Raw genomic sequence first — 288358 nt, 5'->3', positions numbered from 1 at the left:
CTAGTTGCATCCTAAACGTGGCTATTGTACTTTTGTCTATTCACACTATTGTAAAGATATTTGCAGCACCTCTGCCTGCATTGCACACTCAAACTCTTTTTAACTAAGCCATTATACTAGCAAACAGTCAGTGTACCTAGTGGCATCCTAAACGTGGCTATTGTACTTTTGTCTATTCACACTATTATAAAGATATTTGCAGCACCTCTGCCTGCATTGCACACTCAAACTCTTTTTAACTAAGCCATTACACAGTCAGTGTACCTAGTGGCATCCTAAACGTGGCTATTGTACTTTTGTCTATTCACACTATTGTAAAGATATTTGCAGCACCTCTGCATGCATTGCACACTGAAACTTTTTTTAACTAAGCCATTATACTAGCAAACACTCAGTGTACCTAGTGGCATCCTAAACGTGGCTATTGTACTTTTGTCTATTCACACTATTGTAAAGATATTTGCAGCACCTCTGCCTGCATTGCACACTCAAACTCTTTTTAACTAAGCCATTACACAGTCAGTGTACCTAGTGGCATCCTAAACGTGGCTATTGTACTTTTGTCTATTCACACTATTGTAAAGATATTTGCAGCACCTCTGCCTGCATTGCACACTCAAACTTTTTTTAACTAAGCCATTATACTAGCAAACAGTCAGTGTACCTAGTGGCATCCTAAACGTGGCTATTGTACTTTTGTCTATTCACACTATTGTAAAGATATTTGCAGCACCTCTGCCTGCATTGCACACTCAAACTCTTTTTAACTAAGCCATTATACTAGCAAACAGTCAGTGTACCTAGTGGCATCCTAAACGTGGCTATTGTACTTTTGTCTATTCACACTATTGTAAAGATATTTGCAGCACCTCTGCCTGCATTGCACACTCAAACTCTTTTTAACTAAGCCATTACACAGTCAGTGTACCTAGTGGCATCCTAAACGTGGCTATTGTACTTTTGTCTATTCACACTATTGTAAAGATATTTGCAGCACCTCTGCCTGCATTGCACACTCAAACTTTTTTTAACTAAGCCATTATACTAACAAACAGTCAGTGTACCTAGTTGCATCCTAAACGTGGCTATTGTACTTTTGTCTATTCACACTATTGTAAAGATATTTGCAGCACCTCTGCCTGCATTGCACACTCAAACTCTTTTTAACTAAGCCATTATACTAGCAAACAGTCAGTGTACCTAGTGGCATCCTAAACGTGGCTATTGTACTTTTGTCTATTCACACTATTGTAAAGATATTTTCAGCACCTCTGCCTGCATTGCACACTCAAACTCTTTTTAACTAAGCCATTACACAGTCAGTGTACCTAGTGGCATCCTAAACGTGGCTATTGTACTTTTGTCTATTCACACTATTGTAGGCCCCCTTCACACGTCCGTTAAAAACACGCACGTGTTTCACGGACCGTTTTTCATGTCCGTTGTCCGTTTTTTCATCCGTATTCTTGTTCCGTGTAACATCCGTGTTGCCTCCGTATGTCCGTATGATTCATCCGTTTGTCCGTTTTTAGAGTCCGTGTGTGATCCGTGTCACTAGCGTTTGCCATCCGTTTTTCAAGAACGTTTTTCTGTGGATTGTCATCACATTAATGATTTAATGTGTTGATGCTGGTGTTAATTAACATTTTCCAACTTAAATGAGCCACTAATCCGGATTTGGTTTTTTTGGTGTGCTTCCATACTGGGTCTTGTTGAGTTTTTCATAATGTCCATATCAAATGAGGCTCTGTTGTTTCTCGCATGGATGATATCTCGAAGATTTGGGGTTAGGCGTTTTATGATACCGTCTTCGGATATTGCTGATAGAAGAATGTGGGTGCATCCTATTGTCCTCATGCGTCCTACACATGGACATTTTCATTGTCTTTTTCTCGAGTTAAGGCGTTATCCAGCAAAATTCCAGGCATATACTCGTTTATCAGTTGAACAGTTTGATTCAATTTTGGACATACTAAGGCCTCATATTCAGCTCCAGGACACAAGCATGCGCCTATGTATTCCTCCAGAAGAAAGATTGCTTGTTACTTTAAGGTATGGTTTCTTACATTAATATTTTGAAATTTAAAATGTTTAAATTAATATATTTTTAAAAATTTTAAAATTTAAAACACAATATCGATTATTACCTTTTTTAGTAAATTTCTTTTTCATATAGAAAGGATTTTTAAGTTTTTTAAAAAAGAAATTTAATAAAAAATAAGGTAAACCCTAATTATTACAAGATTTATCCTATATGATGACTGTTTAACCTGTTTAGTCTTTAATATTATTAATAGTGTTTCTCTATTACACATTACATAGGTTTCTGGCAATAGGCATGCATTGCACACTCAAACTTTTTTTTAACTAAGCCATTATACTAGCAAACACTCAGTGTACGTAGTGGCAACCTAAACGTGGCTATTGTACTTTTGTCTATTCACACTATTGTAAAGATATTTGCAGCACCTCTGCCTGCATTGCACACTCAAACTCTTTTTAACTAAGCCATTATACTAGCAAACAGTCAGTGTACCTAGTGGCATCCTAAACGTGGCTATTGTACTTTTGTCTATTCACACTATTGTAAAGATATTTGCAGCACCTCTGCCTGCATTGCACACTCAAACTTTTTTTAACTAAGCCATTATACTAGCAAACAGTCAGTGTACCTAGTGGCATCCTAAACGTGGCTATTGTACTTTTGTCTATTCACACTATTGTAAAGATATTTGCAGCACCTCTGCCTGCATTGCACACTCAAACTCTTTTTAACTAAGCCATTATACTAGCAAACAGTCAGTGTACCTAGTGGCATCCTAAACGTGGCTATTGTACTTTTGTCTATTCACACTATTGTAAAGATATTTGCAGCACCTCTGCCTGCATTGCACACTCAAACTTTTTTTAACTAAGCCATTATACTAGCAAACAGTCAGTGTACCTAGTGGCATCCTAAACGTGGCTATTGTACTTTTGTCTATTCACACTATTGTAAAGATATTTGCAGCACCTCTGCCTGCATTGCACACTCAAACTCTTTTTAACTAAGCCATTATACTAGCAAACACTCAGTGCACCTAGTGGCATCCTAAACGTGGCTATTGTACTTTTGTTTATTCACACTATTGTAAAGATATTTGCAGCACCTCTGCCTGCATTGCACACTCAAACTTTTTTTAACTAAGCCATTATACTAGCAAACAGTCAGCGTACCTAGTGGCATCCTAAACGTGGCTATTGTACTTTTGTCTATTCACACTATTGTAAAGATATTTGCAGCACCTCTGCCTGCATTGCACACTCAAACTCTTTTTAACTAAGCCATTATACTAGCAAACAGTCAGTGTACCTAGTGGCATACAAGAAGTGGGTGTTGTACTCCATTAGTGCCCCACTGGTGCAAATCTATGTGCAGCACCTCTGCATGACACCCTCCTGCTCTTTTTTTAATAAGCTTAAATGATAGCAAAAAATACTGCCATTTAGTGGCATTATAGAACTGGCTGTTGTATTCCATTAGTGCCCCACTGGTGCCAAGCTATTTCTAGCACCTCTACATGATACCCTCATGCACATTTTGCTACGCTAATGTTATAGCAAACTCATGGAATTCATTGCTGCATTTGATTATTCGGAGGGATAGAAAGTCAGGCTTCCTTTAGCTTTTCCTTCTGTTCATAGACAGCATCTCCAAGAGCAATTTCCCCTCCACGTCTAAGTGTGGAGAGGCAGGTAGTGCGCATGCGTGTGCCAATTTACCCCAGCTGCAGCCTAATTACAGTGTTTCGCCTAGTGAGTATGCTCAGCCTGACTGTGCTATTCCTGACGCTAAGTCTTCATTTCGGGATACAGCGCATGCTCCCACACTAAGTGTGAAAAGCCTCTTTGCACAGGTGCTTGCATTCCGTGCCGGGTCTAAGTCCTGTTTTGTGCCTAGACACCATGCTAAAGCTGATAGTCTTTTTTCAGAGACTGTATTTCATGCTATTGAGCATGCTCAGGCACTTACTGCATCACAGACTAGGTCCGGTAATGAACTCTTTGGCCCTGCCCCTGATGTGGGGGTCCCATATAGACCACAGGGCATCAGGTGTCCTCCCAAATGGCTTGCAGAGGCCCACCCCTATGACTTGTCACCGCATTATTGATGGTCAGACGATGACTGGTGCGGTGTTTGGTTCATGGCAGCCATGAGGTCATCATTGAAGTTGCGGTTCCAAATAGGACGCTAGTTATGCCACTCATGACGTGTCACTCTACTTTTGTCTCCAGGAGGTGCATTGTGGTTCACCCTGGTTTGGGGCGGACCCAGGTTATAAAAGGGGCTGGAGCCAACAAGGAGGTGCGCAGTCTTCTATTATGCTCCGAAAGAGCACACCTCCATGTGTTGAACCCATTGCGGCTTTAGGCCAGAGGTAGGCAAGGATAGGGTATCGATGCAGGCCACCACCACAGTTGGTAACGCAGAACAGTTAAGACCAGCTCCTGTCCTACCAGTCCTGCTTGTGCAGCCCAGTGGCATTAACAGGCCTGCTGCTGCTGATGCGCCTGCTGTCCACAGGTGTGCCCCTACGCACACGGTCAGCGTACTCAATGGCCCCTGTGTTGTTAACAGGGAGTTCCTGGGCTGGGTGGGCATGTGGACCCTGTGACGCTAACAGGGCTCCCAGTCTCCAGATCCAAATGGCGTCTAACTCGGTTCAGGCTACTATTAGTTTCATAGCCACACAGCTCTGTATCCTCCACCAAACCTTCCAGTTGCCAACCTCTCCTTTTCCAACTGGGAGCACGGTGGACACTGACTGCTGATGGGGATATATACCTTTCTCTTTCTTTTCTTATTAATTTTCGTTATATAGCGGTAACATAGTATATACCACTTTATCCAAATCTGCCAGTCCCACCGTAACAGATGGTGTTTCTTCAGCAAATGTTACTGTTGCTTAACCACCAAATCCACGGACCAAAACTTTTTTCCCCTTTCCAACACACCTGTTCCCCTTTCCACCAGCATCTGTCCTTTTTCAACTCATTTTGGTATATGACCAAAAGTGCAACTCTGCAGGGACACCGTACTCAATGCCATCTCAGCACAGCAGCCAGCCCTCGGTCCCTCAGATGTGGACAAGTAAAAGCCCATTTCCTCCTATCCATGACAAAGCGTTGAGATTCACTCTGTGCAGCACTGGTGTTAAGTGGAAAAGTAGATCTAAGATTGCGTACCACATTCTGCAGATACTCCTGTATACGTGCGTCCATTTCTATGACAGGAATTATTTTGCCAAATTTTGTCTTGTACCGGGGATCTAACAGTGTGGCAACCCAGTATTCTGGATTACTTTGAATTCGTACAATCCGAGGGTCATGTTGTAGGTAGTGCAGCAAGAAGGCGCTCATGTGTCTTGTGCATCCAGGAGAACCAAGTCCTTGGTGTGTTGGTGGCAGAGAGGTGAGAATCGAGCCTCCTTCCTCTGCCCTCTCCCCACAACCTCGCACAACCGAAATGTGAGCAAGCTCTCACTCATCTGCTGAGTCTTCCATGCCCATCGCCAGTTCGTCCTCCATTTCTTCATGGGCTCCTGCACCTTCCTCAACACTTTTTGCTGATACTATGCGCCCTTGTTAATCCCTCTCCCTCACCATGACTGCCGCATAGGTGCCGCTGACCATCTGGACCTCGTAGATCTTGTTATCCCTTCCGCATATGACTCCTCCTGTACTTCCTCCCCTTCCTCTTGTCCCAACACCTGACTCCGAATAATAATTACAGTGTGCTCCATCATGTAGATGACCAGAATTGTCACGCTGAGAATGACATTGCCAGTGCTAAACATCTTCGTCGACATTTGTAAACTGTGTAGCAGGGTGCATAGGTCCTTGATCTAACACCACTCCAGCAGCGTGATCTGCACCACCTCTGGATCAAGTTATCCCAGGCTATATGTCATAACGTATTGCAGCAGGGTTCGGCGGTGCTGCCACAAACACTGCAACATGTGCAGATTCAAATTCCTGCATGTGGGCACATCGCATTTCAGGCGTTTAACCACCAGACCTAAAGACTTCTGTAGCGACGAAAGTTGTTGAGCTGCTGTGTGCGCACGATGGAAGTGAGCACATAGCGAGCGTGCCCGCTGCACAAGGCCATGTAGGCCGTGATGGTGTTTTAAAAATTGCTGGAGAATTAGGTTCAACACGTGAGCCATACAAGGCACGTGTGTCACATTGCCCTGACGATGGCCCGCAGCCAGGTTTGCATCATTGCCGCACACGGCTGTTAAGTCACCAACGGAGTCCGCTCCGTCAATTTGTACTCCGGTCGCCAGGTGACAACGTGTTCCTTTCATGAATAGTGCTGATGATGGGAGAGGAGTCGATGCCAGCGGCGCAGGTGGACGTAGGTTATGCTCACCCACTGGGCTGCATTACCTTGACAGATGCAGAATCTCTGGCTGAATGTAGCTGGTGGGTATCTCACAGATGAAATACCATCATTGAGCTACAACCAATGGGAAGACACCACACCCTTTTTTATGCCCATCCTGTCTGCAGACCACTGCCAGACATAGCTCTGCTTTTACCCCCAGTTCAGTTTTATGATTTTGTGTGCTTGTTACCTGACTACTTTTCCTGCTTGCTGTTTATGTACCTTGTTGGCCGATCCGCATTTCACCTCTGCTTGTTTTCTGATTAAGTCCTGGCCGTCCCATTCTGTTCCTGTTCCTCAATTAATGTTTTGACCCTGCCTGACTACTATTCTCTGGAACTGCAGCCTTCCACAGGTATTAATCACCTTGGGCCCTGTGCAATTCCTAATCCCTGTATAGGGATTAAAGGGTTTCAGGGTTCTAGGGGTCCTGCTTGGTGAGTGGCTTCCCTCTAGCCTATCATTTACAGCCCATCTGAGTGTGTATATCAAGGAAGGCGTTACACCGTGCTCTCTGCAGAAGGCCATGTGGGCCAGGCTAGTGCTTTAAAAATTGTTGGACAACCAGGTTCAACACGTGAACCACACAAGGCACGTGTGTCACATTGTCACAGCGAAGGGCCGCACCCATCTTTGCATCATTGTCGCACCCGGCCTTCCCTGGCTGCTGGTTGAGTGGAGACAACCATTGATGAAACTCGGTCTCCAGAGCTAACCGTCCACAACTTCTCAGCGGTGTGACTCACATTTCCCATACATTTCAAAGTAAAACTTTGACCGCCTGATGGCATTGAGCTCTTCTGCCAGCATAATAAGGAGGTGTGTGGTAGTCCTTGTGCGCAGTTACAAGGAAGGGTGGCCTGACCACACAGGGTTTGCGCCAAGGTGGAGGACCCACACGAGGTTGAAGAGGCAGAAGCAGTGTATTAACTTCTACATACAGAAGAAGGATTGAAACAACTCGTGGGGACGGCAAGACTTGTACAGCAGACCCTTCTCCATCTCTCCCCACAGTAACCCATTGCCCAGTCAGCGACATGTAACGCCCCTGTCCATGCTTACTGGGCCAATTATCTGTGGTGAAATGCACCCTGTCACACAGAGTTTCTCAAGGAATCAGTGATGTCTAGTGCGACATGCTGGTGTAGCGCGTGCACGCCTTTGTTGGAGAAGGAGTGGCGCCTGGGCATCAGCTCTTGGGGCACTGCGATGGGCATAAGGTCTAAAAAATCCTCGGTTAAAAAGGTTGGAAAGGCAGCATTTTGGTAGCCAACAGTTTCCAGATGCTGAAAGGCAACCTCTAAGCCATGTCATGCCCTTCTAAAAGCATGTAAAACACAGCGCGGGGACTCCAACCACAGTCTCCCTCGTTGGCACTAATTGGGCCACACACACCCCACTTGACTGACATCAGTTGATGCCCCTTTTCAAAATGAAAAAGATGCTTTGCATGAAGCACTCTCAAAAATACGCGTGCCTTTCCCGTCCCCTGGCTGACCCAGGGGAAGAAAAGTCCTCTGAGAGCCATGACTTGTTCATCTTGGTTCTTTTAGAAACACAGCGAGGGGACTCCAACCACAGTCTCCCTCGTTTCCACTAACTGGGCCACACACACCCCACTTGACTGGCATCAGTTGACCCAATTTTCAAGATGAAAAAGATGCTTTGCATGAAGCACTCTCAAAAATACGCGTGCCTTTCCCGTCCCCTGGCTGACCCAGGGGAAGAAAAGTCCTCTGAGAGCCATGACTTGTTCATCTTGGTTCTTTTAGAAACACAGCGAGGGGACTCCAACCACAGTCTCCCTCGTTTCCACTAACTGGGCCACACACACCCCACTTGACTGGCATCAGTTGACCCAATTTTCAAGATGAAAAAGATGCTTTGCATGAAGCAATCTCAAAAATACGCATGCCTTTCCCGTCCCCTGGCTGACCCAGGGGAAGAAAAGTCCTCTGAGAGCCATGACTTGTTCATCTTGGTTCTTTTAGAAACACAGCGAGGGGACTCCAACCACAGTCTCCCTCGTTTCCACTAACTAGGCCACACACACCCCACTTGACTGGCATCAGTTGACCCAATTTTCAAGATGAAAAAGATGCTTTGAATGAAGCACTCTCAAAAATACGCGTGCCTTTCCCGTCCCCTGGCTGACCCAGGGGAAGAAAAGTCCTCTGAGAGCCATGACTTGTTCATCTTGGTTCTTTTAGAAACACAGCGAGGGGACTCCAACCACAGTCTCCCTCGTTTCCACTAACTGGGCCACACACACCCCACTTGACTGGCATCAGTTGACCCAATTTTCAAGATGAAAAAGATGCTTTGCATGAAGCACTCTCAAAAATACGCGTGCCTTTCTCGTCCCCTGGCTGACCCAGGGGAAGAAAAGTCCTCTGAGAGCCATGACTTGTTCATCTTGGTTCTTTTAGAAACACAGCGAGGGGACTCCAACCACAGTCTCCCTCGTTTCCACTAACTGGGCCACATACACCCCACTTGACTGGCATCAGTTGACCCAATTTTCAAGATGAAAAAGATGCTTTGCATGAAGCACTCTCAAAAATACGCGTGCCTTTCCCGTCCCCTGGCTGACCCAGGGGAAGAAAAGTCCTCTAACAGCCATGATTTGTTCATTTTGGTTCTTTTAGAAACACAGCGAGGGGACTCCAACCACAGTCTCCCTCATTGGCACTAATTGGGCCACACACACCCCACTTGACTGACATCAGTTGATGCCCCTTTTCAAAAAGAAAAAGATGCTTTGCATGAAGCACTCTCAAAAATACGCGTGCCTTTCCCGTCCCCTGGCTGACCCAGGGGAAGAAAAGTCCTCTGAGAGCCATGACTTGTTCATCTTGGTTCTTTTAGAAACACAGCGAGGGGACTCCAACCACAGTCTCCCTCGTTTCCACTAACTGGGCCACACACACCCCACTTGACTGGCATCAGTTGACCCAATTTTCAAGATGAAAAAGATGCTTTGCATGAAGCACTCTCAAAAATACGCGTGCCTTTCCCGTCCCCTGGCTGACCCAGGGGAAGAAAAGTCCTCTGAGAGCCATGACTTGTTCATCTTGGTTCTTTTAGAAACACAGCGAGGGGACTCCAACCACAGTCTCCCTCGTTGGCACTAATTGGGCCACACACACCCCACTTGACTGACATCAGTTGATGCCCCTTTTCAAAAAGAAAAAGATGCTTTGCATGAAGCACTCTCAAAAATACGCGTGCCTTTCCCGTCCCCTGGCTGACCCAGGGGAAGAAAAGTCCTCTGAGAGCCATGATTTGTTCATCTTGGTTCTTTTAGAAACACAGCGAGGGGACTCCAACCACAGTCTCCCTCGTTTCCACTAACTGGGCCACACACACCCCACTTGACTGGCATCAGTTGACCCAATTTTCAAGATGAAAAAGATGCTTTGCATGAAGCACTCTCAAAAATACGCGTGCCTTTCCCGTCCCCTGGCTGACCCAGGGGAAGAAAAGTTCTCTGAGAGCCATGACTTGTTCATCTTGGTTCTTTTAGAAAGACAGCGAGGGGACTCCAACCACAGTCTCCCTCGTTGGCACTAATTGGGCCACACACACCCCACTTGACTGACATCAGTTGATGCCCCTTTTCAAAAAGAAAAAGATGCTTTGCATGAAGCACTCTCAAAAATACGCGTGCCTTTCCCGTCCCCTGGCTGACCCAGGGGAAGAAAAGTCCTCTGAGAGCCATGACTTGTTCATCTTGGTTCTTTTAGAAACACAGCGAGGGGACTCCAACCACAGTCTCCCTCGTTGGCGCTAATTGGGCCACACACACCCCACTTGACTGACATCAGTTGATGCCCCTTTTCAAAAAGAAAAAGATGCTTTGCATGAAGCACTCTCAAAAATACGCGTGCCTTTCCCGTCCCCTGGCTGACCCAGGGGAAGAAAAGTCCTCTAAGAGCCATGACTTGTTCATCTTGGTTCTTTTAGAAACACAGCGAGGGGACTCCAACCACAGTCTCCCTCATTTCCACTAACTGGGCCACACACACCCCACTTGACTGGCATCAGTTGACCCAATTTTCAAGATGAAAAAGATGCTTTGCATGAAGCACTCTCAAAAATACGCGTGCCTTTCCCGTCCCCTGGCTGACCCAGGGGAAGAAAAGTCCTCTGAGAGCCATGATTTGTTCATTTTGGTTCTTTTAGAAACACAGCGAGGGGACTCCAACCACAGTCTCCCTCGTTGGCACTAATTGGGCCACACACACCCCACTTGACTGACATCAGTTGATGCCCCTTTTCAAAAAGAAAAACATGCTTTGCATGAAGCACTCTCAAAAATACGCGTGCCTTTCCCGTCCCCTGGCTGACCCAGGGGAAGAAAAGTCCTCTCAGAGCCATGACTTGTTCATCTTGGTTCTTTTTGAAACACAGCGAGGGGACTCCAACCACAGTCTCCCTCGTTTCCACTAACTGGGCCACACACACCCCACTTGACTGGCATCAGTTGACCCAATTTTCAAGATGAAAAAGATGCTTTGCATGAAGCACTCTCAAAAATACGCGTGCCTTTCCCGTCCCCTGGCTGACCCAGGGGAAGAAAAGTCCTCTGAGAGCCATGACTTGTTCATCTTGGTTCTTTTAGAAACACAGCGAGGGGACTCCAACCACAGTCTCCCTCGTCTCCATTAACTGGGCCACACACACCCCACTTGACTGGCATCAATTGACCCAATTTTCAAGATAAAAAAGATGCTTTGCATGAAGCACTCTCAAAAATACGCGTGCCTTTCCCGTCCCCTGGCTGACCCAGGGGAAGAAAAGTCCTCTAAGAGCCATGACTTGTTCATCTTGGTTCTTTTAGAAACACAGCGAGGGGACTCCAACCACAGTCTCCCTCATTTCCACTAACTGGGCCACACACACCCCACTTGACTGGCATCAGTTGACCCAATTTTCAAGATGAAAAAGATGCTTTGCATAAAGCACTCTCAAAAATACGCGTGCTTTTCCCGTCCCCTGGCTGACCCAGGGGAAGAAAAGTCCTCTGAGAGCCATGATTTGTTCATTTTGGTTCTTTTAGAAACACAGCGAGGGGACTCCAACCACAGTCTCCCTCGTTGGCACTAATTGGGCCACACACACCCCACTTGACTGACATCAGTTGATGCCCCTTTTCAAAAAGAAAAAGATGCTTTGCATGAAGCACTCTCAAAAATACGCGTGCCTTTCCCGTCCCCTGGCTGACCCAGGGGAAGAAAAGTCCTCTCAGAGCCATGACTTGTTCATCTTGGTTCTTTTAGAAACACAGCGAGGGGACTCCAACCACAGTCTCCCTCGTTTCCACTAACTGGGCCACACACACCCCACTTGACTGGCATCAGTTGACCCAATTTTCAAGATGAAAAAGATGCTTTGCATGAAGCACTCTCAAAAATACGCGTGCCTTTCCCGTCCCCTGGCTGACCCAGGGGAAGAAAAGTCCTCTGAGAGCCATGACTTGTTCATCTTGGTTCTTTTAGAAACACAGTGAGGGGACTCCAACCACAGTCTCCCTCGTCTCCATTAACTGGGCCACACACACCCCACTTGACTGGCATCAATTGACCCAATTTTCAAGATGAAAAAGATGCTTTGCATGAAGCACTCTCAAAAATACGCGTGACTTTCCCGTCCCCTGGCTGACCCAGGGGAAGAAAAGTCCTCTGAGAGCCATGACTTGTTCATCTTCGTTCTTTTAGAACCACAGCGAGGGGACTCCAACCACAGTCTCCCTCGTTTCCACTAACTGGGCCACACACACCCCACTTGACTGGCATCAGTTGACCCAATTTTCAAGATGAAATAGATGCTTTGCATGAAGCACTCTCAAAAATATGCGTGCCTTTCCCGTCCCCTGGCTGACCCAGGGGAAGAAAAGTCCTCTGAGAGCCATGACTTATTTCATCTTGGTTCTTTTAGAAACACAGCGAGGGGACTCCAACCACAGTCTCCCTCTTTTGCACTAATTGGGCCACACACACCCCACTTGACTGACATCAGTTGATGCCCCTTTTCAAAAAGAAAAAGATGCTTTGCATGAAGCACTCTCAAAAATACGCGTGCCTTTCCCGTCCCCTGGCTGACCCAGGGGAAGAAAAGTCCTCTGAGAGCCATGACTTGTTCATCTTGGTTCTTTTAGAAACACAGCGAGGGGACTCCAACCACAGTCTCCCTCGTTTCCACTAACTGGGCCACACACACCCCACTTGACTGGCATCAGTTGACCCAATTTTCAAGATGAAAAAGATGCTTTGCATGAAGCACTCTCAAAAATACGCGTGCCTTTCCCGTCCTCTGGCTGACCCAGGGGAAGAAAAGTCCTCTGAGAGCCATGACTTGTTCATCTTGGTTCTTTTAGAAACACAGCGAGGGGACTCCAACCACAGTCTCCTTCGTTTCCACTAACTGGGCCACACACACCCCACTTGACTGGCATCAGTTGACGCAATTTTGAAGATGAAAAAGATGCTTTGCATGAAGCACTCTCAAAAATACGCGTGCCTTTCCCGTCCCCTGGCTGACCCAGGGGAAGAAAAGTCCTCTGAGAGCCATGACTTGTTAATCTTGGTTCTTTTAGAAACACAGCGAGGGGACTCCAACCACAGTCTCCCTCGTTTCCACTAACTGGGCCACACACACCCCACTTGACTGGCATCAGTTGACCCAATTTTCAAGATGAAAAAGATGCTTTGCATGAAGCACTCTCAAAAATACGCGTGCCTTTCCCGTCCCCTGGCTGACCCAGGGGAAGAAAAGTCTTCTGAGAGCCATGATTTGTTCATTTTGGTTCTTTTAGAAACACAGCGAGGGGACTCCAACCACAGTCTCCCTCGTTGGCACTAATTGGGCCACACACACCCCATTTGACTGACATCAGTTGATGCCCCTTTTCAAAAAGAAAAAGATGCTTTGCATAAAGCACTCTCAAAAATACGCGTGCCTTTCCCGTCCCCTGGCTGACCCAGGGGAAGAAAAGTCCTCTGAGAGCCATGACTTGTTCATCTTGGTTCTTTTAGAAACACAGCGAGGGGACTCCAACCACAGTCTCCCTCGTTTCCACTAAGTGGGCCACACACACCCCACTTGACTGGCATCAGTTGACCCAATTTTCAAGATGAAAAAGATGCTTTGCATGAAGCACTCTCAAAAATACGCGTGCCTTTCCCGTCCCCTGGCTGACCCAGGGGAAGAAAAGTCCTCTGAGAGCCATGACTTGTTCATCTTGGTTCTTTTAGAAACACAGCGAGGGGACTCCAACCACAGTCTCCCTCGTCTCCATTAACTGGGCCACACACACCCCACTTGACTGGCATCAATTGACCCAATTTTCAAGATAAAAAAGATGCTTTGCATGAAGCACTCTCAAAAATACGCGTGCCTTTCCCGTCCCCTGGCTGACCCAGGGGAAGAAAAGTCCTCTAAGAGCCATGACTTGTTCATCTTGGTTCTTTTAGAAACACAGCGAGGGGACTCCAACCACAGTCTCCCTCATTTCCACTAACTGGGCCACACACATCCCACTTGACTGGCATCAGTTGACCCAATTTTCAAGATGAAAAAGATGCTTTGCATAAAGCACTCTCAAAAATACGCGTGCCTTTCCCGTCCCCTGGCTGACCCAGGGGAAGAAAAGTCCTCTGAGAGCCATGATTTGTTCATTTTGGTTCTTTTAGAAACACAGCGAGGGGACTCCAACCACAGTCTCCCTCGTTGGCACTAATTGGGCCACACACACCCCACTTGACTGACATCAGTTGATGCCCCTTTTCAAAAAGAAAAAGATGCTTTGCATGAAGCACTCTCAAAAATACGCGTGCCTTTCCCGTCCCCTGGCTGACCCAGGGGAAGAAAAGTCCTCTCAGAGCCATGACTTGTTCATCTTGGTTCTTTTAGAAACACAGCGAGGGGACTCCAACCACAGTCTCCCTCGTTTCCACTAACTGGGCCACACACACCCCAATTGACTGGCATCAGTTGACCCAATTTTCAAGATGAAAAAGATGCTTTGCATGAAGCACTCTCAAAAATACGCGTGCCTTTCCCGTCCCCTGGCTGACCCAGGGGAAGAAAAGTCCTCTGAGAGCCATGACTTGTTCATCTTGGTTCTTTTAGAAACACAGTGAGGGGACTCCAACCACAGTCTCCCTCGTCTCCATTAACTGGGCCACACACACCCCACTTGACTGGCATCAATTGACCCAATTTTCAAGATGAAAAAGATGCTTTGCATGAAGCACTCTCAAAAATACGCGTGCCTTTCCCGTCCCCTGGCTGACCCAGGGGAAGAAAAGTTCTCTGAGAGCCATGACTTGTTCATCTTCGTTCTTTTAGAAACACAGCGAGGGGACTCCAACCACAGTCTCCCTCGTTTCCACTAACTGGGCCACACACACCCCACTTGACTGGCATCAGTTGACCCAATTTTCAAGATGAAATAGATGCTTTGCATGAAGCACTCTCAAAAATATGCGTGCCTTTCCCGTCCCCTGGCTGACCCAGGGGAAGAAAAGTCCTCTGAGAGCCATGACTTATTTCATCTTGGTTCTTTTAGAAACACAGCGAGGGGACTCCAACCACAGTCTCCCTCTTTTGCACTAATTGGGCCACACACACCCCACTTGACTGACATCAGTTGATGCCCCTTTTCAAAAAGAAAAAGATGCTTTGCATGAAGCACTCTCAAAAATACGCGTGCCTTTCCCGTCCCCTGGCTGACCCAGGGGAAGAAAAGTCCTCTGAGAGCCATGACTTGTTCATCTTGGTTCTTTTAGAAACACAGCGAGGGGACTCCAACCACAGTCTCCCTCGTTTCCACTAACTGGGCCACACACACCCCACTTGACTGGCATCAGTTGACCCAATTTTCAAGATGAAAAAGATGCTTTGCATGAAGCACTCTCAAAAATACGCGTGCCTTTCCCGTCCTCTGGCTGACCCAGGGGAAGAAAAGTCCTCTGAGAGCCATGACTTGTTCATCTTGGTTCTTTTAGAAACACAGCGAGGGGACTCCAACCACAGTCTCCTTCGTTTCCACTAACTGGGCCACACACACCCCACTTGACTGGCATCAGTTGACGCAATTTTGAAGATGAAAAAGATGCTTTGCATGAAGCACTCTCAAAAATACGCGTGCCTTTCCCGTCCCCTGGCTGACCCAGGGGAAGAAAAGTCCTCTGAGAGCCATGACTTGTTAATCTTGGTTCTTTTAGAAACACAGCGAGGGGACTCCAACCACAGTCTCCCTCGTTTCCACTAACTGGGCCACACACACCCCACTTGACTGGCATCAGTTGACCCAATTTTCAAGATGAAAAAGATGCTTTGCATGACGCACTCTCAAAAATACGCATGCCTTTCCCGTCCCCTGGCTGACCCAGGGGAAGAAAAGTCCTCTGAGAGCCATGATTTGTTCATTTTGGTTCTTTTAGAAACACAGCGAGGGGACTCCAACCACAGTCTCCCTCGTTGGCACTAATTGGGCCCCACACACCCCACTTGACTGACATCAGTTGATGCCCCTTTTCAAAAAGAAAAAGATGCTTTGCATGAAGCACTCTCAAAAATACGCGTGCCTTTCCCGTCCCCTGGCTGACCCAGGGGAAGAAAAGTCTTCTGAGAGCCATGATTTGTTCATTTTGGTTCTTTTAGAAACACAGCGAGGGGACTCCAACCACAGTCTCCCTCGTTGGCACTAATTGGGCCACACACACCCCATTTGACTGACATCAGTTGATGCCCCTTTTCAAAAAGAAAAAGATGCTTTGCATAAAGCACTCTCAAAAATACGCGTGCCTTTCCCGTCCCCTGGCTGACCCAGGGGAAGAAAAGTCCTCTGAGAGCCATGACTTGTTCATCTTGGTTCTTTTAGAAACACAGCGAGGGGACTCCAACCACAGTCTCCCTCGTTTCCACTAAGTGGGCCACACACACCCCACTTGACTGGCATCAGTTGACCCAATTTTCAAGATGAAAAAGATGCTTTGCATGAAGCACTCTCAAAAATACGCGTGCCTTTCCCGTCCCCTGGCTGACCCAGGGGAAGAAAAGTCCTCTGAGAGCCATGACTTGTTCATCTTGGTTCTTTTAGAAACACAGCGAGGGGACTACAACCACAGTCTCCCTCGTTGGCACTAATTGGGCCACACACACCCCACTTGACTGACATCAGTTGATGCCCCTTTTCAAAAAGAAAAAGATGCTTTGCATGAAGCACTCTCAAAAATACGCGTGCCTTTCCCGTCCCCTGGCTGACCCAGGGGAAGAAAAGTCCTCTGAGAGCCATGTCCACATTGTCAGTGGACAGACACGTGTGCTTATCTGCCAGCAGACCCCCAGCAGCACTGAAGACAGGTTCCGAGAGAACGCTGGCTGCAGGACACGACAAGATCCCCAAGGCGTACGTGGCGAGCTCAGGCAATTTATCCAGATTGGAAGCCTAAAATGAGCAGGGCTCAAGTTGCACAATAATGGAATCAATGTTTCCTTGCATATACTCATATATCTGTGTCTCCTCCTCTTTTTCCTTGTCCAGCTGTTTTGTTTTCGCATGAGTATATGTCCTTGTCACTTTCCCATGTGTTTGAGTTGTTTGTCACCTTTTGGACACCTTTGAGGGTGTTTTCTAGGTGTTTTTCTGTGTTTGTGATTGCCTGCCATTGTTTCCTATGCAGTTCGAGTTCGGTTCGTCGAACGTTCGACGAGCCGAACTCGAACGGGACCTCCGTTCGGCGAACCGACCTCGAGCCGAACCGGGACCGGTTCGCTCATCTCTAGTGATGAAATCCTTTTTCTTTATTTCTGCAGGTCAATGTGTTTCAAAGACATATCTGTCTTCTTCATCAGGACAAAAGAACAGTATCTGATTTTGTCCTGATGAAGAAGACGGATATGTCTTTGAAACGCGTTGACCTGCAGAAATAAAGAAAAAGGATTTCATCACCTACTCCTGGATTCATGTGGTTTCAAGCGCAGCATTAAACCCGGATTTCTTTTATCCATATTGTTTTATCTCTCGCTTCAGGGCTGCTGCTGACCACTTTTTGATATATGTTCATCAAGAAGTTGTGCCTGACACAACTTCAAGAGGTGAGTGTGCCTTTGGCACCATATTTGCGAAATCTTATACCTGGTAAGACCCTGTGTGCGCTTTCTCTTCCACAGACAAATAATACATGACAGAGGAACAGAAAAAAGACAGCAGTCAGGAAACAGCAAGGATGGCCTCTAAGAAGGGAGAGGTGAGAAAAGCCAGACTATATTAAGGAACATTGAGTTAATTGACAATAACATTGCAGTATTTGGGTAATTCAAATTATGTCAGATTTATGATTTATCATCACTATTGCGCTTCCTTCAGATTTGTGTGTACTCGTTCTGTGAATATACCAGTAAAATAGATTTAAAGTTTGAATGATCAGGGAAATGTATCCGATTGCACATAAAATTGCTTAAGAGAGTAGGAGATTCTTGCATTTTTGAGATATAGGCAGTCCCAGATATGAGTACAAAAAAGATCCGGCACTCAAATGCTGTGCATAAAGAAAAGTCAAATTTTATTTATATTCCATCAACCAACATGTGTGATAGTAGTGTAACGTTTCGATCATATAGACCTTCATCAAACACACACAGAATTGGTGGCCAGCGGAGGTATGAAGAGGGGTACTTTCCTTTGATGGTCTCGGGGTATGATTCTCCCTTTGTGTGTGAGAAATGCTGTGTTGGAATCCCAGACAGAGCCCTTGGGGCTGGAAACTTTGCTCTAGGGCACCTCTTCGTGACCATCTTGGAGTCTCAGAACAGATTGTTGGGTTGTGAAAAATTTGCTGGTTCAAATCTTAGATGATGCCTAAATGCGTTCATTGGAGGTGTTGAATTCCTTTATTTTGTGCTGCACCCCTCTTCATACCTGCACAATACCCCTCTTCATGCCTCCACTGGCCACCAATTCTTTGTGTAATGAACCAGTAGAGGGAGCTGGAGCACCAGGAGAATGTAATGCACTAAGATGTCCACAAAATGTCCCTAGTCTCCCCTAATGGGTAAAGTGGATGGTCATATGGGTCAGAGTCTGTGTTAGGAGGATCATGTGATATCAGGGATGTTACAGAGACAGAGTCAAGGAAGGACCGGGTCAGAAACTGAGAGAAAACTTCAAGGGCCAGGGAGCACAGAAATCAAAGTGACTAACAGGCCGTGGTTAGGAGCTGAGAGAGCAGAAGCTCAGGGAAATGGGATGACAGAGGGGAGAGGACGGGAGTGAGGAGGACAGGTGTCGGGAAGGATGGAGGTTGGGAGGACAGAGGAACAGAGGGCAGACGCAGTCATGAGAACAGGAGGCAGGGGGGACGAACGCAGTCAGGAGAACGGGAGGACTTGTACAAAAAAGTGAACGGGCAAGATCAAGCAACTAACAGGGACCAGCGGAGTGCTGCAAAGAAGAATTATAACTGGCGCCGCACGAACTGAGACCAAAGCTAAGGTGCGGAGGGGAGCTCCTCCCACCGGCTATGCTCCAAGGAATATAGACAGCCATGAGTCATGACACTGTGTGAGTTTGATAAAGATCTATATGATCGAAACATTACACTATTATCGCATATGTTGGTTGATGGAATATGAATAAAATAAGTCTTTTCTTCACACACAGCATCTGAGTGTCGGATCTTTTTTTGTACTTATATATGGTTTGGGATCCTATCTGAGCACCGACAAACATATATAAGGAGTGATGTTTTGTTCTTTTTATATATTGAGTCCCAGAGATGAGATTAGTGCATTTGATACCTCTTATGGCATGTTCCGTGCCAAAATCTCCCATAATGTGAATATTTAATATATAATTTTTTTTCCAATTGTAACTATAATTATAGTTATTCGACACTTAAATAACTTTTTTTTATAATTGTTGAAATGTATATCATAGCTCTGTATATTTTATGTTTATATTCTTAAAAATATTGGGATTTATAACACCGTAACTTATATTTTTATTTCTAACTTTAAAATGTTATTTTCAATCACTTTTCTATAAGTCAGTCTTGCTCTATTAATCCTATTTATTTTGTTACAAGATATTTCACTGTATTTTCATTTTTCATCATTCACTTTGCCCCCTATTTCTTCTCATTTTTGTCAGCTATGCTTGTTATGTCTTCTGTTTATTTTTATGCTTGACATATACAGTGAATAATTCTATGACTTGTCTGACAATTATTCATTTACTTCCTCTGCGGGAGGTTATCTTTGAAGTGTGGAAAAATTATCTTCTATCTTAACTCCTGTTGGAAGACATTTACGCAGCTACACAAAAGAGAAAAGTTTAATTCTTTAGCTTAGAACTCAAGGACGTGATTTGTATTAATATAAAAAAATACTCTTTTTTTCTATTTTGCTTTTTTTAATTGTGTTACTGATACGTATATGTTGTTATGTGTGGTCTGAAGTTGTTTAAAAGGATACTTTAGGTTTCTGCACAATACAAACACTGCATACAACACACACTTATGAGAAAAACTAAGTACACCCTCTTTTAACTCTATGGTTTTATGTACCAGGTAAAAAAAAAAACATTTTAACCCTCTAAGCATAAATGGATATAACCTCTACCTACACATTGGTGTCCATGTGTATAAAGCCTACTTTACACGTTGCAATTTCGCATACGATATCGTATGCGATTTGCAACGCCCCCATCGTATGTGCAGCACATTCAATTTGTTGAAAGTGCCGCACAAACGATTAACCCCGTCACACGTATTTACCCGTCCATACGACCTCGCTGTGGGCGGCGAACGTCCACTTCCTGGAGTCGGTGGGATGTTCGGCGTCACATCGACGTCACGCGGCAGCCGGCCAATAGAAGCGGAGGGGCGGAGCTGAGTGGGACGTAAACATCCCGCCCACCTCCTTCCTTACGCATTGTGGGCCGGGAGCCGCAGGACGTAGATAAGATCTGTTCCTCGTTCCCGGGGTGTCACACACTGCAATGTGTGCTACCCCGGGTACGATGAACAATCTGACGTGCAATTCTAGAGAAAGGTACGATGTGTATGCGATGAATGTTTTACCGTTCAATCGCAATCGCACATACCTGTCACACACTGCAATGCACCTTACGATGCCGGATGTGCGTCACTTACAACATGACCCCGCCGACACATTTTAAGATACATTGTCGGTGAAAAACACACGTTTTTCATTGATGTGTTAAAGATGCATATGTCCCTCCGTGTGCCATGATTTTAGCACACGTGTGGTCTCCGTGTGCTATCTGTGATATTACACAGAGATCAGGAACTTCTATGCTCACTTGTCCCCGTCCCTGCTGTCCGTGGTGCTGAAGTCTCCCGCGATGCTGTCTCCGGCCGCTGCTGTCTCCCCACTGTTGTTACTTCCGGGTCGTCTGTGTAGTGCTGAATGTAATGTATGAGAATAATTAGCTGGCCTGGAAGCAGAGACAGCAGCGGCTGAAGACAGCAGCGCTGGGGACGGATACATTTTAAAAGCTTTCTATTTTAAATGTAAGGGTTTTCTCTGGTATGTGCCACATGGATCACACCACTGTGTGGTCCGTGTGACATCAGTGATGCCAGAAAAAAACGGACTTGTCTCCATGCAGAACACACGGATACGCATCCGCGCTGTACAGAACCACGTCAGTGAGAAATCATTGATGTATGCGCAGACTCATTGATTCTAATGGGTCTGTGTATGTCCCAGTTTCAGGTTTGAATAAAGACTGTAACATACGTAACAGAATCACTGACATGTGAAGGGGGCATAAAAGGGTCTTAGGAGTGGAGTCTGCTCCACATGCAGCACAGCTGTCATATGTCTGTAACAACACTAGGTGTCACTCTACTTTCTGTTTTTTAACCATTCAGATGCCACTGTCAATCTAGAACAGTGGCGCTTAAATTGAGCAGTCATCAGACTCCGAACACCAGCCCCCTTGGACACAATAATGCAGCACTGATAGGCAGCGTCGGACTGGCTACCGGAGAGAGGAATCTTCAGTAATGCCAGGCCTGGATTCAGTTACCTGCACTGAACTCCAAAGCTCTCACCTGAGCTCCGGAGTGCAGTCTGCAACGCGAGCGCCAAGTGATTGATTCCCCGGAGATTGCGGTTCAGTTCATGACAGCTGCGGACATGTTGGGCTCCGCTCCAGTGCTCTCACCTGAACTCTGGAGATCAGCCCGGTCTGTCCGCAGCTGTTATAAACTGAATCGCTGGGGAATCAATTACTCGGCGCTCGCGGTGCAGTCCTGCAAACTTTGAGATCAGTCCAGGCTGCAGGTGAGAGCTGCGGAGTGCAATGCAGGTAACTGAATCCAGGCCTAGCATTACTGGAGCTTCCTCTGGTAGCCAGTCCGACGCTGCTGATTGGAAACCATATTAGCCTTTCAGTTGTCATACTGATGCTCCTGTGAAATTCAGAGTTTCAGAGAATTAAGTCCCCAAAGCCACAATCAAACAGTAAGAGGCTGAAGAATAAAATAAAAAAATACATACATATTATGAAATATCTATATATGAAACATATATGTATATATATATATATATATATATATATATATACATACACAGTATGTACAGTATATACAGTATATATATATATATATATATATATATATATATATATGTGTGTATATATATACATATACAGTTAGGTCCAGAAATATTTGGACAGTGACACAAGTTTTGTTATTTTAGCTGTTTACAAAAACATGTTCAGAAATGCAATTATATATATAATATGGGCTGAAAGTGCACACTCCCAGCTGCAATATGAGAGTTTTCACATCCAAATCGGAGAAAGGGTTTAGGAATCATAGCTCTGTAATGCATAGCCTCCTCTTTTTCAAGGGACCAAAAGTAATTGGACAAGGGACTCTAAGGGCTGCAATTAACTCTGAAGGCGTCTCCCTCGTTAACCTGTAATCAATGAAGTAGTTAAAAGGTCTGGGGTTGATTACAGGTGTGTGGTTTTGCATTTGGAAGCTGTTGCTGTGACCAGACAACATGCGGTCTAAGGAACTCTCAATTGAGGTGAAGCAGAACATCCTGAGGCTGAAAAAAAAGAAAAAATCCATCAGAGAGATAGCAGACATGCTTGGAGTAGCAAAATCAACAGTCGGGTACATTCTGAGAAAAACAGGAATTGACTGGTGAGTTTGGGAACTCAAAAAGGCCTGGGCGTCCACGGATAACAACAGTGGTGGATGATCGCCGCATACTTTCTCTGGTGAAGAAGAACCCGTTCACAACATCAACTGAAGTCCAGTACACTCTCAGTGAAGTAGGTGTATCTGTCTCTAAGTCAACAGTAAAGAGATGACTCCATGAAAGTAAATACAAAGGGTTCACATCTAGATGCAAACCATTCATCAATTCCAAAAATAGACAGGCCAGAGTTAAATTTGCTGAAAAACACCTCATGAAGCCAGCTCAGTTCTGGAAAAGTATTCTATGGACAGATGAGACAAAGATCAACCTGTACCAGAATGATGGGAAGAAAAAAGTTTGGAGAAGAAAGGGAACGGCACATGATCCAAGGCACACCACATCCTCTGTAAAACATGGTGGAGGCAACGTGATGGCATGGGCATGCATGGCTTTCAATGGCACTGGGTCACTTGTGTTTATTGATGACATAACAGCAGACAAGAGTAGCCGGATGAATTCTGAAGTGTACCGGGATATACTTTCAGCCCAGTTTCAGCCAAATGCCGCAAAGTTGATCGGACAGCGCTTCATAGTACAGATGGACAATGACCCCAAGCATACAGCCAAAGCTACCCAGGAGTTCATGAGTGCAAAAAAGTGGAACATTCTGCAATGGCCAAGTCAATCACCAGATCTTAACCCAATTGAGCATGCATTTCACTTGCTCAAATCCAGACTTAAGACGGAAAGACCCACAAACAAGCAAGAACTGAAGGCTGCGGCTGTAAAGGCCTGGCAAAGCATTAAGAAGGAGGATACCCAGCGTTTGGTGATGTCCATGGGTTCCAGACTTAAGGCAGTGATTGCCTCCAAAGGATTCGCAACAAAATATTGAAAATAAAAATATTTTGTTTGGGTTTGGTTTATTTGTCCAATTACTTTTGACCTCTTAAAATGTGGAGTGTTTGTAAAGAAATGTGTACAATTCCTACAATTTCTATCAGATATTTTTGTTCAAACCTTCAAATTAAAAGTTACAATCTGCACTTGAATTCTGTTGTAGAGGTTTCATTTCAAATCCAATGTGGTGGCATGCAGAGCCCAACTCGCCAAAATTGTGTCACTGTCCAAATATTTCTGGACCTAACTGTATATATATATATATATATATATATATATATATATATATATATGTAATATGAAAAAGAGGGTTATTGCTATCATTTTTAAACTTTGTAAAATATTTGCATATATATATATATATATATATATATTGTATATGTACAAATGTTTTAAAATGTTGAATAATAACCCTGTTTTCAGTTTGAAAAAAGGTAAAATTTAAATATATATAAGTCTTAAAATGACAGGATAGTGGTTCTTTTGGTCAACGGACCTCCCTAAAAATACATTTATGGGCAATAAAAGTATGTTGTTAACCCTAAGTTGGTATCAAGTACACCATCAAATTGGAAACAAACTTAAAACATTTTGGACCATAACATTAGAGAATTTTTTTGCTATAATACTTATCAGTGAGTGCCAGGTTTTTCAATACAATATTAAATGAATTGGAACCACATCCGAACACATATCTAACTCAACATTGCCTTGCTCTGCCATTATATAATATTCGTAGTTGTTGCTCATAGGAGGCCTTGATTTTTTTGCAATACACAGTAATACAGTATACAGTAATACTTTGGTACAGCACAAGCGATTGTACAATTGCCAATTCAAGTTTCCTTAAGAAAAAAAAATATTAAAAGTTCAAAATATTTTACCTATTAAAAAGTAAGAAGCAATTAAAATATACACATATTTGTCATTACTATATTCATAAACATCAAATACATAAAAATATAAAATAAATTAATCCTATCGACAAATAATGTACCGAGAAAAAAAGATCAACAGTCAAACATTGCATGGTTTTTTTGGCTTCTGCAAGAACAACAAAAAATGTAGTAGGAGGTGATGAAAACATTGTGTCTTCCCCAAAGTGGCACCAACAAAAACATTCTCTAAAGGGTACCTTACATGCTGCGACATCGCTAGCGATCTCGTTAGCGATGTGAAATTCTAGATCGCACTTGCGATCTAGAATTTCACATCGCTAACGAGATCGCTAGCGATGTCGTAGCATGTAAAGTACCCTTTAGAGTGCAAAAATAGCCCCTCATTCAGCTCCATCACCCAACATTTGAAAATTTTAGGGCTCTTGGAAAAAGGTGACACAAGAGAATTTATTTTTTTTTACAAACTTCTGAATTTTTTTCACCACCTAAAAAATGCAAGAACTATGCTATCTCCATAATAATACTGATCTACAGACTCGATATTAGAGGTGAATTTCACCATAAAATGAACACTATACATAAAGATAAAGCAAGAAACAATTTACACAAATTTAAATGAAAAAAAAATTGAAACAAAACAACACTTTTTTCCATATTTTGACATAATTTAATTTTGTTTACACTTTTTAGTACATCATGTAGCTCTCCTGAGACCATTAGTAGCTACAGTGAACTGCATCCTATCAAGGATGCAGGGCCTATCCCCAGACACCCACAAGACCCGTGACGGTAACACCAAAACATTCATTTTAATCCCTATCTTTCCTGTTCCCAAGGACAGGCTAGGGTTGGACCCAATGGATGGCCACTTAGGGGTGGAACCAATTCAGTCCACTAGATGACAACCAGGGAGGAGGGGCCAGACAGTCAGTAAGTGGAAGTGAAAGGAGACGGACGTAACAGTACAGACAGGAGTGTAGCGGTGACCTGTCGGCTCAGGCTTGTGGTTGCCGGCGGAGAACGGTGGAGTACTCCCGGAACCATAGCACCAATGGGGTACAGAACCCTAGGTCATGAAAACGCTCCAGGCAGACCTGATAAAATCTGCATGGTGAGGAGACTATCCAGGACCTCACCGACTGTAAAGTTCAGGACACAGTAGCAATGGGAGAATCAGGGAATAGGAACAGAGAAACCGACCCCACAGTGTTCAAGCTACCTGTCATACGGACTAAGACTGAAAGATGACCAGGAGGGGACCCCCCAGACGCTCTAAGCCACGGGGACCCACCAACCAGAGATAGGTGCAGGGGAAGACAGACACCAGGTCACCACACCGGAACTGGAACAAAGGGGAGCTAGTGGTGAGGACCAGTCTTCATCGGGTTGCCAGCCATAACAACGCTGTCAGTAGCGAAACCAGTTACACTGCAATCCCTTTGTGTGGCGTACCTTCTTTCCATGCCCAACACCATCATATATCCCCTGGGGCCTGTCCCTACTTGCGGAGGGCCCAAAATCCAGGCTTCTGCTAACATCAGCCCCAGTAGTGAGAAACTGTGCAGCGGCGGCTCCATATAAATAGCCGCAACCTGCAAGTGGCGACAAAAACGACAAAAACGTTTTTACCATTCCCATGTATGTAACCCCTTTTAAGCAACCCCCAGGGTCACGGAACTGGGCAACGGCTACCCAGTGAACTGTCCCAGTGAATATACTGCCTGGGACCGAGTACCCCATAGCCCTGAGGTGCATCAATCACATGACAACAGATAAAAGGGATAGTGTAAATGCCACTTTACACACAGAGATAAATTTTTGGCAGATCTGTGGTTGCAGTGAAATCATGGACTTATTGTTCCATTCGTACACAGCCACAAATCTGGCACTGATTGTCCACAATTTCACTGCAACCATAGATCTGCCGCAGATTTATCTCTGTGTGTAAAGTGCCCTTATTTCAAAAGTACAACTTGTCCTGCAAAAAATAAAATCCCTCAAATGGCTGTATTTACAGAGAAATAAAAAAAAGTTATTGCGCTTTGATTAAGGGGAAGTAAAATGGAAATTGCAAAAATGGAAAATCATTAGGTCAATATGAAAGCTATTACTGCTATATTCTTCAACAATTTACTCTGCTGTAATTACTCACCTTTCCCTCCTACTTTCTATACACCTTGCAAACTTGTTCTGTGCCTCCTCCTTTTCCCTGGCTTCATACAGGATGCAATTTTACCCACCTCTTTCTCTGATGTCACGACATAAAACAGACATCATCATTATAATGGGTTAGAGCCCACATTGTTTTTTGTTATTATAAATAACAAAAAGAAAAATGTGGGCATCTACCGATTTTTGAAAATCAGTGCAGACAAAGCAGACAGCAGGGGACTGATACTCTTAGTTTAATGCTCTAACAGTAGGTGTTGTTAGAAACACTAGTAGAGGAGACGTGAGATGTTTGAACACTAGATGTCTCTAGATACACTAGTGGAGGAGCAGTCAAACAAGTCAAAGGTCAGGAGTCGGAAATTCTCATCTGTATAAAGGAAGAGAGAGGAGCCAAGGTCAGGATACAAGCCGGGGGTCTGAAAGCCAGGAGAAGACGTCAGGTACAAAGGGAGAGAGCAGAGCAGAGGTCAGGAAACAAGCTGGAGGTCAGGAAGTCAGGGAGTCAAGGTAGGTGGGGGAGGGTACTAGGAACAAGGTCATGGGAAAAGATCAGGATGGTAAATTACAGGAGCTAGGAGCAACACCTGCATCACGGGAAGTATCATTGGCGGTGTTTCGGGTGAAGAAGCTGCAAAATAAAGCAGAGCAATCACCTGGAACGAGGCTCAAATGAACAGGCCCCTCCCTCCGGGCCCGAGACCAGGAACAACCAGACCACCGAGAAATAATAACCACAAATCGGCTCTGCAGGAGAGCAGAGCACCACAAATCAGAATCATGACACTCAGACTGGGAAGTTCAATTGGTTATCGGCTCTTCCCACCTTAAAATAGGAGCCAGCAGCCACTCCACAATTGTGACACTTTACCTAGCTCACCCCGATTGCCCTGATGCCGTTGAAATCGGGCCTTGGGTTGGTAATGGAGTAGTGTCTATGTAAGTAAAGAGAAAAAAAACACAAACACAAAAATTTTTTATTTTAAAAATTAGTGACTTTTTTGTGGCAAATAGAATATTTCTCAAATTTTCCTAAATTTAGGATCTTTCTAAATCAGAATATTTTTGTGATTCACTTTGGCAAGTTCAGCAAAATGGCGTTTATAGAAAACATTATTTCTTACCATTTGATTTCATGTTAAATATGGCCTATTCGACCAGCCATGCTTTTGATAACTATAACATGTCTGAATTTGAAAATATAAAAAAAATCTCGTGTTATAGTTCCACCCATTGATTTGTATATTGTTTTACTTTGCTTTTAAAAATTACTTTGATGGTTCATTTGTCTAACATAAGTATGTTTGATTGGAATGATGAAACTCTTAATAGTCATTGCTCTTTTCAGAAAATCCTACATTTGATCAAAGTCATACACAAGACACTATCATGCGTAATATTGAGGGACACACGTCATGTCTTTGTATCAACGGTCTCGATATTATTAATGTGGTATCTTTTAATCTCCAGAGTATAAATTAATTTCCTGGCTTTATGAAATACAATATTGGTTCTGGTATATCATTTCCTTTTTTTATTTTTAGTTTTGTAGAAAAGAAGGACTTTCATGACAATGTTATGTTCTCATTTGTTTCAGTCACCAGTGCACACTTAACAATTGATGGGAATATAGGTGAACATTGCATGGAGATCGTATCACTGCCTTTTGTCTGTTTTCTCTCGGTGGTTTCCTGAAGGAAATGAAAAATCATGCTCTGACTTACCAATTTACTGATATTTCCAGTATCTCTTATGTGAATATCTTTCCATAGCTTAAATGGCTTTTCCCATCTTTTGCATATGCTAATAGTCTAAATTCGATATGACGTATCCCTATTTTCTTGTCGGTAGCTAACATCCCTCTGCAAGTTGGACTTAAATGCAGTTTGATTGCCATGTTGCTATTGTTTATTTGCTGTTCAAGTAACATCCCATCATTTGAACCATTCTTTACCCCTTCTTAAAATATGGGACACATGCTGTTCAGTCTTTGCTGCCTGTTAGCTCCACTTTCCCATGGTTCTCCTACCTCCAGTATGCTAAGTATCAGAAGTGAGATCCACACATCCTGGGCAGGACTTTTCTCCTTGCGGAGACCTGACAAACCGCAAAGAGAAAAATTCTCCCTTAGATCCCCTTAGATCCACTATAGCTTCTCATAAGCCAGATCAGTTCCCATACTTTGCACTGATGAGGTGCAATCACCCCGAAACACCATGTTTGCAAGTTGGGATTCTGATCTGGTATGAATCCGAAGGCTGCTTTCACACTTGCATTGTTTGCATCCATCACAATCAGTTGTGTGACTGATGCAACGGATGCATTGCAGATAGTGGCATAACTGATGTGATAGGTGCTGCAAAAAACTGAACTTTTTTTGTTTTTTTTTTTACCGGCGGCCAGATTTTCTGAGCAATCATCTGATCACCTACCAGCTGTTCAGCTGAATGCTCACAAAAGCCGGCCGCCGGGCGATCAGCTAATCATTCACAAAAGCCGGCTGCTGGGCGATCAGCTAATCATTCACAAAAGCCGGCTGCTGGGCAATCAGCTGATCATTCACAAAATGAATTTATAGTCCATCATGTTTTTTTACTGTGTGCATGCTCACAGTAAAAAACCATCCGCCGCACACAATAAACGTTACATTCAGCATTGCTTCCGCCTGACAGTCAGTCAGTAAATGACTGATCCGTCACACAGAGGATGCAACGCAGGGCCATCAGTCACAATACATCGCTAATTGAAGTCTATGGGGAAAAAAACAGATTCTTGCAAAATGTTTTACAGGATACCATAATTTCTCAAGGCGAGTGATTTTGACTCATGCAAAACAACGCAATTGTGAAAGCAGCCTAAGTCATATGAAAAGGCTGGCTAAAGAGCCACTTTAGACTTTTAGGATTGCTACTTCCAATAGGTAGTGCTAGAGCTCGTCTCCTTCTTCCCTGAAGAGACAATTTGAACATGCTGGGCAGCAGACAGCAGATTTAACAGTGTCCAGTTAGCAGAGTTCAGATATCTATAGAGACACTAAGGCATAACAGCAGCTCCCTACATTTTATACTAGAGGCAAGTAGGCAGATGTAAAAAAAGACATCTGTGAGAAAGGAGAAAATCTATGTGTACTATAGTCTTTGACATGGGTATTCCTACCCAAGCCCCAATATCAATCAAATAGCTGTACATCACAAAAATGGGCAAGATCATAAAAATAACTATTTCTGATATTTAGGCACAGCATCCGGTGAGCTTAGAAACATAAATACATTTCTGTAGGACAGGTCACCATTTTAGTCTTTATATAATACAGTAGTGAAATGGCCAATCATTTTAATTGTACACTGTACCTTCTTACCCTTGCTAATTATCTATCCTTCTATCTATCTATCTATCTATCCCTCTATCTATCTATCTATCTATCTATCTATCTATTCCTATCTATCTATCTATCTATCTATCTATTATTATTATTATTATTATTATTTATTATTATAGCGCCATTTATTCCATGGCGCTTTACAAGTGAAAGGGTATACGTACAACAATCATTAACAGTACAAAACAGACTGGTATAGGAGGAGAGAGGACCCTGCCCGCGAGGGCTCACAGTCTACAGGGAATGGGTGATGGTACGATAGGTGAGGACAGAGCTGGTTGCGCAGTGGTCTACTGGACTGATGAGGGCTATTGTAGGTTGTAGGCTTGTTATTGATGTAATGACTAATATGAAGGTGTCTCTGAGTCGGGCACATTACTTGATGGTTCTCTCCATTATTCGCATCTTTCATTTTACCTCGTAGCTCCGGATACGCACCCAGCAGCCGTTAGGACACCCTTTGTCCCAGACATAGATGGCGGCATGGAGTGGCTCAGTGAATCTATCTATCTATCTATCTATCTATCTATCTGTCTGTCTGTCTGTCTGTCAATCTAACAATCTAAATATGTCTCTATCCATCTATCGATCCATCATTTATATTTTGCCGGAAAATTATGTTTTGCTCTGAAAGATGGGCTACAGCTTATTTTCAGGGTCCAGAAAATAGAAAAAACTCCAGCACAACCTTAGGATGATAATTCCTGTAGGCTGAGAAACCTGTGGCATTTAAACAAGGAAAAACTGGTGCTCACTTTTTTAGAAGCCAAGTAGCATGATTCAACCCAAAAAAAAACTGGAGGAAAAAATTTAGAAAGGGCACTCACAATCAGCAAAAAACAAGACTTTACTTATGTTTTTAAAAGTTCAGGGAAGGCAAAAGGAAAAGACAAATGCAGGGCGTATGAACTACAGCCTTTTTGCGTTTCTAGCACGCTTCTACTGGTCCACACCAGGGGATGTCTTATTTTCATTCCATAAACAGCAATTCACATTTATTCTTGAGCAAAACAATCAATTCAAATATAGCCATATTGCATTCTGGAACATCAACATAACTCTCCAAACCATGTGAATCATGTGGCTACCGGAGAAACCACCAGTAATACTAGGCCTGTCTGCAGTTACCTGCATTGAACTCCGGAGCTGTCACCTGAGCTCAAGAGTGCAGCCTGGACTCAACTCAGGCTTTGCAGCACTGAACCGCGAGCGCCGTCTGATTCCCTGGCGATTGCTGGTCAGTTCATGGCAACTGCGGACAGGCTGGGTTGCATTTTGGAGCTCAACTGAGATCTCCGGAGTTCAATGCAGGTAACCACAGCCCGGACTGGTATTACTGACGGTTTCTCCGGTAGCCAGTCCAACACTGACTGTGTATCTATCTATTTATCTCTCTATCTATAATGTATCTATCTATCTATCTATCTATCTATCTATCTATCTATCTATCTATCTATCTATCTATCTATCTATCTATCCATCATATTTATCTATCTATTCTCTATCTATCTATGTATCTATCTATCTATCTATCTATCGATCTATCCATCAATCTATTTATCCCATCTATCTATACATCTATCTATCCCTCTATCCTCTATCTATCTAACTAACTATCCTCTATCTATCTATTTATCCTATCTATCTATCTATCTATCTATCTATCTAACTAACTGTCCTCTATCTATCTATTTATCCTATCTATCTATCTATCTATCTATCTATCTATCATGTATCTATTAGTGATGAGCGAGTAACAAAAAGCTCGGGTGCTCGAGGCTCGGGCCGAGCATCCCAAGATACTCATGTACTCGGCCCGAGCACCGAGCCCAATGTTATCCTATGGGAGACCCGAGTATTTTTATGAAATGACCCCCGGCAGCATGTAGAAACCCTAAAAATGTCACAAAAGTCTCAGAAGAGTGCTCAAATGACATGGCAACAGCATGGGGAAGACCCCTTGAAGCATTTATCACTCAAAAGTCACAGCTGTGAACAATTTTGTCCGCGTTTTACGCCATTTTACGGACTCACCAGAAAACCTTCCAAAATTACCCTAAAAAGAATTTTCATGGCGGAAATGTTAAGGGCACATACCCAATAGTGAGATAGAGCTGGTGTATGTTACTTTTGGAGATAACATGAAAAATTTTACGTAAAAACATTGTGTGGCCCTCCGATGTCCCTGAGAAAAGACGTACACGAAGGCCTCTTGAGTCTAATGTGCCCATTTTGAGGAAGTGAGTCTTTGTAGTATTTTCCTTTGCCAGGGCAGTCAAAAATTGTGAGGTTCACCAGGGCTGTGGCATTGCATTGGTTTGCCAGCCAATCCCTGCATGAGGGCTGGCTCTCAAAAAAGCGCCAACATGCAGGGATGAAGACCATGAGTACAGCACAAGTATCGCGAGATTACTCGGTATCCACCGAGTAGCCCGAGTACCGAGTAGTGACAAGCATACTCGCTGAACACTAGAGTTGAGCGCGGTTCGCGGTTCGAGGTTCTCCAGTTCTAGGCTCGAGTGATTTTGGGGGCTGTTCGAGATCGAACTAGAACTCGAGCTTTTTGCAAAAGCTCGATAGTTCTAGATACGTTCGAGAACGGTTCTAGCAGCAAAAAGCAGGGCTTTTTACAGCTACAGTGTGCAGGAGCCATCGCTGGCAGCCTGCCACAAGCTGGTAACCAAGATAAACATCGGGTATCCAACCAAAGCGCTTTGGTTAGTAACCCGATGTTTATCTTAGTTACGTGCAGGAAGCCCACACTTCCCCGCTCAGCTCGCTCCGCCCCCTCCTGCCCGCGGCATGTACACATACATACACACACACACACACACACACTCACACACACACACATGCACACACACACACACACACCCCCCCGCTCGGCTTACCTGCGGTGATGAAGTCCCGCCATCCCGACCTCAGCGCTGTCACTGTCCTCCATGGCCGCCGCTTGTCACATCACCTCTCGCTTCCGACCCGAGACTGACTAGCGGTGACGTCACGGACCTCTCGCGATACTTGGGATACTTGGTGTGAAGGCGCCGGTCATTGAACTCAGTGACAGGGGCTGTCAGTGTGCTGGAGATCAGCGCAGGTAATGTACCTCGCTGACAGCAGCACTTGTCATGCCCTGCAGTGACCTGGGCTGACCCATTGATGTTAGCTCAGGTCACTGCACTGCTCTCCCAGCCAATGGGGAACATCCTGCTCTTCATTGACTGGGACAGTGTGGATCGTCATGGCAACCCCTTGGATTACACCAGACCTGGATTTGTTTTTCATTCTAATAAATTGGTTAAAGAGGGAATGTTTTGGGGAGTGTTTTTTCAAATAAAAATGTGGTTGTCGTCTATTTTTTTTTATTACTGACTGGGTTGGTGATGTCGGGTATCTGATAGACGCCTGACCTCATCAACCCCAGGGCTTGATGCCAGGTGACATTACACATCTGGTATTAACCCCATATATTACCCCGTTTGCCACCGCACCAGGGCGCGGGATGAGCTGGGGCGAAGCACCAGGATTGGCGCATCTAATGGATGCGCCACTTCTGGGGCGGCTGTGGCCTGCTATTTTTAGGCTGGGGAGAGTCCAATAACCATGGACCTCCCTAGTCTGAGAATATCAGGCCCCAGCTGTCTGCTTTACCTTGGCTGGTGATCCAATTTTGGGGGACCAAACGTGTTTTTTTTTTTAAATTATTTATTTAATTTAAAATAACAGCGTGGGGTGCCCTCAGTTTTGGATTACCAGCCAAGGTGAGGTTGCCAGCTGTGGTCTGCAGGCTGCAGCCGTCTGCTTTACCCTAGCTGGCTACAAAACTAGGGGGAACCCTACGTCATTTTTTTTTTCATTTTTTTGGCTAAATACAAAGCTAAGCACCCCTTGGTGCCACATGAAAGGCACCAAAGGGTGCTCCACTTTTTCTCCATTTTTTTTCCACTTTTTCTACATTTTTTCTCCACTTTTTCTCCACTTTTTCTCCACTTTTTCTACATTTTTTTCTCCACTTTTTCTCCACTTTTTCTCCACTTTTTCTCCACTTTTTCTCCACTTATTCTCCACTTATTCTCCACTTTTTTTCCATAAGTGGAGAAAAAGTGGAGAAAAAGTGGAGAAAAAGTGGAGAATAAGTGGAGAAAAAGTGGAGAAAAAAAATTGGAGAAAAAGTGGAGAAAAAGTGGAGAAAAAGTGGAGAATAAGTGGAGAAAAAGTGGAGAAAAAAAATTGGAGAAAAAGTGGAGAAAAAGTGGAGAAAAAGTGGAGGAAAAGTGGAGAAAAAGTGGAGAAAAAGTGGAGAAAAAAAATGGAGAAAAAGTGGAGAAAGTGGAGAAAAAGTGGAGAAAAAGTGGAGAATAAGTGGAGAAAAAGTGGAGAAAAAAATTCTCCACTTTTTTCCATTTTTTTCTCCACTTTTTCTCCACTTTTTCTCCACTTTTTCTCCACTTTTTCTCCACTTATTCTCCACTTTTTTCCATTTTTTTCTCCACTTTTTCTCCATTTTTTTCTTCACTTTTTCTCCACTTTTTCTCCACTTATTCTCCACTTTTTCTCCACTTTTTCTCCATTTTTTTCTCCTCTTTTTCTACACTTTTTCTCCACTTTTTCTCCACTTTTTTTCCATTTTTATCTCCACTTTTTCTCCACTTTTTCTACATTTTTTTTCTCCACTTTTTCTCCACTTTTTCTACATTTTTTTCTCCACTTTTTCTCCACTCATTCTCCACTTTTTCTCCACTTTTTCTCCACTTTTTCTCCACTTTTTCTCCACTTATTCTCCACTTTTTTTCCATAAGTGGAGAAAAAGTGGAGAAAAAGTGGAGACAAATTGGAGAATAAGTGGAGAAAAAGTGGAGAAAAAGTGGAGAAAAAAATGGAAAAAAAGTGGAGAATTTTTTTCTCCACTTTTTCTCCACTTATTCTCCACTTTTTCTCCACTTTTTCTCCACTTTTTCTCCACTTTTTCTCCACTTTTTCTCCACTTTTTCTCCACTTATTCTCCACTTTTTCTCCACTTTTTCTCCATTTTTTTCTCCACTTTTTCTCCACTTTTTCTCCACTTTTTCTCCACTTATTCTCCACTTTTTTCCATTTTTTTCTCCACTTATTCTCCATTTTTTTTCTCCACTTTTTCTCCACTTTTTCTCCACTTATTCTCCACTTTTTCTCCACTTTTTCTCCATTTTTTTCTCCACTTTTTCTCCACTTTTTCTCCACTTTTTCTACATTTTTTTCTCCACTTTTTCTCCACTTTTTCTCCACTTTTTCTCCATTTTTTTCTCCCCTTTTTCTCCACTCATTCTCCACTTTTTCTCCACTTATTCTCCACTTTTTCTCCACTTTTTCTCCACTTTTTCTCCACTTTTTCTCCACTTTTTCTACATTTTTTTTCTCCACTTTTTCTCCACTTTTTCTCCAATTTTTCTCCATTTTTTTCTCCACTTTTTCTCCACTTTTTCTCCACTTTTTCTCCACTTTTTTTCCATTTTTTTCCCACTTTTTCTCCATTTTTTTCTCCACTTTTTCTCCACTTTTTCTCCACTTATTCTCCACTTTTTATCCACTTTTTCTCCATTTTTTTCTCCACTTTTTCTCCATTTTTTTCTCCACTTTTTCTCTACTTTTTCTCCATTTTTTCTCCACTTTTTCTCCATTTTTTTCTCCACTTTTTCTCCACTTTTTCTCCACTTTTTCTCCACTTTTTTTCCATTTTTTTCTCCACTTTTTCTCCATTTTTTTTCTCCACTTTTTCTCCATTTTTTTTCTCCACTTTTTCTCCACTTTTTCTCCACTTATTCTCCACTTTTTCTCCACTTTTTCTCCACTTTTTCTCCACTTTTTCTCCACTTATTCTCCACTTTTTCTCCACTTTTTCTCCACTTTTTCTCCACTTATTCTCCACTTTTTCTCCACTTTTTCTCCATTTTTTTCTCCACTTTTTCTCCACTTTTTCTCCACTTATTCTCCACTTTTTCTCCACTTTTTCTCCACTTTTTCTCCACTTTTTCTCCACTTTTTCTCCATTTTTTTTCTCCACTTTTTCTCCACTTTTTCTCCAATTTTTCTCCATTTTTTTCTCCACTTTTTCTCCACTTTTTCTCCACTTTTTTTCCATTTTTTTCTCCACTTTTTCTCCATTTTTTTCTCCACTTTTTCTCCATTTTTTTCTCCACTTTTTCTCTACCTTTTCTCCACTTTTTCTCCACTTTTTCTCCATTTTTTTCTCCACTTGTTCTCCACTTTTTCTCCACTTTTTCTCCACTTTTTTTCCATTTTTTTCTCCACTTTTTCTCCATTTTTTTTCTCCACTTTTTCTCCATTTTTTTCTCCACTTTTTCTCCACTTTCTCTCCACTTGTTCTCCACTTATTCTCCACTTTTTCTCCACTTTTTCTCCACTTTTTCTCCACTTTTTCTCCACTTATTCTCCACTTTTTCTCCATTCTTTTTCTATGGTCGGTCTACCCATTAGCTCTGCCATGCACACTGTAGCTCTACACCTACTGCACATGTTACTTTATGATTGACATCTCTTTCATACCAGAGCTGTCTAAGTCTACTCTGACCCCATATTTGTCATTACTATATTGTCCTTGTACTGTATTTTGACATTTGTATCATGTGTTTCATTTCTTGCTGTGTTGCAATTTTTTTGCTGCATCCCAATTGTACCTCTACATTGTTCGAGTTTATGTTATTGTTCTCTCACTCTTATGTGATACTGATTATTGTCATTTTTCATAATTACTTGCAGATAAGTCCAATCTGACGAAGGCTCAGGCCGAAACGTCATTTGTAACTTGTTTTGGCCAAAAACATATATGCTTATGAAAATTTTTTTTTTCTTAATACGGACCAATAAAGAGTGATTTTGCATTACTATCCGTTGTGACTTACTGACTTAGTCTGGGAGATTTAGAGTGCCGAGGTTACTCACTAATTTTATCTATTATTACCTTTGAGCACCTATATACCAGTGAGCAGAGCTTCCTCTACAGTAGTTCTCCTGATTAGGCATGCCCTTACCTCATGAGCAGGGCATTGCAGCTTTGGTAGCAACCATTACGACATGGACTCTGCTGCTGTGGAACCGAGAAGAGTGAGTGCAGATTCATTGCACCCACACTCCTCACATGAAGGGTCTGCACTCCTAGAAAATGGGGGATACGTTCCCTGAGTGTCTCCCCCCCATATTCTAGACGGTCCAGAGTCGTCGTGGGACCCCTTTATTTTTTTTCTTACAATAAATTGGTGAAAGAGGAAATGTTTTGGAGACTGTTTTTTCAAATAAATTTCTTTTGTCGATTTTTTTTTTTTGTTAGTACTGACAGTTTATGATGTTGAGTATCTAATAGACGCCATGACATCACAAACTGCTGGGCTTGATCTCAGGTTACTTTACAGCTAGTATCAACCCGATTTATTACCCCGTTTGCAACTGCACCAGGGCACGGGATGAGCTGGGGTGAAGCGGCAGGATTGGCGCATCTAGTGGATGCGCCACGTCTGGGGTGCCTGCGGCCTGCTATTTTTAGGCTGTGAATGCCCAATAACTATGGAACTTCCCACCCTGAGAATACCAGACCACAGCTGTCCGCTTTACCTTGGCTGGTGATCCAATTTGGGGGGGACCCTACTTTTATTGTGTAATTATTAATATTTATAAAATAATTATAAAAAAGGGCCTGAGGGGACCTCCACATTGGATTCCCAACCATAGTAAAGCTGCCAGCTGTGGTTTTCAGGCTACAGCCGTCTGCTTTACCCTAGCTGGCTATCAAAAATGGGGGGACCCAACGTCATTTTTTTTTTAACTATTTTTTAAATAGAAAAAATTAATGGGCTTCCCTGTATTTTGATTGCCAACCAAGGTAACGGCAGGCAGATGGGGGTGGCAACCCATAGCTGTCTGCTTTATCTGCGCTGAGAATCAAAAATACCGCGGAGCGCTACGTCATTTTTTTAAAGATTTATTTTTACAGCACTGTGATGTCCAGCAATCAAAATACAGGGAAGCCCATTTTATTTTTAGTTATTTAAATAAATAATTAAAAAAAATATATATGGGCTCCCGCTGCATTTTTTGTATTGCTAGCTAAGGGTAATCCAAGCAGCTACTGGCTGCTAACCCCCACTGCTTGGTGTTACCTTCACTGGCAATGGAAACTCCAGGGAAGCATTTTTTATTTTTTTTGCCAAAAAACTACAAAAAAAGGACGTGAGCTTCGCCATATTTTTGTATGCTAGCCAGGTATAGCAGGCAGGTGCTGGAAGAGTTGGATACAGCGCCAGAATATGGCGCTTCTATGAAAATGCCATTTTCTGAGGCGGCTGCAGACTGCAATTCGCAGCAGTGGGGCCCAGAAAGCTCAGGCCAACCTGTGCTGCGGATTCAAATCCCCAACTGCCTAGTTGTACCTGGCTGGACACAAAAATGGGGCGAAGCCTACGTCATTTGTTTTCTAATTATTTCATTAAATTCATGAAATAATAAAAAAAGGGCTTCCCTTTATTTTTGGTTCCCAGCCGGGTACAAATAGGCAACTGGGGGTTGGGGGCAGCCGTACCTGCCGGCTGTACCTGGCTAGCATACAAAAATATGACGAAGCCCACATAATTTTTTCAGGGGGCAAAAAACTTCTGCATACAGTCCTGGATGGAGTATGCTGAGCCTTGTAGTTCTGCAGCTGCTATCTGTATGGAGAAGAGCAGACAGCAGCTGCAGAACTACAAGGCTCAGCATACTCCATCCAGGACTGTATGCAGAATTTTTTTGCCCACCAAAAAAATGACATGGGCTTCGCCATATTTTTGTATGCTAGCCAGGTACAGCAGGCAGCCACGGGCCGCCTCCAACCCCCAGTTGCCTATTTGTACCCGGCTGGGAACCAAAAATATAGGGAAGCCCGTTTTTTTTAATTATTTCACTTATTTCATGAAATAATTAAAAAACAAGTGACGTGGGCTTCGCCCCATTTTTGTGTCCAGCCGGGTACAACTAGGCAGCTGGGGATTGGAATCCGCAGCACAGGTGAGCCCGAGGTTTCTGGGCGCCTCTGCTGCGGATTTCAGTCCGCAGCCGTCCCAGAAAATGGCGCTTTCATAGAAGCGCCATCATCTGGCGCTGTATCCAACTCTTCCAACAGCCCTGGAGCCGGGTGGCTTGTTGGGTAATCATGAGTTAATACTGGCTTTGTTTTACTAGCCAGTATTAAGCCAGAGATTCTTAATGTCAGGCACGTTTGACCCGGCCATTAAGAATCTCCAATAAGGGGTTAAAAAAAACACCACACAGAGAAAAAATACTTTAATAGAAATAAATACACAGACACATTAGAGACTCCATCTTTATTACCCCCTGTCAGCCCTCCACGATCCTGCTCTTCTGTCTTCTTTCTTTCTAGTGTAGTAGTAGTGACGATTGTAGTGAGGATGAGGTGCACCAGCCCATCATGGGCTGGGGAACCTCATCCTCAGTACAATCCTCACTACAATCGGGAAGCAGCGTGCAGCCTTCACTCCGTGAGTGATCAGTGCTGGCTGTCAGCGGTAACAGCGGTAACGCTGACAGACGCGTTACCATAGCAACGGTGCTCTCGGAGCCGCGGTTAGCGGTGACGTCACCGCTAACTGCGTTGCTATGGCAACGGTGATCTCCGTTAATGACCGGCTGTGTCAGCCGGTCCCTAACGGAACGGGGAGTCGACCGTGTGCTAGAGCATGTCGCCGGTACACGGCGATGCACATATGTGCACCGTGTACCGGAGAGATGCACTCGCAGGTCCTACATGACGTGTCATAGTCATGTGACCAGTCTGTAGCCAATGAGATAATAGCCACGTGACTGGTCACATGGCTATTTTGACATCACGATAGGTCCTGCATCTCTGCTGGCAGTGCAGGTCACCGGGAGGATTCAGCGATCATCGGATGGAATAGCGGCAGGAGACAGAGTGCAGAAGGGATCACGAGGACCGGTAAGTGTTATGGCAATGTTTATTAACTGTTTGTGTACATTTATAATGCATTTTTATGTGTTTGTGATTGCCTCCCATTATAGCCTATACGTTCGAGTTCGGTTCGTCGAACGTTCGACGAACCGAACTCGAACGGGACCCCCGTTCGGCGAGCCGACCTCGAGCCGAACCGGGACCGGTTCGCTCATCTCTACTCAACGCTAGTATCTATCTATCTATCCTCTATCTATCTATTTATCTATCCCTCTATCTGTCCCTCTATCTATCTATCTATCTATCCCTCTATCTATCTATTTATCTATCTTTCTTGTATTTATATATCTATCCTCTATCTATCTATTTATCTATCATGTATCTATCTATTTATCTATCTATCTATCTATCTAGCATGTATCTATCTATCCTCTATCTATCTATCCCTCTATCCTCTATCTAACTAACTATCCTCTTTCTATCTATCTATCTAACCAATGAATCACACAGCATGAGAAAGTTTAAAGCACAAATGCCTAAGAAAATGATTTTTACTCTTCCTACATTGTAATATTTTTACCCATTCTAAATCTGACATGAAATTGCAATTATAACATTTAGACCATTCTTAGTCAAGTTTTTTCATAAAAATATTACCTTTCTCTCATGAAATGCAAGAATCCCGTTAGAGTCAGTTGAAAAGAAAGTGATAGAAAATTGCATTCTGAATTCATCTCCAGCCACTGTTCCCTAGGTAGTAAGGTATGATCGATTGTGTATTTGACTAAAAAGGTAAGAAAGTTAGTACTATTGCTTCAATGCCAGAAAGAAAGTGAATACAATATTGATTTTATATGCTAGATGGGCTGTCAGTGTGCAGCGCATTGTTGATTTTGACTTTTATAGTCTGCGTGTTTTCCTTAATTGGATCATTTGTAAAATAGAGGTGGGAACCTCTTTGCTTCTGACACTGACTGATTGTTATCATTTCACATTTGTCAATATTTGATAAGTCTACCATTATCTGAATACAGTCCATGGTTGGATGGGAGGAATCTTAAGTGGACCTTGTTTCCTGTTTTTAGATACTATTTTGACAGCTAGAAACACTTTTTATGTTTATTTAGTTATTTTGTTTCCCAAAGGAACTCAATTGCTCCAATCTGTAGTCAACACATCGATGATGAATATTGAAGCATATCTTGGTTCATTCAATCTCACACTTCACTTTTGTTTAACACTTTTTCTGGCATGCTAAGACATCAGATCAATAGACCCAAGCTTCTCCATTTTAAAACTAATTTCTACTGAGGATTAAAATGTAAAATATATTACAACTGGTATCGGAATTTGTTGCGCAATCTGCAACTTTTATCTTGGACTCCTCATTATGAAAATTGCCGCTCCAGAGAGGAAGAGGACTGAACATCTACTACCACCTATTCGATGTAGCAATCCTGAAAATTAAAATTGAATGCCACATGTATACATTCTATGGGGACTTGGCAAAGATCAAGTGCCGTTGTTGCTGGTGTTAGTGGATTCGGTCTGGCCCACCAATGCAAAGTCAAACACACCAATGCCTAAAGGATGGAAACGTTGGGGTGTAGGGCAGGTGGCCTCTTTAGTCATCTGGTCAGGTGACCCCGATTTCCAGGGTCAAAGCAATGAGATCAACTTATGATTGAAAAGTTGAGGTGCAAAAGTGTCCCAGGATTGATAATCCTGAGGTTCCTGAACTCATTGGGTATGGGAGCTCAACTGAAAATTACAACACACTTCTTTTCACACTTTTAAATCATGCAATTTTACTTAATTTTATATTTTAGAAACAGAAAGTTCAAAAAGTTTGACATTCTGAACACCTTCACTATTTATTTTACTTAAAAATACCTATACAAAAAATTTGCAAGTGACTAAATAAAAAATATCAAGCCACCACTAGGAGGCTCAGATAAAAAGAGAACTCCTGAGTGCAGTTAGCCAGAAGTCATCCACTAGAGGTTTCTAGCACAAGAGCAGGGATAGTCGATCAGTCACGGTGTATGCCGGGATGCCACGTCTGTACCAAGGAGAAAACAAGCCAAAGTCAAAGAACAGAGCCGAGGTCGGATACTGGGAGAGCAAGTAAGCACAGGTGAGGGAGTTGAGGACAAGGAATAGGACCAGAGACCGGAGGACAGGGAGGAAAGGAGGGACAAGGTCAGGATGGGCAGGAGTGACGGAAGTTAGGACAGGCCAGAGAAATGGAGGTCAGGTTGGGGGAATGGAGGTCAGGTCAGGTCGGACAGGAGGGACAGAGGTCAAGACAAACAGTACCGGATATCAGGAGAAGAAACAGAGAACTTCTCTCAGGAACAGTGCACGGAGCAGAGCCAGAAACATTACTATCGGTGTCCTGGAGGTAGCAGCTCCAAGATACAGTGGCGCGACCCCCGGAACAAGGCCAGAATGAACAGAGCCCTCTCAAGGAACCTAAACACCCATGCCGGATATATGCATCGGCTTAGGGACAGTAGAGCCATGCATGAATCATGACATAAATATTTTATTATAGGCAACAAGTTATAAGCAATTTGTAGACATACAAAATGATACATATAAATCATGTAAGATTGTGCAGTGGCATTAACAAAATCTTGCCTATAATGCAAAGCCCCTGACACGCATTTCGCATCAAGCTTGTCAGCTTGATTCAACTTCCTTCTCAGTTGTGTTCCCTTATAGGCGAGGTTGGTTGTATTATGCCGCTGCATGTTATTACAATTTTGAGACATCTCTCTCTCATTTCTTTCGCTGAATAATTATATGAGAGTGTGGTGCCATTGCCCACCTATATATTGTATTATTTTATATGTTCAACTTTTTGTCTACAAACTGTTTTCAACTATTGCTAACAATAAAATATATATTTTGCTTATTGACTTTTGAACACTTTTTGCATATATATTTTTTATTCTATTGTGCATATGGGCTTTATACTTTAAGCTCAAGAATCATACTAATATAGGTGTTGTGATTATATTATTTGTTTTTTAGTTTGTGTCTACCTTTGCACATGTCATTGTCACTTGCACTTTTCAGAATACAGTTCCTTCCTGACTTTTCTAGGGGGCACTGTGGGACCATCAGGTTCTGCACCCTACTGTAACCCCAAGCATTTTTCCTTCAGGGAAAGAGCCACTCTAGCCTGGGCTCCTAAATCAAGTCAGCCTAGAATGATGTTGAGAGCACCAACATCTCTCTCTAAGCCTCAGTGAGTGTAGGCCAATGATCTGTGACTCTCGCTGTGTTCTTCTGGTTCAGATGAATTGGGAAAGGATTTTTTTGAACCTTCTTATTTGGGAGTGCATTGTGGTAGACTAAATCCTAGTGCACTTTTTGTGGTGCAGTCTACTGATTAGCAAGCACTGCCATGCCCAGGTGCTCAGAACTCAAAACAAGCAGGTCAGACATTCGGATGGGCTAGACTCAAATTTCGACCATAGGGAAAGTCAATGGGAAACTCAAGCATTTTTATGGAAGATCTTCTAGAAAATTTTCAAGTTTTCCATTGATTTCAATTATATTAGGTGGTCGAGTAGAGCTTGTCCAAGCGTCTGACCTGCTTGTTTATCATTTTGCAGTGTTTCCTGTTTTGCCTTTACTAGAGATTATGAATTCTACTCAAATTTTACAAATATTTGCATTCTCCAAATGGAGACATTTTTGTAATTCACTTTTGCATGGATTCATCAATTTCATCAATCCATTTCACTGAAACAATTAAAGCCATCAAAATGTAAAAGTAACCCAATACATTACCCTCACTTCTTTCTACCTTCCGCTACTCACCACCCCCCTGTCCAGTGCTTGTTTCATCTTTGGATGAGTAAGGATGGTGATAAAATCTCCAGGGACTCTGCCGATAAGCCCAGGCTTCTGAGTGGGCTAGGCCCCGGAGGGTTCTGCAGATGTGCCCTCAAAGTTTGCAGCACAACCAGTAATGCTATGGTCTCAACATCTGTGGGCAGATGCACAGCACCCTTCTTAGCAAACCCGCAAGCCTTGGCCTAGCGACTTTTGCCCCAAAGATTTCCACACAACCAATGCTGATCCGATGATGCGATGAGGACCGGATGGGTGGCGGTGAGGAGCAGAAGAGCCAGAGAAGTGAGTAGAGAGGTGAGTATAGTTATTATTTTTTTTAAAATATTAAGGCTATTATGCTCTGTTGTCTGGAGAGACCTTGAAGCACAATAAAGGACATTACATTGGTGAAGAATAACTCGTCAGTGAATCAAATTTCCTGGGAAAAAATTTGTGAGCAGGCAAACTCAAATTTTGCCAGATCACCTCATTTATAGAATTTGCTTACATAATTTAGTGATACTGTATTGTCAGATGATTATACTAGCTGTGTCCATATGTGGCCACACAGTTGTTGCAAGGTAAATTTCAATGTGCTTGTCTCTGGACAACAATTCCAGGTTTTATGTTCTATATTGGATCTTTTTTGGAAATGCCTGCAAATCCCAGAATGCAGAGCTACTTTATAAGAGTGACTGCCACTTTCACAGTTTCAGTGTTTTAATGGGCACCATGTAATGCTATAAGTTTTTTACAACAGCCATTAAAACACAAGATTTTTGTTTACTGTGACTTCTTCCCGGTGATGGGATAAGACCAGCCAGTAGGATCATCTTTTAATTAGAAACCACAGTACATGTCTCTATACGGTATTTTATTTCACTGGTTTGGAGAGTGTATAACAATGGTGAAATCGACAACCTGTCTCTATAGTGTGCACTGAAAAAATGCATACTTACCAATACAAGGTCAAGCTAAAATGCCGTTTGTCAGCAGAATATGGAAACACCACAATGCTATTTGAGGGATGGAACATTGGTGCATAAACTGATGAACCCGTACCTTTTATTTAAAATGGGATTTTTTAATCAGGTAACGGTTTCTATTGTGTGACCATCTATAATATCCATGCAAGTACCTATTCCTTCTCTTTCCACTTTGGTTACTGGGCAGTCCTAAATAATACCTGGGTGTTTTGGAGCTTCTCTGTCAGGAAGCTCTGTCGTTAATTCCTGGCTTCATTTTCTGAGCCCTGCTCGCAGTTTTCTTCTATTTAAGCTCCTGAACCTCTGACTCTCACTGCTAGTTAAAGTTTTCTTCTCTTGATCTGTCTTGTGCTCTTTACTTCTGCTTTGCTTGTTGAATTTTCTGTTGCCTGACCATGGACTTTTTCCCTTACTATTTCTTTATCTTCTGATTTTCTACCTCGACTATCCTCTTGGTTCTGACTCGGCTACCTTGACTTCTCTCGCCTCTGGTTTGTTCCTCTGGCTAGCAGCCAGTAAATGGAAGTGATCTGGTGGACTCCATTGTAAGACCAGATTCTTGTACAGGGGTTAAAGAATAAATGTCATGGGATCCTTTGGTATCTGAGAGATGAAGTGCCTAGCACAAAGTCTGCCCGATGCAGCCATTGGGAGCCTAGGGTCCCAGACAAACGTTGTACTGATTTTACCGTGAATACATTGAATTTCCAAGGCAAGCACTGGTAAAGGTCTTTAAAATAATAGTAAAACTTATTGTACAACTGCTACATATGAACACAACCTTTAAATTCTAATAGAAAAAGGAAAGGGTTTCTATTAGGTGCTACAGTATCCACATTACAGTATAACATATAGTGAAAATGCACATTAAAGAACGAATCTCCTTTCTTATTTTGCGCATTATGATTTAGAAAGCCATATGGTTTACTATGGGTGTTACTAAAAATTTACTAGGCCATATGGTGCACTACATATAGATATGTTAGTGCAAATACCACTATTGGGGGCACCCCTCTTGGTCATATGCCCAGATATCATATTCATTGTGAGAGAAGAACCAATAAATACTGCACCATTGCATAGGCTTAGAGATCTATTTAATACATTCTTACAGACTCTGAAAAGGGCAAAAATTCTATAAAGATTGGCAACACCCTTTGACAACATACTTCGTATTGTTGAACACTTACATTTGTGTGGCAACCCATTCCAAGATTCTTGTAGCAGTCAAACATCACCACTAGTTGTTTGAACTGTTAGACTCACCAGGTGAGGTTGATTCTCTAAGCCTCCTGTCTGAGTGGGCACACAAACCCTGGTTTTGATTCAGGAATCTAGCAGGTACATGGGGTGGGAGGACTTGGAACACACATAAATCTCAGAAGCAGAAGGATGTGTGAAGTGGAATCCAGCAGGGATAGAAGCAAGAAAAACACAGTATGGACAGAAAGTGGAGCACCCCAGTTGTAGAACTCTGGATAAATAGGTGTAGGGACATTGTGTTATTGATCTATGCTGGGCAACTTGCAAAACATGACTACGAGCACAACAGAAGACAGCGAAACAAGAGAAAGGAAGCATGTCATGGTTTTTATTTATAGTTCTCAGCTCCACTGCAGAGCCGATGCTCTGTTTTTTTTATTGTGCTCCAGTGAATGGGTTGTTCCCGGCCTCGGGTCCTGCCCTGGTGTTGGGAGGAGCCTGTTTTTAGGTGCCTCTTTTCGGGTGATTGCTCTGCTTCAATATGGAGCGATCTTGCCCAGAACGCTGCCTGTCATAGTTCCTGTTCTGCAGTGAGTGCTCCAGCTCCCATAAGTGCTTCGTTATGATTTTGTCTTGCTACCCTGGACCTTTGTGACCCTTCTCTGCACGTGGCCCTGACCCTGATGTTTATTCCTGGCTTCTGACCCCCAGCTCACACCCTGACCTCGGTTCCGCTTTCTCTCTTTGTACCTTGAGTGACTTCCTGGCCTCTGACCTCTGGATCATACCCTGACCTCGGTTCTGCTTTTTCCCTGTGTACCTTATGTTACTTCCTGGCTTCTGACCTCCAGCTCGTACCCTGACCTCAGCTCCGCTTTCCTCCTGTATACCATACATGACTTCCTGGCTCTGACCTCTGGCTTGTTTGACTACCCCTTTACTAGTTGCATCTAGTAAAACCTAGTGGTTGACCATCAAAAAGCAGAGCCTGGGATACCCAGGACAGGTTTATAACATGAACTTTGTCTTTGGAGATAGGTGCATTTTTGTAGTTTTCCTTACCATGCTGCAAGATTTCTCTTCGCATTTAGTCAGCGAAAAACTACTGGTTTGTAAAAGTGAAAGGCAAAACAAAATCGGAGAGGGAGGGAATAAAAGCTCCTAAAGTCCATATTTCAAAGATGTAATTAAAATTTCATAAATTCCAGTGCAAGAGCCATCAAGAGTCTCAAAGTTAAATCATGGTGTTGGGTATAGCTCGAAAGCTCCTTAATTCTTACAATCTGTAAACTCAGATTATCGTGGTTAGGAGAATAGCGACCTTGTATACATTCTTATTATTTCCTAGGTGTAAGCCTGTAAATGTAATTACAGTGTTGAGTCCAATAGTTATTCAGTCCAGCAATCATAGATGGGTGAATGAGGCATATAGATAAATTACAATTAATATTCATATGCTGTAATTCATTGTCTGAACATAATGCTGAAAGGTCGACCTACCAAAGCCATTATTAATAATTAATACAACGCCAAGTAAATGTCAGTTAATGATACTTAATGGCTTTTAAAGTATAATGAATATTGTCTAAGGCTCTGATAACATTATTGTTAGTGCACCATTATCATTAAAGGTACATTGAATATAATCTGTAATGTACAAGAGCATATAAGTACAAAAACAATGTTATATAGATGAGAGTCCCCTTCTCCAAATGGCTCAAATAGGTTTTCATGGCTGTACAGTATTTTATTATTTTATTTAATATTAATCAGCGGAATTGGAAGTTAGTAAGTCCAAGATCACAAGGATGGCAATTGACAATATTGTACTAGCTATGCAGCATTTTGTGAAAGCAGGTACATGGGGTGGGAATATTTAGAGATCAAGTGAAATGGCACTTTCCTGGAGATCCACGGACATGACAACCATATTGGGAGAACACAATAACAACCATTGACTATAATGGGCCAACCATTCAGCTTTCGTGAAAGCTGATCCGAACTATCAGGACATGAAGTATCTTGAATGTCCTATATTTGTGGTATGAAATCAGTGTTTCTCATGGAGCAATCTTCTAAATAACAAAGTCAATATTTTTTTTTCAGAGATATTTTTGTAAAGGTGACAAAGAAATGTTATTTTATACAGATGAGTTGGACGTCATTTTCCTAGACTCATATAGGTCGGAAAGGGATTAGAAAACAATGAAATATCATATTCACTTCACTCTACACCTGCACAATTTCCGTGGTCATTTGTCGACTTCCAAAGACATCTGGTACACCTAAAGCCTTCATCCCACTCTTAGTTGGCAATTCGGATAGCAGCTTGGCCTTAAAATGTTAGGACATCATGATTTTACAACATGCGTTTAAAGCTCGCCATCACCTGAAGCCCCAGTGAAAAGAAAAGAGGTCAGAGCCAGAGCCAAAGCTGGTGCCTTAGAACATGAACGGAACAAGTAGCTGTGTCAACATAGAATCATAGAATCATAGATCATAGAAGGTAGAGTTGGAAGGGACCTCAAGGGCCATCGGGTCCAACCCCCTGGGAGAGCAGGTTTTCCTAATACAACTGATCTATATGCTTATCCAGCTTCCGCTTGAAGATTTCCATTGATGGAGAGCTCACCACCTAGACAAGTGAGGGTGAAAATTATATTTGTTTTTTAAGTTCTTCCTGGACAACCTATTTGTTAAGTTTTGGTTTGGGAGAAAATATTAGAAGGTACGAAAATATTTTAGATGTCATCCAGAAGATGAGTCATTCTTCTTTACCACTTTAGTCTTAAAAATCTCAGATTACACCTGTCTCCAGTTTTAAAGAGTTTTTCCCCATTGTCTTGGTAGTGCAGGTTCAAACATAAAATGTCCACCCTCATGCCCATAAAATTGCTAATAATAGAGGAGCATATGACCATATTTTCCCATCAGCGTGGGAGGTGTTTTATAATTGGAGGAGATTGATGGACTAGTCTGGTTACAATCTTCTCCATCAGAGGCATCATTTTGAGGACAGAAGTACTGTTCAGTTTGTGAAGTAAGCTGCATTCACAAAAGAAAGTGGTCAGACCCTTTAAAGCGCACCAATCACCAGGATTTTTCTATATAACCTAAAGTCAGTGCTATACTGGCACTATCATGCTGATTTTATACAGACCTTCAGTTGTCAGCTAGGATGTATAGGTTTTGAAACACAAGCAAGTATAGCTTGTAAAATGAGCAGCTTTTTAGTGGCAGCAGCTGCCGATCAGCTGATAGCTGGAGTGGGTATTCATAGTGATTCTCTCCCCACTGCCTGTCCATAATCCCCCTGTTATTTATGCTAATTTTATTATAGAATTATTTTACTAAGTGACTAGAAGGACCTGTACTGACGTTATACCCATGTGACCAGAAGGGTCGGGACCTCAGCAAGCAGAATTAACAAAATATACCTCAAATCCCCAATAAAAGCAATTTATTAATACTTCATTAAAGTTTTATACCCAAACTACACAAACAAATATAAAATTCAGCACAAGGTCAGGATGACCAAAAGGGAAAAGGAAATATAAGGGAGGGGGGACAAAGCAAACCCTAGGATAAATCTGCCCCATCCTAACCATGGAGGGTGTGACACATTAAGTTTTTCAGGTGCCCCCGTTCCACGTTGGCTATCCCTTTTTCCTATCTCTATATAAGGGACAACCCTAATAAGGAAAGGATGAAAAACATCAAAAAGGGCTACGGAAAATCTCAAAAAATGTTAAAACAATATATGGATACTTGATCACAAAGGAGGGCTTTGTCACAGGATTGACAAGACGCCCCTGTTCTATAACAATTCAAACTAATCCTGACCCAGCTGATAGAGAAAAACACTGCCAGTTAAAACACAAAATTAGGGAGGAAACACAATATAACCCTGCAAAATGGGTCGAGGAGCACACCTGGTACACAAATTTAAACTGAATGTTATGATTAACAGCACCTCAGTATGAAGGAGGTGCACACAAATGACCAGCAATGCTCAAAATAGTTGCAACCCGCAGGAGTATATAGAGTGCGAGTGTGAAACCTTGGACTAGCGAGGTAGTCACAGGTAGACCCCCACACTACACCTGTCCCCCTAAAAAGGAGTCATCAGCCAACCACAAAAACCCTAGTCACCTCCCTCAGTGCTTGATGGACGCATCAGGGGGCGGAGCCAGGCGGTTGGCCATGCCCACCGAGGAGTTCTGAGGGCCTGAGGCAGGAAACACAGTGAGTTGTCAGGAGGAGTTAAGTTGGAGAGTGACAGGAGTGAAGGAGAGTGGAAGCAGGTCTGTGTAGCAGGTCTGCAGGAGTCTGACAGGTGCCAGGGTTGGAAACCGGGCACTTTTGGCTAGGAGACAAGCGGTGGTCTTAGCTTTAAGGAGCCGGGAAGATGGCTCGGTGGAACCGTGGTGGATGGGGACAGGGTAGTGGCCCGCCGGTACCGACCCGGGGAACCGACTCGGAAATTGGAGCACACAGGGGGGTACTCAGACCCTGATATGAGGTCCAGAATCCACTGGACTGAGTTAATTCACTGATTGTGGTCTGGACTATAGGTCCTTTCCCACCCAAGTCCCGACTGAAGACAACAGCCCACCGAGGGGGACAGAAAGCCACCGCACAGGCAGAGAGATCCGACGGGCTAGCGTCTGTGGGCAAATGGGTTCTCCCGACATATACACAGCCGGGGAGCAGACTCCTGTCGCTGAAGCGCAGGAAGTCTACATCTACACAACATGGTGCAGGAGAAAGGCAGAGACCACCATCCGGGTGGGGGACCCGACCGCAGCTGGCTGCGGGCACCGACCACCATCAACTTCATTTACCAGTGACTTGTGTGTGTCAATAACAGTGAGTACAACAGTGCCCTCCGGCCGTGGACATCGCCCTGCACCGCCCAGCTATCCCCAACGGGTCCCGGGGGACATCATCCCTGACCACGGAAGGGTTAACATCTGGCTGCACTACCATCTCACCTAGGTGCCCCACAACTGCAGCAATGGTGTCTACACCTACACCACATCCCGTGGGTGGTGTCACAAACTTAATCGCGGCTCCAGCCGTACACCTACCTACCACCCCCCTAAGTAGCGTCAGCACCCTTTCAGAGCGAAGTGACCCCGGGTCTGGAGACGCTCGAGCCACCCACAAACGAGCCCGTATCCGAGCGGCTCGGCGGTAGCTGGGCGGTACACTACCACCATACCAAAATGTTATCCCATGAACTGATAACTGGGGAACTAATAAAGTTTCAATAGATCCCAGAGTTCATGGCAAAAAAAACAAACAAAACATTACATGAGATAGTAATGAAACAATAACATCACTTCCCTTTGAAGATGCAGGTCTCAAACCCTGCCTGGCGTCAACGCGTTTTCCCCTTCTCGTTCAAAGGTTCATCCGGAGGCTTCTGGAGAGGGCAAGGGGTCCTGTCATGGAAAAACTTTCTTTAGTTGCATCCACATAACAGCCATAACAGAGGCAGTAAGATTGCATTAACTAGTAGAAAGGCGCACAGCCATGGATTACCTCTCCATCTACATCTTGTATTCATGATCCTTCAGCCTCCTGATGATCCTTGTATCCTGGAAGGGGAAACGCGTCGAGGCGATATAGAGCATGCAATTAAAGGGAAGTAACCATCATCTCTTTCCTTTGAACGTATCTTGTTCATCTTTATATGCTTGGCTTATTAACTGTTTATTTGGTTGTCCTTGGACACTGCACTGTCTGTATACACTTTTCCTAGATTGGGGTTGTGCAGTGTCTACTGAGATAATTCATGTTTATGATGAGTGTTTCCATGCATGATGGCCACAATGTATCAGGACAAAGGAGGGAGTAGAATCACCATCTGATGGAACGGCACACATTGTGTCCAATTGTGATTCTCCTCTTTTTGGTCCTGTTTAGTTGTTTTCAATTTTTTGGAAGTAATTTATAGTCTGACACACATAGAAAATTGTCAATTTTTCTTCCAATTTTTTGGAAACATTCTGTAGTCTGACATATATTGAAAATTACCAATATCTTGTATGCATGATTACTAGTGTGTGGCCACAAAGAATGTAATTTATATATTAAATTCACTAATTAGTTAGGGCATAGTGAGGGACAGCCGACGTGGAACGGGGGTTACCAAAACAGTTACGGTGTCAAACCCTCCGTTGGCAGGTAGGAGCAAGGTCCCCCTAGTGAGTTGTAGGGACCCCATACATTTCAGCTCCCCCTCTTATGTGACCCTACGTGTGCAATATCACGGGGTGTTTTTTTCATTTTTTAATATATATCAATAAAGATAATCATTTTAATTGGAATTTGAGGTTAATCCGTTTACTTATTGAACTCAATCCGACCACACTGAAATTGTTGCTTCATTAACTAGTAGAAATAAGATCAGGCGGAGTACTAAAGAGATATCCAAAAATATCTTAAAACCCCAATAAAAAAAAACTTTATTAATATTTCTATAAAAGAGACAAAATTACACCTAAAAATACACAAAACATATATAGAAATCAGCAACAGGTCAGGATGACCAATATCAAAAGCAGGAAGATACAGGCTAAAGAGGTCCCTAATAAACCCTAAAGAAAATGTCCCCTACCTGACTACGGAAGATGTGACACCTTAAATTTTCTGGTGACCCCATTCCATGTCAGCTGACCCTTTTTCAATCCCTGCTGTAAAGGATAGCCCTCAGAAAAGGGTCAGCCGACATGGAACGGGGGTAGCTAAAAACTTAAGGTGTCAAACCCTCCGTAGTTAGGTAGGGGACATTTTCTCCCTAGAGTTTATTAGGGGCCCCTTTAGCCTATATCTTCCTGTTTTTGATATTGGTTGCCCTGACCTGCTGCTGATTTTTATATATGTTTTGTGTATTTTTGGGTGTAATATTGTCTTTTTAATGACATATTAGTAAAGTGTTTTTTAGAGGCAGTAAGATCCCAAAACTAGAGGCCAGGAGGTCTAAAACCAAGACCAAAGAAGTTGAAGCATAAGAACAGGTATGAAGTGGGCTTAGGATAGATAAGTATAATGTTTTATTGTTTTTAACTTTCTTCCTTTTCCTCTGATATGGTGTGAGGCAAATCCCGGGATATGAAGATGAATTATGACTCCAGTCATAATCCCTCATCACTCCCTGGCAGTGCCACCTCCCTTCTTGTTCTCAGTGTTCCACTTACACCTCCATGGCCATGTCCTGTGATATGGAAATTAGGTGGCTTGGGGACAATGGACACAGGATGACTCCCTGCCGTGACCCTGTAGTGGGGGCTGCTAGCTAGTTAGCAAGGCTATGGAAATAGCCAGACAGAACGACTCCAGTAAAAAATGGTTCATATCTCGCAAGCCATATTTCCGATAAATATGGCAACCATAAAAATGGTGTCTCCGCATGCGGACGATGCCGGCACACCCTTTTTATGGGAGCAGGACATTGGGAAATGCCCCAGGCGTGATATCAGCCAATGGGGAACTGGCAGACAGGTCATGAGTCCCCTCGTTCTGTAGCTAAATTCATAACTGTCACAATGAGAGCATTGGCGTCCGCCTACGACGCTCCCAGGCAAAGTTATGGCCCATATTCCATGTTGTGGATTGTCCATAACTCAAGCCAGGGGTGGAGCAGTGCTCCCTCTGAGGTCACTAAGGTAGGAGGGGACCTGGATTTGCCCAGGTTGATAACCCTACTTCGGCCATTTTCCAGTGTTCTTTTCGCTGGGGGCACGTGTAGGAAACATCTGTGGGAAGGATCCTAGAAACCTGGGTACAGCGCCCCCCTGTGGCCAGACGCAACAAGGTAACTGCTGGAACTGTGTATGCCTGTTTGTAACCCATGCTTTGATTGTAACTGTACTCTGACATATGTATATTCTGTAGATTCCCTATTGTATATATTGTAGTTTCTAGTGTGCTTTAGGCTGATTAAATTATATAATTAATCTTGGGCTGTTCTGTTATCTCGATCTTGAATCCCACGTCTGTGTGTTCGGCTAATAGTTACCGTAAATCGGTTGGTGGCAGCGAATTGTGCCAAGGATTATTGTGGGGAGGCCAGTGAGATTCGGGGAGATTTTATATATTCCGCCCGCGGAGGTCGGGGGAATATATACCTTACTCTCACCGGGGACCCTTCAATAATCGGCATAAGTAGTATAGCGGCCTCCTTGCTCATGGTCGGGCAATTCCATAATTGGCCTGACTATAAGAGGGGCGCTAGAGAGCGCGTCACGTGCTCTGTCTGTCGGTCGGGAGGTATAAAGGAGGGGTGACCCCCACTTGTTACCCCCCGATTGTGACGTACTGGTAGCCAGCGCGGGGGATTTCTGAGTGACCCCCCCGGTGGTTTGTGACATATTGGTGGCATAGCGGTGGGATCGAGATAATAGTGTGTGTGAGTGTGAGACCCATACTCCCAGACACTAAAGACTGCCTGCAGCAGCTGTGGCTGCTGGGGTCTTCAGACTAGCTCAACACTAGAGTGTCAGAGTGCAGATACTGTAAGGTGTGTGGAGGCATCAGGTGTCAGTTCTGTGTCAGTGACCAAAAGTCTGCAAGAATGGCTGATGGCACCAGGAGCAGAGCTATGCAACTGGCCAATGCTAAGGCAGGAGCCGAAGAGAGGGAGGACGGTGCTGTGGACAGCAATGAGGAGGTTGCCCACGAGTCCTCCAGGAGCTCGACGCCAGAAAACCGTTCTGCCGAGGACATTGCGCAACCTGGCACTGCTGGACAAGATGAGGAGGAGCTCACCCAAGGTTCCTCAACGAGCCAGATGCCAGCCCTCCGCTCTGAAAGGGACAGTGAATCGCCTAGCTCTGCAGCGTGCCGCAGATCACCACGTGCCATTCCACCGAGCCTGGGAGGCTCGGATAGCCTTCTTCAAATGGCTATGGCCCTTCTCCAGGCTGGAGACCAGAAGGGCTACAAGGAACTCCTGGCAGAGCGCAGGGCAGAGCGGCAGGCAGCGCGTGACGCTGAGGCTGCGGAGCGGCACGCAGAGCGTGAGGCTGCGGAGCGAGAGCGGCAGGCAGCGCGTGAAGAGCGAGAGCGACAGGCAGACCGTGACTACCAGCTGCAGCTAGCTCAGCTCCGGCCCTCATCAGCCACATGTGACCTTCGAGACACCAAACTTCCAAAGGTCCGTGTTGAGGACTTCCCAGTGCTGGAGAAGGATGGAGACTTGGACTCTTTCTTGACTGCTTTTGAACGGACTTGCTTGCAGCACCATCTGGACAAGGACCAGTGGGCCAAATACCTGACCCCCCGTTTAAGGGGTAAGGCCCTGGATATCCTTGGGGACTTGCCTGCTGAGGCAGATCAGGGCTACGACACCATCAAGCGGGCCCTGATCCAACAGTACAACCTCACTCCAGAGTCCTACCGCAAGAAGTTCCGGAGCCTACAGAAGGGACCAAAGGACTCCTGGGCTGACCACAGGCGGGCACTTGCCCGAGCTGCCGACCACTGGACCCAAGGCCTGCAGCTTTCCACCGGACCGGAGATCCTGGACTTGTTCATCACGGAGCAACTCTTGTGGAACTGCCCTGAGGATCTCCGCCAGTTCATCCGAGACCAGAAGCCAAAGGGGTCCACGGCTACAGCTGCCCTTGCCGATGACTACACCAACAATCGGGCTCCTGAAGCCAGGAGAGCAGCCACCAGCAGCACCTGGAGAGGGGGTAAGATGAATTCTGCGACTGCCCCACCTGCCCCTAGACTGCAGGGGGTGTCCCCCTCAACTCCCCTCTCCAGGCCCGTGGCAGAACCAAGACGGTGCCACCAGTGCAACCTACCTGGACACTTCAAGGCCATGTGCCCTCAGCGTCCCAAGGCCCCGGCTCCGTCCCCGTCCCAAGGGCCGCCCAAGGTGTATTGTGTGGGTGGGGGTGGTGGTAGGTCCCTGGACAGCTTCCAACCTGTCACCGTCGGCCGGTCTGTGACCATAGGACTGCGAGACAGCGCCTCGGAGGTGACTCTGGTGCGGCCTGAGATGGTGTCCCCCCAAGACTTGATCCCTGGAAAAACCCTCGCTGTCTCCGGGATTGGAGGCATTGACCCGGCGCTGCCTGTTGCTGACATTTATGTGGACTGGGGCGCAGGGCGAGGGGTGAGGGAGGTGGGGGTAACTGATCGGATCCCCGCAAACGTGCTACTTGGGACAGATTTGGGGCAGATAACCTCCCAGTTTGGGCCCCAACCAAGGGCTGAACCTTCAGCCAGTACTGACATGCCTCCGGACAATGTTAATGTGTTATCTATGAATGATGTAAGGGAGGAGGGAGTGAACTCTGATATTTCTGCTTGCATAGACACCATAGACACACACACAGCTGCAGCTGTGACAGGGGAGGGGGTCAGAGAAAGGTGTGACAATGCCTCTACAAGTAATCAGCCTGTGAGCTGGGATCTGCTGCCCTCTGCAGGGATAAGCAGAGAGCAGGGTGCTGCAGGGGGAGGACCAGTGTGTGGGGTGGGGGCTACCACAGCAAATGTGGGGTCCCCAGAGATTTCACAGCGGGGTTCTGTTGCTGCAGGAGGGGAACAGGCAGGTGAGATTGGGGCCGGTCCAGGAGCGGAAGTGCTCCCAGGTAAGATCTCGGTGCATGGTTCCCCCACAACCGGGGTGTCAGGAAGCCAGGTAGGTCTGCCTGAACCGGCGACTTGGTCAGGAACGGAGGAGGAGCAGGCACGACCCACGGTCGCAGCGGCTGTGGCCGCTGTCACCCGCAGTGGGAGTGCTGGAAGCCAAGGGGCCTCCCGGAGGTCCGATAGCTCTTCCCCTTCTGACCAAGTGGCAGCCGAGTCAGGTGGAGGCCAGGACACAGGTCCCGGGGTACTGACTGAAGATGTGACAGTCTCGTCGATTCTGGCCACATCTAGTCAGGGGTTTCAGGCAGCGTTAGAAGCTGACGACAGCCTGAAAGCTCTTAAGGAGCAGGCGGCACAGCCTCCCTCGGACTCGGACCCGGAGCGAGTGGTCTGGGACCAAGGACGGCTGTACCGGGCCACGGTCCAGCAGGGTTCACCGGAGGCGTGGCCCAGGGACCGACAGTTGGTGGTACCCTATCCGTTCCGGACGGAGTTGTTGCGGATCGCACATGAGATTCCGATGGCCGGACACCTAGGGATCGCTAAGACCAAGGCCAGGTTAAACCAGCATTTCTACTGGCCAAAAATGGGGGCCGATGTGGCTGCCTACTGCCGTTCGTGTGAAACCTGTCAGAGAGTGGGGAAGGCGGGGCCACGCCCCAAAGCCCCACTGGTATCTCTGCCAATCATCGATGAGCCTTTCAGGAGGGTGGCTGTGGATCTGGTCGGCCCGCTGGCCATCCCCAGCAGCTCCGGGAAACGCTTCATACTGACGGTAGTGGACTATGCCACCCGGTACCCAGAAGCAGTGGCCTTGTCGTCCATTCGGGCTGACAAGGTGGCCACCGCATTGCTGGAGATTTTCTCCCGAGTGGGTTTTCCCCAGGAAATGCTCACTGACCGGGGGACCCAATTCATGTCCCAGCTGATGGAGGCCCTCTGTAAGCAAGTCCAGGTGTGACATCTGGTGGCCAGCCCGTACCATCCACAGACTAATGGCCTGTGCGAGCGGTTCAATGGCACCTTAAAGCAGATGCTTAAGATGTTGGTCGACTCCCATGGGCGTGACTGGGAGCGGTATCTCCCACACCTGTTATTTGCTTACCGGGAGGTTCCACAGGCCTCAACAGGATTCTCACCGTTTGAGCTCCTGTACGGGCGACGTGTGCGGGGCCCCCTGGCTCTGGTGAAAGAGGCTTGGGAAGGGGATTTGGCCACCCCTGGAGTGTCGGTTATCGAGTATGTCATGCGCTTCCGGGACAAAATGCAGGCCTTGACGCAACTGGTACACGACAATATGGCTCAAGCCCAGGCCGATCAGAAGCGTTGGTACGACCAGAACGCTTGTGAGAGGACCTACCAAGTGGGTCAAAAGGTGTGGGTACTGGTCCCCGTACCACAGGACAAGCTTCAGGCAGCCTGGGAAGGCCCATACCTCGTGTACCAGCAGCTCAACCCTGTAACGTACCTGGTCACCCTGGACCCTGCCCGTGGAAGGCGGAAGCCCTTCCATGTGAACATGATGAAGGCACATCATGAGCGGGAGGCATGTGCGCTCCCCGTGTGCAACCTGCCCGAGGAGGGAGAAGCGGAAACCCTCTTGGATATGCTAGCCCAGGTTAGGGCAGGCGGATCCATTGAGGATGTGGAGGTTGGCCACCAGCTCTTGGAAGACCAACGGTCCCAGCTGTGGGCCACCCTCCTCCCCTTCCGGGGGTTGTTTACCAACCAGCCCGGAAGGACTGACTTGGCTGTCCATCACGTGGACACTGGGGATCATCCCCCGATCCGGCGTTCAGCATATCGGGTCTCCCTGGAGGTGCAGCAACACATGCGCCAGGAGATTGACGAGATGCTGAAGCTGGGGGTGATCCAGGCATCCAACAGCGCTTGGGCCTCGCCTGTAGTCCTCGTCCCTAAGAAGGACCGAACCACTCGGTTCTGCGTGGACTACAGGGGGCTCAATGCGGTCACGGTCGCCGATGCGTACCCAATGCCACGCATCGATGACCTGCTCGATCAGTTGGCCGGGGCTCAGTACCTGACCATCATGGATCTGAGCCGGGGATATTGGCAGATCCCCCTGACTCGCAAGGCCAGGGAACGCTCTGCCTTTATTACCCCATTTGGACTGTACGAGTCCACGGTGATGCCATTCGGGATGAGGAATGCCCCTGCCACTTTCCAGCGGATGGTCAACACCCTGCTCAAGGGACTTGAAGGGTACGCGGCCGCGTACCTGGATGACATTGCCGTCTTCAGTCCCACCTGGGAGGACCACCTAGAGCATCTAGCACAGGTGCTCAGGCGGATCCACCGGGCAGGTTTGACCATCAAGCCGGGAAAGTGTCAGCTGGCCATGAGCGAGGTCCAGTACCTCGGTCACCGGGTAGGTGGGAGAACACTGAAGCCCGAGCCTGAGAAAGTGGAAGCCATCGCATCCTGGCCCACCCCCAGGACCAAGAAGCAGGTGATGTCCTTCTTGGGGACCGCTGGGTACTATAGGAGGTTTGTTCCATGCTATAGTAGCCTGGCAAAGCCCTTGACGGACCTCACCAAGAAGAAGCTGCCCTCTGCAGTCGATTGGACAATGGACTGCGAGACAGCCTTCCGGGCCCTAAAGGACGCCCTGTCCAGCCCGCCCGTGCTACAGGCAGCCGACTTCACGCGGCCGTTTGTAGTACAGACCGACGCCAGTGACTTCGGCCTCGGTGCGGTGCTCAGCCAGGTGGACTCTGCGAGCCAAGAGCACCCAGTCTTGTACCTGAGCAGGAAGCTGTTACCAAGGGAAGTTGCCTATTCCACGATGGAGAAGGAGTGCCTGGCCATAGTGTGGGCCCTGCAGCGTCTGCAACCCTATCTATACGGGCGCCACTTCATCGTGGAGACGGACCACAATCCCCTCAGCTGGTTGCACACCGTCTCTGGGACGAATGGGCGATTGTTGCGATGGAGCCTTGCGCTCCAGCAATACAACTTCACCATTCGCCACAAAAGGGGCCGTGACCACGGTAACGCAGACGGGCTGTCCCGACAAGGAGAGGTCGCGGACGGGCGCACGGGGGAACACCGGAGTGTGCTGCCCCCTAGCGCCCTCAAAAGGGGGGAGGTGTGAGGCAAATCCCGGGATATGAAGATGAATTATGACTCCAGTCATAATCCCTCATCACTCCCTGGCAGTGCCCCCTCCCTTCTTGTTCTCAGTGTTCCACTTACACCTCCATGGCCATGTCCTGTGATATGGAAATTAGGTGGCTTGGGGACAATGGACACAGGATGACTCCCTGCCGTGACCCTGTAGTGGGGGCTGCTAGCTAGTTAGCAAGGCTATGGAAATAGCCAGACAGAACGACTCCAGTAAAAAATGGTTCATATCTCGCAAGCCATATTTCCGATAAATATGGCAACCATAAAAATTGTGTCTCCGCATGCGGACGATGCCGGCACACCCTTTTTATGGGAGCAGGACATTGGGAAATGCCCCAGGCGTGAAATCAGCCAATGGGGAACTGGCAGACAGGTCATGAGTCTCCTCGTTCTGTAGCTAAATTCATAACTGTCACAATGAGAGCATTGGCGTCCGCCTACGACGCTCCCAGGCAAAGTTATGGCCCATATTCCATGTTGTGGATTGTCCATAACTCAAGCCAGGGGTGGAGCAGTGCTCCCTCTGAGGTCACTAAGGTAGGAGGGGACCTGGATTTGCCCAGGTTGATAACCCTACTTCGGCCATTTTCCAGTGTTCTTTTCGCTGGGGGCACGTGTAGGAAACATCTGTGGGAAGGATCCTAGAAACCTGGGTACAGCGCCCCCCTGTGGCCAGACGCAACAAGGTAACTGCTGGAACTGTGTATGCCTGTTTGTAACCCATGCTTTGATTGTAACTGTACTCTGACATATGTATATTCTGTAGATTCCCTATTGTATATATTGTAGTTTCTAGTGTGCTTTAGGCTGATTAAATTATATAATTAATCTTGGGCTGTTCTGTTATCTCGATCTTGAATCCCACGTCTGTGTGTTCGGCTAATAGTTACCGTAAATCGGTTGGTGGCAGCGAATTGTGCCAAGGATTATTGTGGGGAGGCCAGTGAGATTCGGGGAGATTTTATATATTCCGCCCGCGGAGGTCGGGGGAATATATACCTTACTCTCACCGGGGACCCTTCAATAATCGGCATAAGTAGTATAGCGGCCTCCTTGCTCATGGTCGGGCAATTCCATAATTGGCCTGACTATAAGAGGGGCGCTAGAGAGCGCGTCACGTGCTCTGTCTGTCGGTCGGGAGGTATAAAGGAGGGGTGACCCCCACTTGTTACCCCCCGATTGTGACGTACTGGTAGCCAGCGCGGGGGATTTCTGAGTGACCCCCCCGGTGGTTTGTGACATATGGTTATTACGCTTTAGGGTCTGGAGAGACCTCAAAACATAACAAGCCTCTTTTTGGGGAAATTTCAATTTGTGAATAATAGAACCATAGAATGGTAGAGTTGGAAGGGACCTCAAGGACCACCAAGTCTAACCCCCTGCTAGTGCAGGTTTTCCTAAGTCATCCCAGCTATATGTTTATCCAATTTCTGCTTGAAGGTTTCCATTGATGGAGAGCTCACCACCTCCCATTGTAGCCTGTTCCCCTCTCTGACTGCCGTCAATGTAAGAAAGTTTTACCTAATGTCTAATCTGAATCTCCTCCCTTTTAGTTGCATTCTATTGCTTCCTGTACTTCCTTGTGCTAATATAGAATCATAGAATGGTAGAGTTTGAAGGCACCTCTAAGCCTAATAAAAAATAAAAAGACGTCACTTGGACTAGCCCGCCAATAAAAACTGGTAGCCTTCATGAACGATTGGAACAAACCATTGGTCGGAGACATACAGAGTCCATGAGCTTGGACTGGGAATTAAACCCACAACCTCTTGCATCCCAAGCGAGAAGCCTACCACTAGACCAACGAGGACAAGTGAAATCATTGAGTGCAAGGGATTCTGTTGAAATCAAATTTTGACGTCATTTGGGACAAATGAAAGCCAAAAATAAAGTTTGACAAATTTAATCTTTAGATAGCATTCTTCTGTGAAAATTGGATGGACAATATTTGCAAGTCCAGGAGCCTTTTAGAGTGTCTCATAGGTGGGGGACCTCCTCTATGGTGTTCTGATAAGGCTTATTTACATGGGTTCTTGTCTTGAGTCAAATAATTTAAAAACATATCCAGAACTTAAGAATTAATTCTGATTTCACTTATATTTTTAAATGTAGATTTTTATATCCACATATTATTATAAAGCTAATTGAATGTTCTATGCTTAGAGCCGATCCTGGGCAGGATATTTTTAGATTATAACAACACCTCAAGAATTAATGTAATCTCCAACAAAATGTTCATTATTTAGCACTCTATAGAGGCTAAAACTAGTGGCGTGTTTGTGCTCCAATAGTAATGTTATCTTTATGAAGGGCTTTTACTTTTTGTATTGGGAGAATAGAAAAACAGAGAGTTAGAAACAAAATAATTAGTAACTGGGAATCTATTCTGCCATAGGGAATTTGAACCAATACCGGCTATTTATTTTTCATTTTCCCATTAATTTTAATTATAAAATTCAAATGCATTATGTTGCAGCTTTGCCATTTCATATCATCAAGGCAGCATGCTGAGAGCCTTCCTAAAGCACATTTCAAGCAATTTAATTTCTAAGGTCTGCGCCTAACAAGATAGCAATGAAGAAGGACTGTGTCCCTCCCATCTCTTCAAATGAAAATGCGTGTTATGTTCTTTAATAGACAAGGAATGAGGGATTTCAGGGGGGAAAAAAAGACTGAATCGAAAAATGAATTTTATTTAAACGGAATACCAGTGAGGTTATGAAACTGCATTTGTACAAATCATCTTATCCCTGCTATGGAATCCGTCAGTCTCATTTACATGTAGAAATGTTGTATAGCATTGAATATTCATGACATCTCGGGGCCATTTGTGCCTTCAGGTACAATGAGTACATTCATTTTAGATTGTTTATGACAAAAAAAAAAACTTGAATGTTTTGGGTCAAAATGAAAAATCTCGCACGTAATTTACAGCACTGATCTCGTGTATGGTGGAGGAATATGTTTTTAACCCTCACAGGCTCCATGATTTCTTTTAACCCCTATGATTGTACTATAGCTATGCATGTCCGAAGAAATCTCTCAAAATTCAATTTATCTAATTTGAAATTTCCTCAGTTTAATGTGAGATTCAATTCATATCAAATTGATTCATTAAAAATCAAGTCCGCCAGGAAGTGTGTAAAAAAAGGAATAAGTATTTATACTCCCCTCTCACCAGCTCTTCCATACCTGTTCTCTGGTTGGCTCCTCATTATACATGAGCAAAGCCGAATTGTAAAGTTTAGGGTACATAACAAAGACAGACTTTTAAAAAAAATAAAAAAAAAAATCTGTGTTTGAGATCAGAATTTAGGTGTTGTACACATGATAACCACTCGATTGAGCATTGGGGTCCTCCGGTATGCTCAGAACATGGCCATGTGAGATCCGCTTGCAGTTTCTGAATGGTTCTCACTGGTAGTAAAAACTAAATTTACAGATGATGTTAAAAACAATAAACCCTCCCTCCCCCCACAAATGCTCCATTTATGGTTGGATGTACCTAGGCGGAGAGCTGAACTTCCCAATCATTGACTTTTAATGGGGTTCGGGCTCCGAGATCAAGTTCAGGTCAAGTTTGGGTCCACAACTCAACTTAATCTAAAGTCCGGCTGAACATGGCAAACTCAAGCTTCCATGGGTCCTCACATCTCTACTCCTCTTCGTTATTCTTCTCGTCACTACTTTCTACTCCATTGCAGATTCCCGTAGGTCCCACTCTGATTAGGCCCTTCTAAGTCTTGATATTTTATAGATGTGTGTCATGCCTCCATGTGACATTGAGGCTTATTCACACTGGAGAGTCAGAGAGTGATTCACGGTGATCTGAGATGACGTGACAGGTGAGATGAGAGGTGTGTATCATTTCTTCTTTTATATTTGTTATGCTTTATGTTTACTGTGTTCAGGAGTGTCGAGAGATTCAAACGCATAACAAGACACATTTGATTGATATCAAATAAACTCAATGAAAATCGAATTTCTTGCCAAATGAGAGCGAACTACAGAAATTGAATTTAAGCATATTTTCTCATCACTAATGTCTCATAAAGGATTGATAATACAAATGTAATTTTCTGAACATTCCTTTAAAGTTCAATTAGCTAGTGATCCATCATCATCAGGATCTACCACGTCAACTTCACTTATCTGATAAAGGAATAAAGTTGCACTTTTAGTGACATAGACCTTGCATGGAAGTCAACTTGTCCATATCCATTACAATGATGCGATACAGTCAGGGCCAGAAATATTTGGACAGTGACACAAGTTTTGTTATTTTAGCTGTTTACAAAAACATGTTCAGAAATACAATTATATATATAATATGGGCTGAAAGTGCACACTCCCAGCTGCAATATGAGAGTTTTCACATCCAAATCGGAGAAAGGGTTTAGGAATCATAGCTCTGTAATGCATAGCCTTCTCTTTTTCAAGGGACCAAAACTAATTGGACAAGGGACTCTAAGGGCTGCAATTAACTCTGAAGGCGTTTCCCTCATTAACCTGTAATCAATGAAGTAGATAAAAGGTCTGGGGTTGATTACAGGTGTGTGGTTTTGCATTTGGAAGCTGTTGCTGTGACCAGACAACATGCGGTCTAAGAAACTCTCAATTGAGGTGAAGCAGAACATCCTGAGGCTGAAAAAAAATAAAAAATATATCAGAGAGATAGCAGACATGCGTGGAGTAGCAAAATCAACAGTCGGGTACATTCTGAGAAAAAAGGAATTGACTGGTGAGCTTGGGAACTCAAAGAGGCCTGGGCGTCCACGGATGACAACAGTGGTGGATGATCGCCGCATACTTTCTTTGGTGAAGAAGAACCCGTTCACAACATCAACTGAAGTCCAGAACACTCTCAGTGAAGTAGGTGTATCTGTCTCTAAGTCAACAGTAAAGAGAATACTCCATGAAAGTAAATACAAAGGGTTCACATCTAGATGCAAACCATTCATCAATTCCAAAAATAGACAGGCCAGAGTTAAATTTGCTGAAAAACACCTCATGAAGCCAGCTCAGTCATGGAAAAGTATTCTATGGACAGATGAGACAAAGATCAACCTGTACCAGGATGATGGGAAGAAAAAAGTTTGGAGAAGAAAGGGAAAGGCACATGATCCAAGGCACACCACATCCTCTGTAAAACATGGTGGAGGCAACGTGATGGCATGGGCATGCATGGCTTTCAATGGCACTGGGTCACTTGTGTTTATTGATGACATAACAGCAGACAAGAGTAGCCGGATGAATTCTGAAGTGTACCGGGATATACTTTCAGCCCAGATTCAGCCAAATGCCGCAAAGTTGATCGGATGGCGCTTCATAGTACAGATGGACAATGACCCCAAGCATACAGCCAAAGCTACCCAGGAGTTCATGAGTGCAAAAAAGTGGAACATTCTGCAATGGCCAAGTCAATCACCAGATCTTAACCCAATTGAGCATGCATTTCACTTGCTCAAATCCAGACTTAAGACGGAAAGACCCACAAACAAGCAAGACCTGAAGGCTGCGGCTGTAAAGGCCTGGCAAAGCATTAACAAGGAGGAAACCCAGCATTTGGTGATGTCCATGGGTTCCAGACTTAAGGCAGTGTTTGCCTCCAAAGGATTCGCAACAAAATATTGAAAATAAAAATATTTTGTTTGGGTTTGGTTTATTTGTCCAATTACTTTTGACCTCCTAAAATGTGGAGTGTTTGTAAAGAAATGTGTACAATTCCTACAATTTCTATCAGATATTTTTGTTCAAACCTTCAAATTAAACGTTACAATCTGCACTTGAATTCTGTTATAGAGGTTTCATTTCAAATCCAATGTGGTGGCATGCAGAGCCCAACTCGCGAAAATTGTGTCACTGTCCAAATATTTCTGGACCTAACTGTACATATGTAATGTATTGAATAACTTTCCTTATTTTTGGTGGGGTAATAAAAGCAGGACATTTTTTAAATTGTTTTGGAGATTACATTTTCAAATGTAATTGTTTTGCAAATGTTTTTACTTTATTCTAAAAGTAATTCTAATAATGAAAATACCAAATGACTTAAGATTTTCATCCTTTACTTTTTTTCATAGTGATTTTTGCATTATCGGGACACGTGGAAGCCCAACCGTCCGCACGATACGGCAGTTGTCGTCCCTCTGCTCTCCGCATCCTCCCTTGCCTAACCATTCTGTTTTTATCAGATGTAATAAAAGACTGATTCTTCAAGACGTCGGGTGAGTTCTAACCTCTTCCTTTGGTCTTCTGCAATGTATACTGTATATTTGCTTGATTACAGCACCCCATGACTCTTGCCCCTTTATCCAGATTTCCAGCTATGTTGTTTTAGCGGCCGCAGTATGAGGTGGCAGTGCCGAGACGAGACGAGATAACTAGACGAGATGAGAAGTGTGCATTAAACTGGTGGTAGTAATTTGAAAATACCAAAAATCTCTGGATAATTTTCACACCATCAAGACGAGGTCACTTCAGGATCACCCAGGCCTTCTCCGGCTCCATCTTTAGTGTGGTATCAGAGACTATATACCCCAGAAAAGGGGAAGATTCCTCCTGTGTGTGGGCAGATGGGCAGATAGGGAGAGAACACCAGGATGTCATTCATGCAATGGGGGAAAAAGTATTTAGTCAGCCACCAATTGAGCAAATTCTCCCACTTAAAAAGATGAGAGAGGCCTGTAATTGACATTATAGGTAGACAACAACTATGAGAGACAAAATGAGTAAACACATCCAGAAAATCACCTTGTCTGATTTGGCAAGGTTTTTTTTTGCAAATTATGGCGGAAAATAAGTATTTAGTCATCTAAAAACATGCAAGATTTCTGACTCTCACAGACCTGTAACTTCTTCTTTAAGAGGCTCCTCTGTCCTCCACTACCTTTCATTACCTGTAGTAATGAAACCTGTTTGAATGTGTTATCAGCATAAAAGACACCTGTACACAACCTCAAACAGTCTCACTCCAAACTCCACTTTGGTGAAGACCAAAGAGCTTTTGAAGGACACCAGAAGCAAAATTGTAGCCCTGCTCACATCATATGACATCTGGTGACCTGAGTGCTGGACTGTTGGACTGCAGAACATGGCTGTGACCCGCAACCTGACAGTCGGGCAGCGGCTTCAAAGTAAAAGTGAAAGTGCTGGCTGTCCAACAATCTGGCAACACTTTCACTTTCAAGCCTCGGCCGGACAGTCGGGTTGCGGGTCATGGCTGTGTCCTGCAGTCTGACAATCCAGTAGCACTTTCACTTTTACTATAAAAGCCGTTGCAGGACTGTTGGATTGCAGGTCATCTCCTGGCAGAAACCAGGATATGCAGATTTAGTACTGAAATTTATACACCACATTCCTGCAAATCTGCTTCTCCTGGCAAAAACGCATCAAAACCGCAACGCTTTTCATTGCGTTTTTTTGCCAAAACATAAAGATTTGGTGCAGAAATGTGGTGTTTAAATTTAAGCAACATATCTACATCTCATGGTAAAAAAAAAAACCTCACAAAAATGGTTTTGACGTCATTTTGCTGCGGTTTTCTGAAAGGAGATGCAAATTTGGTGTAGACATGTCAGCACCAAATTTGCATCTCCTTGCAGAAAAAAAAAATTTTGTGTGTTTTTTTTGTCAAGAGATGAAATTTTGGTGACAGAATTTTTTCACCAAGTTCCTACACTAAATCTGCATCTCCTAGCAATACATTGCATCAATACCACATCAAAACCGCATCGCGTTTTTATCTATTTCTTTTGCCAGAAAATGCAGGTTTGGTGCAGGAATTTGTTGTATAAATTTCAACACCAAATCTACTTCTCTTGACAAAAAAATGTGGTTAGCTGCCAGGAAATGCAGGTCTGATTGAATTCAATTCACTTGAGGTGATGTCACTGAGTTCAATGAGGTTACCTGAGGTAGCTTTGCATGTGGTCACAGGTAAAATACAGTGGGAACCTGCAGCTGTGAATGCGAATAATCTAAGTGACATCACTGCTCACAGCTGTGGCTCAGTCAGTCTCTTGCTGGTGATGCAGGGAACAGTCGTGTTCTGAGCCTGCATGCTGCAACTTCAGGATGTAGCAGAGTTAAGATTGTCATAGTACTTCTACTGAATTACGTTGGATCTGGGTGTTTGTGGGTTTAATACAATGGAGAAAGAGGGTGTGTTTTTGTATTTTAATTCAAACAAAGGATTTTTTGGGTGTGATTTGATTTTATTTCTTTTCACTTACAGGATCAGTAATTGGGGTTCTCATAGACCCTCCCCATTACTAATCTAGGGCTTAGTGGAAGCTGTGAGTTGTCATTAATGCCTTATATTACCCGGAATGCCACTGCACCACGGATGTGACAATTCTAGGTGGCTTTAGGCTGCTATTTTTAAGTTGAGGAGGACTCAATAATCATGGACCTCCCAAGTCTGAGAATACCGGCCCCCAGCTGTTGGCTTTATCTTAGCTAGGTATCAACATTGGGGGGACTGCATGACATTTTTTATTTATTTAAATATTAAAAAAAGCTGCATAATATCCCTCTTATTTTGATGCACAGCCAAGATAAGCACACAAATAGGGGCTGCAGCCTGTAGCCATATGCTTTATCTGTGCTCAGTAACTATATACTGAGCACCCTACATAATTGTTTTTAAATTTATTTCTTTTTTTGCTTTACTTAGGGATACAGACAGCCTCTGTGAGGCCTACTAATCAGAGATGACAGCACGCCGGCAGTCTGACTACAAGCATTCACAGACAATATCACAGATGGTGGGTAAGGGAAGCAGTGAATGATGGATAATGAGTGGATCTTGAAGCAGTGTGACAACCGCACTGCAGAGATTGGTAAGTATGTCCTGCTTTAACCATTTTCTTTTTTTTACAGTGATTTGTCTGGCCAATCACCGCCATGCCAATACTGGGAATGGCTGTGATGGCTCTGTAAATGCCCACAGAATAAAAGCTTGCTTCCTTTCAACAAGCCTTATTTGGGTGACAAACCTGAACAGGAGTCAGATGTACATTCAAAACTCTGTGTTTGTTGTTCAGCACCGAACACAAGGTGTTCTGTACGGACACTAAACATTATAGTTTTGGTTCGGTCATCCCTATTCTTGACCATAATCTTATTGAGACAGAGATCAATGCAGTGACAGAGAGAGCCAGCCAGAGAGAAGGATTTCTGGATAAATCCTTTTGACAGATTCTCCTTATTATACTAGGACATGGCTTGGGTCTCCACCTGGAGAAAAGTATAGATTTGACCTCGGAGAGTCAGGAAACCCAGAAATTGTATAGCCTGTGATCAGGTAACACCTCCAATTCCTTCAAATCGAAGACGTCCATGTAGGACCAATTGGCGGGTGGCAAGCTCAGAAGATCTGACATAGTGCATGGCAGTTGAGCAGGAAAGATAGGAACTAGACATTTCTCATGGCAGAACTGTCCTCATCAAATCACCTCACCAGATTTGAAGTCCAAGACAGGCTCATGAACTTGAAGTCGTGGCAGACCCAGAAGCAGTGGATTTGCCAGATCTGGATGACCATAGAAGGCAATTTGCTCTGAGTGCAGCAATTCCACCTGAATTTCCACTTGCTCTGTAACTAAATGGATTGCCTCGGAAATGGCTTTCCCATCAATCGACAACACCACCAATGGACTTTGAAGATGTTGGATGTTCATTTCATAACAATCCACATTCATGCAGTTTCCTGCAGAACTGGAGTCCAAATATAGAGATGAGTGAACCTGTTCAATAAAGGCTTGCCAGACTCAGGTTCGGTATGAGCTCTGCTACATTCAAGCCTGGAGAGACTGAAAACAAGTCTGATCTCTCCAGGCTCCAGGAAACACTGACAAGCAGGACCCGGATGTCAGCAGTGAGGTCACTCATTTCATTGGAGGTCATACTCAGGTTCACACAGCATGACCTCAGGTGACCTGAAGCATTCTGGCTTAAAGTGCGGAGCCGTGTCCTGCACTGTGCGAGCACTTTAACAGTGCCGACATGGAAGTGCAGGCTTCCCCGCACTCCCTGGATGGCATTGTCAGTGTTGAAGGGCTGGCTGGGAGCAGGACATGGCACCACTGATTTTGGCTGGCCCCCTGCTGGCACTGCCATTGTTAAAGTGAAGGGCCTTGTCCCGCTCCCTGCTAGCCCTTCAACACTGATAATCCCATCCATGAAGTGCGGGCAGCCCGCAGCTCCATGCCGACACTGTTAAAGTGCTGGTGCGGTGCAGGACACGGCCCTGCACTTTAAGTATAATAGAAGCAGGGGTCTGGGGGTGAGATCCCCAGATAAGTTGAATGCAGGGAAGGTCGAAGCCACTTGTGCATGATTATAGGGGACCCTCCTGTCTTACCCCCAGACCTCTATTTCTATTATTCTATTATAAACAACTCAATGCCCACGTGTAGTTCAAAAAATAATGTTGCTCCCTCCTATCAGCTATCTTGGTGGAGGCCATTGCTGATGTCATGCCCAAGTGACCCCAGAAGGGGTGGCCCTTCTGGTCACATGGGCATGATGTCAGCAGAGGTCCTTTTAGCCACTTTGATTTACAGGTTACCATTACTGTAGGAGATGTAGATACGCAGACCGGGAAGCAACAGCATTGCCGGTAAGTCCCCAGTAGCGTGTGCAGTGACAGGAGGTCATCGGAGAATCTAATGAACTCGGATGACCTCCTGACGACACTGATGCGACACCAGCGCTTCCGGGTGTCAGGGAGTTGTCATCAAGAGGTCATCCAAGTTAAAGGTATAAAGGCTTGGGTTCAGTTCGGGTTCGGTTTAATAAAGTCAGACGTCCACCCTTCAAAAATTAAACAGCACGTGTCTAATCATGTCACACACGTCACATGTCCAGCTAAGGTAGTAAAATGTTAAAATTACATTTACCAGTGAATGTTTTTTTCACTATTGGAAACAGTGAGAAAGAACAAAACGCTACATGTGAGCATAGCCTAAGGTAGAGAGGAGGTGGTTTTTCTCGTTTTTAAATTTGCCTAGTCATTTTTGCCAAGTATACAAGAGGAAAGAATGTTTCTTAACATTTTTTTCATGTAAAATCCATGTTCTCTTTGGTTTGATATGTTTTATTGTTTGTCCGTAAAAGTGATGTAATACTCTGACAACATTGTTCTCAACAGCGACCAGGGAGTCGGATATGTCTAGACATCTTCTTAACGCTGTTTCCATTCCATTTTAGCAATTTTTCTTTCCACTTCAGATAATTTCCAGCCCTGCATTCCTCATGGGAGGTTCTTCCGGAAAAATGCTTGTGTCCCATTGGCTTCCATTATACTTGTTACTCGGGACAAGCATCTGAGCACCTGAGCATTTCAGTGCTTGCTCATCACTGCATATAACTAAATATAGATTGTATGTGCATCCCAGGAAACTAGAAACTTTGCAGCAGAGACTCCTTGAGATGCCATGGCCTTTGGAGCACATTCACATGGAGCACTGCTGAACCTAAACACTTCAAAGGGGAAGAATTCATATTCAGTGCCAAAGTACTATTTGAGTTACATTGAGGGCCTGCACCAAGAATACACCTAAGGTGATCAAAAAGGCTCCAAAAATGACGACTTTTGATTCCATTTTTGCCTTTTCTTTTGGAGTCATTTCATGGAAATGTCACTACAAACCTGAATTGCTGACATTTATATCTTTTATTAATGTTCTAGGTACCAAATAGGAGTTTTTACTTTGATCTGTGCCATCACAATGGTTAAATAGTTTACAGACCCAAAAGCATAACTAACATAAAATGTAAAAAATTTCAGGGATTAGACAAGGATCGAACAAGTGACGGTGAAGATTGAAGGGGCTGAAGAGGTGAGCGGTAAAGTGATGAGAGGTATTTTCCTTTACTTTTTTACTTTTTTGTGACTATTTGTAGTTCAGACCCAAGAAAATTACCTTGCTGCTGGCTGTTGGGCTCACATGATGTCTGGCCAATTTTATGTGCTAAGTATCTCAATTTTTACATGTTTTACATAGCAGTAATGCATGCCTATATTCCCATATTCATTGTTTTCCATATCTTGGCACTGCAGTCTGAATCTGTCTCCTTTTTGTTACTATGTTTCATATTCAGTTTGCACCTGTTCACATTAGAAAGGTAGGATGTGCCATCAGGCTTTTTCTTAGATTACAGGGTTATGCCTTCTGATTGAGCACTCCTGCTCTTCAGGCTCAGGCTATTTTAATTCTCCATTTGCAGGTTCCTGTCCGCCCATAAATTGTAGGTTTTTTAAACTAAAGAGAGGCATTAGTTTGATAGGGACCCAACAAATATGAAGTTGCCTTGTTGCTAGCTTTTGGGCTCACATAACATCTGGCCAATTTTGTGTGCTAAGTATCTAAATTTTTACATATTTTTTCAAACCAGTAATGCATGTCTATATTCTCATATTCATTGTTCCACATATCTTAGCACAACAGAGAGTACCTGTCTCCTTTTTGTTACTATGTTTCATACTCAGCTTGCACCTGTTCACATTAGAAAGGTAGGATGTGCCATCAGTCCTTGTCTTAGTGGAGAAAAATCACAGCTATTTTAATGAACCAGCATCACCACACATGCAAGTTATAAAAAAAATCTGTATTTTTATTTTTGGGAAATTTGAGCACAATTAAATTCCACTTGAATATTTTCACTCAGCTCAATGGTTAAAATGTCTATCGACCCTCAATAGAATTCCACTTGGAGCATTACTCTTTAGCCATTGCCATGACTGTACCATCGTAGTATAATGCTTACCTTTACCAGGAATGAACCCTTTACTATGATGTACCCCTGCAATGAAGGGTAGTAAAAAGTTTGGTCTGCTGTACTGTGTACCAGCTTCTTAGGGTATGTGCCCACGAACAGGACTCACAGCGTCTTGGATGCAGTGGGTCCTGAACTGTGGGGCCACGCGTCTCCTCCCCAGGACATCACAGCTGCTTGTATCTACGATCAGGGTTCAGTGCACTGCGGTCTCTCGCTTGTGTTCTCCCTATGGAGGACGCATGCGAATCCGCAGAAAACAATTAGCATGCTGCGGTCTGGAAATACGCACTGCAGGTCAGTGTTTGCTGCAGAAAATACAAGCACAGTGGGCACGGGCTTTCTAGACATCGCGTCCACTGTGCTTGTACTATACGACACAGCGTTCTGGACGCAGCTGAAGCATACTGAGTCCAAAACACTGCAAACACTGATCATGTGCACGCAGCCTTAGGGGCCCTTTGCACACTATGACATGGCAAGACGATGTTGCGATGCAGTGCGCGATAGTCCCCGCCCCTGTCGCAGCTGTGATATCATGGTGATAGCTGGCATAGCGAACATTATTGCTATGCAAGCTTCACATGCACTCACCTGCCCTTGCGACGTCGCTCCTTATTAGGGTGGCGGGTCATGCGGCGTCGTAGCGATGTCACACGGCAGGCGGCCAATAGAAGCGGAGGGGCAGAGATGAGCGGGACGTAAACATCCCGCCCACCTCCTTCCTTCCGCAGAGCCGGGTGATGCAGGTAGGAGATGTTCCTCGCTCCTGCGGCTTCTCACACAGCGATGTGTGCTGCCGCAGGAACGAGGAACAACATCGTACCTGTCGCTGCTGCCAAATAATGGAAATGTCGGACTCTACACCGATGATACGATAACGACGCTTTTGCACTCGTTAATCGTATCAAAAAGGATTTACACACTACGATATCGACTGCGACGCAGGATGTGCATCACTTTTGATTTGACCCCACCGACATCGCACCTGCGATGTCGTAGTGTGCAAAGCCTGCCTAAGTCCCTCTCAGCATTCTGGACCCTAAAATAGCCCCATGCTGAATTCAGACTTCACCCAGTTTGTTGAATGAAATGAATATTTAATTTAATAAATACTTGTGAGACTTTCTCCTCTTGTGGAATCCGATGGATAAAGATTCATAATGGCATCACATGTGCCAGAAGTCAGAAAATTCCCTGAAACCTGTTTTTTTATTGCTCTTGTTCTTGTTTTTTAACTCCTTTAGTCCTGACATACAGCTGTACAGCAGATTTGTGTCCATACATCTCCCTCATCAGAGTCTGATTTCCATTCCTTTTTTCTTCCTATTTGATGTTATGTAGCGCGCTGAATAGCTTATGTTTGCTTTAATCAGAATTTTGACATTTTACACTAAAACTGATTCCGCTCCTTCTCGCATTTTTTTGTACTATTTCTTTGCTTTGTTTAAGGGAGAAAACTGACAGCAAATTGAAGAGTGCAGAATTTTCCTTGGCTCCATGCCCAGAATGCATCACTCCCCCTTGTAGTTTTTTTTCCCTGTGCATTGCAAATTGATGTGCGAAAACATCCCTCGCTGACACGGATGGGAGGTCTTAATGCTTTCTGTTGAAGATCTGAGCTTTATTTTTAAATCTACCTACTTGATTTGCTTTGAGCTATTTTACATTATATTTAACGTGAGTGGTCAATGGCTTTTACATGTTTGTATTTGTATATTCATACCTATATTTGGTCATTTTATCCTTTTTTTTGCTGAAAAAAACATTTTGATGAACAACTATCCACATACACAAAGTCTAGGTAACAGATTGTATATATTTATGAATGTAAAGAGATGTAGGGGTTAACTTGTGAGCTGTCAGGCTGCCATTAGGGGAAGCTGGAGCCCTGCAGGGCAGAAGCTAAACAGTGCCTAGTCTGTGAGGAGGTAGACATGCCATGTGTGCTTGGTGCAGTAGCTCTCTGCACAAGCCGGAAAGCAGATAATAATAATAATAATAATAATAATTTTATTCATTTATTCATTCACGGCAGATGCCGTGAGGTGTGTGGGGGAAGGTCGGGCAGGCCGGGTCATACACTGTGCCGAGAGGGTGAAGACCAAAAGAACGAGCAGAAGCAAGGTCGAGGTCAGGCCGAGGTCAATACCAGAGGAACAACCGAGAGGGGGAAGGAGGAAGGGGAAAAAAAATAACCAGAGCTAGAGGGAGTAACGGAGGTGGGAACGAGGAACGGACACAGATAGAGGGCGAGGGTTCAGCAGGAACAGGTAAGGATCAATACTTACAGGGACCAGCAATCACAGGCAGAGCAGCGCTAAGCTTATAGCGGGCGCTGATTCACCAGTGATGACAATATAAAAGGCTTCTTCGATCCAGAAAAGAGGCCTGGGATAAAGGCTCTACTCCTAACCATGTGGTCGCGAAGGCAAAACCATTACATGAGCATTTTAATAGGAGGCATTGGTTGTACTTGAGTATGACAAAAAAGCAACTGGTTGTTTTATGCAAGAAATTTTGAAATGCGTGGATCCATGTTCGGGGTATTTCCACATGACTAGATCCATGTCACGCTCGGACTAAGGGAGGTCTGGCATGAGGCCAAACACAAAACTAAACAGGTGAAATACAATGACAAACAAGGGGTACACTGGGGACACTTTAACAACATTGGGCCCTAACGCTAGTAAGATTGAACCTGGGTACCTCCTCACTTACCTTCCAGTGTACCCTGCACTCCTAACTAGTCCCTATACAGGTTCCTCACCTGTTGGTGAGCCAGAATCTGAAGCCCTCATATGACCCTACAATAGACCCTGGCTAGACAGTGGGCAGGTGACAGATGCAATCTTCACCGCTGCACTGAAACAAAACACTAGGAAAGGAAGTCAAACAGGGGGAAAACACCACAACAGACTGCTGCAGTCAGATCCAAAACTGCAGCCACCACAGCAACTCCAACAGAGAGTTTCAGCAGCTCCTTCTTCCTCCAAGAGCAGAATCCAAATTAATCATGAATAACCAGCACCCTCTGCTGGTAGCAGAGGGTATATAAAGGGACTGGGAGTGGTTCAAACTGGAAACACCTGATCAGGACCCTGCTGCAAAGCAAACTGACATTAACCCTCTTTATACCAAAGGAAAGAAAACCAAATTTAAATAATAGCAGAGTCTCACCAGGTAAAGTAAGACCCAGACCCAGAACCTGTCACTAATCTCTTACAGCAGAGAGACGACCATGACAATTGCTTATAGCACTGTTTGGAATTCCTCTGGGTCCATGTTATGGACCTGTATTCAGCTAGTGGTGCCCCCATGTGATTCCATTTTTCTTCACCATATATATATTCATGATTTTAATGGGTTCTGCTTCTTAGTGCATACATGCTCAATTCTCAGCATCCTGGTCATGCACGGTTTTGTCTTGATGACTGGGCACTAGACGGTTTGCCCACATGGCAAATTAATCCATTTCTGTTGAGTTTGGATCTCATTGGCTGGTCTCCAATCATGTGCCCAAAGTCCAAAACATTTAAAACTTTGTGATTCAGTTTAGTACATCAGACTCCCTGAGGAAGTGAAATAAATTTGCGAAACGTATGTTGGAGAACCTTCAGTTTGAACCATTATTTTGACTAAGAAAATGTTTACCATATACATGTGACCTGGCACTTGTATGTCTTTATATATGCTTTTGACCACTTTGTCTAATATTTGAAAATTCTATGCATTCATACTGCTGTAATTGACTCCTGCAATAGTGCATGCACTGCTCTATCAATGTTCTGAAGATTGTCATTCTTTATAAACTTCTGTACACATATACTTTTAAAATATATTGCTCAAAAAAATAAAGGAAACACTTAAACAAGGATTTTGTATTTTTGTGTTCCCTTTATTTTTTTGAGCAGTATATTGGAGACAATAAATTAATATTTGTTACTGCAAAAAAAACCTTGTTTTTTTCTGTTTTTTTACATAAATCTTTTGGAGAGTTGATAAAGCCTGCTTTACACGAGTCGATCTATCGTGCGATAGCACGAGCGATCGAACCCGCCCCCGTCATTTTTGCGTCACGAGCAAATCGCTATCTGTGACGCGCAAACTCATTTAACCCCCGTCACCCGTACTTACCTTCCGGACGACCTCGCTGTGGCTGACGAACGTCCTCTTCCTGGAGTGGGTGGGACGTTCGGCGTCACAGCGACGTCACACGGCAGCCGGCCAATAGAAGCGGAGGGGCGGAGATGAGCGGGATGTAAAAATCCCGCCCACCTCCTTCCTTCCATTAAGCCGGCGGGTGCCGTGGGATGCAGGTAAAGCTGCTGTTCATCGTTCCCGGGGTGTCACACGAAGCAATGTGTGATGCCACGGAAACGATGAACAACCTGCACCCATGAAAATAAATGATATTATGAAAGTTAACGACGAGTACATGACTCACAATTTGTGAGCGATACTGCGTCGCTCAGAGGTGTCACAAGAGACGACGTCGTGAACGATGCCGGATGTGCGTCACGAAAACCGTGATCCCGACGACATATCGCACGATATATCGTCTCGTGTAAAGCCCGCATGAGTTACTGATTTTTGTGAGCCTATTTTTCTAATACTTATTGGCTAAATTAGTAAAGTAAAAATGTACGTGACAGATTTGTTTTAAGTATTTTTAATGTATGATAAAAAAAAGTATCGTGACAATTTTTGTGGTGCATTTTCTGCATCTTTATAATTTTTTAATGCCATTTTTCACTTTCCGTGCACTGTAATGCTAGTAGTTATAAAATCTGTCAGCAAGGTTTTAACCCCTTCACCTCTGGGTGATTTTACATTTTTAGTTTTCTTTTTTTCCTCCCCTTCTTCCGAGATCCAGAACTTTTTTATTTTTCCATCAAATCTTTCTATATGAGGGCTTATTTTTTTTTTTAAAGGTGTACTTTAGAATGTAATGATTATTTTTACCATATATTGTATTGGAAAACGGGAAAAAAATTCAAAGTGCGGTGAAATTGCACGATTGTTTTTGGGATATTTTATTCACCGTGTTCACTATATGATAAAACTAATGGTTAATTATGATGCCTCAGGTCAGTATGAGTTCTTTGATACTAAACATATATACTTATACTTTTAACTATGGGGTTAAAACAAAATTAAGAAATTTGTAAAAAAAAAAAAAGAGTAGCGCTTTTGGCGCCATTTTCTGGGTCACTAGTGTTCTCATTTTTAGGATCTGGGGCTCAGGAATGGCTTATTTTTTTTGTCTTGAGCTCACATTTTTAATGATACCATTTTTATGTAAGATAAAATGTTTTGATCGTCTGTTATTGTATTTTTTTAAAAAAATTGCCGCCACCAAAAAATGTAATGACATTTTTTTCTTGCCACACCGAGTACCAATCAGATTAATTGATTTTAGATTTTAATAGACCGGGCATTTTGGAAAGCAGCAATATCAAATATGTGTATATATATATTTTTTAACTATTTATTTTCAATGGGGCGAATGGGGGGTGATTTAAACTTTTATTTTTTTTTTATTTTTTCATATTTTTAAAACCTTTTTTATACATTTTTTATTTATTTTACTAATTTCCTAGGGGAATTTATGGATCCATTGTCTGATCGCTTGTTCATTTCTGTTGATCAGAGCTGCACAGCTCTGATCAGAAGGAATGCAGCTTTCCTGTGAGAGCGGCTACTTTGTTGAATCTCACAGGAAATACGTCATGAAAGCTATAGAGGTCATCACTTGACTCGGTGCTATCAAGGCAACCATTGGGGCCGTTGATGGGGTCAAGGAATGGCGTGATCCCAGCCGCAGTTCAAATCATGCTGTCAGATTTTGACAGCATGATCTAAGTAGCAAGCTGGCACGGGTGGATCGTGGATACACCCTCACCTGTAAAGGCTGCTTTACACACAGCGATATCGCTAGTGATCTCGTTAGCGATGTGACACGCCCAGATCGTTGTTACGATTTGCCGAGATCACTCATAGGTCATTTTATAGCGGTCACACGTACACATCTCACAAACAACGCTACATCATTCAGCGATATATTGTATGACCAAGGCGGTCGTGTGGATGTTGTTCATCGTTGGCAGGGTGTCAAACGTAGCAACATGTCTGCTGCGTTCCAAACGTCGAACAATATTTTGAAATTGAACAACGTGTCAAGGATCAACGATTTTCACCCTATTTGCGACTGTTCAGAGTCGCTCGTAAGTGAGACACGCACCATGCAGAATAATAAATTCAGTCAGGCAGTGATAACAAATAAGTTTACAGAATGGAAGAAGGAACTGATACAAATGTGTAGGTTTTGTTAATATTTGAAAAATAATTTTAAGCTCTTTTTTACATTGATTTATTGCCTTTAGGCCATGTTACTACTTGTGAAAACACTTGTTTTTTTCCTTTGTTTTTCTCGAAGGAGTCTATACAAAATTACAAGAAATGAAGCTGCTCTTACATTGTATTTTTGCTTCATTTCTTGCAGCAGTTTTCCATTTTTTTATGCATTTATAGCGCAGATTGGATGTATTGTTATTAATTTGTTTAGTACAAAAAAACAGTAATTTGCATATAAAAACACAATTGAATTATTTCAATAAATTTCTTCCCACACGTTAATAAAGCACAGTCTGTAGTAATTTTAAATGCAAAACTGCCAAACATTTTCATAAACTAATATCCACTTTGCTAGAACTGTTGCATGAAGCAGATTGCACAAAAAAGCTGTGGAAAAAAAGCAGTCTTTACGTTATGTGAATATTACCTTAGGCTGCGTGCCCACGATCAGTTTTCACAGCGTTTTGGACGCAGCATGCTTCAGCTGCATCCAAACCGCTGCGTTGTACAGTACAAGCATGGTGGATGGGATTTCTAGAAATCTCCTGCTCTCTGTGCTTGTTTTTTCCACAGTAAACACTGACCTGCGGTGCGTATTTTCGAACCGCTACATGTCAATTGTTTGCTGCAAAGTCGCATGCATACTCCGTAGGGAGAACACAAGCGAGAGACCACAGCACACTGAACCCTGATCGTGAGCATGGCCAGCTGCTGTCTCCTGTGCTCTCCTACAGAGGAGACTCACGGCCCCGCAGGTCAGGACTCACTGCGTCCAGGGCATAGCAGGTCCTGATCGTGGGCACGTACCCTTAGGGGACTTAAACCTTTGATCTCTTGACCGTCTAGTATTAGACACTACAATAGGTCTGTTTTGCAATGTATTATTCTGTTACTCTTCTTCTATGAAGCTCAGACATAACAGTTGGGTCACTACCACCCTATTTGGAAAATGTATATGCAGTGACCTTATTGACTGTGGCATCTTAGAGGATTATTCTCTGTGATTGAAGCTAGCTCTAAAGCTGGGTGTATAATACAGCTGGCACCTAACTCAGCTCTTGACCCTGGTCCATACTTCCGTAATGGCCATATGGCATACATTTGCAAATTAAGAAATAAGCTGTGAAAGAGAACCTTCCATCCCGATCTAGCATGCTAAAGTTAAGCATGGCCATAATGGCACTGTTATACAGATTTAATAAATACCTTTAGTGAATAAATAATTGTTTAATCCATATTTCAAGCTTGGGTGTAATAACTAGTGATGAGTAAGCATGCCCGGCACTGCTCGATACACGTTATAGCATCAGGGTTCTCAGAATAAAATATACTTGGTAGAGCATTGGGGTTCTCCTCAATCGAGTACCATGCATGCTTGAGCTAAATGCTCAACTCCCCCTTTTGTTACCTGCCCTGAGACAGCCCCAGGCCACCACAGTTCCCATCATCTGCAGACAGCAGACATCGCTAAGCAACCTCCATTCCATATTCCGGCCACCACAGTTCCTATTACCCCAGTACAGCTGCCATCGGCAAGCAACTTCTGTTCCATGTGCACCATCCAAATGTTCCCCCTTGACCAAAGTAACTGTGCGAATAGTTCCACTTGAGTCCCTGTTGTGGAAAATAAATCTCTCTCTCTTTTTTAGAATGGAGAATGAAGCAAAACTAACTGCACAGATACTTTGTCCAGGAGGAAACATTTGGGCAGTGCACACGGAACGGAAGTTGCCCGATGTGATTGCGGGATATGTGGGGAGATGTATCTTGCTGTACAGATTCCTATTTTAAGCTTGGTTCACTGTCCATTATTTGTAATGCTTCTGTGTACATTGTATTGTTTAAGTAATCACCCCCTATAGTGCAAGGTTATAGCCTCTTGAGGCGTTTCCATCCCTGGGTGTAAGGGGAGGTGGTCCTAGAGTCCAGCCAACTGTAAGCCCTTTGCTTACCTGGGAGATTCAGGCAGTCTGTTGGGAACTTGAAGGGAGAAGGATTGATCCTCTGGGAGAAGCTGAGACTTCTCAGACCTGGACATTTATCAGTTACCGGACTATATTTGTGTTACTGGACTAATTTTACCCTCTGTTTTGTGGATTATGTTATGGACCATTTGCTTTGCTTGGAGTAAATGCTCTTTGGATTGTACCGCCATCTCTCGCTCTGTTGATTTTGTGATATGGGAGTAGGACCCCGTGACACCCAATGATGCCAACTGTGGTTGCTGGGAATACGAAACGGAGGTTGTAGGGTGATGTCTGCTGCCTGCGGAGGATAGGGACTGTGTCATCTCCCAGTGGTCTCTAGTAAGATGGCTCTGGTGGTGAAAGATGCACATATTGACTTCCATTGGTCTTCAATAAATTGGTATCTGTGGAGGTGCACTCGCATATTGAATCTCGCTTCTTCATAAAGTTTGCACCGGCTCCATCCTTGCCATAGAAGACTGTTGCCTTGATTTATCTCTTGGTGGTCTCTAGTATGGTGGCTAGGGTGGTGAAAGCTGCACATATTGACTTCCATTGCTCTTAAAAAAAATAGCACCATTTTGCTGAAGATCACCAGAAGATGAATATGTGCAAGCTCAGCCCACAGCAAGAAAGGTGAAGGTGCAAACATTAAAAAGGAGGCACATAGAGATGAGGAGGGGCCAAGGCAGAGCAACAGACCATAACCAGAGTCCAGTCCCAATGCACCAAAATGTTATTACACCCAAACTTCAACTGAAGATTAAAAAACAACCTGAAAGGGGTTTTCTTCAGTAAAGTTATATATTGAATCTGCATAATAGTTGCATTACGGCCATGCCTTTTCTTTAAGATGCTAAATCATGATGTTAGGTTCTCTTTGAGGAAGTTTCCTTTATACTTGGAAATAATAAAGGTGACATGAATAGTTACTGGTATATTTTTTCACGTGTCAACTAACTTTAACAGAATGCATATCGTAATCAAACCAATAATATCTGAGTGTTTGTAGAGGGCTATCCAGTTTCTGCTCTCAGATCCAGATCTATCAGCTTCATAATAGGAAATCTTATCTTCCCTATCTGTAATCCAAAGGACAACATCAATTTTGAGACATACTCACCTAAGGTGCATTGCTGAACCCTGGAGATGAGATTCCAAGCATGAGGATGGAGATTATCTCAAGCCATTCCTCCAGTAAGACAACAACTCAATCATACATTTACCATTTTCAATCTCTCAGGAAGGTCATTGTTTAAGTGATCTCAATACGAACTTTTGCCTTAAATCGTAATATTCATCATTTCATCTCACTGCTCCGGCAAATGATACACATCTTGTGTTACTGTTATCAAATTGCATTGTACCTCATTTCATAGATTCTAAATGTGAGAGAATCTTTTCTGTAAACTGGTCAACATTATCTGCTCGGGTAAAATGATTGTTTCCCACAGTAACTTTATCTCTTTTATTCAATATTTAGCTGTCAGGCATTGCACTACACATGCTGTCAAAGGTAACGTATTGTGCGCTGAAATGGTTGACAACCGAGATCACATTACATGAGGCATAAACTGCCAGATACGGTGCACTGAATATATTTTTGTTATTGAAGAAAGAAAATATACCAAAAGGTAACGTTTTAAAAGCGAAGTTCATTCTTTAACCCAATAAAAGACACAGTCTACTTTAGAAATTAACTGCTTCAACAGCCAATTTTACTTTTTGTGCTTCCGTCTTTGACTCCCCTTCTTCTAGGAGCAATAACCCTTTATATTTCCTTATGCACAGCCATATAAGAGAATGTTTTTTTCTTTTTCAGGATGTGTTATAGTGTTGCTTTATACCATTTATTTTAACATTTTATGTACTGAAAAATGTGGAAAAAAAATACTATAAAATTGTGAAAAAAAACAATTATGCTATTTTGTGGGTTTTGTTTTTACGACATACAGTCCATGGTACAAAAATATTTTTATTGATTTTTCAGATTATGGTGATACTAAATTTGTGTAATTTTTTTATTTAAACAGAGATTTAAAAAAACCTCCAAAATTTGTAAAAAAAATATGGTGATACTAAATTTGTGTAATTTTGTTTTTTTTTCATTTAAATGGAGATTTAAAAAAACTCTAAAATTTGTGAAAAAATATGGTGACACTAAATTTTTGTAATTTCATTTTTCATTTAAATGGAGATTTAAAAAAAAAACTCCAAAATTTGTGAAAATGTATTTATTTTTTGGCTGATGGTTTTATTTATATAACATATGGGTAGATAAGATGTTTTGTTCTGGTTTTACATTCTTTTATGAAGGTGTGGTGGCAAAAAAAAAAAAACAACAAGTTTTATATTTTTATTTTTTTTTTTTTACTTATTTGGTTAATTAATTTAACATTTTAACATCAGACATTTACAGATATAGCAAATACCAAATATGTTTATTGTATTATTTCGTTCACTTAATAGTGAAAAGAGTGTTAAATCAAACTTTATTTTTGTTTCGATTTTTTGATATTCTTAAAAGCGTTTTATTATTTTTAACATTATTTTATAGCCCGAAAGGAGGTTTGAACTATCTACCGTATTTTTTGTTTTTGAAGACGCACCAGATTATAAGACATACCCCAAATTTAGAGAAAAAAAAAAGTAGTGGTCCATCTTATAATCCGGTGCTCTCTTACCGGAGGGGGATGGCAGCGGTGGTGGAGCGGACCACATTAGGCAGGGGTGGTACTAGAGTAGGGCAATGTTGTGAGCAGTTTAACGGGTGTCCCAGATTCTCCTTGCGGGATCTGTGAGGCAGGAAGAACTTCAGGAAACTGTCAATGCTGCGGGCTTCAAAGAAACGCGTACGCAGATTAAGCTATCAGCTCAATGACAAGCTGAGATCTCATCTGCGCACACACCATTTTCCATAATTCCACTGCAAGGAGATCAGTGGGCCGGAGGCGGCGCATGCACAGATGAGATCTTCATCTGCGCAAATGCCAACTTCTGGCACGATTATTTAAAGCCTGCATGGCTGACATTTCAAGATAACAGCTCCTGCCTCACTGTCCGCAGCACGGCACAATGCTCAGCACGACTCCCAGCATGGTATCCAGCATGGCACTCAACACAGCCCGCAGCGCGCAGCAAATTCCTGCCTCCCGTGACCCCTCTCCAGCACCCCTTCATAAGCTACATTCAGATTATAAGATGCACCCCTCATTCTCTTCCCAAATATTTGGGAGGAAAAGTGTGTCTTATAAACTGAAAATTACTGTACATCAATAATATATTATTACAGTATGCAATGGAATAGCTAGTCTTCTTGAAAGAACAGCATATGGCTGAGCTTCAGAGGAGGATGTTAAATTAACTCACAGGGGTCCCACAATCACATCACTTGGTGCCAATGTATTAATGATTCAGCAAGTTTCTCTTTAATTTTTTTATGTTTTGAATTCAAAAGCCATATTTATCATTATTACTTTAATATATGGGTGTGATTTTTGCAAAACAAGTGATCTTTTAAAAACAGTTTAGGGTACATATAATGTACTAGAAGGTGGCCCGATTCTAACGCATCGGGTATTCTAGAATTTATTGTGTAGTTAATGTATGATTTTTGTTATATATATAGATGTTGTTGTGTGTAGTTGCCAGTGTTTGTGTAGGGCACTGTAAATGTTCTGGGTGTTGTCTGGGTGGGGGGTGTGTGAGAGCGGTGTTGTATGTGTGTTGCGTTGTGTGTGTGTTGCGTTGTTTGTGGAGCGCTGTGTGTCTGCAGTGTTGTCTGTGTGTGGTGCTGTGTGTGTTGCGCAGTTTGTGTGGGTGTGGAGTGCGTGTGTGTGTTTTGGGGAGGTATGTTTTGTGCAGTGTGTGTTGCGCGGTATGTGCGTATATTTGTGTATGCCGCGGTGTTTGTGTGTTGGGTGTTTGCAGCGTTGTCTGTGTGTGGGTGTCTGTGTAGGGTGGAGTTTGTGGTTCACAGTGTGTGTGTGGTGTGTTGTGCGGTGCGCGTGGGGTGCTGTGTGTGTGTTTTGGGGGGGAGGTGTGCACCCCCATCGTGCTCGTGCTCCATCCCCCATGCTGCGCACCCCCCATCGTGCTCCATCCCCCATGCTGCGCACCCCCCATCGTGCTCCATCCCCCATGCTGCACACTCCCCATCGTGCTCCACAGTTACACATCAGACAGTATACACGCACACATCTGATTGCATACACTCACACCCCACTTCTCCCTGTGCCCTCCGGTGGGCGGTCCCAGCAGCTGTGCTGCACGCCATGCTCCTCTGCCTTCTGCCGACACTCACAGATCCGATCGCATACACTCACACATCAGAACACACGCACACATCCGATCGCATACACGCACACATTCGATCGCATACACGCACACATCCGATCGCATACACGCACACATTCGATCGCATACACGCACACATCCAATCGCATACACGAACTGACGATATCGCTCATATGCACTCACACACTCACAAGATCCAGAGATACCACATGCTTCCGGCCATGTGATCCTCCGGCAGGTCCTGGAAGGTCACTGCACGCACAGTATCGCCGCCGAGAAGTAAGCGATATCACTGGATGTTGTGAGTGTGTGGATGCGATCTGATGTGTGTGTGAGGTGTGTGTGAGAGTGAGTGAGTGTGATCTGATGTGTGTGTGTCTGTTCTTATGTGTGTGCGTGTGTGTGTGTTCCGCCGCTGCAGGACCTTGATGCGCTCACCTGCTCCCGGTCGGCGTTTGGTGAGTATGACTGCGGGGTCTTCTTTCTTCTGTCTTCTCTCTTCTGGGGGTGCCCGCTGCCTATAATGAAGTGTCCTGCAGTGTCTTTAACTTTCACCGCTGCATGACACTTCATTATTGACTGCAGCGTATGCCGGCATCCTGCACATGTGTACCGGGAGCCGGTGTACGCTGGTAACCATGATACACATCGGGTAACTAAGGGAAGTGCTTCCTATAGTTATGCGATTTGTATCATGGTTACCAGCGTACACCGGCTCCATCACGATCCCAGCATCGCAAGGTTATGTCTGCCGGGGGCGGGGCCGAGTGTGCCAACGTGTGGCGGGGGCGAGCGGGCGAGGCGTCAGCATAGGCCGGCTCCCTGCACATGTGTACCCAGAGCCGGTGTACGCTGGAGCGGGCGATGCGTGTGGAGGGCCGGGGCGAGCGACTAATCTATGCGGGGGGGCGGGGCCAGGCCGAGGCGAGCGGCCAATCCGTGGGGGAGCGGGGCCAGGCCGAGCCCAGCGGCCAATCCGACAGTTATCACGCTAACGACACTGTCACGGTGACACTGTCATGGTGACACAATTTTGGAGCAAGACAGACAGAATAAGGCAATTATATATATATATATAGATTGTCTTATTTTTTACTTAAATTTGTTAGCTTCATTTCTTCTCCTATTTTTTGCATTTTTTTAGCATTACCTGCAGCATCTCACTTTGGATAATTTTTCAGGTTTCCAGTTTGCTTCATTTTTGGCCATTAGAGTAAAGTGTCAGCTATATAAGGCCTGTTTCACACGTCAGTGATTCAGGTACGTATGTGACAGTTTTTATAAGTACTAGAATCACTGACATACGCAGACCCATTAAAATCAATGGGTCTACGCACACATCAGTGATTTTTCACTAGCCATTTCTCCGTGCAGCGTATATGCGTGTCCGTGTGTTCCGCACGGAGACATGTCCGTTTTTTTCTGGCATGACTAATGTCCCACGGAGCACACTATGGTGTGATCCATGAAACATGTACCAGAGAAACATGTACATTGAAAATAAAAAGCTTTTTATTCTCCCCTTTTCCAGTGATGCTGTCTCTGGCCGCTGCATGCTGCTGCTTCCTGTCCGGCTAATTACTGTCATGCATTTTCATTTATGCAGGTACAGCCGACCCGAAAGTAGCTGTAGAGGTGACACAGCGGTGGTCGGATGCAGCAGAGCCTGAGAGTTCAGCACCATGGACAGCAGGAGCGGTGACAGGTGAGTTTATCTCCATGTGCAATCACGGAGCATGGATCACAGATTGCAAATGGACAACCCATATGTGCCGTGAATCACGGCACATGGAAAGACATATGCGTATTTTACACGTGAGTGAAAAAATCTGTGTTTTTCACTAACGTGGGAAACAGGTCTAAAGCAGACAGCACCAGTGGAGCCTACATCATTACTGCATAGTTCCCATTGTATACAATAAGCTTAAATTCCCACTATGACCTTCTGGTACAGTAAGTTTTTGATGTTGCAGAATTTCTGCACCATTTTTAGGGGAGCTTTACACGTTGCGACATCGCTAGCGATGTCGCGTGCGATAGCACCCACCCCCATCGGTGGCACGATATGTGGTGATCGCTGCCATAGCAAACATTATCGCTACTGCAGCGTCACATGCACATACCTGCTCTGCGACGTTGCTGTGACAGGCGTCACAGCGAAGTCACAGCATCATCACTGAACTGCCGCCCAATAGAAACGGAGGGGAGGAGATGAAAGGCCCGAACATGCCGCCCATCTCCTTCCTTCCTCTTTTTCCGGTGGACGCAGGTAAGGAGATGTTTTTCGTTCCAGTGGTGTCACACATAGCGATGTGTGCTGCCGCAGGAATGACAAACAACATCGTACCTGCAGCAGCACCGATATTATGGAAATGAACGACGTGTCAACGAGCAACGATTTTGCATGTTTTTGCGCTCGTTGATCGTCGCTCATTTGTGTTACACTCTGCGATGTCGCTACCGACGCCGGATGTGAGTCACTAACGACGTAATCCCGACGATATATCGGCAGCGATGTCGCAGCATGTAAAGTACCCATTACACCTAATATGTAAACTAGGTTACTTCATTTTTTTCATTGTGTTTTTGTGTGTCTTTTCTGTTTATATTGTGTTTTTGACCCTCTGGGGTTTTTACCTGTAAATTTTTCCAATCTAATGAAAGTCTATGCAGAATATCTGCACAGAAAACTCAGCGTAGACGCAAGAGAAATTAACATGCTGAAAATTGGGAAAACGCACAGCAGGTGAGTTTACGCACTATAATAAAGAAGAACAGTGGAAATGAAATTGCTATAAATCCCAAAACCACGCAGCATCAAAAACTCACTTAAAGTTCATTGTGGGAACATAACTCAAGGCCATGTGGACACGCTGAGTATTTGGTGAGTTTTTTCCCACAGTATTTAGAGGCAGGCCTCAGATAAACAAATATGATCAAGTAAATCAGTTCAGAGTGCAATGAGGCAAAAGGGGTAATCCAAGACAGAAGTCAAAAGGTCAATCCAAGGTCAAGCAACCAAGAGCAAAATATGAGAACACAGCAAACACACCACTGTCACCCAGCTAATAACCAGGTAATCACCCTGAATGAGTGACACCTGGAGGAAACCCACAGGCCAGGCAGGTCATCTCGGCTGCCAATCACAATACTGACAGCCCAGTCCATTCTTGATCCTGTAGGGCTTCTGAACTGTCACGTAAAGCATCTATTGAACACCGTGAGTGGTGAAATCATAACACCACTACTTGACAAGCATAATATATTTCAACATTTTCTGAAAATAAATTATTATGTATGAGCTATACTAGAAAAGTATACTTGTAGGTGTAATGATACCGTATATATTTAATATATACAACATATTGCTTCTCTTGCTCTGAAAAACTTGTAACCACCATACATTACTTGGATACCTCACTGATTTGGATGAATAGACTGTAGTTCTCTCTTTTACTTTCACAATTCCCAAGGTCGAAAATTATTCACTTCATCAAGAAGCAAGAACTAATCATCAGGGACTTCAATCAAAAAGGGATGGTCCAAACCTAAACTTTAAATTACTGTGCAATCTTAATTGTAGACTTATGAGCTACTAATCATGCAGTTAGGCCGGAGTCAAAGAATAAATAAAATAATTGCCACTTATTTGAGAAAGAATAATTATGGATGGTATCCATTATGTTATAACTTTGGTTAGCCTACAATTTTAGTTTTTGTATAGTAGTTGCTTTTTGTGTGTTCCCATCAAAAATCGCAGGTAGGAATAACGAGAAATGCAACATATATAAAAAAGATCTCAACTTAAATATTATTTAGCCAATCTTAGAGTCTTTGAAAAAAACACAAATGTACCTTTAGTTATTTAAGTGTGTGAGTACATTAGGTGGGAGATGTACTATTTCCAAAGTTACCCACTTAAGGCTTGATATTATCACACAAAATAATTGATCATCTAGGGTAAAATGTTTTGTTTGACAGTATAACAAACTCACATATATATTTTTAACTTTACTACTAGTTAGCATGTTTGGGTATTCGTTGTATAACAAGTTAGTCATATGGTTCAAGGGGATTGAGATATCATATTTTTTGGTTTTATAAGACACACCCCAAATTTAGAGATAATAAAAGGTAAAAAATATATGGCATCCATTTTATAATCCGGTGGTGTGTTACCGGGGCGTTGTGGCAGCAGCGGTGGTGGAGCGGGGTCACAGAAGGCAGGGGCGGTGCTGGAGTATGGCGATGCCGTTAGTAGTTTAGAGGGGGGCCCAGATGCTCACTGCAGGCTGCGATGCTGTGCCAGGGCAGCGGATGCTGCTCTGTGCTGGGGCAGCCGGCGCTGCTGTGTGCTGGTGCTGGCTACGGGCAGTGAGGCACTGGCCATTCTGAAGATGTCAGCAGTGTGGGCTTCAAAGAAATGAATTCTGTATTGTTTCAAAGAAATGGCAGCCAGAGTCGACGCGTGCACAGATGAGAGCTTGAGCCGAGAGCTCCATCTACGCATGCTCTGACTCTGGGCGCCATTTTTTGAAGCTCTTACAGCCAACATGTTCAGAATGGCCCATGCCTCACTGCCCTGCGCATAAAGCAGGGCCGCCCGCCACACAAAGCTGCACAGAGCAGGGCCGCCCGCCGCACAGAGCAATGCCACAGAGAACAACGTCAACAGCACAGCACACAGCATTGCCCTACCTCTTATGACCTCTCTACACCACCCCCAGGAAGCTACATTTGGATTTTAAGATGCATCCCTCATTTTCCTGCCTAATTTTGGAGAGGAAAAGTGCGTCTTATAATCCGTAAAAAAAGGTACTTTACAGTCTTCTTAAAGATTATTCATAAGGATATACACCTCAAATTGACCACAGCTATTTGATGAATCCCAGACAGTTGTCAAATCCCAATAACTTCATGTGGGTCAGCCAATAATCAAAAGACCATTAAAATAATAATGGAGAAGAGTGAAATGAAGCCAAATTAGCTCTAATGTAGTCCTGCTACTGTACAGTGTGAGGAAAGTTCTAATAGGACAGCGGTAATTCTTAATAGAGGGTTCAGAAGTTCACTTTTCCAGTTTCTTATTCTTGTCAGTCTTCCACTAAATCAGGATGAATAGAGCTTATTTTTGACATATTTGTGGAGTAAAAGCTCTGTAAAATATATTGTTTTGTACAAATGAGTTAAGAAAATATAAAGAATAACCTGAAACAAATTAATTGACAACAGCCATAAAACATCCTAAACAGCTAAAGATTCAAATAAAAAAATAAGACTGTGTTCTTGGGACTTGGTATAGAGTTGATTGCATGTAGCACCACATCAATGTCTTCTGCCACTTTATGACACAATTACGTCATTTATACTTGTCACAAGGTCCTTCTCCCATATCACACAATCAACAGAGCGAGAGATGGCTGTACAATCCAAAGAGCATTTATTCAAAGCATATCAAATGGTCCATAACATAATCAACAAAACAGAGGGTAAAGTTAGTCCAGTAACACAAATATAGTCCGTAACCGATAAATATCCAGGTCTCTCTCTGAGAAGCCAGTTTCTCCCAGAGGTTAAATCTTCCTGTTTCACTCTTGAAGTTCACAGACTGCCTCAATCTCCCAGGTAAGCAGAGAGTTTCCAGTAGGTGGACTCTAGGCCCACCTCCTTCCACACCCAGGGACAGAAGCCCCTCAAGAGGCTATGCCTTTGCACTATAGGGAGTGATTGCTTACAAACAATACAATATACACGGAAGCAGTACAAATAATGGACAGTGAACCAAGCTTAAAATAGGAATCTGTACAGCAAGATACATCTCCAACCATATCCCACCATCACAATACTGTTCCGCATCACATTAAAAATGGATCAATTGACTGATATATATCATTTTACATGACGTCATCACATTAAAGGGAACCTGTCAGGTGCAATATGTACCCAGAATTATGAGCAGTTCTGGGTGCATATTGCTAATCCCTGCCTAACCGTCCCTGTATACACTAGCATAGATAAAGAGATCTTTAGGAAAAGAATTTCTAAAGATCTTTCATCATATGCTAATGAGCCCTGCAACTAGTCACAAGGGCTTTACTTCCCCTGGCTAGTTGGCTCCCTTAGCATGTTAGTATGCCCCTGAGTCAGAGGCATGGTTTTGCCCACCTCTCTCCTGCCATCGTGTCCGAGTCCTCGATTTCAGTTCAGTGCGAATGAGCCTAGATTTCCGGTCATGCGCACTACATGTGTTTGAAGCCAGGACTCGTACACCCGGTTTCATAATGTTCATGACTGAAAGTCCGGGATCATGTGGACTGAGTCAAAATACAGGACTCAAAATAACAGAAAAAAACACCACAAATAATATGAATAATATTTTTTTCGGCGCTTTTTTCTGGTATACCTTATTTATATTTGAGGATGTTGGGTGGTCCCACTTTCCTTGTTTGAATTTTAAATGTTTTTAATGTTTCTGTGTGTTAGTCCAGTGCATATTTGTCCAATAAAATTGCTATTTTTTGGTGATCCCCTTTTTTAGGCACTTTCTTTCGCTCTTCTTGTCTTACAATTGTTTATAATGCCGGTGTGATCCCATTTCAGGGAATTGGTGCCCTCCGCCCCTACTCCACTTGCCTCTGAAACTGCAGATTTATGCCAAATTTAGCTTTTTGTACAAGTAACTATCTATCTAGAATTTTAAAAAAAAAACTTTTACCAAAAAATAGCAATGGATGGACACATTAAGAAACCTTACAGTGGGTAAAAGAGTAAAAATGTGGAACCCCACTGACAGCAGTAGAAGCACCATCGCCACTTCTGGCACTTGCCATAGAAGCAGCAGTAGTAATACAAAATGCATTTCCGTACTATATGAGGCCTCTTTCAAACGTCCATGCAAAACACACACATTTTGCATGGTCCGCATGTGTGTGTGTTTGTGTGTGAGTTTTCTGTATGCTGTCCATATGCTAGCCCTGTGACATCCGGATAGCACATGGACAGCATGAATTTCTATACTTATTTGTCAGATGCACTGCTTTCTCTGTTGCTGCTGCTGCTTCCAGGTCTACTGTACAGTGAATATGCATGACCATAGTGAGGAAGCAAGTGACAGCAGCACCGAAGATAGTAACGATGGAAACAGGTAAGTAGAAATATGATTTTATTTCAAAGACGTGTTTTCTCTGGTATGTGTCACACTAATGTCAAATGGATCACATCAGTGTACAATCCGTGTGACATCAGTGCTCTTGGAGAAAAATGGACATGTCGCCTTGTGGAGCACACCTACACATGTGTGCTCCACATGGTTACATTTCTGTGAAAACACAGAGGTGTGCGCAGACCCATTGATTTTAATGGGTCTACGTGTGTCTGTGTCTCCAGTACATGTGAAAATGGACGTCACATGTACCAAAAACATGGAAGTGTAAAAAAGTCCTTAAAAGCAGAGTGTGCTATGGAATATGTCACATCACTAATCTCAGTTACAGCATAAAGATGCTTTCTCTAAGAAAAAAATGAAATATTTGTTTTAGGATACCCTTCATTTGTATTGGTGAAGTCCATTTCATATTGCTAAGGCTATGTTTGTGTTAAACAGCTTGAAAGGGGTTGGATGCAGTCCTAGGAGACCTCAGAGTGTTGCATACATAGTTTTAGGGCAATTCAATGCTTTGAAGTGTTGTGATGTTCAATGAATCGAAAATCCCATTTTTTGGGAAAATTAAATGAACTTTGTTAACTTGAATTTCCAAATATTTGATCATCTCTCAGCACAAGTAAATACAAAGCTCAATATATTTATTAAATGGAACCTGTTAGGTCCCTTATGTGCTCTTATCTACAAGCAGGGTGATGTATGGAATAGAAACCCCTTCCTACCCATCCCTGTGTTGTATTGTTGTGTAATATGAATTTATAAAAAAGTTTTATAACTTGTGTGTTCCCTATGTAAATAAGCAGAGGGTCTAGTACGGATAAAAAGGCTGCGCGAATGGCAAGTGCACACGTGCGGGATCTTCAGGAGCTGACGGTGATGTCATCCATGTAAATCCATGGTATTACAACCATAAGGGCGAAGCGACGCCCAGGGTACTAGACCCTCTGCTTATTTTCATAGGGAACACGTAAGTTATAAAACTGTTTCTTATAAATTCATATTGTGACGCCCTGGCGCCGCAGGTGGTCACACTGTAGAGGCCCCGCACAACAACTTTCCTCACAGGGTTAGATACAGCCGACCTGAAACCCTAGTCACCCCCCCTCAGGGTAGGACAGGCACACCAGTGGATGGGACCAGGCAGATGGAGAATGCCCACCTAGGGGTCTGGAGAGCCCGGGGCGGGAAAAGAGAGAGTCAAGTTTTGGAGTTCAAGTGGAGTAGTAGTGGAGGAGGAGTGTGAAGGTGAAGCTCAAGTACAGAAAGCCCCAGTGCATTGGCTAGGTGGCAGACGGTAGTCCGTGTCTGACAGGAGACGGGAAGATGGCAGCCGGAGATCTGACGTGGACCGGGGAAGGGTTGAAGCCTGTCGGTAACGACACTGGAGAACCGACCCGGACACCGTGCACAGAGGGGGTACTTGGACCCTGAAGCCAGGACTGGAACCAACGGCCTAGCTAATTAACCAATTGAGGGCGGGATTATAGGTCCTGTCCCAACCAAAGTCCCAAAAGCAGACAACCACCCACAGAGAGGGATAGGGAATCCGCCAGGGCCCAGAATATCCCACGGGTCAGCGTCAACGGGCACGGCTCCAAACAGAGGTACTGGGAGCGGACTCCCGCATTCCACACCGGGAAGTCCACCACATCACAACACAGTGCAGAGGAAAGTGACACAGACTACCAGCCCGGGTGAGGGACCAGAGTACACCCGGCCGCGGCGGCCGGCCACCAGCACCTTGGTTAATCACTGGACTTGTCTGATTTATTTAACCGTGAGTAAGCTGAGACTCCCTGGTCGGACCAGGCATGCCGGCCCCTGCCTTCACTGTTCCCTGCCCCGAAACATCGGGTCCTGGGGCAACCATCCCTACCCATGAAGGGGCTAACAACCAGCTGCCATCCCATCGCCCCCAGGTGCCCCACAGCAGCAGCGGTGGTACCACACTTCACCACACACCGTGGGTGGCGTCACAGCCTGATTAAGGTAAATCCCGTACAAATACGTCCTCTTTTATTTGGAGTGTCTGCGTGACCCCCGGGTCCGGAGAATCCCTCGAGCCACACTGCGGATCCCGATCCGAGCAGCCCGGCTGCTACTGACGTGGGGGCGGCACAATATTACACAATATTACAATACAGGGATGGGTAGGAAGGGGTTTCTAGGCCACACATCACCCTGCTTGTAGGTTAGAACGCATATGGGATCTGACAGGTTCCCTTTACCACTTCTGTGTATCCCTCCAATTTTGGTAGTTTTCATAACTTAGCTGGTTTATAAGACACCTGCTATTGCCCCTTCTACCGTGAGCTTTATAACATGGACTTTAAGGTTCCTTTTACAGGAAATTATATGAAAATATTGTTTTACTAACTTGCTTTTGTATCACTTCATAATAAAAACTATCAGAACAATTGGTAACAAGTCTTGAAATTTAATTTAAAACCTACTTGCCCCTATGGAACCAAATCTATGAAAAAACTGTAATGTTGAGATTATCTTCAGACATTGCAGAATACAGCCATAGTGAATTGATAATCCATTGAACCTTCAGCAATAATTCACTCAGTAATAATAATTATTATAACACATTCCTCCAGAGTCCAAACAATAAAAAGCATGGCACAATGTGATGTTTTCCCATCTGGCTTAATATTAGTCATATTTTGGATTGATCAAATTGAGAATGTATAAAGTTCTTAAGGTTTTTGAGGTTAAATTATATTTTTGAATCCACAGGGTGTAATTTGCCATGTCATGATTTAGGTTTTATTCAATTACTTTTACAACTTTATCCCCATATAATAGCACAATGTCATCTGCATATAGATAGACTTTGGAGATCCTGCACGTATTTTGTAGGTCATTAATATAAGAAAGAAAAAGAATGGGTCCCCAGACAGAATCGTGCAGCATAGCCTTGTTAATTGTCCTTGTATCAGACAAGCATTCATTACTGGATTTTCTTGGCAACTGACTGCTTTATTTGACTGTTTTATCTCAAAGAACCATATTTCACCAAAAAGCCCACAAAGGCAACAATACAGATATTTTATTGTACTGTTTTGTTCTTTTTTTTCATTTTCCTATTTACTTATTAGTTCAGGGACAGGAATCTTCTGCTTAGTTTTTAAATAGAGAAGTGAAATTCTAAAGTTTAAAGCATGGTATGTGATCTTTAGATGACCGATGTGGTCATCCCTTTAATTTCAATGAGAAATGTGTTTAACCATAGTGGTCCAGAGCAGACACGGGGGCTAAAAATTAATTAACAGGGTAGCTAAAGAAATTTAAATTTTTGTCCAAAAATCTCAGATTATATAATAGTGCAGTTTGGAATTTTAGTGCAGTGCACATCTTATAATACATGCCATTTTGAGTTGAACTGGCTTTTTTGTTTTTTCTTCATTGAATTGGTCGGTGGCTGACCCCCACCTTGCCGTGCATCTACAATTTGTTTTGTTTTTCCACCTGTCTCGATTTGGGCAATTCACATTCAGCCATCAAGCCCTGTCCACAGGCTATTTATTTCATGCAGCATTTGCTTGGGCCTGTCCCGTCCACAGCCATGATTCAGTCATGGGTACGAGATTCAAAAACACCAAGTAAGTGCTGCTAAGAACAGTTCTACTTTTTCATATGTGAGGTCGTATGGCACATTTATATAAAAATATTTTGGAGTAGGATTGCCCCAAAGAGATTTGCCGTGACGTGTCAGGGTAGCTCAAGAAATTGCACTTTTTTGGCAAAAATCTCATCTTATAATACATGTCATTTTGAGTTGAGCTGGCTTTTTTGTTTTTTCTTCGCTAAAAATTACTATTTGTATTTTTGGAAGTCTAGAACAAATAAAGAGCTACTGCCAGTAAATAATGGTGAGCTAAGACAGAGATAGGGATAATTTAGAAATCCTCAGTTTTCTAAGAAAAAAAAAAGTTTAATGTTTAATGTCAAAATTCTTGGTGGTCTTGGACAAAGAGGTCCATCCCACATTTCCATTCAAAAATTAGGAGGAAGTGAGTGGCAAGCCACAGCTCTGACTTCAACTTGATGTTTCATTCATCCGAAGGTGCTCCAGCATCACGTGAGTCCTGGAGGAATGAGTGCCGACACTATGGGATCAGCACCGGTATTGGTCGTGAGTACAAGTGTTATTATTTTAAAAGGGTAAATATTCAGATTTAGAAGGGGTTGTCTGAATAGTGGAAAACTCCATTTATAACAGCGGATAGTTAATTTGATTGACAATCTAAATTCTCCAACTTTCTTTTTTTTCAACCATTATGGACAATTTATACCAATTGGCCCAGATTTTTGTGTAGGGTGTGAACCAGGGTTTCATAGCAGAAATGAGAGTCACATAAAGTGTAGGCAAGAGCCCTAATTCTAATACTAGCTGCATAGTTGGCTTATTGTTCTAGTTGCTGTAGTTTGACTTTAAATAATCTGCAGGACTAGGTGGTCCCAGATAAAGTGGAAGAAGCAGAGTAGGATGTGGAATGGATACCAATATCTCTAAGGTCCAGATTGTAGTCGCAAAGGCAGGTGGAAAAAGAGGGTGGAGTACAGCAATGGAGGTGGGCTCATGGTACCAGACAAATTGTTAGTGGAAGTGTTGAAGCCCATGAAGAAATGGAGGAGGACGAGGAGGAAGAGGTGATGGGTGTACAATAATAAAGGGATGAAGAAGATATTGATCCCCCCCCTTGTTGTCCATGATTGGTGGGAGAAGATGTAGGAACCAAGCTTCAGTGTTACCCCGCCACCAGCACACCATGGACTTGAACCTCATATGAGCGCTATCTGCAACATGATTTCAGAATTGTTAAGATTAGAAATAGTGCTGACTACTGGGCTGACACTCTGTTAGATCCAAAGTACAAGAGTACATTTTGAAAAAATGCTTTCTCCCTGGAAAAGGAGGCATACATGCTGGAGTATGGAAACAAGCTTGTAGATAATCTTATACTTATCCCCATGACAGCAGTGTGGCACCCATTGTGCATCGCAATTCTTCACATCAAACACCAGCAATGTTGAGTCGTCATTGCAGAAACATTAGGAAAAGCAACAATTTAAGTGGCAGAAATTATTTTTTCAACTTGTGAAACACATTTTTTACCATCCTATGCACCAGCAGAATAGAGTACAAGTCTGACACATAGGCCAGGGCGTCACAAGTCGTTCACTATCAGGTCGTCACAAGGGTGCCGTGCAATCTGCCCTTCTGCATGGTACCGGCTCCTCCTTTGTTATAAGGCCTGTCAATTTGGTGTTGCTACCAACAGGTAAACTTAAGTCCTGAGGAACACTCTGTACCACACCCACCAGACACCCATTGGGCAGCCTGAGGGGAATAGGGCTGCCCACTTGTGGGATGGAAGAGGGAGGGCAGAGATGTCAGTATTCGTAGAATGGAGTAGAGTAGAGCAGTAAGGCAGAAGTGACAGCCCAGGTCACGCTGCGGAGCAGGGCTCCTGTACCTGTCTCAGCTTCCAAAAGTTGGCCTGGCCAGGAGCTGGAACCCCGGTCCCAGGGGGTAGTGACTGGGGGCACGATGCTGCTACAGAGAGTGGGCCGGCTGCCTTGTGCTACAACCAGGCAGGGGCCAGGGCATGACGGGGTACACGGACCCTAGGCTGGGAAGTAGCTTCACACAGCCCAGAAATTCACCCGACGGGAACGGAGTCTTCAGGAACCGTTCCCCACCCAAAGTATATAAACATTTTTTAATTTTTCCAATAAAATTTACAAAACTAAGTTTTTTACTGTCCACATCACAATTGAAGTGACTTTAAGGGGCCTTTGTGACAGAAAAAAAACTAAAAATTGAAACCATTTAAAAAAAAAAAAACCTGGACCTCTCAAAGTGCTCAAAACCTACATTCAATAAGTTTATTAACCCTTTAAGTGCGTCACAGGAATTAATTAAATATGGATGGGAAATTTTAAAATTTTACTTAATAATAATGTTTAATTAATAAAAATGTTGTTTTTAGCCCCAAATTTTATATTTTTACAAGAAAACAGGAGAAAATGCACCATACGATTTGTTGTGCCATTTCTCCTGGCTATACTGACACCTCATATGTTGTGGAAAATTACTGTTTAGCTATGTGCCCACAGGAGATGTAGGCTATGTGCCCACGTGTGTGCGCTCTGCACTGCAGCGTAAAAAGTCACTGCATGTGCACTTCAGAGCACAGCTGAAAAGCTCCGTTCTGAAGCTTTGGTGACTGCAGAATTCGTGCGCTCTGGATGCTGCCTCTCCCTATAGACAGAATGAAGACAGCATGCATAGCACACGAAAGAAGTGACATGCTTTTTAGAACGCAGCGATTTGGCAGCATGATGATTTTTTAGCAGAGATGAGCGAACCAGTCGTGGTTCGGCTCGAGCTCGGTTCGGCTCGAGCTCGGTTCGCCAAACCGAGGTCTGGTTTGTGTTCGGTTCGGCGAACCGGTTCGGCGAACCACTCGAACCCAGAGGAAACAATGGGAGGCAATCACAAACACATACAAACACCTAGAAAACACCCTCAAAGGTGTCCAAAAGGTGACAAACAACTCACAACCCCACACAAACACATAGGAAAGTGACATGGACGTATGCACATGCGAAAACAAAACAGCTGGACTAGGAAAAAGAGGAGGAGACACAGATATAGGCATGGCATGCCCTTCTAAAATAATGTAAAACACCGCAAGGTGACTCAAAGCAGAGTCAACCTTTTTTCCAAAAATTGGGCCACGCAGACACCCACCCATTCAATGGCAGCACTTGTGCCCCAGTTGTACACTTCACAGGTAGATTTGCATCAAGCACATTCAAAAATACGCCATCCTTAACCGTCCCCAGGATGACACCGGGGTAGGTAGCAAAGTCTTTCCTGAAACATGACTTGTTCATCTTGGTTCCTTTTAAAATAACACAGCAAGGGTTACTCCAAGTAGTGTCTCCCTTTTTTCCAAAAATTGGGCCACACAGACTCCCACCCCTTCAGTGGCAGCACTTGTGCCCCAGTTGTACACTTCATAGGTAGATTTGCATCAAGCACATTCAAAAATACGCCATCCTTAACCGTCCCCAGGATGACACCGGGGTAGGTAGCAAAGTCTTTCCTGAAACATGACTTGTTCATCTTGGTTCCTTTTAAAATAACACAGCAAGCAAGGGTTACTCCAAGTAGTGTCTCCCTTTTTTCCAAAAATTGGGCCACACAGACACCCACCCCTTCAGTGGCAGCACTTGTGCCCCAGTTGTACAATTCACAGGTAGATTTGCATCAAGCACATTCAAAAATACGCCATCCTTAATCGTCCCCAGGATGACACCGGGGTCGGTAGCAAAGTCTTTGCTGATCCCAGATCTGTTCATCTTGGATCATTTTTAGAAACACTGCAAGCAAGGGTTACTCCAAGCAGAGTCTCCCTTTTTTCCAAAAATTGGGCCACACAGACACCCATCCCTTCAGTGGCAGCACTTGTGCCCCAGTTGTACACTTCACAGGTAGATTTGCATCAAGCACATTCAAAAATACGCCATCCTTAACCGTCCCCAGAATGACAACGGGGTAAGTAGCAAAGTCTTTGCTGAACCATGACTTGTTCATCTTGGCTCCTTTTTAAAAACACTGCAAGCAAGGGTTACTCCAAGCGGAGTCTCCCTTTTTTCCAAAAATTGGGCCACACAGACACCCCATCAGTGTCAGCACTTGTGCCCTACTTGCAAACAGGATGTTTTGATTTGCATCAAGCACATTCCAAATCCGCAAGCATTTACTCTCCCCAGGATGACACAGGGGTAGTAAATTCCTTGTGGATCCATGACTTGTTCATTTTGATGAACATTAGTCTGTCCACATTGTCACTAGACAGACGCGTGCGCTTATCTGTCAGCACACACCCAGCAGCACTGAAGACACGTTCAGAGACAACGCTGGCAGCTGGACACGACAAGATCTCCAAGGCGTAAGTGGAGAGCTCTGGCCATTTTTCAAGATTTGAAGCCCAAAATGAGCAAGGCTCCATTTGCAAAGTCATGGCATCAATGTTTATTTGGAGAAACTCCTGGGAGATTCACTTTGTGCACCACGGTTGTTTGGTGGAAAAGCCGAGCTAAGATCGAGTAACAGCTTCTGCTGATACTCCTGCATACGTGCAACCCTTCTATGGCTGGAATTATGTCACAAAATTTGGACTTGTACCGGGGATCTAATAGTGTGGCAAGCCAGTACTCATCATCACTTCTTATTTTGACAATACGAGGGTCATGTTGGAGGTAGTGCAGCAAGAAGGCGCTCATGTGTTTTGCGCAGCCATGCGGACCAAGTCCACGCTGTGTTTGTGGCATAGAGGTGCTAACCGTTCTTTCTTCCTCTGACATCTCCCCCCAACCTCTTTCAACTGAAAATTGACCAAGGTCTCCCTCATTTTCTGAGTCTTCCATGTCCATGGACAGTTCGTCCTCCATTTCTTCATGTTCTCCTGCACCATCCTCAACATTTCGCCTGCTACCATGCGCCCTTGTTGATCCCTGTCCCCCATGGTCCCATGCCTGCCGACTTGCTGATGATGAACGTCTGGACCTTGGTGATGTTATTGTCCCTTGCGCATATGAATCCTCCTGTAGTTCCTCCTCTTCCTGTTGTCCCACCCCCTGACTCCGAATAGTGTTTAGCGTGTGCTCTAACATGTAAATAACTGGAATTGTCATGCTGATAATGGCATTGTCAGCGCTAAACATATTCGTCGCCATGTCGAAACTGTGCAGAAGGGTGCATAGGTCCTTGATCTGAGACCACTCCATCAGGGCCCCACCTCTGCATCTCATTGACCCAGGCTATACGTCATGACGTATTGCACCAGGGCTCGGCGGTGCTGCCACAGTCACTGTAACATGTGGAGAGTCGAATTCCAGCGTGTCGACTCATCGCATTTCAGGCGATGAACCGGCAGGCTAAAAGACTTCTAGAGCGATGCAAGTCGCTCAGTTGCGGAGGTTGAACGGCTGAAGTGAGCAGACAGTTTTCGTGTCCTGTTCAGAAGGCCATCTAGGCCGGGATAGTGTGTTAAAAATTGCTGGACAACAAGGTTCAACACGTGAGCCATACAAGGCACGTGTGTCACCTTGCCCAGGCGAAGGGCCGCACCCAGGTTTGCAGCATTGTCGCACACGGCCTTACCAGGCTACAGGTTGAGTGGAGACAACCATTTACCAAACTCAGTCTCCAGAGCTGCCTACAACTCAGCCGCTGTGTGACTATTAATTCCAAAACATTTCAAGATAAAGACCGCCTGCCGTTGCGCTCTGTTGCCAGCATAGTAATGAGGGGTGCGTGATTCCTTCTGCGCAGTAAGAACGCTGTGGCCTGACCAGCAGGCTTGGGGCGGAGGTGGAGGACCCAGACGAGGTTGAGGAGGCAGAAGCAGTGGAGGAACTTGGACAGACAGAGGATTGACACCCAAGTCGTGGGGACGGCAAGACTTGTGCAGCAGACCCTTCACCATCTATCACCAAGTTAACCAGTGCCCAGTCAGCGACATGTAACGTCCCTGTCCATGCTTACTGGTCCAAGTATTGGTGGTGAAATGCACCCGTTCACACACAGAGTTTCTCAAGGAAGCTGTGATGTTGTGTGCGGCATGCTGGTGTAGCGCAGGCACACCTTTCTTAGAGAAGTAGTGGCAACTGGGCATCTGGTACTGGGGCACAGCGACAGACATAAGGTCTCTAAAATCCTGTGTGTCCTGTGTGTCCACCAGGCGGAAAGGCAGCATTTTGGTAGCCAAGAGCTTACAGAGAGATAAAGTCAACCTCTTAGCTTTGTCATGGGTCGAAGGAAATGGCCTTTTATTTGTCCACATCTGAGGGACAGAGATCTGGCTGCTGTGTGTAGACAGTGGTGAGTAGGGTGTCCCTGAAAAAAATGCAGGTTTGTGAGGAAAGTGCAGGTGTAGACATGATGTAGCCTTCATCCAACGTTGATGCTATCGATGTCTGAGAGAGCGGTACACACACACTTGTTTCCCCTTCCAAACCAACTGATGACCTACCAAGCAAACTGCCTGTTGCGGTTACACTGGTGGAAGTTGTGCATAGAAAACCAGGTGTGACAGCTGTCCCCACAGTCCTAGAAGATGAAGAGCGCGCGGATGCACTAGAAGGGGCAGGCAGTGGATGGTCCGCTCCGCTAGGACGCATTGCAGCACGGTGAGCTTCCCACTGGGACATATGATATTTATTCATGTGACGATTCATGGAAGACGTTGTCAAACTGCTGAGGTTTCTGCCTCTACTTACAGATTCCTTACAAATTTTACAGATCACATGATTTGGGTGATCCTTTGCAAGGTCAAAAAAGGACCAGGCTAGGCAAGGCTTAGAGGACATGCGACCTGCTGAGCCACCACGACTAGTGCTCGGAGGCACAGTGGTGGCTGAGGATGCAGTTGTAGACGTGCTACCAGTACTCTTCCTCTGTCCTGGAAGGCACAAGGTAACTTAATCGTCAGTTGCATCCTCCTCCATTGGCTCTGTTGACCTCCTCGAGTGCCTGACTGTGGGTTGACAGTTGGTGGGATCTAGAACTTCCTCATCAAGCGTTGTGTTTGCACTCCCCTCACCCTCAGACCGAGCCTCTTCCTGCCCTGAACGAATATTTAAATTGTCACCCCAATCTGGTATCTGCGTCTCATCGTCATCAGTATGTTCCTCATTGTCTATTACAACAGGTATTACAGTTTGTGAATAAGAGTCAACATTATGCTCAGAAACTTGGTCCTCACGGTCTGAATCTGAGTCACAAAGGTTGTGGGCATCACTGCAGACCATTTCCTGTTCTGTACTCACTGTAGCTTGGGAAGACCTCTGATTCCCAGACTATAGTGTGACTGATCAGCTCTGCAGACTCAGCCATCTCTGTTCCACCATACTGTGCAGGGCGGATGGAGACTTGAGAGCTATGAGAAAGCAAGTGTGATTGGGATGACAACTCAGAGGACTGGTGTTTTTTGGATGCAGTAGTTGAGGTGGCGGAGAGGGCGCTTGTTGGACCACTTGAGATCCATTCAAGCATTTTCTTTTTTTGGCCATTATCTACCTTTGTTCCAGTTGTTTGTGTCAGTAAAAAAGGGAGCACATCAGATTGTACACGGTAGGTAGTAGACATCTTACTTTGGCTGGAAGATGGCCTATCTTCAGCAGATGTTAATGGAGCTTTGCCACCTTCCCCACGGACACAGACTTTTTTTCCTTTTCCAACACGCCTGTTCCCCTTTCCACCAGCATCTGCCATTTTGCCACTCATTTCGATTGTGACAAGATTGTGCAATTAAAATGTGGTAGTAAAAATTGAGAGGTGGTGTAGATTGCAGCGGTGGTCTATCTTTATTGACAGCAGAATAAACAGCAATAACTATCCCTGACAATGCAACCATGGCCCTTAAACTGGCAGCACAGTTTGCTATTCTAATAGCTTAGTAACAATGAGCTTGAGAGTGCAATGCAGAGGTGCTGTAAATAGCTTTGCACCAGTGGGACACTAATGAATTCCAACAGCCACATTTTGGATTCCACTAAGTTTCCTCAGTGTTTGCTATTATAATGGCTTAGTAACAATGAGCTTGAAGGTCCAATGTAGAGGTGCTGCAAATAGCTTGGCACCAGTGGGACACTAATGAAGTCCAACAGCCACTTTTAGGATGCCACTAAGTTTCCTTAGTGTTTGCTATTATAATGGCTTAGTAACAATGAGCTTGAATGTGCAATGCAGAGGTGCTGCAAATTGCTTGGCCCCAGTGGAGCAATAATGAAGTCCAACAGCCACTTTTAGGCTGTTACTAAGTTTCCTCAGTGTTTGCTATTATAATAACTTAGTAACAATGAGCTTGAGGGTGCAATGCAGAGGTGCTGCAAATAGCTTTGCACCAGTGGGACACTAATGAATTCCAACAGCCACATTTTGGATGCCACTAAGTTTCCTCAGTGTTTGCTATTATAATGGCTTAGTAACAATGAGCTTGAGGGTGCAATGCAGAGGTGCTGCAAATAGCTTGACACCAGTGGGACACTAATGAAGTCCAACAGCCACTTTTAGGATGCCACTAAGTTTCCTCAGTGTTTGCTATTTTAATGGCTTAGTAACAATGAGCTTGAGGGTGCAATGCAGAGGTACTGCAAATAGCTTGGCACCAGTTGGACACTAATGAAGTCCAACAGCCACTTTTAGGATGCCACTAAGTTTCCTCAGTGTTTGCTATTCTAGTGGCTTAGTAACAATTAGCTTGAGGGTGCTTTGCAGAGGTGCTGCAAATAGCTTGGCACCAGTGGGACACTAATGAATCCAACAGCCACTTTTAGGATGCCACTAAGTTTCCTCAGTGTTTGCTATTCTAATGGCTTAGTAACAATGAGCTTGAAGGTCCAATGTAGAGGTGCTGCAAATAGCTTGGCACCAGTGGGACACTAATGAAGTCCAACAGCCACTTTTAGGATGCCACTAAGTTTCCTCAGTGTTTGCTATTTTAATGGCTTAGTAACAATGAGCTTGAGGGTGCAATGCAGAGGTACTGCAAATAGCTTGGCACCAGTTGGACACTAATGAAGTCCAACAGCCACTTTTAGGATGCCACTAAGTTTCCTCAGTGTTTGCTATTCTAGTGGCTTAGTAACAATTAGCTTGAGGGTGCATTGCAGAGGTGCTGCAAATAGCTTTGCACCAGTGGGACACTAATGAATCCAACAGCCACTTTTAGGATGCCACTAAGTTTCCTCAGTGTTTGCTATTCTAATGGCTTAGTAACAATGAGCTTGAGGGTGCAATGCAGAGGTGCTGCAAATAGCTTTGCACCAGTGGGACACTAATGAAGTCCAACAGCCACTTTTTGGATGCCACTAAGTTTCCTCAGTGTTTGCTATTATAATGGCTTAGTAAAAATAAGCTTGAGGGTGCAATGCAGAGGTGCTGCAAATAGTTTTGCACCAGGGGGACACTAATGAAGTTTAACAACCACTTTTTGGATGCCACTAAGTTTCCTCAGTGTTTGCTATTCTAGTGGCTTAGTAACAATGAGCTTGAGGGTGCAATGCAGAGGTGCTGCACATAGATTTGCACTAGTGGGACACTAATGAAGTCCAACAGCCACTTTTAGGATGCCACTAAGTTTCCTCAGTGTTCGCTATTATAATGGCTTATTAACAATGAGCTTGAGGGTGCAATGCAGAGGTGCTGCAAATAGCTTAGCACCAGTGGGACACTAATGAAGTCCAACAGCCACTATTAGGATGCCACTAAGTTACCTCAGTGTTTGCTATTATAATGGCTTAGTAACAATGAGCTTGAGTGTGCAATGCAGAGGTGCTGCAAATAGCTTTGCACCAGTGGGACACTAATGAAGTCCAACAGCCACTTTTAGGATGCCACTAACTGGCAGCATTCTGCAATTAAAATGGCTTTGCTAAAAAGGGCAGGAGGGTACAGTGGCCGGGTTGTGGGTCAGTGTAGTGGAAAGGAAGCCTCACTTTCTATCCCTCCTAATGGTGAAATGCAGCAAGGAAGTACCTGAGCTTAGCTACACAGATGCTCTTATCTGTAACTGTTAAAAACTGTTTCCACAGACCTGACTGTCACCTATGGCTCTGAGCCAGCTATAATTAGCCCTTAGAAGGGCTGAAAGAAACTTCTTTCCCTGTTCTGTATAGCGCTGTGTGTAGAGCGTACACAGCAGGATCGGCGACAGGCGCTGTGTCGGCAGTGACTGTCACCCAGAAGCAGAAGGCAGATAATAACGCAGAAGAGATAATGGCGTCCGGACGGGCAGATACTTATTTTTATAATGCAGGGATATGTGACATGGACATCCTATGACACATGCCGTTGCTTTTCTGGCAAAAAGTCCATTTAGCTCTGTGTGTGTCTGGGATTGGCTGACATGCTGGCCCGCCCCACTACACGGTCGCTTAGGGAAGGAAGAACAGAAAGAAAAATGTCGATCGCCATTATCCCAGCAGCAGTGATCTGAACGCGCTGTTCCCGCACACTATACGCTGAAATTTCATAATAGTGTGAGTCACAGAGTGACTTACACTATTGCAGCGAAAAGCCAGCTAGTAATTAGCTTGGCTTTTTGCTGCTAGAACCGTTCTCGAACGTAACTCGAGCTATCAAGCTTTTAGCAAAATCTAGAGTTCTAGTTCTATCTAGAACAACCCCCCAAAATCACACGAACCGCGAACTGGAGAACCACGAACCACGAACCGCGCTCAACTCTAGTTTTTAGCACCTTAAACCCCTAGAGGCTTCATAGAATTTTATAAATGTTGAGCTGTGAAAATTAAAAATCATATTTTTCCAACAAAAATTTTGCTTTAGCTTCAAGTTTATATTTTCACAAGAGTAATATGAAAAATTGCAGCAAAAAAAATGTTTGTGAAATTTCTCTTGAGTATGGTAATACTGCATATGTGGTAAAAAACTACTGTGTGGGCACAAGAAAGTGCTCTGAAGGAAAGGAGCACCATTTGACTTTAGGAACACAAAATCATCTGGAATTGATAGCAGACTCCATGTGCCATTTGCACATCCTCTGATGTAATTAAACAATGAAAAGAAAACACACAAATTACCCCATTATAAAAACTAGACCTATAAAGAAATATATCTAAATGTGTGGTGAGCACTTAGGAACCCCAAGTGATCTACAGAATTTTACAAAGTTGAGCTGTGAAAATAAAATCAAATCACATTTTTCCCATAAAAGTGTTATTTAAGCCCCAAATATTTTATTTTACATAGGGTAACAAGAAAAAATTAACCATCACGTTTCTTGTGCAATTTCTCCTGAGTACGCTGATACCACATATGTGGTGGAAACCTACTGTTTTGGTGCCTTGCACGCTCAGAACAGATTGTGAACGCCATGTTACATTTGAAAAGCCCCTGACATGCCAAAACAGCAGGAACCCAAATAAGTGATCGCCTTTTGCACTTTTCAAGGAATTCATTTAGGGATCTAGTATGCATTCTTAATCTTTAGACATTCACAGAATTGTATAATATTGGCTGAGTAAATTAAAATTTCCATGTTTTTTCTACTAAAATGTTGCTTTGGCCCCAATTTTTTAATTTTTAAAAAGAGTAATGAAAGAAAACAAACAATACAATTTATTGTGCAATTTATCCTGAGTATGCCAATACCTCATATATGGTTGAAAGCCACTTTTATGGCACAGAACAAAGCTTAGAAAGCAATGAGCACCATGTCAAATTGATAGAGCCCCTGAGGCAACAGAATAGCATAATTCCTCCCATAAACTACTCATTTTACAAACTACACCCCTCAATAAATTCATGCAGGGGTGCCATGATCATATTGACACCACAGGTTTGTCCCAGAATTTTATAATATTGGGCAGTGAAGAAAAAATATTTAGAATTTTGCAGAAAAATGTTGTTTTAGCACCAGATTTAATATTTTCATTTAGAGAAATGGGTAACAATGGGAATACAATTTGTCACACAATTTCAGCTGAAAATGGCAATACCCCATATTTTCTTATACAGTACTGGATAGTCACATGGTGCAATTCAGGAGAAAAGGAGCACTATTTGATTCTTGGAGTATAAAGCTACATATAATAGTGTGCATACTTAATATACAGAGCCCCTAAGTGCCAGAAAAACAAAATCCCCATTCAAGTGAGCCCATTTTGGAAATACACCCCTCTAGGAATTTGTCTACGGGCGTAACAACAATTTTGACACCATGTGTGTCTTCCAGAAACAAACAGCAATGAATGTTGCTAAGTGAAAATTACATATCTGCCATTGCAGTGTCCAGTACGTTATAGTGCCTATACATTGTGCCCAGCTCATGCTTCTGTATACACACACAATCCATAAATTTAGAGGGCTTCCTCACAACAGAAATTCCAAACATGTGGACGCTATATCTGGTATGGCTACACTGTGAGGCTCAAAAAGTGAGAGGGGCAATTGAAGTTAGGAGCACAGATCTTGCTGGAATTTTTTTTTGGGGGGAGTTATAGTGCTTTTCCAGAACCTTTGTGCTACCAGTCATGTGAAAGGCCCTTATATTTCTATTTACAGCTGATGGAAAAAAGTGCAAACTTGTTTTTCTTTGTGGATTGAGTTACTGTTGAACCTTTTATTAGGCACACATTACATAAAATTTTGTTTCATATTTATCCCATGATCTATGCTGAGCACTTACTTCTGGGTTTCCATCTTAATCTCTGAGTGACGGGATTCAGATGACACCTTCAAGGGTTCCATGCACTACAATGAGGCAGCACAGTTATTCTGGACTCCATCTGGCCTCTGTTCAGCATTATCATTTTCAGAAGTGCACAAAAATATGGTGAGCCAAACTTTTATGCACAACTGAAAAAAGCGGACACTTCTGGATCATAGCACAGACTGAGTCCAAGGTGACTTCATCTGCCTCCATTACAGGGAATCTTCCCTCAGGGGTTCTGTCTGAATGACTTTCACAGACTTTCATGGAAACTCAATGTAAGCATTCATGTTAAAGCACAGGGTAAATGTGAGCTGAGCCTTACTGTGATCTTAGGGTGGAAGAATTCATTCTTCCTTGCTATAGGATATGACATCAACTTTCATTGCCCTCATTGCTGATCTAATGCTCTGTAATGCTCTTACATTGTAGGGCATTATCTAAGGGACTGGCAAATAAGCAAGAGGCATATCAAGTCCTGCACAAGGCAGTTACAGGCCTCCATCCCTGGGTGGCTCAGCTGTCATTATCCAGCTTGGGGTCACCATGGAGAATATCCGCAGAAAGTGATCATAGTCACGTTGTGTCAACTGGAGCCTCTTGAGGTGATTCAACTGAATTAGCAGTGCTAGCCAAAACATAGCATTAGTACAGACCCAGACATTCTGCACATTCTTAAGTATAAACATTTGATGGAATCCAATAATTTGGTCAACATCTGCCTTCAGCTGGTCTTCAACTATAGTAATGATTCAATTGTCAGGTGTCGGCTGATGGTCTTGTCCTCTACAAGCATATTTATGCTACTGTTGCTATTCACAGTGCCTTCAGAGTGGTTAAAGACCAGCAGGAACTCATCTTCCATGCTGCCATTCATGTACAATGGATGTTGTGAAGGGTCAAAAAGAGGCATACATCTAAGTTGACTGCTAATTGCAGCCAAACTTTGGAGTCTGACTGGAAGCCATACAGCTTGATAACATAAAAGATAACAGTACTATGAATTGCATATGATATTTGAAAGCCCTATTACAGATTGGAGCCTAACAATTTTTTGTCTAAGGGTTAATGTATTTTGGGAAAATACACCAGGAAATGTTTTAATTGTTTCTTCTTCTTCATTTCACAAATATTCCCAAGGACACATTACTGTGCAGAAACTCCTAACAGACATTCCTATTTCCTTGTCACTTGTTCTTTGTCCTCTTTAACATTCTACAAAATTGTATTTAGCAACAACATTCACTGCTTCTTGTCAAAGGAGATGGTAAAGTACATATTTAATGGCAATTATTCATGAGAGAGGAACAAGATATTTTTTTTCTTTCTTCAAGGTCTTTATCAGAGATTAAAAATTACATATTTTATGGCAATGATGACAATGCATCTTCCGTGATTTCATAAACTTGTCAGTAAAATAGTTACAGTACTAGGGTGCATCACATTAGACAGCAACATTACAAGTCTAAGGCGGGCTTTGCACACTACGACATCGCAGGTGCGATGTCGGAGGGGTCAAATCGAAAGTGACGCACATACAGCGTCGCAGTCGATATTATAGTGTGCAAATCTTTTGATACGATTAACGAGCGCAAAAGCGTCGTTTTCGTATCATCGGTGTAGGGTCCGACATTTCCATAATGCCGGTGCAGCGACAGGTACGATGTAGTTCCTCGTTCCTGCGACAGCACACATCGCTGTGTGTGAAGCTGCAGCAGCGAGGAACTTCACCTTACCTGCGTCCCGGCTGCAATGCGCAATGACGGAGGTGGGCGGGATGTTTACATCCTGCTCATCTCCGCCCCTCCGCTGGTATTGGCCGCCTGCCATGTGACGCCGCACGACCCGCCCTGTTAGGAAGGAGGCGGGTCGCCGGCCAGAGCGACGTCGCACAGCAGGTGAGTGCATGTGAAGCTGCTGTAGCGATAATGTTCGCTACGCCAGCAATCACAAGATATCGCTGCTGCGACGGGGGCGGGGACTATCGCGCTCGACATCGCAGCATTGGCTTGCGATGTCACAGCGTGCAAAGTACCCCTTAGTCTTACAAGTGATAATGCATGACACACAGCAGGTGAAATACGTTTTGGACATGTCAGCAATTTTCTAAGTAAATATATTTCTAAAGGTACTATTGACATATATTCTCACAAGGTGTTGATAACAACCCATCCAAATCACAAAGGCAAATGTATCAAACCATAGATGTCCATTATGGGTAATAATGAGAAATGAAGAAGGGATACATGCAGAAAGAGAGGTTAAAAAAGCCATGTAAAGCCATGACACCAGCTGAAATGTATCAGTTATTAGAAAGCAACCCTGCCACTTATGCAAAAATAATATCAGCTGGTTCCACAAGGTACCACACAAGAAACATCTCAGAATGGGTAAAACCAGTGAGCTGTCTTAAGACCTTTGCAACCTTATTGTCACAAAACCTACTGATGCATTTGTTACAGAATTTCTAAATTATTAAAGCTTCAAATGAGCACTATTGGGGCCATAATCCAGAAGCAGAAAGAAAATCATTTCACAATAAATTGGTAACGACCAGGTGTTACTTGCAAGATTTCAGACAGAAGAGTGAAAAGAATTATCAGAACAGTTGTTAAAGAGACAAGGTCACCTGTGGAGAGCTATAGAAAGACCTGGAATCAGCAGGTACAATTGTTTCAAAGAAAACAATAAGTAATGTACTGAGCTTAAATGGCCTTCATTCACGCTCATCATGCAAGACTCAATTGATGAACATAAAGCATAGTCAAGCATGCTTAAGGTTTGCTTAACAGCATCCGGACAAGCCTATGAAATACTGGGAGACTATAGTCTAATCAGATGAGCCCAAAATTGAACTCCTTGGAAGCCATAACACACACACTGTTTGGAGGTCTCTAACACCATACCTACAGTGAAGTTTGGAGGTTAGATCATAATAGTGTGAGGCAATTTTTCATCATGCAGCACTGATAAAGATTATTGAAATAAGGAGGAATGGAAATTTTCCAAGCACATTATTTATAAAAATCTACTGTCACCTTCCAGGATGAAACGAGAGTGGACATTTCAGCAAGACAATGATCCCAAATGATCCCAAAGACAGAGCAAAAGAAACTCTCAATTGATCTCAGAGAAAGGAAATAAAGCAGCTAGAACGACCAGGCCAATCACATGACATGAATAAAATAGAAAATTTAAAAATGGAACAAAAGCTCAGAATTTCTAGTAGGAGTGTTTCTGTAGAAGAATGGTCAAAAATCAGACATGAGCAATGCATGTGACTATTTTCAAAACAAGCCACTATATAGAAAGGTTGACCGAGAAATAAAAAAGTTACGGCTCTCAGAAAAGGGGGAGCAAAAAACAAAAATAAAAAAATGGAAAATCACCCAGGGGTGAAGAAGTTATTATACAGTACAGACCAAAAGTTTGGACACACCTTTCGCATTCAAAGAGTTTTCTTTATTTTCATGACTCTGAAAATTGTAGATTCACATTGAAGACATCAAAGCTATGAATTAACACATGTGGAATGAAATACTTAACAAAAAAAGTGTGAAACAACTGAAAATATGTCTTATATTCTAGGTTCTTCAAAGTAGCCACCTTTTTCTTTGATTACTGCTTTGCACACTCTTGGCAATCCCTTGATGAGCTTCAAGAGGGAGTCACCGGAATTTGTTTTCACTTCACAGGTGTGCCCTGTCATGTTTAATAAGTGGGATTTCTTGCCTTATAAATGGGGTTGGGATCATCAGTTGTGTTATGCAGAAGTCTGGTGGATACATAGCTGATAGTCCTACTGAATAGACTATTAGAATTTGTTTATGGCAAGCAAAGAGCAGCTAAGTAAAGAAAAATGAGTGGCCATCATTACTTTAAGAAATGAAGGTCAGTCAGTCCAAAAAATTGGGAAATATTTGAAAGTGTCCCCAAGTGCAGAGGCAAAAAACATCAAATTCTACAAAGAAATTGGCTCCCATGAGTACCACCCCAGGAAAGGAAGACCAAGAGTCACCTCTGCTGCAGAGGATAAGTTTATCCGAGTCACCAGCCTCAGAAATCGCAGGTTAACAGCAGCTCAGATTAGAGACAAGGTCAATGCCACACAGAGTTCTAGCAGCAGACACACCTCTAGAACAACTGTTAAGAGGAGACTTTGTGCAGCAGGCCTTCATGGTAAAATAGCTGTTAGAAAACCACTGCTAAGGACAGGCAACAAGCAGAAGAGACTTGTTTGGGCTAAAGAACACAAGGAATGGACGTTAGACCAGTGGAAATCTGTGCTTTGGTCTGATGAGTCCAAATTTGAGATCTTTGGATCCAACCACCGTGTCTTTGTGCGATGCAGAAAAGGTGAACGGATGGACTCTACATGCCTAGTTGCCACCGTGAAGCATGGAGGAGGAGGTGTGATGGTGTGGGGGTGCTTTGCTGGTGACATTGTTGGGGATTTATTCAAAATTTAACGCATACTGAACCAGCATGGCTACCACAACATCTTGCAGCGGCATGCTATTCCATCCGGTTTGCGTTTAGTTGGACCAGCATTTATTTTTCAACAGGACAATGACCCCAAACACACCTCCTGGCTGTGTAAAGGCTATTTGACTAAGAAGAAGAGTGTTAGGGTGCTACGTCAGATGACCTGGCATCCACAGTCACCAGACCTGAACCCAATCGAGATGGTTTGGGGTGAGCTGGACCGTAGAGTGAAGGCAAAAGGAACAACAAGTGCTAAGTATCTCTGGGACCTCCTTCAAGACTGTTGGAAGATAATTTCCAGTGACTACCTCTTGAAGCTCATCAAGAGAATGCCAAGAGTGTGCAAAGCAGTAATCAAAGCAAAAGGTGGCATCTTTGAAGAACCTAGAATATAAGACATATTTTCAGTTGTTTCACACTTTTTGTTAAGTATTTCAATCCACATGTGTTAAGTCATAGTTTTGATGCCTTCAATGTGAATCTACAATTTTCAGAGTCATGAAAATAAAGAAAACTCTCCGAATGAGAAGGTGTGTCCAAACTTTTGGTCTATACTGTATAATATATATGTATATTATTATTATTACTACTCTGAATGAAAAAGCTATGGTTTGTTGTGTTTGCACCTACTTTGTATAAACAACAATGGAAACTACAAATCATCCCACAAAAAAAGCCCCTCACACAACTTTGAGCCGGTAAATTGTAAAACTTTATGACTCTAAAATTTTAGCAACCACAAAAACAAATATTTTTTTTAGAGTGTATTTATTATATAGAAACAAATAAAACATTAGTAAAACTATATAAATTTTTCCATAATACTGATTCACAGAATAAAGATAAAACTAAATTGATGTAGCTTGGTCAATACCCTAAAATTTAAAACACAAAAAGTCTGTGTCTGAATTGTTGTTTGTTCCCATTTGTTCCCATAAAGACTTAAGAAAAGTTTGTTAGCAAGGTCGTGCCAGTGGCAGACACAACTTAGTAAAAAAAAAATTAAGCCTTCACACAAATAGGTTGTCAAACTATATAAAAGTTATGGCATGTTATGAAACAAATGTGGAAAAAAAAATGTTTTTGGTTAAAAGTAAAAAATGGTTGTGACTTTAAGGGATTAAACCCTTAAAATCATATGTACAAGCAAAAAAAAAATAGCTGGATCATAAATGAGGAAAAATGTCACAGACTTTAACTGTTAAAAGGGGTTTTCAGGACTTTGACTAACTTTCTGATGTTACCATATTTTTAGCTTTATAAGACGCACCTGATTATAAGACGCACCTAGGACTTGGAGGAGGAAAATGAGAAAAAAATGAATTTTTTCGATCTTTATTAAGCCCACAATATCCTTTGTAGCAGGGATACAATCTTGTCTGGGACAGATCACTGATTGGTGGAGACAACTCAGCAGCAGATATCTTCATCAATCAGTATTCAGCTTTGCTACGGGGAAGGAAAAGGCTCTCCTTTTTCTTCTGCTTTGGAGGAGGTCCCCAGCTGTTCTGGAGCACTAAACAAGCTGCAGCATTCGTCATTAGTGGCTAACCCTGCCTTATGCTTCTTCTATCTGCTCTCCCCAGAATTCATAGCCTGCTGTCTGCTACTCACTTCCCATGGCTGGCCTCCTGCACTCTTGACATGGCTGCTTGCTGCTCACTTCACATGTCTGGCCTGCCATGTGCTTGACATGACTGCCCACCGCTGCTTCACATATCTGGCCTGAAACATGCTTGACATGACTGCCCATCATTTGCTTCACATGTTTGGATTGCCACATGCTTAACATGACTGCCCACCGCTTGCTTCACATGTCTGGCCTGCCACGTGCTTGACATGACTGCACACTGCTCGATTCACATGTCTGGCCTGCTGTGTGCTCGGCATGACTGCTCTGCCACAAGCTTCCTCTGGGCCATGGTGAATGATAATGCAGTTTGCGCTTTTATGTAAATGTTTGTCATAATACAGAATATGACCATGTTTGCTTTGTTATCCCTTCACTTTAGGGGAAAAATGTATATTGTAAAGTGAAAAATATGGTACTCTATGTGATTGCAAATTGAAGAACCATTTGATTGCTGGTATGTAACTTGAAAGTAACAAAAACAAAATTCCTAAAAGTTTATTTAAATTATTTAAAAACTGAATATATAAATGTGAGGAGAGCACTCCAAAAAACAGGTGAAAAGGACCAAAAAAGTGAGATAAGCAAGGATCTCAGTAAACCTGAAGGGCCCTACCGTTGTCCCTGCGGTCTCACCCTAACTTCCACGGAGGTTGGCACCCAAGTAAACCACAATTGGCACCCTCACTCACCAATAACTCACCCTTAAAGACTCTGATGAGTTCCTAAACTGGATCTTATCAGAAATTGTCCACAAAACCAAGTTTGATCAAATAAGTCTTAATAACCAGGCTCATAAGAGATACTGTAACAATGGATAGTGTGCATATCCACACCATCCAAGGACATCTATACCCCAATCAGCCCTCCTGATAAACCTGAAACACAGGAGAAACGCGTTGAGGCCGACTTGTGAATGATGACATCTACAACGGAAGTGTTTTTTGGCTTTTCTCTTCATTTTTTTCTGATCTTTGTTTTGTTTTATAACCTATATTGTAGGCTCCCTTTTTCATTTTCGTAGGCCACTGTGGTGTACACCAGTAGCCCTGGCATTTTGATTTGTTGTTGCATGTGGTATCTATTAGGATCTATCATGGCATATTAATAGTGGACACCACCGTTGTTATCTCTTTTGAGCCTGGTATTAAAACTTATTTGATCACACTTGGTTTTGTGGATCATTTCTGATAGGATCCAGTTTAGGGACTCATCAGGGTCTTTAAGGGTGAGTCATCGGTGAGCGGGGGCACCAATTGTGCTTTATTAGGGTGCGGCAAGGTACGGTGACACCGTAGGAACAACGGTAGGGCCCCCCAGGTTTACTGAGATCCTTGTGTACCACCCGCGGGGCAGGGGTTAAATGTTACTCATTGCCAGGCAGATGATATTGGGTCTGGGATATCACGAGTGGCCCTGCCCAGCTTTGTGGCCCCGAGGTGTACAATAAAAGGGAGGAAAGATGGAGGATGAGATGATGGTGGGATGATGGAGGTTGAGGAGGGTGGGAGTTGTGGTTTTCTCGTGACGCCACCTGTGGTACGCGGCCAGGGATTAGTCACCGCTGCAGTCGCTGTCCTCCCGGCTGATGGTATCACAGCAAAGATGTTTCTGTAACCAACAGGTGGAGCGGGCCCTGGGGAGGATGATGAGAGCTTTAGTGGTCATTGGCACCAAAACGTGGGGCGATGGTGTTGGCAATAAGAGGCTGAGTCAGCTGCTGCGGTTCCAGGTCATTTGACTCACAGTTCAATTGCTGCCCTCAGAGTACTGGTCTCTGCCATCATGGGCCCCAGCCGATCCTGGATAATTCAGAGGTCACCGCCGGTGTTCCCACTGTGTGTACTTTCTGGTTGGGGTCCCTTCAATCTCGTGGATGGAATGTGGAATGGGCTGAAACTGTTTCCTGCACTCGCCGCAGACCCTCTAATCCCCAGTAGCTGTAGAGAACCTGGGCTGAGCTACCTGCTCCAAGCCACAGGTCTTGTAGTGCTCCTACAAGGTAGAGAGAATATACCTGAACCGAAGTCCCGACTGTGCTCCTCACCCCAAGCTGTGCCCTAGACTAACTGACTACGTATGGAGATGCTCCTTCCTTTTCCCCAAATGGTGCCCGCCCCATAGGGTGCCCGCCCCTTTATCCTTGATTGTTAGACAACCATGTATGTAATTTGCTCAGATTTGGTCAAGTGCTGCCAGTGAGAAAAGCAAGAAAAGTTACTAGTCGTCACGTCACCATCTGCAAATCACATGGTGAATGCTTAATCAAGCAATTTTACAAACATGTGAATCCCTGAAAATCTCTTTATTGACTCTTTCAAAGTTATTGTAATGCCTAGTGGTCAGTTTACTAGTTACTACTATTACTATAATTATTATTATTATTATTATTATTATTATTATTATTATTAATGTTCAGTACAATTTTTTGTATACACGAATAGATTCATCAGTATATTGTTTCTGATCTTGTACATTTGCATTAAATTTGTATTCATTCAATCACTACTTTAGAACAATCAACCGTCAGCTGTTCATACAGTATGAGTGATATTCGGTATCATAAATCAATGAATGTCCTTATAATGTAGTAGAGTCTAAACAAAAATGTCAGGCTTAATGGTTTGAATAATGTAGTGTATTCCTGCTATGTTCACAGATGTAAAGCATTTATTATGTATTAGCAAAGTCATTGAAAGACTGCAGGGGCCCGGAGTTTGTTTGACTATAAATAGGTGGCCTGTTATTTGCGATGTGATGTTACATAAATTGCGAGATGTAAAGCTATACTGCAGTGTACAAATGCACCCCCCGCGATGAACATGAAACACTAGTGTATCCCATGTGATTTGCCATGTTAATATGGTTCACATTAAAACATATTTAATTATAATAATAAACCTCAGGGTGGTCATGGTCATTTGTGTTGTGTCGCTTTATTCTATATTTAATTTTAGTTCATTTACTTTTTTTCTACTTTTCTTTCTATCTCTCTATCTTTCTATCTATCTATCTATCTATCTATCTATATATCTATCTATCTATCCCTCTGTCTATCTATTCTTCTGTCTAATTGTCCATCTATCTATCCATCTATCCCTCTATCTATTCCTCTATCTTTTAATCTATCCCTCTATCTATATATCTATCCCTCTATCTATCTATCTATATATCTATCTATCCCTCTATCTATCCCTCTATCTATCTATCTATCTATCTATCTATCTATCTATCTATCTATCTATCTATCTATCTATCTATCTATCCCTCTATTTATCTATCTATCCCTCTATCTATCCCTCTATCTATCTATCTATCCCTCTATCTATCTATCTATATATCTATCTATCCCTCTATCTATCCCTCTATCTATATATCTATCTATCTATCCCTCTATCTATCTATCTATCCCTCTATCTATCCCTCTATCTATCTATCTATCTATCCATCTCTATCTATCCCGCTATCTATCTATCTATCCCTCTATTTATCTATCATCTATCTATCTATATATCCCTCTATCTATTCCTCTGTCTATCTATCTATCTATCCCTCTATTTATCTATCATCTATCTATCTATCCCTCTATCTATCCCTCTATCTATCCCGCTATCTATCTATCTACTATCTATCTATCTCGCTATCTATCTATTTATCTATCTATCCCGCTATCTATCTATCTATCTATCTATCTCGCTATCTATCTATTTATCTATCTATCTATCCCACTATCTATCTATTTATCTATCTATCTATCTATCGCGCTATCTATCTATCTATCTATCTATCTATCTATCTATCTATCTATCTATCTATCTATCTATCTATCCCTCTATCTATCTATCTATCTATCTATCTATCCCGCTATCTATCTATCTATCTGCCCATCTATCTATCTATCTAACTATCTATCAAGCTGTAATGCCCACTTTCCCTAAATAGGAGTATGTTATTTTTTAGTTTTGATGCATTTTTGACTAGTTTATTGAGTTTCATCCAATTGTTGATGAAACCATTAATTAATAAAGCCCATTATATTTAGACAAATATATTTTTGTAAATGGGTTCTTACACCAATATTTCTGGGGCATAGCTTTAAGTCCAGAGTGGCCTCAGGGAGCTCTTCTTCATGTATACGGATATATAATTTTTCTCCTTGTTACCCATGGAGCATTATAGGGTTTCCTCTTAGGCCCTGTGCGCAACATGCAGTTTTTGATTAATTTTTGGTGCAGTTTTGGGTGTAGTTTGTTGCCCTAAACTTCATGCATTTCTTTCCCCTGCTAAGTCTATGGGAATCCTGACTTGCTGTGCACACGTTGCTTCTTTTTTGTCTGAAGTTTTGGGTGCAGAAAAAAGAAGCAGCATGTCAATTCTTTTTGCACTTTTCCATTGAATATAGTGAAAAAACGCATAGGCAATAATATATGGGCAAAAATGCACCGAAACGCATCCAAAATGCACCAAAAACGCGTCAAAAACGCATTAATTTTTTTATGCGTTTTTTTGGCCAGAGGTGCGATTTTTGCTGAAGAAACAAAACTGCAGTGTGCGCACATACAGTAGCCTTACTTGCTTATACCATAGTGATTACATGGTCTTGTTTTTTTTCTCCTTTTTTGAAACAATATGGTGGTTTATATCCTATTTACCACTCCTCTTATGACAAGTATTGTTTTTACAATGGAGGAGGGGAGGAAAAAGTAGAATAGGAACTGTTCTTATTGCTAATGTTGGTTAGATGGATATATCTGCTTAATTTCCTGATGATATGGCGCGGGCGGAGGAGGGGACGCCGCGCTCTCCCACTGCTCGGGTCCGGCTGCCGCTGCTGCTGCGGCCTGCTGCTGCTCGGTGGCTCGAGCGGTGGGCCGGATCCTGGGGACTCTAGCGGCGCTCATCGCCCGTGAGTGAAAGGGGATTGGTTGTGGGGATAGTTTATTGTCCGTGACGCCACCCACGGTTGTGGTGATCTGTTGACACCACTGCTGCTCTGTATGGGGATCCCGGGAGGGATGGTATGGAGCAGCCAGTTGTTGTGTTGCCCCTCCATGGGTAGGGGTTGGTGATCCCGGGGCCCAGTGATGAGGTGGGAGATGCAGGGCTTGGTGGGCGCAGGGACGCGGGGGCAGCGCTGTGCCTTGCGGCACTGTGGTACTCACTCAGCCTGAGACGTTGACACAGTTTTCGGTAAAACACACAGCTGGAAAGACGGTTCCCACGGACGGCTGCACTTGCTTTCCCCAGTAGGTGACGGTGATGGTCCCTCTGTCCTGCAAATAAGTTGATGATGGTTGCGATGGGTTCCCACCGGTAACACGCTCCCCGGCTTCGATATGGGCCGGAGGAGCCCTACTTTGCCCGCAGGCGCTGGCCCTGAGAAACTGGTGCCCTGGCAGTGGCGGTGTCTCTCCGTAACGGTCGGACTGTTGCTTTCAATCGGGACTTGGTTGTTTGGAGACAGACGTCCCCTTCACTGACGGATTTGGCAAATTCACGGCGACTCCTAGCCTTGCCGGGATCCGAAAGGCCCCTGCCCTGGTGCTGACTGTTCTTCGTATACTGCTCCATACCGCCGGGTCACTACCCATCCGGCGTCCTTCCAGCAACCTCCGAGCAGTCCCCCTGCAGACTATTGTGTCGCCCTGGGCAAGCCAGGGGACACAGGTCACAACACCACCACACCCCACACTCCAGGCAGGCACACCTGCTAACCAGAAATCCTTGTTGCCTTGCTCCAGGAGTCTGTTGATGCACACCAGGGGGTGGGCCAGGCGGTTGTCTCCGCCCACCAAGGAGCTCACAACTCTGGAGGCAGGAAGAAACCAGGCAGATAGCTCAGGGAGGAGCAGGAGTGAGGAGCTAAAGTGGAGGAGTTAAGAGAAGTGAAAGTGGTGAAAGTAGAGAAGTGCAAAGGAGAAAAGCAAGTAGAGTGACAGAAGGAAAGAAAGCCTGAGAGCCCAGCTTGGTGTAGGGCCAGAACAGCAAGGTCAGCGACGGCGGTGACTGTTTGGAGGGGGACCGTTTGGAAGTTCCTGGAAGGACCCCGTTGGCTGTGTGCCCGGTGGTCTGGAGCAGTGTTCCGAAGGACAGTCAGCACCAGGGCAGGGGCCTCTCGGACCCCGGCAAGGCTAGGAGTCGCCAAATTTGCCAAATCCGTCAGTGACGGGGACGCAGATCCCCCAGCAACCAAGTCCCGATTGACGGCAACAGCCCGACCATTACCGGGGAGACACCGCCACCGCCAGGGCACCAGTTTCCCCAGGGCCAGCGCCTGCGGGCAAAGTGTAGAGCTCCTCCGGCCCAGATTGCAGTCGGGGAGCGGGTAACCGGAGGGAATCCACCGCTACCATCAGACAACATAGGTGCAAGGAAGAGAAACGTCACCGTCACCTACCGGGAGTGCAGGTGCAGCCGTCTGTGGGACCGTCCTACCAGCCGTTGGTTTACCGTACAAACTGTGTCCGTGTGTCAGGCTGAGTGAGTACGATAGTGCCGCAAGGCACAGCGCTGCCCCCGCGCCCCTGCGCCCTCCAGGCCCTACACTTCACATCTCATCACCGGGCCCCGGGATCACCAACCCCTACCCACGGAGGGGCAACACAACACCTGGCTGCTCCGCATCACCCTCCCCGGGACCCCCACACTGAGCAGCGGTGGTGCAATCACCACAACCGTGGGTGGCGTCACGAACTATAACAATCCCCACACCCAACAAACACCCCCTTTCACTCACGGGCGAGGAGTGTCGCTCGAGACACCCCGGGATCCGGCCCACGGCTTGAGCCACCAGGAGCAACTGCCGGACCCGAGCAGAAGGGGTGAGCGCGGTGTGCTGACACCCTCCTCCCCGCCCGCGACAACTTGGCGTCACGAACAGGATCTTACCGCTCTGCCGTCAGGTAGAGGTGCGCCTTGTTACCGCCGGAGGCATCCGGCAGAAAAATTTCAGAAGCCGCCATCTTTGGCGCGAAAAGTTCCCGCTCGAGCGTCTTCTCGAGCAGTAGAAGCGCGAAGGCCAAAACCCCGCCCCGAGAGAGGAGGGGCCGAAAAGAGCTAAGGGGGACGCGATGGCGGCTGGCCGCATGTAAGCGCGGCTGTGGAAGCAGGGACGCCAGGACCCTGCGGCCATTGACTGGTTCCTGGAAAAGGCCGCTGCTAAAGATGCTGAGTCCGACCAACAACACCGTGGTCCCCGCGCCTGGCATGGCGGCGTGGGTGGAAGTCCGGACCGTCCAGCTAAGCAGCCGTCTGCAGGTCCACAGGCAGCTCCTCCTGGAGGAGCGGGAGGCCGACATGGTGGAAGTGGTGGCTGCTATGTGGAGATGCGAGGTGGAGGAAGATTTGGAGGAACGGGTAAGAGACCCACGTCCCTGTATTCCCGAGGGATCGGCCGCTGCGGCTGAGGGGCCCGGCCTACACCCGTTCACCCTGCTGCCTCTCCCGCTACCCGCGTTAGCTGCTGCTGCCCCGCCACTAGGCCCGCTACCACCACCACCGGTAGCGGTACCCTGCCAATCCGCCCCGGCGGACCGACCTGCAGCAGAAGCTCATGACCACCCTGAATCGCTTCTATGGAAGAAGCCAAAGGCCGAGCCCGTCAGCAAAGATGCACCGGAGGCACGGCGGGGATGCCGCTGCCAGGAGGCAGAGGAGGCCATGTCACAGCGGGGTCCCTCATTACTGAAGGTGCCGGTCGTAGCTGACACGGAGGGACTCTGGCTGGGTCCGTCCCCCGCACACGCTGAACCGGAGCAAACAGAAAGTACTCCCGGCTGGGAGCGGCGGCAACAGCAGCTGCGCAGGGAGATCGATGCCCGAGAGGGGTGTAGAGCGGATGTGCATGCCCGCATGAATATGGAAGAAGATCACCTGCAGCGAGCTACCATTGGGGTCCAGAGCGGTGCACCATGTGAAGGTGGCACTAGAGCCCCACGAGTGAGAATGGACTGTTGAGCCGCAAAAGGCAGCGGAGTGCCGCTGCACAGTCCCCGTTGGGACCACCAGTGAGTTCAAGTTAAGTTTGAAAGTTTGAAATGATGAAAATAAAAATGACCGAGTACTTCACCTGATTCACCGTGTGATTTGCAACCGGCTGGAGCCGGCACCGTTGTCCCCGTGGGGACCGTTTAAGTTTATTTGCATGGGAACTATCCATGGACAAGCCCGTGAACTTGCAGGGCACCACAAACGTTAAGTGGCTTGTAAATATGTTGGGTACCGTTACCGTTTCCGCAATACCGCCTCCGGAGAGGCAGGTTGGAGGGAGGGCCCTGAGCAGAGCAGGCCAGGGCCCAGCCACCAAAGGAACCGGTGGCCACCCTCTGGAGGGGAAGGACAGATCCCGCTCGGGTAACTTGTGCTGGACTGTGGGTCAAGGGGTGCTGCCTGGGCTTTAGGGGCAGCATCAGGGCCAGGTTGCTTGGGTGGGAGAGAGCGGAAACCGTGACCATATACCGTTGCAACGTTTAAGAAAATGTACCTCCCGTCTTGGGAAGAGTTTTTGATTAAAAATGTCATTTATGTTTTGATTAACCCTTGTTATCCCCTTTTACAGAAAAAAATAAAACCGGTGTAGGACGGCAGCCCGCGGATGGTCTGCATTTTGCTAAGGGGGAATGTGTCGCCCTGGGCAAGCCAGGGGACACAGGTCACAACACCACCACACCCCACACTCCAGGCAGGCACACCTGCTAACCAGAAATCCTTGTTGCCTTGCTCCAGGAGTCTGTTGATGCACACCAGGGGGTGGGCCAGGCGGTTGGCTCCGCCCACCAAGGAGCTCACAACTCTGGAGGCAGGAAGAAACCAGGCAGATAGCTCAGGGAGGAGCAGGAGTGAGGAGCTAAAGTGGAGGAGTTAAGAGAAGTGAAAGTGGTGAAAGTAGAGAAGTGCAAAGGAGAAAAGCAAGTAGAGTGACAGAAGGAAAGAAAGCCTGAGAGCCCAGCTTGGTGTAGGGCCAGAACAGCAAGGTCAGCGACGGCGGTGACTGTTTGGAGGGGGACCGTTTGGAAGTTCCTGGAAGGACCCCGTTGGCTGTGTGCCCGGTGGTCTGGAGCAGTGTTCCGAAGGACAGTCAGCACCAGGGCAGGGGCCTCTCGGACCCCGGCAAGGCTAGGAGTCGCCAAATTTGCCAAATCCGTCAGTGACGGGGACGCAGATCCCCCAGCAACCAAGTCCCGATTGACGGCAACAGCCCGACCATTACCGGGGAGACACCGCCACCGCCAGGGCACCAGTTTCCCCAGGGCCAGCGCCTGCGGGCAAAGTGTAGAGCTCCTCCGGCCCAGATTGCAGTCGGGGAGCGGGTAACCGGAGGGAATCCACCGCTACCATCAGACAACATAGGTGCAAGGAAGAGAAACGTCACCGTCACCTACCGGGAGTGCAGGTGCAGCCGTCTGTGGGACCGTCCTACCAGCCGTTGGTTTACCGTACAAACTGTGTCCGTGTGTCAGGCTGAGTGAGTACCATAGTGCCGCAAGGCACAGCGCTGCCCCCGCGCCCCTGCGCCCTCCAGGCCCTACACTTCACATCTCATCACCGGGCCCCGGGATCACCAACCCCTACCCACGGAGGGGCAACACAACACCTGGCTGCTCCGCATCACCCTCCCCGGGACCCCCACACTGAGCAGCGGTGGTGCAATCGCCACAACCGTGGGTGGCGTCACGAACTATAACAATCCCCACACCCAACAAACACCTCCTTTCACTCACGGGCGAGGAGTGTCGCTCGAGACACCCCGGGATCCGGCCCACGGCTCGAGCCACCAGGAGCAACTGCCGGACCCGAGCAGAAGGAGTGAGCGCGGTGTGCTGACACCCTCCTCCCCGCCCGCGACACTATCACCGCCTTCTGCTGACCTTGCTGTCACAGTCCGGGGCACACACCCGGACCAGCTTCAGGCTTTACTACTGTCACTTCAGCTTCTCTCTTTAGCTCCACTACTACTTCCTTCTACTTTCAACCCCAACTTGAACTCCACTGTTTACTCCTTCCACTTCCTCCTCCAAACTCTATCTGCCTGGTTCCTCCTGCCTCCAGGGCTGTGTACTCCTCGGTGGGCGGAGCCAACCGCATGGCCCACCCCCTGGTGTGAACATCGGCCCCTGGAGGAAGGCAACAAGGATTTTGGTAGCCTAGGTGTTCCTAACTGGGGTGTAGGGTGTGGTGGTGCTATGACCTGTGACCCCTGGCTTGCCCAGGGCGTCACAGATACACCCCACATATTTAACACTGCAGACAGAACACTCAGTATAATAGATGACATGGTGTATATTGCGGTTTATATAACCTTTGATATTGCGTCACACACAATCAGGCAAGTAGAAGGAATATTTTGTATTGTTTGTAAATTTGCAAACATTCCAACTATTACCTGCACTTTTACAGGATCCCTTTTGGGTGAGCAAGCAGATTTTAAAGAATTTTCTTGAAAAAAAACTGGGGGATAAAATATTTCTTAGAGAACGTCCTCTTTTAGCTACACAACAATGTCCATTTTGTAGGATATTTTTTAGGATATTATCCTGATTGATTATTGGAAAATATTAAGAAACAATATCCCTGTTTTTATTATATTGTAAACTACTGTATACTGAGTGGAAAAAGTTACTGAGGGAACTTTGCTGGGCGGCACTAGCCGGTTCAACACTCTTCGGATGTATTAATCAGTAGCCTTGTTTGGATTCAGAGGAGCATAGTGAGTTCAATTTTTTTACATTTAACTTTTATTTTATGGCAATCCCACTACTTGTAGATGACATTTCTTGCTATGAAGAGACATTTTGTGTTCCAAGATGGCGCTACCACTACATCTCTACAAGCAACGCAAGTCCCCTTCATCTGGATTTCCTTGACTGATGACATCATGCCGGATTGTATTGCCTGTATGCACTGCTTGTAATCTCTGGTTCTTTTTTTCGGATTAATTCCAAGCACTCCACAATGTCTTTAGTATTCCTGGCCTTCTATTACCTCCTCATTGTGTGAGTCCCAACATTAATTATGTATCACTGGTCTATTTTTAAAAATTTAATCTGGTTTATTTGTAAACTAATATTGATTTGTCTATTAGTATTGACAATATATCACTGTATGTGTTTATTCACATGCATTCACTTGAGAGTAAAGGGGGCTTTACACGGTAGCGATATCGCTAGCAATTTGTAGCGATAGCGAGCGTGTAAGTACCCGCCCCCGTCACGCATGCGATTGTTTGTGATCGCTGCCGTAGCGAACATTATCGCTACGGCAGCGTCACACGTACTTACCTGGTCGGCGGTGTCGCTGTGACTGCCGAACAATCCCTCCTTCAAGGGGGAGGGATGTTCGGCATCACAGCGACGTCACCGCAACGTCATCGAAACGTCACACAGCGGCCGGCCAATCGAAACGGAGGGGCAGAGCTGAGCGTGATGTAAACATCCCGCCCACCTCTTCCTTCCGCATTGGGGCCGGCGGCAGGTAAGGAGACGTTCCTCGCTCATGCGGTGTCACACATAGCGATGTGTGCTGCCGCATGAGCGATGAATCCCAACGCTAAACAACCCTTATCGATTTTTGAGTTTGGGACGACCTCTCCATGGTGAACGATTTTCACCATTTTTGAGGTCGCCTAAGGTCGCTGGTAAGTATCACACGCTGCGATATTGTTAATGACGCCGGATGTGCGTCACTAACAACGTGACCCCGACGATCAAACATTAACGATATTGTAGCGTGTAAAGCCCCCTTTAGGGTATGTGCCAACAATCAGGACTCACTGCATCCTGGATGCCACGTGTCCTGACCTGCGGGGCCACGAGTCTGCTCGCAGGAGACCGTAGCTGCTCGTACCCACAATCAGGGTTCAGTGCGCTTCGGTCTCTCGCTTGCGTTCTCTCTACAGAGGACGCATGTGTATCCGCAGCAAACAATTGACATGCTGCGGCTTGAAAAGCCGCACCATAGGTCAGTTTATGCTGTTGGAAAAACAAGCACAATGGGCACGAGATTTCTAGAAATCCCATCCACTATGCTTGTACTGTACAACGCAGCATTTTGGACACAGTGAAAACACGCTACATCCAAAACACTGCAAACACGGATTGTGGGCACGTACTCTTAGGGTACGTCTCCACAATCAGAAGACACTGCATTCTAGATGCAGCGTCTTTCCTCTTGCAGAGGCACTAGTGTTCTCTGAGAGAGAATGTGGTGTATACGCTCACGGTCAGGACTCTGGGTGGACTGCATTTCTGCTGCGTTCTCCTCTTGAGAACACTCATGTATCCGCAAGAATAAATTGACATGCTGCAGCTCAGAAAACCATGCCGCATGTTAGTTTATAGAACATATAACAAAAAGCACAGCAGGCATGAGAATTCTATAAATCCCTTTCACTGTGATTGCATTGTACAACACAGAGTTTTGGACAAAAATATGCTGCATCCAAAGCGCTGATAACACTGATCATGGAAACGTGCCCTCCCTTATACTGCTGTTGCTTTCTGAAAATATGAAAATTGAACCTTATTGATTGATAAGTCTGTGATGTCACTCTAAATAAGCACACCTATTTGTACTGGGTTCTACTCTATATTGTCTCTGTCTGGGCTCATAAAAACTGACATGTAAGGGCAGTGTGGCGCCCCTGACCTGGTCAGGCACCACTGAGTACAGCACCCATGCTGTGTCAGTGCAACACAAGTAATCCAGAAGGCTGAACGGGGTGTGGACACACAGGCACATAGTAACCAGGTCTCCCACATGGACCTTTGAAGGGACCCCTGGAGAATCCAGGAGGGGGCGTGGCCTCCATCTCCACTCAAGGGGTGTGATAGAGAGGCTGGTTGCTAAGTTGCGGAGGCAGGCACAGGGGGGGGGGAATAGTGAGCCAGTCAGTTAGTGAAGCTCAGGGAGAGCAGCTGCAAGGAGAGACCCTGCAGGCTGCCACTAGTCAGACACCGCAGGTGCAGTGGTTGCTGGCGGGGGAGAACGGTCACCTTGCAGTGCCGCCCGAAAGACCACCCAAGGCCGGAGCGCAGAGAGGTGGCTGAGTACGGGGACTGCCAGGTGAGCCAGGCCCACACGGGGTTACAGGTCCCCAGAGCAGGGTCCCATTCAGTTGACCTGCTCAACCTGCAGGTGGGGGTACTTCATACCCTCCACCAAAAACACCACAGAGTCCGCAGTCACATAGCAACGAGAGGGCCCATAGGTTACAAGAGGCAAGCAGCCAGAGTTTCCTGGTCCAGGCTACAAGCAAATGGCCGAAAAGGCAAGAACAGGTAGAAGCAACTCCCCTGGATGACCCCCGTAGGACTACAAGTCTGGGTCACCACAAACAAAAGAGGGCTAGGAAGGCAAGTCAGTAGCCACCCCCTAAGTCAGCCTGAAGGAGCCTGGTTCCCCTCCTGGTTCATCACCGCATCGCCCGGGTTGGCTCCCTGTTACCAGCAAGCGTGAGTAAAAATCCTGGAAGACATTCCTGCTGTGCATGTGAGTTCTTCTGCGACCTGTGGTACTACACACCTACACCAGGCCCTGGGGCCAGCCTCACTCTCGGGAGGCCACTACATCTAACTGCACCTACCATCAGCCCCATGCGTCCCTTAATCTGAAGTGGCGGTCGCCCTGGCCACAATTACCGAGAGTGGAGTCACGAATCCCCATAGAAGTTAACATACCCGTGGCCAGAGGATCCCCTTTACACTGTGGAGTCCCCGAACAGGATCAGCGCTCCTGGGGCGACACAGCAGCAACTTAGCATTGGCTCTTTTTTCTCTACATCCTAAATTTACATTGTATATATCTAATATATAAAGCTGAATGTGTGTGTGTATGTGTGTGTGTGTGTGTGTGTGTGTGTGTGTGTGTGTGTGTGTATGTGTGTATGTCCGGGATTGGGATCCGCACCGTCGCAGCTACAGCCACAAAATTTTGCACACTCACACTTCTGGACCAAGAGAGCGTCATAGGCTATGTTTTGAGGGGAAATTTTAAACCTGCTCTTTACACAGTTATTCGCCAAAAAACCTGCCTCCATTAAAGCGAATTGAGCTCGGAGCCACAGTGTAGCCAGAACTTCAGAAGAATGTGCAGCCACGCCCTTATATGGAATGTTGGCATGTCACAATGCAGCCAGGGAAAGAGACAGACACAGACAGGGAAAGAGATAGACACAGACAAAGATACAGACAGACAGGGAAAGTGACAGACAGGGAAAGTGACAGACAGGGAAAGTGACAGACAGGAAAAGTGACAGACAGGGAAAGTGACATACAGGGAAAGTGACAGACAGATAGACAGGGAAAGTGATAGATAGTGAAACAGGGAAAGAGATTGAGACAGATGGAGAAAGAGACAGACAGGGAAGGAGACAGACAAAGAGATAGCGAGAGAGACAGAGAGATATATACAGAGGGGGAGACAGACAGAGAATGGGAGAGAAACAGAGACAGTTACTATCCCAGGCAGCGCCGTTTGCTATGTTGTGAGGCTAAATTTTAACCCCACGTGTTCCAATTTACCAATCAATTTTGCCCCTATCTACATAATGGGGAAAAAGTGAAACGAAAAGTGTTGGGGGCAAATTGACAGCTGCCAGATGTGAACAAGGGGGACTTAAAGAATGAGAACGGTGGTGCCAAAGAGTATATACCGTACAGTTACTAAGGTGGGGCCCCGACATGGGATACTCGCCACACTCAGGGATATGAACACACACACAAAATGCGCCACACACTACCACGTGCTTGAACACAGATACCCCCCTCAGCACACATCTCACCACACATACACCAACCTCACCACATAATCGCCCTAAACACACACAAGTCTGGTATTATCCTTCAAAAATAAAAATCTGATTAATAAGCAGCAAAACTACAAGAACAACAAATGTACCACATAGGAAATACGGCAGCTGTAAGTCACATGACCTGTCTATATGTGTATGTGTGAGCTAATATATACTGTCAGGGGCAGGGCTTTCTGTTGCCGGGAAATTTATCAGGCTGCCAATAGCAACCAATCATAGCTTAGCTTCTATTTTGCTACAGTTAATTAATCTGAGCTCTGATTGGTTAATATAGGCAACAATTTAATAATTACATTTCTATCTATTTGTTTTGTGGTTTTTGTGCAGAATACATTTTTGTTAATACATTCTATATTGTTAACAGCAGTTATTAACCCGGGCGAAGCCGGGTAGTACAGCTAGTATATATATAAATATATATATATATATATATATATATATATATATATATATATATATATTTAACAAATACATATAATAGAATAATAGGAGTAGCAAAAGTGAATCATTTTGAGGGCTGAGCCTATCACATAAGAACCAATCTATCAAATGCAGTTGATTTTTAATGACTCATTTGACCCATAATCCTAACATTTTGGTCCACATGATGACCTTTTTATGCCTTCAGAAAGGTCCTATTGTTGACCAAAATGTCTCCATTTTGCACCGTTATCTAAAAATACACATCTGCAGGTTTTTCTTTTTCACTATCTGACATGCAATCAGAATAAACCTTTCCTATTTTAGGTCAGTTAGGAGGAACCAAAATGATTTATATTTGCCAAATGCCAGAATAATGAGAGAGAATGTTTTAAGGTATTCTTATTACTTTCTGCAAAGTCAAAAATTTACATACATTTCATTAATATTTGGTACCATTACTCTTACACTGTATGACTTCGGACAAACGTTTTGGATCTCCTTCCTCAAGCTTCTCACAATAGTTGGTATGAATTTGGGCCCATCCCTCCTGACAGAACTGGTGTAACTGAGACATGTTTGTAGGTCACCTTGCTCGCTCCTGCCTTTGCAGCTTTGCCTATACATTTTCAATAGGATTGAGATCTGGGTTTTATGATGGCCACTTCAAAACATTGACTTTGTTATTCTTAGACACTTTGAAACCAGTTTGGCAGTATGTTTCAGGTCATTGTCCATAGGGAAGACTCATTTCTGCTTAAACTTTAAGTTCCTGGCTGATGTCTTGAGATCCTGCTTCAGTATTGACACATTATCTTCTTTCCTCATGATGCTATCTATTTTGTGAAAATCACCAGTCCCTCCTTCAGCAAAACAACAGTTGGGATAATGTTCTTAGGCTTCAAAACTTCTTCCTTTTTCCTCCAAATGTAGCAAATGGTCATTATTGCAAAGCAATTCAGTTTTAGTTTTGTCAGACCACAGGACATATCTCCAAAAATTAAGGTCTTTGTTCCTGTGTGTATTTGAAAGCATTTATCTGATTTTCTATGTTTATTTTGGAGTAATCACTTCTTCCTGGCATTGTGGCCCTTCAGCCCATGTTGACACAGTATTTGTTTCACTGTGGATAATAACACCTTACCAGCTTCCACCAGCATCTTCACAAGGTGTTTTGCTTTTGTTCTTGGGTTGTTATGCACCTGTCTGACCAAAGCACATTCATCTCTAGTACACACAACCCCAGTGTACTTCCTAAGTGGTATGATGGCTGAACATTCCCATCTAATTTGTATTTGAGTACAGTTGTTTGTACAGATGAGAGAGGTACATTCAGGTATCTGGAAATTTAACCCAAGGATGAACCAGACTTGTGCAAGTCCACAATTCTCTTCCTGAGATCTTGGCTGATTTATTTTGACTTTTCATGATGTTAAATAAAGAAGCAGTGTGTTTCAGGTGTGCAATAAAATACATCCACAGGTGTGTCTCTAATTAACTCAGATGTTGCCAATAAACCAATCAGAAGCTTACAAAGACATGACATCATCATATGGGTTGTCCCATATTGTTTAAAGGCATAGTACGCTTGGTGTAGGGAAACTTTTGAATTTGCAATAAGTAATAAAGTAATAAAAATGCATTAAACATTATCTCTCTTTCCGTTATTCTGACATTTGGCAAATAAAAATATCTTAATTGATCTAAAATGTCAAAGGTTTATTCTGAATTCATGTCAGGTAGTGAGAAAAACATTCAGATGTGTCTTTTTAGATAGTGTATGTAAATATCTGGTTTCAACTGTATGTATATAATGAGAAATATATGCACAGTGAGGTGAAAAAATGTTTGCTTATTCTTTTGCATGTTTGTCACACTTAAATGTCTCAGATCACCAAATAAATTTAAATGTTAGACAATGATAATACAAGTAATCACAAAATGCAGTTTAAAAAGGAGGGTGAGGCTTTGCTGGGGAAGAAAATGCATGCAGTTTAGGCCATGTGCGCACTAGAAAATGGAATTATCGTAAGAAAATTCCGGATCTCTGCGAGAATCCCGCACCCGCGGCAGAAATCCGCACGCAAATTCCGCATGCGGTTTTACCACGGGATGTTGAGGATTTGCCGCGGATTTGCTGTGGAATTGCTGCGGAATTTCTGCGTTTTTTCCGCAGGTTGGTCCCTGCAGGTTTTTACTAATAATTAATGGTAAAACCTCAGGGAGCTGCAGAAAAAAAGAAAAGAAGTGACATGCACATTAATTCCGCAGCGGAAATTCCGCAGGTAAACAAAAACGCAGAGTGCGCACAGCATTTTGTTATACCCATAGGTTTTGCTTGGGATTGACTGCAGCACATATTTTCTGTAGTAAAATCCGTGGTAAATCTGCAGCGTGTGCACATAGCTTTAGGGCCACAAACTGCACACAAAACTGTACCTAAAAATGCAGCAAAAACTACAGTGTGTACACAAGTCCTTATACAGACGTAAAGAAGGATGTTGTCAGATCATTCCTATTGCACAATAAATGCTGGAAAAAAATAAAAAAACAAAAACAACTTGCAATTACCTTAAAAACAATGATGTAAAAATAAATAAAACAAATATGTGTAAAAAGAATTGTAAATCAGAAAATTATTAAAAATTGAACCCGTAAAATAAATAAATTAAAAGTCTAAAAATATAATGGAAATATTTGGAAATAATTAAAAAAATTAAAGGAATTTTGAGTGTATATAAGGAAAAAAAAATCAAATTTTTATTGAGATTACAATTCAATTAACAACAAAATCCAGGCAGCGCTGATAATAACGTTTTATATTTCCCTTTGACACCGCACTGTAGCTAATTCACAAGATGGAAAACATCCCTGACAGTGAGTGTGTTTACTTGAACAAATTCATCATTAGGGTATCAATGAATAATGTATGTAAACAGAAAGACATATTGCCTCAAAGGACATTCATGCGATCTATATTCTAGCTGTGAACAGACAGAGACAATAGGTACTCAAAAGGACAAAGACAGAAGTAGCACAAAGACTGTCAAGTTCACTCCCGAGGCGAGATTATCATGCTGTCCACAACGGAGGGCATTCAGATGAAAAATAATTTAAGTAAGTGTGCAGCCCCTTCAAGCCACCTTGACAAGTACTGTAAGTGCATCATTTACAAAACATGAAGAAATCCAGGAATGCGAGGATCAGACAATGTAATTAAAGCCGCCGAATGCAAAATCCACCGCCGACGCAGCACGCAGATCAAATTAAACAGTTCTTTTTCACTAAGAAAATGACCCAAATCCTGGCGGTTGGATTTCAAAATTTCACAAAATCAGTAATCAGCATTATTACTTTGTTTTAAAGGGGTTGACCAGAACTTTAACATTGACCTATCCTTAAGTCATCAATGTCTGATCAGTGGGCATGCCGCATCCATCAACCCCACCGATCAGCTGTTCTTGGTGCCACTGCTGGTTGGAACTTCACAGTTACGGAGCTGTATAAAAAAATTATGTCAATATTATAGTGTCCACGGCTGGATATTGAATATTTGGACGGCTCAGTGGTGAGTGGTTAGCACTACTGCCTTGCAGCACTGGGGTCCTGGGTTCTAATCCACCCAGGACAACATCTGCAAGGAGTTTGTTCTCCCCGTGCTTGCGTGGGTTTCCTCTAGGTACTCCGGTTTCCTTCCACATTGAAAAGACAAACTGATAGGGATCATATGGTGTTGTGCACTTATTGTTGTTGTAAGCCGCTCTGAGTCTTCGGAGATGGAGCGGCATATAAGTTCGACCAATAAATAAATAAATTTGGCCCCTTTTTGAATGGTGTCCATAGCCACTATTCTGCCAACGGAGCTGTGCTGTGCAGTTCTGTAACTGAGTACTTCCGACCAGTAACAGCACCACAAACCGCTCATTGGTGGGGTTGCCCGACATCACACACCCACCAATCAGACATTGATGACCTATCCCAAGGAAAGAGCATCAATGTTAAACTTCCGGACTATCCCTTTAATTGTAAACGATTTTAATTATAAAGCATTGTGGGAGATTCTATTAAAAATCTGCTCATGATTAAATACGAGCAAATCAGTTCATAACTAATACATTCTAGAGGAGATCAGGAAAAATTGAGATTCACATGTTCAGTCAGATTTTCCTGAAAATGTAATTAATGGAGGAGTTATTTCCCAAGAATATAATGTGGCTTATTAGGTTCTGAGGTCTCTGAAAACTCCAGGGTATAATAAACGTAATATATATAAAAAAAATGCAAAATATCCTTAAACTCACCTAAAGCCAACTGTACACGTTGCAATTTCGCATACGATTTCGTATGCGATTTGCAACGCCCCCATCGTATGCACGTTCAATTTGTTGAACATATGAGTAACCCCCATCACACGTACTTACCCGTCCATAAGACCTCTCTGTGGGCGGCAAACATCCACTTCCTGGAGTGGGAGGGACGTTCAGCGTCACAGCGACGTAAACATCCCACCCACCTCCTTCCTTCCGCATTGTGGGCCAGGAGCCGCAGGACGCAGGTAAGATCTGTTCATCGTTCACGGGGTGTCACACACTGCAATGTGTGCTACCCCGGGTACGATGAACAACCTGACGTGCAATTCTAGAGACAGGTACGATGTGTATGCGATGAACGTTTTAACGTTCAATCGCAATTGCACGTACCTGTCACACATTGCAATGTACTTACAATGCCAGATGTGCGTCACTTACGACGTGACCCCGCCGACACATTGTAAGATGCATTTCAGCGTGTAAAGCGGGCTTAAGGCTATGTGCCCACGCAACATTGTACACGTGGATTTTCTAGATAAATCGCAAGGTTTTAGCCAGTACAGACACTCCCCATGTTACCCTATGGGACATGGGGAGTGCTGTGTCCATGCTGCGGATGTCCCGCAGGCGCACGTAACTGCATGGCAATTATTCATGAAGAAATCCCGCCATTACACTATGGAGAAGGAGGCCGGGACTTCCGCAGGTAAGTTGCATGAATGTCTGCAGGTTTTCGGCAGATATTTTGCTGGAATCCCGCAGCTATGGATAGCTGCAGATTCTGGGGAGCTGCTGCGGGAAACCTGCGGACACACCTGTGGATATATCCGCAGGTACATAGTCCCGTAGGCACATTGCCTTACAGCTCACCTCTCCGGACTCATCCAATCCTCGTAGCATTTCCGCAAAAACTACAGCCATCTGAAGATTGAAATAGGATTAGACTGGTGATTGTGAAAAGTGGAAGGGCCAGAAATATAATCAGTGTGGTGAGTATAAGAATGTTTTTTACATTTTTTAACATTTTAGTGGCGTTTCATGGTTCAAAATTTTTTGGCAGATGCGAATTACATAAATTCCGCATTTCGTGCAACACAGAAATTTGTAAAACTTTGAGAAGACTTTAATTTCACATTTTATTTGCTCATCTCTATTCAGTTATTCACTTATTATTCCAAAATTTAAGAATTTTGAGTTTTCAATGATTCATTTCAAATTAATCCAACAAAATGATAGCACGTCAATTAATTGCTTAATGCCCAATTTTAGGACAAAAGTCATAGTCAGTGCTGCAAAAGCCAAATACCAATCTGAAGACTGAAGGGAGGAAGGACTCAATGAATTTTTTTTTTACATTTTATTAACAATTCCTGAGGCTCTATTTATTAAGCTCTTGAGTCTGGAGAACCCTTAAAGTATAACACACATCTTTTCAGGGCATGTGTAATTTGATTGAATTCAATTGGACAGGATCAATGTTGCCTGCCTGAAATTAATTTTGGCAGATTTGGTTATATTAGCTTATGATTAGTGATGGGCGGACTTGCAGATTACCAAAACAAGTGGGCCTAACCGAATAAGAAAAAAAAATTGGTTCGAAATGATCACAGATATTTGGCCAGACAACAGTCCAAATATAAGCCTATGGAAACAAGAATCTGGTGATCAACAATGGTGGTAGAAGGGATAGGAGCAAGTGGGAAATACTTACCAAGGCTCTGGCGCAGTTGCAACTGCTTCCTGGTCATTCATTCCCTTCCGGGGCTGCTCATTGCCTTCATTGCATATGCACTGCTTTTCCCGACACCGGTGTCTGTGATTGGTTGCAGTCAGACGTGTTTCACCCTGAGTGACAGCATGTCAGTTGACTGCTTTCAATCACAGATGCTATGCATATCTATCTTTGTATAAAAATAAATAAAAATATTGGCATATGGTCCTCCCATATTATGTTACCCAGCACAGATAAAGCCCATGGCTACAGGCTACAGCAGCCAGCCATGCACTTATCTTGGCTGTGTGACTCGACTCAGGTGATTTGTGGTCACAGCTGGAGGTTCCCATGGCCCTCCACCTGTGACTGTAGTTAACCTTGGCCTGGCACTCAGGTACATTTGAAATCACGTGGATCTGGACTTTTACAGTCCCAGTCTGCCAATCACTACTTGTGGTTGAGCTGAACTAGTGAAGACTGAAGAACATAAATCTAATTTGTACTGTAAATGCTAAACCTCATTACAGAAACTTAATGACTGCAATGGTATGTGTTGGATGCTATTGGTTTCCTTAAAGGGGGTGTCCAGTCTAAAATGACAAGTCTGCAGCCACTCTACATGACTTATGTATCAACACATTGCATGCACTGTGCACTGCGAGGATTGTCCATTATCAGAGTTGGGAATGGCGATCACATGACTATGATTATGCAACATTCTTTCTCCTAGCCAGAATCCAACTAGATTGGTGTGGTGTCACTCAATACACTTGCACTTAGCAAGGCCATACCCATCTAGTCAGAATGTTGCAGGACTGTTACTAGGAGTATGTATATTGCATATTTGCAGCCTTCTGACTTCGGTTTGTGGATCTAACATTGGAGAATACTCACAAAGCACAGTGCATATGATGTGAAGATTCACAAGTCTGTAGTCCCATAGAGATTTGTCATTTTAGGTAACCCCTTTATTGCAAGGCATCCAGCCATACGCTTCTTGGTTTATGAGCATCTTGTACCACTGCACATATGGTAGTTTCATCTTTTGCATCAAAGATTCAAACAATGTGTAGGGTGGTCAAGGCTACCAACCCCCCTGCAGAAGTAGCCGGGACACAGAAGGTTTTCCAGATGCAATAAAATGTAATGTGTATTTTGTAAATGGCCATCAGGTGGCAATGTGGTTTAGGGACAGCTGCCATGGCACCTGGGTAGGCATGAAAATGGTTAAGAGAAAGGAGAAAGATAGCTTTTAAATAGGAGGGATGTAGAAGGAGGGTAGGAGAGTCCCCAGTAGTAGACAGAGACAGGCCATAATATCCTATTAATTCAAGATCCTAAGGGTCAACCCTTTGATCCCGAACATGCGGGGCCCTGCTCTTAAGAGGACTATGGAACTGTGTCCCCAGAAGAGGGATTTAGTCCAGTTGGTCGAGGTAGCGTCTGTTCTTTCCTGGATAAGAAAACCCAAAGAAATCCCTTGTGAGACTGAAGGTCAGTGGGTCTTTAACAAAGAGGGGTAGGTTCTGGCCAAAAGCACGAATGGAGGAGTGCTGTCGCATGTAGCCCTTCCAAAGGGCCAGCTAATCCTTGTGGGTGGGACAGATAGCCTTAAGGACTTTTGGAATGAGTTCCTGCATCTTAATGTCAGACAGGAAAATGAGGGGCCTTGTGGTGTCCGATGGGGAACAGGTGACAGGAAAGCAATCAGCCAATAAATTAAATGTTTGTGGAGTCTGGAGGGAACCCCATTGGGACCAGAAGTGGTGACCGTGTTAGGAAAATAGAAAAAGTCCCTGTAATGAAGATTAGTAAAGTTTGGTTGTTTAAAGAAAATATGCCGGTGTCTCTTTCTCCAGAGAAAGAATGGACTGTGGCAAAAGCATCCTTGCAGTGGACCAATGACCGCAAGATTAGGGGTTACCAAGCGGCGGAGCTGCGGCGCCATTAACTCTCCTTTGGAAGCAGGTCAGGGAGAGCTGATCTAGGAAGAACTTAGATTAGGGCAGTTATATATACAGGGTATAATTGCTATTGCGGAATTGTATAATGCTTCTGTACCATTAGGCCCTTCAGCACCCGGCGATTTTCTGTCTTTAGTTTTTGTTTTTTCCTCTCCTTCTTACAAGAGCCATAACTTTTTAAATGTTTCATCAACAAAGCCTCAGGAGGGCTTTCATTTTTGCAGACCAAGTTGTACTTTTGAATGAAACCATGAATTTTACCATGTAGTGTACTAGAAAAAGGGAAAAAAAATCAAGTGAGGTGAAATTGAAAAAAAAGTGTAATTCCACAATTTTTATTTTTTTTACCATAATCAGTATATTGTAAAAATGACCAATCAGTATGATTCTCCACATCAGTACGAGTACCTTGATACAAAACATGTATAATTTTTCATTTTATGTCCTGATGAAGGAGACGGATGTCTCTGAAACGCGTTGACCTGTACAAATAAAGGAATATTATATTAATATTGCATTGGAGTATTAGCGCGGCATACACCCGATTTCTTCTTCTACTATATTATACAATCGAAATCAGTTGAAATTTGTAGATACAGGGACACAAGGCAGAGAGACAAACTTAGAGTGTGGGAGGAAACCGGAGTACCAGTAGGAAACCCACACGAACAGGTGGAGAACATACAATCTCCTTGCAGATGCTGTCCTTGGTGGTATCAGAACCATGGAGCTGCAAGACTGCAGTGCTAACCACTGAGCCACTGTGTCACCCTAAAATCTGAAGTTTGAAAAAAAAATTGATATTTAAGCATTTTTCTGAGACCCAAAAAGTATTCATTTTTCAGGATCTAGGGCTGTGGGATAGTTTATTTTGTTGCGCCATGAGCTGACGTTTTTTGCTGATACTATCTTTAGTTAGATGTGATGTTTTGATTGCCTCTTAATGCACTGTAATTTTGTGTTTTGTTTTTTTTTCAGCTATGCTGTTTAATGATCAGATTACTTTATTTTATATTTTAATAAATCAGACATTTCTGAGTTCAGCGATATGTGTATTTATTTTTTTTTTATATATATATATATATATATATATATTTTTTAAAACTATTTTTTTTAACTACTTATTGTATTTTGTAGTCCCCTAAGGGAATTTGAAGATGAGATCATCCGATTGCTTTTACTGTACAGAGCAGTGCAACAGCAGAAATCATCATCTCCTATGAACGCTGGCTTGCAGCCGGCGTTCACTGGAAGTTCATCACTACAGACACAGGGGTAATCAACTGACCCCTGGATTTAATGACAACCCAATGGAGCCTCATGATCAAATCATGTGGCTGCTGATGGGAACGGGGAATGACACTCTTCTTGCCAGTGCATGTTAAATCCTGCAGTCATAGATTGACAATATGAGTGAAGCTCGCATGTGAAGCACCCAAACATCGTACCTTGATTTTTTAAGTTGGTGTTCGGTTCGAAAGTTGAACTTCAGGTTCGTTCATCTCTAGTGATGATGATCACCTGATACTGAAATTACAACTGCAAGCTAAAAGTTCAAATCATCCCCCTTTCACCACATTAAAAATTAAAGAGTTAAAAAAATAGATATGCACACATTTGGTATCGTCACTTTAAAGCCTGCTTTACACGCTGCAATGTATCTTACAATGTGTCGGCGGGGTCACGTCGTAAGTGACGCACATCCGGCATCGTAAGTTACATTGCAGTGTGTGACAGGTACGTGCGATTGCGATTGAATGTTAAAACGTTCATCGCATACACATCGTACCTTTCTCTAGAATTGCACGTCAGATTGTTCATCGTTAGAGTTGAGCGCGGTTCGTAGTTCTCCAGTTCGCGGCTCGAGTGATTTTGGGGGCTGTTCTAGATCGAACTAGAACTCGAGCTTTTTGCTAAAGCTCGATAGTTCTAGATACATTCGAGAACGGTTCTAGCAGCAAAAAGCAGGGCTTTTTACAGCTACAATGTGCAGGAGCCATCGCTGGCAGCCTGCCAGAAGCTGGTAACCAAGATAAACATCGGGTATCCAAGCAAAGCGCTTTGGTTAGTAACCCGATATTAATCCTAGTTACGTGCAGGAAGCCCACACTTCCCCGCTCAGCTCACTCCGCCCCCTCCTGCACGCGGCATGTACACACACACACACACACACACACTCTGCACACTGCACTCTGCACACATGGTCCCGCTCGGCTTACCTGCGGTGATGAAGTCCCGCCATCCCGACCTCAGCGCTGTCACTGTCCTCCATGGCCGCCGCTTGTCACATCACCTTCTCTCGCTTCCGACCCAAGACTGACTAGCGGTGACGTCATGGGCCTCTCGCGATACTTGGTGTGAAGGCGGCGGTCATTGAACTCAGTGACAGGTGCTGTCAGCAGTGCAGGAGATCAGTGCAGGTAATGTACCTCGCTGACAGCAGCACTTGTCATGCCCTGCAGTGACCTGGGCTGACCCTTTGATGTTAGCTCAGGTCACTGCACTGCTCTCCCAGCCAATGGGGAACATCCTGCTCTTCATTAACTGGGACAGTGTGGATCGTCATGGCAACCCCTTGGATTACACCAGACCTGGATTTGTTTTTCTTTCTAATAAATTGGTTAAAGAGGGAATATATTGGGGAGTGTTTTTTCAAATAAAAATGTGTTTGCCGTCTATTTTTTTTTTATTACTGACTGGGTTGGTGATGTCGGGTATCTGATAGACGCCTGACCTCACCAACCCCAGGGCTTGATGCCAGGTGACATTACACATCTGGTATTAACCCCATATATTACCCCATTTGCCACCGCACCAGGGCGCGGGATGAGCTGGGGCGAAGCACCAGGATTGGCGCATCTAATGGATGCGCCACTTCTGGGGCGGCTGCGGCCTGCTATTTTTAGGCTGGGGAGAGTCCAATAACCATGGACCTCCCTAGTCTGAGAATATCAGACCCCAGCTGTCTGCTTTACCTTGGCTGGTGATCCAATTTTGGGGGGACCCCTACGTGTCTTTTTTTTTTTAATTATTTATTTAATTTAAAATAACAGCGTGGGGTGCCCTCAGTTTTGGATTACCAGCCAAGGTGAGGTTGCCAGCTGTGGTCTGCAGGCTGCAGCCGTCTGCTTTACCCTAGCTGGCTACAAAACTAGGGGGAACCTTACGTCATTTTTTTTTTCATTTTTTTGGCTAGATACAAAGCTAAGCACCCCTTAGTGCCACATGAAAGGCACCAAAGGGTGCAAAATTACAAAATGCAGGAGAGTGGGACATTATGTGTCTTTCTGCCATTATAATTACAGAAAAGACTGATATGAAGTGCACAAGCACAAGAAAATCACTAGAGCACACTACGCTGTGAAAAGCCGTAGAAAATGGCACTGGAGTGAACATGTGACCGCCTCATGTAGGATGAAGCTATGGATCCTGGGTAAATTTATGTATTTTCCCTTCTTCAGTTTTTTTGCAGTACACAAAAAAAACGGAAGGCACACAGATGACAAACAGATGACATACGGACCGTATACGGAACGGAAACGGATGCCACACGGATACACCCGTGAAAAAAAACGGACTGTTTTTTGCAGACCGCAAAAATGGATCGGTCGTGTTAATGTAGCCTTATTCTGATCTGCCGTTTATAAACAGCAGGCAGAAATAAGGGAATAGCGCCCCCCAGCGTCAGAAAATCTCCGGGGTTTCAGGGCTAGCTGAGACCCTGGAGATCATGATTCAGGAAAGTTTTTCTGGTCCCCGCTCACGTGATCACCGGTATACACGGTACACCGATAATCACGTTACAGTAAGTGACAGCGCCGGTAAAAAATTATTTATCTCCCATCTGGCATGAACAAACATGATAAATCTCCTCCCCGGTCCCCTCCGGTCCCCCGGTGTCGCCAAAGTGCCCCCCCTGATGCCCTCCCAGAAATCCAAGATGGCCGCGCGCACAGCAGCGCGCCGGCCGCATTCACCCTACTCCTCTGATTTCTGTCGCATGTGCCATGACACATGCGACAGAAAACTCCTCCCCAGGCCCTGCCAGGTCACCCCCTATAACCCCACCGGTGTTCCCGGTGTCCCACGGTACCTGTGCAGCGTTGATCCCCCCACGGCCCTCTCCTTCACAATAGACGCTGCCGCATGCACAGAGCGGCTGTCAGCTCAGCTTCCTGTGTTCAGACACAGTGAGTGGTGGTTATGCATCTGTAAGCTAAATGGGCGGCACGGTGGCTCAGTGGTTAGCACTACAGTCTTGCAGCGCTGAGGTCCTGGGCTCAATTCTCACCAAGGACACCATCTGCAAGGAGTTTGTATGTTCTCCCCGTGTTTGCGTGGGTTTCCTCCAGGTACTCCAGTTTCCTCCCACACTCCAAAGACATACAGCGCTATGTAATTAATAACGCTATATAAATGAATACATTATTATTATTACTGCAACGCCCTGCTCATGAGGTAAGGAACATCATTGATCAGGAGAGCTATACTACATTTCCAAATGGAGGGATTTGCTTTTATAGTTGCCCTGCTGAATGACTACCAAACATGAGAGTCTATTATACGCCACAAGAAAACACATCTAAATAGCGAGCTCTGTTGTTAAGTATTCATTCAGCTGGATAACTGGACTTAAAGGGGTATTCCATCTCCAAGATCCTATCCCCAATATATAGTAGGTGGAATAGCAATAATATCAGCAAATACCAATATTTGGAAATGTAGAATAGTTCTCCTGATTAGGCATGCCCTTACCTCATGAGCAGGGAATTGCAGCTTTGGTAGCAACCATTACGACATGGACTCTGCTGCTGTGGACCCGGGGAGAGTGAGTGCAGATTCATTGCACCCACACTCCTCACATGAAGGGTCTGCACTCCTAGAAAATGGGGGATACGTTCCCTGAGTGTCTCCCCCCCATATCCTAGATGGTCCAGAGTCGTCGTGGGACCCCATATTTTTTTTCTTACAATAAATTGGTGAAAGAGGGAATGTTTTGGGGACTGTTTTTTCAAATAAATTTCTTTTGTCAATTTTTTTTGTTAGTACTGACAGTTTATGATATTGGGTATCTAATAAGATGCCATGACATCACAAACTGCTGGGCTTGATGTCAGGTGACCTTACAGCTAGTATCAACCTGATTTATTACCCCGTTTGCCACTGCACCAGGGCACGGGATGAGCTGGGGTGAAGCGCCAGGATTGGCGTATCTAGTGGATGCGCCACGTCTGGGGTGCCTGCAGCCTGCTATTTTTAGGCTGTGAAGGCCCAATAACTATGGACCTTCCCACCCTGAGAATACCAGACCACAGCTGTCCGCTTTACCTTGGCTGGTGATCCAATTTGGGGGGGACCCTAATTTTTTTGTGTAATTATTAATATTTATAAAATAATTATAAAAAAAGAGCCTGGGGGGACCTCCACATTGGATCCACAACCACGGTAAAGCTGCCAGCTGTGGTTTTCAGGCTACAGCTGTCTGCTTTACCCTAGCTGGCTATCAAAAATGGGGGGACCCAATGTCATTTTTTTTTAACTATTTTTTAAATAGAAAAAATTAATGGGCTTCCCTGTATTTTGATTGCCAACCAAGGTAACGGCAGGCAGATGGGGGTGGCAACCCATACCTGTCTGCTTTATCTGTGCTGAGAATCAAAAATACCGCGGAGCGCTACGTCATTTTTTTTAAAGATTTATTTTTACAGCACTGTGATGTCCAGCAATCAAAATACAGGGAAGCCCATTTTGTTTTTAGTTATTTAAATAAATAATTAAAAAAATATATATGGGCTCCCGCTGCATTTTTTGTATTGCTAGCTAAGGGTAATCCAAGCAGCTACTGGCTGCTAACCCCCACTGCTTGGTGTTACCTTCACTGGCAATGGAAAATCCAGGGAAGCATTTTTTATTTTTTTTGCCAAAAAACTACAAAAAAAGGACGTGAGCTTCGCCATATTTTTGTATGCTAGCCAGGTATAGCAGGCAGGTGCTGGAAGAGTTGGATACAGCACCAGAAGATGGAGCGTCTATGAAAGTGCCATTTTCTGAGGCGGCTGCAGACTGCAATTCGCAGCAGTGGGGCCCAGAAAGCTCAGGCCAACCTGTGCTGCAGATTCCAATCCCCAGCTGCCTAGTTGTACCTGGCTGGACACAAAAATTGGGGCGAAGCCTACGTCATTTGTTTTCTAATTATTTCACCTGTCTTCTGTACCTGGCTAGCATATGGCGAAGCCCACATAATTTTTTCAGGGGGCAAAAAACTTCTGCATACAGTCCTGGATGGAGTATGTTGAGCCTTGTAGTTCTGCAGCTGCTGTCTGTCTGTATGGAGAAGAGCAGACAGCAGCTGCAGAACTACAAGTCTCAGCATACTCCAGCCAGGACTGTATGCAGACGTTTTTTGCCCACCAAAAAAATGACATGGGCTTCACCATATTTTTGCATGCTAGCCAGGTACAGCAGGCAGCCACGGGCTGCCTCCAACCCCCAGTTGCCTATTTGTACCCGGCTGGGAACCAAAAATATAGGGAAGCCCGTTTTTTTAATTATTTCACTTATTTCAGGAAATAATTTAAAAAAAAAACGACGTGAGCTTCGCTTCATTTTTGTGTCCAGCCGTGTACAACTAGGCAGCTGGGGATTGGAATCTGCAGCACAGGTTAGCCCGAGGTTTCTGGGCGCCTCTGCTGTGAATTGCAGTCCGCAGCCGCCCAAGAAAATGGCGCTCCCATAGAAGCGCCATCATCTGGCGCTGTATCCAACTCTTCCAACAGCCCTGGAGCCGGGTGGCTTGTTGGGTAATCATGAGTTAATACTGGCTTTGTTTTACTAGCTAGTATTAAGCCAGAGATTCTTAATGTCAGGCACGTTTGACCCGGCCATTAAGAATCTCCAATAAAGGGTTAAAAAAAAGACACCACACAGAGAAAAAATACTTTAATAGAAATAAATACACAGACACATTAGAGACTCCATCTTTATTACCCCCTGTCAGCGCTCCACGTTCCATGGTCTTCTGTCTTTCTCGTTCAACAAATGCAGCTCTGCTCCATCACTGCTGCATGGGGGAAGATGCTGCTTCCCGTGCAGAAATCACTCCGTGAAGGCTGCACAGAATGCAGCGTGCAGCCTTCACGGAGTGAGAGATCAGTGCTGCTGGTGGTGACAGACGCGTTACCATAGCAACATAGCATACCATAGGATCATGTGATTCCCGGAGCCGCGGTTAGCGGTGACGTCATTGCTAACTGCGTTGCTATGGCAACGGTGATCTCCGTTAATGACTGGCTGTGTCAGCCGGTTTCTAACGGAACGGGGAGTCGACCGTGTGCTACAGCATGTCGCCGGTACACGGCGATACACAAATGTGCACCGTGTACTTGAGAGATGCACTCGCAGGTCCTACATGACGCGTCTTAGTCATGTGACCAGTCTGTAGCCAATGAGATAATAGCCACGTGACTGGTCACATGGCTATTTTGACGTCACGATAGGTCCTGCATCACTGCTGGCAGTGCCGGTCACCGGGAGGATTCAGCGATCATCGGATGGAATAGCTGTAGGAGACAGAGTGCAGGAGGGATCGTGGGGACCGGTAAGTGTTATGGCAATGTTTATTAACTGTATGTGTACATTTATAATGCATTTTTATGTGTTTGTGATTGCCTCCCATTATAGCCTATTGGTTCGAGTTCGGTTCGTCGAACGTTCAACGAACCGAACTCGAACGAGACCTCCATTCGGCGAACCGAGCTCGAGCCGAACCACGGCCAGTTCGCTCATCTCTATTCATCATACCCGGGGTAGCAGACATCGCAGTGTGTGACACTCCGGGAACGATGAACAGGTCTTACCTGTGTCCTGCGGCTCCCGGCCCAAAATGCAGAAGGAAGGAAGTGGGCGGGATGTTTATGTCCCGCTCAGCTCCGCCCCTCCGCTTCTATTGGCCGGCTGCCGCTTGACGTCGATGTGACGCTGAACGTCCCTCCCACTCCAGGAAGTGGACGTTCGCCGCCCACATCGAGGTCGTATGGAAGGTAAGTACGTGTGACGGGGGTTAATCGTTTGTGCGGCATGTTCAACAAATTGAACGTGCTACACATACGATTGGGGCGTTGCAAATCGCATACGATATTGTATGCAAAATTGCAACGTGTAAAGCAGGCTTAAGAAATGCCCGATCTATCAAAATATAAAATCAATTAATCTGATTGATAAAAAGGCGTAGCGGCAAAAAAAATTCCAAATGCCAAAATTACGTTTTTTAGTCGCCACATATGTTGCTCCAAATGCAATAACAAGCAATTAAAATGTAGCATCTGCACAATAATGATTCTCGAAAAATGAGAACACTACAGGTCGTGGAAAATGTCGCAAAACATATGCCACTTTTTTTGGACACACCTATTCATGTTTGATGTCTACAAACTCGCACCAACCTCAGGCATCACACCCACACATTAGTTTTACCATATAGTGAACACAGTGAATAAAATATCTCAAAAGCAATAGTGTGATCACCCTTTTTTTGCAATTTTTTCGCATTTGGTATTTTTTTGCCGGTATCCAGTAAACTATATGGTAAAACTCATGGTTTCATTTAAAGGTACAGCTCATTCCACAAAAAATGACCAGATTGACTAAAAAATTAGATTGTTATGTCTCTCGGAAGAAGAATGGCGAAAAAAAAAGTTAAAGCGCAAAATCGACCGTTCGTGAAGGGTGTAGGATCACACAGTGAGTCATGGGAGGTGAGTGAACAATTTCTGGAACTCTGTAGCTGGGTCCTCCATCTACAATTTTATCTATATTGTTATTATGGTGGTCCAGAGAGCTTTTTAACAATTTTAGAGATAATAAAGTTTTACTTCCAAGATCTCAATCTTCTCTATTTATAGTAAAATTTGAAATGCGTCGGGTATCTGGAAATGATACAGAATAAACCAGCAGATATGGTGCTCACACATAATTTCCATGCAGATCCCAATGATAAACATAACTTCCAGAGGAATAGAATTTAGGGTAATTATTATCTCACATAACCATTATTTTCCTGTAACAACCAGGGAGTTTGCAAAATTTATGGTGGAATTATACGGCAGCAATATCATCAGCGAATAGTCTTCTGATAATGAAGTACCCAGGGGCCTAATTAAATTACAACAGGGAAGATTAAAATAAAAGTACATTCAGCTCTGCCCTTGTTGTATGGATTACTTGTATATTTTATTCCAAACTAGCTCTATCTACGAAATCCCATTGGGATATTATTGTTATTTTTTTTATTTTTGCTAAATACTATCACTAATGCATATCACTCATGAAAATAGCTGTTGGTCTATTAAAAGCATGCTGGTTCACAATAAAATAGAATTTTAAATGTGTATATGACTCAGAGACATGGCCTGGAAACCCCATTTTTTTCGATTTCTTTCAAGTTCAAGGGGAATAAGGTTGTTAGACTTTAAAATGAGTCATCAAAATGGTCTTATTATCTTACTGTGGTCTATAAATAATTGGTAATAAAATATAATTCAAGACCTAGTTCTCTGACATGGGCTTTTTTTAGATTATGTAAAGATGAATGGATTGTGCCTATACAATACAGCGGAGTTTATCATTTTATTCCATAAGCCATAGTCTGTAGCTTCCAATTAAAAAAGTAATCTTGTATTGGAAAGTTTTTGGGGTGCACACAAAATTCAATCACATGACAAATCTAGTTCCTCGACATCTATGTATCTTAGGCCTGTTTCACACGTTAGTGAAAAACACACTGACGTGTAAAAAATGCATATGTCCCTCCATGTGCCGTGATTCACGGCACATGTGGGTTGTCTATGTGCTATCCATTATACGTGATCCATCATCCGTGATAGCACATGGCGATAAACTCACCTGTCCTCCTGCTGTCCGTTCCGTGGTGCTGAACTCTTCGGGTCTGCTATGTTTCCGGCCATCACTGACCCACTGCTGCAGCTACTTCCGGGCCGGCTGCTCCTGCATACATGAATATGCATGCAGTAATAAGCCAGCTCTGAAGCAGAGGTAGCAGAGGCCAGAGACAACCAGCGCTAGAGAAGGTGAGTTAAAAATGTTTTTTATTTTCAATGTCTGTGTTTTTCTGGTGTGGTCCGTGGGACATCAGTGATACCAGAAAAAATGGACATGTCTCCATGCTGCAATCACGGACATACGTGTATGCCACACGGAGACACGGTGAGTGAAAAAACACTGATGTGGGCAAAACCCATTGATTTTAATGTGTCTGCGTATGTACGTGATTCTAGTACATATAAAAACTAGCACATACGTACCAGAATCACTAACGTGTGAAACAGACCTAAGAGAAAGAGAAAGTTGAAAATAGTCAACAAGCAAACTATAATTTCTACAAGAGGTGTCCAGGCAAAAAAGTCTTACTATGCTCAGTATGTGCTTGGCATTTCAACGACTGCTGATCAGTGGATGTTTACCGATTGACGGTCATATCATGTCACCGCTCAGTCAATGTCAACAAACCTATATTCTGATAGTGTTTGTTTATAAACCTATTATACATTAAACTCTTATAACAATGAACTTTCTACTGTATTCAGCTACTACAAGCAAAACCTTACTGAAAAGGGGAAATTAGCAAACATTAAAAATAAAGGGAAGCTGTCAGCAGTAGAGATGAGCGAACGTGAAGTTCGGTTTTCGAATGGAACACCAAATTTAAAAATCAAGGTTCGGGTTCTGGGTAGAGATGAGCGATGTTCGAGGCTCTAGGTTCGCCAATTTCATGTTCGAGTGATTTTGGGGGGTGTTCGAGACGTTTGACGAACTCGAGCTTTTTGCTAAAAGCTCGACAGTTCAAGTTACATTCGAGAACGGTTCGAGCACCAAAAACGTGGTTTTTCACAGTAAGGCTATGTGCACACGTTGCTGTCTGCATGCGTCCTCCATCCCCAGCACAATCCCTCTCTCTTTTCTACTCACCGATCACGGGCGCTGCTCTGCACGGCTGTCACACAGCTGCGGCGTCTTTTCCTCTTTTGAAAATGGCTGCTGCTTCATTATTCAATAAGTTATTCCATGCTTTCCCCACACAGCGGCGCCCACGATTGGTTGCAGTCAGACACGCCCCCACGATGAAAGACAGCTGTCTCACTGCAACCAATCACAGCCGCCGGCGGGCGGGTCTATATCGTGCAGTAAAATAAATAAATAATAATAATAATAAAAAAAAAAATTGCGGTTCCCCCATATTTGATACCAGCCAGGATAAAGCCAGACAGCTGGAGGCTGGTATTGTCAGGATGGAGAGCACCACGTTATCGGGAGCCCACCACCCTAACAATATCAACCAGCAGCCACCCGGAATTGCCGCATCCATTAGATGCGACAGTCCCGGGACTCCACCCAGCTCATCCCAAATTGCCCTTGTGCAGTGGCAATCAAGGTAATAACGTGGTTAATCATGCCAGGCGTGTCCCCGAGATACCTTCAATGATTAAACTGTAAGTGAAAGTAAAGAAACACAAACAGCGAAAAATCCTTTATTTGGAATAAAAGACAAAAAAACACCCTCTTTCACCATTTTATTAAAATCCCCAAATACCCATCCAGGCCCTAAGTAATCCACACAACACTGTCAGCTCTGCTACAGAACACGAGTGCCGAGTGCTCTGTGTCCTCTCCACATAGCACATGAAGAGAATCGCGCTTTCACCTCAGACTTCAGTCTGCTTTGCAGAGCTCAAGATAATGAAATCTGCCTATGTTCCTCATTGGAGCCAGAGGCTGAATGGATAGCGCGGTCGCCTAAGAAGCATAACTTCACGAGTTCAATTCCCGGCTGTGTCGGTAATTTTTTTTTTTTAAATTTTAAGTTAATTATTATTCTTTATTTATAATTAATCATAAAATATTATCATTTTAATTATGCACAGAGGGAAGTAGCTGGATAGCTTCACGGAATGAGGCTGGCCTGGAGCAGTACAGCAGGACTCTCTCTCTCTCGCTCTCCTAAACTATCAGCTGATAGCTGATGCTGTCGGACAGGAGTCTGCACAGAAGTGTGTAGTTTTTTGGAAGTTTTTTTTTTGCACTGATGCATCAGCTGATTGTATAAAAGCCGTTTATACAATCAGCTGCTGTGTCATGTGATTCAGGCCCTTGAACCTGACACATCATCTGATCGCTTTGCCTTTCAGCTAACCGATCAGATAATATTGGATCCGGATTGGACAGCGTGGGACCCATGACCCAGGATTACTGCGGAGGGGGTTTCTTTATTTCAATAAAGATAGAGTCACTAATTGTGTTGTGTTTTATTTCTAATAAAAATATTTTTCTGTGTGTTGTGTTTTTTTTTATCTGTACTAGAAATTCATGGTGGCCATGTCTAATATTGGCGTCACACCATGAATTTCGGCTTAGGGCCAGTTGATAATATACAGCTAGCCCTAACCCCATTATTACCCAGCAAGCCACCCATCACCAGGGCAGCTGGAAGAGTTGGATACAGTGCCAGAAGATGGCGCTTCTATGAAAGCGCCATTTTCTGGGGCGGCTGAGGACTGCAATTCGCAGCAGGGGTGCCCAGAAAGCTTGGGCACCCTGAGCTGTGGATTCCAATCCCCAGCTGCCTAGTTGTACCTGGCTGGACACAAAAATTGGGTGAAGCCCACGTCATTTTTTTTTTAATTATTTCATTAAATTCATGAAATAATAATAAAAAAAAAAAAGCTTCCCTATATTTTTGGTTCCTAGCCGGGTACAAATAGGCAGCTGGGGGTTGGGGCAGCCCATAGCTGCCTGCTGTACCTGGCTAGCATACAAAAATATGGTGAAGCCCAAAAAACTCCTGCATACAGTCCTGGATGGAGTATGCTGAGCCTTATAGTTCCGCAGCTGCTGTCTGCTTTCTGTCTGTATGGAGGAGAGTAGAGAGCAGCTCTAGAACTACAAGGCTCAGCATGCTCCATTCCCTAGTGTATGCAGGAGAGCAGACAGCAGCTGCAGAACTATAAGGCTCAGTCAGCATACTCCATCCAGGACTGTATGCAGGAGTTTTTTGCCCCCCAAAAAAAGACATAGGCTTCGCCATATTTTTGTATGCTAGCCAGGTACAGCAGGCAGGTATGGCTACCCCCAACCCCCAGCTGCCTATTTGTACCCGTCTGGGAACAAAAAAAATAGGGAAGCCCTTTTTTTATTTTCAAATTAATTTACTTTTAAAAAAATCGACATAGGCTTTGCCCTATTTTTATGTTTAGCCAGGTACAACTAGGCTATTAGGCCTACTAGGCTACAACTGGGGATTGGAATCCGCAGCACAGGTTGGCCTGAGGTTTCTGGGCCCCTCTGCTGCGAATTACAGTCCGCAGCCACCCCAGAAAATGACGCTTTCATAGAAGCACCATCATCTGGCGCTGTATCCAACTCTTCCAGGTGGCTTGCTGGGTAATAATGAGTTAATACTAGCTTTGTTTTACTAGCAAGTATTAAGCAAGAGATTCTTAATGTCAGGAAAGTTTGACCCGGCTATTAGGAATCTCCAAAAAAGATTTTAAAAAAAAGACACCACACAGAGAAAAAATACTTTAATAGAAATAAATGCACAGACACATTAGAGACTCCATGTTTATTACTCCCTTTCAGCTCTCCACGATCCTGCTCTTCTGTCTTCTTTCTCCTTCAACCCATGCAGCTCTGCTACATTAGACAGCACTGCATGGGAGGAAGACGCTGCTGCTTCCTGTGCAGTCTATTCACTCAGTGAGTGAGCAGCAGCTGCGCGCTGTAAGTGTTGATGTTACCGCTGACAGGTGTGTTACCATAGCAATGGTGCTCCGATCACGTGATTCCCGATGCCGTTATTCACTGGCTGTGACAGCTAGTCCCTGCATGTGGGCTGACTCTGTAAAGATTGCCCCATGCAGGAATGGGGAGTCAACCATGTGCCAGAGCATCTCGCCGGTACACGGACATGCACAAAGGAGCACCACGTACCGGAGAGATGCACTGACAGGACCTAGCAATGACGTCTAGCCATGTGACCAGTCTGTAGTCAATGAGATAATAGACACGTGACTGGTCACATGCTATTTTGATGTCACGATAGGTCCTATCATCAGTGCTGGTTACCTGGAGGACGCAGCGATTATCGGAAGTAAAAGCGGCGGGAGACAGAGTGCAGGACGCGTCACGGGTACCTATAAGTGTTATGGCAATGTTTATTAACTGTATGTGTACATGTATAATGTGTTTTTATGTGTTTGTGTTTGCCTCCCATTGTTTTCAATGGGGCTCCAGAAGTTTGTCAAACGGTTCATCGAGCCGAACTCGAACGGGGCCTCCGTTCGACGAACCGAACCGAACTCGAGCCTTCAGAGGCTCGCTCATCTCTAGTTCTGGGTTCGGATGCATTACGTGAGAACAAAACTTGTGCGAGCAAAACTGTGCTCAGGTACGCTTGGTGCTCAGCCCTGTGCGAGCCGCTTGAAGTGTTTGAACTGCGCACACTGGGGGTAACAACAGCATAATAGGATGTAGGTTGCAACAACAAAAAAGTTTGAAAAAGCCTGCTTACCATCCCCCTTGACGTATTCTGCCTATGGCTGGCCGTATATGGGCGGAGGCTCAAACTGCCAATCAGTGACTTGATCTTGGGTTCGATTCAATCTTGAGCCAGGGGAGCAAGGCTGGTTTGCTGCCAGCAAACCAAACCTCCAAAGGGTCGCTCAACTCTAGTCAGCAGAATATAGGTCTCCATACCACTCCCACCCTGATACCAAGGATAATATTCTATCTTCTGGCATATTCAACATGAGGAAGAATTAAAGGGAACCTGTCAGGTCCCATATGCATTCTAACCTAGAAGAATGGTGATGTAATCCTTCCTACCCATCCCTGTGTTGTAATAGTGTGTAATATCAATGTATAAAAATATGTTTTATTACTTACTGTGATGGTGGGATATTGGGGGAGGTATATCTTGCTGTACAGATTCCTATTTTAAGCTCAGATGACTCACTGTCCATTTTTTGTACTGCTTCTGTGTACATTGTATTGTTTGTAAGTAATCACCTCCTATAGTGCAAGGTTATAGCCTCTTGAGGCGCTTCCGTCCCTGGGTGTGGAAGGGCGTGGGCCTAGGGTCCACCTACTGTAAACTCTCTGCTTACCTGAGAGATTCAGGCAGTCTGTTTGAAGAACTTGAAGTGAGAAGGATTGAACCTCTGGGAGAAGCTGGGACTTCTAAGAGAGACCTGGACATTTGTCGCTTACCGGACAATATTTGTGTTACTTGACTAATTTTACCCTTTTTTTATGTGGATTATGTTATGGACCATTCTATTTGCTTTGAATAAATGCTCTTTGGATTGTACAGCCATCTCTTGCTCTGTTGATCGTGTGATTTGGGAGAAGGACCCCATCACACTTACATGTTCCCTATGTATATTATCAGAGGCTTTAATCACTTATGCATGGTCTGAACCGCAGGAGTTTTCTGAGCATGTTCAGTGCGCGTCTGAAGCCGAGAAGCAAGCACCCGGATAACAAAGGCTGCGGGAATGGTAAGCGTGCACGCGCGGGATCTCAAGGAGCGATGGGGACGTCGCCACAGGGGCGTGATACCACAGAACACATGCAAATGCCCACAGGTCGATGTGATGCCTAGGGGACTGCAGCCTCAGACTATTTACATAGGGAACATGTAAGAAATAAAACATATTATTATACATTCATATTACACAATATTACAACACAGGGAAGGGTAGTTACTAGGCCACACATCACCCTGCTTCAAGTTAGAACACATAAGGGGCCTGACAGGTTCCCTTTAACTTTGATTATGGTGTTGAAATAGAAAGTAAGAAGTCATGGGAATGAATGTCAAAGTAGCCAGCACTCCATATTTTCTGACAGGCTTGAACATTTTTAACAAACCATTTACACTAGAGTTGATGAATTTTATTCTTCAGGTTGTGCTAAAAGCTGCAAGTTCTTATCTACAATTCAAGACACTTAAAACTCTCAGATGGTAGATGAACCAACCAGGGGAGATAATTTGCCGGATTTGGTTCTGTCAAATAGAACAGATACAATTTCAGATCTACAGGTCCGGGAGCACTTGGACAGCAGTGATCATAATATGGTAAGTTTCAAAGCAATATTCAATAGAACATTTGAAAGGGGAAATGCTTAAATATGGAATTTTAGGAAATCTGATTTCAACAAATTAAGGGAAGAGCTTAATTATGTAGATTGGAACAATGTCATGGTAACTGGGGATACCAAACATAAATAGGGCAAGTTTAAGGATACACTCCTAGAGTCCTGTAAAAAACTTATATTCTCTGTTAATAAAATGTCCAGGAATAAAAAGAAACCACTATGGATAAATAAGACTGTACAAAGTAAAATAAAACAATAACAAAGGGCATAAAAAATCTTGAGGGCTAAGAATACAGAAATAGCTTTAAAGTATAACATTTCTCAATAAGAAATATAAAAAAGAAATCAAGCAAGCAAAATTAGCTACTGAAAACAAAACTTGCCAAAGACATTAAAATAAATAAACTCCTGATTTTTTTATAGATACATCAGTGCCAAAAGGAAAAAAAGGATAGTATCGGCCCCTTAAAAGATTATAACAGGATAATCATAGTGGACAAATAAAAGACTGAGACATTAAATAGGCACTTTTCGTTAATGATCATCAAGGAATTGACTTTTCCATTGATTATTCAACAAAGCAAAAATCAAAGTCCCCCCTGATATAACTAATTTAATACAAGAAGAAGTATGCCTATGTCTGAGTAACTTAAACATTGACAAATTCCTCTGGGCCAGATGACATTCATCCACAGATATTGAGTGAATTGAGCTCAGTATTTGACAAACTGCTGTATCTTTTCTTCTTAGACTCTCTTGTAACAGAGTTGGTATGTCAGGATTGGAGAATGGCTGACGTGGTACTGATATTTAAGTAAGGTAAGAGGGTGGATCATGGCAACTTCGGTTCGGTAAGTCTGACATCAGTGGTGTACAAGATTTTTGAGGGCATTTTAAGAGATGATATGCAGCAATATATTAGCGAGAATAATATAAAAAAATGAGAACCAGCATGGATTCATGATAGATAAGTCATGTCTAAACCAATATGTTTTGTTCTATGAGGAGGTAAGTGCAAATCTGGATATTGGTAATGCAGCTGATATGATTTATTTGGACTTTGCAAAGGTATTTGATACTGTGTCACATAACAGTATTGTAATGAAGCTTCAGAAACAAGGACTAGGGGGAACTATATGCAGATGGGTAAGGAATTGGCTAAAAGATAGGAAACAAAGTGTAGTCATAAATGGTATATTTTTTAATTGGGCTATTGTCAGCAGTGGGGACCACAGGGATCTGTGCTAGGACCAATTCTTTATAATCTCTATTAATGACCTTGTTCATGGGATTAATAGTAAAGTGTTAGTCTTTGCTGACAACACCAAACTATGTAGGATATTAAAAACAGACCTTGATAATACAATATAGCAAAATGATCTGGATAAGATGTCTGAATGGGCAGACTCTTGGTAAATGAGAATCAATGTCGATTAATGTAAATTAATGCAATTAAAATGGAGTAATACTATTGCTGCATATACATTAAATGGAAGTAAACTCGGGAGTACAGAACAGGAGAAAAATTTAGGGATTCTGGTTACAAGTAAGCTGAGCAGCAGCACTCAATGTCAGGCAGCAGCTGCAAAAGCAAACAAGATTTTAGGGTGTATAAAAAGAGACATTAGATCCTATGATCCCAACGTATTGTTACCCCTCTATAAATCACTTGTAAGTCCACATCTGGAATATGGGACCTAGTTTTGGGCTCCACATTTTAAAAAGGATGTTAAAAAGTTAGAGTCAGTTCAAAGACGGGCAACTAATTATTGCAAGGAATGGAAGGCCTCCCATGTGATGAGAAGTTAAAAAAGTTTGATTTCTATAGCTTGGAAAAAAGACATCTAATTTATATGTGTGGTCAATACAAAGGACTGGCACATGACTTATTCATTACAAAGACAATACTAAAGACCAGGGGGCACTCACTGCGAGTAGAAGTAAAGCAATTCCGGCCGCTAATAGGAAAGGGTTTTTTACAGTTAGAGTAGTCTGATTTTAACAGCTTTTAAAAAAAGGGCTGGATGATTTCCTCAGTACAAATAATATTGTTGGTAATAAATGATTTAGTGACAAAATGTATAACTGGTGGAGGAAGCTTGAAGTAGATGGACCGGGGGCTTTTTTAACCCCTTCACAACCTTGGACGGCTCTATCCGTCATGGATCATGTCCCGTTAAGCCCCGCCCCCTGCCACAGGCAGGCGGCGGCGGTCGGCACACATATTAGCTGTTTTCAACAGCTGACATGTGTGCCTGCATGTTGCGAGTGGAATCGCTTCCACTCGCAACATTTAACCCATTTCACTCTCGTTTTTCCTCGGCACGGAGCAGAGGGAAACAGGTTGTGATTTAATCTGCTGTTTACAGCTGTATAGCTGTGATCAGAAGATAGATAAGAGCGATCGGATTGCTGATCGCTATAGCCCCCTAGGGGGAGTAGTAAAATAAAAAACAAAAAGTAAAAAAAAAGTTTTAAAAAATAAAAAAAAAAAAAAAAACTAAAAGTTCAAATCACCGCCCTTTCACCCCATTAAAAATTAAAGGGTTAATAAATAAATAAATATACACATATTTGCTATCGCCACGTTCAGAAATGCCCGATCTATCAAAATATAAAATCAAGTAATCTGATTGGTAAATGGTGTAGTGGCAAAAACATTCCAAACGCCAAAATTACGTTTTTTGGTCGCCGCATGTTTTACGCAAAATGCAATAACAGGCAATCAAAACGTAGCATCTGCGCAAAAATGGTACCATTAAAAATTTTAGCTTGAGACGCAAAAATAAGCTGTCACTGAGCCATAGATCCCAAAAAATGAGAACGCTACGTGTTTTGGAAAATGGCGCAAAACGTGCGCCACTTTTATTGGACAAACTTGTGAATTTTTTTAACCCCTTAGATACAAGTAAACCTATACATGTTTGGTGTCTACAAACTCGCACCAAACTGAGGCATCACATAGATACATCAGTTTTACCATATAGTGAACACGGTGAATAAAACATCCCAACAACTATTGTGTGATCAAACTTTTTTGCAGTTTTTCCACACTTGGAATTTTTTTGCTGTTTTCCAGTACACTATATGGTAAAACTTATGGTTTCATTTAAAAGTACAACTCGTCCCACAAAAAACAAGCCCTCATATGGTAAGATTGATGGAATAATAAAAAAGTTACGGCTCTCGGAAGAAAAGGAGCAAAAAACAAAAATGGAAAGTGCCCGGGGGCTGAAGGGGTTAAACCTATGTAACTATGTATCAGCTCTCTGTCAATATACATTGAATACAGGAAGCTGCCAATTACTAATGTGGAGATTATACACAGCTCAGCATTCTAAACTCTGCTAAATTGGTGGCAGAAAAAAGGGTCTCAGCCTTTACATCAAGCTACCATCAGATTACAAAGCAAAAACCTGCTGACAGACTCCTTTAAAAAATGTATCATTAAAGCTGTGTACCCATAAAGGGAACCTGTCACCTACTCACCTGCGGGTTGGTCCAGTCCAATGGGCTTCACTGGCCTTGATCCATCTCTTCTTTACTTTTTGAGATCACTGTCCTCCTTCTTACTTCATGTGGATAACACATCTTATGTCATCCACACACTGTCCTCCATTTTCCTCCTGAGCTCATGCAATTCTCTCTGCCTTGCTTCATGGAGAGCAAAGTGCTGTCATATGCAGAGAGAGGTCAAAGAATGCACAAGCATCTGCCCTCAGCAGATTAAATAAATGCAGGTGCACATTACAAACAATGGTGTGACTCAAACCCTATATTTTGTAATGAAACATCTGAATGTATGTAAGGGTCAAGAAAAGGGAGCAAGATCAGCTGTGATATCACCTATTGTGTATGATGGCTTCTGTATCATCAGTTGTGTAGAGAACTATTATCTGTCATTGTAATCCTGCCACTGATGATAATGAGGCTGACGAAACCTTTTCTTAATTAACTGAAAGCATGACAGTAAAATAGTGTCGTGGGGAAAATTTAGAGAGGACAGCGACCCCTAGGCTGCCCTAAGATTGTGGCCCTGTCCTGTCCCTTATCTTGAAGGTAGGTTTAATGGTAACCAGGTTTGAGCTCCCAACGGGACCCTAACTTCTGTCCAAGACATATTGTCTCTTCTGTGTGTTTTGAGTGCTATGTGTATGAAGTTCCATTCTCCCTTGTCCCTGTCATTTCGTGGGGCTTTGCCTTTGTTTTATTTGGCCCGCCACGAGTGTGTGGGAGAGGGGGAGTAAGATCGGGTATACTGGGGGTAACGAAAAAGGGGGAGCAGTAACGGACAACAGAAAAAACTCAGTCCACTCAGAAGCACAGCATGAATCACCTGGAAAATCACCAAGACCGGGATCACTGGAGTAAAACTAAAGCTATCATCTGCACCTCCTGGAAGGATGCAGTGCCTTAACACTAGAGCTACTGAGGTAGTCATTTTGACTACTTCGCACTATGTAGTTCTATTAGGTGTCACGAGTCCAGTAGTTCTAGTGTTAAATAGGGAAGTGACAGCTGCACTTGGCAATCAGCAACCTGAGCACTTATGAATTAACTCCTGCAGAGCTGAAGACCAGTGAACCTGAACCAGCCGACGCCCGGCTTTGGCTGAACAATGCAGAAGCCTAGGTTGCTTTTCAGACTCTGCGGTGTGAACAGAGTCTGACGCCACAGTGCCAGCACGTGTGTGCAGAGCTGAACATCGCTTGACAAATAGCCCCAGTAGCTAGCGTGAAAATTGTAAGATTAGTAATTTTACTTTTTTTTTATAGAGGTTGCTATATGAAAAACATGCATTTTGAAAATGTTGAAATTAGGAAATGTCATCAGCTGTTATCAATTACAAAGCAAGAGTTTTACTGATATAAATGTGTTAAGAGGAAGGTTACTTCTAGCCAGCAGCTCCCAGGTCACATCTGATGTTGTTAGTGTGTTAATATAATTCAATCCATCATGTCAGGTATCCTGGGTCATACAATGTCAATAATATCTAAAGTAAGATTGATTGAGCACTAGGTTCTACTCTACAAATGGAGGAAATCCTGATAGATCAATATTATTCTCTCTCCGAGAATTTCACCCATCTATGAGAAAAGCTAACATCATAAAAACACGACTGCTGCAGTCATCCTACAATATCACATGCACAAAATATCATGAATAGTGATTGTGACTGAGGAAAATGATTCATATACTAATTGACTTGTCAGTCGGCTCTGGAATATGGGCAGCTGTAAAATTTTCATCGTTATTAGCCACTTAAAGATTAAAGGAAAGCTATCATCAGAAAATGACCTATTGTATAAATCAGGTTTTTGTGTTACATGTATTGTTAAATGTATTTATTATCAGCTGTGTATCGAGTTATCAAATGCCTTTGATGATGAGAAGCCTACTGAATCCTCTTCCTGAAAGGGCGCGAAGTATGTGTCTTATAAAGCCCAGTGGCCAGTGTGAAAATTACAAGAATATGATTTAAAAAAAATTTATAGCAAAGATTTGTAACATAAAAAAGTGCTATTTTTTTTAAACAACATACGTGTTACACTTACCCTGTTTCCCTGAAAATTAGACACTGTCTTATTGTCATGATCCAGGACCGGTATTCCCCACTCTAGTGTTTCCCAGATCCGGCCTGGTCATGTCAGTGGTTAACTCCCCTCAGCCACATTCCGGTTTCAGGAGACACTATATCTAGGTGCTGCATCGTCAGTTCAGTGCTGGTTATACTTTTGCTCTGCAGCATGTGAATGACTCTGTTGAGATTCCCTGTTTGATCTGACTTCTAGTTACCTTGCCCTGACTTGTATCCTCCTCCATTTGTCCATATGTCCCAGTCCCTGACTTCCCACTCTTGTCAACAGTTCACCCCTTTCCGGTTCGTTCTCCTCCCGTGTTTGTACCTCCTCACCCTCCAGTTTTGTCTCCTGTTCCGTGCCCTACGTGTTCCCCTCTGCATACTTGATCTCCCAGCATCCGACCTCGGCTCTGTTTTCTGACCTGATCTTGATCCTCCCTTTGCACTGAGACATCCTGGCTTGACCCTAAGTGCTTGACTACTCTATTGCCCCCTGGTGGCTCGCCTGTTAACTGCCTGCCGAAGTTACTCTGCTGTACTTCAGCCTCTCTCCTGTTACAGTGCTACTTTGACTCTCATCCACTACTGTGTTGCCACCTAGTGGAGAATATGATGTACTGCTTATTACCAGCCCTTTGAACAGCATGACACTTATTTTTTTTTTTGCCCTAAAAAAGTGCTAGGTCTTATTTTTGGGAGAGGGCTTATTCTTGGGCAAACATGGTAGGAGGTAAGTTTACCCACTAAAAATGCAGATCCCCTTGCCAGAATTATCATACTTACCATACCACAGGTGTCTGTGTGGCTCCCAGCTCCTCCTGTAATCTCCAGTGGGAACTCCCAGAAGGTATGCTGCAAGCTGTCCTCCTGCACCTTCTGGCCAAAACTCACACATCAAATCACATACACACACACTCATGAGATCGCATATACAATCGCACTTGCACATACTCACCACATCTGGTAATACCACTTGCTTCCAGCCAGGAGGGGACTCTCTGCTCTCCTGTCTCTATGATGTGTTTCATCGCTGGGTCCTTCATGTGTTCCACCTGCAGGTCCTGGAGCTCCACTGCAGAGCGTCAGCATCACGGGTCCTTATGCCGGCCAGAAGCAATTACTGAATGTAGTGAGTGTGTGTGTGCAATCTGACGTGTGATTGTGTGTGTGTGCGATCTCATGTGTGTGTGATCTGATGTGTGTGGGTGTGCGTACCGCCGCAGGTCCTTCATGCATTCCACTGCTCTTAATCGGCATCTGGTTAGTATGATTGCGGGGTCTTCTCTCTTCTTTCTTCTCTCTTTTGGGGGTGTCTGCTTTCTATAATGAAGTATCCTGCAGTATTCTTTAACTTTTTTACCGGTATGGACATTTCATTATTGAACCTCAACTAGTCCTTATTTTTGGCGGAGGTCATGTATTTAAGCCTTCCTGAAAACTCCTGCTAGTCCTTATTTTCGTGAGAAATTTTTTTTTCGTGGAAACATGATAAAAGTTAGAAAAAAAGCTAAGTTAAACATGAATATAGATAGGTTTCTTTTAGAGCTCATCAGGACAATGTTGCAATGTAAAATAAATACATTGCTGTAGTGACTAGGGATAAAGGTTCTCCAATTTCAAATTCGGAACGAGCCTTAGCATGTTCATTTGGGCTTGGTAACCCCGATTACATTCCCTAAAAGTCGGTAATGTTTGTTTTTGTTTATTTTCAGCCCCCGAACACTGGCCGTGTTTCCAAAATTTGCTCTTGGAATATCATTTTCTGCTTTTGTATAGCATTGTGGTGCTGTCCGATGTGGAATGTGTAAAATCAGGAGAGGAGGTGGGCACTCTAGACCGAGAAAACCCTTTTGGCGGGTGGTGCCATTTTTTTATCTGAACTTTATTTGTGGATGCTGTTGCAGCCAATCACGGCACAGCAAACATCCACAAGGTTCAGACAGAAGGGCTTCTGTGATTGGCTGCCTAAGTCACATGTCCATGTACATATAAATTGTGGACATGTGGTGTTGGCGCCATTTTGTGAATGTCAAATATAAGGGAAGGTGCTACCGCCAATGCTGCCGCCGGGGCTGCTAGACAGTGAGCTTAGATAGGGGTTTAATGCTGGTAGTTGAGATATACAGTTAGGTCCAGAAATATTTGGACAGTGACACAAGTTTTGTTATTTTAGCTGTTTACAAAAACATGTTCAGAAATACAATTATATATATAATATGGGCTGAAAGTGCACACTCCCAGCTGCAATATGAGAGTTTTCACATCCAAATCGGAGAAAGGGTTTAGGAATCATAGCTCTGTAATGCATAGCCTCCTCTTTTTCAAGGGACCAAAAGTAATTGGACAAGGGACTCTAAGGGCTGCAATTAACTCTGAAGGCGTCTCCCTCATTAACCTGTAATCAATGAAGTAGTTAAAAGGTCTAGGGTTGATTACAGGTGTGTGGTTTTGCATTTGGAAGCTGTTGCTGTGACCAGACAACATGCGGTCTAAGGAACTCTCAATTGAGGTGAAGCAGAACATCCTGAGGCTGAAAAAAAAGAAAAAATCCATCAGAGAGATAGCAGACATGCTTGGAGTAGCAAAATCAACAGTCGGGTACATTCTGAGAAAAAAGGAATTGACTGGTGAGCTTGGGAACTCAAAAAGGCCTGGGCGTCCACGGATGACAACAGTGGTGGATGATCGCCGCATACTTTCTTTGGTGAAGAAGAACCCGTTCACAACATCAACTGAAGTCCAGAACACTCTCAGTGAAGTAGGTGTATCTGTCTCTAAGTCAACAGTAAAGAGAAGACTCCATGAAAGTAAATACAAAGGGTTCACATCTAGATGCAAACCATTCATCAATTCCAAAAATAGACAGGCCAGAGTTAAATTTGCTGAAAAACACCTCATGAAGCCAGCTCAGTTCTGGAAAAGTATTCTATGGACAGATGAGACAAAGATCAACCTGTACCAGAATGATGGGAAGAAAAAAGTTTGGAGAAGAAAGGGAACGGCACATGATCCAAGGCACACCACATCCTCTGTAAAACATGGTGGAGGCAACGTGATGGCATGGGCATGCATGGCTTTCAATGGCATTGGGTCACTTGTGTTTATTGATGACATAACAGCAGACAAGAGTAGCCGGATGAATTCTGAAGTGTACAGGGATATACTTTCAGCCCAGATTCAGCCAAATGCCGCAAAGTTGATCGGACGGCGCTTCATAGTACAGATGGACAATGACCCCAAGCATACAGCCAAAGCTACCCAGGAGTTCATGAGTGCAAAAAAGTGGAACATTCTGCAATGGCCAAGTCAATCACCAGATCTTAACCCAATTGAGCATGCATTTCACTTGCTCAAATCCAGACTTAAGACGGAAAGACCCACAAACAAGCAAGACCTGAAGGCTGCGGCTGTAAAGGCCTGGCAAAGCATTAAGAAGGAGGAAACCCAGCGTTTGGTGATGTCCATGGGTTCCAGACTTAAGGCAGTGATTGCCTCCAAAGGATTCGCAACAAAATATTGAAAATAAAAATATTTTGTTTGGGTTTGGTTTATTTGTCCAATTACTTTTGACCTCCTAAAATCTGGAGTGTTTGTAAAGAAATGTGTACAATTCCTACAATTTCTATCAGATATTTTTGTTCAAACCTTCAAATTAAACGTTACAATCTGCAATTTCAAATCCAATGTGGTGGCGTGCAGAGCCCAACTCGCGAAAATTGTGTCACTGTCCAAATATTTCTGGACCTAACTGTATAGGAGAGAAATAGTTTACAATAGGGATGTGCAGTGTAGATGAGCTTAGTTACGGGTTTAATGCAAGGTAGTTGAAAAAGATAGGAGAGCAATAGTTTAGAACATGGACGTGCAGTGTAGGGAAACCTGTGCGTGTGCCACAAATCTGCACATTTCATGATAGAAATAGGGATTGGTACTTGTAATGCCTGCTAAAGAGTTGCCAGTGAAGCATCTAAATAAGTTTTGCTACATATTACTTTTTACTCAAAAGTATGCAAACACATATATAGGTATTGCTAGTTAGCCTGCGTGGCTAAAAGGTTGCTAGGGAAGTATCTAAAAAGTGGTTCTTGACAATTTTAATTTCCTGCTGAAAATTACGCAAACACAGTTATAGGTACTGCTAGGTAGCCTGTATCACCTAAAAAGTTGCTAGGAAAGAATCTAAAAAGTGGCTCTTGCCAATTTTAATTGCCTACTGATAACTACTCAAACACAGTTATAGGTATTGCTAGTTAGCTGTGTGTGGGCTAAAAACTTGCTAGGGAAGTATGTAAAAGTGATTCTTGTCAACTTCTCAAGCCCTTGTGTGTGAACCCTGTGTATTTTTTTTTGTACTGTGATTGACTGCAGAACATTTACAATTAAAGTTAAGAAAAAAGTTTGCCGCTCCTCTGGCTTCTCCCCACCATCTCTTGTCATGAAACACCTCCCCCCATTCATCATACAGCTCCACAATCCTATCCAAAACCATCATACGTTATTAGAAAAGGATTTTGGAAAACAAACATAGCGGACCATTGCTGGGTTTTCTCAAAAATGATTAGGTGCATGACCTAGAACAGCATAGTGAAATGCTCATACCGAATTTGAAATTGGCGAACGTGAACCAAACAAGTTTGCTCATATCTAAACATGGTAAATAAGAAAAAAATTAATTGTGCTATTGCACTCAATTTGCAATTTCACCACGCTTGGAATTCTTTCTTATTTTTCAGTACAATATAGGGCAGAATGAATGGTGATAGAATAGCTATAGTGACTTTGTGATTTTCAGCCAACAGATGGCATATAGTTGCATTTTGTGCCGCTACTTGGTAACAGAAAAGCAAAGCATTGTGATCAAAATCAATCAGCTGAAAAGGTGTTTTCAGTATATGGGGTAATATATTGATGCTTTCAGTGATATTGATAGTCATACTCTACGCACAAAACATATAGAAATAGAGATCTAAAAGTAATTTGAGTCTGCTCATTTTTTTCATAATAGAAATATTGAGAAGTATCTAATAATTTGTGAAATGACATTGAATTAAATGTAATAATTAAAATTAGGAAACATTTCTTTTTTAATTGCTTTTATGATAATTAAGACTTGGCATAAAATTAAAAATAATTTAAAGGATACCATACAGAACGTTAGGCTGTGAATGAAACTGCTTCCAGGCATAGAGCTTTTATCACATTCTGCAAAAATCTTCTGCAAAACATTTAAAAAGAAAATGTCATAATATATAAATTAATGACTATTATTATAAATATATATATTTTTCATTACTTGTAAGGTGTGACCTGAAACCCTCTTGCAAAAAGTGGACTCTGGGTGCATTCTGTTGAGAATAGGTTTATAGGTTGCATATTTGGTACATATTTTATAATAACTGAGGTCACAGATGGTGGTTCCCATGCTACCCTCCGTTACCAGATTGCAGGTCTACTCTGCCACAGTTTAACACAATCCGACAGTTCAGCAATCCGGCAGTGAGTTAAGCTGAGGTCACAATTGGCGGCTTACACAGCACAAAGGATAGCCTGAAAACCCCCAACTGTGACCTCAGTTGAACTCGCTGCTGGATTGCCGACTGTGGGATGGCGTGACATGGTGGCAGAGCAATCAGGCAGTCCAGCAACAAGTTCACCAGCAATCACAATTTCTATCTTGGGAGTCCCTGGCTGTGAACGCCCGTGACCTTACTGATATCCCTGCTTCTCACAGCCGGGGACTCTCCCACTGCCCTCAGTGTGTTCCAAAGGCTTCAGTGACCGGTACCATTTTTGTCACTGCAGCGACTGGATTTCTGGGTGTAGCAGAGCCGAAGATCATCGTACAATGTCGTGTGGATTACTTCGGACCTGCAAGGCTGATTTGGGGGTTATTAATGGGGTGAAAGAGGGTGTCTGCATTTTGTATTTCAAATAAATTACGGTTAGTAATGGGGGTTCTTCATGACGTCTCCCCATTACTAACCTAGGACTTTGTGGCAGCTGTGATGTTTGACAAATCACAGTTATCATTATTACTATTTATTACCCCAATTGCCACCACAATGAAAGCGGGACACATTTTGGCCTCTTAAGCCGTGTAAATGAAACTCGTCCAGAGGTGGCGGTTCTGCCTCTAGTCCTTAACTTTGACCAACAGTGTGTTGTCGCTACATTAGGATCAGCTCTTGACCTTTTTGAGCAGTTGCTTAATTGGCATTCTAGGGTGTCTTCTCTATTTATTCCACCCAGTACCACATGCAGTGGTAGCTCAGGCAGAGAGTGATATTTTTACAGTGGGATGCTGGTGTAAAAGATATCTACATAAAAGTCATATCCCTTGTCCAACAGTGGGTGCACAAAATCCAACACAATTTTTTCACTCACTCCCAGGACAGGGGGCATTCATGGGGTTCAATCTGAGTCAATTGAGAAAAGTCAGTCAATGTTGGGGTTAAATTCAATGTGTATAGTGTGCATTATCATTGTAATGCTAAAACTTGTGATTGGCCTTAATGTGTCAGGTGTATAACAATGCGAAAAACTGGAGTGTTATATAAAACATCAACACTCCAATATTGCCAAACGTCTGGCTTCTTCACTATCCCCATGTGAAGAAAAAGGCCCCAAATGTTCATAATTTCTACTGCATAAATAGGAGTCAAGATAGGATATAATGTAGTGGGCTTTTGGCAAGAAGTTGTTGGGGGTATATACATTTGTCTGGGCCACTATGAGATTCACAACATTTTCTAAGAAAAAGATTTCTCAATAGTCTGTGATCATTTCAGATGTAAAAAATGGGGCTCTCTTTGGAAGGTTAAACATGTTTCAGCATTAAAGGGTGAAGAAAATATTTAAAGCAGTTTATGAAGTCTGTAAAGATCCAGTAAATATTACTGTAATATTAGGTGGGAGTGGTGTTTTCAGGATCATATACAGTGTTAGTTTTCCACCTCACATAGCTTTTACATTTACTCCAAAAAGTTCAACTTTGGTCTCCTCTGACCAAAGCACGTTCTTCCACTGCTGACTTTGTTCCCTGCATAGCTTTTTGCAAATGGCAAATGGGACTTCTTATGGAACACATTCAAAAATGGTTTCTCCTTGCCAGTCTTCCATAAAGACAAAGATTTGTGGAGTATACAACTAGTTGTTGCGCTTTGGACAGATTTTGCACCTTAGCTCTGGATCTCTGCAGTTTCCTGCCTATTGACTGCTCTCTAATTAGTGCTCTCCTTGCTTGAAATGTCAGTTTACTTGGACTGTGGTATCTTTGTAGGTTTGCACTTTAGCTCTACTACTTATATTTTAAATGATGGCTTGAGCAGTTCTCGTGAGATGTTCATAGCTTGGTCTATTTTGTTTATAGCCTAACCCTGGTTTACTCTTCTCCACAACGTTATCACTGGTTTGTCTGGTGTATTCCTTGGTAACCATGAAGCTATTTGATCTCTAATGTTTGCAAACAAACCTCTGATGCCTTTAAAGAATAACTGTGGTTATATTATAATTTTTTTTCTTGCCATTCTTATTATTAGGCGGGCTTTGCATGTTGCAGTCCCCGCCCCCGTTGCAGCAGCAATATATTGTGATTCCTGGCGTAGCGAACATTATCGCTACGCCAGCTTCACATACACTCACCTGTCCTGCGACGTCGCTGTGGCCGGCGAACCACCTCCTTCCTAAGGGGGCGGGTCGTACAACGTCACAGCGATGTCACACGGCAGGCAGCCAATGAAAGCAGAGGGGCAGAGATTAGCAGGATGTAAACATCTCGCCCACCTTCTTCCTTCCGTATAGCCGCTGGTAAGGTGATGTTCCTTGCTTCTGCGGCTTCACACACAGCCATGTGTGCTGCCGCAGGAACGAGGAACAACATCGTACCTGTTGCGGCAGGATAATTCTGAAAAAGTCGGAGCCTACACCGATGATACGATAATGACGCTTTTGCGCTCGTTAATCGTATCATCTAGGATTTACACACTACGATGTTGAAAGTGATGCCGGATGTGCGTCACTTTCGATTTGACCCCACCGATATCGCACGTGCGACGTTGCAACGTGCAAAGCCGCCCTTAGCTTACAAGTAGTAAAGGTACAAAAAGTACCAAAATGTTTAACAAATAAAACAGATTAAAGTAACAAAGCAAAAATTGGTTCTCCTGTTGAGGTATATATATATATATATATATATATATATATATATATATATATATATAGACTAGCCAGGTTGTCACGGATAGTCCCATACACACACACGCCCCCCCCTTAAAAAGGTGACAGCAGCCAAACTACAAAACCTTGTCTCCACCCTCTGGGTTTGATGTTCACACCAGGGGGGCGGAGCCAGGCGGTTGGCTCCGCTCAACGAGGAGTTCACAGGCCCGGAGGCGGGAAAAACTAGAGTGGAGTTGAGCCTTGACAGTGAAGTGGAGTGGAATGAAGTTCAAGGGCAGACCTGTGCCTTGGTCTGCCATAGTCTACACCAGGTGTCTGGGTTGGAGCCCAGGCACCTCTGGCAAGGAGGCAGACGGTGGTGGCCACCTGCAGGAGCTTGGATTACAGCCGGTGGAACCGTAGGGACCAGGGACGGGCGATGGCCCGCCGGTACCGAACTGGAAAACCGATTGCAAACCGGAGCACCAGGAGGTGTACTCAGACCCAGTACGAGGCCCAGAAACAACCGGGCTGAGTCAAATCAACTGATTGAGGACTGGACTTAAGGACCTATCCCACCTAAGACCCCACTGAAGAGAACAGTCCAACCATTAGGGTAATGCCACCGCCCAGCCATAGAGACCCGAGGGGCCAGCGTCTGCGGGCAAAGAGGGCTCTCCCAGCACACACCAAGCTGGGAAGCAGACTACCATTGCTTAGGCATAGGAGTCGACGTTTTCTACATAAGGTGCAGGAGAAAGACGGAAACCACCAACCTGATAAAGGGAAAACTGCAGACAGCTGCGGGCACCGTTCACCATCTTGTTTGGTTTACCAGAGACTCCAGTGTGTTTGTAATAGTGAGTACAACAGTGCTTTCGGGCCGCGCACCGCGCCGACACCCCAGCATGTATCCATTTCCCCCCGCCTCAGCACCTCCCTCGGGCCCCCGGGACCATCATCCCCCCTGCCCACGGAGGGGGTCAACACCAAGCTGCGCAACACCGTCCCCGGGAGCCTAGTCAATGGCAACGGTGGTGTCTATCCATTCACCACAACCCGTGGGTGGCGTCAAGAACTCAAATCCCCTACAAACAACCGCAGCCCCGGCCGTGGATCTCCCCACCGAAGTCCCTACGTGTAGCGCCAAACCCCACTTTCAGAGTGACGTGACCCCCGGGTCCGTGAGGAGCTCGAGCCACCCACCGACGAGCACGGATCCGAGCGGCTCAGCAACCGGCCGAGCCCTGGGGTGGTACACATCGACTCTTCTGGCGTCACGAACAGGATTGAACCCATCCACTTACCTGTGGAAGTGCGCCTTGAAGTTATCATCAGCGGAGTCCCCATTGAATAATTGGAGAATCCGCCATCTTGTCACCATCCTATAGCGCGAAGTTTCCCGTCCAAGCCGTTTTCTCCAAGCAAAAAGGGCGCGAAAGTGAACCCCCACCCCCTGAGAGCAGAGCAGTGCAGAAGTAAAGAGAGTGCCCCAAAAAGACCAAGGGGGGGTGGATGAAGATTCTGCCTCATGTAAATGAAGGGATAAGGGGCAGGGACTCCAGGAGTCTGCCACCCGTTGTGTTCCTGGACCCGGACAGTGCATCATGTCCGCCCCGTCTGGCAAGCCCGAATTCCCGGAGCCCGCGCCCGGGACAGCGGCATGGCTGAAGACTCAGATGACACTGCTGTGCTGCCGCAATCGAGCCCAAGTGCGTCTCTTGTTGGAGCAATGGACAGCTGAGATGGAGGAGCTGGCTGTGGTCGAACGGGTGCATGGAGTGGAGATTATTTTAGAGGAGATGGTAGGTGACCCATGCCCCTATGTCCCTGAAAGACTGGCCGCTGCGGCTGAGGGACCCGGCCTGCCCCCAGCCCCTATATGGCCTCCCCCATCGCCCGTGTCGGCCGCCGCTGCTTCCCCGCTCAGCCTGCTGTCACCGGTATCGGTAGCGGAGTCCGCAGTGCTGCCCCACGAGGGCCCAGACCCTGGAGAGACTGTCGGCCCGCAGGAAGATGTAGTCCCCGCATGGGCTGAAGGAGCGGCAGACTTAGAGGTGCCGGTAGCGACCCCCTCGTGCGACAGCTGGCGGCGACCCGTCTGCCGCCGAGAGGGCATTGGCCCCCATCAAGATGGAGATGGGACCTGCTAACAGTGAGACCCGTGAGTCCCAGATATCCGTGCAAGCCTTGGGTGTAAGGAGGGCTTACATTGGTGCTCAGCTGCACCTCCACCTCTCCCCGTCACCCTCTAACCATGAAGATGAAAAGTAAAAGGAAGCGGATCCTGGCTGCAAAGTTGAAAAGTCCCCGTTAGGACCATACTGCCAGTCCCCGTTGAGACTTTGTTTTTGCCCCATTTTAAAATAGACACGGCTGAGAACTTGCAGGCCACCCAGGAACTATAGGGTTTGTAAATAATCCCTTGACCGACCTGCCCCGTTTCACGACCTCCAGAGAGGCAGACTGGAGGATGGGCCAGCGGGAAAGTGATGGCCAAGGCCCCGTCACCACTGCAACCGGTGGCGATCCTCCGGGTCAGGGGTCCCCTGGACGTGGGGCCTCTGAGAGGCCAACAGGTGTGAAACCCTGTACCTGTCCCGTAAAACAACACCTGGGCACGTTCCTGGACTGGGGAAAAGAGGTGCTGCCCATTTCTTAGGGACAGCATCAAGGCTAGATTTGTTTGGGTGGGCAAACAGAAGGACCCGGTCCCGTTCCCGTATTAATAAAAATGTTTGATTATTGAAATGTTTAAGAATATGCCTCCCGTACAGGAAGATTCCAAAATATGCTTGAATTGTACAAAAGTTTATTATAATTGTAACCTGTTTTAAATCTTTTCCACTTAAATCAACAAAAATAAACCGATGGTGGATGGGCAGCCCGCGGACAGTCTGCATTAAACCAAGGGGGAATGTGACGCCCTGGACTATTTTTTACTTTTTTTTTTTTTATTATTTTACTTTTGTTCCCCATTGGAACTTGTTTGCCACATTGGGTTTTTTTTTGCCTTCCTCTGGATCAACATGTTAGGCTACAGGTTGAACTAGATGGACTTAGAGTCTCCCTTCAACCTTAAAAACTATGATACTATGAAACTATGATACTATGACTAGCCAGGATGTCAAGGGTAGTCCCATACACACACAAGCCCCCCCCCCTTAGAAAGGTGACAGCAGCCAAACTACAAAATCTTGTCCCCACCCTCCGGGTTTGATGTTCACACCAGGGGGGGCGGAGCCAGGTGGTTGGCTCCGCCCACAGAGGAGTTTACAGGCCAGGAGGTGGGAAAAACTAAAGTGGAGTTGAGCTTTGACAGTGAAGTGAAGTGGAGTGAAGATCAAGGGCAGACTTGTGCCTAGGTCTGCCATAGTCTACACCAGGTGTCTGGGTTGGAGCCCAGGCACCTCTGGCAAGGAGGCAGATGGTGGTGGCCACCTGCAGGAGCTGGGATTACAGGCAGTGGAACCGTAGGGACCGGGTACGGGCGATGGCCCGCCGGTACCGAACCGGGGAACCGATTGGAAACCGGAGCACCAGGAGGGGTACTCAGACCCAGTACGAGGTCCAGAAAAAATGGGCTGAGTCAAATCAACTGACTGAGGACTGGACTTAAGGACCTATCCCACCTAAGACCCGACTGAAGAGAACAGCCCAACCATTAGGGTAACGCCACCTCCCAGGCATAGAGAACCAAGGGGCCAGCGTCTGCGGGCAAAGAGGGCTCTCCCAGCACATACAAAACCGGGGAGCGGACTGCTGTTGCTTAGGCAAAGGAGTTGACGTTTTCTACATAAGTAAGGTGCAGGAGAAAGGCGGAAACCACCAACCTGATAAGGGGAAAACTGCAGCCGGCTGCGGGCACCGTTCACCATCTCGTTTGGTTTACCAGAGACTCCAGCGTGTTTGTAATAGTGAGTACAACAGTGCCTTTGGGCCACACACCGCGCCGCACCGCACCGCACCGACACCCCAGCACGCATCCATTTCCCCCGCCTCAGAAGCTCCCTCGGGTCCCCGGGACCATCATCCCCCCCACCCACGGAGGGGGTCTTCACCAAGCTGCGCAACACCATCCCCGGGAGCCTAGTCAACGGTAGCGGTGGTGTCCATCCATTCACCACAACCCGTGGGTGGCGTCACAAACTCAAATCCCCTACAAAAAACCACGACCCCGGCCATGGACCTCCGCAGCAAAGTCCCTAGGTGTAGCACCAAACCCCCCTTTCAGAGCGACGTGACCCCCGGGTCCGTGAGGAGCTCGAGCCACCCACCGACGAGCACGGATCCGAGCGGCTCGGCAGCCGGCCGAGCCCCGGGGCGGTACATATACATATACATATGTATATGTATATATATATATATATATATATATATATATATATATATATATATATATATATATAGTGTATATAATAATATAAACTGTATTTTTTGGATTATAAAATGCACTTTTCCTCTCACATATTTGGGAGGAAAATGAGAGGTGCATCTTATAATGCAAGTGTAGCTTACTGGGAGGTGGAGAATGGGCGCTGTGCTGGCTGTGGTAGGGGCTATGCTGTCTGCAGTGGGTGGGATGCTCTGTCAGCGGTGCGGGGCTGTTCTGGCTGTGGTGGTGAGATGCTCTGTTGGCGGTGCGGGGCTGTGCTGGCTGCAGTGAGTGTGATGCTCTGTTAGTGGTGTGGAGCTGTGCTGGATGCAATGGGGGCTGTATGGAGCACGGAGGTGTGGCAGGTGAGATGTTCTGTCGGCAGTGTGGGGCTGTGCTAGTTCTGGTGGGGGCTGTGTGGAGCAGGGCGGTGCAGTGGATGAGATGCTCTGACGGTGGTGCAGGCTTCAAATAACAGCGCCAGAGTCAGCACATGCGCAGATGGAGTTCTCAGCTCAAGCTCTAATCTGTTAATGGCCTCCAGCCCAGTAATCTCCTAGCAGTGGAGTTACGGAAAGTGGCGTCCAGAGATTGCACGTGCACAGATGAGATCTCGGTTTCTCATTGAGCTGAGAGCTCAATCTGTGCACGGGTAGACTCCGGGCACCATTTCTTTGTAGCCTGCACCGCCAACAGAGCATCTCACCTACTGCACCACCGTGCTCCACACAGTTCCCACTGCAGCCAGTACAGCCCCAAACCACAGCCAGCAAAGAGACACCCGCCGCATTGCCCTGCTCCACACAGCCACCATGGTGATCACAGCCAGTACAGCCCCATCGCAGTGCCTGTAGCATCGCCCTACTTCAGCACTACCCCTACTTCCTGTGACCACGCTCCACCACCATTGCCAACCCCCCTCCGGTAAGATATCACCAAAGTTTAAGACGGACCCCCTTTTTTTTATTAGCTTTATATTTCTAAATTTCAGGTGCGTCTTATAATCCAGGGTGTCTTATAAAACGAAAAATACGGTACTTTATAAGCTTTAATTTTATTACTCCAAAAAAAAGTCTGCAGATAAAACCTGATTCACAGAAGTCCTTTATAACCCATTATTTCCAAAGCAAATATTTTTGTAATAATTAAAGGGAAAAAAAATATTATAATTCGTTTTTGGTCTTCTAATGAGGCTTTCAGATGATTACGGTGTATTTTCTTGTTCTTCACTCAAGGGACAGTTGAATGGAACGATCTGGTTCAGAAGATGAGGCTGACTGATTACTGTAATTCATAGACCTTAATTAGCTGCACAAACCATTAGCTACAATTAGACTATTATAAAACACTTGATGCTCTGTGTCAACCATAGGGGATTGTTTTGTCTTGTGGCAGGAACTGAAGCAGAGGTGAATCTAACTGAATTACCTCTATAGACTCTATACTGTTATTTAAGATTTTTACCAATAGTTCTTCAATATTAATCTCAATAGATGTCTAATTTATGCCAGGAAATGGTATATTTATTGTCCTATGCCAACACGACTAAATGTGTTACCTGCGGCAATGGTGTTAATGTCAGCGCCTGGAGATACCGCTCCATATGTTATATCACTGGAAGAGATGAGATCAAATATCTCCTTTGGGACGCTTCATCTTTCTGTGCAAAGGGCTGCAAATCTCAGGAACGCTTTATGATTCTTTAATAATAATTACGAAGATGTGAAAAACAATAGTTTGATTGCTTGGAAAGGTTACATTTTTTAGGACAGCGAATGGGGAAATATTTATGACAATTAAGGAAGATTAAAGAGCATATATTAAAGTTCTGGATTCAGTTATGAAATCCTGAGAGCTTTGATAGGACCATTTTCTGAGAGGTCATCAATTTCCTGTCTTGTCATGTCTTATTTTTTAGAAATATATAGCTATTCTAGCAGTTTTTGTTAGAGAGAGACAAAGTATAAAAAAACTGACATTGATGTAAAAACACTTTAGCAAAAAATATATACGGTACATATATACATTAATAGCTCTAATAAAGACAAAAAAAATGCATTGTGTTTTAATAATAATAATAATAATAATAATAATAATAATAATGGTAACTACTATTTAAATACGTAAATAATAATAATAAGGTAACTAACATTCAAATATGTTAATAATAAGAATGATAATAATAATAATAATAATAATAATAATAAGGTAACTACTATTTAAATATGTTAATAATAACAATAATATTAATAATTAATTATTATTAATTAACATATTTAAATAGTTACCTTTTTGTTATAATAATATTAAAGCTATTTACTATTTAATTATGTAAATATTATTATTATTATTATTATTATTATTATTAATAAAAGGTAACTACTATTCAAATATTTTATTATTATTATTATTATTATTATTATTATTATTATTATTATTATTATTATTAATAATAATAATAATAATAATAATAATAATAATAATAATAATAATAATAATAATAATAATAATAATAATAATGTAGCTACTATTTACATATAATAATAATAATAATAATAATAATAATAATAATAATAATAATAATTAACATTTAAATAGTTACCTTTTTGTTATTATTATTATAATTATTATTATTATTATTATTATTATCATATTGAAATAGTAGTTACCTTTATTTATTTATTTTTTTATTTCATTTTGTCCAGCATGGAAAGTTATGACACTTTACAATTCACGTTATTAGAAGATTTATCTTCTTTCTATTAAATAATGTAAATAGCTTCAAAGCCCCAACTATTTCCTATTTGCCTGTCTTTGGCTGCATTGCTATCAGAACTTTTTCATTTGGAGTATGGATGATGGCAGTGAAAAGGTAACAGCCCACTTCACATGTCCATTTTTCTAGCATGTGTGGTGTCCATTTTCAAATTGTTACAGGTGACTGGAAAACACAGGAAAGCCTATACTGACCCTAAGGCTGGGACCCCTATACTCACCCTCACATCCACAGGTACCCTTGAAGGTAGGGAGGTCCAGGCCCCCAACCTGACTCAATCTCCTGTTCTTGTCTCTAATGGGAAGACCCACCCCCTCTCCACAACCCACCACCTGGGGGGAAGGGGCAAGAACAGAAGTGAACAACCCCCACCAACAAATAAAGACTAACAGGGGTAAAGTCAACAACTCGCACACATGGCAACCACACAAAAAAGTAGCCACTAAAAGTGCACAATGGAAAACAACATAAAAGAGGGGACAAAAACAGACAACTGGGAAACGTCCATAGCTTAAAACCAGCACACCACAAACTGCTGCAGCAAGCACCAATGCTGCAGCCCACAAACAAAGCCACAGAGAGAAAAACTTTCCAGCTCCTTACACCGCCTGACCAAGCTTCAAAATGATTGAAAATAAATGGCACCCTCTGGTGGAAGTAGAGGGTATATATAGGACCAGGGTGTGGTCCCAACCGGAAATACCTTACCAGAAGTCAGGAACTGCCAGAAGATATCCTGATATAAACCCTCTCCTTCCCAAAGGAAAGGAAATCCATTTAATCAGCAGATTGTCACAAGGTAACGTGAGACTCTGACTCAGAACGTGTCACTAAACTCTGCAACCAAAAAAAGACCGTGACGCATACATAGTGAATACACATTCACATGCATACTCATTAAAATCTCAATTGATCTTCACACCTCTGTGTTTTCACATGGACCATGTGTCCGTGTGAACCCCACGTGTGTCCATGCGATCCATATGGAGACAAATTAAAATGGTCAATAGAAGTCTATGGGTTTGAGAAAAACACGTACAGCGCATATACGACATCCAATTGACATCCAAGTGCCATCCGTGTGAAACGGACCAGAATTAAATTCATTAAAAAAATATTGTTTTTATGTGTTGAAGATGTGCAAAGATGATAGATGAATAGATAGATTTCACAGATAATAACCAAATAAATAGAAAAACTACATGGGGTTCCACCAATATTTGACCAGGAAAGGTAAAGTACATAGTTACATAGTCACTTATGGTGAAAAAAGACCTGGGTCCATCTAGTTCAACCTTCCTCCAGTTCTACATTTGGTCACTAAAGCGGGCTTTACACGCTGCGACATCGCTAATGCGGAGTCGTTGGGGTCACGGAATTCGTGACGCACATCCGGCCGCATTAGCGATGCCGTTGCGTGTGACACCGATAAGCGATTTTGCGTCGTTGCAAAAACGTGCAAAATCGCTAATCGGCGACATGGGGGTCCATTCTCAAATCTCGTTACTGCAGCAGTAACGAGGTTGTTCCTCGTTCCTGCGGTAGCACACATCGCTGCGTGTGACGCCGCAGGAACGAGGAACCTCTCCTTACCTGCCTCCCGGCCGCTATGAGGGAGGAAGGAGGTGGGCGGGATGTTATGTCCCGCTCAGCTCCGCCCCTCCGCTGCTATTGGGCGGCGGTTCAGTGACGTCGCTGTGACGCCGCATGGACCGCCCCCTTAGAAAGGAGGCGGTTCGCCCGTCACAGCGACGTCGCCGGACAGGTATGTATGTGTGACGGCTGTTGTGCGGCACGGGCAGCGATTTGCCCGTGTCGCGCAACAGATGGGGGCGGGTACCCACACTAGCGATATCGGGACCGATATCGCAGTGTGTAAAGTAGCCTTAAGTCATTTATAACCAACAATGTTGTATGTACTGAGGAAATCATCCAGCCCTTTTTTTAAAAGCTGTTATAGCAGACATTCTGATATTATTAGGCCGGGAACGTCCATGGTAATTGTTCCCTTCTCAGCCTAAAAATACCAGCACACCTCAAGAAAAAGACATAAATTGCACATCCCAAAATCATAATTTGATCTAAAGCCACTAAGCAAAAATGAAATACCTGAACAAAAGGTCCTTAGTAGAGTTGAGCGATGTTCAATTCGAGCTGTTTGCCAATTTCAAATTCGAGTGATTTTGGGCCGTGTTCGAGTCATTCGAGAAACTCGAAAGATTTGCTTCAAGTTCAACAGTTCGAGTTACCGTTCGATAACTGTTTGATCACCAAAAGCGTGGCTTTTCACAGTAAGTATGTGTGCACGCTGTGTATTTGCATGCGTCCTGCGTTCTCAGCACAATCCCTCTCTCTTTCCTACTCACAGATCACGTGCGCGGCGCTGCACGGCTGTCACAAAGTTCCGGTGGCTTTTCCTTTTATGAAAATGGCTGCCGCTCATTATTCAATCTGATATTCCGTGCTTTCCCCACCCACCGGCACCCATGATTGATTGCAGTTAGACATGCCCCCACGATGAGTGACAGCTGTCTCACTGCAACCAATCACAGCCGCCGGCGGGCGGGTCTATATCGTGCAGTAAAATAAATAAATAAATAATAAAAAAAAAAAATGCGGTTCCCCCCAAATTTGATACCAGCTAGGATAAAGCCACACGGCTGGAGGCTGGTATTGTCAGGATGGGGAGCGCCACGTTATGGGGAGCCCACCACCCTAACAATATCAGCTAGCAGCCGCCTAGAATTGCCGCATCCATTAGATGCGACAGTCCCGGGATTCTACCCGGCTCATCCCGAATTGCCCTGGTGTGGTGGCAATCAGGGAAATAAGGGGTTAATTATGGCAGGCGTCTCCCCGAGATACCTTCCATGATTAATGTGTAAGTGAAAGTAAATAAACACAAACAACGAAAAATCCTTTATTTGGAAAAAAAGACAAAAAGCACACTCTTTCACCATTTTATTAAAATCCCCAAATACCCATCCAGGTCCGACGTAATCCACAGAAGTCCTGCGACGCATCCAGCTCTGCTACATGAATCTGACAGGAGCGCCAGTAGAACACGAGCGCTCTGTGTCGGATCCATGCAGCAACTCAAGTGAGCCGCGCTGTCACCGGAGACTTGACTCAGGTAATGCCTGCACGTGCGGTGATGATTGGGACGATAGTGCCGGTGTTTGTGCAGTGATGATGCATGCGGGAGTGCCTGCGTGTGTGCGGTGATGATTGCGGTAGTGCCGGTGTTTGCCCTCCCATCCATCCATCCATCCCTCCATCCCTCCCTCCCTCCCTCCATCTATTCATCCCTCCCTCCATCTCTCCCTCCATCTCTCCATCCATTCATCCCTCCCTTCATCCCTCCCTCTATCCCTCCATCCATCCATCTATCCCTCTATCAATCCCTCTATCAATCAATCCATCCACCCCTCCATCCATCCCTCCATCCATTCATCCATCCCTCCGTCCCTTCCTCCATCCCTCAATCCATCCATCCCTCCATCCATTCATCCCTCTCTCCATCCCTCCATCCCTCCTTCCATCCCTCCATCTATCCATTCATTCTTCCCTCCCTTTATCCCTCCCTCCATCCCTCTATCCTCACATCCATCCCTCTATCCATCCATCCATCTATCCATCCATCCCTCCACCCATCCATCCCTCCATCCATCCCTCCATCCATCCCTCCATCAATTCATCCATCCCTACATCCCTCCCTCCATCCCTCCATTCATCCATTCCTCCCTCCATCCATTTATCCCTCTATTCCTCCATCCATCCCTCTATGCATCCATCCTTCCATCCATCCATCCCTCCATCCATCCATTACACATCCCTCCATCCCTCCCTCCATCCCACCATCCCTCCATCCATCCATCCATCCCTCCATCCATTTATCCCTCCCTCCATTTCTCCATCCATTCATACCTCCCTTCATCCCTCCCTCCATCCCTCCATCCATCCCTCTCTCCCTCCATCCATCCCTCTATCCAGCCATTCATCCATCCCTCCATCCATCCCTCCATCCATCCCTCCACCCATTCATCCATCCCTCCATCCCTCCCTCAATCTTTCCATCCTTCCATCCATTCATCCATCCCTTCATCCCTCCACCCATCCCTCCATCCCTCCATCCATCCATCCCTCCATCCCTCCCTCTATCCATTTGTCCCTCCCTCCATCCCTCCCTCCATCTCTTCATCCATTCATCCCTTACCTTCATCCCTTCCTCCATCCCTCCATCCATCCCTCTCTCCCTCCATCCATCCCTCTAGCCATCCATCCCTCCATCCATCCCTCCACCCATTCATCCATCCCTCCATCCCTCCCTCCCTCCATCTCTCCATATATTCATCCCTCCCTTCATTCCTCCCTCCATCCCTCCATCCATCCATCCCTCCATCCCTCCCTCCATTCCTCCCTCCATCCCTCTCTCTCTCCATCCATATATCAATCCATCTATCCCTCCATCCATCTTTGTAGCTGAAAAATCTACTTCTGGATTCTCTACTGCAATACAGAGTTCAAGATTACCAAATCTTCAAATGCTTTTCATTGCAGACAGAGGCTCAATGGGTAGGGCTACTGTCTAAGGAGAATAAGTTCATGAGTTCGAGTCCCGGCCGTCCCGCTAAAAAATGTATTTTATTTTAAATTATAATTATTATTTATTTATAATTATAATGTAATTTAATTATGCACTGAGGGGAGGAGCCAAACATCAGTTGTGAGCCGTGGGACACACCTCTAAAATCAGAGCAGTTCACGGAATGAGGCTGCATTGCTCTCTCCTCTCTCTCCTCTCTCTCTTCTCTCTCTCTCTCTTCTCTTCCTCTCCTCTCTCTCCACTCTCTCTTCTCTCTCCTCTCTCTCTTCTCTCTCTAATCTCTCCCTCTCTCCTCTCTCTCTCTCTTCTGTCTCTCTTCCCTTTCTCTCCTCTCTATTGTCTCTCGATTCTATCTCTCTCTCCTCTTTCTTCAAATTCAAATTCAAATTCAAATTCAAATATGCTTTATTGGCAGGACCAAAATACAATTAGTGTTGCCAAAGCAAGAGAAATACAGTAAGTGTGGTGGGAGGGGATCAGGGTTATGGGGAGTTGCGGGGCACAATTTGGGCTCTGACAGTCCATTTAGGGGTCTTAGGTTCCCCTCAGCTTATGACATGTGGTGACATATTGGGCGGCGATCTCCACCATTGGTTCCTCTTCCCCCAGTAGGAAGCGGAGTTTCATGTCCTCATCCATGGATGGAAAGCCCGGGCTATGGGTGGTAAATTTCTGGAAGTGGGAGCCCCTCACTGCTGAGTATTTGTCACAGTGCAGTAGGAAATGCGTCTCGTCCTCCAGAGCCCCCTGCTGGCAGTGCTGGCACAGTCTGTTCTCTCGCGGCTTGTATGTCTGTCGGTGCCGCCCTGTTTCCACCTCTAGGCTGTGGGCACTCAGTCTGTACAGGCTCAGGGTCTGCCTGTCTTTGGGGTGGCGTAGCCTTTCCAGATATGGGGCCAGAGTGTAGTCCCTCCGCAGTGACCGGTAGATGGTGAGTTTCTGGGGAGTTCTCTAATTCACTCTTCCAGTCCTCTATGTATTGCATCTTGCAGCTCTCTGAGATCTCTTTTATTTGGGCTTTTGTCAGGGGGTGTTGCTGACTTTGGCTGGACTGGCTGCCGGGGTTCCTGGCTTGCTCTGGGCTCCGGCTCAGCAGGGCTTTATGATGGTAGGAGCTGGGGTTGCTGTTCTGTGTGTGTGCCTGGTGTGATAGCGCCCTCTTGTGTATAGTGAACCATAAGGGGAATCGGCCCAGCTCTGCCCTACAGGCTATGTTTGAGGTGCTGCGATGGACTTGGAGGAGATATTTACAGAACTCCATGTGGAAGACTTCGGTAGGGCTGGAATCCCACTTTGTGTGGTCTGGGTAGGTCACTGGGCCCCATACCTCGCTGCCATATAACAGTATAGGGGTGATGACGCTGTCAAATATCTTGAGCCAGACTCTCACAGGTGGTTTGAGGTGGTACAGTTGTCTTCTGATGGCATAGAAGGTTCTGCATGCTTTTCCTTTCAGGGCTTCTGCTGCTTGCTTGAGGCTCCCGTTATTGCTTAGCTCCAGACCGAGGTAGGTGTAGCTGCTGGTGTTCTCCAGCGTGGAGCCATTTAATGTGAAGGAGGGAGTGTTTATTTTGTTCTGGTTCCTCTTCTGAAACACCATGACTTTGGTCTTCTTTTGGTTGATGGGAAGCGCCCATGTGGTGCTGAATGTTTCCAGTACTGCCAGGCTATCTTGGAGGCCTTTCTCGGTTGGGGAGAGTAGCAGGAGGTCATCTGCGTACAGCAGGAACTTCACCTCTCGGTCATGCAGACTGAGGCCTGGAGTGGGGGAGGACTCTAGAGCTGTTGCTAGTCCATTTATATAGATGTTGAATAGAGTTGGACTCAGGCTGCAGCCCTGTCTGACCCCACGGCCCTGTCGGAAGAAAGCCGTCCTCTTTCCGTTCACCTTCACGCTGCACCGGTTCTCAGTGTATGAGCTCTTGATCACGTCGTAGGTCCTGCCACCTATTCCGCTCTCCAGGAGTTTCAGGAACAGGCCTGGATGCCACACTGAGTCAAAGGCCTTTTTGAAGTCCACGAAACATGCAAATATTTTCCCCTGTTTTTTGTCGTGGACGTGGGTCTTGATGAGGCTTTGCAGGGTGTAAATGTGGTCCGTGGTGCGGTGGTTTGGCATGAACCCAGCTTGGCTTCTGCTGAGGACGTCACCCTGGGTGAGGAAGGCGATAATCCTTTTATTAATGATGCTGTTAAACAGTTTTCCCAGAATGCTGTTGACACAGATCCCTCTGTAGTTTGCTGGGTCATATCGGTCTCCATCCTTGTAGATGGGCGTTATGAGACCTTGATTCCAGCTTTGAGGGAAGTAGCCGGCACTCAGGACGTGGGTGAATAGTTTAGCCAGTGCTGCATGAATATCTGGGGAACTGTATTTGATCATCTCTGGCAGGATGCCGTCACTGCCCGCGGCCTTCTTAGATTTTAGCAGTTTGATTCTGTCTTTTATTTCCAGCACACTGATTGGTATGTCCAGAGGATTTTGAAAGTCCTTGATTGTCTCCTCCATGTCCCTCAGTTTAGTCATTAGATGCTCCTGTTCTGCGGTTAGGTCGTCTTCTGGGATATTCTTGTAGAGGCCCTTGAAGTAGCTGTGCCAGATGTTGCCATTTTGAATGTGGAGGGTACTTTGCTTGGGACTTGTACCGATATGGCTCCATGTCTCCCAGAATGAGTTGTCCTGGAGGGAGTCTTCGAGCTGCTGCAGTTTGTGGGAGATGTGCTTTTGTTTTTTCTCCTTGAGGGTTCGCTTGTATTGCCTCTGTAGGGTGTCATGGACCACTCTTAGCTCCTTGTTGTCCGGGTCTCTGTGTTTTTGATTTGAGGCTATCCTTAGGGAGTTGCGCAGTGTCTTGCATTCTTTATCAAACCATTTTTGGCCTTGTTTATTTGTAGGTCTCTTGGAGTTGGTCCTTCTGAGGCCTGCTAGCTCTGCCATGGTATATAGGATGTTATTAAAGTCGTTTACTGCCAGGTTGACCCCTTGCTGGTTTGATGTATAGGATTTTGTGTGAAAGTTTACAAGCAGCTCTTTAATCTCTGTTCTGTTGGTCGTGTTGGTGTATTCAATGGCTAACTGTTTGGACCACTTGAAGGATGGTGGCAAATTGTGGAGACCGCTCAAGTGGGGCTTTTGTGTGGGTGACTTGTCCGTGGATCTCAGGTACAGCAGTGTCTGGTTGTGGTCTGACATGTGGGTGTCGGGGGTGACTATGAAGGCATTCATGTTTGCTGGGTCCATGTCTGTTATGGCATAATCCACTACACTACTGCCCGTGTGGGAGTTTAGTGTAAATCTCCCTAATGAGTCCCCCCTGGTGCGCCCGTTCAGTATATGCAGCCCCAAGCTCCGGCACAGGTTCAGCAGTTTTCTGCCGCTTTTATTCACCACTCTGTCATAGCTGTTTCTTGTTGTCTGTACTGAGTCTCTGTAGAAGGGCTCATCTCCCAGGACGTATGTGTTTCCGTCAGGTGACAGGTAGTCCTTCTCTGTACCTGTCCTGGCGTTCAGGTCTCCACAGATGAGCACCTTACCTTTGGACTGGAATTGGGCAGCCTCCCTCTGAAGTTCCTCGTAGATGTCCGGCTTATAGTATGGGGATTCTGATGGAGGGATGTAGGCTGCGCAGAGGTAGATGTCCTGCTGAGAGGTGAGGATGGAGCTGCTTATCTGCATCCAGATATGGCTTTCTCCTCTTTTTATTGCCTTGATATGTTCTTGGATCTCCTCCTTGTACCATATTAGTATGCCCCCTGAGCAGCGGCCATGTTTGGTGTTCTTGTTTTTCTGGGCGGAGACAGAAAATTCCTTGTATCCCATGGGTGCGAGAGATTCCTCCTCTGCCCGGGCCCATGTCTCCAGGAGGATCTGGATGTCAATGTTCTTTAGCCTTTGTTTGAAGTCTGGGTCATTTGTCTTGGACCCAAAAGCTGAGGCATTCAATCCTTGAATGTTCCAGCTGCTGATAACTAAGGATGTCATATTTAGTTGATATACCTTATAATGAGGAAGGATAGATTTTCATAGGACATAACCGGATTTAGTGGTGGGTTTGGGTGGCATATTTTAGTAGTGTCCTAAGAGTTTGCTGCACAATGTGTTGAGCAATGTCCTTATTTCTGCCATGTTGCTGCCCTCTGTTGCTTTGTATTGCCATTTTGGGGCATGTGGTCTTGAGTATTTCTGCCATCTCTGTGGACTCTCTCCAGGGGTCTCTGTGGGCTGCCATCTGTTTGGTGGGTGTCTTGCTTGTGGTCTTGGAGGTCTGTTTAGAACCATGTCCTTTAGCTCTCTTGCTAGATGGCTGACTCCTTGTTTATTGAGGTGTTTGTCGTCATAGAGGTGATGGAGCGTTATTTCGGGGTGTCTTGCCAGCTGTATGTTTGGTGCTGAGGTAATACTGGCGGCCAGCTCTGAGTTGATTTGCTGGGTTATTTGTTGGTGTACATCTTTCCTTGGAAGCAGGGCAGACAGGATTATTTTGGTTCTGGGGAATTTTTGCTGGGCTGCTAGTGCGAGTTTTGATAGGTCCTTTGTGACTGTCTTTTGGTGGATATCGTTTGTGCCGGTGTGTAGTATGAGGTGTGTGGGCTCGGTGAAATATGGGTTACTGATCACCTCCTCTGCTTGTGGGATCGTTGAGCAGTGAATTTTTGTAACCCGAGCCGTCGGAAACAGTCTCTGAGTGTCCAGGTATTTCCCATTTGAGTCTATTATTAGGACTATATCAGGATCCAGTGTTTTATTTGGGCCATTTGGTTTCTGTGTGTTGGGTCTCTGAGTGTTGGTTGCCCTTGTTTGTTGTGATAATGGGGCTGCATTTTCATTGCTGGGGTTGATGGTAGGGGTTTCCTTCATGTTGTTGGGTCCAGGGGTGTTGGACACCCTGATATGCTGTGCTTGTGGGGCTGTATTGATATTGCTGGAGTTATGTGTAGAGTCCGTCTGGCTGAGGTTGTCGCAGGTCTGTGATATATCTGGCACCAGGGTTGTTGGTGCAGGCATTTGTTTTGGGGGAGTGCTTATACTTTGAGGTGCCCTCTCTGTTTTTTGTTGTAGGATTGAGGATTTTAGCTGGGTTATTTCTTCTTTGAGGTATGCATTTTCTTCCTGCAGCCTTTGAAGTGACCTTTGCAATTCCCACAGGTCTGTTTTCACACTTGATATTTCTCCCCTCAGTTGGTCATTTGCATTTTTCTCACCTTGGCTTCTTTGAAATTCTTCTTTGAATTGAATAAACTCGCATTCTAATTGGGACAGGCAGTCTCTGAGTATATCCCTGGGGGGTTGTGATGATTGGGATGTAGATGGGGCTGGGGGGTGGCTGGAGATTGTCTGGTCACTTGTGGATATGCTTCCTTCCTTCATTAGGGTTTTCACTTGCTTTTTAATGTGCTGGAATTGTTGATGAAATTCCTCCATTTTTTGTTCCGTTCCTTGGACGATGATAGTTCCATTTCTATACATATTTATGGAGAGATTAAAGGTCTCAGGGTCCTCCTCATCCTGTACTCTAATTTGTTTGCCCCTGCTAATGCCCCGTTTTTTGATGTTCTTGTAATGTTTGCTGAGAGTCTGGTCCCAGGCTTCATGGTGCCCTGAGTAGAATAACAGATTTGTTTTTTCCCCCTGTTCATTCAAGTCTATTAGTAGTGTCTCTGGGTTTTTCTTCATAGAGTCCAGTTTTATGGCTTTTCTAGCTTCCTTGGATTTGGCATTCTCAGGGAAGGTTATCTCTAATGTGTCAGACCCCCTGCTAGCTCCAGTTGCCTTCTCCAGGTCTCCTGCATTGACTACAGTGCAATCCCCGTGTTGTTTCATTTTAAAGGGCTTTCTTTTATATTTTCTAATGCGTAATATACGATCAATTCTTATTTTAGCAGTGTATTGGCATGGAGCCCTTACCTTGGGGATGCGCTGTGCTGGTAGGGTTTGATGGTGGTCTGTTTCCTGGGTTTCCACTAGGCAATCTTGTCCTCCTTTTCCATCTGTGTATTAATTTTTCTTGTGATTTTTCTTGTCATTGCTTAAAGTCCTTAAAAAGTTTGTCCAGTGTGCTTAGTACTCCGTCATATCTTTAGATTTCCGTATTATGTCCTCCAATCTGCTCATTATAAGGTATAAACTCTGGTTGAATCAGGAGCTCATCTTACAGTGTCTTGCTCCTTCAGTGTCCAGCTCAGTCTCTCTCTTCTCTCTCTCTTTTCTCTCTCTCCTCTCTCTTCCTCTCTCCCTCTCTCCTCTCTCTCTTCCCTTTCTCTCCTCTCTCTGCTCTCTCTCCTCTCTCTTCTCTCTCTCTCTCCTCTCTCTCTCTCTTCTCTCTCTCCTCTCTCTTCTCTCTCTTCTCTCTTTTTTCTCTCTCTCCTCTCTCTCTTCTCTCTCTTTCCTCTCTCTCTCCTCTCTCACTTTTCTCTCTCTCCTCTGTCTCTTCTCTCTCTCTTCTCTCTCTCTTTTCTCTCTTTCTCCTCTCTCTTCTCTCTCTCTCTTCTCTCTCTCTCCTCTTTCTCTGTCTCTCCTCTCTCTCTCTTCTCTCTCTCCTCTCTCTCCTCTCTCTTTCTTCTCTCTCTTCTCTCTCTTCTCTCTCTTTTCTCTCTCTCCTCTCTCTTCTCTCTCTTTCCTCTCTCTCTCCTCTCTCTCTTCTCTCTCTCCTCTCTCTTCTCTCTCTCTTCTCTCTCTCTTTTCTCTCTCTCCTCTCTCTTCTCTCTCTCTTCTCTCTCTCCTCTTTCTCTGTCTCTCCTCTCTCTCTCTTCTCTCTCTCCTCTCTCTCTCCTCTCTCTTTCTTCTCTCTCTTCTCTCTTTTCCCTCTCTCCTCTCTCTTCCTCTCTCCCTCTCTCCTCTCTCTCTTCCCTTTCTCTCCTCTCTCTGCTCTCTCTCCTCTCTCTTCTCTCTCTCTCTTCTCTCTCCTCTCTCTTCTCTCTCTCTTCTCTCTTTTTTCTCTCTCTCCTCTCTCTCTTCTCTCTCTTTCCTCTCTCTCTCCTCTCTCACTTTTCTCTCTCTCATCTGTCTCTTCTCTCTCTCTTCTCTCTCTCTTTTCTCTCTCTCTCCTCTCTCTTCTCTCTCTTTCCTCTCTCTCCTCTCTCACTTTAGTCTCTCTCCTCTGTCTCTTCTCTCTCTCTTCTCTCTCTCTTTTCTCTCTCTCTCCTCTCTCTTCTCTCTCTCTTCTCTCTCTCTCCTCTTTCTCTGTCTCTCCTCTCTCTCTCTTCTCTCTCTCCTCTCTCTCTCCTCTCTCTTTCTTCTCTCTCTTCTCTCTCTTCTCTCTCTTTTCTCTCTCTCCTCTCTCTTCTCTCTCTTTCCTCTCTCTCTCCTCTCTCTCTCTCCTCTCTCTTCTCTCTCTCTTTTCTCTCTCTCCTCTCTCTTCTCACTCTCTTCTCTCTCTCCTCTTTCTCTGTCTCTCCTCTCTCTCTCTCTTCTCTCTCTCCTCTCTCTCTCCTCTCTCTTTCTTCTCTCTCTTCTCTCTCTTCTCTCTCTTTTCTCTCTCTCCTCTCTCTCTTCTCTCTCTTTCCTCTCTCTCTCCTCTCTCTCTCTTCTCTCTCTCCTCTCTCTTCTCTCTCTTCTCTCTCTCTTTTCTCTCTCTCTCCTCTCTCTTCTCTCTCTCCTTCTCTCTCTCTCCTCTTTCTCTCTCTCCTCTCTCTCTCTTCTCTCTCTCCTCTCTCTCCCCTCTCTTTCTTCTCTCTCCTCTCTCTCTTCTCGTCTCCTTTCTCTCTCCTCGATCTCTCCTCCCTCTCTCCTCTAGCTCTCTCCACCTCCCTCTCCTCTCTCTCTGATGCTACTGCAGCTGATGCTGTCGGACAGGAGTCTGCACAGAAGTGTGTAGGTTTTTTTTTTTTGCACAGATGCATCAGCTGTATTGTAAAAAAGCCGTTTATACAATCAGCTGCTGTGTCATGTGATTCAGACCCTTGAACCTGACACATCATCTGATCGCTTTGCCTTACAGCAAACCTATCAGATGATATTGGATCCGGATTGGACGGCGCGGGACCCTTTGACCCAGGATTAATGCGGAGGGAGTTTCTTTATTTCAATAAAGATGGAGTCACTAATTGTGTTATGTTTTATTTCTAATAAAAATGTTTTTCTGTTTCATGTTTTTTTATCTGTTCTAGAAATTCATGGTGGCCATGTCTAATATTGGCGTGACACCATGAATTTCGGGCTTAGGGCCAGTTGATGATATACAGCTAGCCCCTAACCCCCATTATTACTCAGCGAGCCACCCATCACCAGGGCAGCTGGAAGAGTTGGATACAGCACCAGAAGATGGCGCTTCTATGAAAGCGCCATTTTCTGGAGCGGCTGCAGACTTCAATTCGCAGCAGGGGTGCCCAGAAAGCTTGGGCACCCTGCGCTGCGGATTCCCATCAACAGATGCCTAGTTGTACCTGGCTGGACACAAAAAATTGGGCGATGCCCACGTCATTTTTTTTTAAAATTATTTTATGAAAGATACAAATAGGCAGCTGGGGGTTGGGGGCAGCCTGTAGCTGCCTGCTGTACTTAGCTAGCATACAAAAATATGGAGAAGCCCACGTCATTTTTGGGGGGGGGCAAAAAACTCCTGCATACAGTACTGGATGGAGTATGCTGAGCCTTGTAGTTCTTCAGCTGCGGTCTGTTGTCAGCAGCTGCAGAACTACAAGTCTCAGCATCCTCCACCCAGGACTGATGCTGGAGGGAGAGGCAGGGGGAGCACAACTACAAGGCTCAGTATATTTCATCCACTAGTGTATGCAAGAGAGCAGACAGCAGCTGCAGAACTACAAGGCTCAGCATACTCCATCCAGGACTGTATGTAGGAGATTTTTGCCCACCAAAAAAATGACGTGGGCTTTGCCATATTTTTGTATGCTAGCCAGGTACAGCAGGCAGGTACGGTTTTCCGCAACCCCAGTAGCCTATTTGTACCCGGCTGGGAACTAAAATGTAGGGAAGCCCTGTTTTTAATTATTTCATGAATTTCATGAAATAATTAAATAAAAAAAAAAACGACATGGGCTTTGCCAAATTTTTGTGTCCAGCCAGGTACAACTACATTGGAATCCGCAGCACAGGTTGGCCCGAGGTTGCTGGGCCCCTCTGCTGAAAATTGCAGTCCACAGCAGCCCCAGAAAATGGCGCTTTCATAGAAGCGCCATCATCTGGTGCTGTATCCAACTCTTCCAGCTGCCCTGGTGATGGCTGGCTCGCTGGGTAATAATGGATTAATGCTAGCTTTGTTTTACTAGCTAGTATTAAGCCAGAGATTCTTAATGTCAGGCAAGTTTGACCAGGCCATTAAGAATCTCCAATAAAGGGTTAAAAAAAGACACCACACAGAGAAAAAATACTTTAATAAAAATAAATACACAGACACACTTAGAGACTCCATGTTTATTATTCCCTCTCACCCCTCCACGATCCTGGTCTTCTGTCTTCTTTCTCCTTCAACCCATGCAGCTCTGCTATATCAGACAGCACTGCATGGGAGGAAGATGCTGCTGCTCCCATGCAGTCTAATCACTCAGTGAGTGAGCAGAGGCTGCAGGTTGTAAGCAGTGACGTCACCGCTGCCACCTTGGAAGTAGTAATCTGACAGGTGGGTTACTATAGCAATGGTGATGTCTGATCACGTCATTCCCGGTACCGCTATTCACCGGCTGTGGCATCCAGTCCTTGCATGTGGGCTGACTCTGTAAAGAGCGCCGACATGCAGGAATGAGGAGCCAAGAATGTGCCCAAGCTCCAACGAGCACCGCGTACAGGGGAGATGCACTGACAGGACCTAGCATGACGTCTGTAGCCAATGAGATAATAGACACGTGACTGGTCACATGCTATGGCGACATCACGGAAGGTCCTATCATCAGTGCTGGTTCCTGGGAGGGCGCAGCGATGATCGGAAGGAAAAGCGGTGAGAGACAGAGTGCAGGACACGTCGCGGGGACCTGTAAGTATAATGGCAATGTTTATTAACTGTATGTGTATATGTATAATGTGTTTTTATGTGTTTGTGTTTGCCTGCCATTGTTTTCAAAGGGGTTCGAAGGTGGTCATCGAATGTTCGTCGAACATTTGCCGAACTGAGCCGCCGTTCGACGAACCGAACTTGAACACTAGGGGGGTGGCTCAACACTAGTCCTTAGTTTAACATTCTGATCAGACTATATGAAGCCCACTGCCAAAACACAGCAAACCTCTGAGTGGGTCCCTAATCTATGCCTTAAAAGTGGAGCACTGCGCGCCAGCCTCTGCAGTAGCAAGAATGCACCATCAGGGCAGGTAACCTGGTGCCTCACAACACCCATGCTGCAAGGCAGAGTCGCCATGACTCCCATTTTGCACAGGCATTTTTAATTAGCAGGAGATTGCACAGAGGGATTTTGCCTTTTCTCCTCCCAGTTTCACATTGAGAGCTTGAAGAGGGGGAGAGTACAGCTCCTTCCACAGTGTACTGGTGCTGTGTGGCGTCCATTGTTGTGGTGCTTTTGTCAGTGGGGTGGTAGGGCCTTGAGCCATGAGGGCTTTGCCTTGCAGCATGGGTGTTGTGAGGCCCCAGGTCACCTGCCCTGCTGGTGCATTTTCTCTGCTGCAGCGTTTGGTGTATGGTGCTGTACTTTTAAGGCATAGATTAGTGACCCACTCAGAGGTTTGCCATGATGTGGCACTGGGTTTCACACTGTCTGATCAGAATATTAAACCAAGAACCTCATGTTCAGGTATTTTATTTTTGTCTAGCGGATTTAGAACAAAGTGTTATTTTGAGATGTGCGATTCATGTCTTTTTCTACAGTCCTTAAAAATACTAGACTGCAGCCACCCTAGAAATGCCGCATCACATTGGATGCTCCAATTCTGGCGCTTTACCCGGCTCTTCCCGATTGCCCTGGTGCATTGGCAATCAATGTAATCGTAGCTGGGGTTGATGTCACCTATGTAATGTTAGCTGGCATGAGGCCCAGGTGTTAGTAATGGAGCAATATCTATCAGACACCCCCATTACTAACCCAGCAAATTAAAAATCTCAAAATAATTTATTTGAAAAAACTAATAAATAAAATCCATGCAGTCCGCCGTAGTACAGGGAATCAAACATAGTCCACAAATGGAAACCTAAAAGATATAAAAAGAGAATATATAAACAAGACAATATTCCTTGTTCATCAGTTTATTAGAAAGCGATATTTCTAGATCCGACATAGTCCGGCTCTTCCCATAACGTCCCTTGATTGCGCATCAGTCATCACCGGTATACCATAAGGAAGAAAAGATTGGATATACCAATTGCAGGACATTTAGAAATGCAATTAATGTTTAAAATAATGTATACTGTGCCCCCAAGAAGGAGGGTTGGAAATGGAGTACAATTGCTTAAGCAAAAAGGGCAAGAGTTGGTATACAACTTAAATATCTTAAAACTGAATGGTTTGAATGTTCAGCTTAAGTCATCATCTTATTATATGAATAGAGTTGAGCAATGCTCGAGTCGAACGGTTCGCCAATTTCAAATTCGAGTGATTTTGGTTGGTGTTCGAGTCGTTCGTCGAACTCGAACGATTTGCTTAAAGCTCGGCAGTTAAAGTTACCATTCGAGAATGGTTCGATCATAAAAAGAATGGCTTTTCACAGTAAGTATGTGCGCACATTGTGTATTTGCATGCGTCCTGCGTCCCCAGCACAATCCCTCTCTCTTTCCTACTCACCAATCACGGGCGCGAGGCTGCAGGGCTGTCACAAAGCTCCGGCGGCTTTTCCTCTTTTGAAAATGGCTGCCGCTCATTATTCAATCTGATATTCCCTGCCTTCCCCGCCCACCGGCGCCCATGATTAGTTGTAGTCAGACACACCCCCACGATGAGTGACAGCTGTCTCACTGCAACCAATCACAGCCACCGGTGGGCGGCTCATATCGTGCAATAAAATAAATAATAACAAAAAAAAGTGGTTCCCCCAATTTTGATACCAGCCAGGATAAAGCCACACGGCTGGAGGCTGGTATTGTCAGGATGGAAAGTGCCACGTTATGGGGAGCCCACCACCCTAACAATATCACCCAGCAGCTGCCCGGAATTGCCACATCCATTAGATGCGATAGTCCCGGGACTCTACCCAGCTCATCCGAATTGTTGTGGTGTGGTGGCAATCGAAGTAATAAGAAGTTAATCATGGTAGCCGACTCCCCGAGATACCTTCCATGATTAACCTGTAAGCGAAAGTAAATAAGCACACCCAACGAAAAATCCTTTATTTGGAATAAAAGACAATAAACACCCTCTTTCATCATTTTATTCATCACCAAATACTCCTCCTGGTTCAACGTAATTCACAGAGGTCCTGCGACGCATCCAGCTCTGCTACATGAATCTGACAAGAGCGCCGTAGAACAGGAGCGCTGTGTGTCAGATCCACGGAGCAATGAAGTGAGCCGCGCTGTCAGCGAAGACTTCATCCAGCTAGTGCCTGTGTGTGCGGTGATGATGGGGGTTGTAGTGCCTGCATGTGCGGTGATGATGGAGGTTGTAGTGCCTGTGTGTGTGCGAGGATGAGTGCCGTAGTGCCTGTGTGTGCGGTGATGATGGGGGTTGTAGTGCTTGCGTGTGCCATGATGATGGGGGTTGCACTGCCTGTGTGTGTTCGGTGATGAGTGCGGTACTGCCGGTGTTTGCCCGCCCATCCCCCCTTCCATCCGTCCATCTGCCCATCAATCCATCCATCCATCCGTCCATCCATCCATCCGCCCATCCATTCATCCATTCATCCGCCCATCCATCCGCCCATCCATCCATCCATCCATCCGCCCATACATCCATCCATTCACAAATCCATCCATCCATCCGCCCATCCATCCGCCCATCCATCCGCCCATCCGCCCATCATTTGTCCATCCGCCCATCATTTGTCCATCCGCCCGTCCATCCGCCCGTCCATCCGCCCGTCCATCCATTAATTCCGCCCATCCACCCATCCATCCATCCATCCGCCCATCCATCCATCCGCCTATCCATCCATCCTTGCAGCTGAATAATCTGTTTCTAGATTCTCTACTGCAGTATAGAGGTCAAAATTACCATATCTTCCTATGCTTTTCATGAAAGGCAGTGGCTCAATGGCTAGAGCTCCCACCTAAGGAGAGTTAGTTCAGGAGTTCGAGTCCCGGCCGTCCCGGTAAAGAATATAATTTTTAAATTATAATTATTATTTATTTATAATTATAATGTAATTTAATTATGCACTGAGGGGAGGAGCCGGACATCAGCTGTGAGCCACGGGACACACCTTTAAAATTGGAGCAGTTCACGGAATGAGACTGCATTGCTCTCTCCTCTCTCTCTTCTCTCTCTCCCCCCTCTCTCTCTCTCTCACTCTCTCTCTCTCTTTTTCCCTTTCTTTCTCTCTCTCTTTCTCTCTCTCTTTTTCTCTCTCTTTTTCTCTCTTTCTCTATCCCTCTCTTTTCTCTCTTTTTATCTCTCTCTTTTTCTCTCTCTTTCTCTCTCTCTTTTTCTAAGTCTCTTTTTCTCTTTTTCCCTCTCACTCTCTCTCTCCCTCTCCCTCTCTCTCTCTCTCCTCTCTCCTCTCTTCTCTCTTTTCTCTCTCTTTCTTCTCTCTCTCTTTTCTCTCCTCTCACTCTCTCTCTTCTCTCTCTCTCCCTCTCTCTTCTCTCTCTTCTCTCTCTCCTCTCTCTCTTTACTCTCTCTCTCCTCTCTTCTCTCTCCTCTAAATTCAATTAAATTCAAATATGCTTTATTGGCAGGACCAAAATACAATTAGTATTGCCAAAGCAAGAGAAATACAGTAAGTGTGGTGGAAGGGGATCAGGTTGTTGGGGAGCTGGGGGCACAATTTGGGCTCAGAAAGTCTTTTTTAGGGGCCTTATGTTCCCCTCAGCTTATGACATGACTTTGGTGACATATTGGGCGGCGATCTCCACCATTGATTCCTCTTCCCCCAGTAGGAGGCGGAGTTTCATCTCCTCGTCTCTCTCATCTCTCTCTTCTCACTCTCACTTCTCTCTCTTCTCTCTCTCTCTTCTCCCTCTCTCCTCTCTCTCTTCTCTCCTCTTCTCTCTCTCTCCCTCTCTCTCTTCTCTATTCTCTCTCTTTTCTTGCTCTCTTTTCTCGCTCTCTTTTCTCTTTCTTTTCTCTATCTTTTCTCTCTATCTCTCTCCTCTTTCTCTCTCCATTCTCTCTTCTCTCTCTCCTCTCTCTCTTCTCTCGCTTCTCTCTCTCCTCTCTATTCTTTCTCTCTCCTCTCACTCACCTCTCTCTCTCCTCTCTTTCCTCTCTCTCCTCTCTCTCCTCTCTCTCTTCTCTCTCTCTTCTCTCTCTCTTCTCTCTCTCTCCTTTCTATCTCTTCTCTCTCTCTCTCAGACCTGGCGGTGATCAGCTGATGCGGTCACCTGACGGAATCAGCTGAACCTATAAGTCGAGCGGTGAGGCTGTCTTTTTACCGGCCGGCTAAACTATCAGCTGATGCTGTCGGACAGGAGTCTGAACAGAGTTGTCCAGTTTTTTGGGTTTTTTTTTTTGTTTTGCACTGATGCATCAGCTGATTGTATAAAAGCCGTTTATACAATCAGCTGCTGTGTCATGTGATTCAGACCCTTGAATCTGACACATCATCTGATCGCTTTGCCTTCCAGGAAACCGATCAGATGATATTGGATCCAGATTGGACGGCGCGGGACCCTTGACCCAGGCTTACTGCGGAGGGAGGTTCTTTATTTCAATAAAGATGGAGTCACTAATTGTGTTGTGTTTTATTTCTAATAAAAATATTTTTCTGGGTGTTGTGTTTTTTTTTTTATCTGTACTAGAAATTCATGGTGGCCATGTCTAATATTGGCATCACACCATGAATTTCGGGCTTAGGGCCAGTTGATAAAATACAGCTAGCCCTAACCCTATTTTTCCCCATTAAGCCACCCGTCACCAGGGCAGCTGGAAGAGTTGGATACAGTGCCAGAAGATGGTGCTTCTATGGAAGTGCCATTTTCTGGGGTGGCCGCGGACTGCAATTCACATCAGAGTTGCCCAGAAAGCTTGGGCACCCTGAGCTGCGGATTCCAATCCCCAGCTGCCTAGTTGTACCTGGCTGGACACAAAATTGGGCGAAGCTCACGTCATTTTTTTTTCAAACTTATTTCATGAAATTCATGAAATAATTAAAAAAAAAAGGCTTCCCTATATTTTTGGTTCCTAGCCGGGTACAAATAGGTAGCTGGGGGTTGGAGGAAGCCCATAGCTGCCTGCTTTACCTGGCTAGCATACAAAAACATGGCGAAGCCCACGTAATTTTTTTGGGGGCAAAAAACTCCTGCATACAGTCCTGGAAGGAGTATGCTGAGCCTTGTAGTTCTGCAGCTGCTGTCTGCTGTCTGTCTGTATGGAGGAGAGAAGACAGCACCTGCAGAACTACAAGGCTCAGCATGCTCCATTCACTAGTGTATGCAGGAGAGAAGACAGCAGCTGCAGAACTTGTATGGGTTCTAGTGATCCAAAACTCGCAGACAATCGCAGCATGCTGCAATTTTTTTTCCTCAGTACGATTAGGGCTGAGGAAAAATTTGCAGATCTGAGCTGTAGCATTGTCTTACATGGAGCTAAGTGCAATGTGAGACTTTGTCACATTGCACTCATGCGAGTCATTCTTCAGTGGGATGCTGGCCTATGATATTTTTTGGATTATAACACACACTTTTCCTCCCAAACATTTTAGAGGAAAATGAGGAGTACATCTTATAATGCAAATGCTGCTTACCGAATGGTGGAGAATGGGTGCCATGGTGGCTGAGGGGCACTGTGTTTGCTGTGGTATGAGCTATGCTGGCTGTGTTGGTGGCTGTGCAGGCTGCAATGGGGGTTGTGTGGAACACGCTGGAGCAGCAAGTGAGATGCTCTGTTGGGCTTCGAAAAATGGTGCACAAACCTATCGCAGTGCCTGCAGCATCACCCTATTTCAGCACCACCCCTAACTCCTGTGACCCTGCTCTACCACCACTGACGCCCCCCTTTTGATAAGACACCACTATAGTTTAAGACGGACTACCTTTTTTTTTCCTCTAAATTTGAGGTGCGTCTTATAATCAGGTGCGCCTTATAAAATGAAAAATATGGTGATTCACTGAGAAGTGCAGACCTTTGATTAAATTAGGTGCATGTTACAACTGCCATGTTCATCTTTCAGCAATATACTACAGTAGCCAAGAGCATAATTTGTGCCATTAAATGCCGTAAATTTTGATGAATGTGATGAGGGTCTACTTTCAGTTCTACCCGCTAAATTTATGTCCAGAAATGGTGTTAAAATACCAATAAACTCTACTTGTTTGCAAAACTTCAAGTGGAGCTAACATTTTGCAACATTTCTAAGTGTCTTACACCACAATTCTGGTAAAAAAATATGATAAATCAGCCCCATATAATATATTATTCTCTCCAATGTCAAATGTATTAATTTTTGTATTCTTATATTGTGCAATATCTTTTGGAATATGCCAAGCCAAGATGAGTGGTATGGAAAGACATATCAGTATCTGTGTATCATGAAAACTTAAAATTTAAATTTAAAAATGTAATCATTATTTATTAGTTTTGCAATTTAGGCGATATAATTATTCTAAAAGGAAATGTGGTATATAAATATAAGTATATAAAATGTTTCTTGTAATTAATAAGATAATTATTTTAGCATTATACTAAGATTCTAAAGAATCAATTTTTATTAAATTACAAATATTTTTAGCAAAAAAAATATAGTGTAATGAAATGAGAAATTGTATTATTTGATAAGCCGTACATATTTTTTTTTTATTTTAATGTTTATATAAACATCATTATTTTCTCATTTTCTATATATTTTAACATTTCTATTTTTTTTTACACATTCTGTTAGGATTTACACTGCATTCATGTCCATGAAAGCTGCAAGCGGATCTCTGGCTACAATGAAGGCAGTGTGGATATTAGTTAGAGAGCTTGCCAGGAGGACTATTAAGGCTGCATCATATGTCTTTGAAGTCCTCAGTCTCAGTTTCATATTAGTCAACCTGTCAGTGTGAGCTATCTTTTCCTTCAGGGAAGAATTTATGATGCATATATATGACATGCCAGCTGAACGGATATTAGATGAATCTCGGTAGGATAAATGAAGAAATAGCGTCATCAAGCCACCGCTCTGGCCTGATACTACAAATTACATGGCCCAAGAAAAGAGGCACAGATTTTTTTTTTATCCGCTGCAACATTCTTTTCTTATTTTCTGAGAACAATGAACTGTAGCAAAAGTTACATTTATTTTATATAAATATGCAGGGATGTTACTGAGATAAAAAACATGGAAATGAACATCATAATAATCATATTTTATCTTGTAATTTGATAGTGTTCAGCTTTATAAAATCTGAGTTCTTAAACATTCTTTTAATACTTTTGATGACTACAAAATTTACAAATCAAAATAATATACAAAAAAAATTGAAATATTTTGATAAAAAATGTACATTATTTATCTTGTACTGATCCTGCATTATATTCCAGAGCTGCACTCACTATTCTGCTGGTACAGTCACTATGTACATACATTCCATTACATAGTTTGTACTGATCCTGAGTTACATCCTGTATTATATTCCAGAGCTGCACTCACTATTCTGCTGGTACAGTCACTATGTACATACATTCCATTACATAGTTTGTACTGATCCTGAGTTATATCTTGTGTTATACTCCAGAGCTGCACTCACTATTCTGCTGGTGCAGTCACTGTGTGCATACATTACATTACTTATCTTGTACTGATCCGATATTTTACTCCAGAGCTGCACTCACTATTCTGCTGGAGCAGTTACTGTGTGCATACATTACATTACTTATCTTGTACCGATCCCGAGTTACATCCTGTATTATACTCCAGAGCTGCACTCACTATTCTGCTGGTGCAGTCACTGTGCACATGCATTACATTACTTATCTTGTACTGATCCTGTATTATACTCCAGAGCTGTACTCACTATTCTGCTGGTACAGTCACTATGTACATACATTACATTACTTATCATGTACTGATCCCGAGTTATATCCTATATTATACTCCAGAGCTGCACTCACTATTCTGCTGGAGCAGTCACTGTGTGCATACATTACATTACTTATCCTGTACTGATCCTGAGTTACATCCTGTATTATACTCCAGAGCTGCACTCACTATTCTGCTGGAGCAGTCACTGTGTGCATACATTACATTACTTATCCTGTACTGATCCTGAGTTACATCCTGTATTATACTCCAGAGCTGCACTCACTATTCTACTGGAGCAGTCACTGTGTGCATACATTACATTACTTATCTTGTACCGATCCCGAGTTACATCCTGTATTATACTCCAGAGCTGCACTCACTATTCTGCTGGGGCAGTCACTGTGTACATACCGTATTTTTCGGACTATAAGATGGACCAGGCCATAAGACACACCCTCTGGTTTTAGAGGAGGAAAATAGGAAAATAAAATTTTAACCAAAAAATGTGGCCATGACACACTGTTATGGGGCGAGGATCTGCTGCTGACACTGTTATGGGGTAATGTCCCCAAATTCTCTACTAAGGTACCCCATCTTGGTAATGATCCTCCTGCCTTGTATATATATGTCCCTCATCCTGGTATAGCCCCCATCCTGCTATATAGCGCCATTTTGGTATATGCCCTCATCCGGTTACATACCCCCATTTTGCTATATACTGCCATCCTGGTATATGCCCTTATCCTGCTATATACCCCCATCCTGCTACATACAGCCATCCTGCTATATACCCCATCCTGCTATATATCCCCATCCTGCTATATACCCTCATTCTGGAATATAGCCTCATCTGGCTATATACTGCCATCCTGGTATATGCCCTCACCCTGGTATATACTGCCATCCTGGTATATACTGCCATCCTGGTATATGCTCTCATCCTGCTATATACCCCATCTTGCTATATACCCCCATCCTGCTATATACCCCCATCCTGCTAAATACCTCATCCTGGTGTATGGCCGCATCCTGTGGCACACAAAAAAAATAAACGTTTACACTCACCTTTCCTCACTCCAGCAGCATCGCTCCTCCTCCTGTCAGTGCCGGCAGCAGCGCCGCTGACCTGTGGGGAGCCGTCACCGTTCCCTGCAGCATCGCAAAGTCCTCCTGTCTGCCTGCTCACTGATGTGTGTGGAGAATGGGGCGCACTGACGTCATCGCTATGTGCACCGCTAGTCTCCACACACATCAGCGGCCGGCAGACAGGAGGACATCGTGATGCTGCATTTAATGGTGACGGGTGAGATAACTTATTTACAGCGCCCCGCACTGATGATGATATGCAGGGAGCAGGTAATACAGCCACACATGATCACGCCAGGCTGTAGTTGCTAGGGGTGATCATGCGGGCTGGCTGTTAATTTTGTGCACATCCCCCGTCCCTCATCACGCCCACCTGTCAGCACCAGCTTCAGCGCTGCGAGATAATGGGTGGGAGGATGCGTGCATATGAAATGAGCGGGCCCACATGGTCATGGCAGGCGCTGCTACAGCCTGCTTGTGCCGTCGACGACCCGCTCTCCCACAGCAGCCCTACATTCAGACTATAAGACGCACCCCCACTTTCCCCCAACATTTGGGGGGAAAAAAAGTGCGTCTTATAGTCTCAAAAAAAACAGTACATTCTAATTCTTATCCTGTACTGTTCCTGAGTTACATACTGTATTAAACTCCAGAGCTGCACTCACTATTCTGCTGGTGGAGTCACTCTGCACATACATTACATTTCCTATCCTGTACTAATTCTGAATTGCATCTGTGTACTATACTGAAGAGCTCTGCTCACAATTCTGCTTGTGCAGTTGTAAAGTGCCAGGAAGGGGCAGTCGTGGGTGAGGGTTGTTGTCCTCAACCCACCCTGGCACAGTACAGACACAAGGGGAAGAGTGGTGTATGGAGTTGGTGTGGAGGTAATACCTGCCTGAAGCTGCTCATCTGGGTCTTCATCCGGCTTCTCTGGATCCCGTTCACTTTGACCGTCATCATATGTCACGCTATCAGTAACGAGTCCACCACTGGTTAAAACCAAAATAACTTTACTATAATATCTTTTAACACAGCTTCCACTTCTTAAAGGCAGTTTTTACACCAAGATCTTCCACAGGCATTTGTTTTCCTCACAGAAACCGGCTCTTAGGTACGGCCATCAAGGAGGGGAGGGCTAGTTGATTTATCTTTTCCTTCCTGACGCATTTAGCATGATCGCTGGTATGACGGCTCGCCTCTTTAGCAACGATAGGACTCCTTCTGATGGGGCTCCCGCTCTGCTAGTGAACCCACAGGCCATCTGTCTGCACTTCTTTCAGGTGCCGGCCTAAGAAAGGGATGCTCTCCTCTTTTCCTCTGTTTTACTGGAATTACACTGTGTAGCTGAGGGGGCTCACACTTCACTTCAGTCTTTTTGACTCTTTCTCTTCTATCTTCTTTCTCTATATGCCTGGCTCCTCCTCACCACACAACTCCACTCTGCAACTTCTGACCCTGCAGGTCCTTTCTCTACTTGTCATTACTCTATTCTCCTGTGCTAGGGAACTGTTCTTCCCCCCTATTAACCCCTGCCATCCTGTCACTCCCTCTACATTCCCTTACACTGAGGGACCCGGGACCCAGTGACACCTGGTGGTGGCTGGTCAAATTACACAGAGGAAACATAACAATACAGTACATTACTATCATATTTCACTAAAACACACCAATTTGTCATAACATCTTCACTTGTACGATAACATTCTTTAGGGGCAGCAGGGCACTAGACACCCTCTTACACAGTCACTGTGTACATACATTACACTACTTATCCTGGGACAAATACTGTATTATATTCCAGAGCTGCACTCACTATTCTGCTGGTGCAATCACTGTGTACATTCAATACATATACACCCCTTCCGGATTTCTTATTCTTTTGCGTGCTTGTCACACTTAAATGTTTCAGATCACCAAACAAAATTAAATATTAGACAAAGATAACACAAGTAAAATTAAAATGCAGTTTACAAATGAAGGTCTTTATTATCAAGGGAAAAATATATCCAAACCTACAGGGTCCTGTGTAGAGATGAGCGAACCGGTCCCGGTTCGGCTCGAGGCCGGTTCGCCGAACGGGGGTCCCGTTCGAGTTCGGCTCGTCGAACGTTCGACGAACCGAACTCGAACGTATAGGCTATAATGGGAGGCAATCACAAACACATAAAAATGCATGATAAATGTACACAAACAGTTAATAAACATTGCCATAACACTTACCGGTCCTCGCGATCCCTTCTGCACTCTGTCTCCTGCCGCTATTCCATCCGATGATCGCTGAATCCTCCCGGTGACCTGCACTGCCAGCAGAGATGCAGGACCTATCGTGACGTCAAAATAGCCATGTGACCAGTCACGTGGCTATCATCTCATTGGCTACAGACTGGTCACATGACTATGACACGTCATGTAGGACCTGCGAGTGCATCTCTCCGGTACACGGTGCACATATGTGTATCGCCGTGTACCGGCGACATGCTCTAGCACACGGTCGACTCCCCGTTCCGTTAGGGACCGGCTGACACAGCCGGTCATTAACGGAGATCACCGTTGCCATAGCAACGCAGTTAGCGGTGACGTCACCGCTAACCGCGGCTCCGAGAGCACCGTTGCTATGGTAACGCGTCTGTCAGCGTTACCGCTAGCAGCCAGCACTGATCACTCACGGAGTGAAGGCTGCACGCTGCTTCCCGATTGTAGTGATGATTGTAGTGAGGATGGAGGTTCCCCAGCCCCAAGTGATGAGCTGGTGAATCTCATCCTCCCTCACTACAATCGTCACTACTACTACACTAGTGATGATTGTAGTGAGGATGGAGATTCCCCAGCCCCAAGTGATGAGCTGGTGAATCTCATCCTCCCTCACTACAATCGTCACTACTACTACACTAGTGATGATTGTAGTGAGGATGGAGGTTCCCCAGCCCCAAGTGATGAGCTGGTGAATCTCATCCTTCCTCACTACAATCGTCACTACTACTACACTAGTGATGATTGTAGTGAGGATGGAGGTTCCCCAGCCCCAAGTGATGAGCTGGTGAACCTCATCCTCACTACAATCGTCACTACTACTACACTAGAAAGAAAGAAGACAGAAGAGCAGGATCGTGGAGGGCTGACAGGGGGTAATAAAGATGGAGTCTCTAATGTGTCTGTGTATTTATTTCTATTAAAGTATTTTTTCTCTGTGTGGTGTCTTTTTTTTAACCCTTTATTGGAGATTCTTAATGGCCGGGTCAAACGTGCCTGACATTAAGAATCTCTGGCTTAATACTGGCTGGTAAAACAAAGCGAGTATTAACTCATGATTATCCAACAAGCCACCCGGCTCCAGGGCTGTTGGAAGAGTTGGATACAGCGCCAGATGATGGCGCTTCTATGAGAGCGCCATTTTCTGGGACGGCTGCGGACTGAAATCCGCAGCAGAGGCGCCCACAAACCTCGGGCTAACCTGTGCTGCGGATTCCAATCCCCAGCTGCCTAGTTGTACCCGGCTGGACACAAAAATGGGGCGAAGCCCACGTCATTTGTTTTTTAATTATTTCATGAAATAAGTGAAATAATTAAAAAAAACGGGCTTCCCTATATTTTTGGTTCCCAGCCGGGTACAAATAGGCAACTGGGGGTTGGAGGCAGCCCGTGGCTGCCAGCTGTACCTGGCTAGCATACAAAAATATGGCGAAGCCTACGTCATTTTTTTGGTGGGCAAAAAACTTCTGCATACAGTCCTGGATGGAGTATGCTGAGCCTTGTAGTTCTGCAGCTGCTGTCTGCTCTTCTCCATACAGACAGACAGCAGCTGCAGAACTACAAGGCTCAGCATACTCCATCCAGGACTGTATGCAGAAGTTTTTTGCCCCCTGAAAAAATTATGTGGGCTTCGCCATATTTTTGTATACTAGCCAGGTACAGCAGGCAGGTACGGCTGCCCCCAACCCCCAGTTGCCTATTTGTACCCGGCTGGGAACCAAAAATAAAGGGAAGCCCTTTTTTTATTATTTCATGAATTTCATGAAATAATTAGAAAACAATTGACGTAGGCTTTGCCCCATTTTTGTGTCCAGCCAGGTACAACTAGGCAGCTGGGGATTGGAATCTGCACCACAGGTTGGCCTGAGCTTTCTGGGCCCCACTGCTGCGAATTGCAGTCTGCAGCCGCCTCAGAAAATGGCATTTTCATAGAAGCGCCATCTTCTGGCGCTGTATCCAACTCTTCCAGCACCTGCCTGCTATACCTGGCTACCATACAAAAATATGGCGAAGCTCACGTCCTTTTTTTGTAGTTTTTTGGCAAAAAAAATAAAAAATGCTTCCCTGGATTTTCCATTGCCAGTGAAGGTAACACCAAGCAGTGGGGGTTAGCAGCCAGTAGCTGCTTGGATTACCCTTAGCTAGCAATACAAAAAATGCAGTGGGAGCCCATATATATTTTTTTAATTATTTATTTAAATAACTAAAAATAAAATGGGCTTCCCTGTATTTTGATTGCTGGACATCACAGTGCTGTAAAAATAAATCTTTAAAAAAATGACGTAGCGCTCCGCGGTATTTTTGATTCTCAGCGCAGATAAAGCAGACAGCTATGGGTTGCCACCCCCATCTACCTGCCGTTACCTTGGTTGGCAATCAAAATACAGGGAAGCCCATTAATTTTTTCTATTTAAAAAATAGTTAAAAAAAAATGACGTTGGGTCCCCCCAATTTTGATAGCCAGCTAGGGTAAAGCAGACAGCTGTAGCCTGAAAACCACAGCTGGCAGCTTTACCGTGGTTGGGGATCCAATGTTGAGGTCCCCTCAGGCTCTTTTTTATAATTAATTTATAAATATTAATAATTACACAATAAAAGTAGGGTCCCCCCCAAATTGGATCACCAGCCAAGGTAAAGCGGACAGCTGTGCTCTGGTATTCTCAGGGTGGGAAGGTCCATAGTTATTGGGCCTTCACAGCCTAAAAATAGCAGGCCGCAGGCACCCCAGACGTGGCGCATCCACTAGATGCGCCAATCCTGGCGCTTCACCCCACCTCATCCCATGCTCTGGTGCAGTGGCAAACCGGGTAATAAATCGGGTTGATACTAGCTGTAAAGTCACCTGAGATCAAGCCCAGCAGTTTGTGATGTCATGGCGTCTATTAGATACCCAACATCATAAACTGTCAGTACTAACAAAAACAAAAAATCGACAAAAGAAATTTATTTGAAAAAACAGTCCCCAAAACATTTCCTCTTTCACCAATTTATTGTAAGAAAAAAAATAAAGGGGTCCCACGACGACTCTGGACCGTCTAGAATATGGGGGGGAGACACTCAGGGAACGTATCCCCCATTTTCTAGGAGTGCGGACCCTTCATGTGAGGAGTGTGGGTGCAATGAATCTGCCTTCACTCTCCCCGGGTCCACAGCAGCAGAGTCCATGTCGTAATGGTTGCTACCAAAGCTGCAATGCCCTGCTCATGAGGTAAGGGCATGCCTAATCAGGAGAACTAATGTAGAGGAAGCTCTGCTCACTGGTATATAGGTGCTCAGAGGTAATAATAGATAAAATTAGTGAGTAACCTCGGCACTCTAAATCTCCCAGACTAAGTCAGTAAGTCCCAATGGATAGTAATGCAAAATCACTCTTTATTGGTCCGTATTAAGAACATTTTTTTTTTCATAAGCATATATGTTTTTGTCCAAAACAAGTTACAATTGACGTTTCGGCCTGAGCCTTCGTCAGATTGGACTTATCTGCATGTAATCATGAAAAATGACAATAATCAGTATCACATAAGAGTGAGAGAACAATAACATAAACTCGAACAATGTAGAGGTACAATTGGGATGCAGCAAAAAAACTGCAACACAGCAAGAAATGAAACACATGATACAAATGTCATAATACAGTACAAGGACAATATAGTAATGACAAATATGGGGTCAGAGTAGACTTAGACAGCTCTGGTACGAAAGAGATGTCAATCATAAAGTAACATGTGCAGTAGGTGTAGAGCTACAGTATGCATGGCAGAGCTAATGGGTAGACCGACCATAGAAAAAGAACGGAGAAAAAGTGGAGAAAAAGTGGAGAATAAGTGGAGAAAAAGTGGAGAAAAAGTGGAGAAAAAGTGGAGAAAAAGTGGAGAAAAAGTGGAGAAAAAAATGGAGAAACAGTGGAGAAAAAGTGGAGAATAAGTGGAGAATAAGTGGAGAAAAAGTGGAGAAAAAGTGGAGAAAAAAATGGAGAAAAAGTGGAGAAAAAGTGGAGAATAAATGGAGAAAAAGTGGAGAAAAAGTGGAGAAAAAAATGGAGAAAAAGTGGAGAAAAAAATGGAGAAAAAGTGGAGAAAAAGTGGAGAAAAAAATGGAGAAAAAGTGGAGAAAAAGTGGAGAATAAATGGAGAAAAAGTGGAGAAAAAGTGGAGAATAAGTGGAGAATAAGTGGAGAAAAAGTGGAGAAAAAAATGGAGAAAAAGTGGAGAAAAAGTGGAGAAAAAGAAAAAATTAGATGCGCCAATCCTGGTGCTTCGCCCCAGCTCATCCCGCGCCCTGGTGCGGTGGCAAACGGGGTAATATATGGGGTTAATACCAGATGTGTAATGTCACCTGGCATCAAGCCCTGGGGTTCGTGAGGTCAGGCGTCTATCAGATACCCGACATCACCAACCCAGTCAGTAATAAAAAAAAAATAGACGACAAACACATTTTTATTTGAAAAAACACTCCCCAATACAGTCCCTCTTTAACCAATTTATTAGAATGAAAAACAAATCCAGGTCTGCTGTAATCCAAGGGGTTGCCATGACGATCCACACTGTCCCAGTCAATGAAGAGCAGGATGTTCCCCATTGGCTGGGAGAGCAATGCAGTGACCTGAGCTAACATCAATGGGTCAGCCCAGGTCACTGCAGGGCATGACAAGTGCTGCTGTCAGCGAGGTACATTACCTGCGCTGATCTCCAGCACACTGACAGCCCCTGTCACTGAGGTCAATGACCGCCGCCTTCACAGCCAAATATCGCGAGAGGTCCGTGACGTCACCGCCAGTGTCAGTCTCGGGTCGGAAGCGAGAGGCGATGTGACAAGCGGCGGCCATGGAGGACAGTGACAGCGCTGAGGTCGGGATGGCGGGACTTCATCACCGCAGGTAAGCCGAGCGGGGGGGGGTGCGTGTGTGACAGTGTGTGTGTGTGTATGTATGTGTACATGCCGCGGGCAGGAGGCGGCGGAGCGAGCTGAGCGGGGAAGTGTGGGCTTCCTGCACGTAACTAAGATAAACATCGGGTTACTAACCAAAGCGCTTTGCTTGGATACCCGATGTTTATCTTGGTTACCAGCTTGTGGCAGGCTGCCAGCGATGGCTCCTGCACACTGTAGCTGGGAGGGGGTGGAGGGGGGGGTGCGTGTGTGTGTGTGTGTGTGTGTGTGTGTATGTATGTGTACATGCCGCGGGCAGGAGGGGGCGGAGTGAGCTGAGCGGGAAGTGTGGGCTTCCTGCACGTAACTAAGATAAACATCGGGTTGCTAACCAAAGCGCTTTGCTTGGATACCCGATGTTTATCTTGGTTACCAGCTTGTGGCAGGCTGCCAGCGATGGCTCCTGCACACTGTAGCTGTAAAAAGCCCTGCTTTTTGCTGCTAGAACCGTTCTTGAACGTATCTAGAACTATCGAGCTTTTGCAAAAAGCTCGAGTTCTAGTTCGATCTCGAACAGCCCCAAAAATCACTCGAGCTTAGAACTGGAGAACCTCGAACCACGAACCGCGCTCAACTCTAGTCCTGTGTGAAAAAGTGATTGCCCTCTGAACCCAATAACTGGTTGAGCCACCCTTGGACGTAACAACTGCAATTAAGCATTTGCAGTACCTGGCAATGAGGCTTTTACAACTCTCTTGAGAAATTTTGGCTCACTCATCTTTTCAGAATTGTCTTCATTCAGCCACATTGAATGGTTTCCCAGCATGAACCACATTTTTAAGGTTTTGCCACAAAATCTCAATCAGATTAAGGTCAGGACTTTGACTAAGCCACACCAAAGTCTTAATTTTGTTTTTCTTAAACCATTCATAGGGGATTTTGCTCGTGTGGTTTGGATCATTTTCCTGCTGCAAAACCCAAGTGCACTTCAGTTTAAGGTCATGAACAGATGGCCGGACATTGTCCTTCAGGACTTTTTGATAAACAGTAGAATTCCATTTACCATAGCAAGTTTTCCAAGTCCTCAAGCAGCAAAACAGCCCCAGAAAATCACACTACCACTACCATATTTTACTGTTGGTATGAGGTTCCTTTTCTGAAATGCTGTGTTACTTCTATGCCAGATATAAAGGGGCATATACCTTCCAAAAAGTTCAACTTTTGTCTTGTCAGTCTACAAAGTATTCTCCCTAAAGCCTTGGGAATCATCAAGATGTTTTCTGGCAAAACTGAGAAGATCATTTATGTTCTTTTTGCTCAGCCATGGTTTTCGTCTTGGAACTCCACCTCGTAGGACATTTTCGCCCAGTTTCTTTCTTATGGTAGAGTCATGAACACTGACCTTAACAGATGCAAGTGAGGCATGTATTGTTTTTGGATGTTGTTGTGGGTTCTTTTGTGATCTCTGATGCACTCTTGAGGTAATTTTGGTTGGCTGGTCATTCCTAGGAGGGTTCACCACTATTACATGCTTTCACTATTTGTGCATAATGGATCTCACTCTGGTTCACTGGAATACCAAAGCTTTAGAAATGGCTTTATAACATACTAGAAGGTGGCCCGATTCTAACGTATCGGGTAGTCTAGAATGTGTATGTAGGTTAGCAGATTGAATAATAAGGTAATAAATGGACTGGATGGGTTAGGTTTAATTTAGTATTCTTATAAATGTTTATTGGTTTTAAAATGACAAACAACAGAAGGAACAGTTTTAATAGATGAGTCTAATGTTTAATGATGTCCATGGCTCGTAATGAAAGAAGGCCATGAACAGTGTAAAGTTAAGTAAAGATATGCTGATGCTGTGATGTGGCCCTTTGCTGGTATGTGCCCCCATCGTGGTGATGCCACCATCCTGACATGCGCCCCCATCCTGCGGGGTAATGTGTGCAGGGGCAGAGTGCGTGGTGGGTGGAGCCGAGCGGGGCCATGGCGCTGAGGACGTCAGTACTGGGGACTGCATGGCTGGGGACAGGTAACTATCCAGGTGTGTGTGTGTGTTCAGTTTATGCATGCAGAGGGCGGAGTCTGGGGGGGCAGAGCCGAGCGGGGTAATGTGTGCGGGGGGGTGGAGTGTGGGGTGGGTGGAGCCGAGCGGGGCCATGGCGCTGAGGACGTCAGTGCCGAGGACTGCATGGCTGGGAGCAGGTAACTATCCAAGTGTGTGTGTGTGTGTGTGTGTGTGTGTGTGTGTGTTCGGGCACTTTCACACTTGCGTTCAGCGCAATCCGCCGCTATGGAGAATAGCGCAGTCCGTTAACGCACTTCACTATTCTCAATAGACTTGTATTGATGACCCACTGTAATGCAAGTGTCTGCGTTGCAGCCGCTGGACGACGCTGCATCGTTAATTTGACGCGGCGTCGGATGGAGGGAACGCAGCATGTAGCGTTTTTTGGGTCGTTAAAATATTGCACCTTCCGTTAGAATCCGCCAAGGTGTCTAATGATTGTCTATGGGGGCGGATTCCGCCGCAATGCACTAAGCGGGGAATCCACTGACGGATCCCGTCACGTTCTACTGCGCATGCTCAGCATGTCCAGAAGAATGATCTAAATCATTTAAAATCACTCCTGGTCTCTCTCCTCCATCTCCTCCCCCTCTCTCACCCCCTCTCTCACCCCCCCTGTCTCCCCCCACCACTCTCACCCCCCTCTCTCCCCCTCTCTCATACTCACCGTCACCAGCGCGGAACTGCACAGCTGTCACACTGCTCTGGCGGCTTCTCCTGCTTTTGAAAATGCCTACCACTCATTATTCAATCTCGTAATCACTGCTTCCCCCGCCCACCGGCGCCTATGATTGGTTGCAGAAAACAAAAACAACCTGCAGTGCCTCCCAATTTGATACCAGCTAAGATAAAGCCACACGGCTGAAGGCTGGTATTGTCAGGATAGGGAGCGCCACATTATGGGGAGTCCACGACAAAACAATATCAGCCAGCAGCCGCCCAGGAATTTCCGCATCCATTAGATGCGACAGTCCCGGGACTCTACCCGGCTCATCCCGAATTGCCCTGGTGCGGTGGAAATTGGGGTAATAAGGAGTTAAATGGCAGCTATAGCTGCCACTAAGTCCTAGGTTAATCATGGCAGGCGTCTCCCCGAGATACCTTCCATGATTAACCTGCAAGTAAAAGTAAATAAACACACTCAATGAAAAATCCTTTATTTGGAATAAAAAACAAAAAAACCCCTCATTTACCACTTTATTAATCCCCAAACACCCATCCAGGTCCGACATAATTCACACGACGCTTTCAGCTCTGCTACATGAAGCTGACAGGGAGCGCCATAGAACAAGACCGCTCTGTGTCAGCTCCACCCAGCAACTGAAGTGAGCAGCGCTGTCGCCGGAGACTTCACTCAGGTAGTGCCTGCGTGTGTGTGGGGATGATGATGAGTGCGGTAGTGCTTGTGTGTGCGGTGATGATAAGTGCGGTAGTGCCGGGGTGTGTGTGTGGATGATGATGTGTGCGGTAGTGCCGGGGTGTGTGTGGGGATGATGATAGGTGCGGTAGTGCCAGGATGTGTGCGGGGATTATGATGGGTGCAGTAGTGCCTGCGTGTGTGCGGAGATGATGGGAGCAGTAGTGCCGGGTTGTGGGCAACGATGATGATGGGAGCAGTAGTGCCTGCGTGTTTGCTGGAATGATGGGAGCGGTAGTGCCTCCGCGTGTGCGGGGATGATGGGTACAGTAGTGACAGGGTGTGTACAGTGATGATGATGGGAGTGTTAGTGCCTGCATATGTGCGGGGATGATGGGAGTGGTAGTGCCTGTGTGTGTGCGGGGATGATGGGAGCAGTAGTGCTGGGGTGTGTGCAGTGATGATGATGGGAGCGGTAGTACCTGCGTGTGTGCGGGATGATGGGAGCGGTAGTGCCTGCATGTGTGCGGGATGATGGGAGCGGTAGTGCCTGCGTGTGTGCGGGGTTGTTGGGTGCAGTAGTGCCGGGGTGTGTGTTCAGTGTATACATGCGGAGGGCGGAGTGATATACCATCATTCATGAATATGCCTTTTGGGTAAAGGTACTATACCCTATTGAGCATCTGTGGGGCCCCCTTCAACGGAAAGTGGAGAAGCGGACATTCTCTAACACCCACAAGCTCCATGATGTCATCATGCAGGAGTGAAAGAGGACATTAGTGGCTGTGTGCTGAATTATTTAGAGGGCACCAAATTTACAACATTCTACATCCTGTACGTATGCACATTACTTTACATTGCATCAAAGTGTCATATCTTCAGTGTTGTCCCATGAAAATACATCATAAAAGATTTTCAAAAATGTTAGGGGTGTATTCATATTTGTGATACAAAATAAATGATCCCTTAGTGCGCTGATAGCACAGAAAGAGGCTTCTTTGTGAAAACCCGCCTAAGGTGCTACTACGGGTGAGTGAACTGTTTGGGACTGGGAGTCTGGCAGAGTATAATTTTAAAAGCAAAGCCTTAACAACTGCCACTATGTCACCATCATTCACCCCTGAACTGTATGGAACTGGCGCTGACCCTTGTAGGGAATCTGGAACTATAGGAGATTGACATGCCATGTGGCATGAGCGACTGGCTGACAGTGAAGACTCATGCTTCATATGATGGCTTGACCTGCCCAAACTACAGGAACTGTCACTTGATGAAGATGATAAACATCACCAAGATAATGATCTGGAGTGTTGTGATCTCCTGCTGTTTCTGGAAGATCTAGAAGAATGCCTGAGGAAATGTTGTTTGTGGTCAGAGAACCTGCTACTCCCATGCCTCACAGAGCCTTGGAAACTGGACTGGAAAAGTGACCTTGATGAAGCCGTCCTGAGACATCTGCGTGACATGGTATCTAGAGTAGCAGCTCTGGTAATGCTTCCCACATGGAGTTCGGTAAGAAGGGGCTCAAGGGCATCATAAACCTGGCCTCACACTCTTCCATAGTAGAGGTCTGTGCAGGAGACTCTGCAACCCCATCACTACTTTGTGTAGCTGGGGGGGGTCAAAGTTCTTAAACAGCTTTGCTGAATACCCATGAGTACTAATGTGCAGGGCAAGTTACAAAATGGTTCCAGAGAAAAAGGGGATGTGGCCAAGCTCAAGCTCTACATGTCTGGAAGTGCTGGGGAGACCTCAGATACTATTAATGTCAACCATCTTCCAACATATTCGGTGCTGGGTAAAAGCAGGGAAGATGGGACTGAGTCTCTGTGGTGGGAACCTCCACCCAAGCAACCAGCATACAATTATCTTGCAGGAAGAGCAAGTGAGAGGAGCTTACCACCCCTGATAGACCACAATGCCCTGTAAGTAACAGATTAACCCCAATCAAACCAACCTTAGAAGGAATGAGGATAAAGAAAAGCGATGAGGTAGGGAAATTTTACACCCACCGCTTCCAAACCACATTGCCTCCGCAGTCACTGGCTCCTTCACTATTTGGCATGTAGTCCTAAAGTTAGACTGCATAATAATTGAACAACAAGTAAAATTTAACTACAGAAATACTCAAAACTTAACTATGAAATCCAATTAGTTTTGTCTCTAACATAACATTATAGCTTTTAACATGCGCCACAAACCTGTACACCATTCTAGGATTCATGCAGGGCTGTAATATACCTGCTTTTTATATAGCTGCTGTTTTGACAAGATTGATTGCCCCATTGCATCCTACAAAATATATTACAAATTTCAGAAACTTGACAAAAAAGGTCCATTTGACAGACGGCAGGAAACAATGTGAAAAATGGAACAAACAACGAGCGGAAACAAATATGCAGCTTACATCTTTTACTTTGCCTTTGATAAAGTCTGACTTTGCCAGATCAACGTTATGACAGTCAATATCAGCACGATACCTAAAAGTGTCTGAAATAGTCAAAATGTACAGAAAGTGCAACATGACATGAAGAGGTGACGTAAAATGAAGAAAGGGAAAATGAATCTTAGGTTTTCCTACATCTGTAGAGTAAGGACATAAATTGCTTTATGTATTTTATAGAAGTCTGGAACTTTATAATGTATATGTTATTTCAAAAGACTAAGAAAGTAAAGACATCTGGAGAGTTCCTCCATGCTGGTATAAAAAATTCTAACATGTTGTATATAACAGCCCAGGCCGCTATGTAGAACGTAAAAATGACTTTATAATACTTACCTAAATTGTCGGTGTGGTGCAGACTAGTCGAATAGGTGGCTCCATTCTCCGGGTCCGGCGCCTCCTCTTTCGGCCATCTTTGTCCTCCTTCTTCTGAATCCTGGGTGCATAATGCATACTACATCATGCACACGGGCCAGCATTGAGGTCCTGCACAGGCGCACTACAATACTTTGATCTGCCCTGCTCAGGGCAGATAAAAGTGCACCATCACATTCATTATCATCATCAAAGAACATGGTACCACAACAAACTTGCCAAGAGAGGGCCAATCACCAAAACTCTGAGCCCAGTTAAAGAGGGCAATAATCCAAGAGGCAGCACGGAGAAAAAAGGGAACCCCTAAGAAGCTCCAGAGTTCCCAAGCAGAGCCTTGTGAATCGGTCCATATGACCACAATGAGCCACACACTCCATAGAGCTGGCCCCTATGGAAGCGTGGACAAAAAAAATCCTTTACTTACAGTCAAAAATTAGAAGGTTCTTCTTGATTTTTCCAAAAGACATATAGGAAACTCCTCAAATGTATAGCGGAAGGTGTTGTAGTCAGGTGAAACCAAAATTGAAACATTTTGACCAGCAAGGTATGGCACCAAACCATCACCCCAAGAACACCATCCCAACAGTGAAACATGGTGGTGGCGGAATCATGTTGTTTATTTATTTTTTTTTGTAGCAGGGACGAGGAAAATGGAGCGAGTCGAGGGAAAGATGGATGCTACTAAATACAGAGATGTTCTTGAACAAAACATGTTTAAATCTGTAAAGGACTGAGAAAAAATGTTCACATTCCAGCAAGGAAATGACCCAAAGCTACTGCTAAAGCAACACGAGAATGTATTAGGATGAAACATGTAAATGTATTGGAGTGGTCTAATCACAGCCCAGACCTTAATCCAACTGAGAATCTGTGCTCAGACCTGAAGATTGCTGTTCACCAGAGGGAACCATCTAACTTGAAGAAGTTGGAGCAGTTTTGACTTGAGGAATGGGCAAAAATTCCAGTGACAAAATGTGGAAAGCTCATGGATACTTATCCAAAGTGACATGCTGCTGTAATTGCCGCAAAAACGGGCTCTGAAAAGTACTGACTTTATTGAGCTAAATAGGTATGCACAGTTTTTGTTTTTTTTTGTCCTATTTGTTCTTTGCTTTGCAATAAAAAGAAAACCTGAAAACTGATGCAAACCCTCAAAAATACAGTGACATTCTAGGTTGTGAGGTAGTAAAACATGAACAATGCCAAGGGAGTGAATATTTTTGCAAGTTACTATAGTTACTATGGATCACTGTTAATGCTGATGTACATTACTACTTATTTACTATCTTCATAATAAGTGAAAACTTACTAACTAATGGGGGTCCTCCAGAATGGGGATTTTTTTTATCTCAGATGGTGCACTTTTATCCACATGCGTGATTGACACGACATTCATTCTTTACTGGAAAAATCTGAGAGCAGCACTTGACAACCCTACAGGGCATGGGTCCCCAATTCCAGTCCTCAAGGGCCGCCAACAGTGCATGTTTTAAGGATTTCCTTAGTATTGCACATGTGATAATTTAATCACCTGCACAGTTGATGATTCCAACACCCATGCAATGCTAAGGAAATCCTGAAAACATGCACTGTTGGCGGCCCTCGAGGACTGGAGTTGGGGAACCCTGCTACAGGGGGTAAATGGAGAAGTGGTTAACTGTGTTTTTTCTAACAGTGATGAAAATGTCTTGCTGTGCCAATCAGTGCTCATACAGCATGGTGTATGAGGCTCTTCATATCTCAGAAACCCAGGATCATCATGCTGACGACCCAGGGTGACTATGGCAGTGATCTGGTCCCTGTGATCGCATTTCAGGGACTAAATTGACTAGGAGAGGTAAGTGATTCCTCTCCCTGCCTCCTGAATGCTGTGATCGCACTGATCGCAGTATCCAGGGGGTTAAATTTCCATAAGAGGCATGGGCACCACTCTGGGCATGAGAAACGGGTCCTAACTGTAATATCAGCTGGAGACCTGGTGATGATTGCGGGGGTGCAGTGCCTGAACCCCACGATCGCATGAGTAAAAAAGGATCAAAAAAGCAGAAAAACTTGCAAGCGGAAAACGCTCATGCGCAATAAAAAAATGTAAGTTTTTCCAGGTGCTTTTTTCCTGACAAAACATGTTTTTTTGTGTGCAGAAAAGAAGTACACAATAAGCAATGTGGGCATAGCCTAAAGCGGGCTTTACACGCTGCAATCTCGTTAGCAAGCAAGCGATCGTACCCGCCCTTACCGGTTGTGCGACACGGGCAAATCGCTGCCCGTGGTGAACAACCTCGCTTACCCCCGTCACACGGACTTACCTTCCCTGCGACGTCGCCCTGGCCAGCGATCCACCTCCTTTCTAAGCGGGCGGGTCATGCGGCGTCATAGCGACTTCACATGGCAGCTGTCCAATAGAAGCGGAGGGGCGGAGATGAGCGGGACGTAAACATCCCGCCCACCTCCTTCCTTCTGTATTGCCGGTGGATGCAGGTAAGGAAATGTTCATCGCTTCTGCGGTGTCACACATAGCGATGTGTGATGGCACAGGAACAGCGAACAACATCGCTAATTAGAAGAGAACGATTGTTTGTTTTAGGACGACCTCTCTGCGGCAAACGATTTTTGCTGCTTTTGCGATCGTCTTAGGTCGCACATAAGTGTCACACACTATGATATCGTTAATGGCGTCGTATGTGCGTCATAAACAACGTGACCCTGACGATAATTCATTAATGATACCGTAGCGTGTAAAGCCCGCTTTACTCTTATTTCTTCTTGAAAGATTCTATAACCATCGAGTTTGTTGCCTATTTGTGAGTGAAGATTTTTTTGAACTGTCGCCTGTGGATGTCTACATTTTGTCCTCCATACCTATTTTTTACCGTAAGATCTACTTAACGTTATATTTAAAAGGGCATTCTACCACCCAACAGTCCTTCCCTTACCGATATGATGCCTAATATCTTCAGAGAATCAATATTATTAGACCAATAAAGATCCAATTTTTTGTTGCTTTCTCAAAGTGTTAAAATTAACCTACTAAAGTCCATGCTCTGCCTAACCAGTGACGGCATATTTTACTCACCGTAATAAATTTTCCTCCAACCTTAATGAATGCTAATGACAAGCTTCAAATCAAAATGTGGAAACACAGTTTAGCACCAAGAACTAAAGCAATTACATTTAAGAAAACATAAAAAATTCAGCACAGATCATAAGTTGATTACTTGTTCAGTTATTACTTATTCAAATTACTTCTGATTCTATCTAATTATAAAGTATTAAAAATTATTGTAATTTACTTTTTGATGCAGCCATAGCACAGATTGTACCACACAAACACATGGCACAAGTAGAGCCCCTCAACCCCTGAGACGTGCGCAGCAGAGGCAATCATTTCAGTAGAAACAAACTAATCTCACGGGAAAATTAAACCATTACTACTCGTCTTTCAGATGGTATTTCAATTCTCATACTCTATATCACTCCAGGTGCAGCCTCTCTGCATGTACTACAAAACTAAAGAAGGAATCTGCTTGTCCAAGAAGACTCATTCATAGACACGCAGATGAAGTTTGAAGAAGGAGCGAGAGCAGAACTGAGTTTGTACATTTATCAATTATTATCACGATGTATAATTATTGCATTCCACAAGGCTGTAAGTAATTTGACTGCAATATTGCAAATAAAAATCATGAAATTAACCCTTGGATTCATCTCCTACTTATATCCACCGCAGTGCGATTAACCCTTCCCTCCCTCCTTTTACTATTTCAATCTATTCGGTACGCGGCAGCCGACGTGGTTTGACACTATGCTCTAATGGTAGTTGTGACCCTCACAACTCCCAAAGGTGAGTTTTTCCAAATCTCCTTCTTTCCGCTCTAAGATAATACACCATTTGTGCCATTTTGTCTCCCCCAGGTGGTATTCTTCTAGAGATGAGCGAACCGGTCGTGGTTCGGCTCGAAATCGGTTCATCGAACGGAGGTCTCGTTCGAGTTCAGTTCGGCGAATGTTCGACGAACCGAACTCGAACTGCATAGGAAACAATGGCAGGAAATCACAAACACATAAAAACACCTAGAAAACACCCTCAAAGGTGTCCAAAAGGTGACAAACCACTCACAACACAACAAAAACACATGGGAAAGTGACAAGGACATATACTCATGCGAAAACAAAAGAGCTGGACAAGGAAAAAGAGGAGACACAGATATATGAGTATATGCAAGGAAACATCGATGCCATTACTGTGCAACTTGAGCCCTGCTCATTTTAGGCTTCCAATCTGGATAAATTGCCTGAGCTTGCCTTGGGGATCTTGTCGTGTCCTGCAGCCAGTCTTCAGTGCTGCTGGGGGTCTGCTGGCAGATAAGAACACGCGTCTGTCCACTGACAATGTGGACATGGCTCTCAGAGGACTTTTCTTCCCCTGGGTCAGCCAGGGGACGGGAAAGGCACGCGTATTTTTGAGAGTGCGTCATGCACAGCATCTTTTTCATTTTGAAAAGGGGGATCAACTGATGCCAGTCAAGTGGGGTGTGTGTGGCCCAATTAGTGGAAACGAGGGAGACTGTGGTTGGAGTCCCCTCGCTTTTGAAAAAAGAACCAAGATGAACAAGTCATGGCTCTAAGAGGACTTTTCTTCCCCTGGCTCATCCAGGGGAGGTGAAAGGCATGCGCATTTTTGAGAGTGCTTCATGCAAAGCATCTTTTTCATCTTGAAAATGGGGGTCAACTGATGCCAGTCAAGTGGAGTGTGTGTGGCCCAATTAGTGGAAACGAGGGAGACTGTGGTTGGAGTCCCCTCGCTGTGTTTCTAAAAGAACCAAGATGAACAAGTCATGGCTCTCAGAGGACTTTTCTTCCCCTGGCTCATCCAGGGGAGGTGAAAGGCACGCGTATTTTTGAGAGTGCTTCATGCAAAGCATCTTTTTCATCTTGAAAATGGGGGTCAACTGATGACAGTCAAGTGGGCTGTGTGCTGCCCAATTAGTGGAAACGAGGGAGGCTGTGGTTGGAGTCCCCTTGCTGTGTTTTACATGCTTTTAGAAGGGCATGACATGGCTTAGAGCTTGACTTTCAGCATCTGCAAACTGTTGGCTACCAAAATGCTTCCTTTCCAACCTTTTTAACCGAGGATTTTTGAGATCTTATGCCCATCGCAGTGCCCCAAGAGCCGTTGCCCAGGCGCCACTCCTTCTCCAACAAAGGCGTGCTCGCGCTACACCAGCAGGTCGCACCAAACATCACCGCTTCTTTGAGAAACTGTGTGACAGGGTGCATTTCACCACAGATACTTGGCCCAGTAAGCATGGACAGGGACGTTACATGTCGCTGACTGGGCAATGGGTTACTAAGGGGAGAGATGGAGAAGGGTCTGCTGTACAAGTCTTGCTGTCCCCACGAGTTGTATCAATGCTTCCTCTGTATGTAGAAGTTAATACACTGCTTCTGCCTCCTCAACCTCGTGTGGGTCCTTCACCTCAGCCCAAACCCTGTGTGGTCAGGCCACCCTTCCTTGTAACTGCGCACAAGGAAAACCACACACCTCCTCCTTACTATGCTGGCAGCAGAGCTCAATGCCATCATGCGGTCAAATGTTTACTTTGAAATGTATGGGAAATGTGAGTCACACCGCTGAGAAGTTGTGGACGGTTAGCTCTGGAGACCAAGTTTCATCAATGGTTGTCTCCACTCAACCAGCAGACAGGGAAGGCCGGATGTGACAATGATGCAAACATGGGTGCGGCCCTTCGCCGTGACAATGTGACACACGTGCCTTGTGTGGCTCACGGGTTGAATCTAATTCTCCAGCAATTTTTAAACCACCATCCCGGCCTACATGGCCTTGTGCAGCGGGCACGCTCGCTATGTGCTCACTTCCATCGTTCGCACACAGCAGCTCAACAACTTTCGTCGCTCCAGAAGTCTTCAGGTCTGGTGGTTAAACGCCTGAAATGCGATGTGCCGACACGCAGGAATTTGAATCTGCACATGTTTCAGCGTTTGTGACAGCACCGCCGAACCCTGCTGCAATACGTTATGACATATAGCCTGGCCTAACTTGATCCAGAGGTGGTGCAGATCACGCTGCTGGAGTGGTGTCAGATCAAGGACCTATGCACCCTTCTACACAGTTTACAAATGTCGACGAAGATGTTTAGCACTGGCAATGCCATTCTCAGCGTGACAATTCTGGTCATCTACATGATGGAGCACACTGTAAGCATTATTCGGAGTCAGGTGTTGGGACAAGAGGAAGGGGAGGAAGTACAGGAGGAGTCATATGGGGCAGGGATAACAAGATTTATGAGGTTCAGATGGTCAGCGGCACCTAGGTGGCAGTCATGGTGGGGGAGAGGGATTAACAAGGGCTTATAGTATCAGCAAAAAGTGTTGAGGAAGGTGCAGGAGCCCATGAAGAAATGGAGGACGAACTGGCGATGGGCATGGAAGACTCAGCAGATGAGTGAGAGCTTGCTCACATTTCGGTTGTGCGAGGTTGTGGGGAGAGGGCAGAGGAAGGAGGCACGATTCTCACCTCTCTGCCACCAACACACCAAGGACATGGTCCTCCTGGATGCACAAGACAAGACACATGAGCGCCTTCTTGCTGCACTACCTACAACATGACCCTCGGATTGTACAAATTCGAAGTAATGCTAACTACTGGGTTGCCACACTGTTAGATCCCCGGTACAAGACAAAATTTCGCGAAATAATTCCTGCCATAGAAAGGGACGCATGTATACAGGAGTATCTGCAGAAGGTGGTACGCAATCTTAGATCTGCTTTTCCACTAAACACCAGTGCTGCACAGAGTGACTCTCAACGCTTTGTCATGGATAGGAGGAAATGGTCTTTTACTTATCCACATCTGAGGGACCGAGGGCTGGCTGCTGTGCTGAGATGGCATTGAGTACGGTGTCCCTGCAGAGTTGCACTTTTGGTCATATACAAAATGAGTTGAAAAAGGACAGATGCTGGTGGAAAGGGGAACAGGTGTGTTGGAAAGGGGAAAAAAGTTTTTGTCCGTGGGTTTGGTGGTTAATCAAAAGTAACATTTGCTGAAGAAACACCATCTGTTACAGTGGGACTGACAGATTTGGATAATGTGGTATATACTATGTTACCGCTATATAACGAAAATTAATAAGAAAAGAAAGAGAAAGGTATACAGTCATATGGTAAAGTTTGGGCACCCCTATTAATGTTAACCTTTTTTCTTTATAACAATTTGGGTTTTTGCAACAGCTATTTCAGTTTCATATATCTAATAACTGATGGACTGAGTAATATGTCTGGATTGAAATGAGGTTTATTGTACTAACAGAAAATGTGCAATCCGTATTTAAGCAAAATTTGATCAGTGCAAAAGTATGGGCACCCTTATAAATTTCTTGATTTGAACACTCCTAACTACTTTTTACTGACTTACTAAAGCACTAATTTGGTTTCGTAACCTCATTGAGCTTTGAACTTCATAGGCATGTGTATCCAATCATGAGAAAAGGTATTTAAGGTGGCCACTTGCAAGTTGTTCTCCTATTTGAATCTCCTATGAAGAGTGGCATCATGGGCTCCTCAGAACAACTCTCAAATGATCAGAAAACAAAGATTATTCAACTTAGTTGTTCAGGGGAAGGATACAAAAAGTTGTCTCAGAGATTTAAACTGTCAGTTTCCACTGTGAGGAACATAGTAAGGAAATGGAAGAACACAGGTACAATTCTTGTTAAGCCCAGAAGTGGCAGGCCAAGAAAAATATCAGAAAGGCAGAGAAGAAGAATGGTGAGAACAGTCAAGGACAATCCACAGACCCCCGCCAAAGACCTGCAGCTTCATCTTGCTGCAGATGGTGTCAATGTGCATCGGTCAACAATACAGCGCACGTTGCACAAGGAGAAGCTGTATGAGAGAGTGATGCGAAAGAAGCCGTTTCTGCAAGCACATCACAAACAGAGTCACCTGAGGTATGCAAATGCACATTTTGACAAGCCAGATACATTTTGGAAGAAGGTCCTGTGGACTGATGAAACAAAGATTGAGTAGTTTGGTCATACAAAAAGACGTTATGTATGCAGGCAAAAAACACGGCATTCCAAGAAAAGCACTTGCTACCCACAGTAAAATTTGGTGGAGGTTCCATCATGCTTTGGGGCTGTGTGGCCAATGCCTGCACCGGGAATCTTGTTAAAGTTGAGGGTTGCATGGATTCAACTCAGTATCAGCAGATTCTTGACAATAATGTGCAAGAATCAGTGACGAAGTTGAAGTTACGCAGGGGATGGATATTTCAGCAAGACAATGATCCAAAACACTGCTCCAAATCTACTCAGGCATTCATGCAGAGGAACAATTACAATGTTCTGGAATGGCCATCCCAGTCCCCAGACCTGAATATCATTGAAAATCTGTGGGACGATTTGAAGCGTGCTGACCATGCTCTGCAACCATCAAACTTAACTGAACTGGAATTGTTTTGTAACAGGAGTGGTCAAATATATCTTCATCCAGAATCCAGGAACTCATTAAAAGCTACAGGAAGCGACTAGAGGCTGTTATTTTTGCAATAGGAGGATCTACAAAATATTAATGTCACTTTTATGTTGAGGTGCCCATACTTTTGCACCGGTTAAATTTTGTTTAAATGCAGATTGCACATTTTCTGTTAGTACAATAAACCTCACTTCAATCCAGAAATATTACTGAGTCCATCAGTTATTAGATATATGAAACTGAAATAGCTGTTGTAAAAACCCAAATTGTTATAAAGAAAAAAGGTTAACATTAATAGGGGTGCCCAAACTTTTCCATATGACTGTATATCCCCATCAGCAGTCAATGTCCACCGTGCTCCTAGATGGAAAAAGAGAGGTTGGCAACTGGAAGGTTTAGTGGAGGATACAGAGCTGTGTGGCTATGAAACTAATAGTAGCCTGAACCGAGTTAGACGCCACTCGGATCTTGAGACTGGGAGCCCTGTTAGCGTCACAGGGTCCACACGCCCACCCAGCCCAGGAACTCCCTGTTAACATCACAGGGGCCATTGAGTACGCTGACTGTGTGCATTGGGGCCTCACCTGTGGACAGCAGGCGCATCAGCAGCAGCAGGCCTGTTAATGCCACTGAGCTGCACAAGCAGGACTTGTAGTACAGGAGCTGGTCTTAACCGTTCTGCGTTACCAACTGTGGTGGCGGCCTGTATCAACGCCCTATCCCTGCCTACCTCTGGCCTAAAGCTGCAATGGGTTCAACACATGGAGGTGTGCTTTTTCGGAGCATAATAGAAGACTGCGCACCTCCTTGTTGGCTCCAGCCCGTTTTATAACCTGGGTCCGCCCCAAACCAGGGTGGACCACAATGCACCTCCTGGAGACAAAAGCAGAGTGACACGTCATGAGTGGCATAACTAGCGTCCTATTTGGAACCGCAACTTCAATAATGACCTCATGGCTGCCACGACACAAACACCTCACCAGTCATCGTCTGACCATCAATAATGAGGTGACAAGTCATAGGGGCGGGCCTCTGCAAGCCATTTGGGAGTGTCCTGGCCACATTGTCAGGACACCTGATGCCCTGTGGTCTATATGGGCCCCCCACATCAGGGGCAGGGCCAAAGAGTTCATTACCGGACCTAGTCTCTGATGCAGTAAGTGCCTGAGCATGCTCAGTAGCATGAAATACAGTCTCTGAAAAAAGACTATCAGCGTTAGCATGGTGTCTAGCCACAAAACAGGACTTAGACCCAGCACGGAATGCAAGTACCTGTGCAAAGAGGCTTTTCGCACTAAGAGTGGGAGCATGCGCTGTATCCTGAAATGAAGACTTAGCCTCAGGAATGGCACAGTCAGGCTGAGCATACTCACTAGGCGAAACACTGTAGTTAGGCTGCGGCTGGGGTAAATCGGCACACGCATGCGCACTAGCTGCCTCTCCACACTTAGACGTGGAGGAGAAATTGCTCTTCGGGTGTAGACTTGGAGATGCTGTCTATGAACAGAAGGAAAAGCTAAAGGTGTGTGTTACAGCAAGGAGCCACCGCAGAAACACTTCGTTCAATTGTGAGGGGAGTCATTTTGGAGTTTGGTGAGGAGTACCGTAACGCCAGTGAGCAGCATCCTGTGCCACAGACCAACATTCTTACGGTGCTGTCTGTACTGCTTACCGTGAGAGGAGCGTAAAGTTTGTATTTCTGGCAACTGGACATCACAGTACCCGGGTACGGTAGGCTGTGCCCAGACAATAATGCGGGCATGCAACACTTTCTTTTATTAGCAAAACACATATCTGTTCTAGGTAGGCCGACTATTTATAGACAATAAGACTTGCTGCCTCTAAACTGTCAAATTGTCACGTGCAGTTTAAATCATAGAGGGTCAGTGACACATGTTTGCATTGACTGTTGATTTTCAAGATTTCCATGACTGTGTTGCAGAGCTCTGTGGTTTGCATTCACACTGTTATCATCTGCCTTATCTGTGAGGCTTCAGCTAACAAGGGTATTCAGGGGGGGTAATGTATTTTGTCTATGTTTACGTAGATAACTGGGAAGCTCTTGTGATGCACCACTGGTAAGTCGTGTTCGCACACACACACACACACACACACACACACGCACAAACACACAATTACTGCTACGCAGAGGGATTAGCAGTTAGTAGGCAACAGAATAGATTGTTCAATTATTTAAATTGTATGCATGGTTCTTGTTTTTTTTTTGTAAAGTTAAACAATCATTTATCAACCCAACTGACTAGAGTCCTTTTCCTGTTACCTGGTTTTGCTGCATACTGGGGAGCCCACCCTGTACACGACTTAAAATGAAGCATAAGTCGCAATGTGAATTTCACTGTGCTACAATGCGGCCTAGCGTGCCTGTGCAACCACGGCCTGCCCCATCAAGTGAATCTGCGTGCTCTTCATCCTCTGTGACTGTGGGGACAACAGTCTCACATAGTTTTTCACACTGAACTTCCACACCTTTACACGCAACAGGGAGTGTGATTGGCAGGTCATCACTTGTTTTGGAAGTGGAAACAGAAGGTATTGTTGAGCTGTCAGACATCGAGAGAACCATCATTGGATGCAGGCTACATTATGTCCACGCCTGCACCTTCGTCACAGATTGGCTGGACTACCTGCATTTAATAATTGCATTCCAGAAATGGAAAGGAGTGTAGAATGCACATGTGTTGTACCTTGCTTGGCAGCAAAGGAACACTAACTTGGTATTACAGACAATTTTAGGAAGGCAGAAAAAGAGTCAGCTCTTTGGGCAAATTAAATAGCGTGGCAAAAGTGGACAGGTGGGTACAGTGGCCGTGTTCTGTGGGTACCAGGACAGTAAAGGAAGCCTCACTTTCTATCCCTCCGAATGATCAAATCCAGCAAGGAATTCCCTGAGTTTGCTATAAAATTAGCATAGCAAAATGTGCATGAGGGTGTCATGCAGAGGTGCTGCACATAGATTTGCACCAGTGGGACACTAATGGAAGTCCAACAGTCCCTTCTTGTATGCCACTAAATGGCAGCATTTTTTGCTATTATTATAGCTTATTAAAAACAGAGCATGAGGGTGTCATGCAGAGGTGCTGCACATAGATTTGCACCAGTGGGACACTAATGGAAGTCCAACAGTCCCTTCTTGTATGCCACTAAATGGCAGCATTTTTTGCTATTATTATAGCTTATTAAAAACAGAGCATGAGGGTGTCATGCAGAGGTGCTAGAAATAGCTTGGCACCAGTGGGGCACTAATGGAATACAACAGCCAGTTCTATGATGCCACTAAATGGCAGCATTTTTTGCTATTATTATAGCTTATTAAAAACAGAGCAAGAGGGTGTCATGCAGAGGTGCTGCACATAGATTTGCACCAGTGGGGCTCTAATGGAGTACAACAGACAGTTCTTATATGCCACTAAATGGCAGCATTTATTGCTATCATTATAGCTTATTAAAAACAGAGCAGGAGGGTGTCATGCAGAGGTGCTGCACATAGATTTGCACCAGTGGGGCACTAATGGAGTTCAACAGCCAGTTCTTGTATGCCTCTAAATGGCAGCATTTTTTGCTATCATTATAGCTTATTAAAAACAGAGCAGGAGGGTGTCATGCAGAGGTGCTGCACATAGATTTGCACCAGTGGGACACTAATGGAGTACAACAGCCACGTTTAGGATGCCACTAAGTTTCCTCAGTGTTTGCTAGTATAATGGCTTAGTAACAATGAGTTTGAGTGTGCAATGCAGGCAGACATGCTGCAAATATCATTGCACTAGTGGGACAATACAGAAGTCCAACAGCCACGTTTAGGATGCCACTAAGTTTACTCAGTGTTTGCTAGTATAATGGCTTAGTAACAATGAGTTTGAGTGTGCAAAGGGCAGGAGGGTACAGTATCAGGGTTGTGGGTCTGGGTACAGAAAAGGAAGCCTCCCTTTCTATCCCTCCTAATGGGGAAATGCAGCGAGGAAATCCCTGACCTTAGCTACACAGACGCTGTCATCTTGTGTAGCTGTTAAAATCTGTTTTCACTGCCCTGACTGTCACCTATGGCTCTGACCCTGCCGGTATTAGCCCTTAGAAGGGCTGAAAGAATTTTCCATCCCTATTCTGTATAGCGCTGTGTGTAGAGCGTACACAGCAGTATCGGAGACAGGAGCTAGGCCAGCGGTGACTGACACCAAGACGCAGAAGGCAGATAATGGCGTGCTGGAGGAAAATGTCCGTTTTTATAATGCATGAACATGTGACATGGACATCCTATCACACATGCCGTTGATTCTCTGGCTAAAAGTCCACTTAGCTCTGTGTGTGTCTGGGATTGGCTGACATGCTGGCCCGCCCCACTACAAGCGCGCGCTTAGGGAAGGAAGACAAGGAAAAAAAAAAAATGGCGATCGCCATTATACAAACAGCAGTGATCTGAATGCGCTGTTCCTGCACACTATACACTGAAATTTCATAATAGTGTGAGTCACAGACTTACACTATTACAGCGGAAAGCCAGCTAGGAATTAGCTTGTCTTTTTGCTACTAGAACCGTACTCGAACGTATCTAGAACTATCGAGCTTCAGCAAAAAGCTAGAGTTCTAGTTTGAACTAGAACAGCCCCCAAAATCACTCGAGCCGCGAACTGGAGAACCTCGAACCGCGAACCGCGCTCAAATCTATTTTTAACATAAGAAAATCTATTCAGAGCAAATCATATTTGATATTTTTTTGACATTCAGTTAGCTAGAATCCAGCAAAATAGCATCTGACATCATGGGTCACAAATAGCATCTTAAGTAGATGTAGAAACTTGGCACTCAAGATAAATGTGAATAGTGGTCTTTTATTGGGAAGAATTTGTAGGAGGAGCACAAGCACGTACGTATCGGTCAAAGACCTTCATCAGTGTGTGTGCAGGGGGTCCTCGGAAGGTATAGCAACTGGTATGACACGGTTTCCACCGCTATCTATGTGGCAATGCACGCACACTGATGAACGTCTTTGACCAAAACGTCTGTGCTTCTGCTGGTCCTACAAGTTCTTCTCAATAAAAGACCACTATTCACATTTATCTTGAGTTCCAAGTTTCTACATCTACTTGAGATGGTTTTGGACCCCACTTAAGCACCACCCGAGAAGTGCCATGTGTATCAACTCACAAAGAGCAGCTTAGTCATCAATACTTTGCAGTGGTCACATCTCACGTGAGTCCCATGCTGGAGGTATATGAGTCAGCCTCAAATTACTGGAGAGAAATGAGTGGAGGACCGGACAGGGAGCTGGGGTGACAGGACAGGTGAAAGGGGGTATAACATTTTATTATTTGTAACACCTTTCCAGTTCTTTATTTCTGATGCCTTTTGGGGCTAGAGCAGCCTCATAGTATAATAATTGTATTTTAATGGCAAATAGGGCATTTGCCTTCTTCATTCAAACAAATTACCCATCTAAATTGAAGCTAATCTCACAAATTTGAATTTCAGGAGATTCATTAATTTCCAATTGGTAGCTATGCACTTTTCAAAGTCCCTCCCATGTCCCTCCCATGTCCTGCCTCTCTGAGGTACGGGGTCCCAAAAACATACCTAAATAGATTAATTTGCTAGGTTTCCTGGGTTTATGGTGAGTCACAGTGCAGATTAAGAGATTTCCTTTTTTTCTTAGATGTTTCAGGAAAGTTTGCAAATATGAATAGTGGTAACCAGCCAAGGGGTCCAGTCACAGAATGGGACAAAAGAATCAACGGATTCCTTCACTCCAAATTCTTCCAACCCCACTTCTTTTGAATGACAGGTATCTTTCTAAATGTGCATAGGAATAGACCTGTCAAAACTGCAAGTTCTCTCTGGGTGCATAGTAGTTTGCAGTCATCTCCTATACTACCTCAACTAGTGGCTTCAAGTAGCTACCCTGTTTTTTTTTACATATTCTGACCTTGCTGCTTGCCTATAATGCTCCTCCACTACTCACCATCATCCGTCTACTTCTCGTTGCATCATCTGTTCCCTGCTGCAAGAGTGGAATCCCAGTGACTCTTCACACTAGGTCAGCGTTTCTGGCTCTGATGAGACCTGAAATGGTTAGGTGGAAGCACATGTAAAATCACTAATTCATGACATGACAATGTGCGACATGACATTTGCGTGTGCATACACAGAACACACCAGGCATTAACAGCCCTGGAAATCCTGGCCTAGTGTGAAGAGCTAATGAGATTTAACGTTCGCAACAGAGATAAGAAGTTTCAACAAGGACCAGACAGGTGACAGTGAAGAGCAGAGGGGGCTGAGAGGTGAGCGGTATTGAGAGTATAAATAGATATTTTTTATTTTTTTACTTTTTGATGCAACTTTAAAGTTCAGCAAAATATTGCTTAGTTCGCATGTAAGGATATTTTTGAAAAATCTGCATTTTATTGACAATGAATTTTTGTAATATTCGAGACATATTCAATACACTTTAATATACTCGATCCTCTCTACTAAATACCTCTTGTATCTATTAACCATTTCCTTTTTTCTATTCTCTTTTTTTCTACTAGTAATATTGATGTTGACAGGTTATATCTATTATGTTTTGTACGGATTTCTGCAGCCGAGGTGGTGGCGGTTTGGTGGATATTTATTATGACTAGAGATGAGCGAACCGGCCGTGGTTTGGCTCGAGTTCGGTTCGCCGAACGGAGGTCTCGTTCGAGTTCGGTTGTTACAGGTGTTACAGTTTGTGAAAAAGGGTCAACATTATGCTCAGAAACTTGGTCCTCACGGCCTGAATCAGAGTCACAAAGGTTCTGGGCATCACTGCAGACCATTTCCTGGTCTGTACTCACTGTAGCTTGGGAGCAGACCTCTGATTCCCAGGCTATAGTGTGACTGAACAGCTCTGCATACTCAGCCATCTCAGTTCCACCATACTGTGCAGGGCGGATGGAGACTTCAGAGCTGGGAGAAAGCAAGTGTGATTGGGATGACAACTCAGAGGACTGGTGTTTTTTGGATGCGGTAGTTGAGGTGGCGGAGAAGGCACTTGTTGGACCACTTGAGATTCATTCAAGCATTTTCTTTTTTTGGCCATCATCTACCTTTGTTCCAGTTGTTTGTGTCCGTAAAAAAGGGAGGACATCGGATTGTCCACGGTAAGTAGTAGACATCTTACTTTTGCTGGAAGATGGTCTATCATCAGCAGATGTTAATGGAGCTTTGCGACCTTCCTCACGGACAAAACCTTTTTTTTCCTTTTCCAACATGCCTCTTCCCCTTTCCACCAGCATCTGTCATTTTGCCACTCATTTTGATTGCGACAAGATTGTGCACTTAAAATGTTTTAGTAAAAATTGAGAGGTGGTGTAGATTGCAGCGGTGGTCTAGCTTTATTAACAGCAGAATAAACAACAATAACTATCCCTGACAATGCAACTACGGCCCTTAGGGGTGCTTCACACACAGCGAGCTCACTGCCGAGATCGCTGCTGAGTCACGCTTTTTGTGACGCAGCAGTGACCTCATTAGCGATCTCGCTGTGTGTGACAATGAGCAGCGATCTGGCCCCTGCTGCGAGATCGCTGCTCGTTACACACAGCCCTGGTTCGTTTTCTTCAAAGCCGCTCTCCCGCTGTGACACACAGATCGCTGTGTGTGACAGCGAGAGAGCGACAAATGAAGCGAGCAGGGAGCAGGAGCCGGCGTCTGACAGCTGAGGTAAGCTGTATCCAAGATAAACATCGGGTAACCAAGGTGGTTACCCGATATTTACCTTAGTTACCAGCCTCTGCAGCTCTCACGCTGCCTGTGCTGCCGGCTCCGGCTCTCTGCACATGTAGCTGCTGTACACATCGGGTTAATTAACCCCATGTGTACAGCAGCTAGGAGAGCAGGGAGCCAGCGCTAAGCGGTGTGCGCGGCTTCCTGCTCTCTGCACATGTAGCTGCATTACACATTGGGTTAATTAATCCGATGTGTACTGTAGCTAGGAGAGCAAGGAGCCAGCGCTCAGTGTGCGCAGCTCCCTGCTCCCTGCACACACAGCTGTGCGCTGGTAACTAATGTAAACATCGGGTAACCATACCCGATGTTTACCTTAGTTACCAGTCTCCGCAGCTTCCAGACGGCGGCTCCGTGCAAGCGCAGCGTCGCTTGCACGTCGCTGCTGGCTGGAGGCTGTTCACTGGTCGCTGGTGAGATCTGCCTGTTTGACAGCTCACCAGCGACCATGTAGCGATGCAGCAGCGATCCTGACCAGGTCAGATCGCTGGTCGGATCGCTGCTGCATCGCTAAGTGTGAAGGTACCCTTAAACTGGCAGCATAGTTTGCTATTAGAATGGCTTAGTAACAATGAGTTTCAGTGTGGAATGCAGAGGTGCCACAAATAGCTTTGCACCAGTGGGACAATAATGGAAGTCCAACAGCCACTTTTAGGATGCCACTAAGTATCCTCAGTGTTTGCTAGTATAATGGCTTAGTAAAAATGAGTTTGAGTGTGCAATGCAGTGTTGCCGCAAATAGCTTTGCACGAGTGGGTCAATAATGGAAGTCCAACAGCCACTTTTAGGATGCCACTAAGTTTCCTCAGTGTTTGCTAGTATAATGGCTTAGTAACAATGAGTTTGAGTCTGCAATGCAGTGGTGTTGCAAATAGATTTGCACTAGTGGGACACTAATGGAAGTCCAATAGCCACTTTTAGGATGCCACTAAGTATCCTCAGTGTTTGCTAGTATAATGGCTTAGTAAAAATGAGTTGGAGTCTGCAATGCAGTGTTGCCGCAAATAGCTTTGTACCAGTGGGACAATAATGGAAGTCCAACAGCCACGTTTAGGATGCCACTAAGTTTAGTCAGTGTTTGCTAGTATAATCAAAGCAAGAAGGCCTGCGGAGACACCATCACGTGTTTCTCAACGCTGGCAGGAAACTAGCCAGGTCTTTCACCGGGAAGGAACAACCATGGGAAGGGCAGTCTCCAGTCAAGGAGACCACCTATGCCAAACATGGTATCCATCCACAGACAGCCGTTTCGTGGTATTTGCCCCTCATCAGTGTGGAGTAGGAATCTGGTTAGTGGGACATTGCCTAGTAAAAGACTATGTGAGCAAGGATGGTTGACCTCCCTAAGGTGACACGTGATGGTGTCTCCGCAGGCCTTCTTGCTTTGAATATTTCCCAGGGGGCATTGCTCTAGAATCACTGCGTTGAGAAACACGTGATGGTGTCTCCGCAGTGGTGGATGTTGATCTCCCTAAGGTCAACCATCCTTGCTCACATAGTCTTTTACTAGGCAATGTCCCACTAGCCAGATTCCTACTCCACACTGATGAGGGGCAAATACCCCGAAACGGCTGTCTGTGGATGGATACCATGTTTGGCATAGGTGGTCTCCTTGACTTGAGACTGCCCTTCCCGTGGTTGTTCCTTCCCGGTGAAAGACCTGGCTAGTTTCCTGCCAGCGTTGAGAAACCAGTGATGGTGTCTCCGCAGGCCTTCTTGCTTTGAATATTTCCCAGGGGGCATTGCTCTAGAATCACTGCGTTGAGATACACGTGATGGTGTCTCCGCAGTGGTGGATGTTGATCTCCCTAAGGTCAACCATCCTTGCTTTGCTAGTATAATGGCTTAGTAACAATGAGTTTGAGTCTGCAATGCAGTGGTGCTGCAAATAGCTTGGCACCAGTGGGGCACAAATGGAGTACAACAGCCACTTTTAGGATGCCACTAAGTTTCCTCAGTGCTTGCTAGTATAATGGCTTAGTAACAATGAGTTTGAGTGTGCAAAGGGCAGGAGGGTACAGTGGCAGTGTTGTGGGTCAGTGTACAGGAAAGGAAGCCTCACTTTCTATCCCTCCTAATGGGGAAATGCAGCGAGGAAGTCCCTGACCTTAGCTACACAGACGCTCTTATCTGTAGCTGTTAAAATCTGTTTCCAGGGACCTGACTGTCACCTATGGCTCTGAGCCTGCTGTTATTAGCCTTACAAGGGCTAAAAGAAACTTCTATCTATATTCTGTATAGCGCTGTGTGTAGAGTGTACACAGCAGTATCGGAGAGTGGAGCTACACCAGCGGTGACTGACACCCAGATGCAGAATAGATAATAGCGTCCTGACTAGAGATGAGCGAACCGGTCCCGGTTCGGCTCGAGGCCGGTTCGCCGAACGGAGGTCCCGTTCGAGTTCGGCTCGTCGAACGTTCGACGAACCGAACTCGAACTGCATAGGAAACAATGGCAGGCAATCACAAACACAGAAAAACACCTAGAAAACACCCCCAAAGGTGTCCAAAAGGTGACAAACAACTCACAACACATGGGAAAGTGACAAGGACATATACTCATGCGAAAACAAAAGAGCTGGACAAGGAAAAAGAGGAGGACACACAGATATATGAGTATATGCAAGGAAACATCGATTCCATTATTGTGCAACTTGAGCCCTGCTCATTTTAGGCTTCCAATCTGGATAAATTGCCTGAGCTCGCCACGTACGCCTTGGGGATCTTGTCGTGTCCTGCAGCCAGCGTTCTCTCGGAACCTGTCTTCAGTGCTGCTGGGGGTCTGCTGGCAGATAAGCACACGTGTCTGTCCACTGACAATGTGGACATGGCTCTCAGAGGACTTTTCTTCCCCTGGGTCAGCTTGGGGAGACGAAAGGCACGCGTATTTTTGAGAGTGCTTCATGCAAAGCATCTTTTTCATTTTGAAAAGGGGCATCAACTGATGTCAGTCAAGAGGGGTGTGTGTGGCCCAATTAGTGGCAACGAGGGAGACTGTGGTTGGAGTCCCCTCGCTGTGTTTATAAAAGAACCAAGATGAACAAGTCATGGCTCTCAGAGGACTTTTCTTCCCCTGGGTCAGCCAGGGGACGGGAAAGGCACGCGTATTTTTGAGAGTGCTTCATGCAAAGCATCTTTTTCATCTTGAAAATTGGGTCAACCGATGCCAGTCAAGTGGGGTGTGTGTGGCCCAGTTAGTGGAAACGAGGGAGACTGTGGTTGGAGTCCCCTCGCTGTGTTTATAAAAGAACCAAGATGAACAAGTCATGGCTCTCAGAGGACTTTTCTTCCCCTGGGTCAGCCAGGGGACGGGAAAGGCACGCGTATTTTTGAGAGTGCTTCATGCAAAGCATCTTTTTCTTTATCAAAAGGGGGGTCAACCGATGCCAGTCAAGTGGGGTGTGTGTGGCCCAATTAGTGGCAACGAGGGAGACTGTGGTTGGAGTCCCCTCGCTGTGTTTATAAAAGAACCAAGATGAACAAGTCATGGCTCTCAGAGGACTTTTCTTCCCCTGGGTCAGCCAGGGGACGGGAAAGGCACGCGTATTTTTGAGAGTGCTTCATGCAAAGCATCTTTTTCTTTTTCAAAAGGGGGGTCAACCGATGCCAGTCAAGTGGGGTGTGTGTGGCCCAATTAGTGGCAACGAGGGAGACTGTGGTTGGAGTCCCCTCGCTGTGTTTATAAAAGAACCAAGATGAACAAGTCATGGCTCTCAGAGGACTTTTCTTCCCCTGGGTCAGCCAGGGGATGGGAAAGGCACGCGTATTTTTGAGAGTGCTTGATGCAAAGCATCTTTTTCTTTTTCAAAAGGGGGGTCAACCGATGCCATTCAAGTGGGGTGTGTGTAGCCCAATTAGTGGCAACGAGGGAGACTGTGGTTGGAGTCCCCTCGCTGTGTTTATAAAAGAACCAAGATGAACAAGTCATGGCCCTCAGAGGACTTTTCTTCCCCTGGGTCAGCCAGGGGACGGGAAAGGCACGCGTATTTTTGAGAGTGCTTCATGCAAAGCATCTTTTTCTTTTTCAAAAGGGGGGTCAACCGATGCCAGTCAAGTGGGGTGTGTATGGCCCAATTAGTGGCAACGAGGGAGACTGTGGTTGGAGTCCCCTCGCTGTGTTTTACATGCTTTTAGAAGGGCATGACATGGCTTGGAGGTTGACTTTCAGCATCTGCAAACAGTTGCCTACCAAAATGCTGCCTTTCCAACACCTGTGGTTATAGACAATGAGGAACATACTGATGAAGATGAGACGCAGATACCCGATTGGGATGACAACTTAAATATTCGGTCAGGGCAAGAAGAGGCTCGTTCTGAGGGGGAGGGGAGTGCAAACACAACAATTGATGATGAAGAAACAACAAAGAGCCAGCACCAATGTGCACTAAGGCATCAAATATTCCAAACTGCATTATAAAAAAATTTTTTTTTTGAGATTTTTGGCAAAAAATTGCAATTTCTTGAGCTGCTTCGCCACGTCACGGCAAATCTCATTTGAAGCAGTCCTACACTAAAATATTTTTATAAAATGTGCCATGCGGCCTCACACATGAATAACAGAACTGCTCTCAGCAGCACTCACCTGGTCTATTGCAGTCCCGTACCCATGACTGAGTCACGGTTGTGGGCGGGACAGGTCCAAGCAAATGCTGCATGAAGTATATATATATATAGCCTGTGGACAAAGCCTGATGACCCAATGTGAACAGTCACCAAACGCCAAAATCTATACAGATGGAATACATCCCAAATTGGGGTGCGTAGCAAGGTGGAGGTCAACCACTGACCAATTCAACAAAGAAACAACAAAGAGCCAGCACCAATGTGCACTAAGGCATCAAATATTCCAAACTGCATTATAAAAAAATTTTTTTGAGATTTTTGGCAAAAAATTGCAATTTCTTGAGCTGCTTCGCCACGTCACGGCAAATCTCATTTGAAGCAGTCCTACACTAAAATATTTTTATAAAATGTGCCATGCGGCCTCACACATGAATAACAGAACTGCTCTCAGCAGCACTCACCTGGTCTATTGCAGTCCCGTACCCATGACTGAGTCACGGTTGTGGGCGGGACAGGTCCAAGCAAATGCTGCATGAAGTATATATATATATAGCCTGTGGACAAAGCCTGATGACCCAATGTGAACAGTCACCAAACGCCAAAATCTATACAGATGGAATACATCCCAAATTGGGGTGCGTAGCAAGGTGGAGGTCAACCACCGACCAATTCAACAAAGAAACAACAAAGAGCCAGCACCAATGTGCACTAAGGCATCAAATATTCCAAACTGCATTATAAAAAAATTTTTTTGAGATTTTTGGCAAAAAATTGCAATTTCTTGAGCTGCTTCGCCACGTCACGGCAAATCTCATTTGAAGCAGTCCTACACTAAAATATTTTTATAAAATGTGCCATGCGGCCTCACACATGAATAACAGAACTGCTCTCAGCAGCACTCACCTGGTCTATTGCAGTCCCGTACCCATGACTGAGTCACGGTTGTGGGCGGGACAGGTCCAAGCAAATGCTGCATGAAGTATATATATATATAGCCGGTGGACAAAGCCTGATGACCCAATGTGAACAGTCACCAAACGCCAAAATCTATACAGATGGAATACATCCCAAAATGATGATGAAGTTCTAGATCCCACCTACTGTCAACCCACAGTCAGACACTCGAGGAGGTCAACAGAGGCAGTGGAGGAGGATGCAACCGACGACGAAGTTACCTTGCGCCTTCCTGGACACAGTCGGAGCACTGGTAGCATGTCTACAACTGCATCCTCAGCCACCACTCTGCCTCTGAGCATTATTCGGGGTGGATCAACAGGTCGCATGGCCTCTAAGCCTTGCCTAGCCTGGTCCTTTTTTGACATAGAAAAAGATCGCCCAAATTATGTGATCTGTAAAATTTGTCATGGTTCTCTTAGTAGAGGTCAAAACCTCAGCAGTTTGACAACTTCTTCCATGAATCGTCACATGAATAAATATCATATGGCCTGGTGGGAAGCTCACCGTGCTGCCATTCGGCCTAGCGGAGCGAACCATCCACCGCCTGCCCCTTCCAGTGCATCCGCGCGCTCGTCATCTTCTAGGACTGTGGGGACAGCTGTCACACCTGTTTTTCCACCCACAACTTCTACCACTGTAACCTAACCGCAACAGGCAGTTTGCTTGGTAGGTCGTCAGTTGGTTTGGAAGGGGAAACAAGTGAGTGTGTACAGCTCTCTCAAACATCGATAGCACCAACGTTGGATGAAGGCAACATCATGTCTCCGCCTGCACTTTCCTCACAAACCTGCATTTTTCCAGGGACACCCTACTCAACACCGTCTACACACAGCAGCCAGATCTCTGTCCCTCAGATGTGGTCAAATAAAAGGCCACTTCCTGCGACCCATGACAAAGCTAAGAGGTTGACTCTATCCCTCTGTAAGCTGTTGGCTACCGAAATGCTGCCTTTCCGCCTAGTGGACAGACAGGATTTTAGAGACCTTATGTCTGTCGCTGTGCCCCAGTACCAGATGCCCAATCACCACTGCTTCTCCAAGAAAAGCATGCCCGCACTACACCAGCATGTCGCACACAACATCACCACTTCCTTGAGAAACTCTGTGTGCGACAGGGTGCATTTCAACACAGATACTTGGACCAGTAAGCATAGACAGGGTCATTACATGTCACTGACTGGGCACTGGCAAACTATGGTGAGAGATGGAGAAGGGTCTGCTGTACAAGTCTTGCCGTCCACACGAGTTGTTTCAATCTTTCTTCTGTATGTAGAAGTTAATACACTGCTTCTGCCTCTTCAACCTCGTGTGGGTCCTCCACCTTGGCACAAACCCTGTGTGGTCAGGCCACCCTTCCTTGTAACTGCGCACAAGGACTACCACACACCTCCTTACTATGCTGGCACCAGAGCTCAATGCCATCAGGTGGTCAAAGTTTTACTTTGAAATGTATGGGAAATGTGAGTCACACCGCTGAGAAGTTGTGGACGGTTAGCTCTGGATACCGAGTTTCATCAATGGTTGTCTCCACTCAACCAGCAGCCAGGGAAGGCCAGGTGCAACAATGATGCAAACATGGGTGCGGCCCTTCGCTGTGACAATGTGACACACGTGCCTTGTGTGGTTCACGTGTTGAACCTGGTTGTCCAGCAATTTTTAAAGCACTATCCTGGCCCACATGGCCTTCTGCAGAGAGCACGGTGTAACGCCTTCCTTGATCCACACACTCAGATGGGCTGTTAATGATAGGCTAGAGGGAAGCCACTCACCAAGCAGGACCTCTAGAACCCTGAAACCCTTTAACCCCTATACAGGGATTAGGAATTGCACAGGGCCCAAGGTGATTAATACCTGTGGAAGGCTGCAGTTCCAGAGAATAGTAGTCAGGCAGGGTCAAAACATTAATTGAGGAACAGGAACAGAATGGGACGGCCAGGACTTAATCAGAAAACAAGCAGAGGTGAAATGCGGATCGGCCAACAAGGTACATAAACAGCAAGCAGGAAAAGTAGTCAGGTAACAAGCACACAAAATCATAAAACTGAACTGGGGGTAAAATTAACCAGAGGTTCATAGCTATGTCTGGCAGTGGTCTGCAGACAGGATGTGCATAAAAAAGGGTGTGGTGTCTTCCCATTGGTTGTAGCTGAATGAAGGTATTTCATCTGTGAGATACCCACCAGCTACATTCAGCCAGAGATTCTGCATCTGTCAAGGTAATGCAGCCCAGTGGGTGAGCATAACCTGCGTCCACCTGCGCCGCTGGCATCGACTCCTCTCCCATCATCAGCACTATTCATGAAAGGAACACGTTGTCACCTGGCGACCGGAGTACAAATTGACGGAGCGGACTCCGTTGGTGACTTAATAGCCGTGTGCGGCAATGATGCAAACCTGGCTGCGGGCCATCGTCAGGGCAATGTGACACACGTGCCTTGTATGGCTCACGTGTTGAACCTAATTCTCCAGCAATTTTTAAAACACCATCACGGCCTACATGGCCTTGTGCAGCGTGCACGCTCGCTATGTGCTCACTTCCATCGTGCGCACACAGCAGCTCAACAACTTTCGTCGCTACAGAAGTCTTTAGGTCTGGTGGTTAAACGCCTGAAATGCGATGTGCCCACACGCAGGAATTTGAATCTGCACATGTTGCAGCGTTTGTGGCAGCACCGCCGAACCCTGCTGCAATACGTTATGACATATAGCCTGGGATAACTTGATCCAGAGGTGGTGCAGATCACGCTGCTGGAGTGGTGTCAGATCAAGGACCTATGCACCCTGCTACACAGTTTTGAAATGTCGACGAAGATGTTTAGCACTGGCAATGTCATTCTCAGCGTGACAATTCTGGTCATCTACATGATGGAGCACACTGTAATTATTATTCGGAGTCAGGTGTTGGGACAAGAGGAAGGGGAGGAAGTACAGGAGGAGTCATATGCGGAAGGGATAACAAGATCTACGAGGTCCAGATGGTCAGCGGCACCTATGCGGCAGTCATGGTGAGGGAGAGGGATTAACAAGGGCGCATAGTATCACCAAAAAGTGTTGAGGAAGGTGCAGGAGCCCATGAAGAAATGGAGGACGAACTGGCGATGGGCATGGAAGACTCAGCAGATGAGTGAGAGCTTGCTCACATTTCGGTTGTGCGAGGTTGTGGGGAGAGGGCAGAGGAAGGATGCACGATTCTCACCTCTCTGCCACTAACACACCAAGGTCAGAGGGAATCTCAACGCTTTGTCATGGATAGGAGGAAATGGTCTTTTACTTGTCCACATCTGAGGGACCGAGGGCTGGCTGCTGTGCTGAGATGGCGTTGAGTACGGTGTCCCTGCACAGTTGCACTTTTGGTCATATACCAAAATGAGTTGAAAAAGGACAGATGCTGGTGGAAAGGGGAACAGGTGTGTTGGAAAGGGGAAAAAAGTTTTGGTCCGTGGATTTGGTGGTTAAGCAACAGTAACATTTGCTGAAGAAACACCATCTGTTACAGTGGAACTGGCAGATTTGGATAAAGTGGTATATACTATGTTACCGCTATATAACGAAAATTAATAAGAAAAGAAAGAGAAAGGTATATATCCCCATCAGCAGTCAGTGTCCACCGTGCTCCAGTTGGAAAAGGAGAGGTTGGCAACTGGAAGTTTTGGTGGAGGATACAGAGCTGTGTGGCTATGAAACTAATAGTAGCCTGAACCGAGTTAGACGCCATTCGGATCTGGAGACTGTGAGCTTTGTTAGCGTCACAGGGTCCACATGCCTACCAAGCCCAGGAACTCCCTGTTAACAACACAGGGGCCATTGAGTACGCTGACCGTGTGCGTAGGGGCACACCTGTGGACAGCAGGCGCATCAGCAGCAGCAGGCCTGTTAATGCCACTGGGCTGCACAAGCAGGACTGGTAGGACAGGAGCTGGTCTTAACCGTTCTGCGTTACCAACTGTGGTGGTGGCCTGCATCGACACCCTATCCCTGCCTACCTCTGGCCTAAAGCCGCAATGGGTTCAACACATGGAGGTGTGCTCTTTCGTAGCATAATAGAAGACTGCGCACCTCCTTGTTGGCTCCAGCCCCTTTTATAACCTGGGTCCGCCACAAACCAGGGTGAACCACAATGCACCTCCTGGAGACAAAAGTAGAGTGACACGTCATGAGTGGCATAACTAGCGTCCTATTTGGAACCGCAACTTTAATGATGACCTCATGGCTGCCATGACCCAAACACCTCACCAGTCATCGTCTGACCATCAATAATGCGGTGACAAGTCATAGGGGTGGGCCTCTGCAAGCCATTTGGGAGGACACCTGATGCCCTGTGGTCTATATGGGACCCCCACATCAGGGGCAGGACCAAAGAGTTCATTACCGGACCTAGTCTCTGATGCAGTAAGTGCATGAGCATGCTCAGTAGCATGAAATACAGTCTCTGAAAAAAGACTATCAGCTTTAGCATGGTGTCTAGGCACAAAACAGGACTTAGACCCGGCACGGAATGCAAGTACCTGTGCAAAGAGGCTTTTCACACTTAGTGTGGGAGCATGCGCTGTATCCCGAAAAGAAGACTTAGCGTCAGGAATAACACAGTCAGGCTGAGCATACTCACTAGGCGAAACACTGTAATTATGCTGCAGCTGGGGTAAATCGGCACACGCATGCGCACTAGCTGCCTCTCCACACTTAGACGTGGAGGGGAAATTGCTCTTGGAGATGCTGTCTATGAACAGAAGGAAAAGCTAAAGGAAGCCTGACTTTCTATCCCTCCGAATTATGAAATGCAGCAATGAATTCCATGAGTTTGCTATAACATTAGCGTAGCAAAATGTGCATGAGGGTGTCATGTAGAGGTGCTAGAAATAGCTTGTCACCAGTGGGACAATAATGGAATACAACAGCCAGTTCTATGATGCCACTAAATGGCAGTATTTTGTGCTATCATTATAGCTTATTAAAAACAGAGCAGGAGGGTGTCCTGCACAGGTGCTATAAATAGCTTGTCACCAGTGGTGCACTAATGGAATACAACAGCCAGTTCTATGATGCCACTAAATGGCAGTATTTTTTGCTATCATTATAGCTTATTAAAAACAGAGCAGGAGGGTGTCATGCACAGGTGCTAGAAATAGCTTGTCACCAGTGGTGCACTAATGGAATACAACAGCCAGTTCTATGATGCCACTAAATGGCAGTATTTTTTCCTATCATTATAGCTTATTAAAAACAGAGCAGGAGGGTGTCATGCAGAGGTGCTGCACATAGATTTGCAGTAGTGTGACTAGACAAAAGTACAATAGCCACGTTTAGGATGCCACTAGGTACACTGAGTGTTTGCTAGTATAATGGCTTAGTTATAATGAGATGGAGTGTGCAATGCAGGCAGACGTGCTGCAAATATCTTTACAATAGTGTGAATAGACAAAAGTACAATAGCCACGTTTAGGATGCCACTAGGTACACTGAGTAGAGAGTCATTGGCCCATCCTTTTATTGGATAGGGATGTGGGCCCCTCTCTGCCTGAACGACCAATGATTACCTACAAAAAAGGGAGATCTCTTGGTGACAGGCTTGTGCATAGCCATTTTGAACGACACCAAGAGACTAATTGGTTATCTAGGGAAGTGAAAGGCTGTTATAGGTGTTCTAAGTGTATAGCATGCCCCTACCTAGAAGTCGGGAAAACTTTCAGGAGCATGGTGCTGGACAGGAATTTTGAAATACGCCATTTCATAAATTGTCGCACTCAAGGAGTGATCTACAAAGCCACCTGCAACTGCGGCTTAGAGTACGTGGGGAAAACGATCCGCGAATTTAGGCGAAGAATTGGGGATCACCTTGGCGACATCGAGCACAAGAGGGACAAACCACTAGCCAGACACATTTGGGCAAAACATGGTGGTAATCTCACAGCGATCCGTTTTATAGGTATTGATGTGGTCCCTAGACCCAAGAGAGGTGGTAACTGGGACAGGCGGGTACTCCAACAGGAAACAAAATGGATATTCAGATTGGGTACCTCGTCCCCGGGGGGCCTAAATGAACAGCTTCAATTTGCCAGTTTTATCAAGACAGTAGGAAAATTACCAGCCAATGATAACCTTGACCATATATTTGAAGTAAATGTAACCTATATAGTCTTAGAGGGACAGGGAACACATGAATTGATCCCTCTATATATGTGGAACCCTGGGAAATGTATATTTCTGTAACATCTGGGTAACATGACTATATTTTTATTATGTGTAATGAAATTTAAATACACTGAATAGGATCATTAAGATGGCTCATAGTAAGATTTGTGGTGATTTATAAACAGATGTATCCAGTAATATGATTGCCTTATTTCCCCTCTGTGTGCTAATGGGGTGCCCTTCATTTAACCGTTGGTTTCTAGCGAAGTGTCAAATGGCCCTGTGAGACACTGGTGGGTTTTGTTTTTGGGGTATGTGCATTGCTGCTCGCATAGTGCCCCCCCCCTTTTGATGGTGTTGTTTGTGCCTCTTATTGCGTGATGTGCGGGACTGAGGCTTGATCCGGTGAATGGGGTGCGTGACCGGCGGGGGTCCGTTTCCCTATGTGCATTCTAGGCACTGGGAATGTGAGGTGTGTGATTATTAGCCGTGACCTCACTAGCTGGGCGGTGGGTGGCTTGATGTATGCGCCTGCCACTCCCACCGCCTCTTTATTCCCTCACCCCATTTCCGGTATACGAATTGAACGCTGCTTTGCGCTCCAGGAGTGGAGCATGCGCGTTAGCCTGAAGTAAGCGTCCCGCCCTCGATGTGACGCCTGCCACTCCCACCGCCGCTTTATTCCCTCACCCCATTTCCGGTATACGAATTGAACGCTGCTTTGCGCTCCAGGAGTGGAGCATGCGCGTTAGCCTGAAGTAAGCGTCCCGCCCTTGATGTGACGCACTTCCGGTTTTTCGCTATGCGAGACCCGGATGTGCTTTGTGGAATCTCACTGTGGGAGAAATACTGCTTGCATTCCACGTGAATAGGAGATCGGCGTACGAAGGGGCGTCATCATGGGGTGTTACCCTGTAATACACTGGACTTTGATTCACCTGTGTAACTGAATCACCACTGGTGAGTCTCTTAATTGGCCTCTAAATCTTATTGGATTGATACCATTTATATACCCTCTATCACTGTGGCTCTGGTTCCCCTGTGTTATTCTGGGAGCGAGGGCTTAGGACCTCTGGCCTCTATCTAAACACCGGAGTCCCCTGATGAGTCTTGTGTGATGAAACGCGTCGGGACGTGGCTAGGATCGGTGTAGGGGTATATAGAGAGGGCCAGCTGTGGTCTGTCCTTGTCAGGACAGAAGTATGGGCAACAGGTTAAGCTAATCTCCTAGGCTTGTGTAGGGTCAGCGACAATCTGATGACATAAAGAGGACCCACACGGAGGAGATCCTGAGTTGCCCCAGACCACTGAATATGGGTGAGATTGTTCCCATTTATTTGTATATTGAGCAATAGGATTTTGTGTTGGTCTTTCCACTGAGGACCAACACTCAGCTCTTGATTTAGGTATATTGAGTTTGTTTGATTGTTTTTTTTTCCCTAATAGGTGGACCACTGTCCCTGGGTGGACACAATCTAATCAATTCATTATTTATGTATATTGTGTTTTTTTGTTATGTTTGTTATACATCACTGACTCCCTGTGCTACGATAGGTATATCTGAGACATCAGATCACAGAGTTTTATGGTTACATGTACCCCTCTTGGGCTTTTAATATAATAGAATTAAAAGTTACATTTTAGCCTCTTATTGCTATTTTCACTACTTATTTAATAAGTGACCTCCCTCCATTTGAGGATTGCTGATATTACAAATAGTGTGAATAGACAAAAGTACAATAGCCACGTTTAGGATGCCACTAGGTACACTGACTGTTTGCTAGTATAATGGCTTAGTTAAAAAAAGTTGGAGTGTGCAATGCAGGCAGACATGCTGCAAATATCTTTACAATAGTGTGAATAGACAAAAGTACAATAGCCACGTTTAGGATGCCACTAGGTACACTGACTGTTTGCTAGTATAATGGCTTAGTTATAAAGAGTTGGAGTGTGCAATGCAGGCAGATGTGCTGCAAATATCTTTACAATAGTGTGAATAGACAAAAGTACAATAGCCACGTTTAGGATGCCACTAGGTACACTGACTGTTTGCTAGTATAATGGCTTAGTTTAAAAAAGTTGGAGTGTGCAATGCAGGCAGACGTGCTGCAAATATCTTTACAATAGTGTGAATAGACAAAAGTACAATAGCCACGTTTAGGATGCCACTAGGTACACTGACTGTTTGCTAGTATAATGGCTTAGTTATAATGAGTTGGAGTGTGCAATGCAGGCAGACGTGCTGCAAATATCTTTACAATAGTGTGAATAGACAAAAGTACAATAGCCACGTTTAGGATGCCACTAGGTACACTGACTGTTTGCTAGTATAATGGCTTAGTTAAAAAAAGTTGGAGTGTGCAATGCAGGCAGACATGCTGCAAATATCTTTACAATAGTGTGAATAGACAAAAGTACAATAGCCACGTTTAGGATGCCACTAGGTACACTGACTGTTTGCTAGTATAATGGCTTAGTTTAAAAAAGTTGGAGTGTGCAATGCAGGCAGACGTGCTGCAAATATCTTTACAATAGTGTGAATAGACAAAAGTACAATAGCCACGTTTAGGATGCCACTAGGTACACTGACTGTTTGCTAGTATAATGGCTTAGTTATAATGAGTTGGAGTGTGCAATGCAGGCAGACATGCTGCAAATATCTTTACAATAGTGTGAATAGACAAAAGTACAATAGCCACGTTTAGGATGCCACTAGGTACACTGAGTGTTTGCTAGTATAATGGCTTAGTTATAATGAGTTGGAGTGTGCAATGCAGGCAGACGTGCTGCAAATATCTTTACAATAGTGTGAATAGACAAAAGTACAATAGCCACGTTTAGGATGCCACTAGGTACACTGACTGTTTGCTAGTATAATGGCTTAGTTAAAAAAAGTTGGAGTGTGCAATGCAGGCAGACATGCTGCAAATATCTTTACAATAGTGTGAATAGACAAAAGTACAATAGCCACGTTTAGGATGCCACTAGGTACACTGACTGTTTGCTAGTATAATGGCTTAGTTATAATGAGTTGGAGTGTGCAATGCAGGCAGATGTGCTGCAAATATCTTTACAATAGTGTGAATAGACAAAAGTACAATAGCCACGTTTAGGATGCCACTAGGTACACTGACTGTTTGCTAGTATAATGGCTTAGTTTAAAAAAGTTGGAGTGTGCAATGCAGGCAGACGTGCTGCAAATATCTTTACAATAGTGTGAATAGACAAAAGTACAATAGCCACGTTTAGGATGCCACTAGGTACACTGACTGTTTGCTAGTATAATGGCTTAGTTATAATGAGTTGGAGTGTGCAATGCAGGCAGACGTGCTGCAAATATCTTTACAATAGTGTGAATAGACAAAAGTACAATAGCCACGTTTAGGATGCCACTAGGTACACTGACTGTTTGCTAGTATAATGGCTTAGTTAAAAAAAGTTGGAGTGTGCAATGCAGGCAGACATGCTGCAAATATCTTTACAATAGTGTGAATAGACAAAAGTACAATAGCCACGTTTAGGATGCCACTAGGTACACTGACTGTTTGCTAGTATAATGGCTTAGTTAAGAAAAGTTGGAGTGTGCAATGCAGGCAGACATGCTGCAAATATCTTTACAATAGTGTGAATAGACAAAAGTACAATAGCCACGTTTAGGATGCCACTAGGTACACTGACTGTTTGCTAGTATAATGGCTTAGTTAAAAAAAGTTGGAGTGTGCAATGCAGGCAGACATGCTGCAAATATCTTTACAATAGTGTGAATAGACAAAAGTACAATAGCCACGTTTAGGATGCTACTAGGTACACTGACTGTTTGCTAGTATAATGGCTTAGTTTAAAAAAGTTGGAGTGTGCAATGCAGGCAGACGTGCTGCAAATATCTTTACAATAGTGTGAATAGACAAAAGTACAATAGCCACGTTTAGGATGCCACTAGGTACACTGACTGTTTGCTAGTATAATGGCTTAGTTATAATGAGTTGGAGTGTGCAATGCAGGCAGACATGCTGCAAATATCTTTACAATAGTGTGAATAGACAAAAGTACAATAGCCACGTTTAGGATGCCACTAGGTACACTGAGTGTTTGCTAGTATAATGGCTTAGTTATAATGAGTTGGAGTGTGCAATGCAGGCAGACGTGCTGCAAATATCTTTACAATAGTGTGAATAGACAAAAGTACAATAGCCACGTTTAGGATGCCACTAGGTACACTGACTGTTTGCTAGTATAATGGCTTAGTTAAAAAAAGTTGGAGTGTGCAATGCAGGCAGACATGCTGCAAATATCTTTACAATAGTGTGAATAGACAAAAGTACAATAGCAACGTTTAGGATGCCACTAGGTACACTAACTGTTTGGTAGTATAATGGCTTAGTTTAAAAAAGTTGGAGTGTGCAATGCAGGCAGACATGCTGCAAATATCTTTACAATAGTGTGAATAGACAAAAGTACAATAGCCACGTTTAGGATGCCACTAGGTACACTGAGTGTTTGCTAGTATAATGGCTTAGTTATAATGAGTTGGAGTGTGCAATGCAGGCAGACGTGCTGCAAATATCTTTACAATAGTGTGAATAGACAAAAGTACAATAGCCACGTTTAGGATGCCACTAGGTACACTGACTGTTTGCTAGTATAATGGCTTAGTTAAAAAAAGTTGGAGTGTGCAATGCAGGCAGACATGCTGCAAATATCTTTACAATAGTGTGAATAGACAAAAGTCCAATAGCCACGTTTAAGATGCCACTAGGTACACTGACTGTTTGCTAGTATAATGGCTTAGTTTAAAAAAGTTGGAGTGTGCAATGCAGGCAGACGTGCTGCAAATATCTTTACAATAGTGTGAATAGACAAAAGTACAATAGCCACGTTTAGGATGCCACTATGTACACTGACTGTTTGCTAGTATAATGGCTTAGTTATAATGAGTTGGAGTGTGCAATGCAGGCAGACATGCTGCAAATATCTTTACAATAGTGTGAATAGACAAAAGTACAATAGCCAAGTTTAGGATGCCACTAGGTACACTCAGTGTTTGCTAGTATAATGGCTTAGTTATAATGAGTTGGAGTGTGCAATGCAGGCAGACATGCTGCAAATATCTTTACAATAGTGTGAATAGACAAAAGTACAATAGCCACGTTTAGGATGCCACTAGGTACACTGAACGTTTGGTAGTATAATGGCTTAGTTTAAAAAAGTTGGAGTGTGCAATGCAGGCAGACGTGCTGCAAATATCTTTACAATAGTGTGAATAGACAAAAGTACAATAGCCACGTTTAGGATGCCACTAGGTACACTGACTGTTTGCTAGTATAATGGCTTAGTTTAAAAAAGTTGGAGTGTGCAATGCAGGCAGACATGCTGCAAATATCTTTACAATAGTGTGAATAGACAAAAGTACAATAGCCATGTTTAGGATGCCACTAGGTACACTGACTGTTTGCTAGTATAATGGCTTAGTTTAAAAAAGTTGGAGTGTGCAATGCAGGCAGACGTGCTGCAAATATCTTTACAATAGTGTGAATAGACAAAAGTACAATAGCCACGTTTAGGATGCCACTAGGTACACTGACTGTTTGCTAGTATAATGGCTTAGTTAAAAAAAGTTGGAGTGTGCAATGCAGGCAGAGGTGCTGCAAATATCTTTACAATAGTGTGAATAGACAAAAGTACAATAGCCACGTTTAGGATGCCACTAGGTACACTGACTGTTTGCTAGTATAATGGCTTAGTTTAAAAAAGTTGGAGTGTGCAATGCAGGCAGACGTGCTGCAAATATCTTTACAATAGTGTGAATAGACAAAAGTACAATAGCCACGTTTAGGATGCCACTAAGTACACTGACTGTTTGCTAGTATAATGGCTTAGTTAAAAAAAGTTGGAGTGTGCAATGCAGGCAGACATGCTGCAAATATCTTTACAATAGTGGGAATAGACAAAAGTACAATAGCCACGTTTAGGATGCCACTAGGAACACTGACTGTTTGCTAGTATAATGGCTTAGTTAAAAAAAGTTGGAGTGTGCAATGCAGGCAGACATGCTGCAAATATCTTTACAATAGTGTGAATAGACAAAAGTACAATAGCCACGTTTAGGATGCCACTAGGTACACTGAGTGTTTGCTAATATAATGGCTTAGTTATAATGAGTTGGAGTGTGCAATGCAGGCAGACGTGCTGCAAATATCTTTACAATAGTGTGAATAGACAAAAGTACAATAGGCACGTTTAGGATGCCACTAGGTACACTGACTGTTTGCTAGTATAATGGCTTAGTTAAAAAAAGTTGGAGTGTGCAATGCAGGCAGACATGCTGCAAATATCTTTACAATAGTGTGAATAGACAAAAGTCCAATAGCCACGTTTAGGATGCCACTAGGTACACTGACTGTTTGCTAGTATAATGGCTTAGTTTAAAAAAGTTGGAGTGTGCAATGCAGGCAGACGTGCTGCAAATATCTTTACAATAGTGTGAATAGACAAAAGTACAATAGCCACGTTTAGGATGCCACTAGGTACACTGACTGTTTGCTAGTATAATGGCTTAGTTATAATGAGTTGGAGTGTGCAATGCAGGCAGACATGCTGCAAATATCTTTACAATAGTGTGAATAGACAAAAGTACAATAGCCACGTTTAGGATGCCACTAGGTACACTGAGTGTTTGCTAGTATAATGGCTTAGTTATAATGTGTTGGAGTGTGCAATGCAGGCAGACATGCTGCAAATATCTTTACAATAGTGTGAATAGACAAAAGTACAATAGCCACGTTTAGGATGCCACTAGGTACACTGACTGTTTGGTAGTATAATGGCTTAGTTTAAAAAAGTTGGAGTGTGCAATGCAGGCAGACGTGCTGCAAATATCTTTACAATAGTGTGAATAGACAAAAGTACAATAGCCACGTTTAGGATGCCACTAGGTACACTGACTGTTTGCTAGTATAATGGCTTAGTTTAAAAAAGTTGGAGTGTACAATGCAGGCAGACATGCTGCAAATATCTTTACAATAGTGTGAATAGACAAAAGTACAATAGCCACGTTTAGGATGCCACTAGGTACACTGAGTGTTTGCTACTATAATGGCTTAGTTATAATGAGTTGGAGTGTGCAATGCAGGCAGACGTGCTGCAAATATCTTTACAATAGTGTGAATAGACAAAAGTACAATAGCCACGATTAGAATGCCACTAGGTACACTGACTGTTTGCTAGTATAATGGCTTAGTTAAAAAAAGTTGGAGTGTGCAATGCAGGCAGACATGCTGCAAATATCTTTACAATAGTGTGAATAGACAAAAGTACAATAGCCACGTTTAGGATGCCACTAGGTACACTGACTGTTTGCTAGTATAATGGCTTAGTTTAAAAAAGTTGGAGTGTGCAATGCAGGCAGACGTGCTGCAAATATCTTTACAATAGTGTGAATAGACAAAAGTACAATAGCCACGTTTAGGATGCCACTAGGTACACTGACTGTTTGCTAGTATAATGGCTTAGTTAAAAAAAGTTGGAGTGTGCAATGCAGGCAGACCTGCTGCAAATATCTTTACAATAGTGTGAATAGACAAAAGTACAATAGCCACGTTTAGGATGCCACTAGGTACACTGAGAGTTTGCTAGTATAATGGCTTAGTTATAATGAGTTGGAGTGTGCAATGCAGGCAGACGTGCTGCAAATATCTTTACAATAGTGTGAATAGACAAAAGTACAATAGCCACATTAAGGATGCCACTAGGTACACTGACTGTTTGCTAGTATAATGGCTTAGTTAAAAAAAGTTGGAGTGTGCAATGCAGGCAGACATGCTGCAAATATCTTAACAATAGTGTGAATAGACAAAAGTCCAATAGCCACGTTTAGGATGCCACTAGGTACACTGACTGTTTGCTAGTATAATGGCTTAGTTTAAAAAAGTTGGAGTGTGCAATGCAGGCAGACATGCTGCAAATATCTTTACAATAGTGTAAATAGACAAAAGTACAATAGCCATGTTTAGGATGCCACTAGGTACACTGACTGTTTGCTAGTATAATGGCTTAGTTTAAAAAAGTTGGAGTGTGCAATGCAGGCAGACGTGCTGCAAATATCTTTACAATAGTGTGAATAGACAAAAGTACAATAGCCACGTTTAGGATGCCACTAGGTACACTGACTGTTTGCTAGTATAATGGCTTAGTTAAAAAAAGTTGGAGTGTGCAATGCAGGCAGAGGTGCTGCAAATATCTTTACAATAGTGTGAATAGACAAAAGTACAATAGCCACGTTTAGGATGCCACTAGGTACACTGACTGTTTGCTAGTATAATGGCTTAGTTTAAAAAAGTTGGAGTGTGCAATGCAGGCAGACGTGCTGCAAATATCTTTACAATAGTGTGAATAGACAAAAGTACAATAGCCACGTTTAGGATGCCACTAAGTACACTGACTGTTTGCTAGTATAATGGCTTAGTTAAAAAAAGTTGGAGTGTGCAATGCAGGCAGACATGCTGCAAATATCTTTACAATAGTGGGAATAGACAAAAGTACAATAGCCACGTTTAGGATGCCACTAGGAACACTGACTGTTTGCTAGTATAATGGCTTAGTTAAAAAAAGTTGGAGTGTGCAATGCAGGCAGACATGCTGCAAATATCTTTACAATAGTGTGAATAGACAAAAGTACAATAGCCACGTTTAGGATGCCACTAGGTACACTGACTGTTTGCTAGTATAATGGCTTAGTTTAAAAAAGTTGGAGTGTGCAATGCAGGCAGACGTGCTGCAAATATTTTTACAATAGTGTGAATAGACAAAAGTACAATAGCCACGTTTAGGATGCCACTAGGTACACTGACTAATTGCTAGTATAATAGCTTAGTTTAAAAAATTTGGAGTGTGCAATGCAGGCAGACGTGCTGCAAATATCTTTACAATAGTGTGAATAGACAAAAGTACAATAGCCACGTTTAGGATGCCACTAGGTACACTGACTGTTTGCTAGTATAATGGCTTAGTTAAAAAAAGTTGGAGTGTGCAATGCAGGCAGACATGCTGCAAATATCTTTACAATAGTGTGAATAGACAAAAGTACAATAGCCACGTTTAGGATGCCACTAGGTACACTGAGTGTTTGCTAGTATAATGGCTTAGTTATAATGAGTTGGAGTGTGCAATGCAGGCAGACGTGCTGCAAATATCTTTACAATAGTGTGAATAGACAAAAGTACAATAGCCACATTTAGGATGCCACTAGGTACACTGACTGTTTGCTAGTATAATGGCTTAGTTTAAAAAAGTTGGAGTGTGCAATGCAGGCAGACATGCTGCAAATATCTTTACAATAGTGTGAATAGACAAAAGTACAATAGCCACGTTTAGGATGCCACTAGGTACACTGACTGTTTGCTAGTATAATGGCTTAGTTTAAAAAAGTTGGAGTGTGCAATGCAGGCAGACGTGCTGCAAATATCTTTACAATAGTGTGAATAGACAAAAGTACAATAGCCACGTTTAGGATGCCACTAAGTACACTGACTGTTTGCTAGTATAATGGCTTAGTTAAAAAAAGTTGGAGTGTGCAATGCAGGCAGACATGCTGCAAATATCTTTACAATAGTGTGAATAGACAAAAGTACAATAGCCACGTTTAGGATGCCACTAGGTACACTGACTGTTTGCTAGTATAATGGCTTAGTTTAAAAAAGTTGGAGTGTGCAATGCAGGCAGACGTGCTGCAAATATCTTTACAATAGTGTGAATAGACAAAAGTACAATAGCCACGTTTAGGATGCCACTAGGTACACTGAGTGTTTGCTAGTATAATGGCTTAGTTATAATGAGTTGGAGTGTGCAATGCAGGCAGACGTGCTGCAAATATCTTTACAATAGTGTGAATAGACAAAAGTACAATAGCCACGTTTAGGATGCCACTAGGTACACTGACTGTTTGCTAGTATAATGGCTTAGTTAAAAAAAGTTGGAGTGTGCAATGCAGGCAGACATGCTGCAAATATCTTTACAATAGTGTGAATAGACAAAAGTACAATAGCCACGTTTAGGATGCCACTAGGTACACTGACTGTTTGCTGGTATAATGGCTTAGTTAAAAAAAGTTGGAGTGTGCAATGCAGGCAGACATGCTGCAAATATCTTAACAATAGTGTGAATAGACAAAAGTCCAATAGCCACGTTTAGGATGCCACTAGGTACACTGACTGTTTGCTAGTATAATGGCTTAGTTTAAAAAAGTTGGAGTGTGCAATGCAGGCAGACATGCTGCAAATATCTTTACAATAGTGTGAATAGACAAAAGTACAATAGCCACGTTTAGGATGCCACTAGGTACACTGACTGTTTGCTAGTATAATGGCTTAGTTTAAAAAAGTTGGAGTGTGCAATGCAGGCAGACGTGCTGCAAATATCTTTACAATAGTGTGAATAGACAAAAGTACAATAGCCACGTTTAGGATGCCACTAGGTACACTGAATGTTTGCTAGTATAATGGCTTAGTTAAAAAAAGTTGGAGTGTGCAATGCAGGCAGACATGCTGCAAATATCTTTACAATAGTGTGAATAGACAAAAGTACAATAGCCACGTTTAGGATGCCACTAGGTACACTGACTGTTTGCTAGTATAATGGCTTAGTTTAAAAAAGTTGGAGTGTGCAATGCAGGCAGACGTGCTGCAAATATCTTTACAATAGTGTGAATAGACAAAAGTACAATAGCCGTGTTTAGGATGCCACTAGGTACACTGATTGTTTGCTAGTATAATGGCTTAGTTTAAAAAAGTTGGAGTGTGCAATCCAGGCAGACGTGCTGCAAATATCTTTACAATAGTGTGAATAGACAAAAGTACAATAGCCACGTTTAGGATGCCACTAGGTACACTGACTGTTTGCTAGTATAATGGCTTAGTTAAAAAAAGTTGGAGTGTGCAATGCAGGCAGACATGCTGCAAATATCTTTACAATAGTGTGAATAGACAAAAGTACAATAGCCACGTTTAGGATGCCACTAGGTACACTGACTGTTTGCTAGTATAATGGCTTAGTTATAATGAGTTGGAGTGTGCAATGCAGGCAGACATGCTGCAAATATCTTTACAATAGTGTGAATAGACAAAAGTACAATAGCCACGTTTAGGATGCCACTAGGTACACTGAGTGTTTGCTAGTATAATGGCTTAGTTATAATGAGTTGGAGTGTGCAATGCAGGCAGACGTGCTGCAAATATCTTTACAATAGTGTGAATAGACAAAAGTACAATAGCCACGTTTAGGATGCCACTAGGTACACTGACTGTTTGCTAGTATAATGGCTTAGTTAAAAAAAGTTGGAGTGTGCAATGCAGGCAGACATGCTGCAAATATCTTTACAATAGTGTGAATAGACAAAAGTACAATAGCCACGTTTAGGATGCCACTAGGTACACTGACTGTTTGCTAGTATAATGGCTTAGTTATAATGAGTTGGAGTGTGCAATGCAGGCAGACATGCTGCAAATATCTTTACAATAGTGTGAATAGACAAAAGTACAATAGCCACGTTTAGGATGCCACTAGGTACACTGAGTGTTTGCTAGTATAATGGCTTAGTTATAATGAGTTGGAGTGTGCAATGCAGGCAGACGTGCTGCAAATATCTTTACAATAGTGTGAATAGACAAAAGTACAATAGCCACGTTTAGGATGCCACTAGGTACACTGACTGTTTGCTAGTATAATGGCTTAGTTTAAAAAAGTTGGAGTGTGCAATGCAATCAGACGTGCTGGAAATATCTTTACAATAGTGTGAATAGACAAAAGTACAATAGACACGTTTAGGATGCCACTAGGTACACTAACTGTTTGCTAGTATAATAGCTTAGTTTAAAAAAGTTGGAGTGTGCAATGCAGGCAGACGTGCTGCAAATATCTTTACAATAGTGTGAATAGACAAAAGTACAATAGCCACGTTTAGGATGCCACTAGGTACACTGAGTGTTTGCTAGTATAATGGCTTAGTTATAATGAGTTGGAGTGTGCAATGCAGGCAGACGTGCTGCAAATATCTTTACAATAGTGTGAATAGACAAAAGTACAATAGCCACGTTTAGGATGCCACTAGGTACACTGACTGTTTGCTAGTATAATGGCTTAGTTTAAAAAAGTTGGAGTGTGCAATGCAGGCAGACGTGCTGCAAATATCTTTACAATAGTGTGAATAGACAAAAGTACAATAGCCGTGTTTAGGATGCCACTAGGTACACTGACTGTTTGCTAGTATAATGGCTTAGTTTAAAAAAGTTGGAGTGTGCAATCCAGGCAGACGTGCTGCAAATATCTTTACAATAGTGTGAATAGACAAAAGTACAATAGCCACGTTTAGGATGCCACTAGGTACACTGACTGTTTGCTAGTATAATGGCTTAGTTAAAAAAAGTTGGAGTGTGCAATGCAGGCAGACATGCTGCAAATATCTTTACAATAGTGTGAATAGACAAAAGTACAATAGCCACGTTTAGGATGCCACTAGGTACACTGACTGTTTGCTAGTATAATGGCTTAGTTATAATGAGTTGGAGTGTGCAATGCAGGCAGACATGCTGCAAATATCTTTACAATAGTGTGAATAGACAAAAGTACAATAGCCACGTTTAGGATGCCACTAGGTACACTGAGTGTTTGCTAGTATAATGGCTTAGTTATAATGAGTTGGAGTGTGCAATGCAGGCAGACGTGCTGCAAATATCTTTACAATAGTGTGAATAGACAAAAGTACAATAGCCACGTTTAGGATGCCACTAGGTACACTGACTGTTTGCTAGTATAATGGCTTAGTTAAAAAAAGTTGGAGTGTGCAATGCAGGCAGACATGCTGCAAATATCTTTACAATAGTGTGAATAGACAAAAGTACAATAGCCACGTTTAGGATGCCACTAGGTACACTGACTGTTTGCTAGTATAATGGCTTAGTTATAATGAGTTGGAGTGTGCAATGCAGGCAGACATGCTGCAAATATCTTTACAATAGTGTGAATAGACAAAAGTACAATAGCCACGTTTAGGATGCCACTAGGTACACTGAGTGTTTGCTAGTATAATGGCTTAGTTATAATGAGTTGGAGTGTGCAATGCAGGCAGACGTGCTGCAAATATCTTTACAATAGTGTGAATAGACAAAAGTACAATAGCCACGTTTAGGATGCCACTAGGTACACTGACTGTTTGCTAGTATAATGGCTTAGTTTAAAAAAGTTGGAGTGTGCAATGCAATCAGACGTGCTGGAAATATCTTTACAATAGTGTGAATAGACAAAAGTACAATAGACACGTTTAGGATGCCACTAGGTACACTAACTGTTTGCTAGTATAATAGCTTAGTTTAAAAAAGTTGGAGTGTGCAATGCAGGCAGACGTGCTGCAAATATCTTTACAATAGTGTGAATAGACAAAAGTACAATAGCCACGTTTAGGATGCCACTAGGTACACTGAGTGTTTGCTAGTATAATGGCTTAGTTATAATGAGTTGGAGTGTGCAATGCAGGCAGACGTGCTGCAAATATCTTTACAATAGTGTGAATAGACAAAAGTACAATAGCCACGTTTAGGATGCCACTAGGTACACTGACTGTTTGCTAGTATAATGGCTTAGTTAAAAAAAAGTTGGAGTGTGCAATGCAGGCAGACATGCTGCAAATATCTTTACAATAGTGTGAATAGACAAAAGTACAATAGCAACGTTTAGGATGCCACTAGGTACACTGACTGTTTGCTAGTATAATGGCTTAGTTTAAAAAAGTTGGAGTGTGCAATGCAGGCAGACGTTCTGCAAATATCTTTACAATAGTGTGAATAGACAAAAGTACAATAGCCACGTTTAGGATGCCACTAGGTACACTGAGTGTTTGCTAGTATAATGGCTTAGTTATAATGAGTTGGAGTGTGCAATGCAGGCAGACGTGCTGCAAATATCTTTACAATAGTGTGAATAGACAAAAGTACAATAGCCACGTTTAGGATGCCACTAGGTACACTGACTGTTTGCTAGTATAATGGCTTAGTTTAAAAAAGTTGGAGTGTGCAATGCAGGCAGACGTGCTGCAAATATCTTTACAATAGTGTGAATAGACAAAAGTACAATAGCCACGTTTAGGATGCCACTAGGTACACTGAGTGTTTGCTAGTATAATGGCTTAGTTATAATGAGTTGGAGTGTGCAATGCAGGCAGATGTGCTGCAAATATCTTTACAATAGTGTGAATAGACAAAAGTACAATAGCCACGTTTAGGATGCCACTAGGTACACTGACTGTTTGCTAGTATAATGGCTTAGTTAAAAAAAGTTGGAGTGTGCAATGCAGGCAGACATGCTGCAAATATCTTTACAATAGTGTGAATAGACAAAAGTACAATAGCCACGTTTAGGATGCCACTAGGTACACTGACTGTTTGCTAGTATAATGGCTTAGTTAAAAAAAGTTGGAGTGTGCAATGCAGGCAGACATGCTGCAAATATCTTTACAATAGTGTGAATAGACAAAAGTACAATAGCCACGTTTAGGATGCCACTAGGTACACTGACTGTTTGCTAGTATAATGGCTTAGTTTAAAAAAGTTGGAGTGTGCAATGCAGGCAGACGTGCTGCAAATATCTTTACAATAGTGTGAATAGACAAAAGTACAATAGCCACGTTTAGGATGCCACTAGGTACACTGACTGTTTGCTAGTATAATGGCTTAGTTTAAAAAAGTTGGAGTGTGCAATGCAGGCAGACGTGCTGCAAATATCTTTACAATAGTGTGAATAGACAAAAGTACAATAGCCACGTTTAGGATGCCACTAGGTACACTGACTGTTTGCTAGTATAATGGCTTAGTTTAAAAAAGTTGGAGTGTGCAATGCAGGCAGACATGCTGCAAATATCTTTACAATAGTGTGAATAGACAAAAGTACAATAGCCACGTTTAGGATGCCACTAGGTACACTGACTGTTTGCTAGTATAATGGCTTAGTTTAAAAAAGTTGGAGTGTGCAATGCAGGCAGACGTGCTGCAAATATCTTTACAATAGTGTGAATAGACAAAAGTACAATAGCCACGTTTAGGATGCCACTAGGTACACTGAGTGTTTGCTAGTATAATGGCTTAGTTATAATGAGTTGGAGTGTGCAATGCAGGCAGACGTGCTGCAAATATCTTTACAATAGTGTGAATAGACAAAAGTACAATAGCCACTTTTAGGATGCCACTAGGTACTCTCAGTGTTTGCTAGTATAATGGCTTAGTTATAATGAGTTGGAGTGTGCAATGCAGGCAGACATGTTGCAAATATCTTTACAATAGTGTGAATAGACAAAAGTACAATAGCCACGTTTAGGATGCCACTAGGTACACTGACTGTTTGCTAGTATAATGGCTTAGTTAAAAAAAGTTGGAGTGTGCAATGCAGGCAGACATGCTGCAAATATCTTTACAATAGTGTGAATAGACAAAAGTACAATAGCCACGTTTAGGATGCCACTAGGTACACTGACTGTTTGCTAGTATAATGGCTTAGTTTAAAAAAGTTGGAGTGTGCAATGCAGGCAGATGTGCTGCAAATATCTTTACAGTAGTGTGAATAGACAAAAGTACAATAGCCACGTTTAGGATGCCACTAGGTACACTGACTGTTTGCTAGTATAATGGCTTAGTTTAAAAAAGTTGGACTGTGCAATGCAGGCAGACATGCTGCAAATATCTTTACAATAGTGTGAATAGACAAAAGTACAATAGCCACGTTTAGGATGCCACTAGGTACACTGAGTGTTTGCTAGTATAATGGCTTAGTTATAATGAGTTGGAGTGTGCAATGCAGGCAGACGTGCTGCAAATATCTTTACAATAGTGTGAATAGACAAAAGTACAATAGCCACATTTAGGATGCCACTAGGTACACGGACTGTTTGCTAGTATAATGGCTTAGTTAAAAAAAGTTGGAGTGTGCAATGCAGCCAGACATGCTGCAAATATCTTTACAATAGTGTGAATAGACAAAAGTCCAATAGCCACGTTTAGGATTCCACTAGGTACAATGTTTGTTTGCTAGTATAATGGCTTAGTTTAAAAAAGTTGGAGTGTGCAATGCAGGCAGACATGCTGCAAATATCTTTACAATAGTGTGAATAGACAAAAGTACAATAGCCACGTTTAGGATGCCACTAGGTACACTGACTGTTTGCTAGTATAATGGCTTAGTTTAAAAAAGTTGGAGTGTGCAATGCAGGCAGACGTGCTGCAAATATCTTTACAATAGTGTGAATAGACAAAAGTACAATAGCCACGTTTAGGATGCCACTAGGTACACTGACTGTTTGCTAGTATAATGGCTTAGTTTAAAAAAAGTTGGAGTGTGCAATGCAGGCAGACGTGCTGCAAATATCTTTACAATAGTGTGAATAGACAAAAGTACAATAGCCACGTTTAGGATGCCACTAGGTACACTGACTGTTTGCTAGTATAATGGCTTAGTTAAAAAAAAGTTGGAGTGTGCAATGCAGGCAGACATGCTGCAAACATCTTTACAATAGTGTGAATAGACAAAAGTACAATAGCCACGTTTAGGATGCCACTAGGTACACTGAGTGTTTGCTAGTATAATGGCTTAGTTATAATGAGTTGGAGTGTGCAATGCAGGCAGACATGCTGCAAATATCTTTACAATAGTGTGAATAGACAAAAGTACAATAGCCACGTTTAGGATGCCACTAGGTAGTCTGAGTGTTTGCTAGTATAATGGCTTAGTTATAATGAGTTGGAGTGTGCAATGCAGGCAGACATGCTGCAAATATCTTTACAATAGTGTGAATAGACAAAAGTACAATAGCCACGTTTAGGATGCCACTAGGTACACTGACTGTTTGCTAGTATAATGGCTTAGTTTAAAAAAGTTGGAGTGTGCAATGCAGGCAGACGTGCTGCAAATATCTTTACAATAGTGTGAATAGACAAAAGTACAATAGCCACGTTTAGGATGCCACTAGGTACACTGACTGTTTGCTAGTATAATGGCTTAGTTTAAAAAAGTTGGAGTGTGCAATGCAGGCAGACATGCTGCAAATATCTTTACAATAGTGTGAATAGACAAAAGTACAATAGCCACGTTTAGGATGCCACTAGGTACACTGAGTGTTTGCTAGTATAATGGCTTAGTTATAATGAGTTGGAGTGTGCAATGCAGGCAGACATGCTGCAAATATCTTTACAATAGTGTGAATAGACAAAAGTACAATAGCCATGTTTAGGATGCCACTAGGTAGTCTGAGTGTTTGCTAGTATAATGGCTTAGTTATAATGAGTTGGAGTGTGCAATGCAGGCAGACATGCTGCAAATATCTTTACAATAGTGTGAATAGACAAAAGTACAATAGCCACGTTTAGGATGCCACTAGGTACACTGACTGTTTGCTAGTATAATGGCTTAGTTTAAAAAAGTTGGAGTGTGCAATGCAGGCAGACGTGCTGCAAATATCTTTACAATAGTGTGAATAGACAAAAGTACAATAGCCACGTTTAGGATGCCACTAGGTACACTGACTGTTTGCTAGTATAATGGCTTAGTTTAAAAAAGTTGGAGTGTGCAATGCAGGCAGACATGCTGCAAATATCTTTACAATAGTGTGAATATACAAAAGTACAATAGCCACGTTTAGGATGCCACTAGGTACAGTGACTGTTTGCTAGTATAATGGCTTAGTTTAAAAAAGTTGGAGTGTGCAATGCAGGCAGACATGCTGCAAATATCTTTACAGTAGTGTGAATAGACAAAAGTACAATAGCCACGTTTAGGATGCCACTAGGTACACTGAGTGTTTGCTAGTATAATGGCTTAGTTATAATGAGTTGGTGTGTGCAATGCAGGCAGACGTGCTGCAAATATCTTTACAATAGTGTGAATAGACAAAAGTACAATAGCCACGTTTAGGATGCCACTAGGTACACTGACTGTTTGCTAGTATAATGGCTTAGTTAAAAAAAGTTGGAGTGTGCAATGCAGCCAGACATGCTGCAAATATCTTTACAATAGTGTGAATAGACAAAAGTCCAATAGCCACGTTTAGAATGCCACTAGGTACAATGACTGTTTGCTAGTATAATGGCTTAGTTTAAAAAAGTTGGAGTGTGCAATGCAGGCAGACATGCTGCAAATATCTTTACAATAGTGTGAATAGACAAAAGTACAATAGCCACGTTTAGGATGCCACTAGGTACACTGACTGTTTGCTAGTATAATGGCTTAGTTTAAAAAAGTTGGAGTGTGCAATGCAGGCAGACGTGCTGCAAATATCTTTACAATAGTGTGAATAGACAAAAGTACAATAGCCACGTTTAGGATGCCACTAGGTACACTGAGTGTTTGCTAGTATAATGGCTTAGTTATAATGAGTTGGAGTGTGCAATGAAGGCAGACGTGCTGCAAATATCTTTACAATAGTGTGAATAGACAAAAGTACAATAGCCACGTTTAGGATGCCACTAGGTACACTGACTGTTTGCTAGTATAATGGCTTAGTTAAAAAAAGTTGGAGTGTGCAATGCAGGCAGACATGCTGCAAATATCTTTACAATAGTGTGAATAGACAAAAGTACAATAGCCACGTTTAGGATGCCACTAGGTACACTGACTGTTTGCTAGTATAATGGCTTAGTTTAAAAAAGTTGGAGTGTGCAATGCAGGCAGACGTGCTGCAAATATCTTTACAATAGTGTGAATAGACAAAAGTACAATAGCCACGTTTAGGATGCCACTAGGTACACTGACTGTTTGCTAGTATAATGGCTTAGTTTAAAAAAGTTGGAGTGTGCAATGCAGGCAGACGTGCTGCAAATATCTTTACAATAGTGTGAATAGACAAAAGTACAATAGCCACGTTTAGGATGCCACTAGGTACACTGACTGTTTGCTAGTATAATGGCTTAGTTAAAAAAAGTTGGAGTGTGCAATGCAGGCAGACATGCTGCAAACATCTTTACAATAGTGTGAATAGACAAAAGTACAATAGCCACGTTTAGGATGCCACTAGGTACACTGAGTGTTTGCTAGTATAATGGCTTAGTTATAATGAGTTGGAGTGTGCAATGCAGGCAGACATGCTGCAAATATCTTTACAATAGTGTGAATAGACAAAAGTACAATAGCCACGTTTAGGATGCCACTAGGTACTCTCAGTGTTTGCTAGTATAATGGCTTAGTTATAATGAGTTGGAGTGTGCAATGCAGGCAGACATGTTGCAAATATCTTTACAATAGTGTGAATAGACAAAAGTACAATAGCCACGTTTAGGATGCCACTAGGTACACTGACTGTTTGCTAGTATAATGGCTTAGTTTAAAAAAATTGGAGTGTGCAATGCAGGCAGACATGCTGCAAATATCTTTACAATAGTGTGAATAGACAAAAGTACAATAGCCACGTTTAGGATGCCACTAGGTACACTGACTGTTTGCTAGTATAATGGCTTAGTTTAAAAAAGTTGGAGTGTGCAATGCAGGCAGACGTGCTGCAAATATCTTTACAATAGTGTGAATAGACAAAAGTACAATAGCCACGTTTAGGATGCCACTAGGTACACTGACTGTTTGCTAGTATAATGGCTTAGTTTAAAAAAATTTGAGTGTGCAATGCAGGCAGACATGCTGCAAATATCTTTACAATAGTGTGAATAGACAAAAGTACAATAGCCACGTTTAGGATGCCACTAGGTACACTGACTGTTTGCTAGTATAATGGCTTAGTTTAAAAAAGTTGGAGTGTGCAATGCAGGCAGACATGCTGCAAATATCTTTACAATAGTGTGAATAGACAAAAGTACAATAGCCACGTTTAGGATGCCACTAGGTGCACTGAGTGTTTGCTGGTATATTGGCTTAGTTATAATGAGTTGGAGTGTGCAATGCAGGCAGACGTGCTGCAAATATCTTTACAATAGTGTGAATAGACAAAAGTACAATAGCCACGTTTAGGATGCCACTAGGTACACTGACTGTTTGCTAGTATAATGGCTTAGTTAAAAAAAGTTGGAGTGTGCAATGCAGGCAGACATGCTGCAAATATCTTTACAATAGTGTGAATAGACAAAAGTACAATAGCCACGTTTAGGATTCCACTAGGTACACTGACTGTTTGCTAGTATAATGGCTTAGTTTAAAAAAGTTGGAGTGTGCAATGCAGGCAGACATGCTGCAAATATCTTTACAATAGTGTGAATAGACAAAAGTACAATAGCCACGTTTAGGATGCCACTAGGTACACTGAGTGTTTGCTAGTATAATGGCTTAGTTATAATGAGTTGGAGTGTGCAATGCAGGCAGACATGCTGCAAATATCTTTACAATACTGTGAATAGACAAAAGTACAATAGCCACGTTTAGGATGCCACTAGGCACTCTCAGTGTTTGCTAGTATAATGGCTTAGTTATAATGAGTTGGAGTGTGCAATGCAGGCAGACATGTTGCAAATATCTTTACAATAGTGTGAATAGACAAAAGTACAATAGCCACGTTTAGGATGCCACTAGGTACACTGACTGTTTGCTAGTATAATGGCTTAGTTTAAAAAAATTGGAGTGTGCAATGCAGGCAGACATGCTGCAAATATCTTTACAATAGTGTGAATAGACAAAAGTACAATAGCCACGTTTAGGATGCCACTAGGTACACTGACTGTTTGCTAGTATAATGGCTTAGTTTAAAAAAGTTGGAGTGTGCAATGCAGGCAGACGTGCTGCAAAAATCTTTACAATAGTGTGAATAGACAAAAGTACAATAACCACGTTTAGGATGCCACTAGGTACACTGACTGTTTGCTAGTATAATGGCTTAGTTTAAAAAAATTGGAGTGTGCAATGCAGGCAGACATGCTGCAAATATCTTTACAATAGTGTGAATAGACAAAAGTACAATAGCCACGTTTAGGATGCCACTAGGTACACTGACTGTTTGCTAGTATAATGGCTTAGTTTAAAAAAGTTGGAGTGTGCAATGCAGGCAGACATGCTGCAAATATCTTTACAATAGTGTGAATAGACAAAAGTACAATAGCCACGTTTAGGATGCCACTAGGTACACTGAGTGTTTGCTAGTATATTGGCTTAGTTATAATGAGTTGGAGTGTGCAATGCAGGCAGACGTGCTGCAAATATCTTTACAATAGTGTGAATAGACAAAAGTACAATAGCCACGTTTAGGATGCCACTAGGTACACTGACTGTTTGCTAGTATATTGGCTTAGTTATAATGAGTTGGAGTGTGCAATGCAGGCAGACGTGCTGCAAATATCTTTACAATAGTGTGAATAGACAAAAGTACAATAGCCACGTTTAGGATGCCACTAGGTACACTGACTGTTTGCTAGTATAATGGCTTAGTTAAAAAAAGTTGGAGTGTGCAATGCAGGCAGACATGCTGCAAATATCTTTACAATAGTGTGAATAGACAAAAGTACAATAGCCACGTTTAGGATGCCACTAGGTACACTGACTGTTTGCTAGTATAATGGCTTAGTTTAAAAAAGTTGGAGTGTGCAATGCAGGCAGACGTGCTGCAAATATCTTTACAATAGTGTGAATAGACAAAAGTACAATAGCCACGTTTAGGATGCCACTAGGTACACTGACTGTTTGCTAGTATAATGGCTTAGTTTAAAAAAGTTGGAGTGTGCAATGCAGGCAGACATGCTGCAAATATTTTTACAATAGTGTGAATAGACAAAAGTACAATAGCCACGTTTAGGATGCCACTAGGTACACTGACTGTTTGCTAGTATAATGGCTTAGTTTAAAAAAGTTGGAGTGTGCAATGCAGGCAGACATGCTGCAAATATCTTTACAATAGTGTGAATAGACAAAAGTACAATAGCCACGTTTAGGATGCCACTAGGTACACTGAGTGTTTGCTAGTATAATGGCTTAGTTATAATGAGTTGGAGTGTGCAATGCAGGCAGACGTGCTGCAAATATCTTTACAATAGTGTGAATAGACAAAAGTACAATAGCCACGTTTAGGATGCCACTAGGTACACTGACTGTTTGCTAGTATAATGGCTTAGTTAAAAAAAGTTGGAGTGTGCAATGCAGGCAGACATGCTGCAAATATCTTTACAATAGTGTGAATAGACAAAAGTACAATAGCCACGTTTAGGATGCCACTAGGTACACTGACTGTTTGCTAGTATAATGGCTTAGTTTAAAAAACTTGGAGTGTGCAATGCAGGCAGACGTGCTGCAAATATCTTTACAATAGTGTGAATAGACAAAAGTACAATAGCCACGTTTAGGATGCCACTAGGTACACTGACTGTTTGCTAGTATAATGGCTTAGTTTAAAAAAGTTGGAGTGTGCAATGCAGGCAGACATGCTGCAAATATCTTTACAATAGTGTGAATAGACAAAAGTACAATAGCCACGTTTAGGATGCCACTAGGTACACTGACTGTTTGCTAGTATAATGGCTTAGTTTAAAAAAGTTGGAGTGTGCAATGCAGGCAGACATGCTGCAAATATCTTTACAATAGTGTGAATAGACAAAAGTACAATAGCCACGTTTAGGATGCCACTAGGTACACTGAGTGTTTGCTAGTATAATGGCTTAGTTATAATGAGTTGGAGTGTGCAATGCAGGCAGACGTGCTGCAAATATCTTTACAATAGTGTGAATAGACAAAAGTACAATAGCCACGTTTAGGATGCCACTAGGTACACTGACTGTTTGCTAGTATAATGGCTTAGTTAAAAAAAGTTGGAGTGTGCAATGCAGCCAGACATGCTGCAAATATCTTTACAATAGTGTGAATAGACAAAAGTCCAATAGCCACGTTTAGGATGCCACTAGGTACAATGACTGTTTGCTAGTATAATGGCTTAGTTTAAAAAAGTTGGAGTGTGCAATGCAGGCAGACATGCTGCAAATATCTTTACAATAGTGTGAATAGACAAAAGTACAATAGCCACGTTTAGGATGCCACTAGGTACACTGACTGTTTGCTAGTATAATGGCTTAGTTTAAAAAAGTTGGAGTGTGCAATGCAATCAGACGTGCTGGAAATATCTTTACAATAGTGTGAATAGACAAAAGTACAATAGACACGTTTAGGATGCCACTAGGTACACTGACTGTTTGCTAGTATAATGGCTTAGTTAAAAAAAGTTGGAGTGTGCAATGCAGGCAGACATGCTGCAAATATCTTTACAATAGTGTGAATAGACAAAAGTACAATAGCCACGTTTAGGATGCCACTAGGTACACTGACTGTTTGCTAGTATAATGGCTTAGTTAAAAAAAGTTGGAGTGTGCAATGCAGGCAGACATGCTGCAAATATCTTTACAATAGTGTGAATAGACAAAAGTACAATAGCCACGTTTAGGATGCCACTAGGTACACTGACTGTTTGCTAGTATAATGGCTTAGTTTAAAAAGTTGGAGTGTGCAATGCAGGCAGACATGCTGCAAATATCTTTACAATAGTGTGAATAGACAAAAGTACAATAGCCACGTTTAGGATGCCACTAGGTACACTGACTGTTTGCTAGTATAATGGCTTAGTTTAAAAAAGTTGGAGTGTGCAATGCAGGCAGACGTGCTGCAAATATCTTTACAATAGTGTGAATAGACAAAAGTACAATAGCCACGTTTAGGATGCCACTAGGTACACTGACTGTTTGCTAGTATAATGGCTTAGTTTAAAAAAGTTGGAGTGTGCAATGCAGGCAAACGTGCTGCAAATATCTTTACAATAGTGTGAATAGACAAAAGTACAATAGCCACGTTTAGGATGCCACTAGGTACACTGACTGTTTGCTAGTATAATGGCTTAGTTAAAAAAAGTTGGAGTGTGCAATGCAGGCAGACATGCTGCAAACATCTTTACAATAGTGTGAATAGACAAAAGTACAATAGCCACGTTTAGGATGCCACTAGGTACACTGAGTGTTTGCTAGTATAATGGCTTAGTTATAATGAGTTGGAGTGTGCAATGCAGGCAGACATGCTGCAAATATCTTTACAATAGTGTGAATAGACAAAAGTACAATAGCCACGTTTAGGATGCCACTAGGTACTCTCAGTGTTTGCTAGTATAATGGCTTAGTTATAATGAGTTGGAGTGTGCAATGCAGGCAGACGTGCTGCAAATATCTTTACAATAGTGTGAATAGACAAAAGTACAATAGCCACGTTTAGGATGCCACTAGGTACACTGACTGTTTGCTAGTATAATGGCTTAGTTAAAAAAAGTTGGAGTGTGCAATGCAGGCAGACATGCTGCAAATATCTTTACAATAGTGTGAATAGACAAAAGTACAATAGCCACGTTTAGGATGCCACTAGGTACACTGACTGTTTGCTAGTATAATGGCTTAGTTTAAAAAGTTGGAGTGTGCAATGCAGGCAGACATGCTGCAAATATCTTTACAATAGTGTGAATAGACAAAAGTACAATAGCCACGTTTAGGATGCCACTAGGTACACTGACTGTTTGCTAGTATAATGGCTTAGTTTAAAAAAGTTGGAGTGTGCAATGCAGGCAGACGTGCTGCAAATATCTTTACAATAGTGTGAATAGACAAAAGTACAATAGCCACGTTTAGGATGCCACTAGGTACACTGACTGTTTGCTAGTATAATGGCTTAGTTTAAAAAAGTTGGAGTGTGCAATGCAGGCAAACGTGCTGCAAATATCTTTACAATAGTGTGAATAGACAAAAGTACAATAGCCACGTTTAGGATGCCACTAGGTACACTGACTGTTTGCTAGTATAATGGCTTAGTTAAAAAAAGTTGGAGTGTGCAATGCAGGCAGACATGCTGCAAACATCTTTACAATAGTGTGAATAGACAAAAGTACAATAGCCACGTTTAGGATGCCACTAGGTACACTGAGTGTTTGCTAGTATAATGGCTTAGTTATAATGAGTTGGAGTGTGCAATGCAGGCAGACATGCTGCAAATATCTTTACAATAGTGTGAATAGACAAAAGTACAATAGCCACGTTTAGGATGCCACTAGGTACTCTCAGTGTTTGCTAGTATAATGGCTTAGTTATAATGAGTTGGAGTGTGCAATGCAGCCAGACATGCTGCAAATATCTTTACAATAGTGTGAATAGACAAAAGTCCAATAGCCACGTTTAGGATGCCACTAGGTACAATGACTGTTTGCTAGTATAATGGCTTAGTTTAAAAAAGTTGGAGTGTGCAATGCAGGCAGACATGCTGCAAATATCTTTACAATAGTGTGAATAGACAAAAGTACAATAGCCACGTTTAGGATGCCACTAGGTACACTGACTGTTTGCTAGTATAAGGGTATGTGCGCACGTTGCTTTTTACCTGCTTTTTACCTGCTTTTTTGCTGCTTTTTCTTCTGCGCTGTTTAATGCCAAAATGGATGTGTTCTTCTATTCAAGCAAAGTCTATGGGAATTTGGGTTTCTTGTTCACACTATGTTGTTCAAAATGCTGCCTTTTTGAGGCAGAACTTTGGTCAAAAACTCAGCTTTTCAAAGAAGCAACATGTCAATTGTTTTTGCCATTTGGGTTTTGCACTGCAAAGCTGAGTTTTTGACCAAAGTTCTGCCACAAAAAGGCAGCATTTTGAACAACATAGTGTGAACAAGAAACCCAAATTCCCATAGACTTTGCTTGAATAGAAGAACACATCCATTTTGGCATTAAACAGCGCAGAAGAAAAAGCAGCAAAAAAGCAGGTAAAAAGCAGGTAAAAAGCAACGTGCGCACATACCCTAATGGCTTAGTTTAAAAAAGTTGGAGTGTGCAATGCAGGCAGACGTGCTGCAAATATCTTTACAATAGTGTGAATAGACAAAAGTACAATAGCCACGTTTAGGATGCCACTAGGTACACTGAGTGTTTGCTAGTATAATGGCTTAGTTATAATGAGTTGGAGTGTGCAATGCAGGCAGACGTGCTGCAAATATCTTTACAATAGTGTGAATAGACAAAAGTACAATAGCCACGTTTAGGATGCCACTAGGTACACTGACTGTTTGCTAGTATAATGGCTTAGTTAAAAAAAGTTGGAGTGTGCAATGCAGGCAGACATGCTGCAAATATCTTTACAATAGTGTGAATAGACAAAAGTTTAATAGCCACGTTTAGGATGCCACTAGGTACACTGACTGTTTGCTAGTATAATGGCTTAGTTTAAAAAGTTGGAGTGTGCAATTCAGGCAGACATGCTGCAAATATCTTTACAATAGTGTGAATAGACAAAAGTACAATAGCCACGTTTAGGATGCCACTAGGTACACTGACTGTTTGCTAGTATAATGGCTTAGTTAAAAAGAGTTGTAGTGTGCAATGCAGACAGACGTGCTCTGCAAATGTCTTTGCACTAGTGGGACTATAGCAAAGTCCAATAGCCACGTTTAGGATGCCACTAGGTACACTGACTGTTTGCTAGTATAATGGCTTAGTTAAAAAGAGTTGGAGTGTGCAATGCAGGCAGACGTGCTCTGCAAATGTCTTTGCACTAGTGGGACTATAGCAAAGTCCAATAGCCACGTTTAGGATGCCACTAGGTACACTGACTGTTTGCTAGTATAATGGCTTAGTTAAAAAGAGTTGGAGTGTGCAATGCAGGCAGACGTGCTCTGCAAATGTCTTTGCACTAGTGGGACTATAGCAAAGTCCAATAGCCACGTTTAGGATGCCACTAGGTACACTGAGTGTTTGCTAGTATAATGGCTTAGTTATAATGAGTTGGAGTGTGCAGAGGACAGGAGGGTACAGTGCCAGGATTGTGGGTATGGGTAGAGGAATGGAAGCCTGCCTTTCTATTCCCTCCTAATGGTGAAATGCAGCGACGAAATCCCTGACCTTGGCTACACAGACGCTGTCTCTGTTTTCAGGACCTGTCACCTATGGCTCTCTGACCCTGCCGGTTTGAGCCCTTAAAAGGACTGCTAGAAAGTGCTATCCCTATGCTGTCTAACGCTGTGTATGGAGCGCATACAGCTGTATTTTCGATAGGACTCAGGAGGACGGAGCTGCGACAGTGATGTCTGACACCAAAGACGCAGAAGAGATAATGGCGTCCTGGAGGAAAATGTCCGGTTTTATAATGCAGGGACATGTGACATGGACATCCTATCACACATGCCGTTGCTTCTCTGGCTAAAAGTCCACTTAGCTGTGTGTGTGTCTGGGATTGGCTGACATGCTGGCCCGCCCCACTACACGCGCGCGCTTAGGGAAGGAAGACAAGGAAAAAAAAAAAAATGGCGATCGCCATTATAGAAACAGCAGTGATCTGAAGGCGCTGTTCACGCACACTATACACTGAAATGTCATAATAGTGTGATTAACAGAGTGACTTACACTATTACAGCGGAAGCCAAGCTAGGATTTAGCTGTTTTTTTGCTGCTAGAACCGTTCTCGAACGTTTCTAGAACTATCGAGCTTTTGCAAAAAGCTCGAGTTCTAGTTCGATCTAGAACAGGCCCCAAAATCACTCGAGCCTAGAACTGGAGAACCTCGAACCACGAACCGCGCTCAACTCTAGTCCTGACGGGCAGATACCCGTTTTTATAATGCAGTGACATGTGACATGGACATCCTATCACACATGCCGTGGCTTTTCTGCCTAAAAGTCCACTTAGCTGTGTGTGTGTGTATCTCAGATTGGCTGACATGCTGGCCCGCCCCACTACACGCACGCGCTAAAGGAAGGAAGACAATGAAAAAAAAAAAAATGGCGATCCCAGCAGCAGAAAATGGCCATTATCCCAGCAGCAGTGATCTGAATGCTCTGTTCCCACACACTATTCGCTGAAATGTCATAATAGTGACTCACACTATTACAGCGAAAAGAAGCTAGTAATTAACTTGGCTTTTTGCTGCTAGAACCGTTCTCGAACGTAACTAGAACTATCGAGCTTTAGCAAAAAGCTCGAGTTCTAGTTCGATCTAGAACAGCCCCCAAAATCACTCGAGCTGCGAACTGGAGAACCTACGAACCACGAACCGCGCTCAACTCTAATTATGACATTAACGACAAATTTTAAACTTCTCATGTTAGGGTTTTTTAAGTGTTAATATATTATTTATGTCTGTTTTTTACATGTATTTAATCACTTATTTAAATAATAAAATCAATATTCTAAAACCTATATGTTTCTGGGATATATACAGTATATATATATATTGTGAGACTGTGACCGGGTTTGTCTATGACGGTCGGTACGTCTCGCCCCGGTTGTGCTCCCTCCATGTACAGAAAGCAACTCCACTCCAGGGTTAATTCTGTTTCCCTACAGGCTGAAAGGAGGGTTAAAAGGAAACAGGAACATGGGCGTGGGTCCCTAGTGTGAGGGAGTGAACACAACTCCCTGAGTTTCTGCCAGAGAAAGACATGTGTGCTGTTTTGGACTTTTGGTTTGTGCAATAAACCGTGTGCTGTGACCATTGGTGCCTAGATCCCGTGTCTTCTGCCGCACAGCCGACCACGCTACCTCACAGACGGTGGAGAATGCAGGCATGCCAGCCCGGTGAGGTGTAGCATCCATCCCTGGTGACCCAGCAGCGCATGTCCTGGATTCGAGCGGCTATACTAGAGCCCAAACCCGGTGACGCCATGGAGGACATACTGAAGCAGCTGGCTCAGGCTAATGCACAGCAACAACAGGCTAATGCACAGCAACAACAGACCAATGCACACCTGCTCCGGTCGTTGGATCGTCAGCAGCAATCCTTGCAATTGCAGGAACAAAGGCACCAAGAACAGATGGTTCTCCTGGCCAAGTCGATCCGTGCCGGACCGGCAGCAACAACCCCGAGACCGGGTGACGACGGCAGCATCCGGAAAACGGTGAGACAAGCATTGCAAAAGATGACCCTGGGGGATGATGTGGAAGCGTTCCTGGTGGTGTTTGAGCGGGTGGCCGAGCGGGAAAAGCTGCCGACCCCCCAGTGGGCTGAGGTATTGTCGCCCTATCTGACGGGGGAGCCCCAAAAAGCGTACCTGGACCTCTGTACCGAGGACGCCATAGAATATGAGACCCTGAAAGCCGATATACTTGCTCGGTTGCGGGTGAATACCTATGTACGGGCTCAGCGGGTAAATCAGTGGTTCTATGAGGAAGTCAAACCCGTACGCTCCCAGGCCTATGACTTGTTGCATCTGGTAAAGAAGTGGTTGCAGCCTGACACTCTGAGCCCGGCGCAAATGGTGGAAAGGGTAGTGGTTGATCGCTTTGTGCGCACTTTACCCGTCACCATTCAACGATGGGTAGGACAGGGCGACCCAAGTACCCTGGACCAATAAGTGTGCCTGGTGGAGTGGCATGTGGCTACACAGGACTTGATACGGGACACTGAGACTTTGCGTGCCGCCCGTCGGTCCGGCCCCTCCAAGCCTCGGGCCAAGGACCCACTGCGGACACCAGTGCGGGAGTCCGCTACCTTCCCGTCTGAGGCCGCGCCCGCGGTCCCTGAGGTCCGGAAGGCTATGTACCCTAAATAACAACTCGTCAAGGGGGTTTCCTTCTCTATTAGATGTTGGCGGTGCCAGCGGGTGGGACATATGGAAGCCCAGTGTCCACTCACCACGGAGCCCATGGATTGTGGGGTTACCCGGCGGGGTTCAATGTATGCTCAGGTGGTGTGTAACGCGGACCTTGTCTTCCCGGAGACTGAGCCCCACTTGTGCCAAATACAGGTGAATGGATGTCCGGTTACAGGCTTGTTGGATTCCGGAAGCTTAGTGACCCTTGTGCGATCAACCCTAAGGGCTGAAGTAAAGGCCACAGGACGTACCGTGGGGGTGGTTTGCATACATGGGGACCGCCGAGACTATCCCACGGGAATTGTCACTGTGGCGCCCCTGACCTGGTCAGGCACCACTGAGTACTGCACCCATGCTGGGGACAGTACAATACAGGTAATCCAGAAGGCTGACCGGGGTGTGGAACACAGGCGCATAGTGATCAGGTCTCACACATGTACCCATGAGAGGACCCCTGGGGATCCCAGGAGGGGGAAAAGCCTTGACCTTCACTGGAATAGTGGAGGGGGCCAAAAGCCTCCATCTCCTCTCAAGGGGTGTGGTAAGAGAATCTGGTTGCTAGGTGGCGTAGGCAAGAACAGGAGAGGAGGGGCAGTGAGTCAGTTAGAGCAGAACTCCATAGGGCTCAGTGAGGAGCAGACCTGTGGGGCTGTTGCTGTCTAACAGCGCCCGCGCAGTGGCTACTGACGGGGGAGAACGGTCAACTAGGAGTGCTACCCGAAATCCATCTTCAGCTAGAGAGAGAGCAACGGAGTGGGAAGTAAGGAGACTGCTAGAGAGTACCAGGCCCAAACGGGCGGCAGATCCCGAAGCGGAGATAGATCCAGCTTTCTTTTGCTAAACCTGCCGGTGTGGGGCTCTCAAAGCCCACGCCACAACACCACAAAAAGCCGCAGCCACGTAGCCACAGTTAGGGCCCATAGCTCACAGGAGGCAAGAAGCTGGAGTGATCTGGCCCAGGCGACAAGCACACGGCGAACGAAGGGGAGAGAGGCTGCAGCATCTTCCCTGGGTGACCCCCATAGGGACTCAAAGTCGGGGTCACCCCAAACCACCAAGGGCTAAGGAAGGCGAGTTGGTAGTCACCCTCATAAAGTCAGCCTGAAGGATACCTGGTTCCCACCTGGTTCATCTCAGCTACGCCCGGGCTACTCACCCTGCCATCAAATGTGAGTAAAGCCTTGAAAGACAGTTCTGCCTGTGTGAGTCATTCTGCGACTTGTAGTACTACGCATCTACACCGGACCCTGGGGCATGCCTCACTCTCAGGAGGCTACTACATCTGACTGCACATATCATCAGCCCCAGGCACCCCTAACCTGCAGTGGCGGTCCCCACTGACCGCAATACTGAGAGTGGCGTCACGACAAACTACAAAGAAGGTTTCCCTACCTGTGACCAGACAGATCCAGCTGAGTGGAGTCCCTGAAGGTAATGCACCGACACAACACCTGTGGGGCTTCACATCTGGCGTCACGAACAGGATAAGGACTAGACCTGTTCAGACAGGTGACCATGTGCCTGGGCGGTCCGCTTGAAAAATTGGAAGCGCCGCCATATTGCCACCATGAAAAGCGCGCTGAAAAACAACAGCAGCCCGCGCTGGAAGAAGTTACCGCCCACGAAGAGGTGTGGCTACCCAGAGATCCCCTGCAGAGTTCTGACCTTGCCAGCTATGAGAGTGGAAGCGTCCAGAGACGTCGGGACAGAAAGGGAGCCAGAAGCCTGCTGCTGGGAGAGGAGCTGCTGAAAGAGGCAGAGCGGAAACTGAACAGCTTGCTACTAGAGGCAACGGCGAGTCCACAGCTGGAGAGTCGTGCAGAAGAGGGCGCAGAAGAAATGGCGTCTGACCGCAGAAACCCAGAACCGGGCTCCGCTGCCTGGTGGTATCGGGAGCTGGCCCAGTTCTGCGACCGACTGGAGACTCGGGTCGTGGAGCAGATCAGAGAAGAACGCATGGAACTTCTGGAGATGGCTGCCGCGGTTCAGGCCTATGAAGGGGGAACCGCACGACGAGTGCCAGACCGGACGGCGACGACTCAGACCCCGATGCTGCCACCGATGGGTGAGTCCAGTATTATCCCTGCCGGCCCGGATGCCCCGACCCCTGCTGCCACGCCCGCGGTCCCTGAAGAGGCGCCAGGCGCGGCGACGCTGAGCCAGGCCGCAGCCACGCCAGGTGCGGCCCGCCAAGCCCCGGCCGCCGCAGCGATGCCCTGCTCGGCCCGCCAAGCCCCGGCCGCCGCAGCGATGCCCTGCTCGGCCCGCCAAGCCCCGGCCGCCGCAGCGATGCCCTGCTCGGCCCGCCAAGCCCCGGCCGCCACAGCGATGCCCTGCTCGGCCCACCAAGACCCGGTCCCTGCAGCGACGCCCAGCCCAGCCTGCACAGATCCCATCGCAGCTGCGACGCCGATCCAGGCCGCCGCCATACAGGGCGCGGCCCGCCAAGACCAGGCCGCCGCCATACAGGGCGCGGCCCGCCAAGACCAGGCCGCCACCATGCCAGGCGCGGCCCGCCAAGAGATTGCATCACCATTTTCCCCGGCCTGCAAGGCCAGAGCAGACACCGCTCCCCAGTCCAAAGAGGTCCCTGCTGGAAAACCCACGCTGGGGGAGGACCCCGCATACTGGCAGCTGAAGGCTGACATGGAGGCCAAGTTTCCACAATGGTTGGTGGACCAGTACATGCTCCCTCCGCATACCCCCAAGAGGATTCCGACAACCCCTGCAGCAACCACGTCGAAGAGTCCCCCGCCTGGGCCTGTTGAAGGAAGTTCATCCCCAGCACCGCCACCACAGGGGTGCCAAGAAGAACTAAGGGGGAGAGGAGGCCAGGAAGCTGAGGAGCTGACTCAGGAGCCACCAGCAGTGGATCCATGCCCAGAGCCGGAGATGTTGCCATATTCCCGCTGGGATGAGGAAGACCTGACACCTTCTGCTGAGGAAGATCTGCCCCAAAGCCTCACCTGGGAGCTTGTAAGCTGCACCTCGCAGAATCCAACCCGCAAGACACGGCGCCGTAGCAGAAACCAGTTGTCATCTGCTCCGCCATCCCCAGAGCAGAGAGAAGTCACAGCCAGAGACCTACAGGAGAAAAGGTTACTGAGAAGGTCCAAAGCCCAGGTTAGAGGACCCCTTTGCAGAGGAGTTGTGGAGGACTTTAACTTGAAAAGCGGATATGGCTTTATTGTAGCCCCTGGTATCAAAGAAGGGATATTTGTCAACAGAAGAGATGTGAGCGCTCATCTGCCTAGAGGACACCCTGGCAGAAACCTAAAGATGGGGGATTCAGTACAATTCACTATGCATGAAGGCGAAAGAGGACTGTACGCGCTTGACGTAGCACTATGTACCAGCAAACCTTACAGCCACCCCATGCTACAGGAAAGAGAAACAGATACAGGAAAGGAAACAGATGAAGATCAAGAAAGCAGAGACAAGGAACCTGCAGATGAGACAACAACAGATGAAGAAAGAGGCCAAGAAAGCAGCAGGTGCCGCAGCCCAACAGGCCAAAGCCCTGGTATGGAGTAAAGGAAAGTAAGAAGTTCAGCAGTTAGAAAGTTAAAGTTTTGAAAAGTTTGTTTTGCAACGTTCACGTTTAAGCATGTGCCCACAAAAACTATTGTGAGAAAACCATAAACCTTAAGGCTATGAACTGGCTATAGCCACAAACTCTCGCAGTGTAAATAGTTACACCAGAGGGCACCACCACCACCAGAGTCAGCCTGTTTAGGGGCTTGGCTCGTCTGCAACCAGGAGGAGCCCGTCCGTATATAGGGCCTTGGCTCACCTGCGACCAGAGAGCACGCCTGTTTATGGGGCCTGGCTCTCCACCACAAAGAGGGTACCTGGTCAGCACCAACTGTGGAGGCCGCCTCTGCATCCTGCCAGAAGAGGCTGAAGGCGCGGATCCACCAGGCCAGGTATACCCTGAAACCACCAGCCCATGGAAGCCGCCTCTACATCCTGCCAGAAGTGGCTGAAGCCGCGGCCAACGTGAAAGGGTTTTGGGTGGGTTAACGGACTTGTGGGTGGAGGGTGGTGATGTATGGTACCTGGTGCTTTTAAAAATGTTTTACCATGTTTTAATGTTTTATGCATTTTAAAATGTTGTCTTGCAGCCCGAGGACGTGCTGGTGATAACTAAGGGGGAATGTGGCGCCCCTGACCTGGTCAGGCACCACTGAGTACTGCACCCATGCTGGGGACAGTACAATACAGGTAATCCAGAAGGCTGACCGGGGTGTGGAACACAGGCGCATAGTGATCAGGTCTCACACATGTACCCATGAGAGGACCCCTGGGGATCCCAGGAGGGGGAAAAGCCTTGACCTTCACTGGAATAGTGGAGGGGGCCAAAAGCCTCCATCTCCTCTCAAGGGGTGTGGTAAGAGAATCTGGTTGCTAGGTGGCGTAGGCAAGAACAGGAGAGGAGGGGCAGTGAGTCAGTTAGAGCAGAACTCCATAGGGCTCAGTGAGGAGCAGACCTGTGGGGCTGTTGCTGTCTAACAGCGCCCGCGCAGTGGCTACTGACGGGGGAGAACGGTCAACTAGGAGTGCTACCCGAAATCCATCTTCAGCTAGAGAGAGAGCAACGGAGTGGGAAGTAAGGAGACTGCTAGAGAGTACCAGGCCCAAACGGGCGGCAGATCCCGAAGCGGAGATAGATCCAGCTTTCTTTTGCTAAACCTGCCGGTGTGGGGCTCTCAAAGCCCACGCCACAACACCACAAAAAGCCGCAGCCACGTAGCCACAGTTAGGGCCCATAGCTCACAGGAGGCAAGAAGCTGGAGTGATCTGGCCCAGGCGACAAGCACACGGCGAACGAAGGGGAGAGAGGCTGCAGCATCTTCCCTGGGTGACCCCCATAGGGACTCAAAGTCGGGGTCACCCCAAACCACCAAGGGCTAAGGAAGGCGAGTTGGTAGTCACCCTCATAAAGTCAGCCTGAAGGATACCTGGTTCCCACCTGGTTCATCTCAGCTACGCCCGGGCTACTCACCCTGCCATCAAATGTGAGTAAAGCCTTGAAAGACAGTTCTGCCTGTGTGAGTCATTCTGCGACTTGTAGTACTACGCATCTACACCGGACCCTGGGGCATGCCTCACTCTCAGGAGGCTACTACATCTGACTGCACATATCATCAGCCCCAGACACCCCTAACCTGCAGTGGCGGTCCCCACTGACCGCAATACTGAGAGTGGCGTCACGACAAACTACAAAGAAGGTTTCCCTACCTGTGACCAGACAGATCCAGCTGAGTGGAGTCCCTGAAGGTAATGCACCGACACAACACCTGTGGGGCTTCACATCACCATCACAGCACCCTGCGGTCAGGTGCAACATGAGGTGGGACTTATTAACACTCTTCCCTATGACGTGATCCTAGGAAGGGATCTGCCGTATTTTTGGACTCTATGGAAGGGGCCTCCTAAGTCCCCTCAGATATTGGGCAGTCCGGGACCTGAGCCCGACAATTCCGAATCCGGGACGCCTGCCATAGGGGTCCCCATGATAGGGACAGAATGTGAACCCGATAGGTCGCCCCTAGAGGTATTGGCAGGAGAGGCTGAGATGGTCGAGCCCATCCCGGAGTTGGAGGCGTCCCCGGATACGTTTGGGACAGCCCAACTCCAGGACCCTACATTAATACATGCCCGGAGTCAGGTGACAGTGGTTGACGGGGTGGCACAGCTGCCCGGTGCCCAGGTAAGGTACCCCCATTTCGCTCTTAAACAGGATTTACTCTACCGGGTAGATGAAATACGGGGAGTGGGGGTAGAGCAGTTGGTGGTGCCCCAGCCATATCGCCGGCGGGTCCTCGACTTGGCTCATAAACACCTGATGAGTGGCCACCTAGGGGTCAAGAAAACGCAGGAGCGAATATTGCAAAGGTTCTATTGGCCGGGGTCTTTGGGGAGGTAAAACGGTTCTGCGAAACCTGCCCGGAGTGTCAGCTTACCGCACCCCTGGCCCAGTTTCGCAGTCCGTTGGTACCGTTACCCATTATAGAAGTCCCTTTTGAACGGATAGGGATGGATCTGGTGGGGCCCCTCGTAAAGTCCGCTCGAGGGCACCAACACATCCTAGTGATCGTTGACTATGCCACCCGGTATCCAGAGGCGATACCTCTCAGACATACTGCGGTAAAGCTTATAGCTCGGGAGTTGTTTGCTGTGTTCTGCCGGGTGGGGTTGCCCAAGGAGATCCTTACGGATCAGGGGACCTCATTCATGTCTAAAGTGACCAAAGAGTTATGCCGGCTACTCCAGATCAAGCAGTTGCGTACGTCTGTGTATCATCCTCAGACGGACGGTTTAGTGGAGCGATTCAATAAAACCCTGAAAACCATGCTCAAAAGGGTGATTCCCAAAGACGGGAAAGACTGGGATATGATGCTTCCCTATTAGATGTTTGCCATCCGAGAGGTGCCACAGGCATCCACGGGGTTTTCGCCTTTTGAGTTGTTATACGGGCGACATCCCCGGGGATTGTTGGACCTGGCAAAGGAAACATGGGAGCAGGAGCCCACCCCCCATAAAAGTGTGATTGAACACATTTTAGGAATGCAGAACTGCATAAGCACGGTCATGCCAATTGTGAAGGAGAATTTACAGGAGGCTCAGGCCGCGCAAAGCGGCCGCTACAATAGACAAGCCACCGTGCGGACCTTTAAACCCGGGGATCGGGTGTTGGTATTGATCCCCACGGCGGAGAGTAAATTCCTGGCTCAGTGGCAAGGCCCCTACGAGATAAAGGAAAGAATCGGGGTGGTCAACTATAAGGTATTGCAGCCCGGTAGGCGGAAACCTGAACAAATATACCATGTCAACCTGTTAAAACCTTGGCAGGAACGGGAAAGCCTGATGGTTGATTTTTCCCCATCTCCCTCCTCTTCGGGTCGTTCAAACCCGGCTCCAGCGACCTCCGGAGATAACGAACCGGAAGTAAGGATTGGAGAAGCCCTCACCAAGCAACAGAGGCGAGAGGCCAGACGGCTGGTTCAGCAGAACCCCGATGTCTTCTCCGAGCTGCCTGGTAGGACCAGTCTGATACAACATGACATTGTCACCGAGCCTCACCTGAAGGTACGCCTGAAGCCATACCGGGTGCCGGAGGCTCGAAGACAAGCCATATCAGAGAAAGTGAAGACAATTCTACGCCTGGGGGTCATCGAAAAATCCCGGAGTGAATGGGCTAGTCCCATTGTCCTAATACCAAAACCCGATGGCTCCTTAAGGTTCTGCAATGACTTTAGGAGATTGAACGAAATATCCAAGTTCGATCTCTACCCCATGCCCCGGGTGGATGAGCTGATTGATAGGCTGGGACAGGCGCGATATTTCACCACGCTCGACCTGACCAAGGGGTACTGGCAGGTGCCACTGACGGAGTCCGCCAAGGAGAAAACCGCTTTTGTTACGCCGGAGGGTCTCTTCCACTATGTTTTCTTGCCTTTTGGGTTACATGGCGCTCCGTCCACGTTCCAGAGGTTGATGGACTTGGTGCTGGAACCCCACCAGGCGTATGCATCAGCGTACCTTGATGACATCATTATTTACAGCTCTGAGTGGCAGACCCACTTGGAACAGGTACAAGCGGTGGTGAACGCGCTCTGAACAGCCGGATTGACAGCCAATCCCAAGAAATGTGCGTTGGGGCTCACGGAAGCCCGCTACTTGGGCTACGTAATAGGCCAAGGAGTGATTAAGCCCCAAATTAACAAAGTTGAGGCAATCCAGAAGTGGCCTAGACCCCTGACCACGAAGCAGGTTAGGGCCTTCCTGGGTATCGTGGGGTACTACAGGAGGTTTGTAAAAAATTTTGCGGGACTATCAGCCCCCTTGACGGACCTTCTCAAAGGCAAGAAGTCCGTCATGGTGCGCTGGACTCCGCAGGCCGAGGACTCCTTCCGGGCCCTGAAGGGAGTCCTGTGCGGACAGCCCGTTCTTGTCAACCCTGATTTCCGGAAGGAGTTCATAGTACAGACTGACGCCTCTGAGGTCGGCCTGGGGGCAGTGCTGTCTCAGGTGGTTCAGGGGGAGGAACACCCCGTCACCTTCTTAAGTAGGAAGCTCACCCCTCCTGAGCGGAATTATAGCGTAGTGGAGAAGGAGTGCCTGGCGATCAAGTGGGCGTTGGAGTCCCTACGCTATTACCTGTTGGGACGACAGTTTCGCTTGGTGACTGATCACTCTCCGCTGGTCTGGATGAGGTCCACCAAGGAACGGAATGCCCGGGTTACCCGGTGGTTCCTTTCTCTGCAGAACTTCTGGTTTACGGTTGAACACCGGGCCGGTAGGTTGCAGGGAAACGCCGATGCCTTGTCCCGCGGCCCGTGTTTGATGGCGGGAGTTCAACCCCGCACGCTTGAACTGAGGGGGGGTATGTGAGACTGTGACCGGGGTTGTCTATGACGGTCGGTACGTCTCCCCCCGATTGTGCTCCCTCCATGTATAGACAGCAACTCCACTCCAGGGTTAATGCTGTTTCCCTACAGGCTGAAAGGAGGGTTAAAAGGAAACAGGAACATGGGCGTGGGTCCCTAGTGTGAGGGAGTGAACACAACTCCCTGAGTTTCTGCCAGAGAAAGACATGTGTGCTGTTTTGGACTTTTGGTTTGTGCAATAAACCGTGTGCTGTGACCATTGGTGCCTGGATCCCGTGTCTTCTGCCGCGCAGCCGACCACGCTACCTCACAATATATATATATATATATATATATATATATATATATGAACAAAGACAAAGCAGAGTCCAGCAATAACGTGAGCAATCCAAGATGCTGTTAAAAAATGATTCTTTATTTTTATTCATAGATCCATTAAAATACAGTGGTCCAAGCAATTCAGAACAGCATTATCGAAGGAAAGTAGTGCAGATATCTGAGCTACTTTCCTGTGATAATGCTGTTCTGAATTGATTGGACCACTGCATTTTAATGGATTTATGAATAAAAAGAAAGAAACATTTTTTAACAGCATCCTGGATTGCTCACGTTATTGCTGGACTCTGCTTTGCTGTTGTTCACATTTGTATGGATGGACTCCTACATCCTGATCCGGGCACAACGGAGTTAACCAGGTCAGCTGAGGTTCCGGGTGATTCACAGGAGTGAGCTGGTCTACATTGTTGGACATATATATATATATATATATATATATATATATATATACACACACACTACTCTATATATTGGCTATTAAAGCAGTGATCGCACATGTTAACTGGTGCTTTATTCCTAGTTAAGAGTTTTGGTCCTCAATTCTACTGAGAGATTGGTGCTCTTAGTGCTTTGAACTGAGCACTTCCACACTTCTTGGATAGCTGAAATATGTTGGTTATAAGACAACGCCTTTAGTGGGAGCCTGTCAGGTGCTGTATGCACCCAGAAGCAAGAACGGTTCAGAGTGCATATTTCTAATCCCTGCCTAGCAGTCCCAGCATATTGTAGCATAGATAAAGGTATCTTTAGAAAAAGTATTTCTAAAGATCCTTTATGATATGCTAATAAGGCCTGGGACTAGTCGCAAGGGCATTAGTTCCCTTGGCTATTTGGCCTTCTTAGCATGTAAGCACACTCATGTGGGTGTAAGGGCCTAGGAACAGAGGACCTCAAATATTCTATATTTCACAGTTGCTGTTCTGGCACGAGGTTGCAGGGGCCGTGTTCCCTGGGTGGTCTACCAGGCCCTGATGTTCCCTGCTATCCACCCCCACACAGTATCCACAGCTGATGGACAGTCCACAGACACGGTCTTGGGGATAACAGTTGCTTTAATACAGCGGGAACAAAGGAAAACAACACGGAATATACAGTATGTTTCACGGTCTTTTGTGGGTAGGCCACGGCAAATACAGCTTGGAGTTGAATGCTGAAGTGCAATTAGGGTTCTGGAGCTTTTAAGAGCACGATTTGTTTCAGATTTAATTACGGTATGCTTTTAGCAGGTTCAGAGTCTCTTGAGCTTAGAGGGTAGATATGATAATAAGATTGTACAGACCTGGAGTCCTGGGGTTAATTTCACTGCTAGTTCAGACACGTGCAGTACTTGTAAGCAATTGTAGAAAGTTGCCCAGCGCGCTACAGGGACCGGACAGCTGGTGCGTGGACAATGACATGTAAGCCACTAATATTGCAGTGGGGTGGGAGACCCTCAAACTTCTCCAATCTGCGTTTAGTAGGGTCTGGTATATACTCAGTATGCCCTACTGTCTGAAGAGGTGTATATCTGGCCAGTCAGGATTCAGGATAGGAAGCCTTCAGTATATTGGCTGTAAAAATCAGTAAATGGTGAAATTCTAGGCCTCGGCCCTAGCAGGAGTCTTGTGGTGAAGAGAAACTCCACATAATGTCTTCCCTCAGAGGAGACTCAGCCAGAACCAGAACATTCCAGTTCTTTCCAGACAGAGGCTGGAGAATAGCTCCACCTGTTGAGCCATGTGACCAAGAACTGGCCAATAGGAAAACACCCAATGCACACTTCAGATTCTTACAGTTTTCACCAGTAGATGGTGCTAGAACACAACAAATGAAAAATGCTTTACTTATAACATATAACATAATATTACATATAAGTAAATGTACTTAAAGAAACAGACACAATCTGGACCAGGCCACTACATACTCCCCCTCTGAAGGTGACTAAGACATCTTTCCATGAGTCGCTGAAATGTAGCAGGGGAATGCATAACCAAAACAGCATACCGTTAAAATCAAAGAGTCCCATTGGGGTGGTGAAAGCTGTCTTTTCTCTATCCTGAGGAGCCACGGGTACTTGCCAGTAACCGCTGGTTAAGTCGAAAGTGGAGAAGTATGCAGCTGAGCCAAGAACGGTGATGGATTCTTCAATCCGTGGAAGAGGATAGGCATCTTTGTGTGTAACGTTATTCAACTTTCGGTAGTCGACACAAAATCTGATGTTACCATCCTTCTTCTTCACCAGGACGATGGGTGCAGCCCACGGGCTTTGACTTTCTCGGATGACTTCAGAATCTTTCATCTCCTTTAACAGCTTCTTTACTTGTTGAAAGTTAGCAGGAGGTACTGGACGGTGTCTTTCCTTGATAGGAGGATGATCACCTGTGTTGATCTTGTGCTGGATCAGAGTAGTCTTGCCGAAGTCAAGAGGGTGCTTGCTGAAAGCTTGGCTGTGTCGCTTAGCAAGTTTAGTTACACCATTGATGTATTCGATAGGAGTGTTAGCATCTCCAACATTAAGTTCATTCCACCAGAAGGTAGTGGGTGTATTAGAGCCTTTGGGAGTGGCTCTTAACGACTTTTGATGAGCAAGTGTCTCTTCATCTAAGATGTCTTCTGGATCAAGTTTATACAGTTGAGCAACTGAATTAAACTTGTATAGCTCGATGGGCGCATCACTTAGGTTGATTAGCCGTACTGGTACTCTACCGTTTGAGACGGTGACAATACTTCTGGCAGCTTTTACCAGGGGCTGTCCTTCAATCTGGATGGAGTCAAGAAGAGCTACATAGTCCTCGTTGTCAATTCCTGGTCGAACTCGACACCAGACTAGAGTCTCGCTGTTGGCTGACAGGGTAACTGGTCGTGCGTCAGTGATACGCACACGGCAGATCTCACCTTTACTGTTGGCAAATTTCCGTTGGGCGCAGAGCGCTTTGATAGTCTGCTGAACAGCTTGCCTGTAAGGGGGAGAAGCAGAAGAGAGAGAAGCATGCAAGGCAGTGAGCAATTCAGTAAACACATGGCGAATGACATTCATGCCTAACACTACTGCTGTTTATCTCCCTCAGCCTCAGTAACAATTACAACTTGACCTGGTAACTTATGATCACCAATTTGGATTGTGGGTTCCCAGTAGCCGAGCTGGGAAATAGGTTGACCATTACTTGCAATTAAGTCTAACTTTGCTTTACCCACTGGATTCAGGAGATCAAAGTCCCAATTCTTTTCAAAGGCTTGTCGCTCAATTGTGGTGACTTGTGAACCAGTGTCCACTAAAGCTTCTAGAGGTACACCATCGATCCATATGGTTATATACGGGCACTTAGAGATGAACTGGGAAATCCATTGTGATTGTCCCTTTGGGCCCTTGGATTCACCTCTCGAGGGGCGGCCCTTGGCCTCGGGGGTGGCCCGTTTAACTTATAACATTGATACTTGTAGTGTCCAAGACGCTCACAATAAGTACAGTACACACAATCACCAGATGGAGGCCTTCCAGGAGGGGGCCTATCAGGACTTGGCCTACTAGAACGTGGCTATGGGGACAATGTCTGGTTTACAGATGATTCACATGATGTAGGGTGTTGGCCTTTTAGCTCCTTTAAGGCTTGGAATACAGATTCAAGGACTTGGACAAGTGCATCCGTGGTAGGAGGTGCATGAATGAGAGTAGGGGCTTGCAGAGACTGTGTGGCCTGCATAGGGGAAACAGGTGAAAGAAGAGATACAGTAGAAATTCCAGCAGCAAGGTCGGAGGAACGAGGCGCAAGAGCATAGCTGGTACAAGGTGAGCCAGTACCCACTACTCGCAGGGCTAGAGCTTTAAAGTCTAAGAAAGTCATGTTTGGATTTTGTGCTGCTAGCATGCGGAGTTGACTTTGTTCTAGCCTGGAGTCCAAAACTTCTATGAATCTGTCGGTGATTATGTTCTTTGCAGCAGCAGGATCTATAGTGTAAATTTGCTGTAGAGCCCTGTAGGCAGACTGAAGGCCTAGTGCGTAGTCCCTAAGAGTCTCACCTGGTCCCTGACATCTGTTGTAAAATTTGAGACGAACCTCGGTGGGTGATTGGCGTTCAAATTCTTTTCTCAGGCGGGTGAGGATCGCTTCTACACTGGTTTTCTCGGTAGATGGCCAGGAACGGACTTCCTCAGCAGCTGGTCCATCAAGCTGTCCCAGGAGAAGTTGTACCTGCTGATGGGGAGAAAGTGAGAAAAGCTCAAGAGTATACATCATCTTTTCTTTGAACTCCGCAAGTGTATGAGGATCTCCTCTGTAGTTTGGGAGACTAGAGGTTCCAATGAAGAATGGCATGCTGGTAGCCATGACAGGGGCTGGAACTGGGTTGGCGGCATTAGCCTGTTCCACTCTGGAGCACTAGCTGCTGCTGATGATGATACAAAGTTAACAGACTCAGCCTGGTCATTATGAAGAGGTTCAGACATTTTGGTGATGATGCAAGTACTGTTTCTTTAAGAATAATGATGACACTGTAGCTTTAAGGCATGCACTATTATGCACCAACCCAGTCTCTGAGATGGAAGGCTCCCCCTCTTGAATATAGCACTGCTGAGACTTGTAGTGCAGTAAGAGAAACTAGGCACAGAGGAATGATCCTGTTCGTGACGCCAAATTTGACCTTTGTAAGGGCCCAGGGACAGAGGACCTCAAATGTTCTATATGTCACAGTTGCTGTTCTGGCACGAGGTTGCAGGGGCCGTGTTCCCTGGGTGGTCTACCAGGCCCCGATGTTCCCTGCTATCCACCCCCACACAGTATCCACAGCTGATGGACAGTCCACAGACACGGTCTTGGGGATAACAGTTGCTTTAATACAGCGGGAACAAAGGAAAACAACACGGAATATACAGTATGTTTCAAGGTCTTTTGTAGTTAGGTGTCAGGTTTCCGGGATTTCCAGTTCTCTTTTGAAAGAGCTTGCCCTCGGTTAAGATGGAGTTTACTGTTCTGTTGCCCTACTTCCTGTCCAGCTGCTTAAAAGGCCGCCTCTAAGCCTAGTCCAGTGCCTGAGTATACTGCTTGCTGTGTGCTCCTGCTTTGCTGCTCCTAATTCTTGATTGCCTTTGGATCCTCCTGAAAGACTACCGACACCGTCTCTGGACCGTACCCCGTTTTCTTCAAGCTGTGCCCGGACTCCGTCTGCCATCTTCGGTCAGCACTTCTGCCCGGTACCTTCCGGTTCGTAACCACTCTGGACTATCATCCCGTACGGACACTTCTGGACTTTACCACTTGCCCCTTGTGTCCCGGCTGCTGCGCATTTAGGCCTTCCGGGGTGATTGCCAGACAGTCCCTGTATAGGGGTTCGCTCTTGGTGGTCTCCCTGGGGGAGTCCGGTGCGTGGCCCCGGGAATTCCCTTCGCTCCGTTTCGGGAAGGTATTTTGTGTATTATTGTTCTACTGTGTTTGTTCCGTTGTGTACCTATCGTGGTTACCTGTTATAAACATATTTGTACCAAGAACTCGTCTCTGGTTGTCATTGCCCTAACGCTATCGAAATCCTCAGAACATACAATAGTATTACATTAGGCCACGGCAAATACAGCTTGGAGTTGAATGCTGAAGTGCAATTAGGGTTCTGGAGCTTTTAAGAGCACGATTTGTTTCAGATTTAATTCGGGTATGCTTTTAGCAGGTTCAGAGTCTCTTGAGCTTAGAGGGTAGATATGATAATAAGATTGTACAGACCTGGAGTCCTGGAGTTAATTTCACTGCTAGTTCAGACACGTGCAGTACTTGTAAGCAATTGTAGAAAGTTGCCCAGCGTGCTACGGGGACCGGACGGCTGGTGCATGGACAATGGCATGCAAGCCACTAATATTGCAGTGGGGCGGGAGACCCTCAAACTTCCCCAATCTGCGTTCAGTAGGGTCTGGTATATACTCAATATGCCCTACTGTCTGAAGAGATGAATATCTGGCCAGTCAGGATTCAGGATAGGAAGCCTTCAGTATATTGGCTGTAAAAATCAGTAAATGGTGAAATTCTAGGCCTCGGCCCTAGCAGGAGTCTTGTGGTGAAGAGAAACTCCACATAATGTCTTCCCTCAGAGGAGACTCAGCCAGAACCAGCTCATTTCAGTTCGTTCCAGACAGAGGCTGGAGAATAGCTCCACCTGTTGAGCCATGTGACCAAGAACTGGCCAATAGGAAAACACCCAATGCACACTTCAGATTCTTACAGTTTTCACCAGTAGATGGTGCTAGAACACAACAAATGAAAAAAGCTTTACTTATAACATATAACATAATATTACATATAAGTAAATGTACTTAAAGAAACAGACACAATCTGGACCAGGCCACTACATGGGCATGCTGACATGCTAATGAATGTGCAGTGTCAGAGAAATGGTTGATCTCACCTCTCTGCTGCCATCATGCCCGACGCTGGAGTTCGGCTCAGTGCGCATGATCTGAACGTCCTGGACGTCCGGTAATGCATACTCTGAAGTCAGGTGTACGCGTTCCTGCTTCAAACTGGTGAAGTGCGCATGAACGGAAGTCCGGGGATGTTCTGATCATGTGCATGGAGCTGAACTCCAGCTTCGGGCATGGTGGCAGCAGAGAGGTGAGATCGACCTTGCCTCTGATGTGTGCATTCATTAGCATGTTAGTTCCTCCCACAGGGGGATACTTACATGCTAAGGGGGCCGACTAGCCAAGGGAGCTAACGCCCTTGTGATTAATCCCTGTTCTCCTTAGCATATCATAAAGGATCTTTAGAAATACTTTTTCTAAAGATCCCTTTATCTATGCTACTATAAGCTGGGACTGCTAGGCAGGGATTAGTAATATGCACCCAGAACTGCTCTTAGTTCTGGATGCATACAGGACCTGACAGATTCCATTTAAGAGTCGGACCCCCATATATCACAGATTAATTGATAGTCTGTCCTATTGGTAGAGCTCAGTGTTATTTTTCAGAACAATTGGGTACCAAAACTAACCGGACTCGTGAAGGAGATAGTCAGACTTTGTAGCTAACGAATGTCCTAAAGGATTTAATATAGTTAAAACAATTTCCCAAAATTTCAATTTCTGACAATTAGGGCGTCTTAGATACTACATGTGCAAATGAGCCCACATGCAGAATCTTGTCTTCATCATGCATGTTAGCAGAAGCAGAAAATAAGTATTACATGGCTTCCCTGAGAGATTGTACCATTTCTGATATTCGTGTCTAGAAACTTTTTATTTGCTATAAACTTATAGGACTTTGTGAGGAATCAGCTACAGCAACAGTGACATCTTCAGTCAATAAATATGTATTAACAATAGCAAAGAAAGCCGAAATGATATCTACGTATGTAGCAGAGGCAAACTGATAACTTGCACTTTCCCTTCAAAGTCATGACAATGCATTGAATTACGATGACCCAGTACTTTACCTGAGCAGAATATAACTCATTGGGAGCAATTGGCAAATTACAATCTCAACTCTGCTATACTGGTCGGTTGAATTCTGCTACCGTGTTTCCCCGATAGTAAGACACCCCCGATAGTAAGACGTAGTGGGGGTTTTGGGGGGGTCGGCTAATGTAAGACGTACCCCGAAAGTAAGACGCAGTAAAAATTTATTTATTTTTTTTTTCTTCTTTACAGTACAGTTATAGCGGCCGAGCGCTCAGCTGAGAGCCCTGATATGCCGCCGGCATGTGACAGCTCTTAGCTGAGCGCCCTGACTTGCCGGCGGCAAAGCGCTCAGCTGAGCGCCCTAACATGCCGGCGGCAAAGCGCTCAGCTGAGCGCCCTAACATGCCGGCGGCCGAGCGCTCAGCTGAGCGCACTGACATGCCGCCGGCATGTGACAGCTCTCAGCTGAGAGCCCTGACATGCCGCCGGCAAAGTGCTCAGCTGAGCGCCCTAACATGCCGGCAGCCGAGCGCTCAGCTGAGCGCCCTGACATGCCGCCGGCATGTGACAGCTCTCAGCTGAGAGCCCTGACATGCCGGCGGCAAAGCGCTCAGCTGAGCGCCCTGACATGCCGGCAGCTTAGCGCTCAGCTGAGAGCTGACACATGCCGGCGGTCGGGCGCTCAGCTGAACGCTCGGCTACCGAGAAATGTTGAAATGTTGCAGTAATGTTGTCCGTGGTCCATCAGGACCATGGACAACATACAAAATCACGCAGCCTCAGTGCCCTCATGTGCAGCCGCTGGTGGTTAAGTTTCCTTAACTTGCGGTACACTTAGGGCGCAATCGCGGCAAGTCCCCATACGGTACATTGCATGGAGACTTGCTGCGATTGCTGTGGGATTTTTTCCAATATAAGACATACCCCGAAAGTAAGACATAGTGGCACTTTTGGGAGTAAAAAGAATGTAAGATACTGTCTTACTTTCGGGGAAACACGGTACATCTGTATTATACCTTTTTTTTTTCACTTTTTTTACAATAGGGTATAGGCAAATTAAGGTACATCTTTTTTGGTTTGCAAACCCATCCAGATCTTCAGGGAGATGCTTTGCTTCATGAAACATGACTTCTCTCTGGAGTTTTAGAATCTCGAAGCATTTCTTTTAAGCATTTTTAGCAATTTTCCTAATGCTTTTGCAACATTTTTGATATTTGGCATTTCTTTTGAGCATTTTCCCAGTGCTTTTTAACTGGTGTTTTCTAGACTTCTTTTTATCTGCATTTACCAGCGAAGTAAAAGCTTGCAGTTTTTGAAGCAAAAATGCTTTAAAAATGCAATTGTGTTACTTGTTTTTTTTGAGCCATCCCATTGGTTTGTATTGTAAATTAAAGCATGTCTTCATAGTAGTAAATGTCTTACAATAGCTTGCTCACTTCATTTAATTCATTGAAATCTTTGAAAATCTGAAGTGGTTAAAATATGCTTAAAGGGAGTCTGTCAGCTGTTTTTTGCTTTGTCATCCTACAATGTATCACTTAGATTACTGGGTGCAGCCATTCTAAAGGGGGCTTTACACGCAACGATATCGCTAGCGATATGTCGTCGGGGTCACGGAATTCGTGACACACATCCGACGTTGTTAGCGACGTCGTTGCGTGTGACACCTATGAGCGAGTGTTAACGATCAAAATTACGCACCTAATCGTTGATCATTGACATGTCATTCATTTCCCAAATATCGTTGCTGGTGCAGGACGCAGGTTGTTCATTGTTTCTGAGGCAGCACACATCGCTATGTGTGACACCACGGGAATGGCGAACAACAACGAAACCTGCTTCCTCCGGCAATGAGGTGGGCGTGTTGTTAATGCGGCTGGTCTCCGCCCCTCCGCTTCTATTGGTGGGTCACTGTGTGACGTCGCTGTGACGGCGAACAAACCTCCCCCTTAAAAAAAGAGGTTGTTCGCCGGCCACAGCGACGTCCCTTGGAAGGTAAGTATGTGTGACGGGTACTAGCGATTTTGTCCGCCACAGGCAGTGATTTGCTCGTGAACACAAACGACAAGGGCAGGTGTTTTCATGAGCGACATTGCTAACGATGTTGCTGCATGTCAAGCATCCTTAAGACTTGTCATAATTGCAGAAATGTGTGTGACATATTGATTGAAATCCTAAAAGGTTTGTTCACTACTAGGACAGCCACTTTTGATTTCATATGGTTCTCCTAGGTAAAACAAAAAAGATTTTACTCACCACATGTGCCGATGCTATTTCAGCTAATGTCAGGATTCGTGTTCCTGGGACTCACATGATGTTATGATGTCATGTCAGCCCCTTGTCCAATCACCACTGGTTTCCGCCTTCTGATGCAGGAGTAATCAACAGGAAGTAAGCAGTAGTCCCAGAACATGCTTCCTGTTTATTAACTCACTAGCTGTAGTACCCGGGCATTGTTCGGGATAGTAACTGTCTCTCTATCTCTCTCCACGTGTCTGTCTGTGTGTCGCTGTCTGTCTGTCTCTCTGTCTGTCTCTTTCCTTGTCTGTCTGTGTCTATGTCTCTGTCTGTGTGTCGCTGTCTGTGTCTCTGTGTGTTGCTGTCTGTCTCTCTGTCTGTCTCTTTCCTTGTCTATCTGTGTCTATGTCTCTGTCTGTCTGTCTCTATCTCTCTGTCTGTATTTGTATCAGTCTATCTGTCTCTATATCTGTATCTCTGTGTCTGTCTCTATGTGTGTCAATAAAAGTGAACCACGGTCTGATAGAGCGCTAAGGAAGCCACAAAGTTGTATTAATTTAGTAAATTTTAATTGCTTTCTCAAAGCCATAACACGTTTCGATATACACAATATC

Source organism: Anomaloglossus baeobatrachus, chromosome 1, assembly GCF_048569485.1.
Source record: "Anomaloglossus baeobatrachus isolate aAnoBae1 chromosome 1, aAnoBae1.hap1, whole genome shotgun sequence".
Classification (NCBI taxonomy): Eukaryota; Metazoa; Chordata; class Amphibia; order Anura; family Aromobatidae; genus Anomaloglossus; species Anomaloglossus baeobatrachus.
This window is presented reverse-complemented; position numbering follows the sequence as displayed.